Below are 288,358 nucleotides of genomic sequence, written 5' to 3'. Positions count from 1 at the left end.
CCTGTGTGGCAGTGTGCAAAATACTGGGCATATAATGGTGAGTAGATTGGCATGCTCTCATTTTGCTACCTGTTGACAATGATTTTCTAGAGTGATTGGAACACTGTTCTTTGACTTCCAGAGTCAAAATTCTCCTGGTTAAAAATTGAGCATTTACTGTCTTATTTATTATGTGTAACAGGTTGTGGAATGAATGTTTAGAATCGATATTTATGGTTTATCCAGGCTCATGGTTCTATTTCACCTAAGAGTTACGTTGTAAGAATCAAAACTTTAACATCATCGAGATGCTTGGGTGGCTAAATTGGTTGAGCATCAGCTCTGGTCATGATCTCACGGTTTGTGGGTTTGAGCCCCACATCAGGCTCACTGCTGTCAATGTGGAGCAGGCTTTGGGTCCTCTGTCCCCTCTCTCTCTGCCCCTCCTCCACTCATGTGCTCACTCTCTTTCTCTCTCACAAAAATAAAGAAACTTAAAAAAAGCACGATCACTTAAATGTCTTTATATTTTCCTCTGTAACTCTAAGTTTGCATCTTTAACTGTCTTTGTTAAAGTTCAATCCTCTGTAGTTTAAAAGGGAAATTCTAGTGATATGGTATCTACTAAACACTACTGTGTATAGACACTGTTCTAAGCATTTCACATGTATTATCTCATTTAATCCTTACAACAACCACAAGAGCCAAGTACTAATACTATTCCCATCTTATAGAGGTCCAATAACTTGCTCAAAGTCATACAGCTGGTGAAGCTGGGCTTTGACCCAATGCAGTATGGATCCTGAGTCTGTGCTCTGAACTTTCTGTTCTTCAGATATAGCTCAGAAGGTTTTCTGCTGGAAATTTAAGGGTTAACATCTCTGAAGAGCTGAACAAGCATATGATATTTATAAATGTCTAACTCCAGCCAGGTAGTATAGTGAAGAGGTAATGAAAAATTAAAAGCTTTTCTTTTCTTGGCTAGGCACTAATCTTTGTGGTTATGAATATATCTATGTGCCAGAGAATTGCACTTTAGATAATAAGTTAACATAAAATTGGTGGTACCGTTCAAACCTGACAGCGCTGTGTGTCTGATATGTTCTCTGAAAGTAATTTTAAAGATAAGACTTTACTTCAAATCTGAAATAGGTTCTTTAAACATTTCCAACACCATATGGTATTTATGGAATTGTTTCAGTTATATGGAGAAAAACTATAGTGCTAGGAGTAGAGAAATATTTTAATCATAAAATATTGTATTGTCAGAAAAGGAGCAAAATATAATCAAAGAAATGTGAACCAAGCAATGTCAGTGAGAATTCTTGGCATTTAATTTTAGAAGCCATCTTGCATGGAAATGAATAAAATATAAACACAGTACTTTATCTAGGATATGGCAAGAAACTTCAAGATTGTAATGTGCATTAAGATAACATTCCAAACCTATCCTTTAAAGTTTTCAGCCAAGAATTTGTTTTTACAATTTCTTTGCAGTTGGCAAATGACTAGACTCTACTTGAGATATCAGTTTTCATGCTTATGGTCCTGATCCCATTGTGTGTAACTATTAACTTACTGTATGACCTTGACAAACTCACTCCCCTCCACCCCAACCCAGATGAAGGCGGTGGATCAAGAGGCCCCTTCTGATTTTAAAACTCTGTGGTTAGAACCACATAGCCTATGAATTATGACATAAACACCATAAAAAGTGCTTGCTAAAGGGATTGGATTTTTAAAATTTGGGCTACTTAAGCACCTTTAAGTGATAGACCTTAGAGCCAGTTATAAGGAGAATATAAACCATGGCAGCCAGGGCCTATCAGTGATTTACTTGGTTTTCATGCTGGTTGGCAGCTACTGTGCTTGTTTCAAAGCATCAAGCACCTTCTGTAGTTCATAGAGACAATCTGTTCATGTGCTTCCTCGGCTCCCCGACGCGAATGGGGTCTGAGAGATTCTGGGCAGAAGAAGTGATCACGTCCACCATGGTCCATGAGATGACACTGAACACTCTTCTAAGCTGCAGGAAGGTGTGGATCCTGTGGTATACTGCCAAGATTCTTCTTTGAGACTGAGGTGCTTACCCCCCTAGATACTTTGAGTGTTGACAAAGCTGCTGATAGTTCTTTAGCTCAGACACTCTCAGGAGATAGCCTTTGTATGAAGAGAGGTGCTTTGCCCAAAGCTACCCCACTTCCAGGCTGGTTAATGGCCATCCCTCTGCCCTAGTGGGGTCCAACTCTAAGGGGCCATGTCAGTGCCTGAGCTCCCACAGTGTGGGCTGAGGTCTTTACTGCAACATTGGCAGCATGACAGTGCAGTTTCTCCCGTGGCCCACAGATGTCGCCCCTGAGCACTCTTCAGTTAACTTCCTGCCCGGGAGATCTCTTTCTCAGAGTCCACTTCTGGGGGTCCAGACCTGCCGCAGAAATGCATGGACCTGAGTTTGAACCGGGGCTCTGTTTATTTCAACACTGAGTCTAGGGGTAAATTTCTTCTTTAGTAAAATGGAAATAGTAATGACTATTTCACAGCATTGCTTACTTTAAGTAAATGAGAAAAGGAGTCTAAAGCCATAGGAAATGATTAGTACCAATAATTTAACACTTATTGAGCCCTTACATGTCATATGTACTTCACCACACACAAACTACATGAGGAAGATAATATCCCTATTTTACAAATGAGAAAACTGAGGTCCAGAAAAGTTAAACAGTGTTTCCAATGTCACACAGCTAATAAAACAGTCAAGAATTCAAGCCCAGGCAGCTGGACTGTATAGTACCAGCACTCGTAACTGAGACCATACGGCTTCCCACTGCTAAACGAAAAATTTTAAAGTATTTAGGTGATGATAAATAAAAGCCCAATAATGTCACCTGATTCCAGAGGACCTTTAAAGCAAGGCAACTGTAAAAGAAAAATTTTACAAATAATTTTGGTATCCCTATTGTTTATATTTTTGTGTTACTATTGATTATGCTTATTTATGCTTCAGATTAACCCTTTTTCATCAGGAGAGTGAATGAAACAGTTGGAAGGTAGGGGTTCCTACCTTCTGATGTGACGGTAGTTGTCCCGTGAGATCATTTATTTTTGCTGTTTGTTTCTATTTTAATGAAAATGTACTATGTACAAGATCAAAGAATAAATAAAGCAATGACATGTTTCACTATTAGGTAGTAATTTTGCATACTAATAGGGTTTAGGTTATATCATATTACATAGCGTTTTAAATATCTCCCTCCCTCAGTCATTGGGAAGTACATTGTAATGGGGGGGGGGGCACTCTGGCAAAAGCCCTGCCATGCCCTTCCTGACTCCTCATTTACAGTGAACCCTTGTGTTCACTTCAGACTAGATGTCTGTTATTATCCAATGGAAGGCCTTTGTTTCACATTTCACTTCTAACCTAAACAGATTTATGCCGTAATTTTTATCTTAGGGGATAATGTGTTAACAACGCTTGTTTGGACCCCGTTATACTTTTAAGGTCAGAGAAGTCTGTTTTACTCTTTAAGGCACAATCTGTTAAAGATTTTATGATTTGCAAATAAAGTGGTTTTTCATCTTCTGCTATTAGATAACTAAGGTATAAGAGAGATCCTTCTACACCAAATACATTAAACATCTAAATAATTTATAGCTCCAGGTATGTTTGCCAGACTAGCATAACTGAATAAAGTCAACAGATTAAATGTTCCCTTGGCAATCAGTAAGGGTATGAGATACAGCACCTGGGCTGCCCCACTGAGTCTCATTATTAAATCACAAGCAAGAACTCAGAATCCCAGGGTCCCAGGTGACGGGTAGGAGCTGACTTCGGAGGATGGAGTCATCACAGTCATTATGAAGAGGGAAACTCTTAGAACAATTGAGATAGAGAGAGAAGGAGAGACGGTGGGGGGGGGGGAGAGACAGAGAGAGGAGTGTTGGGGAGAGACTATATGTTTCAGTGAGGGAAGATTCTAGTTATTTATATGTCACTGAGTTGGGAATTCATCAACATAATAGTGTATATTTGTGCAATCTCAAAGCAAAAGTTAAAAAGAGCTAGGGAATATTTTGTATATAGAACCACTATCAGTATCAAGGTCAGAACAAGAACTTGCTAGAAAAATAGACAGTATTTCCCTCTTTCTAATTTTTTAGAAAGGTTTTGACCAGCACCTGCCTTTGCCTAGAGAAAGAAGGTTTGGTCTACAGAGCCGACAGCAGCAAGAGAAACATTGGAGCACAGGATCTGTGGAGTTATGAGTAATCTCCAGTCTAATTCTTGGGAAGGTTTTAAGTGCCAGCGACCAGTCATCTCATCCTTTAAAAAGGAAATTTATTAACCAAAATATGGCTTTCTTTTGTTTTTTTTCTTTTAATTTTTTAAACTTACATTTATTTATTTTTGAAAGACAGAGCACAAGTGCAGGAGGGGCAGAGAAAGAGGGAGACACAGAATTGGAAGCAGCTCCAGGCTCCGAGCTGCCAGCACAGAGCCTGACACTGGGCTCGAACTCACGAACTGTGAGATCATCACCTGAGCCGAAGTTGGATGCTTAACCAACTGAGCCACCCAGGCGCCCCCAAAATATAGTGTTAAATTTGCACATTTAATGATGGGAGGGTTCAGATGATCTGTGGAAAGTTGGGGTGAGAGAGTAGCAAGCATGCATTTAGTCAGTCAGTCGAAATTTTATTTTTAGATCATATTCATTGCACCCAGTAGACAAAAAGGGTCCCATTCAATAGACAGACAGATAGATAGATAGATAGATAGATAGATACTTCTCTCTAAATGTCTCATGGGAATTGTATGTGCTATAAGGAAAATATGAAAGGCAGAACTATGCTTATACTTCTTTTTTTTAACTTATTTTTGAGAGAGAGCGTGAGAGCAAGGTAGAGGCAGAGGGAGAGGAGAGAGAGGATCCAAAATGGGCTTTGTGCTGATAACAACAAGTCCAATGCAGGGCTCAAGCCCACAAACCGCGAGATCATGACCTGAGCCAAAGTCAGACACTTTGACTGAGCCACCCAGGCGCCCCTAAGCTTATACTTCTTAACTATTGTTGGCACAGCTTCTCTGGAGATGAATGGGATAGGAAAAAGAAAAAAACAAACATTCCAGGTGTATTTGTATACTGTTGGCTTTAGTAATCACTGGACTTCTGGTTCTATTATAGCTCCTCTGGGGTGGTGTAATTGGAAGGAGAGGGGATAAGGGTGTGTGTGTGTGCGTGTGTATGTGTGTGTGTGTTATGATTTAGAGTGCCTGACCTACAAAATATCTGAATTTAAGGTAAAACCATTAAATCGGGTTCATTGCTGAATCCTCACAGGGCACACTAACCTTTTCATTTTCGTTTAGGAAGAAAGGGTGGAAGAGAAGCTTCCCATGCCTGGTATATAAATATGGCCTTGAAAATTTCCACAGACGTATTGTTGTCTTGTTGAGTCTGCAGCCAGGAAGGCAGAAATCTCTGCAGCAAAGCAGGTGTGAACGTCCCCCTACTTCAGAGGCAGCTTTCTTTGAAGCTGGAAAATCAAGGACGCTGGTACCTTCAAGGAAACAAGGATATAATTATCACAACCCCCAACTGGCCAGTGACCTTCCATTCCTCAGGCCACCCTACTCCCTTTGCTGGCCCCGGCCCAGGTCCTCACAGACTGAGAGCTCTGTGTCCCAGACCGCTAAGACCAAGGAACAACCCCCTCACGCACCCTCTGAAAGCATTCTTAATCTCTTTCTACTGCACTGCCCTTGCGGACATAAATCCACCAGCCCAGGGGACCCCTGAACCCCCCACGGAGGGAGGCCCTATTCAGGCCGAGTGGAGTCTGAACAGCTTAGGGGTAGAATTTATGCTTCCTCTCACCTGTGCCGTCTGTCTGTGGCCCCTACTCCAGTCTGCTTTTGAAGATTTGAACATGACCCCCCAGCTTTTTGCCAAGTCTGCCATCATCACCTCAGTCACAGAAGCAGATTTCTCAAGGCCATTGGAAGCTAATAACAGTGACTCTCAACATCATTATTATATTTGAAATGTTGAAAGCAGAAGCCTAATAAAATGAGTTCAGAAAAAAACAAAATGAGCTATAAATTATCATATGAAAAGAGTGGCTGAAGAACTCATCTCTGAATACCTAAGGACTGTTTTGCAGCTACAGCAACAAGGACTGTTTCTCCACTACAGCAACAATCTGGTATTTGGTTTCCTTCCCTTTGCAGTGCAAAAGCCTTGGCTGTGTTCTCTTAGCACACATTCTTTTCTGTTTCTATGAGTCAAGTGTCCAGAATCAGGAGTTCACAACACTCTCCATCCAACTTCATTACACAACACTCCCCACCCAACTCCTTCACACACAGACACACACACACACACACACACTCCCTACCCAGCCTTGGTCCACTGAGTTGTATTAATTCTTTTTGACCATAAGAATTTATCCTACATTATCACCAATCAATACTCATTGCAATTATTTATTTTAAGATAAAAGACCACTTCTTTGACTTCATGAAGACTACTTATGCTAAACTGATATATTTGATGAAAAAAACCCAGTAGCATTATTCCCTGTAAAATCAGAAGCAAATGAGGGATACCCCTATCTCCAACGTTTTGGGTATTCTAGACCAGTCATTGCTTTTCAAGGGACATTTAGCAAGATCTGGAACCATTTTGGTCGTCACAACTTTGGGAACTGGAGTGCTATTGGCATCTGGTGGGTATAGGGGAGGAATGTTGCTGAATATTCTGCATGGCCCAGGAAGCCCCCACAGCAGAGAGTTCTCCAGCCCAAAATGTCAATAGAGCTGAGGGTAAGGAACCTTGCTCTATGTAAGGCAACAAAATGTGAAACATAAATAAGAGAAATAAGGTTTAGAAAATAACTAATTTTCATTGTCATTAATTGCAAAGAACATGCATCACCTACAAAAGCAAACCAAAAAAATTGAAATAAGCATTATTAAAGGTCATAAAACAGTAAATAATGCAGCTGGCTAAAATGTTTTTCAATTCTGTGAGAGACTTAAGAGTCTTTCGTTTTCCTATGGGTTTATCTATTCTATAAAAATTTCCAGAGAATATAAGGATTGGTTTTATAAAAGAATGCTTAGGAGGTATAAGATGACATTTACATTTTAAAACATGGAAGAGACTAAGAAATTTTAAAAACCAAGTCTATTAACACTGTAATACAATATTATAAGAAACCCAAGTGGACATATCTTCCCAAACTATGAATTGAACTTGAGATTTTTTTTTAAAGTTTGTTTAAAGCATGAAAAAAGTATTTGAAGGTAGTAAACACACACACATAAACACTCCTTTTAACAGATAGAAATTTCCTCAGTATTTTTTTAATGAAGATAGTATTCAAATGAATCATTGGAAATCTAAATAGTCCATCACAATACATCATTATGGTCCAGTAAATGAAGCTTCTTGAGGGAACAGCCCATATCTTATTCATCTTTATATCTCCATAATTGACACATACCAAAAACCCAATGTTTATGAATTAATGAAAGAAAACCATTAACAGTGAGAGATGGCCTTTGAACTCACTAGTCAAAAAGTTAACATAGAGTTACTGCAATTGTAATTCAGCATCAAGAACCCACATCTGAAAGACTGAATGAATGGTCAAGAGTTTAATAGGAGGTTTTTGCCTCATGTTGCAACTATAAAAAAGTACAGGCTAAAAATAGAGCGAGTGAACAGGAATCAACCAGCAATGTTTTACTAAGAACAGTAAACTGCATTTTTAAATGTGGAATACTTGAAAAAAATTATTAATATCTATATGCGCATAACCTAAGTATATCAATGATTTCCTTGATCTTTTGTTCATTTTCATGACAAGCCTTCAGAACCTGAGGGGAAGGGAGGGAGAAGAAAAATGAAGGCCAGATGGAAAGTCACAATCAGGAAATAATCGAAGTCTTTTGCTTTATCCCTTCCATCCAATCTCACAGGTTCTCCTGAGAACCTTCCCTCCTGAATGTTTAATAATATTAATTCCACAGTTTTAAGGGGTTGAAAACCCAACAAACAGTTTAATATAAGGTCATCCAAAATGCTGTATTTGGGATAGATTCACAGTCCAGGAAGCCTCAGACAAGTTCACCAGAGAACATATTCCAGTATGTTCTCTTGTTCTGTTTGATATAAATTTCAAAGGTTAGGGATGAGAAAAATCACAGTTACTATTCAGTGAGTACTTGTTATGTGCCAGACATCTTCCTAAACAACTTTTCATACATCTTCTTGGCCAACCCTCACTACAGCCCTCCATATGAGAAGACAGATATAGTAGAGGTAACACAAGAGGGCCACCCATAAACTGGCAAAGTCAGCTGCACCTGCCAGCCCCCAAATCCAGACTCATACGTACCACACTGCAGGTGTCTCCAGAACATCATATTTCTCTCAATAACCCATTCTTCATGGATTAGTCATAAAATCTTCATGGCAGCAAGCCTTAGTGGGAAAGTATTAGAACACAAAAGGTGACAGGGAACATAAAGGGGGTACATGAAACAGTCTTTGGCTAGAAGGACATGCTATTTTCTGAGAGAGACCTAATAGGGAGCAGGCAGTGAATAATACCAACTGTAGACAATGCTAAAAGACAGTTCAAACACGTGTCAAAATGGATAGTATACCCAATAAACATGTGGGTGACTGAGAAGCAGAAAAAGAGAACACCAGATGGCATTGTTAGGGAAAGTCTTATTGAAGCCCCAAGGATTTGATAGGACTCTCAGAGGATTTGAACAGACAGAAGAAGTAGAGGTTGCTCAGGTCAGTTTCTGCCCACCTAGGCTGCAGACCAATGGTGGCCAGGCATAAGTCTGTTCAGGATGCAGAGCATGGAACAGAGCTTGGCCAAGAGACAGTACCCAGGGTGACACCAAAACCAGAAGCCAGGAAGACCATCCTGAGGTGTCCATATGGAAGCTATGGACCAAAGGCAGGAAGCAAGAGCAAGGCAAAAAGTAGGAACTAGAGAGCTCAGTCCAAAGTCAGGGAATTGGGGAGAAAGGCGGAAATGAAATCTGGAGAGCCTTCCTAAGCTTCTTCATCCCAAAGGCAGATACTCTTAATGGGACGTGGAGCCCCAGCTATGAGTGGGGAGCATGCTGTGAAGGATGTTGAGGGAGGCTGTGGAGGAATGAATGTGTGAGTATGGTCTGGGGGTCTAAGAAAGAACCAGCCAGTCTAGAATGGAGGGTGCATTTGTGGAGAGTAGTATCAACTAGATAGACAAGATGAGGCCAGCTGAGAGACTGGAGGATCAAGGGCAACAGCCAGTTTATCAAGACATATAAGCAGATCTACAGTTCGATGAACAAGTGTACATTCACATAATCAATATGACTCTTTGAGACTGGTTAAGTCCTATTTCTTATGCCATCACCTGCCAACTTGTAAATCTCAGCTCTGCCACTTAGCAGCTGTATGACCTTGGGACAATTACCTAACTTCTCGGTGCCTCAATGCTCTCATCTTTAAGATGAGCATAATAATAGTGTCTACCTTCTAGGATTGTTGTGAAGATTGAACAGGTTCATATATGTCACTTGCATAGCACAGAGCCTGGCACGTGCAGTGTAATGTGAAGTTTTGCTGTCTATCATTCCTTCCCCATATTCACCATTCTAGATTGAGAACTCACAATAGAGGGGGGGCATAGAGAGGATGAGGGGGAAGGTATCTCACAGCCATATCTTCTCTTAATCACCTAAATTATAAATGCATCTTTTGGAAACTGTTCAGCTCCTGAATATCTTCCCTGTATCCAGAATAGTATAGAGAAAGCCAAGTTTGCTATAAAGACTGTACCTTAAGAGGCACCACAGTGGCTCAATAGGGTGAGTGTCTGACTCTTGATTTCTGCTCAGGTCATGATTGCAAGAGTTGTAGGATTGACCCTGAATCAGGCTCTGCAATGAGCATGGAGCCTGCTTGGGATTCTCTCTCTCTGTCTCTCTCTCCCTGTGTCCTTCCCTCTGCTTGCACTCTTTCTCTCTCTCTAAAAAAAAAAAAAAAGACTAAAAAGACTGTACCTTTATAACAGCTTTGGATTCCCGTACCCTGCTTGGCCTTCCTCCATCACTCGCCACTGTCAGCAGCATTCTGGGCTGATGACTAAGTGAGCAAGTCCCTTTCTGAAATTTTAACAATTTTAAGTGCTGGCTCAGGGCCTCCATCATGCTTTCCACATGATGCACATATTTCAGCATTATTTGTGCATTATTATAAGAACAATGAAGACAAGGAATAAAAAGAAGCTGAAAGAGAAGGAAAGAGAAATAAAGCAACAGAAATTGTTTCCTTGTAATTGACTGTCCATTTCTAGCATTTCAAAAGGCTTTCAGCCATTACTCGAATTAGGATAAGGCCGAGGGAAGAAACATTTATCAAAATCAGCTGCAAGCCCAGCACAGTCCTGTGTATTTCACACACTCAGAAAGTTTAAGCCTCTTGCTTGTACTCGTTCAACTCTGATCAGGTCTATCTCACTCTAGATCAGGTCCATGTTTAATTCATGGAGCAGCTGTATAGCCAGACACTGTCCTAGGAACTAGGTATACTCCAGTGAAGAAAATGGACAAAAATCCCTGCTCTTGAGGAACTTCAGTGGGGAGACATGAGAAACCAGATAAGTAAGTAAAATATAAAGTGCTTTAGGGACGCCTTTCATGGCTCAGTTGGTTAAGCTTCGGCTCAGTTCATGATCTTGCAGTTCATGATTTTGAGCCCCGTGTCAGCCTCTGTGCTGACAGCTCAGAGCCTGGAGCCTGCTTTGGATTCTATGTCACCCTCTCTCTGCCCCACCCCCGCTCACCTCTGTCCCTCTCTCTCAAAAATAAATAAACATTAAAAATTTTATTTAAAAATGTATTGTTTTAGACAGCAATAAGCATTAAGGAGAAAAAATAAAATGGGAGAGTGGGATAAGTTGGGATGAGGAGAGTGCAGTTTTGGAAATGGTGGTGAGGGAAGGTCACAACTGAGCAAAGATAGGAACAATGTAATGATGTCACCCAGCTGTGTATCTCGGACTAGGATCTTCCTGGAACAGGGAAGAGCAAGAGCAGAGGCTTTGAGGCAGGTGTGTGCTTATCATCGTACTGGAATAAGAGCCAGGAGCCCGTGGTGACAAAAGCAGAGTGAATGAGGAGAGCAGGAGGGAAAGCAGGCGAGTAATGGGACTAGAGCATCTATGCCTCAGAACCCTTAGTAAGGCCTCTTTGTAGGGAAGAGGGGCTGCAGCTAGCATGTGTGGACATGATTTGACTTGTACACCTGCATAACTTTGTCTTCCTGCTGTGTTGAAAATAGACTGAAGGACAAGGATAAAACGGGAGAACGAGGAAGAGGAAATTGTAATAATTGGGTAAGAGGTGAAGGTTAAGATCAATAGATTGTAACAAGGGTAGTTAAAAAGGGTCAGATTGGCTTGGATATATTTGGAAGGTACAACCAGTAGGATTTCCTAGCAGATTGGATAGGCATGAGAGGAAAAATGAGGCAAAACAAACAAAACACCAGGAGTCAAGAGGGACCCCAATGTCTTTGGTTCCAGTAAGTGAGAATGGAGTTGTCTCTATCTGAGATGGACATATTCAAGATGCCTGTTCAACATCCAGGATTGAAGAAATCTGGGCTGCAGCTAGAAATCAGTCTCAAAATAGGTCTCAAAGCCCATGCTGTAGCTAATATCTTATGAACTTGGAATTTGGGAAATTGTATCTATTTTGTATGAGAGTGGGAAGAATAGCTTTCCAGAAAAAAACAAGAATGAAAAACTGAATTAGACAATCTCAAAACCTAGTTTAAGATATGGCTTTTAAACTTCTGACCCTAACTTCTCTCCACTCCCACCTCAAATAAAATCTATCTATGCCCAGGTTGGTTCTGGCATGAATGGGGACCAGTCACAATGGGAATGAATGTACCTTTTCACAGCAAACTTTACAGAGACAGCTGTTCTCTGCTGTTGACACTCTCTTAGGATCACCATGAACTCAGGTACCCTTTCACTGTTCAGTTCTTTGTATTACTAGCTGCCTGGACCTTTTGGCCATTTCAGAATTTTTCTATGTTGGCAAAGGAGGTCAACCGAATCATTCAAACAACTCTGCAAAGCATCAAGAGATTCATCAGGGTCCTTGTCTCTTGAGTTTTCTTATCCAGGTTATAAACCAGGGTCACTGTGATTTTTTTTAAGACAGCACATAAAAAGGGAGAGGTAATTGATCATTGTAGGAATAAAAGACTGAGCTAGACCTAAGAGCAGATGTCTTTTCTCATGGATGTATTTGCTCATATCCGTATTATTCATTGCCTAGGAGGTGGATACGAGATTTGGATTTAACATTTATTGATCTACACAGCGGAAGTTAAGTGCTCTTTGCTTATGTTAATCTCATTTACTCCTCATATCAGCACTGAGAGGTGGCATTGTATTATTTTGCAGTGGGAGAAAATGAGGCTCAGAGACCATGAGCCACCTGCTCAAGCCCACACCACCTATGAGTGGCAAGAGCCAGTCTTCCAACCCAGGTCTTCCAACCCAGGTATTTATGGTTCTTACTCCCATGCCATAATTTTTTGCCTAATAATCTGAACAAATAATGAAAGATTTAAGGCAAAATAGATAATCTCTAAACCTAATGTTAGCCAAAGATAACTTGTCTTCTCTTTAGAAAGAAAATATCCATGTGGGAGAAATTTCCCCTTCCAATGTGGAGATTACGCTCTTAGTTGCCAAGAGAAAGTGGGTAAACACTTTATTCAATGCCTCAAAGCTGTGATAACAGAGATGAGAATTTTCCTTTTCTCGTTTGGTCAAGAGAGTATCAAAACTCACAACCATAAGATGCACATATACAAAATGTGTGTGTGTGTGTGTGTCTGTGTGTGCATGAGACAGAAGAGGAGAGGAGAACACCAATCAATACTCTGGTAGAGACCGTCCCCAACTGTGATCTTTGGATTTATGATTTCTCGACTTTACAATGGTGGGAAAACCATATGCATTCAGTAGAAACCATACTTCAGATTCTTAATTTGGATCTTTTCCCAGGCTAGCGATGTGCATCCACATGATGCTGAGCAGGGCAGTGAGCTACAGCTCCCAGTCAGCCATGCAATCGTGAGGGTCGACAACAGATACACTCACAACCATTCAGTACCCACACAGCCATTCTGTTTTTCACTTTCAGTACAGTATTTAATAAATTATATGATATTCAACACTTCGTTATAGTATAGGCTTTGTGCTAGAGGATTTTGCCCAATAATAGGCTAGGGTAAGTGTTCTGAGCACATTTAAGTGAGCTAGGCTAAACTACAATGTTCTATAGGTTAGGTGTATTAAATGCATTTTCAGCTTACCATATTTTTGACTTAGGGTGAGTTTACCTGGACATAATGCCATCAGAAGTCAAGGAAGATCTATATTCTGTTAAGTGCTTTCTATACGTGATTGCTCTTAATCTTTGCATCAGTCCTTTGAAACATTATCTCCTTTATGTTAGAGAAGAACAAACTGAAAACCTTTCAGGTTAAGGTTTGTGTCCTTACCTACAATAACCAAAGCTTATGAGAAGCAAGATTCCAACCCAATTGGGTGTGAGTCACTCCCATTTCCCCTGTAGTCCAAAATACACCATTGGAAAAGAGTACCCCTCTTGAAATGGCTACTTTCAAACTTCACCCATGGGTGTGTAAACTGATAGCTTTCAGACTGACACTGCGGTGCTTTTGATACAATCATAAAAGCAAACATATTCTTTGGGCCCACTTATTTCATGTCTGGGAATTTTCCCTAAGGAAATCCTCAGGTATATATGTGTGCAAAAATTAATGTGCAAGTAGGTTCTATACATTGTTATTTAAGTTATATGTCATTAAGTTATTAATATTATGGGGCTCCTGTGTGGCACAGTTGGTTAAGCATCCGATTCTTGATTTTGACTCAGGTCATGGTCTCATGATTATGAAATGGAGCCCTGTGTCCACCTCCGTGCTGAGCATGGAACCTGCCAAAAATGCTCCCTCCCCCTTTCTCTGCTCCTTTCCTGCTTGCTCTCTCTCTTGCTCTAAATACATACATATATATATAGTTACTAAGTAATTAGACTCAAATGTCTAATAGCAGGTAGGCTAGATCCATTATGGCCCATTCATGTACCATAATGTACTGGAATTGTTAGGAAGTCATTATAAATAACATTGTAGAAGAATATTTGATCACGTGTAGACCCTGCTGTAATACATTCAGTGAACATGAGCAGATGCTATCCCAATCATATCGTACAACTGTATAACTGCAGATTATATAGTATGCATTGAAAAAAATACTGAAAGAGATACACCAAGCTTTCTGAAAAGATATGACTTCATTAAATTTGGCTCAAGGCTGACAAGGAGCCTTCCTAAACCAGAGGTGCAGTGCAGTGTCTTTGTAAGGTCTTATAGGGATCAGCATGTCCTCCCACCTTGCGGAACAAAATCCAGATTTCTTAACTTAGGCTGCAAAGTCCTAAATGACTGGTCATCTGAACTTCTATCCACCCTCCCTCTGTGTTGCTCACCATGCTTCACCCACACAGGTCCTTTTTAGCTCCTGGACTGCACCTGCTCAACCCTCCTGCTGTGCAGGGACTTTGCGCCTGGTGTCCCGTCTACCAGGAATGTGTTCTCCCATTCTAATGGCTGGTTTCTTTCTTTAGCTCTCAGCTTAAATGTCATCTCTTCAGTGGAGTCCTTCCTCCACTACGTCACATAATGTAAGCATCCCGTTTTATCCGTCCCCCCAGCATCCTCTTCTTTTTCTTTTTTCACACACATGATCATTTGTAATGACCTGTTTATGTGTTTTACTTATTCAGAGTCTGCCTTCTTATAGAAGAAGGCAGCTAAGCCCTGTGAGGATAAGACCCACATCTTATGGTTTTGCTCACCATTGTGCATGGAGTGCCTACTCAGAGGCTATTCAGAGTAGGTGCTCAAGAAGGACTTGTTGAACGGACAGATACATGAACAAAGATAATACAAAGTTCTTAGGCACTGACTCTGCACCTAGCAAACTTCCATGGAAGGTTTAGAAGAAGAGGGCTGGAACTAGATAGTAGATGGCTGGTAATCAATGAAAATCAGTACAACACACAGACTACAAGAATTCATGCAAGGAAATGTTTCACTTATTTCTAAGCCATTTTCTAAGAATGGCTCATTGGATACAAACTATGTCCTACATCCTAGAAGTGGTATGAAGTAGAGAGAAATATCACTGAGCACAGATCTCCCATGTTTCTAAAAGTGTCTGGCACCAGACACATGGGCTTGAAGTGGAGCCAGACTGTACGTGATCACTTTGCATGTGATCACTTTTGTCCCACAGAGTCCCTTAAAATCTAACTTCTTTCCTTAAACAAGGGGAGAGAAACTGGGCATCTGTATAGCTCAGTCCATTAATCAACTGACTCTCGATTTCGACTCGGGTCATGATCTCATAGTTTGTGAGTCCGAGCCCCACATGGGGCTGTGCACTGACAGTGCAGAGCCTGCTTGGGATTCTCTCTTTCTCCCTCTCTCTCCGCCTATCCCCTGCTTGGTCTCTCTCTATCAAAAATAAAAAATAAATAAATAAAGATATTTTCACAAGAGGAGAGAAACTACTTCACCGTAATCAAAGAGTTTATCCCAAATCCCTAGGGCTGTGGTTCACAAGCAGAAGTCATTGTGTCTTCTGAAGAACCACACAAAAGACTAAAATGGTGGCCAAAAAAAAAAAAAAAAAAGAACAAATCACTCTGTTGTTAAAACTTCACACATAAAATCTTGCGGAAAGCTTAAGAACAATATAGGGAAAAATAAAACAGATTATTCTACACATTAACTTTTTTATTTTTCCTCCTGCAGACTAGAAAATGGCAACATTTATAGGACTCTAAAAACAAACACGTAGGGCTAGCTTAGTGCTCCCAGGGAATGTTGCCTGTGGACATGAAATTGGGTGTTTGCAGCGGGGGCTGGAGTGGCATGAATATTTTCCAAGCCTTATTCAAACAGTAACTTCTATCTGCTACCATGCTATCAATTTTTCCAACAGTGGATTGCACATTCACCTCATAAATCAATCTGTACAAGAGGTCAGAAGCCAACCACAGCCAATTAAAACCTCTCAGCAATAATTCATCCAAGATCTGAGTAAGGATTTTTTTTAACAAGTCCTAGGAGGCTCTTGTTTATTCTAATCAGATCAGTAGAGGAAGAACTAAATTGGGTAGAACCTGCATTTTTCTCTTATCCCAGAATACAAACTCAGATGTTTTTATAGGGAAAGGAAGAGGAAAAGGAGAAAGATATGAGGAAAGAGTGGGCTGAAGAATGAGCACACTTTCTCCACATAAAATGGTGTTACTGAGACTCTCCCAACACCAGGCCTGCTTCAAACTGCTCCGTCCTGGGGAGCTTCGATTCCAACAGATTTGGGGTCCAATTCCTATCAGGGTTGTGGCCAAAAAATAAATGCAATGAAACTATTATTTAGTGAGTGTCTGTGACACGTCAGGCCCTGTAGAAGCTTGAAGTAAATCCTGCATGTTTTTTTCTTTTTAGGTGACTGTAGACTACAGAAGGATACCCAGTTGTGAGAAAGTGCTAGAAAAATTAGGAAGCTATACAGCACACACTATACGTGTATAAATGTGTAACTTACACACACATATTAATATACTACAACTAGAACTGTAATTATATTTTCACTATAGGCTTGTGTTGAAAGCCAAGTGAATTTGGACAAATTATTCAGCTTTCTGAGCTTCTGTGTTTCATCTGTAAGATGGGTAATAATTACAACAGTACCAATTCATTCGCATGTGGGAGATTAAGCATGATGTCTGCAAACCATCGGCGTGCTCTCTGGCCCCCAGACCGGCCGCTCAGTGTTGGCTGTCGCCAAAAACACTCTGAGATTCTAAGCCCCACAGCAGTGATCCCTGGTTATCAGCTCGTTGGTTTCAAGATTGTCCCTCCAGGCGCAATTCTAGCTGGATTCTTGATTGATCACCTGCAATGACACGTCCTCAAGGTTGGGACTGAGGAACTGCAGGCTCCCGGAGGGGAGCAGCCAACAGCCTCAGCTTTATCCTGGTGGCAGAACAGCCCACTGGGCAGCCTCTGCCTGGCTGGAGGGGCTCAGTGTGACCCAATATGCTCCCTCCTGAGTAGCAAGACTGATTTAATCCTACTCTCAGCCTCAGGCACACAAGCAGGCCTTTCAAAATGCTTTATAGGGCTCCTGGGTGGCTCAGTCAGTTGGTCCGACTCTTGGTTTTGGCTTAGGTCGTGATCTCACGGTTCCTGAGTGTTTGTGAGTTCAAACCCTGCAATAGGGCTTTGCGCCATCAGCTTGAGATTCTCTCTCCCTCTCTCTCTGCCCCTTCCCTGTTCGTGCTCTCTCTCTGTCTGTCAAAATAAACAAACTTAAAAAAAATTAAAAAGTAAAATAAAATGCTTTATTTCCTAATTATAAACATTAAAAAAATGCTCATCATAATAATTGGAACAGATTTGAAGTGTATAAAGGAACACAGTGAATAGCCTTGCTGTTTGTACCCTCTCTACTCCCCACTCCACTTACCCCCATCCTGAGGGTAACCAACAGCAATTGTTCTGTAAATATCCTCCCATGACCTGTGCATACTTAAAAAATACAATGCCCGTATTTTTTAAATACACGTGCCATCTTATAGACATATGATAACTATTACTCTGCAAATTGCTTTCTTTTCTCCCAGAGCCCAAAGGATTACGGACATCTTTCCCAGCTGTTATTTAGAAACGCTAGACAAAACTGTGAGGTATTTACCCAAGTTCTGCAGGACATTCAACAAAGTAAATAGAAATATTAGCTTTGTCTTTCTGGTTACTATCTTTTAGATTTCATCCAAGGAGTTCCAAAGAGTTAGGTTTGGGGTGAGGAAGTATGTCACAGAAATCATAACTGTTTTATTTCTCCATAAAACCAGAGTCGTTTAGCTTCCCTTTCCTGGGAAATTCTCTTTGCCTTCAGCTCCTTCTAGATTTTGAGACATGTCAAAAGAAAGCTGGCAGCAAAAGACGCTGTCTTCCTCACCAGAGGTCTCTCTGCAACAACCAACACCACATGGTCTTATCTGAGGGTGAGGAAAGGGTATGTGTACTTGGACAGACAAATTTTGTCCACTCTGCGGTTACCTTGTGCAGGGTTACCCTCAACCACACCAGCCGGGAGTGTAAAGCCCATCAGAAAACACATCCCAATGAACGGGGTACACCTAAGTTGCTTGGTATTGGAACAGTTAGCATTTCAATTGAAACTGCTCAGAGTGAATCCAAGAGTAGAGTGAGAAGTCACTTTTCCCAGGGTGCATGGGTGGCTCAGTCGGTTGATTGTCAGACTCTTGATTTCGGCTCAGGTCATGATCTCACAGTTTTTGGGATGCTTGGGCTCAGAGCTGACAGCACGGAGCCTTCTTGGGATCCTCTCTTTCCCTCTTTCTCTCAGTCCCTCCCCCACTCACAGTTACGTGTCCTGCGTGTGCACTCTCTCTCTCAAAATAAACTTAAAAAAAAAAGTCACTTTTCTCATCAAGTTCTGTGCAATTCCTGAGAAAATGAACATGGAGCCAAATTCTGTCCCACACCCAGGACTCCAGAGAGGCAGGAGGTGAGTGGAAGTTCACAGTGGACGTGGCCAGCCTCACTGCCCTCTTGTTCTCTATTCATCACCAGCAGGGAAAACACATCCAGAGAGAGGGGGTGCTCTTGGGATGAGGTACTCAGGTATCTCTCTCAACTCTGCTGGGAAGACAAGAGACAAACACTCCCTCACACTCAACCCTGTGTTGGGGCAAGACTATAAATAGACACTGCTGAGTGAATCAAAATATGAGCTAGGAAAAAATAACGTATCCTGAGAGAGAAAAGGTACTGTGATACCAAGCCTAAACTCCTAAATCCGGCCAGGCACTAACAAGGATAAGGAAGCTCCTTCCAGCTGGAAACAGAACAGCCCTCATAGAGTTATTTATCGCTCGCCCACCATGTTTGTTATTGTTTGAGAGCCAGAGAAAGTGACTGTGTTTACAGCGGGTTAAAGGGATATCAGAACACTCCACACGGGACTCGTGAGGCTCCTTAGCCTGACAGAGATTAGAAGGCACGGAGTCACCCCTCCTAGACACACACACACACACACATTCTCTAATCACTCTCAGTGTGTGTTTATCCGTGGACTGTGAGCTTCTTGAAGATAGGAGTGATGCTTTATTCCCTGTACATCCTCTCCTAATCATCCTTTACAGGAAATGAGACTTATGAACCAGGAGCACAATAAATATTTGTGAAATGAACTCAGTCAGAGAACAGAATCTGTTCCAATTGTCAGTAAAAACAACTTAATCTTCAGCTAATACTGTTCAGAATCTAGTTTATGAGGAACTAGATTAGCCAGGGCAGGAGGAAGAGCCAAAGGAGATGCTGCTCTTGCCCCTCCCGGCGGGGTGAGGACAGCAGCATCAGCTTTCCCAAAATGGGTGACTCCACTCGTGAAAATAATTTTTTTCAACTTTCTCACTAAAATGTTTTGAACATGCCAGTCAGATCCCACCATTCCTCATTTTAGACATAAAGCTTAAAATATATTTTTTTAAGGAGTATATGTGGATCCCCTCACACAGTGCCTGGAATATGCCCCCAGATGCCTGTTTCCTTCTCATCTTCCCTGTCCTGTGGGCTTTAATTCACGGAAGTTGGAGTAACCTGATGCAGATTCTTTCTTGAAAGCACAGTTTGGCAAGAAAAAGGAAGACGAGGGCCAAGGGGATGTGTCAGTGACGAACTCAGGGAAAGGTGCTGTTTTGGTGAACACTACAGTTCGCTAGTAAAAAAAAAAGTATGTGTGGGAATATCTGCAACATCAAGGCCACTGGATGCTTAACAGCCAGTTGAACACATGCGGGAAAAACCCAGCTGACAGGAATTTTACACAGACTCTGCTCAGAAAACACTTTCTATATTCTAGGCTGTTATTGCTGTAGTATCTTGTGCTTCATCTCCCCACTTTAAAAAAGAAAATATGTTTGCGGATTTTATGAAGAACGTCGTGTTTTCTTGTTTACTTTGTTTTGAACATGACCCAGAAAAAAAAATGACAGTGGAAGGTATCGTACAACTAAAAACAGAAGGAGGTGAAAACTTCCCGCAGTCCTCCAAACCCATCCTCTGAAACTTAAAGTATTTGGAAACTTAAATTCATTGTGACCTGTTATGGCATTTACTTAGAGGAAACATGCAGGTTTATAATATGAAAATAATTAAGTGTGTCCCTTTGTTTGAAAGTTCTTTAAATTCCCTTGAGACACAGGAAATGGAAAGAAGACACCAGGTTCTATAGAAATAAAAAAACATATACATATAAAGATATGAAAATAACATTATGGGTACCTCTGCTTTCTAGTTAACTTAAACTCTGATATGCATATAACCCAGTTTTTGAGAAATCTTTCAAAAATTCCACATTTCTTAAACTTGTATGCAATTCCTTATAAGTCGTGATTGAAAAGTTACAGAATTAAGTCAAAAAAGTCAAAGTGAAAATCTGAGGCTATTTTCCCTCTGATTTTGTTTGATTTTGTTAATTTTTTTCTAAATTGTCTTCTTTCCCAGCCATGTTTTTTCCAATACCATAATTTAAGCCTCAAATACTAGTGTAACCATACTTCTAGTATATCATAATTTTTGCGCATAAGGAAAATCATTTCTTCAATAAATACTGATTGAATTGCCAATATTATACCAAAAACTGAGTTTAAAAAGACTAATAACATCTCTGAGTCTATATTTTCATATAGCCCTTCTTATTAAAAACAGTAATATTGCAATATACCTTTTGTATGCCCTAAAAACTAAACAAACAAAACCAACCAGAATATAGAGGGAACTTACAAACACTAACAAATGAATAACATAACTACATTAGAAAGGGGAGATGAAAAGAATCGACCTAAGTAACTGTGGAAAACAGTTATCTTGACTAGATATTATCATGCTAAAAACAAAGAGAACCATCCATAAATGCTGTCTTCTATTTAGAAATGTATTTCTCATTACATGTTTACTAGAACAATTAATAATAAGTATATAAGTTGTAGATAATCACAGTCTGGTTTCTCACTGTCAAAAAGAAGTTACAAATAAGGAAAGGGGAAGGGTTAAAATGAACCCTGTGGATTAGAATCCAAGGTCTCAATATAAACTCGTATTATTATGTACATATACACATATATATACACATGAATATATGTATGTTCATACGTATACATATAAACAGACAGATATAGACACATAGAAAGATACATACAGCTATATAGATGGTACTGACGGGTACATATGCACAGTTTATAGATATGTAATTTCCTAGCTCTGTCTGCTGAAACAGCCTAGAAGCAACGGTCCTCGGTCACAGTGTGCACAACCAGTGCCCAGATCTTGGTTTCTAAGCACCGTTCTCTAATGAAAGAAACCAGAGCCTCTTGGAGAAATGGCAAGGGCCAGGACAAGGGTGGGGAAACTGTTAGGGTGAATCTGGAAAGTGTTGTGGAGCCAGAAAGGAGGGAAGTGCTATAAATAAGATGGGGGCGTGTCAAAAGAAAACAAGTCTACCTACGGATGCTCCTAATGAACAAGTTGGGACAATTTGAGCAACAAAATAATGAAACCATTGGATTTTGCCCATAGGATAAAATGAATATTCGTTAGTCCAGATTGATATAAGTATATAATTGAGTAGATAGATAAATAAATAGCTTAAAAGAGACAGCTCTTTCTTACAGTAGAATTCCAATGAGTAGGTGTAGAAAGTAGTAAGTAGAAAATCACCATTAGGTAAATATTATGGTAATTGTTGTTGTAAACAAGATCTACAGATGGATGCTAAAAAATATCAGTGGACAACATATTGAAAACTTGCAAAGTCTCAAAGTATCTCCCTCAAGATATTTATTAACTACAAAGGGAACAACAGTAACTTTATAGTGCATAAACCTTGCAGACACCACCTTAACCAATTGACCAAAGTTAAAACCACCAATAATAAAACATATTGGCATCATAAACCCTTTGATTTGAGGACACAACATCATTTCTGTTGTGTTGTCAAAAGTTTATAACTTTACTTCAATTGTGAGAAAACCTCCAAAATCCAAATTGAGGGACATTCTACAAGGTGAGGAGTACTCTTCAAAATTGTCAAGAGACATGAAAAGCCTATGAAACTGTTACAGATAAAAGAAGACAGAATTGGGATGCCTGGGTGGCTCATTCGGTTAGGCATCTGACTTCGGCTCAGGTCTGATCTCACCATTTATGGGTTCGAGCCTTGCATCGGGCTCTGTGCTGACAGCTAGCTCAGAGCCTGGAGCCTGCTTCGGATTCTGTGTCTCCCTCTCTCTCTGACCCTCCCCTGCTCTCTCTCTCTCTCTCTCTCAGAAATTAAAAAAAAAAAAAAAAAAAGGAGACAGAATTGACAGGTAGATGTAATGGGGAAGCTGCATAAGATCCCGGGACAGGAAAAGAACATTAGTGGAGAAAGTGGTGAAATTCAAACTGTATCAGTGTTAATTTCCTGGGTTTGATAATTATGCTAGGGTTGTGTAAGATGTTAACACTCAGGGAAGCAGGGTGAGGAGTATCCAGGAACCCTCTGCACTATTTTTGCCACTTGTTTTTATAAGTTTAAAATTAGCTCAAAATAACAGTTAAAAAAAGATTTAAAAATATTGTAGCCCTCAAAGAGAATTAATAGGAAAAAATAGTGGAGGAAGTTGAAGGCTAGGACACCCCACCTACATAGTAGTGCAAGGAATTTTAAAATTATATATATATTCTGACTTCTCCCTACTCTGCTTTCCCATAGCACTTCCCACCTTCTAACATCTTATATAATTTACACACTTAGTATAGTTAGTGTGTATGGTATGTTCCCCTGGAGGAGATAGGAGGGAGGGTTTTGTTATGGGCAAAAATTTGCAAAAGAGTAAATGCAAGACAGCATATATTAAGTACATGCTACAAACTCAGATGTCTTCAGGGGTTGGCCAGGTAACTTAAGTATTGAAAGAGGTGTCTGTTTTGTTCACTATGTATAATGTTGTGTGGCCCAAATAGGGTCTGGTACGCTTAATCAATGTTTTCTAGAAGAATAATATAAGATTTTTAAATTAATTGGGTACCAATTATTCATCTGGAATTTAAGTAGTGTTTTGATTATATAACAACTATGACTATCTTGACTTAATACAACATGAAAGAAGGAATAAACTAAATTTACTGGTCAATGCAAAGATATGCTACATAATACTTTTATCTGCTCCATACTAAGCATTTTACTTTCTTTTTGATTCAAAAAACTAAATTTGTTAGAGAGAAAAAGTATTTCTTAAAAATGCTGTACTAAGATGGAGTAATAGTGTTACGTATTGCTGGGTGCAATATTAATTGCTACCTAATTTCTAGATTTCTAAAAAGAAATTAGTCACTCTGTATCAAGATCTAAAAAATAAATGTGCTTAGGTTTTCACAAAGCTATTCCTTTTCTGGAATCCATCTTCCAAATTGGACTGTGTAGATATAGTCATCACAGAGTTAGTTATGAATTAAGAGATAGTTAAGAAATGAAAAATTGACCAAAAAAGTAAATCAATAATGCAAAAATGAGTAAGTACTTAACAATATATTCAAATTATGGATTATTTTTGCAGGCATTAAAATACATGTTTATGAATTGCTTTTAGTACCATGGGAAAGTCTTTATACTAGAATGTTAAATGAAAAAGAAGAGGATCGGGGCGCCTGGGTGGCTTAGTCGGTTAAGCGTCCCCGACTTTCTCTTAGGTCATGATCTCGCGGTTCGTGGGTTCGAGCCCTTTGTCAGGCTCTGTGCTGACTGCCAGCTCAGAGCCTGGAGCCTGTTTCAGTCTGTGACTCCCTCTCTCTCTGACCCTCCCCTGCTCACGCTGTCTCTCTCTTTCTCTCCTAGAAATAAATAAAACATTAAAAAAAATTTTTTAAAGAAAAAAAGAAAAAGAAGAGGACACAAAATTGTACGGGCAGTATTATCACAAAATATACAATATAATTTTAAAAAGTGGAAATCTAGACATGTGTAAACACTTTGGAATTTCTACTCCTCTCCCCACTGCTTCTCTGTACATTACTTTTCATTAACATATTAAAATCAGAGATGTTAATGATAAAATTTTAAAATATTTGATTGATTAATCTTAAAAATACGGTGAAATAAGGGAAAAGTCAAATGCCAAGATTAAATTTATTTAAAAACTTACAATATTACCAGAATAATTTCTAAATGTACCCATGATCTAAATGTAAAAAATAAAACCAGAGAATTACTAAAAGGAAGTGTAATACCGCCCTGAATGCTCCCAATCTCATCTGATCTAAAAGGAAATGTGGACAAATTCCTTCATAATCTGCAGTGGGAAAAGCCTTTCTAACTATGACTCAAATCCTAGAAGCAATAAAAAGAGAAAAAACATCAATTTGAATGCACAAAAACTTTGTACAGAGAAACTAAAAAACCAAGTAAACAGCAATAACAACAAAGACAAATGGTGAGGGTATTTGCAATTCTTAATATAAAGGGCTAATTTCCCTATTGTGTAAAAGACTTAAAATTGAGAAGAAAAACAGCAAACCCTGATAGAAAAACTGGCATAAAGCATGACCACGGAGTTTATAGAAAAAAAGACAAATGACTGTTAAACATATGATAAGATGCTCAACTTATTTAATAATAAGTGGACTGCAAATTAAAACCACACTGTGATACCATTTCTTACCTATTAGCTGGCAGAAACCCACAAGCTTGATAACACTGTGAGGCTGTGGGGGAACAGGTCTCTTAAACATTACAGGTGGGATATAAGGGTACATTCTTATGGAGGAGAATTTGGCCATAACTTTCAAAATTACAGGGGCATTTACCCTTTGACCCAGCAATCTTACTCTATGAGAGTGCCCTTGTATTTTACTTTTTATTCTCCTTGCTCCCTAACCGTGTGTGCAGTTTATGGCTAATGTGCTCTTAAAACAAGACTGAGTCTTACTCTTACCACTTTCTACAAAAAGATCTTTCTGGGAAAGATCAGATGGGTCTGTTTGGAAGTCAGGGCTGTTTTTTCCATCACCAAGGGGATTGCTGCGGAACGCCGCCCCCAAAGTTCATTATCTCAGCATTTAATGTTTTGTTTTTGTTTTTTCAAAATACAGAAAAGTAATTAGAAGACATGATGGGCAATAACCTCTGTGCCAAATTACCTTGTTTTAATTTGATGATGCTTTTGAATTGTTCAAGCTCAAATAATTAATTTAAAAACTGCCAGTCTCTTGATAGGATTTTTTTTGGAATGTGCATGCCAAGTATTATAAAGAATGTTTTTCACGGTAAAATCTTAACCCCCTAAGACACACAATGACCATCAGACCACTGATCTGCTTCAAATATTTGAAAGATAATAAGCCACAAGTTCACAGGAGGAAATTATTGCTTGGCCAGCCTCTAGCAGTCTAGCTCTGACTATTTCTTTAGTGACATTTATAAAACCCCATTGCTTTAATCAGATCATAAGAAGACTGAATCAGGTTTCAGATTCACTCAGGGTTGATAATTGAGCTCATTCCTGAAAGGCCTGAAGAGCACAAAAGCACTGAAGTGAAACCATGGAAATTAGCGATTTGAATAGGAGAATCGTGAACTTTGGTAAAGAAAACATTCCCCATCGGGGCTCTCACGGAACACGCTTTGCCAAACTCTAATAAGATTAATGAAGGTAAAATTAAGGAAAACACTGTGAATCTTGTTTTCTATGGAAGGAAAGAAGAGAAAGGGAGAAAAATCAACCTCATTTATACCCTTAACTATGTAATTATGAGCCCACGTGGAGGGTCCAGCGGCACGTTGCTTCTTGCTGAGGGAATGCAGTGTCTAGTTCCTTCTCGAGTTGCGGGGTTTGCCTTTGGAATAGTGGGCTTCTTCAAAAGAAACTGGACCAAAATTCTGGGCCATCTTTTGTAACTGTTTGTTCTCCACAAGGGCAGGGCGACTTCCTAAGTGTGTAAGCTGGCTGGAGATCTGAGCAAGTTTAGAAAAGAGAGCCAGGCCTGCCCTTGAACTTCACAGCCGCTGCACGCAGCAGCACACACCCCCTCCACACTGGGCTTAGGGCCCTGACGTGCAGCCCCAACGAGCCTCCTTTCCACTCATTCACATCCTCTGACCACACTGGCCTTGGGGGAAGTCTGCAAACCTGGTGGGCACACCCTGCCTTAGGAACGGTCTTCCTTCATGGCTCTCCCATGGCTTCCTCCCTGTCCTGCTCCTTGCTCAAATGCATTCAGTGAGGCTTTCCCTCAGGCCTCCACTTCCCCCAACCTCCCTACCCAGCTCCATGTTTCCTCTTTGCCATGGTTATGGTCTTCTAACTTAGTATACAATTAACTTATTTATTGTGCTTATTAGATGACTCCCCTGGTACAACATAAACTCCCTGAGGGCAGGCTTTTGTGTTGTGTTTTATGTTGTGCTGTCACTGATATAAGAGCAGGCCTGGTGCTCAGTAGGCCTTTAATAATTTTTGGATGAATAAATGAATGAATTATCCTGCACTTGCTTTATCATGACCCTAAACTTATTTACTGCAATTGTGTATGTAATTACGTTTTCCTTCATGGATTTAAAACTCCATGCAAGCAGGGATGATATTTATTTCACCCAGTAAATACTTCTAATTCCTGACATAATGCTAGGTACACAAATAGGCCTTCCATAATCACTTACTGAATGAAATAATTAAACCATTCTGATGATCTTTCTGAGGATACTGAAATGGGAACAAAGAGTCACAGACTCTAAGTAACTTTGGGAAAATCTTTGGACTTGCTGGACTGAGCTTCTCCATATAAAGAGTGATGGGATTGGGCCAGAGGTCTAGTCTTTGGATTCCACGGACCTATGCCTTCATTCCTCTCTTCTTATCCAGTGTATTTATTTACTTTTTACTTGAGTTTAGTTGACACACGTTACATTAGTTTCAGGGGTACAACGTAGTGATTTGACAAGTTTATACATAATGCTATGTCCACCCCAAGTGTAGCTACCTTCTGTCCCATTACATCACTTTTACAACATCATTGACTACATTCCTTATGCTGTGCCTTTTATTCCCATGACTTATTCCATAACTGGAGGCCTGTGTCTCTCATACCAATTCACCCATTTCTTCTTATTCACTTTTAAAAGTCCAATCAAGTATGGTTACTAAGATGCATGCTCTTGAAAATTGTTTGCTGTGATAGTTAGGGTTCTCAAAAGACATTTTACACAGTCCCAGGCGGGTGAGACATGTAAATGGGATGGACGAAACTGACTCATCTTTTGATACTGGTGAAGCTGCCCAAAGTCTGAGTCTTTCTAAGGATGAATAAATTGATTTCAGATAAGGAAATCATAAGGATTTTTATTTTTTAAGAATTATTTTAGCGATGGGGCGCCTGGGTGGCTTAGTCGGTTAAGCGTCCGACTTTCGCTTAGGTCATGATCTCGCGGTTCGTGGGTTCGAGCCCCGCGTCGGGCTCTGTGCTGACTGCCGGCTCAGAGCCTGGAGCCTGTTTCAATCTGTGACTCCCTCTCTCTCTGACCCTCCCCTGCTCATGCTGTCTCTGTCTCTCTCTCCTAGAAATAAATAAAACATTAAAAAAAAAAAATTTAAAAAAAAAAGAATTATTTTAGCGACATCTGGATGACTCACTCAGTTAAGCATCTGACTATGCTTCAGGTCATAATCTCATGGTTCATTAGTTTGAACCCCACACAGGGCTCTCTGCTGCTTGCGCAGAGCCTACCTTGGATCCCCTGTCTCCCTCACTCTCTGCCCTTCCCTGCTCTCATGGATGTGTTCCCTCTCTCTCACTCTCAAAAAATAAATGTTTTTTTAAAACCACAGAATTATTTTATTATTTTTTCTAAATATTTTTAAGTTTATTTATTTTTTTAGTAATTTATTTATTTTTTTTTAGTAGTTTCTACACTCAATGTGGGACTTGAACTGATGACCCCAAGATCAAGAGTCACATGCTCCTCTGAGGCAGCCAGGCACTCCCATAAGGATTTTTTAAAACAGTACTGCTTATAACAGTCAATCCCATTGTTAGATCATTTTGTTCTAGTTTGAGACTCAGAAATCTTAGACAAATTACTTCAGAAAATGATGAGACCCACAGAAGTGATAAAAATTGTAGAATTGAATGCCTTTTATGGAGTCAGTGAGAATTGAATGAGGGCTTTTGACAGAGCCTTTTCAAAAGTTATCCCTTTGTTCTAAAGTCTAACTCACTGCCTTGGTTTCTAGTGTTGGATGCCCTTGTGATCTACCAACACCTCTTGAAAGCACAAGCTGAACTATTATCAGTTTTCATGGCAAGTGTAAGAAATGGCATAATTAATAAAGCATGTAACAAGACGCCTTCATATATTTCTATCCTTAGTCTATATTTTAATGTTCTCACAGCTTAAAAAACTCATTACAAATATTTGGCTTTGATTATTCTGCACTTCCAAACCTACCAGGTTGGGGTTTTTTTTGTTTTTTTTTTTTTTGTGGGCTAGAAATGCCCATGCTTTTATTGATTCTATGTTCTCAATAGTAAGGAGGCATTAAAATATTCTGAAGCTGGCTGCACCTTGTTTTCTATGTTTAAATTCATTCTAATACAGAAAAGGCTAGGTTTGAATGGTCCTTGCTTGAGAGTGACCAGTGTACCCTGGCTCCTCCAAATCATCAAGTCTGTCCCATGATTTGCCACCAAGTATAAGCAGCTTCCTCAGGATATGGGCATGTTTCCTCAAACAGGGTGGCCCCTCATAAATTGAATCCACCCCAGTGAGGTCTTCAGTCCAGACTCAGCCACACTGGAAACTGATGGGAACCAATGTTCGAGGGTTGAGGAGATGACATTTGAAGACTCAAAGCAAAGGAATTCTCTGGAGAGGGAATAACATGTGCAAAGTTCCTGAGGTATAAACATGCTTTACATGTACAAAAAATAGAAAAATACCGGTGAGACTGGTGTAGGGTAACTGAGCAGTCACATGGAACAAACCAATCTAAATAAGTTTTTTTTAATGTTTTATTTATTTTTGGGAGAGAGAAAGACAGCATGAGCAGGGGAGGGGCAGAGAGAGATGGAGACACAGAATCTGAAACAGGCTCCAGGCTCTGAGCTGTCAGCACAGAGCCCGATGCAGGGCTCGAACCCACGAACTGTGAGATCATGACCTGAGCTGAAGTCGGACGCTTAACCGACTGAGCCACCCAGGCGCCCCCAATCTAAATAAGTTTTATTCTTAATTCCCAAGTCCCTCCTTCACAGTTTGGTCTAAAAGGCAGCCCTGGCAAGGCTCATAGGACTGAAATTTTGGCCTCAGGTTGGGGATCCCCAAGACAGAGTTTGGATCAAAATCCTATTTCTGGACTTCTTAGACTGACTAATATTTAACTGGTGATTATTTACATCAAGTTTCTCTACCTCTGATCTAACTATTTTTATTCTAACCCCTACTTTTCTCTTTTCCACCCTTGACCACCTCAGCTTCCAACACAGCTGCAATGTCCGCAGTCCAGGATCACCTGAGCTCATTCACACCTCTCTTCCTGACCTGTCAGCGCTTCTCGACTTATAACCAACAAGTCATCTTCCTGATTGTTGCCTCTCCCTTCCCTGATATCTGTTAGTTTTCACCCTTTGTCTAGCTTCTACTTCTGCCTTCTCTGGTCTCTAGTTCACACCTCTAGCAGCCCGATATCAATACTCTGTTTGGTCCATACTACTTCTTGCTACTCTACAATTTGATGGAGGCCTTGTGCCTGGAGCTCACTCTCCCACTTCTAGGACCAGCCAGATGGCAACATTCAAAGAACCAACGTTGGAGCACCTGGGTGGTTTAATCTGTTGAACATCTGACTTTGGCTAAAGTCATGATGTTATGTCTCATGAGTTTGAGCCCTGCATTGGGCTCTGTGCTAGCTGACAGCTCAGAGCCTGGAGCCTCCTTCGGATTCTGTGTCTTCCTCTCTCTCTGCTCCTCCCCAACTCATTCTCACTCTCTTTCTCAAAATAAATAACCATTTAAAAAATTAAAGAACCAATGTTGGCTTATAACCACTGCTGGCATCGCAATATGGAGTTTGGGCTGCAACCTCTCAGAAAGAGCCTACACAGAATTTGCTGGCAAATACTCACCACCTCAACGGCAAAAGTTTCTGTAGTTCAATCAATTTCTTCTCTGAACTCCTTATTTTCAGATCACACAACTTGGTATTTTGTGATAGTTCTGCATTATTTTCTGTTTTGTGAATATTTAAATATTGCATCCCAACAAAATGTACAATTCTTGAAAAGCAATAACCATGTCTTATATTTCATCTGAAAATTTTGTAAGCCTTAGTAGTGAGTGACTAATAAATACTGGCTGATTGACATTTCGTTGTCTTAATTAGGCTAGGAGTTTTGGGCACTGGAACAGAGGTGATGGAAAGTGTAGTCCTTCCTGGTAGATCTATGTTATTGGAGCTAAATGCTACCTCTCAATTGTGGCTAAAGTTAGAGGCTGGGAGGCTGCACAATACAGCACTCCCACAACCCCGGAAGGTCCACAGTTTCACAATTCAGGACAGAAGGGCAGCCCTTCCTGCCTCATGTGATAATTAGATTGTTCACTCATTTGTTAATTCAGTGAATATTATTATTTTTAGAGCTATGCTCATGTACTGCATGTGACTTATGCTATGTACAATGTGCTAAGAATCATGGAGGCCCCATAAAAATTCTGAACCATGAAGTCCGAGGTGTAATTCAGCCTGAATTACAATCAGATAGAATCTTAGCTTTTCCCTACAAAGGAACATTGGGGGCAGAAATCTGCCAACAATGGGCATTACACGTCAGTATCTGGGCTGCGGGCTGGACTCCTGTCTCTGCTGGAACGTGCAGTCTGGGTGTAAAGCAAAACCATGGATCAAGACCTTTTGAATCTGGACCTCCACACTTCAGAGCTTCCCTCTTCTTTTTGTAGCAGAATGTTGGGTGCATTCACCAACAAGATATTCTGATATGAGCAAAAAAGAAAGATTTGTAACTGCTTCTTGTGCACAGACCTTCTCCTAAAATGGACTTGTAAATTTTATCAATGATCACAACTGTAATGGAAAAAAAAAAGACTTAAAAATCTGTTTCACTAGACCACGCCTACTGATGCTGTTATGCTTAGTATCTGTGCTAAACAGAGGTTTCATTCATTCATTCATTCATTCATGCATGCATGCATTCATTGGATTGTTAATTCTTTCCTTCACATATTCATCTATTTAACAGATGTTTACTCAGTGTACACCATTGAGTAAACTATAGGTGTTTACTCAATGAACTATAGGTGATATAAAGATGAATAAGGTACTACCTCTCTGGCCTTAAAGCACTCAGAGAAAAAAAGAAGAGATAAAACATACACTTAAAAAAAACTGTGGATAAAAAATGTAATAAATCACCCAAGAGAATTAAAGTGCTAGAGGAACAGAGCTCTGGCTTGGCAAAAGGCTTCATAGAGGCAGTAGCTGGGGCCTAGGAGAAAGGTAGGAGACAAGTATGTGGAAATGGGAATGAGATTGAGGATGGGGAATTATCACCACCAACACAATTAAGCTAGAGAATATTTATATCACGCCACGAAGTTCCTTTGCACCTCCCGTAGTACCACTTCCCAGTGCACCTTCACAGAACCAGTGATTTGCTTTCTCTTGCTATGAGTAAGTTTTGCCGGTTCTAGAGCTTTATCAGATGGAATTATACAGTATACAGTCTTCTGGATCTGGCTTTTTCCACCCACCATAATGTTTTGAGGTGCTTTCATGTAGGTGTTCATTTCAGTAGTTTGTTCTTTTTAATTGTGGAGTTATATTCTATTGTATGGATATGTCACAATTTCTTTATCTATTTACCGGTTCTCCAGTTTTAAAAGACTATGGGGGGTCCTGGCTGGCTCAGTTGGTTATGTATCCAACTCTTGACTTAGGCTCAGGTCATGATCTCATGATTTGTGGGTTTGAGCCCCGCAACAGGCTTTGCACTGATAGTGTGCCGCCTGCTTAGGATTCTCTCTTTCTCTTCCTCTCTCTCTTTCTCTCTCTCTCCCTCCCTCCCTTCCTCTCTCTGCCTGCCTCCACTCACTTGTGACCACACTCTAACAAAATAAACTTTATAAATAAATAAATAAAATAAGATTATGGGGGCACCTGGGTGGCTCAGTTGTTAAGAGTTCAACTCTTGATTTTGGCTCAGATTATGATCCTACAGTTTGTGGGATGGAGTCCCATGTCAAGCTCTGCAGTGACAGCACGGAGCCTGTTTGAGTTTCTCTCTCTCTCTACCTCTCTCTCTGCGCCTTCCTTGCTGTCTCTCTCTTTCTATAAATAAATAAATAAATACATAAATACATAAATAAATATTTTTTAAAAAGATTATGCACAAAGCTGCTGTGAACATTCATGTACAAGTCTTTGTATGGACATATGCTTTGATTTGCCTTGGATAATACCTAGTAGCAGAATTCCTGGATTATGTAAAAAGTGAATGTTTGTTTATAAGCAACTGCCAGACTGGCTTCCAAAGTAGCTGTACCACTTTACACTCCCACCAGCAGTGTATGAGAGCTCCAATTACTCCACGTTCACTCACACTTGGTGCTACATTCTTTCTAATTTTAGCCATTTTAATAGGTGTGTAGTGCAATCTCACTGTGGTTTTGTTTTTCCCTGATGACTAAAGGTGTTAAGTATTTTTTTTCATATGCTTGTAAGCCTGTATATTTGCTTTAGTGAAGTGTCTGTTCCTTCTCCCTATTTTTAATTGGGTTTTTGTCTTATTATTGAGTTGTAAGTGCTCATTATATATTGTAGGTAGAAGTCCCTTATCAAGTTTATGTATTGTAAATATTGCCTCCTACTCAGTGGTTTACTTTTCCTTAATGTGATGGTACTTTAGAAGAGCAGAAGTTTTACATTTTGATGAAATTCGATTTATCAATTTCTTCATTTGTGGTTTGTATTTTTTGTGTCCGAAGAAATCTTTGCTTTCCCAAAGTCACAAAGAGTTTCTTGTATGTTTTCTTCTAGAAGATTGTTTAACTTTCACATTTCAGCATATGATCCATTTTCATTATGATTATGATCAATTTGTGTACAGGGTTTGAGGTAAGGGACAAGGTTTATTTTTTTCCATATTAATATCCAGTTGAAACACTTCCACTTACTGGAGGAAAGAAAATTCTTTCACTATTGGATTACTTTGACACCTTTGTTAAAATCTCCTGCTACTTTCTGGGGAGACCAGGATAAGATATCTCAAATTAAAATAGCCAAATTAGGGGCACCTAGGTGACCCAGTTGGTTGGGCTTCCAGACTTCAGCTCAGGTCAAATGACCTTGCAGTTTGTGGATTTGAGACCCACGTCAGGCTCTGTGCTGACAGCTCAGAGCCTGGAGCCTGCTTTGGATTCTGTGTCTCCCTCTCTCCCTGCCCCTCCCCAATCACACTCTGTCTCTCTCTCAAAAATGAATAAATGTTAAAATTTTTTTAAATAGTCAAATTAATATATAAAAAGGAGAAATCACACTTGAATGAGTGATACCTAAATATAACTTCAGAAGCTGCATGTGTTGTCTTCTTAACAAAAAACTACTAATCTAATACTTCTTCAGAATATTTATGTCTTCTGATTTTCATTAGTCAATGATATCACTGTGGATCCTGTAACAGATGATAGATGTATGCAAATATTATGTGCAAGCTCATCAACTTTCTTGAAACTTAGAAATTCAGTATTTAATTTTTATAAAACAAATCTACCTACCTAGTTTCCTTCCTTCCTCCCTCCCTTCCTCCCTCCCTTCCTCTCTTCCTCTCTTCCTCTCTTCCTCCCTTCCTCCCTTCCTCCCTCCCTTCCTTCCTTCCTTCCTTCCTTCCTTCCTTCCTTCCTTCCTTTCCTCTCCTCTCCCCTCTTCATTGCTGCTGTAGTGAATACTGGTGTGCTGCCTAGATTCCCTCTGCAGAACTGTGGCAAGATTCTCCCAGCTGATATGAAGACCGGCTGTTGACAGCTCACAGTTAATTCCATATCCAGGAATTGCCCTTGCTGAAATATGCTGCTTTATTCAATGTCATGTTCTTTCCCTGGGGGTGGGCAGGTGAATTTCCCACCCCATAAAATTGGTAAATGGCAGGGGGATTGGGGGTGGTGGTGAAATATAAAGACTTGGCCCACTTGCCTCATTTCAGGACACCCCCTGAGAGATCACCCAGTTCCAAAACTCCCATGGGATCAGTTGAGGCTTCTGCTGCACCTGCATTACAATTCAGTTTTCCTACTGCCCAGTCCTGCGTCTCTCGCTCCCTCACAGGTGTTTGCAATAAACCCCCTGGAGGCAAACGTCCATTTCAGAGTCTATTCCTCAAAAATCCAGCCTAAGACAGCTGCCAAAAGGGTGTTTTTTTGCAACATTTTAAGAAAGCATTACTAAACAATGAAATAAATGCTATTTTCATCATGCAATAAATAATAAAACCTCTGTACTGAGAGTATTCAGTCTATTTTCTAGTCATTTTTTGGTAGGACTGCTGAGCCTGTATTTCTTGCACATGTTTCATGTACACTTAACCCCGAATCTCCCCATTTCTGTCTGGCCCAGCCCACTGATGGTCTGGCAGATGTACCAAAAGGCCAGCAGGAGCAACATCACTGACTGTTTCTCCCACCATCGCTGGAGATAGAAGGAACTAGCTGTCATTACTGATCCCATCTGAGGAGCACTTTGGTTATCAACAAGCATTCTGCACACTTTCCTTGAAAGGAAGGTGGCAATAGCTTTGCACCTTGAAAGGGTCCAATGAAAAGAGGAGGGTTAGTCTCCAGGTGGAACCACATGCTAAAGTGAGAATTCCATCCATTACACATACATTTCACAAACAGTGGAGATCATGACAGAATATGGATGTCCAGAGTGGAAGTCAAAACCATCCCAGCTTTTCATTTTACTATTAATAAAACTATCCCATCAAAAAATGAAATACCTGGTGCAAATGCTAGATGGGAATTGGGAAAACAGGCATGAACTCAGAGTGTCCTGGGTAAACCAACATACATGCTCATCCTAACTTATAGGCAACAGAATGCTGCTGAAGCTGTGTGCTCAAGAATATTATTTCATATCCTACAACCTTGAATGGATGCAGGACTGCCCTTCGGCAATACCAATATAACCAAAAAAGTTCAGAAGAAAACTAAAATTCTCTACTCTGTAATATACCCTTGGGAGATGTCCCAGATGTTAGTGATAACCCAATAACATGGTCTTGATAAATATTCTGTGGGTAGAGATTTCTATCGATACAGGATGTAAGATAACCGAGGGCTTAATGACAAATATCAACAAATGCAAACTGCCAAGACTGAAGACCCAATTTCCAGAGTTTCTATGATTTGTACATGTGAAAATTTCTTCCTGTGCAGGTTGAGGGTGATGGCACCCATGGCCAGTGTGAGAAGAATCAGAAGGTTAGAGATATAAAACTGCAATTTTAGACAAGGTTTAAATGTGCCTGGTTGAATTCTATTTGGGTGAGAAAAAAAGTAAATATTTCAAAGGGCCAAAATAAAAAAAAATCAAGCAGAGTTTGCCTTATCAACACAAGTTCTGGGCCTCTACACTAGGATTTGAATTGATTATTCAAAATTAGAGGCCTCTGTAGCAACTGTAGAAATACCTAACTTCTACTTTTGAAAGAGTATAGAGTCATTTTCCAGTTAAATTTAATTTAGAAAGATGTCAGCTAAATCTTTTAACTTAATATCAGATACAGATCTCTATACTTATGTAAGAATGTTATATACTTTTAATCTTTATAGTAACCCCATGGTATTGTGGAAATCAAATTAATTAATAAATGCAAAACATTTAGAACAGTGCCTCACATCTGGTAAAGACTTAACAAATGTAAGATGCTGGTATTAATCTTCTTTGGGGGAGAATTAGAAACAAGAGAAATTTCAGAAGTAGAGAGTTTACTGAATAATTTTCAAGCAACTTTTAAGACATCTGTTTAGGATTTTCCCATTCATTATTCATTTATTCAGCAAAGCATTTGTTCAGTACCTGGCCATTGTAACTATTCTGATTTTTTTGAGGCTGCCTGTCACATAACCAATATAATTCAATCATGCCAACATGATCAATACCATTCTACTTTTGCATCTAATTCTTTAACCAGTCTTAGCTGAATTAGATAAGCCATATAACAAAAATTTATGAAGAAAATAGCCTTTAAAATAGTTTGTAGATTAAATGAAATCATTCTGATATTCAATTTTCAGACAATAATTGCCCTTCAGAAATGTTAGCAAGACACAAGAAGCTGTAAAGGCAGAGAAATGTGAACATTAACTGAACAGCCGGGTCAGTTATGATGTCATTAAATAAAACACACACTCACATAAGCAGAAGCCAAATAGACCATAAAACAGTTGAATCCTTTCCACACAGAAAGACCAAATACATCTATCTCAAGAATGAGGACTATATATGCCAATTAAGTTGTATATTAGATATATTCCATAAACTGAATGAGTATAATCAGAAGCTCCCAGAATTTGATTTAAAAAAATACACTTAAAGCATGTGGCAATATGAAACAAGTTTAGCCCCCCAAAAAGCATCAACAAAGCATCAATTAAAAAATGTGATATTCCCAAATATTTTTAATACAATGGGTTAAATAAGATACATCTAAGTGAAAGAGTAACAGATATAATTAATAGTCATTTAATAAGTTCTGGTAAAATCTTTCAGGTTTATCTCCTTGCGATTTAGAAAGCAAATTATTCTAATAGCTGAACCACAAATCCTTTTACAACATTAAAGGAAGGTATAATATAGCTGGTAACCAAGAGAAAATTAAAAATAACTTTAGTGCTAGAAAATATAATAATATAATTTAGGGACACCTGGATGGCTCCATTGGTTAAATGTCTGACACTTGATTTCAGCTGTCTGACTCTTGGTTTCAGCTCAGGTCATGATCTCAAAGATGTGGGATCAAGACCCTAGTTGAGCTCTGCAAAGGGCATGGAGCCTGCTTGGGATTCTCTCTCTCCCTCCCTCTGCTCCTCTCCCTCACTTGGGCATGCTCTCTCTTTCATACTCACTCTTTCTCCCCCCCCACCCCCAAAAAGGTAAAAAGGTTTGCTGATGAATGTGTTAGTTATGAGTCTCTGGGTAGCAAGCCTGAGAAAGTAGTTCAAGCAAGAAACGTGGTAGTGTGAAAAGTCAGAGGAAGAGGTGAACACACAAGCAGGAATCAAGGCAGCTGAAGGAACTTGCCCTGGAGTACTGGGCAAGTTCTGGCTGGACTCTTCAGGGCAAAGCCAATCAATACTTCAGCTCCAGTCATTCCCTATCTCTAGATTTCTTTCTTTCTTCTCCTCCTCCTCCTCCTCCCCCTCCCCCTTCTCCTCCCCCTCCTCCTCCTCCCCCTCCTCCTCCTCCTCCTCCTTCTTCTTCTTCTTCTTCAATGTTTATTCATTTATTTTGAGAAAGAGTGCATACAAGCAGGAGAAGGGGCAGAGAGAGAATCCCAAGCAGGATCTGTACTGTCAGAACCCATGAACCATGAGATCATGACCTTAGCCAAAATCAAGAATCCGATGCTTAACCAACTGAGCCACCCAGCATACCCCCCTGCCACCCATCTCTAGATTTCTATTCAAGTTTTAAACTTCTGAAAGATCGGCCCAGCTAGGGTCAGGTTTCTCCTCTTAAATAATCAGCCACTGCCATGGTGTATGATAACATTGCACAGAAATGGCTGGTGGGGGCCTATACCAGTGTGTTGGGACTGAGTTAAGGAAGCAGGAACCACGGTGAGCAGGAAGCCACCCCAGCTGGGATCTACCACACATTGCCTCCACCAGAGAAGTGGTGAGAACAGAAGTCAGACTGCAGGGCTCAAGGAGTGAATGGGAAATGAGAAAGCAGGCTTTTAAGAACTTGGCCATGATGGGACAGAGTGTGAGAGATGGTAACCAGATGGAGTGATTGGATTAAGAGAGGGTATCACATTGGGGCGCCTGGGTGGCTTAGTCGGTTGGGCGTCCGACTTTCGCTTAGGTCGTGATCTCGCGGATCGTGGGTTCGAGCCCCGCATCGGGCTCTGTGCTGTCTGCCAGCTCAGAGCCTGGAGCCTGTTTCGGAGTCTGTGTCTCCCTCTCTCTCTGACCCTCCCCTGTTCACGCTATCTCTCTCTCTCCTAGAAATAAATAAAAATTAAAAAAAAAAAAAAAGAGAGGGTATCACCAATGGAACATTCTATATATATCCAGTGTTTCTCCTCTCTCCCATACACATAAGATTCTGCTCTTAAAATCCATCTGTAATAGTTTCTCAATATGCCAGAACTATAAAATAGTTGATGGGGGGAAGGAGAATGGACTTTAGATACAGAAGAATTGGGCCCTGGGCTCTGCTCCTGGGTAGATGTATGACTTTGGGCAAGTCCTTAATATCTTTAAGCCTCAAGTTTCTTATAAGTAAAATGGGGATAATAGCAATTGTGGCGGGTGGGGGAAGAATTGTGGTATGATCAAGTCACAAATTTTATGTAACTATTTTGTAAACTTTAAAGAGCCAAACAAATAATATTATGTAACATCCATAACAAACATGCAAATTAGAACTGGCTCACATGCACAAATTCCACTCCTGAAAATCCTATGCACTTGTTAGTCCAATAATATTTTTGTTTTGGAGAACTTAGAACTTTGGAGCTGGAAAGGTCTATCTTATCAAACTCTGATTTTGTTTAAAAGAAACATGCTCGGAGAAGTTTAATAACTCATCCAAGGTCACACAGCTAGTAAGAGACATGATGAGAATTTGACTCAAGCCTTCTTTGGTATGTGACTTCTTGCATTTGATTTATGTGTTGAAGTATAATATACTTTTTCTGCTATATTGTTTATGTTTTTTCAAATTCTTTCTACTATCGTGAAATCTATTTCTGTGAAAGTAAGAGAGAGATCTATACCACATAGTCTCAAATGGGAAGAGAAATGTCTGTCAGATCACAGAGTCCTTGCCGTCCAGTTGTGGAAGAAATCACACTGGTATAGCTGAAGGGAATGGCTAGTAAGAGCCAACAGCAGCCTGAAAATTTGTAACTGAGTTGGGGGCACAGGTTTGAATCTTGGCAGGGTCAACATGAGAGCTTAACCTTTTAAGACAGATAAATTGAGTTCTCGGAATGTCCCTGTTTAGTGGGCTTGCAGGGGTCTTTGGATGAGCCCCTTGCTAAGTGAGGCTCCGTCTGCTTTGCATCAACTTTGCACAATCTCAAGACAATCTCAGACTGGATCTCCATGAAGCCAAAGGCAGCAATAGGAAATTCCGTCTATCAGCTCTTTATTTGGGAGGGGAGAAACTGCTATATTTTCTATTGCAACATTATTTATCATGGCAAGGTTTGGAAATCGACTGCATGTTCAAAAATTAGAAAATGTTTAAATGAATTATGGTCTATTTGTATGAAGGAATATTGTGCAGCCAATGAAATTACGCTTTCTTAGAATCTAGGCATTTTATACAGCTAATTATAAAAGTGATTTAATTTATATTTTGACTCATGTTGGCACAGTATTGACTCAGTCTGAGTTAAATTTTATATAAGTCCCTCTATAATGTTTTATAAGTATTGCAGCATCTACTCCATCCTGTAGCCTCTTAACTATAACCACAAAAGAACTATAACCACACAGAAAACTTCTGGGTTCCAATGGGATTCCAATGGGTATAGTTGTATAATTCCAGAAGTGGGGTTTTAATTCCTTATAGTATAGAGAAAAATGACAAAACTCTTGAAAGGTAAAAAGTGCTACATTTGGATGCCAACTTGACAATAAACTATTAAAAAAAAGTGCTACATAAATTTTAGGATTATACGTCTGTTAAATACTTTTTCTAGGCTAATTAAATAATTAGGTACTTTTTCTACTAAGTACATACTTTTCTAGCCAAATACTTTTTCAGAGTCTTTTCCTGGCACTGTAACAACAGTACAAATAAATGCAGACAGGCTATGATCAAAAATGCTATAATAACCAGTTTTAGAAAGTATATGGAGACATTGAAATGATCAAACATTGCTTGGGGCAATGTAAAGTGGTGGGGCCATTTGGGAAATAGTTCAGCAGTTCATTAAAATGTTAAACATAAAGTTACAATGTGACCCAGAAATTCTACTCCTAGTTATACACCTACAAGATATTAAAACATATGTCCACACAAAAAAACTTGTGCAAAATGTTAATAGCAGCATTATTCATCATAGCCCAAATGGGGAACAGTCCAAATTTCCATCTGAATGGAAACTGATAAATGGATAGACAAAACGTAGTATATCCATACAATGGCATATTATTTACCCATAGAAAGGAATGAAGTAATGCATGCAACAACATAGATGAACCTTGAAAACATTATGTTAAATGATAGAAGCTAGTCACAAAAGGGGCGCCTGGGTGGCTTAGTCGGTTAAGCGTCCGACTTTCGCTTAGGTCATGATCTCTCGGTTTGTGGGTTCGAGCCCCGCATCGGGCTCTGTGCTGACTGCCAGCTCAGAGCCTGGAGCCTATTTCGGAGTCTGTATCTCCCTCTCTCTCTGACCCTTCCCTGCTCACGCTGTCTCTCTCTCTCTCCTAGAAAGAAATTTTAAAAAATATATATATAAAAAAAAGCTAGTCACAAAAGACCACATACTGTACAATTCCATTTATATGAAACATCCAGGATAGGCCAATTTATAGAAAGTGGAGAAAGTGGAGTAGTGGTTGACTCAGGATGGGGGGTGTTTGGTGGCAAGGAATGGGGATTGACTGCTAATGGGTACAGTTTCCTTTCAGAGGGGTAAAATGTTCTAAAATAGATTATGGTGATGGTTACACAACTCTGTGAATATCCTAAAAACCATTGAATTGCCCACTGTAAATGGATGAATTGTAAGGTGTATAAATTACAGCTCAATAAAGCTGTTAAAAAATAAACTCAGATACTAAAGGGCTCTTGTCTGATAGCTGCAAGGTCACACACTTTGGGAAGTACAGTATTAAAGGTTTGAGATACCTGAAAGTTAAGATTTCAGACAAATGGGAACAGGCATATCTGAAGCCATCAACAAACGGGGAAATAACCGATCTAAAATTTAGATCAGAAGTGCAATACCTGTAGACTAAATTTTAAGACACCATCAAATGGTGGACCACAAAGTTGATGCAATTAAACAAGCTAAATATAAACAAAAACATTCTGTTTTATACCTCTCCTATAAAAATAATTTAAGGAATCACAAAAGTCAGTGGAAAAACATGATTTGCATGGTATTTAGTGATACTCGCCCTGTGATTTCCTTAACCAATTGATCCTAATCTGCCTATCAGAAGTGGAGACAATTTTGATATATCTTTTGCTTTAGCCAGAGGGAGGAAGACATTCCCACATAATAATCACATCCTTATAGAAATTGAAAACGTATGTCCCAGCCATGGTGGTCCTGCAAAAATATAAACCCATAAAGGGGTTCTTGATTCATTGTTGTCATTCATTTTGTTCACTGGAAGAAGCAGAGTTTTGCCAGGCCATACAATGACTGATAGCTTTTTCATAAAAGGACATTTTATGAAATATTGAAATGTAGCCCATTTCTACCTGATAAATGCCTGAACCTGTAAACTTTGAACCCTCATTGGCCTTTGTTGCTTCTGACCTTGTTTAAATGATTAATGTTCTTTTAACAACTGCAGGCTGCAGAAGGCAGCGTGCACTTACTGTGTGCAGATCCTTCATTCGAGGAAAAATCAAGTTGTTCAAACATAAAACTGCTCACAATGTGCACTCTAGTACGCAGAGAGTTGCATCATTTTTTACTTCAGTTGCCCTACTAGTATGTATTTTTGTGATACGTACCTTTTATTTTAAAAAGTTGCAAAGGTCCCCTCAGTTTTTTTATTTCCCCGCCAAAATATGAACACGATGTTGACATAATTTTTTCATCATTCCCAAAGTAAAAGTGAATGGACAGTTAAGGTTATTTTATCATGCATTTAAAAATATTATTGTGTTATCAATGTTTAGTAGCATTTGTGCCACTTTGCAGTTATCATCAAAGTTGGTGAGTTATACCATTACTGAGCTATCTGAAGTCTCAAACTCCTCAACTCCATCCACTGTTAATATTCATCACATAAATATCAAAGATCTGCATTTGCTAGACATCAATAGAATTCACTTACAGAGACTCGATAAAAAACGGACCGAGTCTTTCTTAATTAACATCACTCTGGAAATGGTGAAGACATAACAAATTTTTCTCACTGGCTCTACACCAAAATTGAAAACAAAAGCAGAAAAAAAAAAGCTCTTCTGGCCTATGAAACGTTTTATGAGCCCAATGTTCCCTGAAAAGATTCATAGGGAATAAATAAAATTAGAAGTCTTTAGCAGCTTGCTTGGCATACATCATTACTTCCAGTGGATAAAAAGATATTTGCAATTCCAAAATACATTTTCTTATGACTGCAGTAATAAGGATCCTCCCTGTTGAGGGATAAAGGAGAGTGAGAGGGTTACTCTGTTAAGGTTAGGGTTTTAAAGAACCCAGCTATGTTTTAAAGAACTCATCTACCATGAAATCAATGGATTATTACATCAGCACCACAAAAAAGACATTTCGGGTTTTTTTAATTAAGTTTTTATTTAGACTCTAGTTAGTTAACATATAGTGTAATATTAGTTTCAGATGTAGAATTTAGTTATTATCACTTATATATGACACGTGGTGCTCATCACAAAGAGGTGCCCTCTTTGATCACCATCACCCATCCCCCCCACACCTCCCCTCTGGTAACCATCAGTTTGTTTTCTATAGTTAAGTGTTTCAAACATGACATTTCTTACCTTATTCAGGATCCACATCACTATCAGTAGGGTTTGGGGTTAGCGATTTACATAAAATATTACTAGAGGTAAGTTGCTTTCTTTTTTTCTTAATGGCTTCAAGGTTAAAGTTGAAAATACCAACTTGAGGTTGTGCAGAGATGTGGCCATACTGAATGTCATTTCCATGTTTTCCAGTAAATCATTTCATTATCCATAATAATAATCTTCACCGGCTTTACAAAAAATTGCTTTGCTAAACTTAAAGGAAGTCTGATTTTAATTTGCTATCTAGATCTACATTCTCATATTCTTTTTATAGATTTTTAACAAGTTATCAGTAGAATCTTCCTTCATTCAAACATAAGTGAAAGTTTTATCTATCTTGAGATATCACTAAAATAATTTATTGCTGGGGAAACAAAACCTTTTGTCTCAAAATATATTTCTTCCCGACAGCTGTGGTATTTCAGGGAAAGCACCAAAGCTATGATGGTCTGGACTGCAATCAACTGTTCTTAATAGGAAATTTTACAGACTTTTAATAAGATATCCTCAAATAATTTATGGGGAGAGGTTTTGAAGTGAAGAGGCATTGTTTGGCAATATGTTCTTCCTCTAATCTCAGGAAATTTAAATAAAAGAGTGCTCATTTCCTCTGAACTCAGCAGTTCTCCTTTTAAAAAAAAAAAAAAGATTAAGAAAAACACCTGCTACCACAGTCCTAAAAAACGAGGCTTACTTGCTTCAAACAAAATTGTACTAAAACAAACAAATAAACAAATACTTCAGTACTATTGAAGACTTCTCTTGTAGACTTCCTGGTCTATTACAGGTTAGGAATTTCCACAAGCAAATCCGCATGGCCAGGGCTGTTTGAAAATCATCAGGGAAGTGTCCCCTGTTTACTAAATGTATAGAGTAATCCCTAGGTCAGCCTGCTCCCTTGGACCAGTGGTTCCCATCTGTCCCAAATCATGGCCCCCATGCCCAGCTGGTTTTGTTGCTGTTGTTTGTTTGTTTGTTTTTTGGTGTTATCTTGGTGCTATTCTTAATTCTTCCCATTAAAGTCATACATTACTTCCATCTTCTTTTGATTTCCCACCATTTTGTTGGTTTTGTTTGGTTGGTTGATTTGGGCTTAAAATTTTGCTGTTTTCTTCCTTAAAAATGGAAATTTGAACCTCTTTATCTGTCATTATAATGATAATTTCATCATCTTAGGATATGCCAACATTCACTCCATTAGGTTCCTGCATGAGTTAGGAGATGGACTAGATCCGCGTCTCTCGTGCTTTACTGTACACACAAATCACTGAGTATCCTGTTAGAAAGGTAGTTCTGCAAACTGGTGGTTACCAGAGAGGAGGTGGGTGGGGGAATGGATAAAATAGGTGAAGGGGATTAAGAGCACACTTATTCTAATGGAGGTATGGAATTATTGAATCACTGTATTTTACACCTGAAACTAATATAACACTGTATGTTAGTTATTTTGGAATTTTAAAAATACATAGCAATTAGGGGCGCCTGGGTGGCTTAGTCGGTTAAGCGTCCGACTTTCGCTTAGGTCATGATCTCGCGGTTCGTGGGTTCGAGCCCCGCGTCGGGCTCTGTGCTGACTGCCAGCTCGGAGCCTGGAGCCTGTTTCAGTCTGTGACTCCCTCTCTCTCTGACCCTCCCCTGCTCACGCTGTCTCTCTCTCTCTCTCCTAGAAATAAATAAAAAAAAAGTACATAGCAATTAATTAATTACTTTTTTAAAAAAGGTAGTTCCGACTTAGTAGATCTAAAGTGAGGCATCTCTCATAGAGGCACATGTACCCCAATGTTCATAGCAGCACTCTCAACAATAGCCAAATCGAGGAAAGAGCCTAAGTGTCCATCAACTGACAAACAGACCAAGAAGATGTGGTTTATCTATGCAATGGAATACTACATGGCAATGAGAAAGAATGAAATCTGGCCATTTGTAGCAACATAGATGGAACTTGAGGGTGTTATGCTGAGCGAAATAAGTCAGGCAGAGAAGGACAGATACCATATGTTTTCATGTATAGATGGATAGGAGGAACTTAACGGAGGACCATGGGGGAGGAGAAGGGGAAAAGTAGTTGGGGAGAGGGAGGGAGGCAAACCATGAAAGACCCTTGAATGCTGAGAACAAACTGAGGGCTGATGGGGGTGGGGGAAAGGGGAAGGGGAGGTGATGGGCATGGAGGAGGGCACTTGTTGGGATGAGCACTGGGTGTTATATGGAAACCAACTTGACAATAAACTATTTAAGAAAAAAAATAAAGTGAGGTATCTCTGACAAGCCCTCCAAATGATGCTAATGCTACTGGCCCTTGATCCATACTGTGAACAGCAAGGACTAGATGATACCAAGGGTCTCTTCCAATTTTAATGCCATATCCTGGGAGTTCCAGTGGGGTTCTTGGAGGGTCACTGAAGAGTCTATGAAATGACCCAAAATCCTGATCAGAAAATCTTTAAAAATTTGAAACCTCATATGTTGCCCTTCTTCAAGAAATCCAACCAGGAGAATAAAAAATAAACCTAACATTAGCTGATTAGCAACAAGTGTGATGTTGAACTTATCTTTGTGTTGGGTCAAGAGAAAATTACTTTGTTCTCTTGCTATCTCTCTCTCCTCCCCTCTCTCTTTTCTTCCAATAACCTTGACCTCCCTCCCACACACATATTCAGTTGGGTAGCTCCTGTACTTACATAAATTTTGCTTTCATTCATCAACCATCCTCTAGAAACTCACAGCTATACTGTTAAAAAAAAGAAGAAAGGATACCAAGATATGCCTCTGATAAGATGTACACAAATTTACTCAAAGCATAGTTGTGTTCTCAAGGAAGGATGGGAGGAAATGTGGATTTATCATATATGCTCCTAAGATATCCTGAGGCTTTAGCCACTAATCCAAGAGACTTCTTTCTCCAATACCAGCTTATTCTTATATCACTCATACTGTATATGCAGCTAGAGATGGATGATTCTTAAACTTTCAGCCAAGATATAAATCAAAATTCACCCCAAGCTTAAAAAGTCTTTGACTACCTTAGAATCTATTGTTGTGGACTGGATTTCATGGATTTTTCTTTTTTACTCTTTAGAGTAAGAGATACCCTAATTTAGAAAGATGAAAAACTATCTCAGTTTTCTTTGTTTCTGTTTTCTGTATTTTTTTAAAATTGTAGACCAAGGGTGATGGCTTCAATTTTTCATGACTTGTACATGAACACCCAACTAAATGAAAGAAAAAAACTTTAGGAACATTCATGCTATATATTGGATAAATGTTAAGTGGAAAGAATGTTTAAATCTTTCAAGAAATTACTTTTTATAAAATTTCCAAATGTATTTGTGTATGATAAACCTTAGGTCAGATTGTTTGAACTATTCAGAGACCGAAACAACTAAGCTCTGACATAAATCCAAAGGCTTTCAGCAGAAGAGCAAAGCAAACAAACAAAACGATGGAGGATGGGCAAGGGACAAGGCAGGGAAGAGCTGGCAGGAACTGAAATGGCTCTTTCTCCCTGGGAAGATTTCTCTTTGGAGAACATTTAGAGCTATGAGGGAGGAAGGAAATATCAGCTTAGCCAGTATAATCAATCCAAGGAATCAACAGTATAGCAGATGATGCAGACAGATGATCCTCAGTTCCAGTTATTTATTGCTGTGTAACAAGCTATCCTGAAATTTAGTGGCTAAAAACAATAGTTCTTCTTAATGTATCTTGTAATTTTGTGGCTCAGGTTTTTGAGAAAATTTTGTTCCATGTGGTGTCAACAGAAGTCACTTGGGGGTATTTATCTGGTGGATGGGCTCATCTGTAGGATCCAAGATGGCTTCACTCCCAGATCTGGTGACTGATAGGAATGGCTATACGGCTAGGCTCAGCTGGCACTGTCAACCAGAATGACTTCATGAAGTTTCTCCAGCATGGCAGCTTGAGGGTTCAGACTTCTTACAAGAGCCAGTGTCTCAGAGAACAAGGTAGAAATCTCCATGGCCTTTTATGACCCAATTTTGGAGGTCATACATACCACTTCTCTGTACCCTTTTTGTCAAAGCAGCCATAAGCTTGCCTACTTTCAAAGAAAGGGAACATAAGCCCTAACTCTTGAAGGGAGAAGTGTCAAAGAATTTGTGACCATCTTTAAAAACTGCTACACCCTCAAATCCATGAAATTCTTCTAGAAATGGTAGAGGTCAGTATTTAACTACTGGCTACCATAGTGACTGCAAACTCAAACAAATGTGCCTCTTTTTCTGAGTGTATGTATAAAAGGATGTATTTGAAATAAAAGCTGCATCTCCTTATTCATGTTATATTCAGGTGTATGAAGTCAATCTTCTGAAACTTGATTACTCATTTTGGCAATAACTCAGTTACTGTTTTTTAAAAGATTTTATTTTTAAGTAATCTCTATACCCAATCAGGGGCTTGAACTCGCAGCCCTTAGATCAAGAGTCACATGCTCTACCAAGTGAGCCAGCCAAGAGCCTCATCAGTTACCTTTTTTTTTTTACAATCCCCACTCTTGGTATTGTATTCTATTGCCACTTATTCTGTAAAATGTATGCAGATATTGGTATCGATTGTCAACTACAAGACAATAAATTGTAGTTCTTGATAATAACAATACACTATCAGTATATTGTAAGGTATTTTTCACGTTAGGATTTTATTCGATTCTGAAAAATAGATAATGAATGGTTTGCAAAGTCTTTTTTTTCCTTTAAATTGAAGTATAGTTGACGTACAGTGTTACATTAGATTCAGGTACACAACATAGTGATTTGATAAGTCTATACAATATAAATAAAATATTTTTATATCTATGAATTAAATATTACATTGGGACATAAATTATTATTGGTAGTAATATGAAAATTAATAAAAGGAAATCTTGTTTTGAATGGGAGGCTGACAGGGGGAGCTCTCACCCCCTCAACTGCAGACCCCACAAGAAGAGAGGGACCTTGCCCTGTATACTACATCACTACTCCAGCAGGGAGAAGAAAGTCTTTCCTCCTGCCCCTGGCAACAGCCCAGCCAATGAGAGACAGTCACAGCTCAGCCAATGAAAAGCCATTATACTTTGAACTGCCAGTTTACTCCAATGGACTTTTTGTTTATAACAGCCCTTCCCCCATTCCTCTGAAAAAGAGGGGTCTTGCCTTTGTTTTGCAGATTTGCCTATGATTTTGCTGTGGTTTGCTTATGAGGAACTGCATTTCTATGCTAGTCCCAAATAAAGCCATTTTTGTTAGTAAAATAATTAGCAGTTCTGTTTTTTAAGGTTAACAGTAACAGTTGTCATAGTTTTAGTGGCTCTGTGCCAGATACTGTTTTAGATCATTTACCTACAATTTCCAAATTCCTGCCCACAAATTTGTAAGTAGGTTATTAAAGTTTTATTATTAGTAGTAACTAGTAAGATAAATAAAATCCAGGGAAGATTTTTTTAAGCAAGTGATATAAAATGATATATAAAACTTTTTAAAGCCACTAGTTATCTCACACTTTTAATTCTTCACTGTCCAAATTGCTTTTCTCTCTACTGGCAACAACTGAGATTTGCAGACAGTTAAAAAAAATTTAATTGGCAAGAATTTGAAAAATCAAGGGCCTGGCATGAACTGACTTATTAGAGAAAGTGGCACCCTCATAGCATTTTAATTTGTTTTTAACATTTATTCACTTTGAGAGTCAGAGAGAGACAGAGCTGGAGCAGAGAAGGGGCAGAGAGAGAAGGAGACACAGAATCCGAAGCAGGCTCCAGGCTATCAGCACAGAGCCCATGTGGGGCTGTAACCCACAAACCATGAAAGCATGACCTGAGCCGAAGTGGACACTTAACCAACTGAGCTGCCCAGGTGCCCCACCCTGCCCCCATTTTAAAGGTATGTCTTAAGTATCTGATTCTAATGGATAATATATTCCTGAACAACCTCTCTTTTTATTTGTAAGTCAATTAAATATAACTACACTTGGGGAATGACTGCTAATGGATAATGGTGATAGTTGCACAAACTTTTTGGGTGGGAGAACTCACTGAACTGTACATTTTAAAAGGTGAATTTTATGGCAGATCCATTGTTTCAACAAAAATATAAAAATATTACTAAAAATAGATGATCCTCATAGAAAAATTAGGGAAAGGAATATTATTAACAACTGGAAACCTCAAAAAAAATTTAATTAGCAAGTGAAGTTACTGAATACAAGATATTGTAGAGTCTAATCTAATTTATATTTTCTATCATTGTGTTGACAGCCACAGTGAGGTATTAAATTCTGCAGGCAGGCAAAATGAATAGTGAGTTAATCTTTGCCACTTGTCCCCACTTACTATCACCATACCAGCCACACTCCCTAAACTGCTCATTAAAATGTCATGGAAAGAATGTGACCCATCCTTTTCAGTCTGGCTCTAACAAGGCTATTAGGGCTACCAAATCAATACATAAACTCACTCACTCCATTTGATGAACTATCCAAAGTAATGTTTACTTTGTAATTCATTTGAAGCCAAAGCACCAAAACACCCCACCAAATTGAAAATTGCTACCCGCGGTTAATAGGGTTTGTTTGTTTCATACGGACAGCTTCTTTTTTTGTCTTTTCTCCACTTAATTGGTTTTTTCCCTTATTCAGGCTCCCCCATGTGAAAAATACAGTTTCATTTTTGGGCCTTTTTATTTGACCCTTTATTCGAAGAAAAGGCCCAATAACGCTTGTCAATAACTAGTACTTCGTGAGTATGACAGTGGTACTAAAGTGCTATGATATTACACACAAAGTGTCTTAAATTTCAGGCATAAATTGGTAAAGAAAAATTCTTGCAAGAAGTCACCAAATACTAGGGTTGCAGGTATAATTCAATAGCCCCTACCATATTCTACTGCAATAAAAATATTGTCCCAGATTTTTGCCCCTGGAGATCAATATGATGGATTTGGCTCTGAAAATAGCCACTGTGCTGTTAGGGTGCAGAGAGAGTAGATCAAAGTCCTAGCAGAGCAGAAAAGAGAGTGTCAGCAAATGCCTCCTTCTGAGTTGCAGGGTGCAAGACACTCAAGCAGAGAAGTAATCTGGAGCACACTGTCCTTGGCAGTGGCTCTTCTCCTGGGCTTCTCAGGCCCCTGTTGCCCTGAGTGCCCTTGTGATGCCTGCAGCCCTCTGGTGCATCTCTCCACTCCAGCTGTCACCTCTGACCATGCCCTCTGCTCCCAAATTAGTCCTCCCATATCTCTCCCTCAGAGCTCCGATTTCCTCCCTGATCTCTCCCCATAAATGTTAGAAAAGTGATATGGAATATCACAAGATGATGCTGTGAAAACTACAGAGCTCAATAGAAGTAGCCTTTGTGATTATAACTCAGTATGGTGTATTTGGCCCAAAGTAATGGTAGAGGCTGCTTGTGGAGATACTTTGGCCCAAGGTAATGGTAGAATGGTAAGTGGGAGGAAAGTTTTGGGAGATAGAATTTTCTCATCCATCCATCCATCCATCCATTACATCGTATAGCTGTCATCTACTCTGTGATATTATTAAACATGTAATGCTTCTGAATTTATGAATAGAGACTGAACTTTACATCTTTTTTTTTTTACAAATAGTTTATTGTCAAATTAGTTTCCACATAACACCCAGTGCTCATCCCCACAAGTGCCCTCCTCCAAGCCCATCCACCCTCCCCCCCACATCCATCAGTCCTCAGTTTTTGTCAGCATTCAAGAGTCTCTCATGGTTTGCCTCTCTCCTTTCCCCCACCATTTCCCCCCTTCTTCTCCCCCTTGTTCCTCAGTTACGTTCCTCCTAATCCTCCTATACGTGCAAACATATAATATTTGTCCTTCTCTGCCTGACTTATTTCGCTCAGCATAACACCCTCAAGGTCCATCCATGTTGCTACACATGGCCAGATTTCATTGTTTCTCATTGCCATGTAGTATTCCATGGTATAGATAAACCACATCTTCTTGATCCATTCATCTGTTGATGGACACTTAGGCTCTTTCCATGTTTTAGCTATTGTGGAGAGTGCTGCTATGAACATTGGGGTACATGTGCTCCTATGCCTCAGCATTTCTGTATCCCTTGGGTAAATTCCTAGCAGTGCTATTGCTGGGTCATAAGGGAGTTCTATTGTTAGTTTCCTGAGGAACCTCCACACTGTTTTCCAGAGGGGCTGTACCAGTTTACATTCCCACCAACAGTGTAGGAGGGTGCCCGTTTCTCCACATCCTCGCCAGCATCTAGAGTTCTCTGATTTGCTCATTTTAGCCACTCTGACTGGCGTGAGGTGGTATCTCAGTGTGGTTTTGATTTGTATTTCCCTGATGAGGAGGGATGCTGAGCATCGTTTCATGTGTCTGTTGGCCATCTGGATGTCCTCTTTGGAGAAGTGTCTGTTCATGTCTTCTGCCCACTTCTTCACTGGGTTGTTTGTTTTTCAGGTGTGGAGTTTGGTGAGTTCCTTATAGATCCTGGATATTAACCCTTAATCTGGTATGTCATTTGCAACTATCTTTTCCCATTCTGTTGGTTGCCTATTAGTTTTGTGGATTGTTTCCTTTGATGTGCAGAAGCTTTTAATCTTGATGAGGTCCCAATCGTTTATTTTTGCTCTTGATTCCCTTGCCTTTGGGGATGTGTCAAGTAAGAAGTTGCTGCGGTGGAGGTCAAGGAGGTTGTTTCCTGCTTTCTCCTTTAGGGTGTTGATAGTTTCCTGTCTCACTGAACTTACATCTTTAATGCTAATTTTCTTATTATTGTATGTTTACAATCCATACAGCTGAGAAAATGTGAATCACTCACTTCACTGAGTTTCTATGTTTATCAAAAGCTGATCATTATACCAGGAGGTTCATTGTCTCAGGGGCTGTATTCTACTCTGGCCATTTAAATTGCCTACCCCCCCCCCCCCCAAGGCACCACACCCTAGCTCTTCCTGAAAAGAAGACACACACAGCAGGGTCTGCTAGATCTCCATAAGGACTTTTTCCCAAATTCTCTCATCACTGTGTTATTTCTCTACAGGCTCAGATCCCTGGCTCCACACCCTTACTTCAGAACATGCTACTCCCCATGTTTGAAGACCTCTGTTTGAAGACCCACCACATTCTCTTCTGGCTTTTTAAACTTTGGATTTCCACTATATTCCAGACTCTGCGTCCCCTCCCAGTTTTGGTATCCCACTTCGTTTCAGATGACAACCTTCACCTACACAGAACCCGACAGGGACCTGCTCAGTCTCACAGCAAAGGGGTGATTGAATTCATACCTTCAACATTAGTAATTGCTGTATAAGATAATAAAGTCATTATAGAATGGCTTACTTAGATCCAATTTTGCTGGGACCACTGGAGAAAATGATTCTTTTAGTTTGCAAGACTACAAATCCTATTTAACCAACTTTAGATGATGCTAGAAACAGGACATATTCTTGCATATCTTAAATAGAATGTATATTCCACAGCATGGTATTTGATGCCTCACATTCCAGAATGTGATCTTCTGTATAGAAGATACAAGAGAATCCAGGCCTTTTCTCATAAATCCTGGCCTTTTCTCATAAATGACCTGCATATTCTCAAAAATGCAAAATTTGTTCTAAGCTAATGCAAAAGATGTAAAATGGTGGCCCAAGGGCCAGATTCAGCCTACAGACACACTTTGTTTAGTCTGCACAGTATTTTAAAAATACTGGAATTAGTTGTTTACATTTCAAAATCAGAAGATTACATACAAAAATATGGGTTTCCGGCTTTTTAAAAAACTTCAGCAGCTCTAGCAAAACTAAACCCATATTTGCATCTGACAATGTGCATGGTGCCAATGGGCTGGAACTAAGATGTCGGCTTCTTTACACAGACCTGTTATCCAATTTCCCATGGTTGTCACCACTCACTTATGCTGCCTTGGGATGTAAGATGCCCCACTGAAGTCGAGGTTTGCAACTCCTGAGATAATGGAAAGATTGGGAGCAATCCTTTGAAATACTGTGAACAGGATGAAGTTTGTCCTTTCAGCTACCTTTATTTCCCCATTCCACACTTTTCCCCATCTTTCAGCCTCTTTTCACTCCTACTTGCAAGGCTTCCTAACTGCCTCCTGTTTTCCCAGAGAAAAGTAATCTGACCATGTCTGCATTTGCAGAGAAGAGAGTCTAGAAAAGACTGATTTCAACTGAAAGCAGTTTGTCTTTAATGACAATATTCTAGGCACCGTGAGGCACATACTTGGCCAAAGACTTTATATCACTATCTTACCTATTCATAAAAGAAGTCTTGAGCACATCTTCTCTATTAAAGCTTGAGGGATATGTCAATTAGAATTGAAATTCTTTTGTGTTTTTTTAAACTTGGACATAGTAGCAGTGAAACATACAAACTAGTGAGTCTGTAGTGTTGAAAACTACTCATTAAATTTATTGGTTCTTTGATGTCCAATTTATGGCAAACTCTCATGGTTATTTTGCCAAAGATGTCAAAGTCATCAAATCAAACCCATCAAGTTGTGTTTTTTAATGGGGATTGATACACTTTTATGAAAGGGACTTTGTGGAATTTTAAAAGGACATCCATTTCCCTTCTTCCTAAGTACAGTAACCTTGTGATGGCCCCTTGAGACTACTCACCACCAGCATGAATCTGCTGCTCTTTCATGAATTTCACAACCCATCCAACAAAATGTTCTGACTTTTTCACCTAAATATCAAAAACTTTCAGTTAGCCAAGAGAAGAAAACATCATTATCAAAAGCCTTTCTCATACTTGATTCTATGGAAACCACTGACCATATATAGGAAAAATAGCAGGCAGCCAAAGTTTAGATTGAAGCATTCATCTTCCCTTTGTGATAAAAAGTTAGTCTGGTGACTCGGGAACTCGCTGCACGCTTCATTGGCAGAAATGCTCTCTTTCTGCTTGAAAGCGTGGGTACTTCTGAAGTGCCTCCCCTCCCCAGGATGAGTAAAAACAATATCATTTTCCCTGATAGCTGCTGAACTGAAGTGAAGGATTATTTATTTAAACTTTTGAAGCATGAAGCAAAATGCAGCCAGTATGCACTATGTCTGTCCTAGAAACCATAAGTCAGAGGGAAGAGTTGACGAAGCGTTTGGTCAGCAGGGTGGTTCCCACTTTCTCATGTAAACCACACGTGCAGCACCAGCCTCTGAACACCCATTAAAAAAAGCAATCATTTCAGCTCCTTAGTTCATACTACTGCACAATCCTATTACTTCTTCTTTCCCCACAAAAAATATGTTTTGAATTATTCTACTGCTGATGGGTGATGAAAAGCTCTTTTATTACTTGCTAACAGTCACTGTTATTACGAAGAACAGTGAGTCTGAAAGCCTTTGCTATCCCTGCCTCCCATCCTGCGTCCAGCCCCAAGGAACACTGTGGGTTTGCCAAATCCCATCCCGTTAGCACTTAATTGGCCCTGGGAGTTCCACCCGCTCCTTAAGCCTGGCTGTGGCTACCTGCAACGAGACCTCCTGCCCTGGAGCCTCCAAATGCTTCTCCAGAGCTGCCTGAGTGTATGTTTGAGGTGCTGAAGCAGATGTGGAAGGTGAAGTTTAACAACTGCCCTGTTAACTAGCCCTTTTACTTTCATCTAAACACAAGCCCTTCCCCATATCCTAGAAGCCTCCTAAGGCTTGCAACTTTTCTGATTTTCTATTACACTCCAAAATATATGACCCTACTTCCTATCTCTCATATTAGGATGAGGCTCTGTGTTTGTTTCCTATGATTGCTCTAACAAATAATCACGAAGTTAGTGGCAGAACAAAAAAAACAAAAAGACCCAGAAATTATTCTCTTATAATTCTGGAAGACACGAATCCAAAATAAGCCATATGGAGCTAAAATCAGTGTCATCAAGGTCAATTCTTTCTGGAGGCTCCAAGAAAGAATCTATTACTTGCCAGCTTCTAGTGGCTCCTGGTGTTCTTTGGCTTATGGCCACATTACTCCCATCTCACTTTTGTTGTCCTTTCACCGTTTTCTCTTCTGTTGTCAAATCTCCCTCTGCCTCCCTCTTGTAAAGACACTTGGGATTATATTCTGGGCCTGCCAGACAATCTGGGATAATCTTCCATCTCAAAATCTTTAATCACAGCAACAAAGTTTCTTTTGTCATATAAGGTAACACAAAGAGGTTCCAGGGTTTAGGACACAGGCGTCCTTAGGAAAGCACACACATTCAGTTTACCCTAGGCCCCAAATGTGAGTTAGTGACATTGTTATTATTTGCTTCTAGGTAGTATGTTTTCTTTCTAAATTTAGATGTTCGGAGAATGTAGTGCTTATCAAAGTAGTAACTCTTTAAGGGGAAAAGTCTTCAGGAATCTTGTGTGCTGCTTTAAATGGGTGGTTCTTTAAATATCCAAAGGTTTTGGTATTTGGATCTACAAAATTGTTATGGTTTTTAAATTCAAAGAAGTCCTATTCCCCAGACTGTGGTTTCTAAATAACATTTCCGTGAAGTGGTAGTGACTCAGAGGTCCTTAGATAAATAGTTAATGCCAGGTCTAGGGGACAAAATTTGCTAGATGAGCATGAAACATTTCAGAGAAAAGCTAGAAAAGACTTCTGAGGTCTCTTAAAAGAACTCAAGGGACTATTTGCCAAAGCTCCCACTGGCCCATAATCACAATGGATTGAAATATATCAAAGATCTATAAATCCATGAGTTTAAACAGTTAAAAAGTATCTCCCTTGTCATCTTTGGAGGATGCTAGGAAATCAACTTTCTATTTTAAAATCTGGTAAGTGAAAGGAAAGAAGCATTTGTACAGTTTTTCTTATGTGAGCTACATCCCAAGGTAATCAAATAGTTGATCAGAGAAAGTTTCCCTTTATAGGATTATTTCATCTGATAAATAATGAAGACATTCTAGAATTAGAAAAATCAAGGTAACCCCTAAGGAGTTGGGGAATTATGCACCCCGAAAGAATTAATGGATCTATGTAATGATGATCCGTGGTTGCTAACATCACCAAGACTAAAATAACCAAGTATAAATGCCTGCTGATAGAACATGCTCGTAAACCAATACTTATATCCTGCCAAAATGAATCTAATCAAAACTCTAGATCTAATAACCAATTCACAGGAAATGGAAGGACAAAAAAAAGCCATCTTAAACAATACTAGGTTAGATCCAATTTATAAAATCTACATGTGAAGTACTCTACAAAACCAAAATCACAAGATAAAAATAGATGGAAGGGGAATCTATAAATTGAGGGACTCGACAGCCATGTCAGTCAATCACAATGTGTAGAATTGAGTCACATCCTTATTCAAGCACACTACAAAAGTCAAACAATAATAAGTGAAGCTTGAATTCTGACTAGATATTTGATGATGTTAAAAAATTATGATTAATTTTTAGGTGCAGTAAGTTTAAGAACAAAGTTCTTCTAGGGGTGCCTGGGTGTCTCAGTCCATTAAGCAACTGATTTAATTTTGGCTCAGTTCATGATCTCGGGGTTTCATGAGTTGGAACCCTGCATTGGGCTCTGTGCACTGACCTCGAGGAGACTGCTTGAGATTCTCCCTCTCTCCCTCTCTCTCTGCCCCTCCCCCACTCACACTTTCCCTGTCTCTCTCAAAATAAATGAGTGAACTTTGAAATAAATAATTAATTAGAAAGTAGTTCTTTTCATTTAGAGATATATACTGAAATATTTATAGCCAAATGACAAATGAGATTTGCTTTGAAATAATATTGGGTGGAGTGAAGACCAATGGATGAAACAAGATTGGTCACAAATTAATAATAACTATTGAAACTGAATGATGGGTGTATAAGAATTCATCATACTTCTCGCTCCACTTTTGTGTAGGTTTGAATTTGTTTCATAATTACCTTTCAGTTTTGAGGTAAAATCTTGCTTTTGCTCTTAGCTTTAACCTAACAACAATAACAATAGCAATAATCTAAACACAGATTATTCAGGGTATTTTATTTTAAATTAAATACAGTCTAATGTCTTCAGCTACACTTCCTTAGTCCAAAACTCCCCATGGACTTGTTAGTAAGGAACATAAGTTCCAAGTTCAGGCACTGGGGCACTGGCTAGCTATTCTATGCACCTTGCATCCTACATGAATTTTTCTTGAATGTCCCACTGTGTTTTGTTATATATCAAGGCTAGACACAAGATTTAAACATGCTGTAAATCCTACCAAGTTCATAGATTGCTCTTATTACCTGTTCTCAAATATCTCCATAATATTCAAGGCTGTAAATCTCAGAGTGGTTTCTGCCCTGTTGCACCTTGCCACTGGAGAAAAAATTACAAGCAGAATTCAGCCCATCTTCTATGGCAGACTTTTCTAGAAAGAAAGGATGAGAAATATACAACGTTTTCGTAATAATAGCATGGTTATTAGTCTGTAAGGATCTTCTAACTAAAGAGTTAGTGATATCTCAAGAGCTGTACAATTCTCTCGGTAAACCAGGCTCAACACCTTGGAGTTAGCACTGATATGTCCCGTGTGCTCTTTTGGGTGAATATTTTTGAGTGGATGCTATGTGCAAGACACCATGCTTGGCACTGAGGATACAGGGGAAATACAAAGCATTCCTGTCCAAGAAATTTGCCTGATGGATAGGAGAGGTAAATGCTCTGATGAAAGTCTTCAGGTTCCCAGATTTTGTGTGTCCTCTTTCCTTTTAATTCCCAATGGACCATGTGTGACCCAGCATCCTATGTGACTGCAGATGGACTGGTCCCTTTCTAATGTCCAAGAGACATTAGAGTTCAATGATAAGAGCACAGACTCAACTGCCAAACTGCCTGGGCTTGAGTCCTGGCTCCACTACTTCCTGGAAGTTTTGTAGGTATTAAACTTCTCTGTGCCTCTGTTTCCTCATCCATAAACAGGGGTAATAATGTTGTTGCAAAGATTAAAGGAGTTAATGTCTATAGAAGTCTCAGAATGTAGTACTATAGTAAGGACCTTATCCACTTACGTATCTTATCCACCTCTTCAAGACTGCTGTTTTTCCGTCTGTCTGTAGCACTTACAGCAGTCATAACTGCTTCCCTTAATTCCACAAAGCACTGCTAATAAATAGTCTAGTGTTTATGAGGACATTGCTAGAACCTAGGGTCTGTTAATGACGCCCCTTCCCAGGAAGTCACAGTACCTCTCTCTGCTCAGTCCACAGCCTGCTGTTGGGTTACAGCAGCCAGCTCTTCATCCTCAAGACAGATGTCCTCCTCAGCCTGTCCTCAGCCCCCATCCATGTCGAGCACCTCAACACCTCTCCCTTCACCCCAGCAAGCAAAAGCCCTGTTTAAATAATAATTTCTATAGAAACGTTCTCTGCTCACCGAGACTATCTTTTACATTGTTCTGCAAAGTAAGCAACTCATCCTGAACTACTCTACCCCAAAGCAGGATTTGCTTTTACCTGTGTGCAACTAAAAGGAACATTATAAATGGCTTTTCTTGCAAGTAAACAAAGAATTTTCCCTCAAAGAAGAATTCTGCATGTGTATAAAATATTATAATCACAGAGGATGTATCCTGCATGGAAATCCAAGAAGGCTTCCCAGAAGACACAACCTGTAGACTTTAAATCATCTTTATCTCAATATTCTCCCCAAATATCTATAAGGGTAATGAATGTGGGGGACTAAGAAGAAATATAGCAAAACACAAGCAATGAGTATCTTGGGGAAGGACTGTTGGCAATTATTTTCTCCTTCATATTTGTATACTTCCGAAATTGCTACAGTGCAATCTCATATCTGGTTTTTGCTTGCCATTTCCATTGTCACCACCAGTTCCATGGTCTGTCACCGTCCTTTGGACTCCCCCCTGCTCAAGACCTAACAGTGGCTTCCTCCAACTTTCTCCTCAAGCACACTTAACTCTGCCAGACTTAAGATTCTCCATAATTCATCCTGCCCGACCTGCCTCATCATACTTCCCCACTGTACCCTCTCATCACCCAAGAATATAATCCTACCTTTCAGCAGGAAAATGATCACTTTTTCCCTATTTCTGAGGGCTCTCAGGAGAATACCCGACAATGGCAAAAACCCTTTCTTGGGCAGGTGGTAAGAAATAGAACTAAATATAAAGATGTTTCCCTGCTTATCTTCTTTCTAGGAATTGCTGTTGTTTACAAGAGTCTTAATTGCTACTATTTATAGCTGTATTTCATAGATAGGGTTAAGTAATAGGCCCACGGTCATATGACTAAAAGGTATCAGAGCCTGGTTAGGACCCAGGTCAGCTGGATGCCAAAGCCACGCTCTTTCCATTACACCATGCCCTTGGCAAAGAGGGCTAGTTAAACTTCCACTCACAGTTGCACACAATGATACATTGGCGTTGAAACTAAAAACTTGTTTCTAGCCAAGCTAATTTAGTCCCATAGCTCTTTTAGCTTGTGGCTCATAATTTTGCACATTTTATTCTATATTTTTATTGTGTGTGGTTTTTTTTTTGTTTTTTTTGTTTTTTAGTGTTTATTTACTTAGAGAGAAAGTGTGCGCACATGAGCAGGGGAGGGGCAGAGAGGGAGAGAATCCCAAGCAGACTCCAGCTGTCAGTATGAAGCCTGACATGGGACTTGATATCATGAATTGCAAGAGCATGACCTGAGCCGGAATCAAGAGTTTGACGCTTAACCAACTGAGCCACCCAGGTGCCCCACTAATTGTTTTTTATGTATGAGTCTTGTCTCCTTAAGCAGATCATTGGTTTAAGGAGGTTGTGACCATGTGCTAAGCTTATACTAAGTACATACTAAGAATTCACAGAGTAAGAACTTCATTTCAGTTGAAAGCTTGCTTTATCAAAATAGTATCTTGGGGCTCCTGGCCGACTCAGTCAGTAGAGCATGCGACTCTTGATCTCAGGCTTGTAAGTTCAAGCCCCATACTGCACGTAGAAATTATTTAAAAATAAAATCTTAAAAAATAATAGTATCTTAAAGATTATATAATTCCTAACTAAAAACCTTGAGTAAAAGGATAACTTACCAACTTAAGAAATATTTAATAAATGAACTAATATTTTTAAATGCATGGACAGACACTTCTTTTTTTTTAATGTTTTATTTATTTCTGAGAGATAGAGAGAGAAAGAGAGAGAGAGGCAGCATGAGCAGGGGAGGATCAGAGAGAGAGAGGGAGACACAGAATCAGAAGCAGGTTCCAGGCTCTGAGCTAGCTGTCAGCATAGAGCCCAACGCGGGGCTCGAACCCACGAACCGTGAGATCGTGACTGGAGCTCTTTCCCAACACTGTGGGTTCTACTACTCTTACAAGGATATATACCTTGTCGTTGTAATCTACAAAAGAAAGTACAGATGGACATACAAATTTTAAAGGCTATATATATTTATGGAACAGTGGGGACTAGCTGGAGATAAAATGATACCATTTTAAATGGGTGAAACCAACTCAAACTTGTATTCAAGAAGAAGCATAGAGAGGGGTACCTGGGTAGCTCAGTCAGTTGAGCATCTGATTTCTGCTCAGGTCATGATCTCACAATTTGTGAGTTCAAGCCCCACGTCGGGCCCTGTGCTGACAGCTCAGAGCCTAGAGCCTGCTTCGGATTCTGGATCTCCCTCTCTCTCTCTGCCCCTCCTGCACTCACACTCTGTGTCTCTTTCTCAAAACTAAAAAAACATTAAAAAATTTTTTAAGAAGAAAAAGAAGGAGCCTAAAGAAATAATTTAATATGCCTAGGATCTGTTTTTCCCAACAAATATCTGAGAAGAGAAAAGCACTTGGGAGACTGACCCAAGATATTTCTATAATGAGGCTTACTTATATTTGTTACCAAGTAACTCATAATTTTGAAAATGTCATAATTTTTTATTAGTGTTGCCTTTTAGAACAATAGGTTGCATGCTGCAATGAAATATGAAATAAAGTTTCTACCTAGTAAAATATTTTCCTGTTTCCTCTACCCATTTTGCCTCATAAGAGGGAGTGGAATGACAGATGTGCTATGTTATTAGCAAATCATCATCTCCATTAGGACAGATTTCATGACTGTCTCTTCTTGTAGGGAGTCTCAACTCCTTCAATCTCTGTTCCCTTCCAGCATTTTCCTTTGGATTGGATCATATTTTCATGTACTTGTTTTCATTGTCTAGAAGTATTATGTCCTTCCAGGTAGTTTTATACGCTCTCCAGGGTTGATTTTCTCTATATTCTATAACCCTCCTTAGCCCTTTGTAGTGCAGTGCTGAAACAGGCATTCAACAAATTAGAGCATTATTGGATTTTATTTTTGAAGGGAGACCAAAGTGGGGTCATCCCTCTGCTTTGCTCCTTGATTTCCTTGGGCTTCTCTAAAACCACATTTCCAAACACAGCACAGCTGAAATAACAACAGCACCAGCTTGCATTTTTACAATACCATATACTTTTCAAAGTGTTTTCACATCTCTTATCTATTTCTCACCCAAATCCTAGGAGGTAAGAAGAACAGATATGGCTCTTCTCATTTGATAGATGGTAAAACAGAGGAAGAGGGAGGTTAAGTGACTTGCCCAGACTCTCACCACTCCAGTACATCTGCCAGAATTATCTTTTTAAAAATAAATATAAACATGACATTCCCCTGCATAAAATCATCAACAGGACCCCGGCTGTCTACAGGGTAAAGTGCAAACTCCTTAGCGGGGCATGCAAGTCCCTTCACATCCTGGCCCCATGCTCCTCACCAGCTTCATCTTCCATTGCTTGGGCCGGGCACTCCACACTGCTCGAACCACCCAGAGCTGCCCCCCACGCACATACACATCAGCAGCACTCAAGACTGCATGCCTTTGGACATGTGGCTTCCGCTGCCTGGATTGCCCTTTTGGGTTTAAACCTCTCACTACCTCCTTCCAGCCTGAGAAATTCCTATTCAGTCTCCTACATTTAGGTCCAATGAGACCTCTTTTACAATCTTCTTTCTGGCTTCCTTTCTGTTGGGTAAGTTGGCCACGCGTTTACAAGTCACCAGCCTCTACCTGGTTGCTTCCTTTTATCCTACCCTATTTTTTTTTTCTTTTTTATCCCCATAGAACTTGTTACCTTCTAACATACTATGTGATTTGCTTATTTATTAAATCTTCCTGTCTGTCTGCCTCTGCTAGAATGTACACCCACTAGGGCAGGGACCTTTGCTGATTTTCTTCACTGTTCTGTATCCCAAGCACCCAGGACAGAGTCTGACACATATAAGTGCACAGAAGATTCTGAAAGCATTAATTAAGGGAACATTGTTCTGACACTGAGGCTCCAGAGATGAAACACAGTCCCTGGTCTAGGAGAAAAAGAAGTGAACTTCAGCATTATGGTGCACAGGCTGGGAAGTGCAGTGATGGTGGTATGTGCTGGGTGAGATGAGAGCACAGATAAGGGGCAGCCAGTGAGGCAGGGGCCGGCAGGTGTAGATGAAAGCCGCAGACAGGAAAGGCTTAGGCTTCATCCAGTGGGTGATACATAAAGAGAGCCTTGACAGCCATATGCAAGTTCACCAAGTTCAGAAGGAGGTGGGGAGAATCTTTGCATTTGAGAAATTACAAGTCATTTTTTATAGCTTGATCTTAGTGCATATAGGGGTAGGATATAAAGCCAGAGAAGTAATAATTGTGGAGAAGAGACACAGAGCTTTCAAACATAAATAACCCCATCTTTGCCTCACATTCAAATGCAACTAGGTTGTTTATACATTCAAAACAACTATGCTTCAGAAGCACCCTTTTTTCTGCAGTGAAAAACTGCCAGACATTATTAATTCTGATATTAATAGTTTAGAAGGGAAAACAGTCTGGAGTCTGGGCATTTCACCAGATCTCCTGAGACTTTAGAAGAAAATTCTAGAGTGTATACCTTGAAATATTAGTCTTGCTCATTCATGGAGCTTCTGGATCAGCAGAAATTTGATATGTTTTTCTTTATTAAGTCTTTTCTTTTGTCCTGTCAGAGTTAGAAAAGAATTTTTGTAGCTAGAATATATCTAGTTAGAGATGAGTTGTGGTATTTGGCTTAATTTCAGGAGAGTAATATTTTTATTCTTTGAGTGGCTCAGTGTTTTAAACCATCTAAGGATTATCAAGCATTGTGCTAGGTCCTTTGCTACAGAGACTAATAATGCAGGGTTACAGCTTTTAAGGGGCTGATAGACTGGTAGGGATAGGTTGACTTATAAGTATAATATGTTATAGAGATCAAATATGGAAGTTTGTGTAGGATTCAGAGGTCGAAAATAGAGGGTTTTATTTCTCTAGGAAGTGAGTGAGGGGAAGTGAGCGAGGGGAAGTGAGCATACAATGAGAATGAACGATCTACAACTACATGCAGCAATATGGATAAATCTTACAAACATAATGTTGAAGAAAAGAAGCCAGAAACCAAGAGTACATATGTATGATTCCATTCATATTTAACACAAAAACAGGCAAAACTAATCCATGCTGTCTGAAGTCAGAGTAGTGGTTACCCTTGGGAAAGCGTTGTGATTAGAGGGAAGACAACAGGTTGAGGTTCTCAAAATATTGTCTCTCTTTTTTTTTTAATGTTTATTTATTTATTTTATAAATAGTTTATTGTCAAGTTGGTTTCCATATAACACCCAGTGCTCATCCCCACAAGTGCCCTCCTCCATGCCCATCACCCCCTTTTCCCTTCCCCCCATACCCATCAGTCCTTAGTTTTATTTACTTTTGAGACAGAGAGACAGCATGAGCAGGGGAGGGTCAGAGAGAGAGGGAGATTACAGAATCCGAAGACAGGCTCCAGGCTTCGAGCTGTCAGCACAGAGCCTGAAGCAGGGCTCGAACCCATGAACTGTGAGATCATGACCTGAGCTGAAGTCGGACACTTAACTGACTTAGCCACCCAGGTACCCCTATATTTTTTAAATAATTGTGATTTGTGATTTATAATAAGAAATATATGACTTGAGGGGTGCCTGGGTGGCTCAATCGGTTAAGCGTCCAACTTCAGCTCAGGTCATGATCTCACAGTTCATGAGTTCAAGCCCTGAGTCTGGCTCGGTGCTAATGACCCAGAGCCTGGAGCCTGCTTCAACTTCTGTGTCTCCCTCTCTGTGCCTCTCTCGTTCATGCTCTGTCTCTTTCATAAATAAATAAACATTAAAAATTAAAAACAAACAAACAAACAATGTTTTGGTCTTCATCTTCCTTTCTGACACAGAGCTCCTAAAACCCTTGGAATTTCCCATGATCAGAAGGATAAAGGTGTCTCTTGTTATGTTAACAAGGGGCTAGGGGCTGGTTGCTTAGAGAGCAAACCAAGTGATTAGATTAGAACTTGCAGTGCCTCCATCCCCCTCACCTTCTGGGAGAGGAGAGGAGAGGAGATGGAGACTGAGTTCAATTACCAATGGCCAGTGGTGTAATCCATCATTCCTTTGTAATGAAGCTTCCATAAAACCCCAAAAGGACTGTGTTCAGAGAGCTTCCAGGCTGATGAACACCTGGTGATACTTGGAGAGTGTACCTTTCCCTGTACCTTGCCCTATGCATCTCTTCATCTGGCTGCTCCTGAGTTATATTCTTTTATACTAAATCAGTGATGTAGTAAGTAAAACATGTCTCTGAGTTCTGTGACCCGCTGTAGCAAATTAATCAAACCTGAGAGGCGGCTGCTGGAAATTCCAATCTATGGCTGTTTCCTCAGAAGGGTAGGTGACAACCTGGACTTGCAATTGGCATCTGAAGGGGAGGGTGGGGGGTAGCGGTGGGGGGGGGGGTGCAGTCCAATGGGACTGAGCTCTTGTGGAATCTGATGCTATCTGGGGAGATGATTGGTGTTCAGGAATTGCTTGTTGGTATGGGGAAACCACCCCTTACACACACACACACACACGCACACACACACACACCACACTGGAAAGTGCTATCAGAATTCTATTAATAATTAACAATTTTTCAAAAAGAAAATTCAGTTTTAAAGATATTCAAATTCAGTAAAATATATTATGTATGAAGTAAATTTTGGAAAGTAAAAATTTTTATGAAAATATCTTGCAGTTCCCTCGGTTTTACTATTCAAAGTTTGAATACAAAATAAAACTTGCAGTAGTGATCTAGATTAACAAGATTGAAGTGATTTAAGTTCTGTTTCTTTGTCTTTACAATCACCACACTGTCAGTTGGGTTTTTTTTTCAGAACTTTGTTACTCTTGAGATGTACACACGTAGCTGAGCCCATATGTGTCAGGGCCCAACTATATAATTGGATATCTTCCCAATTAAATTCTTTTTAGAATATAACGCTTATTAAAAGATAAGAAATAGGAGTGCCTGGGTGGCTTAGTCGGTGATTCGTGTAAAATATATAAGTATATTTTATATATTTAAAAATAATCTGTATGCAGAATATATATATATTTAATTCAATAGTAACTGCACTGATTCCTTAAAACTTAACCATAAAAAGATTTTTTCATAAGGACTATTCTATCCTTGATATTATTTATAAGTAATTGTGCATGGTGGTAACAAAAACCAGAATCAGCTTTATTATTGTTTTAAATGATCTACAATGTACCTCTTTATTGTTTGCCCCTGGGGTAGCTTGCTCCCACTACCCACCCTTGGTATGCCACCAAATATGTGGCATACCACATATCCTCTCCTTATGCATATTATGTTTCAATAAAAAGTAAAAAGAAATAAAAGGGACATCTGCGGCAGTTCACAGAAATGTTGAGTGAGCTGGACAAACAGGCTTGAGGCTGCTCCTAAAACAACACCCCAAACTACACAGCCCCCTGGCTTACCAATGCCATTATGCCATTACCGCTGCTGCTGCCCCAGGGAACAGATGACGACAGGCCACTTGCCCTGCTGCCTGGAAAGCCAGAGCCTTTGGCCTGCCACTTTTGCCCAGCAAACAGATAATCCACAGAGTTTTCTTCTTCAAGTTGCTCCTTTGCAAATATTAGATTCAAGTGGGTCTATCTAACTGATGAAGCCTAAGGTCAAATGTTGGGGAATTTGTTTTCTGAATTCCCCCACAGGGGAGATGGCAGTCACAAGGCTGGAAATCACAAGGATGTCCAAAAAGTAATAAATAGCCAAAAAATATGAGAAAGTCCACTACAACATATTTCTTAGCTATTTAATATCAATACAACCTTGTTCTATACTTAATAACCACACACGAACAATCACAATAAAATTCTCCTAAGGAATGTAATGCAAATATCTCTCATGCAAATACACATGCTACTTCTCTGTCCAAAAGGGAGAGAATCTTAAAAACAAAACAAAAACAACAAAATTTCATCCAAGTACTGCATACAGTTCAGAATCTTAGCTCTGGATGAGGTTCAGTTCCAGGTGTGTCTCCTCGGAACCTTTAAGTGACCTTAGCACTAAAAAATAAGGTGACTGCCTCCAATGCACTGAATATGCAATAGGGAAAGATCAGGATTTTGGTAACAACTTCAGGAAAGATGGGAATGGGAAACATACGGCAGTCAGAGCGAATATCAAACACTGTATCTGGCGGTGAGATTGAGGACTTTTTGCCTTGGTGGTGGTAGAAGATTTTGGTTGGCACATCTGATAGCCTCTGTTTCTGCCTTCTGGAGAAATCCTAGTCCATTTTTATCCATGACATCATGTGAGAAGAACTTTGGAAAGGGTGCCTTTCCTGGGGGTTTCACAGACCTTCATAGTAGACTTCTATCTAGTAGGTGTGAGTCTAAGGGCCTGGGGTGGCCTTAGGGGCTCAACAATTAAAGGCTGTTGGCAGACAAGTCTGGAGTTTCTTTGGCAATATACTGTTGTGAGACAGTTTTCCTTGGGGTTCTTGCATCTCACATGTCTTGTATGCGAAGCACTGATGGCCTTTACTTTCCAACTATCTCTTCAAGGATGTTTGTGTAGAAAACAGCCATGGAAGAAAGCAATGGTGTTTCCCTCCAGAACAAAGTTCAAGCATGCTTATAGTCCCCTATAAAATATTTGGGTTCCCTCAGCTTGGGGCACCTTTCCTGTGACGTGCATATCTGATATACTTCTGGGCGCATCCACTAGTCTGAATTCACTCCTATCCTTTGGATCTTTGCTGAAAATGGCAAGAAATAACCAGGATATGTTGATATGAATTATAGCTACTCTTTTCTCTAACAACGACAACAACAACATAAAATACCAGGGTTTATGTCCCAAGAAACAAAGGGAGAGCATTCTCCATGGAGAATGTTTTGACATCATATAATAAGGTTCCTGCTCTTTCTAGCCTGCAAAATCTGTGTCCTCATTGTCAAAGCCTTCTTTCTGTAAGCCATTACCATATTTTAGGTTCTCTTAGTTGAAGCACTCTACTTCTGACACCAAATCTGTTGGTCTAGATTGGCTCCACGTAATAAACTAAAACTGCCATATAATGGCTTAGACACATAAGGGGTGAATTTCACTCACAAAACTAGAAATCTAGAGGTAATTTTCCCAGGGCTGAAATGGTGGTTCCATAATGAATCAGAACCCCAGTTCCCTCTAGCTGTTCACCCAGCCCTTTTGGCACATGGAATTCATCCTCGGCTTGTCACCTTGGGGTTGCAAAGTGGTTGCCCCACCTTCAGATACACGTCTAAAACCAAGGTAGCAAGAAGGGGAAAAGCAAAGATAAAGGCTCCTGCAGTTAGGTATCCCTGCATTTAAAGAACTTTTGAGAAACTCCCACATAGTAACTTTTCTTTCATCTTATCAGTCGAAAGATGTCACATCCCCACCCTCCTCCCCAGCTGCACATAGTAGCTGGAAAACAAAATTCTGTTGGTGGGCATGATGCCGCCTAAAGCAGAGTTCTGCTAGTAAAATAAAAAGAGAAAACAAATATTGCAGAAGTTACCATCAGTGTCTGCCACAGCAATTTATTAAAGAAAATTTAATGCTACACAGAACAAAATATATCTTAAGCTATATCTATTCTGCAGACTCTCTGAATACAATCTTCTGAGTGGGAAGACAGTGAAAATGATGTAGGGAGAAGAGATAGGAGAGGCCTTCGATAATCTAGACAAAAAATAATGAGGGTCTGAATAGAGACGTGAAAAAAAAAAGGATAGAAAAGCTGTTCAGAATTGGGGGATAGTGTCCATCCCTAGGCCTGATGTTTCCTTCCAAGTGAAGACAGCTTTACAAAGGGTCCCCTTTGACACTCTGGTCTCTACATATCTTCATGTCCCTCTGCCCAACGAGGAGTGGAGTGATTTTTCTCTGATCAGTGCATGAGGAAAGAACAATGAGGCTCATTTCACATCTTCCGTTTTCCCTGTGGGTGTGAGCCTCTTGTGACATGCAGCCTTGTGATGGGAAACTGGAGGTTTCTTTCCCCTGGCCCTTCATAGTGGGGAGCCAGTATATCACTGCTTATTTTTCCTGTTGGGCAAGCCAGCCACAAGAGCATAAGTTCAATGCACCCCCATGGGGTAAGTCTTACAATGTCCAAAGCCTCCCTATCCAGACTTGCCTGCAGCCCAGTGGGTAAATCTGCCTGATTCTGGAGTTAAGGTTTACCCAACATATTGAGTTAACAGGTCAAAAGCCATATAACCTACCTCTATCAGGTATGAAGATGCTATTTTGTCCCCCATCTGCCTCTCCTGGTCATTATTTATTTCTTTGGGAAAAAAAAACCAACTCTGTTGATATAATTCACATACCATACAATTCACCCATTTAAGGTATATATTTCAATGGGTTGTAGTATTTATATATTCACAGACTTGTGCAGCTATTATCACAGTCAATTTGGGAACACTTCCATCACCCCACAAAGAAATCTTTACCTTTTAGTTGTCACCCCATTCTCCTCCCTACCCCTACCAAGGAGTCATACAATATGTGCTGTTTCTGGCTTCTTTGACTTAGCATAAGATTTTCAATATTTCTTCATGTTGGAGCATGTATAAACCACCCATTCCTTTTTACTGCCAGATAATTTTCTATTGTATAACTATAACACATTTGGTTTATCCATTCATCAGCTGATGATCATTCAGCTGTTATGAATGTTTTTGGTATTACGAATAATACTGCTGTGAACATTTCTAGACATGTTTTTGTACGGACGTACATTTTCAATTCTTGGCATACATAACTAAGAGTGGAATTGGTGAGTCATATGATAATTCTTTGTTTAGCCTTTTTAAAAGAAACTGCCAGATTGTTTTCCAAAGTGGCTGTACCACTTTACATTCTCAGTGTATAAGCGTTCCAAATTCTCTATATCCTCATCAACCCCTGTTACTATCTTTTTTATCATAGCCATTCTAGTGGATGTGCAAAGGTATCTCGTTCTGGTTTTGATTTGCATTTACCAGGCGGATAATGAATGCTCTTTTGTTGACTTGGATGGTAGTTATATGTGTATGTTTACTGTTATATTTCATCACAATGTGCACTTATGATTGGCATAGTTTTCTGAACATATTATACTTCAACACAAAAGTTTATTTAAAAGTGCACATTCTACATCAGGTAAGGACTTCTTACGTTTTGTTTTAAAAATGAAATCATCACCAACCAACAAAAAAGAGGAGTTAAGAACAGTGGGTTTTAAGTGAGACAGACTTGGATAGGAATCCATGCTGCTTGATGCTGTGTCTACTAGAGGGAAACTTCCTAACTCCTCCGGACCTCTGTTGCTTCATCTTTAAATAATTTTTTCAATAACAATACTCCACAGGGTGTTTAGTGTGGTTCATGTAAGAGCTCAAAATGATAAAGTTTTTCTGAAAACATAAAACTTATTCACTCATAAAGCTAGTCTTGCATTTGCATCTTTTGTACCTGATAAGCCTCTTGACTAGTGAGTGCACTTTTCCCCTTCTGGTATAGCCATGTCTTCCTGAAGTCATTAAAAAACAAAAATGATGAATGTGTCTTCCTTAGAAACAGATTTATGAAACTTTCAATAATTGGCTATGTTATGTGAAGTGACGAAGTTAACCTTACGAATTTTCTCTTACTACAAAGACCAAAGGGAAGATTAATGTTTTCTAATGGTCAAAGTGTTTGAGATTTAAAGCACTGTATTTGTTTTATTGCTCAATCTACAGCTCAGGTGCAATATGTTCCAGTAAGCCACCAATCAACTGGTTTAAAAAGATTGTTTCACCTATAAAGTCACTATAATCATACCTTGCATCACTAGCATAAAATTTAATTATTAGCTGTAAATCTCTGAGATCCTAAGATGATAGTTGCTTTGTAAATTCAATGTTACACCACAACAGCATTAGAAGAGATTCCAAGATTACCACCATAAATACACATTATAAAATTTTGTTAACTTGCACTTATATAAACTTTTTAGTTACAAAATTATGGCTTTAGATTTTTTATTTTTCTCTCTGAGTCAATCAGGATTAGGTTCAGCTGAATGTAAGAGAAATCCAATATAATGGAGGATTAAATAAGTTGGAGGTTTATTTTTCTCTTAAGTAAAACAAGTCCAGAGGTAGGCAGTCATGCGCGGGCACTACATCTTCCTGATGGTATCAGGGATATGGACTCCTTCTATCTTTACTTTCCATTGTCATGGCTTTCGTCATTAAGGCCACATCATGGTTTTAGTTTGGTTGCTGCAACTCCCACCATCAAGTTCATGTTTTACGTAGCAAGAAGGAAAAAGAGGCCAGGGTAAAAGAATCAGCTTCCAGACCACTCTGCTCCTTTATTAGAGCTTTCCAAAAAGGTCCTCTCACAATTCCTACTTATATCTCATTAACTATCCCTAGCCATAATAAGGCAGACACAGTTAGTTGCATAGAAGGGTACATTGTCATGCCTATGCTATAGGGAGGAGGGCTTTACTACCAAACTTTACTACCAAAGAATAAGAAGATGGATAGCAGGTTGACAGGTAGTAGTCTCAGCCACCCCCCCTTTTTTTTTTTTAACTCTTTTCTCTGTCTTCTAGAATGTTATAATCTTCTATTTTTCATTCAAGATGAAAATTTAAAGCAGGTATTAGAGATTTATTACAAATCAGTTTAGTTTACTTTTATATTATTCACTAATATAATAAATATTTATTAAATTTTCTTTTGTATTTGACACTTTGATATGTGAAGAGATGCAAGAATGGACACATCGCACCTTCTTAGAGGTCATTGTACATTGATTCAGTAAAACTATGATGATTATTAATTTAAATGATGCCCATTTCAAATAGGTTGCCCTTTATAATATAGCATTACTATTTAGGAAATCAACTACATGTACTATTTTAACATAAAAGTATAATTTCCTTTATCAGATGAATAATTTCGTAGTGTTGAGATGCCTGATATAGATTTAAAGAAAAAATTTTAGATATCAATATGCAAAGCATTCTCCTTACAGAAAAATTTTATTTTGGGTCCAATAATAAAATTTAAAGTGAATACATTAATATGGCCCTTGCAAATAGAATAATTAAAAATATAACCCACATCAGGCTCTGTGCTGACAGCACAGAGGCTGGAGCCTGCTTCAGATTCTGTGTCTGCCTCTTTCTCTTCCCCTCCCTGCTCATGCACTGTCTCTGTCTCTCAGTAATAAATAAACATCGAAAAAATGTTTTTTAAATATAAGTTGAACCATGTTTTCCAGAATGTTTAATCAGATGGAACAAAGAGGTAGTGCTAGAGGGAAAGCAGACGAACAATAAAGAAAACCTATAAATATTTGGTTTTGTTTTTTAGGTAAAAAATCAGCTAGGACACTATTGTCTTGCAGAAGATTGGAGTCTTGTTCAGCTGCTTGGCATGATTTTTTGAAAGTTCTTGGGTATGTTTTTAAGAAACTCTGAAGAATATCATGTAATAATAACAGGTTGTTATTATGATTGTATAAATGACAACTCTTATTTTATTGCCTTTGACACACTAGTGACCTATATTTTATTTTGGGCATAGGATCAAGTTGAAATCAGTCAGCTTCAATTTCAACTGGCTGCAAATTTCTTCAATTGGCTCCAAATTTCTTTACCTTGAATATATGAAACATATGGAACATGCCACATCTAGAAAAATAGACAGTATTTCTTGTACCACTTCTCTAAGTTTAGGAAACTTAGGTGAAAAAGAAAAAAAAAGTCCATAGAACACTTATTTAACAAAAATGAAGCTAACAATTTTTCAGTTCATTTAAAAATCAATTTGACCTGAGATTATATTTTTTTAAGTTTATTTATTTATTTTGAGAGAGAAAGAGAGAGAGGGAAGGAGAGAGAGAATGAGTGGGGGAGGGGCAGAGAGAGAGGGAGAGAATCCCAAGCAGCCTCTGTCAGTGTAGAGCCCGACATGGGGCTCCATTGCACCACTGTGAGATTATGACCTTGAGCTGAAATCAAGAGTTAGTGCTTAACTGACTGAGCCACCTAGGCGCCCCATGACCTGAGATATTATTTTTAAATGACTGTAAAGCATAGGAATATACAGTATATACTTTTCTCATGAGGCTGGTTTTTATCACCCACTTGAAAGTAGTTCTCCTACCCAGTAGCTATTAGGAATTGAACCTAATTTCCTGTTTTGAAAATTAGGGGGAGCCTGGGTGTCTCAGTCCGTTAAGCGTTCAGTTCAGGTCATGATCTCCCAGTTCATGAGTTCAGGCCTGCATCAGGCTCTGTGCTGACAGCTCAGAGCCTGAAGCCTGCTTTGGATTCTGTGTCCCCCTCTCTCTGCCCCTCCTTTGCTCTCTCTCCCTCTCAAAAATAAATAAATGTTAAAAAACATATTTTGAAAATTAGGAGAAAAGTTTAGAAAAAATGGATTTCAAGCTGAGGCACATAAGCATCCTATTCCCATTCAAGATATATCCTTTATTTTTATTCTTCCTGGTATCCCAAGTACCTAAACAGTACCTGGCACATAATTCAGATAAATATGTATGTATGTATGTATGTATGTATGTATGAATGAGTGAAAGGTTACAGTTTCAAATACTTTTGTTCATATCCTTTCACCATCTCCCTTTCAAGAACTTCCCTTGAAAGGATGTTCTTTTACTTCACAAGGACTGTAGAAAGAAGAAAAGTAACACAAAGGATAAGACTTTGAAATGCTTGATGAAATGGTACATGTATTCTTAGAACTTCTTAGTGTGCATTCTTAGAACTTTGCTATAATAAGGTGTCTTCAGTGGGGAGGAAATCAGGGATTGTTCCTTCAGGACCAACAGGTATCTACTGACTGCCTGCTGGGTGCTGAGCTCTGAGGTGGCTACAAGGAACACAGTGTAAACATGACACATAAGTTCCCTGCCTTCAGGTTCAGTGTCTACATCATCAAGCGTATTCCATGCAAGAATAAATCCTTTTAAGTCTGGTCTAGCCAAATGTTTTCTGTATTTCAGTCCTTTTTTTCTCATTCACAGGCCTTTTTAAAATATTGAAATATAATGATGATATCAGCAAGCTATACATTTTTCAAGTGTGCAACTTGATAAATCTTGTATATGCTTACAACCATGACACTATCACTACAATCAAGATAATGAACATATCCATAACCCTCCAAAGTTTCCTTATGCCCTTTGGTAATTTATCTTTCCCTCTCCTTGCCTAGTCCCCCACACCCAGGCAATAATAATCCACAGTGCTGCCACTTTAGTTTGTGTTATCTAGAATTTTATATAAATGGAATCATATAGTATGTCTTGTCTTCTTTCATGTGGCAAATTTATTCTGAAATTCATCCATGTTGTATATATCATTAGTTCATTTTTTTCTAATTGTAGAGTGGTATTCTTTTACATGGATATATAACAGTTTTTTTAAATCTATTCATTTGTTGATGAACATTTGGGTTGTTACCTATTTGTGGCTGTTACATGTAATGCTGCTGCCTTTTTGGAAACTAGCTCCTCAAAAAGCTAAGCATAGGAGTGACCAGATGGCTCAGTCAGTTGAGCGTCCAATTTTGGCTCAGGTTGTGATCTTGCAGTTTGTGTGTTCGAGCCCCTTTGAGAGCTCTGTGCTGACAGCTCAGAGTCTGGAGCTATTTTGGATTCAGTGTCTCCCTCTGTCTGCCCCTCCTCTGCTCACGCTCTATTTCTCTCTCTCTCAAAAATAAATAAACATTTTACAAAATTAAAAAAAAAAAACCACTAAACATAATTACCATATAACCCAGCGTTTCACTCCTAGGTATTTGCCCAAGAGAGATGTAAACATATGTCCACACAAATCCTTGTGCGTGAGTGTTCATAGAAGCATTATTCATAATAGCCAAATAATGGAAACAACCTAAATATGCATCCCCTGATGAACAAAAAAACAAAATATGGTATATTCAAAACAATGACATACTGTTAAGCAATAAAAAGCAATGAATGACTGATACATACAACTTTGAAAGCATTATGGTAAAAGAAAGAAGCCAGACACAGAAGGCCATATATTGTATGATGCCATTTATATGAATTGTCTAAAATAGACAAATTCACAGAGATGGAAAATAGAGTGGTGGTTGCCAAGAGCAATTGTTCCAGCACCATTTGCTTAAAAGACTAAATTGCCTTTGCATCTTAGTCACAAGTCAATTGACCATGTGTGAGTCTGTTTCTATGCTCTCTATTCTTTTCCTTTCATCTACTTGTCTATCTTGATGTTAATACTACACTGTCTTGATTACTCTTACCATTCTGCATTTGTATCACCAATTCATTAGAGTTCTAGTCACTGCTTCACATCTTTATAGCACTTGGTATTTTCAGGTTTTTTTTTTTCTTTTAATTAGCTATTATATTAGGTATGCAGCAGTATCTCATCATGTTTTTAATTTGCATTAAAATTGTGTTGTTCTTTTTCTTATTGATCCTCCCATCATTTAAAAAATTAATTTTCCCAGCTGGTTCAGTTGGTAAAGCATCCGACTTCAGCTCAAGGCACGATCTCACAGTTTGTGAGTTTGAGCCCCGCATCAGGCTGTGTGCTAACAGCTCGGAGCCTGCAGCCTGCTTCAGATTCTGTGTCCCCCTCCCTCACTCTGCCCTTCCCCTGCTCATGCTCTGTCTCTCTCCCTCTCAAGAATAAATGAACATTAAAAAAATTAATTTTCCCTTGTTTCCTAAAAAATAACCAGCTTAGGTGTGTATCATGGCCTCCTTGTGTTTTCTTGCATTTTCAAGTAAGAGGGAAGCTTGAAATTACCTTAAGTGGATAGTTTGCCCCAGAAAATTGGAAGGCATTGGCTTGAATTCAGGACAAAACTTTGGAGTCACCTTGAATTTCTCTTTTTCTCACACCTCACATCTGATCTGTCATTAAATCTTAACAGCTTTACCACTAAAATATCTAGAATTCAGTTTCTGACCACCACTCCACCATTTTCTCTCTCTCCACCTGTAATAACTTCCTAACCGGTGGCACTACTTTGACCCTGGTCCAACTTACCTCAAATTGCAATACACCTGCCAGAGTGATCCTTTACAAAATACATTAAGTTTGCTCAAAATATGACAAAGACTTGCCAGAGAGTCAAAGTGAAAATTCTTGTTATGACCAAGGAGACCATGATCTGGCCATGGCTATTTCATTTTTTGCCTCCTCTCTTCTTAGATCCAGCCCACCCGCCAGCTTACTCCTACCTTGCATCCTTTCCTTGCTGTTCTTATGAATGCAACTCTTTCCTGCAGGTTTCTTTATTCACACTTTGCTCATTTCCTTCAGTTCTCAATATGAATTGAGCAATTTTCTTCCGTCACTCTTTCTAAAAAGGCATGTACACACCGCCTACACACACCACGGGTTCTCTACTTTTTCTTCCCCCTCCCTCTTCTGCTTTTACCTGCTTGGTAGTCCTAGTTAACATTTTACAGTAATTACTTGTTTAGTAACAGCTAATACATTCAGTGCTCACGTTTTAAGTGCTTTGTATATTAATTTACTTAATCCTCACAGCACCATGAGGTAAATACTTAATTGTTCTTTAAATATTTTGTTTATGTATTTTGAGAGAGACAGAGCATGAGGAGAGGCAGAGAGAGGGGCAGTGCAGACCCCATGCGGGGCTTGAACTCGGGAACATGAGCTGAAATCTGAAGTCAGATGCTTAACCCACTGAGCCATCCAGGCGCCACAGTACTTCATTGCTCTCATTTTTCCGAAAGGAAGCTTTAACAGATGTTAGGCAATTGCCCCAAATCATACGCCCATCAAATGGTGCAGCAGGGAATTCCATCCCTAGGAATTCTACTCTAGAGGCCATGCTGTAAACTATGATGCCATCCAGGATTGCCTTTCTAATTACTTTGAAATGTTTATGTTCTGGGCGCCAGCTGGAATGTAAGCTGCATGAGGGAGCTTCTTTTGGAAGCTCCCCAGCGCAGAGAACACAGCCTGCCAACAATTCCCTCAATACGTGCTGAAAAGTGGGATAAATTTTAAGTCGAAAAAAAATTGTCGGGCTCAGCAAAAACCGTAAACCCTGAAGGCTCTTTCGGACTGCTAAGGGCCAAGGCTTGTGGGCCCGAGGTGCCTTTGTAGTGAGGCCGGAGAGGCTGGCTGGCAAAGGGGGCGTGGCTGCAAAGGAATGACTATTTTGAGCACTTTTGTTGACCGAACAGGCTTAACAATTCAAGAAGGTGGTGAGCTAACTAAGGCGCAAGGCGGGAGCTACCGCGAAGGTTAACAGGCGACACCATTCTAGAAGCTAGAAGCAAAGGGCGCGTACGGACACGGCCCCCTAGAGCGTGCCTGCGAAATCCGCCCCAGCACATCTACTCCGCCCTCAGAGGGCCGTGGGATCGGCCTCGTAGTCCCGCCCATTCCGGTGACCCCGCGTTACAAGATCGGCGCAGGGTAACCCGGAAGTGGTTGTAAGGCGCCTCAACGCGCCGCAGCTCCCTTTTCCGGTCGGCGTGGTTCTGAGAGCGGAGTCACCGCCGTGCCTGCGCCTTCACCATGAGCGTGCCGGCCTTCATTGACATCAGTGAGGAGGATCAGGTGTGCCCCCGGGCCGCGACCGCCGCCAGGGTGGGGTCTGGGGAGTCCTCAAGGGAATGAGGGGCCGAGGCGGGGCTGAGCCAGGACCAGGCGGGTGGGACGCCGCCCCGCGGAGCCCGCTCCGGAGCTGAGAGCGCGCGTTGCTTCCACACGCGAGTAGCGAGGCCGTGAGGCAAGGCGCTAATTTCTGGCCTGGAGTTGCATTAGCACGCTGGCCGTCGGTTCCACGGTTGGCCCGAGACTTTCCAGCCAGCTTCCTGGTTGGCATCGGGACTCCTCCAAACCGTGTCATTTCTGACGACACTACCTTTCGACTGACTGGGAAGGGTGTCGGCTTCCGCCTCCCAAGTGCAGCTACATCCGGAGTGGGAGGTGGCGAATCTTTAGACGGCGTAAGCAGTCTTGGGTAAAATAATTTTGTACAAAAAGTGAAAATGGCTTTATTATGCGATCACAGAGGCAGAGGTGACCCTATTTTATACATAGGCCATATCTTCTATTATTTCTTGTGCAGGAGTGAGGTTCTGAAACCTGAAAATAGAACGTCAGTTTCGCCCTCACATCTGGCGAACCATCCTAATATTTTATATTTCGGGCTCGGTCATTTGTATGCATGGCTTAATACTTAACATTTTTTCTCCCGTAACAAAAGTTAAGCTTTAGTTGATGGGAGTTAAAATAAACATGAAATGGATTTTTCTGTAAGTTGATTTTGTAGAACTGAAAACCGTGTAGTCGCAAGTGTTGTTTTATATTTTTTGCTACTCCACTTGGGTGGAAATTTGGCTTCCATAGAAAAAAACGCTGTTACTGCCCGAAGGTATCTCTTGGAATTACAGATGTGATTTCCTCCCCATGGTAAAAGTGCACATTTCTCACCCATGAAGAGCAAAGAAAGGGGGTGAGGAGAAAAGGCGAGGGAAGGAGTTGAGCACACTTAGAAAGGAAAATGTGGAAGACCATCAAAAAAGCGTATATGGATATTAATGGAGTGATGTTAGCAACAAATTGGCTATTAGATTACCCACAGAAAGTACTTGATTTAACATAGGAAGGAATTTGTAGCCCAGGAAGTTATTGTTATTGGCCACATTTCAGTTTTAAATGAAACATAGGTTATGCTACTCTTGTAATACATTAGTTTGACACCAGCTGTTCTTTTCAGGTAGATAAAGTGATTGCTTCAGAAATTTAACTTAAGGTTCTGTGTTTGAGTTCATCAGTGGAGTTCAGAATTTTGTCATTTGCTGTACCTCTCTACAACCACCTGGAGCCAGTGAGGATGACAGATAAAAACAATAAACCCATTGATTGATTCTTAGAAAAAGTTTGCAGTGTATCTACAAAGCAGAAGCTGAACAAATGCTTTTTTGTGTTTTTTTTTCTTGGACCATATTATGTTTCCTTTACAGAAAAACATGTTCCCCAGTGGTGTGTTTCTGCTCTTTGATATGGTGACATTTGTTTCATGAAATCTCGTTTATAATATCAATTCTCAGCGCTCACTTGGGGAGCATATATATGGTAATACCAGCTCATAGATGAAGTTACTATGTTGTTATCTGAAATTATAGCACCATCAGATCTACAGATAAAATGTACTTTTCTTAGGTAGTCAGGCATGTTGTGGGTTTAGAAAATGTGATACGTATGCATTTACGAATGGTATTTGTTCATCTCCCTCTTTCCTTTTCATTTTATTACTTTAAGTACTATCTACATTCATGTTTGGCTGCCATAAATACCAAGGCCTCAAAAGAAAAACTTAACTAAATATTATATATATGCATTAGAGTAGAAAATGTCTAAATACCTGAATGCGGTACTGTAGTTACGTATTTTAGGTCCAGGGGTGCATTCTGATCCAGATAGTATTTTGCATTCTAAAAGATTAGTTATATAGTAGTCCCAGTTTGAAAAGTATTATATGCAAGACATCATTCAAAGGCATCATCTTTTTTTATCTTTGTGTCTCCCAAAATGCTTGTCTCAGATAGGTTCTCAGACCTTTTATTGACAAATGATTACTTTCTTGCCAAGGTAATGGCACATGTCTAACTTTTTTAAATAGCTGTATTATGTAGCAATAAAATTGCACTTCTTTCAGACAAGTTGAATTTACCAAGTCAGATTAATTCTCCTCCACATATAGTTCTCTCCTCAAAAAAAGCTCCTCAAAAATGAAGTTTTTGCTATGCACTGGAAGTTCAATAGCATATAGGTGATAGAGAAATTCTGAAGGTGGTGGATGTGGGCCATAGTGGGTTTGTGTAGCCACTTGGTTTTGTTGAGGAAAACCTTTGGCTCCTGTGGGGTTGTGATGGGGCCTAAGGGTGAGGGAGAGACACTTCAACATAATAACTTAAATTGGTTGTCAAGTATGGTATTTACATCTTTTTCCCCCCAGAAAAAGAATGGTTTCAGAATTTGAATTTTGGTATTGTTGGTTTTACAGATGTTTATCAGTCTTACTTGATTCAACAGGCTGCTGAGCTTCGAGCTTATCTGAAATCTAAAGGAGCTGAAATTTCAGAAGAGAACTCAGAAGGTGGACTTCATGTAGATTTAGCTCAGATTATTGAGGCTTGTGATGTATGTCTGAAGGAAGATGATAAAGGTTTGTTTTTAATTTTTTGTCATGTTTCTTATTAATCATTAAGGATCTACTTTTAAATTTTTCTTGTAAATTCTGTTTGTTGTGGAACTGTTAAGCCCTGTAGTTTTTAATTTTTGCTTATACATTCAGTTTATACTTATGAAGAAACCTATTTTGACAAAACATCTTTTTTACATCAGTCATATTTTTTGAATGTTAGGTGCATACACTCAATACTGATAATTTCAGGATGAACTGAAGAAAAATGAAGCTCTTCTTTACTTTTCATAGGTTTACATTAATATCAGTTGGGACAGGGGCACATGGGTGGCTCAGCCGGTTAAGCTCCAACTTTGGCTCAGGTCATGATCTCAGGGTTCATGAGTTTGAGCCCCACATTGGGCTCTGTGCTGACGGCTCAGAGCCTGGAACCTTCTTCAGATTCTAGGTCTCACTCTCTGCTGTTCCCTTGCTTGTTTTTGCACGCACTTGCTCTCTCTCTCAAAAATAAAACATTAAAAAAAATTTAATATCGAATGGGGTATAATTTCAAGTAATCTAAGAGACATTTAATTACTTGGCTGGTTCCCTATTTATTGACATAAATGGGAAATTTTGAAAGTAGGGAATCCTGTGATCTTCAGTTAAGGTTTGAAATTAAACTTGGTATGTAGTTAATATCTTACGCTCAAAACTCAGTGATCCAGCCAGGAATTTGACAACTTTCATTTTTAAAATAATTTTCTGTTTATATGTAAAAGTTTTCTTCGGTTGGGAAAGCATTCTAGACTAAGACCTAACCAATAACTTGTAAATTATTGAATATTTTGTCAATAAAAATTGAAGCCATATATTAGACATGTAAATTAGTCTTTTCCTCTACTGGTTAAAAACCAAATCTTAGATAATAATTTCTTTTTTCTTTAATAAAATGTACAGATTGCTTTCTCAGTGTTAGCTATATAACAGAATTGGTTTCGTTTGAATTCACGTATATTTTTAGCATAATGCACACTATTGAAGTATTTTACAGTAGCTAGATCACATCTTCCTAAAGTGTCTTAATGTTAAATGGTCTTTACTATATTAAAACACTGGAAATACATAGTTAATTAGACACGCTAAATATGATATCATTGCTGTTGTGTTATCCATACATGTATAGATGTTGAAAGTGTGATGAACAGCGTGGTATCCCTTCTATTGATCCTGGAACCAGACAAGCAAGAAGCTCTGATTGAAAGCCTATGTGAAAAGCTGGTCAAATTTCGGGAAGGTGAACGCCCATCTCTGAGACTACAATTGTAAGTTAAGAACTGAAAGATTTGATTTGTCAAGGGGCTCTCTTTATGTTGGTGTCATTTAATGGTTAAAAGCAAGAATTCTGGAACTTGACTGTCAGCTGTGGCTCTTTTTAGTGTGACCTTGGACAAGTCATTTAACCTTCTGTGTCCCCCATTTCCCTTCTTGTAATATGAAGTATTAATATCTGTTTCAGATTTGTTCTGAGAGCAGATAATCTCAACTTAATCATCATAATTGCTGATCTCAAACACTCTTTTATTATTTGTTTGTTAACCAGGCTAAGCAACCTTTTCCATGGGATGGATAAGAATACTCCTGTAAGATATACAGTATATTGCAGCCTCATTAAAGTGGCAGCATCTTGTGGGACCATCCAGTATATTCCAACTGAACTGGATCAGGTGAGTTGTTATGTGGAATACTTGTTCTGCACATAAGAAGTATAGATTTATATTATAGCTTAAGTAAGTAGCAAATAGTATGTTCTAAAGTTATCTTTTAAATGATGAAAGTACATTCAGCTGTGTCACTAAATTTCTTGATTTTGTCAATCTTGTAGGTTAGAAAATGGATTTCTGATTGGAACCTCAGCACTGAAAAAAAACACACCCTTTTAAGGCTCCTTTATGAGGCACTTGTGGATTGTAAGAAAAGGTATTCACAATTAGTGTACTAACTTAAAACTTCACAGGCAATATAGCAATTGAGGCTGTTTTTAAAAACAAGTAGGGTGATTTTGCTCTGTTTTATTCTTTTTAAAAAAATTTTTTTAATGTTTATTTACTTTAGAAAGAAAGAAAGAGAGAGTGCGAATGTGGGGGAGGGGCAGAGAGAGAGGGAGACACAGAATCTGAAGCAGGCCCCAGGTTCTGAGCTGTCAGCACAGAGCCTGATGTGGGGCTGGAACGCACAAACCTCAAGATCATGACCTGAGCTGAAGTCGGACGCTTAACTCATTGAGCCATCCAGGCGCCCCCTCTGTTTTATTCTCCACAGAGTTGTTGTAAATGTATTTCTTTCTGTAAATTTCATCTAAGTTAAACATAATTACAAAGTTTAAAACTTATATCTTTCAACATTTTAAAAATCAAAACTTGCTTTTCCAAAAAATGGTACAGTTGTTCATGTGAAAGCTGTATATAACTTTAGACTAAGGTATTTAATGATGCTTTGATATGTTAGTATGAGGTAGTGCTCACGCTTTTACTTAATGATAGTGAGGGTTTATCATAGTTTCCACAAAGTTTCTTATATAAACAGTGCCCCCGAGATCAAATTCTGCAATAGACTCTACTAAATGAGTACCTATTTGGCTTCTGCAGGGTCTTTGGTTTCTGAGGCTTGTAATTCAGCCCAACTAACTTCATGCCCAAAGTATTTATTGTATATACCTGGTTTTAGAATGCTTACCAAATGATAGGTGTGGCTCAGTTTTCAGAACTAATATTGAAAGATAATTTTACCTTTTTGACCTAGCTTTTCAATTTCTCTTTTCACATAGTGGTTAAATACTTCTAGAAAAAGTAAACAGCCTCTTCTTTAGTTTTATTGTACAATTTTTATATGAGGTTTTAGTGCTGGGTATTTAACATACTAGAGAGGGTAAGCAAATTTTCTCCTATGTTAAGTAATGTAAACTTTTTGCAGACTACTTAAATTTAACAGGAGGAAATTTTTGTTGTGAAAGTTGGAACATTTTATCATAAAAGAAGAGAAGCAGGGGATCTTGCATTAATAGCCTGTTTCATTCTGATCAGTGGCTATTATATATTCTCAGACTTATGGCAGGATTCTAATATGTAGTTAGTAAAGTGTTAAGAGTAAATAGTTAATAACAAAGATGATTTCAAATGGAGAGAGCATTAAAAGCTGTTAGAGAAAGAATCCTTATTTTCATTCACAATTCAAAGGTGCCGGCTGTGGAGCCAGACTACTAGGATTCAAATCTTGGCTTACCTACTTGTTGTATGACCCTAAATAAATTACTTAACGTCTCTGTACCTTGGTTTCCAATTTCAAAGTGGAAATAATAGTGGTACTTACCTCTCATGGGGTTGCTGAAAAGATGATGACATATGCCTAAAGTTCTTACTGAGACAGCACTCATTAAAAGTTGGATATTACTCTCTCCTTTTCATTTTTCAGGCTCACCTTTAAGAGGTTAGTCTTTCTGGTAGAGTAATTTAAAATGATGAGTGTTAACAGTTTCCCTCTGAACATCTAGTGGTTATCAGAGATAATGACTACTCACCGGATGATTTCTCTAATTGCTGTTTAGAAGGTCCTTAGTCTGTTATATGTAGAAGGAAAGTGACTAAGGTTCTGAGGAATTCCAAATTTAGTTTTCAGAGAAATTGAAATAGGACATCAGTTCTCTGTGCTCTACCAGACATATCCCAATGTTAACATACTAGAAAATACCTGCAGCATTTGTCAGAGATGGTCACTCTTTCCTTTTGAACATTTTTTTCAGTTGGTTTTTGAAGCCTCCTTCCTTCTTCCTCTCCCCTCTTTATTGAAGTATAGTTGACATACCATATATTAATTTCAGGTGTACAACATAATGATTCTACATTTATCTACAAGGGGCTTCTTTCTCTTGATTCTTCTCTTCATTCACAACTTGTTTGTAGGTTCTTTGTTCTCTAAACATTAGGATAACTTACTCCTGGGACTTTTTCTTCTCAGTTACATTCATTTCCTGTGAATGTTGTTTCTGGCTTTTGCTGTGATTTTGGGGGAGGATGAGCACCAAATGCATTTTGAGTGAGACAATTTTTTGTAATTGCTAGGTTGTTAACGTGGAAGGCACTTCACAACCCTGGCCTCACCTACTAAAATGCCAGTGGGGTCTCCTAGTCATTAGGACAGCTGCAACAGCTTCCATGTATTTGCAAATACTCTGGTTCAAAGCAGCTACGGCCTTAGTGCTCTCATTCAGTTGCCTGCCTCTATTTTTTTCTTAAAGTTTATTTATCCTGAGTGGAGGAGGGGAGAGAATCCCAAGCAGGCTCTGTGCATTTAGCACAGAGCCCTGTGTAGGGCTCAATCCCACAAACTGTGAGATCATGACCTGAGCCGAAATCAAGAGCCAGATGCTTAACTGACTGAGGCACCGAGGCACCCCTACATGCCTTTCAGTACTGTCTGTATACTGGTGGTTTTCACATGTTTAATTCCTGTATTTCTTCTCTGAATTCCAAATATCTATTCCTGTTTAGCATCTCCTTTTAGGTACTCAGAAAACATCTCTAACTACATCTGCACAAGTGAGCCACTGATTTTTCCTTCTAAATCTGTTCTTTTACTTTTTCCAACTCAGGAAATCCCATTTCTGTACTTCCAGTTGCTCAAAACCCAAAACTGGGATTTCTTCATGATTCCTCTTTTTGTCTCATACTCCATATCCAATCCAGTATCACATCCTGTCAGCCCTGATAAATCTGAAGTCAGACCCACTTCTCATACTTCCATTGTTACCTTATGGTTCAAGCTACCATTATTTCTTACTTAGATTATTGACGTAGCCTCTCAGATGGTCTCTGTTTGGGGTCTTGTCCCCCTGTAGCCTGTTCTTAACACAGCTGCCAAAAATTAAAAAAAAAATTATGTTTATTTATTTTTGAAGAGATACAGAGAGTACAAGTTGGGGAGGGCCAGAGAGAGAGGGAGACACAGAATCGGAATCAGGCTCCAGGCTCCATGTTACCAGCACACAGCTCGATGCAGGGCTCATATGCAAACCATGAGATCATGACCTGAGCCAAGACCAAGAGTCAGACACTTAACTGCCTGAGCCACCCAGGTTCCCCTAGAAAGTTTTGTTTAATATGGAAGATCAGAATGGTGCCTGAGTGGCTTAGTCAGTTAAGTGCCAACTTTGGCTCAGGTCATGATCTCACAGTCAGTGTGTTTAAGCCCCACATTGGGCTGTGTGCTGACAGCATGGAGCCTGGAGTCTGTTTCGGATTCTGTGTCTCCCTCTCTCTCTGGCCCACCCGCGCGTGCTTTCTCGCTCGCTCTCTCTCTCTCTTTCTTTGTTTCTCCCAAAAGTAAATAAATATTAATATATGGAAGATCAGATATGTTTCCTCTCTATTCAGAACCCTCCAGTGGAGGTGCTTGGATGGCTCAGTCAGTTTAAGTGTCTGACTTTTGGTTTTGGCTCAGGTCATGATCTCATGGTTTGTGAGTGTGAGCCCCACATCCGGCTCTGCATTGACAGTGTGGAGCTGCTTGGGATTCTCTCTCTATTCCTCTCTCTGCCACTCCCCTGCTCACACTATGTTTCTCTCAAAATAAATAAACTTAAAAAAAAATCCATTCAGTCATTTCATTCCAAGTAAAAATAAAGCCAGCTCCAGAGTCAACAGACTTACTGTATTTTAATGTGTATTAACTGTCCTTGCTAGAATGTAAGTTTCATGAGTGCAGGGACTTTGTTCATTATTCAAGCGGTGTCTGACACATGGTAGGCACTCTATTTCTTGAAAGAATGCTTATTTCTGAAATATGTTGCAAAAGCAGTGGCTACAAGAAGCAGAGATGTAAGACCATATGAAGTGGTGGTTTATAGTATTAGAATGCATGCTCTTCCCAAAGGCTTTCAGATTTAAAAATGTTAAAACACCTTGTAAGTATAAAATCCCTGGCTTTCTCCCTGATTTCTAATGTTACAGAAATTAGTTTCCAGTATTTGAGTGTTGGTTTCTTCATTTCTTTATTTGTTTATTTTTAAAGCTTAATTCTTTGTTTTGTTTTTGTTTATTCATTTTGAGGGAGAGCTCTAGTGGGGAAGGGGCAAAGAGAAGGAGAATCCCACCAGGCTCTGTGCTGTCAGATGGATCTCGTGAGCTATGAGATCATGACCCGAGCTGAAGTCAAGAGTCAGATGCCTAACTGGCTGAGCCACCCAGATGCCCCAGTTCCTTCATTTCTAAGAACAGATATAGTCCAGTGGTCACTCTACAGTCTCTATTTTTCCTGACCTGTCAGCACCATGTGACTGTGGTACCCTTTCCCTCATAGAAACTTCTCTTGGCTTAGGTGAAACCCCTCATTTTTCTCCACCCTCTTTGGTAGTTCATTTTCAGACACCTATGTAAATTTTTCTTTCTCTGCTCTTTTAAATGCTAGTATTACTCAAGATTTGTCCTAGGACTCTTCTCATTCTCTCTGTTAGGTCATCTCATCTATTCCCATGGCTTCTGTCATCTGAACGAACGTGCATGTCTTTAACCCAGTCTTCTCTTATGTGCTTTGGATCTTTATGTTCAGCTGCTTTCTAGCTATGTTTGCCTGTTTTCTACTCAGGCGTGGCCTGTAGTTGCCTCAGACCCAACATGACCAAAATGAATTTTTCATTTTTCTCTTTCTATATTAGTCTCTATGTTCCTAAGTGAGACATTTTGAAGTGTAATCTTTTTATTTTCTCCTGTCTGTAACCATGATTTTGTGAAACACAACTTCCAGCACATTTTCCTTCATGATACATTATCAGTTCATAGGCATATAAAACCTTTCTGACATGGGCTCCTATCTACTGACCTAGCTTGGGCTTGGTGGATATGTTGATAATCATGCCATTTTTGTATGGTGTGTTGACAAACAAAAACCTTGTTGATAACGGATATTCCCTCCTCGCATTTCCTCCCACCCAGCACACAGCCTTCCTCTTGATTATCACACTCGAGACCTAGTGAACCTGTGTCAGCTGCAGAAGCACCCTCCTCTTTCCCAGTCTGGACCAGCCACTGGCTCCCTTTTTTATGGTCCGCAAGCTAAAAATGGTTTTTGCAGTTTTAAAATGGTTAAGAAAGAAAACCAAAGGGAGAATACTATTTTATGACATATGAACGTTATATGAAATTCAGATTCCAGTGTCCGTAAAATTTTAATGGAACACAGCCATACTTACTCATTTACAAATTGTCTACAGCTGCTTTTGCCAAGACTTAAGTAGTTGAAGCGGAGGCCATATGGCTTACAAAGCCTAAAATATTTACTGTCTGGCCTTTCACAGAAAGTTTGCCTGCCCTCGGTCTAGACGACCTATACACCACTTCGTTCCTCTGCCTAAAACACTCCTGTCATGTTTTGGTTAGATGCCTTTCTTCTACAGCACCCTCTACTTTTATCATGGCATGTAACGCCCTTTGTTGAAAGATTTGTGAGGTTGACGTTCAGGGAATGCTAGGAACCTTATTTGTCAACCATTGTGTATTCCCAAAGTGTTGGGCACGTTACGGGCTCTGGATGGATAAATGCTGCCCACCCTAAGGAAGCACAAGAGGCTGGCCATTTTATTGAAACATGAAGCTTCTGTCACTCTGCTGGTTTAAATTTTAAGAATTTTTTATGTGTGATTTTAAAATAACACATAAAATGTAATTTTTTTTCCTTCTGAATTAGAATTCTGAGATTCACCTTGCCCTTTTATTTATATTGGTGATGAGTGCAAATCATATAACATTTTCTTGAGTCCTTAATTATATGTCAGATACTGTGCACTTTAAATGGGTTATTTTATCTGTTATTTGTGAACTTAGATTTCTTCAGCTGCTAAGATATATTAGATTGAAGTATACTGTGGCTGCTAAAACTGGCAAATGAAATGCACATGTACTTACAGATTACAATGTCACAAAATGATTAACAATGAGTAAAACTGTACTTGGTCTTCCCTTTGCCTGGAAAGTTATCTTACCTTCCACCTCCAACACTTTTTTTCATGGCCAATTATTTTATGTCCTTTAGATTTCAGCTTCTGTATCATCCCTTCAGAGAGATTTTCACCTTTTGAGGAACCTCCATACTGTTTTCCACAGTGGCTGCACCAGTTTGCATTCCCATCAACAGTGCATGAGAGTTCCTTTTTCTCCACATTCTTGCCAACCCTTGTTTTTTGAGTTTTATATTTTATCCATTCGATGGGTGTGAGGTAACATTTCATTGTAGTTTTGATTCGCATTTCCCTTATGATGAGTGATACTGAGCATCTTTTCATGTGTTGGTTGCCATCTGTTTGTCTTCTTTGGAGTAAGTTTTTTTACCCAGTTTTTTTTTTTTTTTTTTTTTAAATGTTTTATTTATTTCTAGGAGAGAGAGAGAGACAGCGTGAGCAGGGGGGGGGCTGAGNTGAGCTGGCAGTCAGCACAGAGCCCGACGCGGGGCTCGAACCCACGAACCGCGAGATCATGACCTAAGCGAAAGTCGGACGCTTAACCGACTAAGCCACCCAGGCGCCCCTACCCAGTTTTTAAATTGGATTGTTTTTTGGGTTCTTGAATTGTATCAGTTCTTTATATATTTTGGATACTAACCATTTAAAAGATATGTCATTTGCAAGTATCTTCTCCCATTCCATAGGCTGTCTTTTTGCCTTGTTGATTGTTTCCTTTGCTGTGCAGAAGCTTTTTATTTTGACATAGTCCCAATAGTTTATTTTTGCTTTTATTTCTCTTGCCTCAGGAGACATATCTTAAGAAATGTACTACAGTCAGTGTCAGAGAATTTACTTCCTGTGGTCTCTAGGATTCTTATGGTTCAGGTCTCACATTGCAATTGGAGTTTATTTAAGAAAGTGATCCAGTTTCATTCTTTTGCATGTAGTTGTCCAGTTTTCCCATCACCATTTGTTGAAGAGACTGTCTTTTTTTCCCGTATTGGATATTCTTTACTTTTTTGTTGAAGATTAAGTGACCATATAATTGTGGGTTTATGAGTTTTCTGTTCTGTTTCATTGATCTATGTGTCTATGCCAGTAACATACGGTTTATTTTTTTATCATTTTTTTCTCCAATACCATACTGTTTTAATTCTTACCACCTTGTAATATCACTTGAAATCTGGAATTGTGATACCTCTAGTTTTTTCTTTTTATAGATTGCATTGACTACTCAAGTTTTTTGTGGTTCCATACAGACTTCAGAATTGTTCTAGTTCTGTAAAAAATGCTATTAGTATTTTGTTTTTTGTGGTTTTTTTTTTTAATTTTTTTATTTATTTCTAGGAGAGAGAGAGAGAGAGACAGTGTGAGCAGGGGAGGGTCAGAGAGAGAGGGAGTGACAGACTCCGAAACAGGCTTCAGGCTCCGAGCTGGCAGTCAGCACAGAGCCCGACGCGGGCCTCAAACCCACGAACCGCGAGATCATGACCTAAGCGAAAGTCGGACACTTAACCGACTAAACCACCCAGGCGCCCCAATGCTATTAGTATTTTGATAGGATTGCATTAAATGTAGAACTTGGTTGAGGTAGTATAGATATTTTAACTGTTCTTCCAACCCAGGAATATGTAATGTCTTTCCATATCTGCATCATCTTGAATTTGTCAGTGATACATAGTTTTCAGAATACAGATTTTTCATCCAACTTTATTCCTAGATATTTTAATGTTTTTTTGTATGATTGTAAGTGAGATTGTTTTCTTAATTTCTCTTTCTGCTGTATCATTATTAGTATATATAAAAGCAACATATCTGTACACTGATTTTTTTTTTTTTCCTGTGGTTTTACTGAATTCATTTATCAGTTCTGGTAGTTTTTTCAGAGTATTTTGTGTTTTCTATGTATAGTATCTGTCATCTGCAAATAAGAGTTTTATTTCTTCCTTACCAATTTGGATCCCTTTTATTTTTTATGTCGTCTAATTCCTGGCTAGGACTTCTAGTACTGTGTAGAATAAAAGTGGTGAGAGTGAACAACCTTGTCTTGTTCCTGGCCTTAGGGGAAAATCTCTCAGAGTACGATGTTGGCTGTGAGTTTTTCCATGTAAGGCTTTGATTATTTGGAGTTATGTTCCCTCTAGATCTGCTTTGCAGAGGGTTTTCATCGTGAATGGATGTTGTATTTTGTTGACATGCTTTTTCTACATCTTTTGAAATGATCATATGGTCCTTCTCCTTTCTCTTATTGATGTGATGTATCACATTGATTTGCAAATATGAACCACCCTTGCATTTCAGGAATAAATCCCACTTGATCACGGAGTATGATTTTTTTTTTTTTATGTTTACTGATTTTGAGAGAGCATGTGCACATATGCACACGTGACCAGAGGAGAGGTAGAGGGAGGAAAGACAGTCTCAAAGCAGGGTCCCCACTGTCAGCATAGAGCCTGATTGTGGGGCTCAATCTCACAACTGTGAGTTTATGATCTGAGCTGAAATCGAGTCAGACACTTAACTGACTGAGCCACCCAGGTGCCCCCGGAGTACGATTTTTTTAAATGTATTGTTAGATTCAGTTTGCCAATAATTTGTTGAGGATTTTTGCATCTATATTCATGAGCAATACTGGCCTATAGTTCTCTCTTGTGTGTGTGTGATGTCTTTATGTGGTTTTGGTATCAAGCCTCATAGAATGAATTCGGAAGTTTTCCTTTTCTATTTCTTGGAATGGTTTGAAAAGAATAGGTATTAATATTTCTTTAAATGTTCAATAGAATTCACCCATGAAGCCGTCTGGTCCTGGATATTTTGTTTTTTTCCAGGAGTTTTAAAATTACTGATTCAGTTTCATTTCTGTAATTAGTCTGTTCAAATTTTGTTTCTTCATGCTTTAGTATTGGTAGGTTATGTATTTCTAGGAATTTACCCATTTCTTCAGAGTTAATCCAATTTGTTGGCATATAGGCTTTTATAATATTCTGTTGACAGTTGTTTATTCCTGTGGTGTTGGTTATTTCTCCTCTTAGTGATTTTGTTTGTTTGGATCCTCTCTTCTCTCTCTCTCTCTCTCTGTCTTTTTTAATGTGTCTTGCTTAGAGGTTTATCAGTTTTGTTGATGTTTTCTGAGAAGCAGCTCCTGGTTTCATTGGTCTGTTTTTTTAGTTTCTGTGTCCTTTTTCTTCTTCTTCTTCTTCTTTTTTTAATGTTTTATTTATTTCTAGGAGAGAGAGAGAGACAGTGTGAGTAGGGGAGGGTCAGAGAGAGAGGGAATCACAGACTCTGAAACAGGCTCCAGGCTCTGCTGGCAGTCAGCACAGAGCCCGACGCGGGGCGCGAACCCACGAACTGCGAGATCATGAACTAAGCGAAAGTCGGACGCTTAACCGACTAAGCCACCCAGGCGCCCCATTCTTTTTCTTTTTTTAAGTTTATTTATTTATTTTGAGAGCACGTTGGGGAGGGGCAGAGAAAGGGAGACAGAGAGAGACTCCCAGGCAGGCTCCATGGTGTCTCCAGAGCCCAGTGTGGGGCTCAAACTCCTGAACCATGAGATCATGACCTGAGACAAAATCAAGAGCTTAGCTTAACCAGCTGAGCTCACCAGGTGCCCTTATATCATTTATTTCTTCTCTGATCTTTATTATTATATCTTTCCTTTTGCTGGGTTTGGGTTTTATTCTTTTTCTAGCTCCTTTAGGTATAAAATTAGCTTGCTTGTTTGAGATTTTTCTTGCTTCTTGAGGTAGGTCTGTATTACTGTAAACTTCTCTCTTAGAATCTCTCTTAGAACCACTTTTGCTGCATCCCAAAGATTTGGACCTTTGTGTTTTCATTTTCAATTGTTTCCATGTAATTTTTTATTTCTTTGGTTTCTTGGTTGACTGATTCATTGTTTAGTAGCATGTTACTTAGCCTCCTTGTATTTATTTGTGCTCTTCCCAGATTTTTTCTTATGGTTGATTTCTAGTTTCACAGTGTTGTGGTCAGAAAAAATGCATGGTATGATTTTGATTTTTTTTTTAATTTGTTGAGACTTGTTTTGTGGTCTGTTCTGTGGTCTATTCTGGAGAATGTTTTGTGTGCACTTGAAAAGAATGTGTATTCTGTTTTAGGATGGAATGTTCTGAGTATGTCTGTTAAATCCATCTGGTCTAGTGTGTCATTCAAAGCTACTGTTTCCTTGTGGTTCTGTTTGGATGATCTGTCCCTTGATGTAAGAGCAGTGTTGAAGTCCTCTACTCTTACTGTATTACTATCAATTCTTTCTTTTATGTTTGTTATTAACTGTTTTATATATTTGGTCGCTTCCATGTTGGGCGCATAAATGTTTACAATTATTATATTCTCTTGTTGGAGTGTCCCGTTTATGATTATGTAGTGTGCTTCGTCTCTTGTTACATACAGTCTTTGTTTTAAAGTCTATTTTGTTTGATGCTACCTTGGCTTTCTCTTGACATCCATTTGCATGTTAAAGGTTTTTCTGTCCCCTTTCAGTCTATAAGTGTCTTTTTGTCTGAAATGAGTCTCTTACATGCAGCATGTAGATGGGTCCTGTTTTTTTTTTAATCCACTGTGTCACCTTGTGTCTTTTGATTGGCATGTTTAGTCCATTTACATTCAGAGTAATTATTGATGGATATGTATTTATTGCCAGTTTATTACTTTGTGGTTATTTCTACAGATTTTCTCCAATCTTCTCTTGTTCTTTCATGGTTTGTTGACTTTTTTTAGTGATATACTTGGATTCCTTTTTCTTTATTCTTTGCATATCTGTTACTTTTTTTTGTTTGTTTTGTGGTTACCATCATGGCACTTACTTTTAATTTTTCCTTAGTTTTTGGTCTTTTCCTACCAGAAGGAAAATTCCATGATTTTTCCCACAGAGAGGGACCATGTCTCTGGGGCACCATTGTGTGTATCATCAGCATAGTACTTAGTACATAGTAAATATTTTTGAGTGAATGTTTGGCTGTAAGATATTCTGAAGTTTCTAAAGCAGTATTTCTTTTTAGTGATGCTGCTTCGAAAGTCATGGTGGAATTACTAGGAAGTTACACAGAGGACAACGCTTCCCAGGCTCGAGTTGATGCCCACAGGTAATGTTATGCACGTTTTTGTTCTAATGGAGGCTGCCTGCAGCTTGGAGGTTGAGCAGCCGTGTTTCTTATACAGCAGAAATTATGTCTGCATCTCTCAGTGATCCAGAGCCATTTGATACTGTGTGCTCTGTGGTGATCCCACTAGAGATACCAAAAGTTCAGGGTTTGTTACTGGAATAACCAAGATTGCACGTGGAATAATAGCCACATGGTGTTTTCTGTTTAGGGTATTGCTGGTATGGATGTGATAACCCCAACCTGAGAAGTAGAATTTAATCTTGGGTTGATAAGGTATATAAATGAGGAAAAGTTGGTGGCTTGCTAAAAGTTAGCCCATTGCTAATGAGAGTAAGGGCTTCTAACAATCCTAAGTCTACTTAGTGGCAATAATAGAATCAGTTTCTTAAATCTAGGAAATGGAAATAATCTCATTATAGGGTGTGGCTTCACAGGGACCTGTATGTGATAGGTGTTGCTAGAAAGTGTAGTTTGTGGAAGAGGTCTCTAACTGTGAGGTACAGATTGCCTGCATTCAGATACTCCACCACTTAATTCGTACTTATTGCGTAAGTTCTTTCTGAGCCTGTTTCATCACTGATAAAACTAGCATGATAATACTGTCTGTTGGTGTGTTGTGACGATCAAGTGAGGTAATGCATGTAAAGCACTTAACTCAGTGTCTGGCACATGGTAAGATGGCACTGCTCTTTTACTTTGATTACTTTGGTCATGCTTTCTCTCCAGCTGCATTTTTGTCTACAATTACTTTATTGTTTTGTTTTGTTAAAACAGATATACCTGATAAATAGATGTACTGGCCGGTTTTAATCCCAATCCTGTAACTTTTTTATGCTGTGTATACATTGAACTCTTAGATATTTTACTGAACTCAGTATCTTCTGCAGTCTGTGAAAGGCTGGTGAAAAGTTTCTGAATCTCAGGAATGAGTTTGTATTTTTGTTTTGTAATTAAGGTGTATTGTACGAGCATTGAAAGATCCAAATGCATTTCTTTTTGACCATCTTCTCACTTTAAAACCAGTCAAATTTCTGGAAGGCGAGCTTATTCATGATGTAAGTACTTTATCTTTTATATGGAAAATGTTCTCTTTTCCAAATGTAACATTACTAAAGCAGAGCTTTTTTCCCTTATATTCATGAGCATGACTGTTAGATCTGGAAAGACCATTGGTTTTTTTTTTTTTATTGTTTTATTTATTTCTGAGAGAGAGAGAGAGAGCATGAGCAGAGGAGGGTCAGAGAGAGAGAGAGAGAGAGAGATACAGAATCTGAAGCAGACTCCAGGCACTGAGCTAGCTGTCAGCACAGAGCCCGACGCGGGGCTCAAACCCACAAATCATGAGATCATGACCGAAGCTGAAGTTGGACACTCAACCGACTGAGCTACCCAGGTGCCCCAGACCATTGTTTTTTCATTTTATATCAGGAACAGAATGATATTTAGGACCAGCCTTTTTTCCCAATCACTGAATGTACCTGTTCTTTTCTTCCTTTCCTTCATCTCTTTATTTGCCTGCCTGTTAGGAACTTAAATAGTACAAATTTCTTTTTATATGTAGTGTCAGCTAGCCCCATTTGTGAGTATAAATCTGATATTTAAAAACACATGAACATACTTTTCAAGTAGAGGTATAAATACATACATGTTGGATTAATTTCCATTTGTACTATGCCTTCCTTTATTGCTCATGGTAGATCACTTAGAGCTCACTGAATTTACTGAATCTTTCAACTAAGTGAGTCTTAATGAAAGCAAATGGTTTAGATGGTAATTTTATCAAATAGATTGAAATTTCTGCACTGAAGGAGCATAGAGAGTTTTATTGCTCAAAGTGTCTTAAAAATATCTTGAGTATAAATCTTGATTCGGTATTGAATATTTTATCTTTATTTTTCTATCTGTAGCTTTTAACCATTTTTGTGAGTGCTAAGTTGGCATCATATGTCAAGTTTTATCAGAATAATAAAGACTTCATTGATTCACTTGGTAAGTTTTGGAGTTTATTCTTGGGAGGGGTACAGAGAAAAAGGGGAACATGTAATTCTTGAACGCTCATATACTGTGAGATCCAGTAGATATGACCATGGCCTTTTGTGTAGATTATCCTAACCATTGGTGTATGATAGAACAGCAGCAATCCTAGGTGGACAGTTTAAAAGATTACTCAGAATAAATTGGGAATTGGAAACCAAGAAGGTGTAAGGGGTAGTATTTGTGGTAGAAAGAACATGAAAACTAACTAGGAGTCAGAAAGCCTGGGCCTTTTTTTTTTTTCTCTCCATAAGAACTTGTTGGACTTTAGGCCTTTCTTCTAGATCTACAAGACCCAGCTGCATTGAGGTAAAGTTCTAGCAAGAAGCAAGTGCTTAGAGGAAATTCAGGTAGAAATAGTTCCACTGATTATATGTGTTTTTAAATTGTGGATGGGGATGGAGCAGAAAAGCAACTTCAAGGGTCACTATTAATTTGATCATAATGATGACTTTTAGAAGTACTCATTTTATTTTTTATTTAAAAAAATTTTTTTATTTATTTTTGAGAGAGAGAGAGACTGCGTGAGCAGGGGAGGGTCAGAGAGAGGGAAATACAGAATCTGAAACAGGCTCCAGGCTCTGAGCTGACGGTCAGCACAGAGCCCGACACAGGGCTTGAACCCACGAACCGTGAGATCATGACCTGAGCCTAAGTCAGACGCTTAACTGACTGAGCCACCCAGGCGCCCCAAAGTACTCATTTTAATAGCTGACAAAATTTGATGACTAAAGCTACTTTAGTATTTAAAATTCAATTATTTGTTTGTAAAAGACCTTTTATTCCTCACATTTTGGGTGCTTTAAAAAAAAAAAGCCACAGTTACATAATTGAAACAAATGGTTTTTTCCCCTTCTAATATATTTTATGTTTGGTGCACACACACCTCATACCCACCTCTCCCCTACCGTCAACAGATTCTAAAAGTGTATGGTATTGTTAGATCTAAGTGAAGCTGTAGGTGGAATTGGAAATGGAGTTACATGACGGGAGAAACTTTCTTAACTACAGCTTGTTGAAGACCGTGTAGTCTTAGCTTGATATGATTTTAATCTTTGAGTTTTCTTTCTAGAGCATCAGAGCTTAGTGTTTGCTAAATTGAATCTTACCCTTACTGAGCAAATTCTATATGCATTCAGTATTTTATTTCCTTCTGGTGCATAATTTTAACATACTAAAATTCAAAGAGAAAAACAAAATTTCTAATTGAACAGATTTAAATTATTCTAAAACAACCATTTTTTGAGAGTGAAGTCAACTATGAAACTAAGGTACTTTATTTTTCTACTAGGCAGTAATCAAAATACCTTAGAGGTTGGTTATAGTTTCTGTGTTAATATTGAATTGTTAGCTTCCTGGTTTGGGATATAGATGAAGAATACGTTTATAATTTATTTTGATTATATTATTAGTCGTCAATTTGGTGATCATTAATTCCTATCACTTGTACATTTTTGTGCAGCCATTGGAATTAGGGAAGATTGAATTATTCCCCACATACTAAGGCGTTTGAAATACACCAAGATAAAGTAGATGCAAGTGTGTTTGTGTAGAATGCTTTGCCAGGTGCACTAGGCCCAGAAAACCACATTCTGTCCCAGTTAATTTGTTTTGTGGCATGAAGCTATGTGATGGAATGTTAATGTCAGCAACCTCTTTATTTACGCACCAAGGAAAAAGGAGTAGTAATTAACACTTTGACACTCCCCCATTGATGTGTAATTGACTGTTTCAAAGGAGCACTGGTTCATAAGCTATTGCATGCATTAAAATTACGTTTTCTATATTGGAGCATTTTAAGACAGGGGTCAGTGACAATGCAGAAATTGCTCAATGATGCACATTTTTTTATTACTGCATTAAGGTTTTGACATATTAGTAATGAATAAATGTTTCCATAAAATTAGATTTTTTTTAACTTTAAAATTGAAATATGACACAGAACATTGTGACTTCCTCTTTGAAGGTAATGTTCTAGTTTCATGAAACAAAGCACAGCTTTCTACAAGTCTTTAACACATACTTCACTGGCTTAATAGTTTTGATTTTGAGAACAGGAGTTCTAATGGCTTTAAGTTTGGGTCTTTGAAAGTATTGACTTTAACCATCAATTTGAAATGTTTTTAACTGCCAGTTTCCACATGTAAGACAGATAATGGTTTTACATGATTCACTGTAGAAATATTCATTTATCTGATAAAGTTTTGAAATTTATGGCAAGCTTGTAACTACACAAAGGGTAGCAGAAAAGAGTTTTATTTATATCAGAAAATATTTTTTTATTATATCTAAAAAACTACGAGTGTCTGTCATTTTATCATACTGAGAGAGAACTGTATGTGTCCAGAGAACTGGGAATATTAAGGAATTTTCTTGTATTTGAAAATATTTAGTAGTAGTTCTTTGTGATGGGAAAACATAGAGTAACCTTTCTAATTTATGTTATCAACTCGGAATCAAATTCCCTGTTTTGCCTTTAGTTTCTTGAACATGTATGCAAATTAGCAATCTTTCATTAGAAATTTGTAAAAGATGCTTTAGCAAAACATCTTATTAAATGTGTGTACTTTTGGTTTTACATGTATTACTAACATTTATTACAACTGGTTATTGCGGGTGTCTCAGTTCTACAGGTGGCTTCAGTTTGTCAAAAACAAGTTTTATTAACACTGACAACTTGGGCCAACAGTAAGCATTATCTTGTGTCAACTGAATTGCCCTAACATGTCTACATGTAATCTGGTGTTATACAGTTGCTACCTTCTTGCTTCAGAAAGTTAATCAGCATCTAATTTGCATTTGTTAATTAGGGTTAATGTGCACTAATTGATTTTTCGATGCTTGTAGATTTCCATTAAACCCGTTTAGCAATACTTACTTGGATACCTCATTCATTTGAGTTATGATGATCATGTTTTTGTTGAATCTGTGCCAAATAGAAAGCCTGCATCATAATTACAGCTAATTAACAGATGATTATGCCCTATATTAATGGGCTTCCCTTGTCTTCTGCTAATATGTTATAAATTTCAAGTTTATTTATGGAGTGCTTAGAACTTTTTTAACAATAGAAACTTGAGGCTCTTATTAGAGAGTACATGATCGATCATTTGCTCAGTTTACATTATTTGAAATTTTAGAGAAAAGGAACTTAAAATTTTAGATTAATCTTAGAAGCTTATTTTATATAATAAGTTAGCATCAAATCAGGTATATATGATATTGTGTTATAATTCAGCTTCTTTCACTTAGAAACAGGTAATAATTGGAATACTCAGAATTTGTAAATATTTATTTGTGTTATTAGTTGCTTATTTTATAAGTGAATGTATTTTAAGACCTAGTACTGTTACTTTGACTATAAGTCATTTAAAACTCTTTGCTCTTCAGACTTGGTTTTTAAAAGTGAAAGCATCAGGACTAGTAATTTGTTAAGTTTCCTTTTGGGTTTAACAGTTTTTTGTGTTCTGAATAATTGTAACCACAGGTTTCACTAGAAATTATAAGGCAGATTTTGAATTATACGTACAGTTTTCTACTTCAAGTATCCCTGTTAATGGTACTGTTCCGTTTTATCTAGTACTAATCAGTGTCGCCTATAATTGTTAAATGATAAACACACTTTTGCAGTTTTTACTTAAGTGCTAAATCCAAAGTGACCTGAAGGGAAATGGAATGTTTTTATAACTGAATGTATATGAACATATTTTAAGGCTTCATGTTTACTAATAATACTGACAAACAAAAAGTAAATAAGCCTGTGTTTAAATGGAGAAAAAGTTTAAGTAATTAAGTAAAAATGTTCTTAAGAAATAAACTTTTTATATTTTATCTCCTAAAATGTATAACTATAAAACATGTAAAATGTGTAGAACTTTAAGGGCTTAAAAAATACCATTTTATAGCCTTTTTTTTTTTTTTAATGTTTATTTTATTCTTGAGAGAGAGTATGAGCAGGGGAGGGGCAGAAGGAGAGGGGGAGACAGAATCCAAAGCAAGCTCCAGGCTCTGAACTGTCAGCATCTGAGAGCCCAGTGCAGGGATCAAACTCCTGAGCCATGAGATAATGACCTGACCGAAGTCAGATGCTTAACTGACTAAGCCATTGAGGTGCCCTTACAGCACTTTCTTCGAACCTGTCACCTGTGGCAGTGTAGTAGTAAAGAAATGTAGCTCTAGAAAAATATTTGAAATGTTCCACAATTTATTTATGGGGTCAGTTATGGTTTGCAAATATAAGCAGCTTTGTCAGAATTACTCTGTAAGTGCTCAGTGACTTCCATAAAAGTTTGGCACAAGAGTTGTAATTGTTCAGATCTTTAACTAGTGTGGCTTTACCACTGTTATTCAGGTCTGTTACATGAACAGAATATGGCAAAAATGAGACTGCTTACCTTTATGGGAATGGCAGTGGAAAATAAAGAAATTTCTTTTGACACAATGCAGCAAGAACTTCAGATTGGAGCCGATGATGTTGAAGCATTTGTTATTGATGGTAAGGCACTTAGAACATTTTCATTTTTTTTCCCTAAAACTTCTAACTTGTGGAATAGATTTTACATCTTGTAGAAGATTTTATATCTTGAAACCGAGTCATATGCTAGCAAAGCTAGATTCTCTTATAACAGATGTGTATGTTTAGTACAACTGCAGACTATATTTGTAGTAGGGTGAAAATCCAGTGGAAATACAAATTGCTATGTGGTTTTTTTGTTCTATCCTTTGAAATATTGAATAAGGGCCTTTAGGCAGTATACCACAGTGGTTAAGAGCCTAGATTTTAGTACCAGACCTGGGTTTGAGGGTCAGGTCTTCCTCTGTGAAAGAGGAAAGTAGTTGTTACTATGTGGTTGTGAGAATTAAATGAATGAATGGAGGTAAAACACTAAGCCGAGTGCCTGGCACATAGTAAATGATCTGTAAATATTGATCATTATCAGTTTTTTACAATTGGCCAGAAATAATTGCATTATGAAGTGATTTAATTGTTACTCGAATTTCTTTCTGGGCTTTTTAAATTTGAAAGGGGAATTGTACGGTCAGGAATAATAAAACATACAGAAATGTTGACATGGTTTCTTTGTGATGCTGAGTCTCAAATGGTCCTATAAAGAAGTAATATTAGGAAATGAGTGTTTTCCCCCATATGTGATTGTAGGGGAGAACACTTAAAATTGGTAAAACTGTGTGTGATATTCGGTGTATATTTGCCTGCCCAGCAACCATAGGACAAATGCATGACCTTCCTCTTGGTTCCATCACATTGCTGTACTTGTTACTAGATTCAAAGAGCCAGTTTGTAAAATAATGTTTGAAAATTGTATAGTTTTATTGTGGCTTACTTAGTTTTTTATCTTAGCTGTTTTTCTTGGGAATTTTCCATGTAACATATCATGTAAAACCTCTTTTTTCAGCGGTAAGAACTAAAATGGTCTACTGCAAAATTGATCAGACCCAGAGGAAAGTAGTTGTCAGGTAAGGCACTTAAGACTTTGCAGCATTTTGTAGAACAATTTAGTTTGTTCTGATTATTTCATTTATATGTTTAGAGAACGAAGGTGGTGTTCTTATCAGTTGACTGTAGTTAAATAGTTGCTATTTATCATAATTTTATTAAAGTTCAGACTGAATGTGATTAGCTTATTTAATGAAAGAGTCCTATTTTCCAGCACATTTCATTTAATGGCTCAGCATTGGCTAGAATACTAATGACTTTTGTGTCTGGTTTATGTAGTTCAGGAAAATAGAACATTTAGGATCAATATGGTAAAGATTCTTTAAAAATAATTTAGAATTGTAAGAGAATTAGAAGCATATGTCTTTTATTATATTTAACTTTGTTTTTAGCTAGAAACAAGTGTGTAGTATTGTAAAAGAATGCCAGAAGGATAAAAGATTGACTAACAACTTTGTTTTTAATTTTTCAATTTTTAGTCATAGTACACATCGGACATTTGGAAAACAGCAGTGGCAACAACTGTATGACACACTTAATGCCTGGAAACAAAACTTGAACAAAGTGAAAAACAGCCTTTTGAGTCTTTCTGATACATGAATTTTTATGCTATATAGAAAATTTTGTTCTTTTTGGAAAAAATCCAAATCATAGTAAAACAAACTTTAATTTGACTACAGTCTGGACATTAATTGTCTTAAAAAATGTAAAAAGTCACAAATTTCAGAGGATACAAAGGATCCCCATCTATCTTGTATAGTACGTAAGTTGTGTTCTGCAAGGAAGGGGGTTGAAGGTGCAACAAGAGCTTTTTGATAAAAGGACGTATGGAGGAGAGCACATTTAATTAAGGGGAATTGGATGCTAACAAGCAGTCTTAGCTACCTTAGATGGAGCATTTGCAAAAAACATATAATTTCATCACATCAAAAGAAACTGGAAAAGTGAGTACAATCGGAAAGCTTAAGGTGGATGTAACATTTTGTTCTAGTCAAGACCATATGGTTGATCTTTCAGTTAAGTCTGTTCACCGCTGAAAGCATTTATCAACGTCCTTTTTTACTCTGTCATTTTTTCCAACATCTCTTCTGTTTTTCTTTTCTTAGGTTGGTTGTCATTTTCTAAGCTTAAGAACTTTTCAATTTCGTTAATTTGATTTGTTACCAGGCTCTGCCAGTCCTCTTCCTCAGTAGATGATGCAGCCACATTGGTAGTATCTTTAATCTCGATTGCCTGAAAATCGCTTTGTGGCAGAGTTGATTTCAGAGGCTTTATTTTCATCTAGGAAAGACCAAACTTGTTTTACTTACTGTTGAAATTACTTGCTTTTTAAAGTCATCAACAAGAGTTAAAATTCTTAAGGCTCTGAAATTATGAGTATGTGATAAAGCCATCATTTTTCTTGGCTGATTTTCAACAACTACCTTAATTTGGCACGAAAAAACAATAAAATGTGAATCTGGAGGCTTAGGTCTGTGTAGTAGCCCCTTAACGTCCCTAATAGAGACCAGCAATACCATGAACCTTTTCTAAAAAGGTATTAAGCTTAACACTAAAAGATACTTAAAACAATTACAGATAAAAATCTGTTTTGTCTGCTACTCCCCTTCCCTTCACAAACAGGTCTATGTTTTGTATTTTCTTTCAAAACCAGGGGAAAATTAAAAATGTTAAGAGAGGTAGACTGCCTTATAAAAACTGCCTTTTACTGCATGTTTCCTCTCATGCTTCAGAGCACCACTGTTGGACAAACAGGAAAGAACAGTGAGGTATTTGGAAGTTGGCATGTTTCCAAGGCGCACTGCATGTTGGCATGTTTCCACTGCGCACTGGGTCATACTTCTAATACTGTTTAAAAATTATGTCAGTTTTTAAGATTTTTTTCCCTGATAATTATTGAAAGTTTAGAAAATAGAGGGAAAAGTATAAAGAAACTAAAATCACTAGTAATCTATCCAGCGAGACCAGTCAACACATTTTGGTATTGTTTGCTACTAGTCTTTTTTCTATTTTTAGTATATTTGATCATTCTATAGGATTTTAGATCTTGGTTTTTCCCTTGTGGGCTGTTTCCTCAGTCTTTAAAACTTCTCATAAGCCATTGTCAGTAGCTGCACAAAAATAAATTTGAGTTAATTTCCTGAAGAAAAATCTTTGATGGTCCTCTGAGATTCCAGATAAAATCTTCTGATAAAAAGTTACATATTTTAGAAATGAGGAACATGATAAAAATTACATTGAAATTACCTAAAATCCCAAGTACCATTAAACATTTTGACGTAAATATTCTGGTCTCTCTTCTGTGTATATATACTTTTCAAATCTGAATCATATCTATATTTTGTGTTAAAAATATTTTTAGCATTTTCCCTCTGCCCTTAAAAATTTAATGTTGCTCCATTATATTCCATATTCCAGAATTTAATATGTTGAACATTTAAGTTGGTGGAAAATGTGCACTGTTATAAATTAGGCTATAATGAATGTCATTTGTTCATAAATCTTTGTGAAGATCTTCAACTTACTGCCTTACATTAAAACCTCCCAATTTGACTGGAAAAGGTGGCATTATGCATAACGTTTTCAAAGCGAGATTACAGAGTAATAATTCTTAAATGAACTTAATTGTTTACATTTAACCTCCCTTTCCTAAGAGCTGCTCCTCAGGGTGGGTCTGTGTGGCTCCTGAGAATTCTACTGTCAGCCACCAGTCCCCTTGTAATCTTAGCTCCTGATCCTTGCAGTGATGCTGTGTTCATAGCGTGGTTGCTTATGTTCTTATGAAATAACATATGAAAACAAAAGTATCAGCATAGGACTTCCAACAGACCACAGGCAAGTCGTTTAAGTTTTGTGGCCTCTTAGCACCATTTAGATGCGAAATCCTATTATAGAGTAACTGGTAATGGATAAAAACGTACACAGATAAGCTTTTCTGATAATGTCTGGTATGTAAGTGCCCAACATACGTCATTTAGCTCACAGGGCCAAAATGAATATAGGTCATCCATGCAATATGGAGAAGCAGAGAAAACAAGTTTAAATTTAGTTGCTGATTTTGAGATAAACTGATGGTCCCTAATTTTTTTTTCTTAATCTTTTTTTATTGTTTATTTTTGAGAGAGAGTGTGTATGTGAGCTGGGACAGGGACAGAGAGAGAGAGAAACACAGAATCCAAAGCAGGCTCCAGGCTCCGAGCTGTCAGCACAGAGCCCAATGCGGGGCTCGAACTCACAAGGCATGAGATCATGACTTGAGCCGAAGTCAAGACACTTAACCCACTGAACCACCCAGGAGCCCCACGGATGGTCCCTAATTTCACCTGTTTTGACATCACAGTGTTTGATGCATTTTGGTGCATTTGCCATCAAGTACAAGTTACCTAATTTTCCAGAATCCTTATTCTTTGACTTTTTATCTTGATGATGGAGAGGAAAAAGACATTTACACATAACTACTTTAGTTTTTTTCCCCTTAACTAACTACTTGGTGGGAGGGGCAGGAGCAGGGACTGCCTGGAGAAACAAGGTGTAGCATAGATTAAAGTTTACATTTAACAAAACTTGTCCAAATTTGACTTACAGAGGTTTTGCAGCCTACCGCAGTAATTCTAGTTCCAGAGATGTTGCTACATATCTTTACTCCTTCCTTTCCTAAAAAATTATTACCTTCTTACCTTCTCTTTCTGCCTAAAAGATCTACTCTTTGGCCTAAAATTTCCCCAAGCCAGGTTAACTAGTCCTGTATTTCAGCCTGGGTTCACATTTTTAAGTTTAGTTTAAAAAGGAAAGTAAGGGGCGCATGGGTTGCTCTCAGTCAGTTGAGCATCCAGCTCTTGATTTGGCTCAGGTCATGATCCTAGGGTCACACACAGGATTGAACCCTGAGGGGGGCTGCTTTGCTGAGCATGGAGCTTGCTTAAGATTCTGCCTTCCTCTTCCCCTCCCCAGCTCACCCACGTGCTTTTTCTATCTAAAACTTTAAAAGTTACTTATTAAAGCTGTGTTAGTACTGTTTTAGTTTATAGGTGCTAAAGAGAAAGTTATTTAATATGTACCTCTAAAATTTTTTAAATATACAATGACTTTAAAATTTGCCCCTATGCAGTTGATTTTTTTCTGTAAGTAATCTTGCCTAACCTTTTTATGTTATATTTTTTAGGGGTTAACACCTATAATTGCCTGGTTTTTTTTTAGATTTTTGAACAATACAGCCTTTTTCATGCTAAAGTTTTGCACTCTGAGATAGTAACTTACAAATTTTGCCCCCAAACTGGTCAGGTGTGATTGTTTTTCATATGACAAATGAACTCTTGGAGCCATGTATAATCTCTACAAATAACACATACACACAATTTGATATATATTAAGGATATTTGATCCTTTCTCATATTGTCTTCTAACAGAAGTAATTTAAAAGAAATTTCTTTGCAGTAGTTTACGTAAAGATGTAATTAAGCAATGTCAAGGACAATGGAATTTAATTGTATTATTTAAAGGTATCTTTTATTAAAATTTTAAATGCTCAAATGCCACTACTACTAAATTTAGGTGACTAAAAAAATAGAAGTAGATACATAATACACTACCTCACACTGTCCTTCCCCAAACAGGCTGGATTATATCTATTTGATTTATGCACTGTGACTTTTTCCTGCTGTTTTCCATCAACCTTAATTGTGAAAAATGGTGCCATGTTGCCCTCTTGATATTATTTTGGAGATCAGTTAAGTCTTAAAGCATCCAGATGCATACAGTTCTACACATATCTGTAGAATTAGCTCACTGAGGTCTGCTGAGCAATATTTTTAATTGACTTACGTGTTCTGTGGGAAAAGAAGAATCGTAAAAAGTCTTTGCAATTGCATTCCTCTCTTTGCTGGGCTCTCCCTTGGGATCTGGATGGATACTTGAGCTATTCAAAGTGTCAGCAACTCTGTTAATGCTGGTAGTATCTGGTTGACAAAGAGGAAATGGCAACAACTGAATTTTATTCTCCAGGCACTCATTTTAGTGACTAAACTTGTTTTTCTCTGATCCTATCTATGCTTTTGTATTTTAAAAGTAGCAATTTCTATTTTTTTATTTTAAACATAGTTTACATTGACGTTGCTCTTAATACACATTAGGCATTTCAGTTCAGAAAATATATTTTTGCTGCTTTCTAAAACCTGATTTCACATTAAAGTGTGTGAAATGGTATAAATACCTTCTAAAATAGCAGTTCACATAAAACGTTATCCTTCTTCCCTGGTTGTAGCGTTGCCACAGATGAAAACATTTATATGAAATGAGCATCTTAGAATTCAGATTAATGGGGAAAGTTTGAATCAACTAAAAGTCATATTTATAAAATATATTTAAAGAAATTAGCCACAGTAAGAAACCCAACAAAGGGGCTGTCTAGTAGGGATCATTGGAATTTAATAAATAGATTAAAATGATTTAGAGAAACATGTCAGCTTTGAAGGTTAAAAGACAATTGTATCGTTTGTGAGTGGACATTTTACAAGCTGAATTGCTACAGAATTTTAGATCTCTCCCCTTCCGTCCTATCACTGATACTGAAGACCAGCCCCTTAACTGATAGCACTTGACTAACCACAGCATTCAGCAGATTCAAAATTAATGGAATCTGAAGTTACTATATTAGAAAAGTTAGGAAGTTTTTATAGTTCTTGGTGTTTTCTATTTTTCCCTACATCACTTCTCCATTTATGCTAGTAAGCTTGATACACTTCATTTTGCTTTTAATTCCCAATTTTTCAAAGTTCTGTAAGTTGCCTTTTAAAAAGAAGCCTATTAGCTCTGAGGGCCATTCAGAGCTTTCCTTGTAATCTGCATTGCCTTAATGGGTCTCACTGCATACTGTTAAACCAGAAAAGTTCCCTTAAAATCTGAGAATATCTTTAACAACTGCCCTAACTTTGATTATGAGACTATTAGCAAAAGATTTTTTATGGTAATCTTAAACTATTGTTCAAGTTACATTTGTACAGCACTAATATATGTTATGTAGTATATTTCTATTTTTAAGTATTTTTAGGGGGAAGAATTTCAGATACAGAAAAATAAGTAAAGAGTATTGAACCTCATACCATCACCCAGCTTCAACACCCATCAATATTAAGTCGTATGTAGTTCCTTTACTTCCCATTTTTTTTTGTTCTAGAATATTTTTATAAAGCAAGACTTGGACATTATGTTATTTCATGTGGTGGTTAGAATACACTATTCTCTGAAATAACATTGAATGTTTTAATATTGGTACATAGTTAAGGGATTCCATTTAAAGTGTTTAAGTGACAAATAGCAATGATCTGAAATGGATTAATGTTATACCTCAACAGTACTTGTAAAATGAAGACCAAGCTGGATTCTAGTGCTAGTGAAGGGTCAGCTAAAAGTAGAAAAATTAAGGAAGCGGTAGAAAATTAGGGGAAGCAAGGGAGGGAAGGAAGTTTTTTCAGTACAGAATGAAAAGGAACAAACATGCCCACTGGCAGAAGCCTTAGGGACAATTTCCAGACTCCAATTAGGTAGTTGTTCCTAATTTAAAATTGATGACCAGGGCTTGTACTCCTTTCTGCTACTTCCAGTTCCTTGAGAATTTTTTTTTTTAACCTCCAATATGTTTGTGCACCTTAGTTACATGTTGATATTAGTGGCTCAGATTTAGGTAAAAAGTCCACTTATGTTTAAAAAAACCTTTCCTACTTGTATACATACATGGAATATTTTAGATTTAGGCAAAAAAACCCAAAATGGTTTCATTTGAAACAGGATCAGTTTGGAGACTATTAAGAATAAGGAGTAGAAATTTAAATTTTAAAAGAAAACCTAAACATTGTTTTTTGTTTTTTATTTTACCTGGGCCAGTATCCTTCCTGGTATCATCATCATTTTTACAAAGTATCACTGAAACCATATTTTTGTTTTCTGATGGGCCTGTTGGTCTCTCCTGCAGCAACAAAGGAGTGTTAGAAGTTGAAGTGCTCAGTGTTTGACTTTCAGTTTGATTTACTTTTGACCAAGGACTGGGGTCTAAGAAATTCACATATACTGGAATTTTCTCAGTTTTTTTATCTGAAGTTGAAAGATCAAAGGCAGACCTTCCACTTCTGTTTACTAAATCTCCAGATGGCTTTATGTGAAATGAACATGATTCTTCCAGCTGTCCTTCACTGTAAATTTCTCCTGAAACAATGTCATTTAATGACTCTGTTTTCTCTGTATTATTTAACAATGTATGCTGCCTTTCATTAACATTTACAAAAAGGAAGAGGTCATTTTTTGTGGCTTCAGTTATCTGATTCTCATCAATCTGACTCTCTTTATTGGAAAACTGTATTTCTGTAGAAGTTTCTGTAGGAACAGCCGTTTTCATGTCTTTGGCTTGTGCAGTATGTACATTCTCATTGTTAATCTGCAGATGGGAAATGGTGACACTGTTTTCTAAACATCCCAAACAGTTCTTTAGTTGACTAACTTGTGTATCATTCAGATTTTTCCATATAGTTCTTTCCCCAGGGCTTGAGTTGGGTTTTACCAACATATGCATAATATTAACATTTTTATTTGGATTCTTAAGTACTTTCAAATTATCACTAAAAGCAGATGAAATGGGATGGTTAACTGCTGTATCAGAGGAAATAGGTAGTTCAGGTTTCTCTGAAGTATCATTACAGATTTGCTGAAAAACTGAAGTTTGTTTAAATGGCAATACACTGCATCCACTTTTTTTATTTACCAGTTGCATTTGGTTTATTTTACATTGTTTATCACCTAACGTAACATTACATTTATCCTGCAAACTATATTTCTGACACTGAGCAGGATTCTTTACATTTAGAGATGAATCCAGATCTGCGTTGGTTTGGTCACTATTTGGAATTTCCTTCTCTGTGGCATTTTCTTGAATTCCTGGAAGCAATCTGAAATCTTTGAATGATTCATCCTCAGAACCATCTTTCTTTTGATTTGTATGGTGAGACATCTTATTTAAGATACTGTTAGATGATGTTCTGATATTTTCAACCTCCAGGTGGATATTTGCATGGTGAAGATCGATTCTTTCAGTTCTTTCTAGGTGTATCTTTTCTGTTTCTGTCGATCTGTCTGCCATTAAAAAAGAATTGTTTGGTGATTTAAATTCTGTACAATCATTGTCTTTTTCCAAATGCACCTTGTCTTTTTTTTCTGAAGTAACTGCTTTTCTAAGGTCTGTAACATTCAAGGTTTGTCCTTGACTACTTAGTTCTTTTCCTATGCAGAGGGTTTTGCTTAGGGAGATTTCACTTTGATTTTCATCCTGAGGTATAGAAGGATCACTTTCATTCTTGGAGCTTTTTTCAAAAAGTTGTAAATCTGTCATGATGAAAACACAGTAAATTTTTATATTACACACTAAAACCTGCTTTTATAAGACCTAATGTATGACCTATTCTTATAAAACATATTTAGCCTTAAATGTTTCTTTGGCCATTACATAAACATTATGACACCACTTTACCTAAATATTGAGTTCTCTTTGTCATATTTAGCATGCTAAATATTTTCGGCTCTACCCATGTTTTTTAATTTCAGAACAGCAAAAGTATTTTTGGTTTAAAAAGGGGCAAGTAAGTTGAGGGTATTGCAAAATGGTTTTTAGTCCTCTAGTCTGTTACACATCCTTTTGAGCATATAGTACAATTCCATGTAAACACACAGCTGAGTAGATGAAAATGAATTTATCCTAACAATTTAGACTCTAATTTCTATTACTACCGTGAAATGAAAATTTAACCAAGGCAATCTGAAGATCTAACTGGCTTCATTAAATGATTCATTGAAATCAGTCAGCATCACACCTAGCAAATAGAAAGGAGCCCCATTGAGCTATAGAAAAGGAAAGGTTTTAAAAGAGAATGAGTGGGAAAAAAATTATTAGCAAAGAATCCATTGTTTTAGTCAAGGTCACCCTCCTAACCGGAAAGAGGCCTACCAGTAGATTCTTAACTGCTGACTAGTAAATTCCAGGTTAACCGGTTAAAGGTTAACATTCCTGAGGGGTTGAAACTACAGTTTAGTTAGGTACTAAAGTCTTGGCTTGCTGACATTGGGTTCTTAACACAGGCGATTCCATTTTAGGTCTTTAGTTTTCTTTTTACCACTATCTAGGATCCAGAATTGCTAGCTGATTTCAAGACTGACAAGTTGTCACTTGATCATTACCTTCTAAGTACTTTAAAATTTTCGGATACTTTGGGGCAAATGTATATAGAATACTTAAAACATATTTTATTCATCTGGGTATTAACCATAGATGTCAAATTTTCTGTGTAGTTAACCTAGAAAGAATACAAAAGTCAGGACTTGAAGGACTTCAGTCCATTCATTCTCTCTACAACATCTCCACCAAGTGGTTGTTCAGCCTAGGTTTGAACACCTTCATACAATAAGTTTATGGTCTTTAAACAACTCTTTTTCAAGACAGGCAAATTAGTAAATTACCTCAGTAGTTACACAAATGTCTTTTGAACAAAGTAAACTGTGCCAGGTCTGATTATCAGAAGGTTATGAATAACCCAGAGAACATGCTCCCCAAAGCAGTGAAGGCAGAAACCATAATGCAAAAAGCCATGGAGTAAGTGATTAGGGAAGACAGAAATGTAATTTTCCCTAGAAATATTGACTGTAAATGATAGTTTACCTGTCTTGACACACATAAATGAAAAAGTGTTTCTTCAGATACAGTATAAGATCCTCGGAGACTATAATTGGCATTCCCCTAAATTCCATAGATGGCCTAGCACAGCACTTTGACAAATCCTTTATTTGTAGGAGAAAAGGCAGGGAGTGGGAGGGCTCAATATATAAAATCAGAAAATATCACTATGTTAGGTTACCTTCCATTATGATTTCTATAATTGGGCCTTCTTTCTTCTCCTTTTCTCTGTGGTTAGTATCTGAACAAAAACTCACAGTGTCTGTTTTTATTTCTTGCCCAGAATTACATTTCTGTATGATAGTATTTTCTGATTTTTCCGTTGACATTTCACTGTTTTTAGTATTTACTTCTGGAAGATTCTAAAGTAAAATGGAAAGATAACTTTCAGTGTAAAAATATACTGTTAAAAAGTATAAGACATTTGAACAAGTTTTGCTGATAAAAGTGGAATCTGTTCCAAGTCAGCCATTCAGCAATTTCTATTTGAAAGCCAAATTTTTTTAACTAAGCTTAATATACTACTTTATTAATTTTTAAAATGTTTATTTTTGAGAGCATGTGTGAAAGAGTGAGCGTGCACAAGAGCTGGGGAGGGGCCAGGAGGGAGACACAGAATCCGAAGTAGGCTCCAGGCTGTCAGCACAGTGCGCTAAGCAGGGCTCGAACTTACCAGCCTTAGAGATCATGACCTGAGCTGAAGTCAGATGCTTAACTGACTGAGCCACTCAGGTGCCCCAATAATACTCTTTGTAACAAGATCACTCTAGCTTCATTATGTATAGTCTATCATATTTAAACAAAATTGAGACCCTTTGATGTTTTCAAACATGCATTCCACATTATTATGTAATTTCACATATTGCAGATCATAAAAAGGACCATTCTTTTATTAAAAGCAAAGTAGTCATGGCAAGCAACTTGTTTTCAGTGTTTGATATTTTTATGTATTTTTAAAATAATTCAACCCCCTATATATTCAGCACTTGCTTCATGAAGTGCTGCACTAGGCTTTGGGATACAATGATGAACAACATAGTCCCTTGCTTCAAAAAACTCACAATCCAGTGGGGAAGATAGGAAAAGAAGTAACAATATAGATGTTTTCCAGGGAAAACAAATGGTATAAACAGATGCTTAAAAGCAAGCAAGAGTATATATAGTCTTTTCCTGGAGCTACTCATGATTCACTTCAGCTAGAGCTTAGACACTGAGAGAATGGAGAGAAATAAGGCTTGTGATAAGTTATGCCCAAGTCATTAAGGGTATAGGATGCTGAGGAGTTTCAAGAAGACCACTGAATGGTTTTAGACAAGTAACATCTGATTGGAAAGACCATTCTGGCTGCAGCATCAGGAATAATGTTTCTAAACTCACCGATTAAAACCTGCAATGAGAAATCAATGTTCTGCAATATAGTGAGACACCAAATAATATCTACTCTTAATGGGATCCATTATGTTTTATGTGCACTTTATTTCATTTTTAAAAGAATACTAATTTCCACAAACCACTAATAGTCTGTACACAGAAGTCTGAAAAAAAGAGAGACAGCTGAACTAAAGAGAGACAACATTAGACAGATGGATCGGAAGAGTGCCATAGTGTCGCAGTCCAGGGGGTAGCAGTAAAGATGAAGAAGTGAATAGATACATGAAATATTTACGAGCTAATCAGTAGGACTTGGATGAATGGTAGGATACGAAGGGGAATCCAGATTAATTACAGAGTTCATGTTACAGAATTCAGACTCACCTTACGTGACTCGTGAATGTTATTTACTCAGCTAGAAAACAGGAGTAGTAGCAGGTTTGGAGGAAAAGATCATGGGTTGTTTGAACCTGTTGAGTTTGAAGAATTAGGAAGATATTAAGAGAGAGAAGTCTAATGAACATTTAGATATATGAATCTGGAGCTTATGAGAGGAAATTTTACCTGGAAATGTATATTTGAAAATCACTGGTAGATGGCAACTGAAGATGTACAAGTTGATGAGACTAATAAGAGTATATTTTGAGGGGAAAAAAAAGAGGATAAAGGATAAAATGCTAATAAAAAAACACAAAAGAGGGGCAGAGGAAGAGAAACTTGCAAAGGAAAAATCTGCAAAAGAGATTGACAAAAACAGTGTGGTAGTTACCAGGAGAATAAATTCAATTCTGTCTATAAAGCATGTAACTCATGGTTGCTTTATTAATGGTAAGAACATTATAATTTCCATTTTAAAGAGAAGCTTGAGAGGAAAAAACAGATGAGTGAAATATGATAGGTATTCAAGGAGATAGTATCAACGTATTATCAAAAGGACTGAAAAATGTCCATTGGATGGGGTGGGAGGGGTGAATCCAGAATGCCCTATGTTGAAGGATTCACAGGAAGGAAGGAACTAAAGAGTATGAGTTTAGACCACTCTTTACAGAAACGACTCTACAGGGGGAAAACAGACTTATATTTGTATGAGATGGGCACAGGATCAAAAAGTTTTTTTGTGTACTTGGTAAAATGGAGAAACGTGCATATGTTTAATTGTGAATGGGAATATATACACTAGTAATTCACAAAAGAAGTGTAACTGACAAGCATGAAAATGTTTAATAAAAAAGTAAATTAAAACTGATAAAAGGGATGTGGTGCCTGGTTTGCTCAGTCAGTGAAGCATCTGACTGACTCTTGATTTTGGTTCAGGTCATGATCTCATGGTTTGTGAGTTTGAGCCCCGCATTGGGCTCTGCAGTGACAGTGCAGAGCCTGTTTGGGATCCTCTCTCTCCCTCTCTGGCCCTTCTCTGTCTCTCTCTCTCTCTCTCTCTCCAAATAAATTAAAAACAAAATGTTTTAACTGATAAAGTATTAGAGTGGTGATGTACAAGTACTTTTGTATGTGGTTGCTGAGAGTATAAATTGGTACAATCTTTCTGGAAGCCAGTCTGACAATATATGTCAAAACTAGGTAAATAAGCTCTTTAACCCAGTTACACTGTTTGTGGAAATTTATCCTAAATAATAAAAAAAAAGTACAGAAAGATATTTGTACAGGATGTCCTATAGTAAAGGAATGTAGAAATTATTTATGGCATGGGAACTATGATATATGTCAATTTCTACTGACTTAGAAAGATATCCACTGTTTTGTTAAAACAAAACAAGGCAGTTCCTCAAAATGTTTATTATAGAATTGCCTTATGACTCAGCAAATCCACTCCTAGATATATACCCTCAAAAATTGAAAACAGATTCAGATGGTTGTTAGTGTTCAAAGCAGTGTTATTCACAATAGCCAGAAAGTGAAAACTCAAGTGTCATTCACAGATGAATGGATAAACAAAATGTGGTATATCCATACAAGGGAATATTATTCTGCTATAAAAAAGGACTAAAGTTCTAATACATGCTGCAACATGGACGAACTCTGAGAACCTTATGCTAAGTGAAATAAGTCAGACAAAAAGGACAAGTATTACACAATTACACTTACATAAAATATACATAATAGGCAAATTCATAGAGTCAGAAAGTAAACTAGAGGTTATTAGAAGCTGGGGAGAGAGGGAAGTTGGGAGTCACTGGTTAATGGTTACAGAATTTCAGTTTGGGATGATGATAAAACTTTGGAAATGGTGAAGACTTCACAACTCTAAACTTATCATTAATACCACTAAATTGCAATTATTTCCACTGAGTTGTAATTTTACATCTCAAGAGAAACAGAAATGACAGAGATGATGGATTTAGCAAAAAAATTTTTTTAACTATTATAAATGTTCAAGGCTTTAAAAGAAAACATGAATATAATATAATAAAAAGAAAAATATACACCCCCCCACACACACACATAAAAGAATCAAGTGGAAATTCTAGAGATGATATATACAGTATCTGAAATAAAAACTCACTGGATAGGCTTAACAGCAGATTAAACATATTAGAACAAAAGATAATTGGACTTTAGGACATAGAACAATAGAAAATCCCAATGGAAGAAGTGAGAGAAATACTGAAAAAGATGTGCAGCACCTGATAATCTGTGGGATATTTATCCTACTAGTTTAACGTGTACTTGAAGTCCCATAAAAGGAAAGGCAGGGGATAGAAAAAAATCTGAAGAAGTAATGACCAAAAATCCTCTAAATTTGATGAAAACTATGCGGTGCCTGAGTGGCTCAGTCAGTTGAATGTCCAATTTCGGCTCAGGTCATGATCTCACGGTTTGTGGGTTCAAGCGCCACATCAGGCTCTGTGCTGAATGCTTGCTCAGAGCCTGGAGCCTATTTCGGATTCGTGTCTCCACTCTCTGCCCCTTCCCCACTCACTCTCTGTCTTACTGTTTCTCAAAAATAAATAAATGTAAAAAAAAAATTTTTAAACAAAAAATTTTTGATGAAAACTATAAATCCACAGATTCAAGAATTCATTCCATAATTCCCAAAGTAACCAAACCAAGGTACAGCCAGAGATTAAAAACAAAAAAATTTTTTAAAAACCCCACTTATAAAGAGGATGTGAATATAATAACTGTAGACTTGCCAGAAGCAATGTAAGGGAGAAACAGTGCAACAGCGTCTTCAAATAAGTGAAAGAAAAATACTGTCCATCTAGAATTTAGAATATCCTTTAAAGATTAGGGAGAAATAAATATTTTTCCAGGCAAACAAAAGCTGTGAGAATTCTTCCGTACGCGTGTGCGTGCATACACATACATACACACACACACACACACACACACTAAAGGAAGTTCTTCAAGCTTAACCAATAGGATACCAGGTAGAAACCTGGATCTACACAAATAAATAAAGAGGCCAGCAATGCAAATACGAGTGAATACAAAAGACAGTTTATCTGATTCTTTGGGTGCCTGGCTGGATCAGTGGAGCAGTGACTCAATCTCTCAGGGTTATGCAGCCTACTTAATTTTAAAAAACAAAAAGACATTTTCTCTAATTCTTAATTTTCTTAACAGGTAATTAACAATTTAAAATGAAATAACCGGGGGCGCCTGGGTGGCTTAGTCGGTTAAGCGTCCGACTTTCGCTTAGGTCACGATCTCGCGGTTCGTGGGTTCGAGCCCCGCGTCGGGCTCTGTGCTGACTGCCAGCTCAGAGCCTGGAGCCTGTTTCAGTCTGTGACTCCCTCTCTTTCTGACTCTCCCCTGCTCATGCTGTCTCTCTCTCTCTCTCCTAGAAATAAATAAAAAACATAAAAAATAAAAAAAATAAAAAAAAAAAAATGAAATAACCGGGGTGCCTGGGTGGTTCAGTTGGTTAAGCATCCGACTTTGGCTCAGGTTATGATAACACGGTTGGTGAGTTCAAGCCCCGTGTCAGGCTCTGTGCTGACGGCTCAGAGCCTGAAACCTGCTTCAGGCTCTGTATCTCCTCCTCTCTCTGCCCCTCCCCAACTCGCACTCTGTCTCTGTCTCTCTCTTAAAAGTAAATAAACATTTAAAAAATCGTTTTTAATTAAAAAATAAATAAAATTAGACTAAATAAAATGAAGTAACAATATATGGTAGAGTTGATAAAATATGTACAAGTGTATTATAAAAATAACACAAAGACCAGGTAGGAGAAAATGAGAATACAGTATTGTAAACTTCTTACGAAGCAGAGAATTTAAATAATAATTTTTAAAAATTTTGTTTATTTTTGAGACAGAGCACGAGTGGGGGAGGGGCAGAGAGAAGGAGACAGAGAATCTGAAATAGGCTCTAGGCTCTGAGCTGTCAGCACAGAACCTGATGTAGGACTCGAACCCACGAACCGTGAGATCATGACCCGAGCCAAAGTCGGATGCTTAACCAACTGAGCCACCCAAGTGCATAATAATTTTTGAAAGCAGACTATGTTCAATTAAGCTCTAGAAAAGTAGTTGGCAAACTGTGGCCAGTTTGGAAATATATTTTTGGAAATATAATTTATTAGTACACAACCATGCCCATGCCCATTTATGAGTGAACTTAATGCCACTGAACACACATAAAAATAGTTTAGTAAATTTTATGTATATTTTACAATAAAATAAATAAACAGTTCTGAAAGGGAAAATAAGACTTCCTCATGTTATTATTCAACATAAAAGAAATTATGAATATTCCCACTGAAAATGTAACAGGATGAAAAGGATATATAATGGAAACACTAATCATAAAAGATGGAACAGCTGCATTAAAAATATACAAAATAGACTTCAAGACAAGAAATATTACTGGGATAAAGATAGATTAATCAGGAAATCCTAACAATCATAAATGTATATACACCTAATAAGAGCTTAAAAACACACAAAGTAAAAACTGACTAAAAAGGGAAAGATAAATTCAGGTATAATTAAAGATTTCAGTAGTCTCCCATTAATTGACAGACACACACAAAAGATCAGGATAGATAAGACTTGAACAACATTATCAACTGGCTTGATCTGACATTCATAAAATATTCAACTGACAAAAGAATATGCATTCTTTTCAAGAGCACATGATATATTCACCAAGATAGACAATATGCTTGGCTAACAAACAAGTCTTTAAAAAAGGATATTACTGGGGCACTTGGGTGCCTCAGTCAGTTAATCATCAACTCTTGGTTTTGGCTCAGGTTCTCACATGTTTGTGAGTTCGAGCCCCACATCAGGCTCTATGCTGATAGTGCTGAGCCTGTTTGGGATTCTCTCTCTCCTCTCTCTGCCCCTCTTTTGCTCGTTTTGTCTCTCAAAATAAATAAACTTTAAAAAATGATGTTTCTATTTAAAAGTATTTTAAATATTCAATATTTATATTGAAAAGGACAGAAGTCTTACAGCAAATGCTCTCTGACCATAACTATATTACATTTGATGTCATTAACAAAGATATTTGGAACATTCTCAAATACTTGGAAATTAAACAACAGTTATAGGTCATACTCATACCATGGTTCATACCCATTCCCATGGATCAAGGAAGAACCTCACAAAAGGAATTTTAAAATATGAAGAAGAACAAAATCACTACAGAGGCACCTGGGTGGCTCAGTCAGTGTCTGACTCTTGGTTTCGTCTCCAGTCATGGTCTCTCATGGTTTCATGAGTTTAAGCCCTGCATTGGGCTCTGCACTAGCAGCCCAGAGCCTGCTTGGGATTCTCTCTCTCCCTCTCTTTCTTCCCCTCCTCGACTTGCGCTATCTTTGTCTCTCTCAAAATAAATCAATAAACTTAAGAAAAGTTGGAATGAAACCACTACATATCAGAATTTGTGGGATGAAGCTGTAACAATGTTTAGATATTAGATATTAGAAAAGAAAGGCCAATAATCAATGATCTAAGTGTCCATGTAGGGCAGCTAAATAAAAGCACATCAAATCCAAAGTAAGCAGAATGAAGGAAATAATCAAGTTAACAGCAAAAGCCAATGAAATAGGAAATGAACAAACATGAGAGGGATATCAGTGAAGTCAAAACCTGGTTCTTTGAGAAGACAAAATTGAGAGTTTCTAGCTCGATTGATGAGAGAGCGAGAGGAAGAGGAGGAGATGGAATGGGAGGAAAGGAAAGGGGGATGACAGAAATGCAAGAGTGGACATCAATATAGATCCTTCAGAGGAAGGGAACAGTAAAGGAATATTATGAGCAACTCTTTGCCAATAAATTTGACAACTTAGATGAAGGAACAAGTTCCTTGAAAGACAAAAATTACCAAAATGATTGTGTTGTCAGTCTCCCAAGACTACCCCAAGGTTCCATAATTTGCTACGAAGACTCACAGGACTCAGTGTACAATGTGGTTGAGTCCCCTCCCTAAGGAAAGAAGAAAAGAAAAAAACAAACCTCAAGGCAACCTGGTTATACACATATGTGACAATATCCCTCGTGACCCTGTAACATAAGACGACTTAATCAGACTACATGTTTATGTGATACCATATATGGGAAACAAAGAAGTAAAAAATCTGTTAAAAAAACTACTCCACTTGGTATTCAGGGCTCAGTTCTTCGTGTACGAACCCAACTGAGCAGTGCTGGCACGAATAAAGTTACTTCCTAGAAAGAAAAGCCTCGGTGTCATGACTCTGCTAGAATCCTGCTACAGCTGTACTAGTGACTAAGACTGACTACAGCAAAAGAATACACAGCAAAAAAACATCACAGGGAAAAGCATATCAGGGTCAAGTCTGGGGCAAACCAGCAAATTCTATCTAATATTTAATAAAGAAATAAAACCAATTCTACACAATATTCTTTCAGGAGGAGAGAACACATTTTAACTCCTGAAGCCAGTATAACTCTGATACAAAAACCAGACCAAAAAAATGCAAAGAAAAAAAAAACAAAACCTACAGATCAGCATTCCTAATCAATGCAAAATCCTTAACATTACCATTAGCAAATCACATCCAGCCATATATTAAAAAGATAATATATATTTCAGGAATGCAAGGTTATTTTATTATTTAAAAAAATTTTTTAATATTTATTTTTGAGAGAGAGTGAGAGTGTGGGAGGGGGAGGGGCCGAGAGAGAGGGAGACACAGAATCTAAAGCAGGCTCCAGGCTCTGAGCTGTCAGCAAAAAGCCTCATGAGGGGCTCAAACATAACAAACAGTGAGATCATGACCTGAGATGAAGTCGGATGCTAAACTGAGAGCCACCCAGGTGACCCAGGAATGCAAGGTTATTTTAAATTTGGAAATCAATTAATATAATTAATTGGTTAATATTAACATATTAGCAGAATAAAGAAAGAATATTATCTCAACAGATACAGAAAAAATATTTCTCAAAATTTAATACCCATTCATGATAAAAACACAGCAAACTAGGAAAGGGAAACTTCTTCAATCTGATAAAGAGCATATACAAAAAACCTATAGCTAACATTATATGAAATGGTAAAAGACTAAAAATTCTCCATCTGAGACAGAAACAAAGCAGATCCACTGTCATGACTTTTTAAAAAACGTTATTTATTTGAGAGAGAGAGAGAGAGAGAGAGCATGTGCATGAGTTCAGGAGAGGCAGAGAGAGGGAGAGAGAAGCCTAAGCAGCCTCTGAGCCATCAGCACAGAGCCCAACAACAGGGCTCAATCCTACAAATCTGAGCTGAAATCAAGAGTTGGATGCTTAATAGGCTTAGGGGTCACCCAGGCACCCCTACTGTCACCACTTTTTTTTCACCACCGCTTTTATTCTACATTGTACTAGAAGTTTTAGCTAGTGCAATAAATTGCGAAAAAAATAAAACTCATACAAAGAAGAAGGAAAGAAAAAAATTTCCTTAAATTCACAGATGACATAATGTACACAGAAAACCCAAAAGTTAGGTAAAAAAAAAAAAAAGCCTACCATTACAATAAATTAAAAAGGTAATAGAATACAAGGTTAATGCACAAAAATCAAATTTTACTTCTACATACTAGCAAGAAACAATTAGAAAATTAATTTTTAAAATATTGTTTATGATAGGATCCTAGAACATGAATTATTCAGGAATAAATTTCACAAAACATTTTAAAGATCTACACAATGAAGATGACAAAGCATTCCTGAGGGGTATTAAAGAATGTCTAAATAAATGTAAAGATATGCCATGTTCATGAATCAGAGGACTCAGTATTGTTAAGATATCAATTTTTCACAAATTAATCTATAGATTCAACACAGCCCAAAATCCCACAGACTTGTTTTTTAGAAATAGACAAACTGATTCGAAAAATTATATGGAAATGCAAAGAACTCAGAAGAGCCAAAACAATCTTGAAAAAGAAAAAAAAAAGGAAGGATTTGCACTACCACAATTGAAGACTTTTTACAAAGCTATACTAATAAAGGCAGGTTTGCATATTGACTTAATGATGAACAAATAATCAATGGAACGTAATAAAGCATTCAGAAATAGATCCACACACATATTAGATCAACTAACTTTCAAAGAATATACCAAGGTACAATGAGAGAAAAAATAGTCTTCAAAAAATGTCCATGTTGGAACTGGAAATCCATGTCCAAAAAAATGATCCTCAAATCTTATGTCATACTGTACACAAAAATTAACTGAAAATGGATTATAGACTACATGCTATTTTAAAATCTGAGACACTTAAAATAAAAAGTAGGAAGAAAATCATCAGTGATGGTCCTAATTTCTTTCAGTTTTGTACCCCCAAAACACTTGAATTTTACCTGAAAGTCCTTGTTTTCCTCAAACTTCTTCTGATCACGTAAATCATTACAATGTTCTTGTAACTTAATATGAGTTTCTTTAAGTGATGATAATTCATTCTTAATCTCATTAATTTCTTCAGTTAGTTCTTCAACCTAATATAAAATTTAACCAAATGAATAGTTATGTAAATGTATTTTGTATGAGAATATTCTATTAACACAAGTTTTTGGAAAAAGTAAAAAATAAAAATGATCATAAAGTAATTACTAATATTGAGAGTTAACATTTATTGAATTGTGCTGAGTACTTAATAACCATAATTTCATTCTCATAAAAATCCCCAATTTATAGGTGAGAAATGTAGAAATCGGAGATGTTCAAGTAATTTGCCTATATCAAGTGGACATAGTCAGGATACAAACCCAAAGCTAAATCTAGGGGCTGTATTCTTAACTACTATATTAAACAACCTCTTGTTAAAAATGAAAAAGTATTAATTTATTTTTAATCATAAAGATTCTATAAGTTTTACCTTTATTGCTTTCTTGAAGTTTTTTTTTTTGCATATTAGACATACAATTTTAACTCAGCTGAATGAAGAGTAGTATAACAGTAACTGACACTTCAGACTAATATTTACAACTATAAAGTGGACTTTCACTGGCTATTTAAAATGTCATAATCTTTTTCTTGGGGGAGTACTCTTTCATGGGAACTTTAAATATAAGACAAAGTAAGTGCCACAGAGTCCCTACAGAAGCTAAACCTATTACTTTCCCTGCATCTCATCTATTTTTAACCTTTTAAAAATCTATCCATGCAAGGTACTTCTCTTCCAAGGCTCAACTTTCCATGAGTTCTTTATCCCATCCTTTCCAATCTCCCCTAGGGCCTGCCTCCAGCATTAATCTCTCTTCTGCTTATTTACAGTCCTTCCCACTATACCAGCATGTTCTCCTTAGCCCACAAATTGCTCTTCTCAAATTTCTAATTTATTTTTATCCTTGACCCATTTACTGTCTCTCTCACTTCTTAGAATAAAAATCCACACTTGCTACTTTCAAATTCGAACCTCGCATCACTCCTTAATAACCTGACTTCTATCTTCATTGGTCTACAGATTCCACCTTCTCGCCCCTGCAGATATCACCTTCAAATTACCGAAAGGATTTTTCCCAAGTTTCATACCACTTAACAGCTCTGTAACAGGACTACACTGACTACTTGTTTTTGGAGCAGCCTCTTTTGTTTTCATGATACTATTTTTCCTTTCTCCTCCAATGTTGCTCACTGTTCTTACCAGGCTCCCCCTCCCGCCCTGTCCCAACACACACACCCTACTCTTTCTTCTACAGGCTTAGTCCCAAATCCTCCACTCCTCCCATAGATGATTAGAACCATACCTTCAAATATCATCTTTATGCTAATAAATCTTAAGTCTGTATCTTATCTCCCAACCTCTCTCCTTAGATTCAAATTTTCTAAATGAATAGTATGCATTTCAGGCTAGATGTCCTGCAGGCACTATAAATTCAACAGTTTCCAAATTAAACTCATTATTTTCATCTACGTATCTGCTTCTCCTTCCACATTCCTTATGCCACTTACTGATATTATCATTCTACTAGTTATACTAATCTCAGAGTCATGTTTGACTCTTTTCTCCTTCTAATACTTATTATGTGTAAAACATCAATAACTCTGCTAATTCTACTTTTAAATGTTTTGCATTTACTCTTCTCTGTTCTCACTACTGTGGTCCTCACGGACACCCTCATAGGCTCAATGTTAGATTATTTACAGTATTCTTCTCACTGGTCTCTTTTCATAAAGCCATCTTCCATACTGTTGCAAGGGTTATTTTTCTAAAAGATCTGACTGTGTCACTTCTCTGCTTTAATATTCTCAATGCCTTCCAATTACTTATAAAATAAAATTCAACTTCCTTAGTAAGGAGCCTTTTGGAAAATGATATCAATGTATTTTCCAGTGTCCTATTTCACACATCCTATGCTTTATTCAAATTAGACTACCCATCACCCTTGAGATTGCAGTTTCATGCCTCCATGATTCTTTCCATTCTTTACTAAATGGAATGCCAGCAGAATGGAAAGAGAGGTGTAGGAAATGGGTACATACTGTGTGGTGAAACCCTATTTATCTTTAGTGTCATCTTTTCTCTAAAACTTTCTCCAACCTAGCTAAATGATATGATTTATTTGTACTTTCATAGTAATTTGTTAATACTACTTAAACTACTCCATGTTACTGTCGTTAATTTCATAGTTATCTGTTGCTTTGAGAGTGTGAGCTCTTTATTAATCTTTGTATTTTGGGCATTTCTGAAAATCCAGTACCTGGAATAGTACCTAACACATAGTAGATGCTCAACAAATGTGAACTGAACTCCTTTTGTAGCCAACACTTTCCCCTAAGTCATTTCTGAACAACCTCATTTATTGTCTTTTGTCTATGTACATCCATTAACTATATAACTAATCAAAGGCAAACAGATGTATATAATGGTGTTCTTTATAATATTTCAATGAATTTTAACTATACTGCCTAACAATAGTCACAAAGTTTTATTTGTACGGTTTCTCTTTCACTGTTGTTGTTTGGGGGGATAGCAGTTTATATGACTCCATCTAATTTTTGTCAGTATCTTTTTAAGTTTTTAAAAACCCATCTTGATCCAATCCTCTAGCAATACCTGCACTGTCCTTCACCTTCACTCAAGAATGGTGAAAAACTTACAAAGAGATGTAAATACAATTAAAGAGTAGATCTGACCTCCCACTCAGGAAAACTCTTACATAGAACCATAGCAGCTTTTTCTTATTTAACTATATTCTGTTTAGTATTAAAGCATATGGAAGTGAAATGACTGCAGAAGCTAAAGATCCTAAGACAAAACCAATTTTATACAAATTTACAGATTGAGGCCTCACCAGTGAAACTGCTTATTTTTTGAAATTCAATTGATTTTTTCCTTATAGGAAGGGCATGGTTATGGTTTCAGGGAAAAGAAATGTTTTATTTTCTTAGGGCAACTAATCTTTTTTTGGGAGAGGAGTATGGTTGACACATTTAAGTATGTTTTCTTTTCACTTAACAGCTTTCCTTATCCCAACAGTACCATTTCCAAGGTTTCTAAACATCAGGAATAACAAGTGTTAAGATGCAATGTGAATTCATTGAAGCTAAAATGAATGTTACTATGTTTGTTGCTTAGCAGTAAACTTTACTCATACAGAGAATAAGCATTTTTTAGTATCCTGATACAACTAATTATAAATATTTTTGATATTTGGATAAACCTCATTAAATTCATCAGTGAGGACTTGATCTCTTCCAAACTACAAATTAAGAGAACATGTTAGCTGCAAATGAATTGAAAAATCAAGAGTTACTTATATAACAATTATCAAAATCTATAAGAAAATGTTTATCAAACTGGTATTTAGATATATATTAGTATAAAATATATTACATTATTATAGTATTAGAAAAGTATAGTATAATTAATACAATAGTCCAAAATGTAATCTTTCCCAAAATACAGTTTCCATTAAATCATCATGACTTTCTACTCTGTGAATTCTTTTAAAAGAATTGAAAGGAAATGAAAATACATATTAAAACAGAATAACCAGTTTTGGGGTCCACCAATATTTAAAGTGAATCTTTATATTTTATAATTTTAATTTATACCATTTCATACTTTTATTATCTACTTTACTAAAATGAAAATTTAGTGTAAAATAAATGGATGTGGTTTAAGGAAATAGCTATGTTTATAATGTATCAACTCTTTATGATAAAATGTTAATAATTATAGAACTCAACTACTGTACACATGTTCTAAACATGGCTTTAATACATCTCAACAAAACTGCTAATAATAGTACCTATAGAAGTTATTTTAATAATTTACTAAAATACTATGCAACTGTTTTATAAAAAGGTAATTTTTTTCTGTTACATATGGGAAGTCATTCAAATTGTATATATCAGTATTTATATAAATGTGTGTATATATATATACACACACACATATATATACACACACATGTATATGTGTGGTTTTTCAAGCATGAAAGCATTATAGGAAACTTTATTAAATAAATTTAGCTTTTCAACAGCATTCATTTCTTGGAAATACAAGTGCAAGAAGAATATGTGTCTGACTTTACTCCTATATTATTTTTGCAATATTTTCTAAGCATTTAATAGTTATTTTAAATGTCTACAACTACTTAAAGTATTTTACTATTTTACTATTTAATAAACCTACATGCTTCTTCCAAGTTCCCAGTGCTTTCTCGTGCTCATTTTGAAGATTAAGGAACTTTTCTTCATTTTCTTTTACCTTCTCCCTTTGCAGCTCATTATCTCTTTCAAGGGTCTGCAATAAAATTAATTATCCAAAAAATAATCAATACCACATTAATGAATTTTGATGTGTTTTATGTTGCTTGGACCTTTGCTTCTAACATGCTGAAAGTGCCATACAGATCAGTGGTAATGTGCTATCTCAACAATAATTTTCATAAATTAACAGAAAGGTGCTTATAGTTTAGTTAACAGGAAATAGGGGGAGGTTATGAAAAAGAAATGGCTATAAAAGGGTATAAAAACATTGCCATTATTCAGTTTCACTGCATAAGTTTTAATGTACTGAAAAAGTAATATAAAGTACAGCATTGAAAAATATGAAATGTAGCATAATCCAGCCCAACTCTACTACAAAATTTTAACTACCACAGAACATTTTGTCCATATCTGTTTATTTTAGAAATTAACTGGCTAGAAAACCCTTAAATACAATTTTAATTTTTAATTTCAAATTAATACATTTTTAGTACAGCTTCAATATTTACCATATGAACTCATTATTTCATAACTTAACATTAATATAATCACCACTATACCCCCTCCAAAAAAAAAAAAACCTTTAAAGACTAAAAAATACTGTTTTCTAAGACAAGGATTTGAAAGGTATTAAATTACTGTCACCAATATTATTAAGTTTCTTCAGTGTCAGCTGATAATCCAAGTAAACTTCTATTTAAAAAAATGAATAGCTAAGAACTCTACCTACATGTCTAATACATCTGGAATTTTTAAGTTCATTTGTTTATCATTCTGAAAGCTATGTATGTTCAAAGTAAACATTTCAAGCCACACAAAGGATAGCGAAAGAAAAGGTAAAGTGTTCTTCTATCAGCTCTCAGTTCTTCCCAGAGGTAACCACTCTAGCACTTCTCACATAGCCTTCCAGAAGTTGTCTCTAAGCATACAAGTACACAAAATATATCTTTTCAAACACAGATGAGACCATACCACACAGTGTTCTTCTGCAAACTGCTTTTTTTCTTAAAAAAAAAGAGTATTTCTTGCTTACTTTCCATACCATAAAGTACAGATCTATCTCATTTTAAAGCCTTCATAGTATTCCATCTATTTAAATTGTATCCATCAGTTGCATCTAGAATATCAATACACAATGACATTATTATGCAAAATTATGTAAATAGCTAATAACCATTTTACAGTTTAAATATTAAAAGTCTCCTTTGGCACATAAAGAGCATTATTGCACTTTGATAACCTCCAATGAATACTTATTTTGACTGCCTCTACTTCAGGATAATGTAAATATATTTTTTTAAAAAAATAAGGGAGATACAAGATGCCACCTTTTTTGAAGCCTTTCATGTCTGAAAATATCTTTATTCTACCAATACATAATGATTTGTTTGGCTGCAGTACAATTCTGCTTTAGAAATCAATTTCTCTCCAACCACTGAAGGCATGGTTCTATTATCTTCTATCTTCCAGCACTGCCAGTGAGAAGTCTTAAATCATTATGTTGCCATTCTTATTCTTAATCCTTTATATGTGGCCTACTTCTTTTTTTCACAAAGAGTTTTAGAATCTTTTAAGTGTGTATGAAATTTCATAATGATACGTATTGGTGTTGAGCAAAACAAACTCAAATTCCTCAGTCCTAGGTTACATTCTAGTAATTACTCTTTTGGTCATCTCCTCTCCATTTTCTCCATTCTCTCTCAAACTCACTAGACCACATGAACTAAACCCCTATTATTCTTTCCCTCCTGTTTTCCATCTTCTTGTTTTTTGGTTCTACTTTCTAGAAGACTATCTCAATATTACCCTCAAAACTTTGAAGTGTACTTTTTATGTCTCCTAAAATATTTATTTTAAAGGTTCTCTTTTATTCTATGAGTGTTTCTTTATAGACCCCTAGTTCTTGTTTTGTGGATTAATAAATACATTTCTCTTAACTGAGTATATTTTCTTAGTTTCTCCAAGTTTGTTTGTTTTTTTTTAAGTTTCCCTATTTGCTTTGCCTGATTGGCATGGTGGAGAGAGACTTTCTTTAAGTGCCCAGTGATCCTTAACTTCATGTTCATATAAAGAATGAAGTACTAGGGCACCTGGGTGGCTCAGTAGGTTGAGCATCCGACTTCGGCTCAGGTCACGATCTCATGGTTTGTGGGTTTGAGCCCCACGCTGGTCTCTGTGCTGACAGCTAGCTCAGAGCCTGGAGCCTGCTTCAGATTCTGTATCTCCCTCTTTCTCTGACTCTCCCCTGCTCACGCTCTCTCTCTCTCTCTCTCACAAATTTAAAAAAAACAACAAAACATTTAAATTAAAAAAAAAAAAGAATGAAGTATTAAAAACCTGGTTGAAAGTTTTGTCAAATGATTGGCTTCACTGTAGGTTGATCTAGCTGAGCTAGTTCACTGGGAGACCTTAAGTGGAGCAGCTATAGTCTTTTCTCTTGAGCAAGTTAGTTTCCCAAGAAAGGGATCTTCTATTTTCCTGCATAGAAGTGACAGGCTAACTGTACTCTAAATGGAGAAACAGAGCAGGGAGGTCTCAGATATCAGTATTTAGACTTTCCACTCTGTTCTCAATATAATAGGCTCAGTAACATTTTGGTTCTAAAAATCTTTTTACAGCATTTGCCAATTTTAAATATTCCTACCATGGGCAATTTCAAACTACCACAGTTGCAGCTCACAAAATGACAACAGCTCTGACCAGCAGCTCTCCCTACTATAAGTGGTCTCCAGCAAACCACTGGACTCTCAACCTGTTGTCCCTGAAAGTCTCCAGTGTAACTCTCCAATCTTCTGTCATGTAGGAAACAGGCAGTGTCTTTGTGGGCAAGGAAGGCAAGAGAATTTAGAGGGATGGTAGCTTCTAGCTTCTTATATAGAAATCTTTGGCTTGAGTTGCACATAAGTTTCTAGAGGCACATGATGCTTACAATTCCTCAGCATTTTTGCACCTTTCTCTTAGGTTTCTACTTTCTTTCATTTGCTAGGTAAATTACTAATTTTCCATCTGATTCCCACTTTCAAACCTCATTTCCTTATTTACTTTCCTTGTGGATTTATTGTCATTTTATTTTAGTTTCAGAAGGAAATAGAAGTGAATGTGTGGGTTCAATTCAACATGTTTAACCAGAAGCCTGGATCTGGCAATATATAAACTTATGAAGATTCTGAATTCATTAATTTAATAAAATTTAATGAGCTCCTATTCTGTGCCAGATATTCTTTTAGGTCCTTATGGTAAATGCATGAAAATGTTACTGTTCTCATGGAATTTATACTCTATCAGATAACTATTTGTTATTAATCACATCTGAATTAACAAATCTGAAAAACATTAGAAAAACAGACATTGTGGAAAGTCAAAATAAACTATTTGCTAATGTTTTACTGTATCAAAAACTAACTTATCCTGGTTAATACTACGACTATAGGAGCAAACGAGGTAAATTATTCTTGTTAACTCTATGACTATAGCAGTATAACTATACTCATATCTAGACTAAACTATAATTATAGTAGAAAATATTGTCTATCATGGGAATTCAGGTCTCTATACTCCAAACTACTATTAAAAAATGAGACAGACGACAGCAGGATTGCAGAGCACTGAAAACCAGTAGGCCATTATGAAGAGTAATGATCCCTTTTAATACAGATGGAATTAGAATGCTCCTCGAGAAAACACTTGAGATATCTATGCAGCATAATCCTCAGCAATAGTTCAACATTAATATTTTGTTATACTATATATCAGTGGTTCTCCAGCACCAGTCTGCAAACAAGTACTACTGATCCATGACAAAATTTCACTAGTTCATGGAAAAAAAAAAAAAGTCTATATAAATCATTAAATGTCTTTTCCTATAAAGGACTGTCTTATATAAACCATCAAATGTCTTTTCCTGTGAAGGACTATCTTTAATCTGAGATTATATCCTTAATATGTGGTGTAAAAGTATTTTTTTATAAAGTGAAAGTGATGATAGATGGCACTGTTATTTTTAATGTCCTTACGTATCAAAATAAAAAGCTGACAATTCTATCCCGTTCTTACCAATACTTTGCATGACATTTCTGTATGAAATCTAGTTTCTCTGTGTACTATCAAGGCTCAAATAATAATGGTGCTAGTTAAAAAGAGAGGCATCTGGATTATCTATGATATCAGCACTTGTAGTTAAAAGATCCTAGAACTAGAGTTACAGTCATGATTAATTCAAAGAAACGTGAATATATATGTATATATTCACATTTCTTATACACACACACACACACACACATATACACTGCACACCCAAGAAAATTCAGCAACACATAAACATTGCATTTAGAACTCATGAACAGCAATTTAAAAGCTGTAGTTTTTGAATAACTGATCTAAATAAAAGTGGCAGCTCTCACTGATCTAGAAAGAATACGTTAAAAATGTAATGTAGAAATAGTGCTGGAGTAGAATGGGGACAAAAATTTAATTTGAGGATTGCTACTAATTAAGAAGCCTTGAACTATATTGCTTATACTTTCTGGATCTTTATTATTTAGTTCATCATGAAATGAAATGACTGGATTGGTTGATAACTAATATTTTGTTCATCCTAAAAACCTGTTTCAACTCCTTTAAATGGGCTGGAAAACAATCCTGATAACTGCTACTCATAAAGAATTTGGGTAAATTCTATCCCATGTTTCTTGGGAGAAGGTTTAAAATATTAGAGAAAGTCCCAGCTATCTATCTGTAGATGTGTAAAGGAGGTGGGGGGATACTTGCTTATATCTGGACTTTCAGAGATTTTTTTACTGGTCTTACTGGAGGAGGTAAAGAAGTTAAGAGGAAGGAGGAGTCTGACTCTGGCATACCTCTTCCCTCTCCCTCTTCCAGGTCTAAGTTGCTTTTGTTTTAAGTTTATTTATTTTGAGGAGACGGAGGTGCAGAGAGAGAGAGACAATCCCAAGCAGGCTCCGTGCTGTCAGCGCAGAGCCTTGAACTGGGGGCTCAATCTCATGACCATGAGATCATGACCTGAGCCAAAATCAAAAGTCGAATGCTTAACCAAGTGAGTCACCTAGGCACCCCTCCAGGCCTAAGTTTTATAGTATTAGGGACAGGCAAGAGAAATAAAGAAGCCAAAACTTTCTTTACATGAGTCACAGAACATCAGTGGTAATGAGACAACTCTGGCATTGTTCAGGTTAAGTTTGGCTCCAGTAAATGATGATGAATATAGCATACTTTGTGGGGCCCAGTGCAAAATTTAAAAAGCAGGGAAAAGGTGCTATCAAAGATACTAAAATACAAAACTTTTTCCTTCCTTCATGGTCACTCCCCCTTTCTCTCTTTCCCTATCAACTTATCATGTCATGGTGCTTTTTACTTTCTATTTAATGTCATGGTCTCCTAGGCAAAGGGCAAATATATACCCTCACAGATGCCTGAAGGCCTACACAACTTAGCACAAGTAGATCCACTAGCTACTGGGTTCTACCTGCTGGATCCATGTACTATGTCCTGGCAGGGGGTGAGAAAGTCAATATTTCTGTCCCATGGGACCTCTGCCCCAACCCATGGCACATAGGTAACCCTCAACAAATTGCAAATGCCAGGCAGGGGTACATCTCAGTACCTGGACTGAGGACTCACCCCCTGCTGAATCATCTACCTAATGTGTTGAGGTACTGCCAAACTGAGACAGACGATGCTGCAGGGCACATGCAACGGACCCAAACCCTCCCTGCTATATTTAGGCCTCCACCAAACATAAGGAGCAACAGTAGAACACAGACCTCTCCCCAGCTACGTGACCACAACAGTGGTGGAGCAGAAGCAGAGAGGATGAGGCTAGGCAGGGCCCAGGATACCAAAGTGTGGAAGAGCCAGCAGCCAAAATTCATCATAGGAGGCAGTAGGAGATAGGGCAAAGACAGCTGAGGCTCCAAGACTCCAGTGCATGCTCCATTTTCCCATTAGACTTAATTTACAAAACATAAATTTAAAGATAAAAATTTCAAAACAGTAAACACAAAACATTAAACCTAAAGCTCAAAGTCTTTCTGAGTATGGGTCCCTATACAACTGCACTGATTATATACCCGGGAAGTTGGCCTTGGCCTCTGCTGATGTTGACCTTCACACGGGAAGTGATTGTAGTTTTCTTTTATTTTTGAGAGAGAGAGAGAGAGAAAGAGTGAGAAAGTGAGGGAGGGGTTGAGAGAGAGAGAAAGGGAGAGAGAGAGAATCCCAAGCAGCCTCTGCACAGGGCTCGAACCCACAAACCGTGAGATCACAACCTGAGCCCAAATCAAGAGTCAGAGGCCTAACCAACTGAGCCACCCAGGTGCCCTGTAATTGTAGTTTTCTTGAAAAATGTCCGTCTTTACCTTCATTTCCAAGAATTCCTTCAGATTAACACAAATATCTTCCACTGGCCACCCCAGTGGAACATGTCCCCACCTCCTTCTCTTGACTTAAACATCCAATCACTTGGCCAGAGGGACACAGAGAAATTTCTGCCCTTCCACTAAACTCCATGTTCCTTCATGTGGAACCAAGGAACCACCAAATGTCTCTCTTCTGCACCCTTACTGGGCCGTACAGTAATGGAACAAGCATAATACACTTCAAGCCCCATTGGTAAAGATCACTCCAAAAACTTTCTTCCTTGAAATTTCTGGACCATAACTGTGCACTAGACTACATGATCTTGGTATAATTCCAAACTTCGAAAAACATATGCCAGGTCTTCCACATGAACTTATCACATTTTATTCTACTGCCAACACCAGAGTGGACCTTCAAATTTTTACAGCATCTCAAGCATCCATCCACAAAACAAGATGTCACTTTCCCCTTTTCGTACCCCAATCTTTATATTAATTTCACACAGACTCCTTCACTTACTTATTAGAGGAAGTTTATGATCCTTCCAACTAGGGATGTAATAGAAAAGCCTCTCTTATTGAACTGTTACTCCCAAAACATCAGTGACCAGAATTTCTTCCCTCTCATATCATTTTTTTTTTATACATAGAAAGAAAATGATGGTGTGATTGCTGTGGTAACAGGGCCAATTCTACCATTCCTGTGAAGAGGGGTCTGCCTCAATTTCTGGGAGTTCACTGACTGCTCTCTTAGAATGTGGTGACAGTGCTCACTTCGGCAGCACATATACAAAAATTGGAAGAATGTGGTGACACTTGTCACCTTCTATTTTCAGTTTTGGCCTTGGCCACAATTCAAAGACAAAGAAAAACAAGTCTCATCTGATCTGATACAAAGTTAATAACGTCAGATACTTGATAAAACTTAACATTTAACTGGTGACTTAAATTTAAATTAAAAAATTACACACAGGGGCACCTGGGTAGCTCAGTCAGTTAAGTGTCTGACTTCGGCTCAGGTCATGATCTCATAGTTCGTGGGTTTGAGCCCCGCATCGGGCTCTGTACTGACAGCTCAGAGCCTGGAGCCTGCTTCAGATTCTGCATCTACCTCTCTCTCTGCCCCTCCCCCACTCGCTGTCTCTCAAAATAAAAGACATAAAAAAAATTTGTTTTAATTTACATATATATTTATTACTTTAGACATTGATACCAAGTTGGTGAAGAAGGCCATATCTCACCCCTAAAATTCAAAATGATCTCAGATAAAGTTGGGCAGATAAAAGCAACCAAACAGGTAAAGCTCATTAGATGTAAATATATCTCTATCTATGTATCTATATACAACCTGATTATTTTCTTTTAATGCCTTCAACTCTGCTTCTAGTTCAGTACTAACTTCAGTTTGATGCTGAAGTAACTGCTGCATATGTTGGAAAGAAGTGATGATATCCTTTAAAAGAGTATAAATATATTAGTGGAAAAATTTTTGTAGGTATGTTTCTAAATTCATTCTTAAACTACACTGTCTAATTTCTTAACTTGTTATCATAGTTTAATTTCAACACCATAACAAGATACTGAAATAAACTAATAGCATATTTTACTAACTTAATTTTCTAAAGTAACATATAATTTCTTACAAAGTACTATTTCCAAGGTTATTCAAATAAGTAACAAAGTTTTTTGAAATGGACCATGGATTATGAGACACTATTGAAAAATGTAAAGAATTCAAAACTAAAACTTTTGTTGGCTTGTCTTTAAAAAAATATATCACTACTAAAATGTCATACTGCTAATGGGCTAACATGTCATGGTATGCACTCACAATGAAATGGAGGAAAAGGAGAAAAGAAAAAAAAGAAACAGGAGAACTTTTCTTTCATAGACTTTTTTTAAATAGAAAAATTATAAATATCAACTAGATTTAAATGAGACCGTAACATCCTGTAAATGTATGCTCTGAGCATACACACATTTCAGTAATTATCTGCTAGGGTACAATGATCTAAACTATCAAGGAAAAAACTGATTTATTTTTATCCTTTTTATTAAGTATTTTAATGTAATATTTTCCCAACTTTATTAAGATATAATTGACAAATAACACCGTGTAAACTTAAGTTGTATAACATGATGATTTGATAAATAATTACAATAAGATTAATTAATATCTCTATCACGTCACATAATTCCGATTTGTGTGTCTGTGGTGAGCACATTTAAGATCTATTCTCTTAATACCTTTCAAGTATGTAACACAGTAATGTTAACTAAATTCATCATACTATACATTAAACCCCCAGAACTTACTCATCTTATAACTGTAAGTTTGGACCCTTTGACAAACATCTTCCCATTTCTCTGATTTGTTTTTTAAAGGGAGCATATGTGAGACCTGATTATAAAGGTTCACACGAATCCATTCAATAGACCCTGAGGGCTTACTATGTGCTAGCAATTGACCTAAACATGATTCCATTTTTTATTGAATTTAATTTGTTTATTTCCCACCTTGTATCAGTTTTAAAAATATTTACTGGCTTCCAAAATATCTTATGATTGCTTGCCTGTTTTTCTTCTTGAATATGTATAATCTCTTCATTAATCTTCTTATTTAATTCCAATTCCTTTAAAAAATTGAGTAGTTTTAAAGCTATGACATAAAATTCAGAAAATTCTACATTTAAGTGCTCAATAAGTGTAGGAGTGTCATGACCCCTTACACCCCGAAGCACCAAGATTTGTTTGCTGGAGAAGTAGTGGTTCTAGTGAAACAAAGACAGTATCAGACACCCCATACAGGCTGGTGTCCAAATTTACAAACAATAAGGTTAAAAAAACTACAAAATTTGTCATCTCCAAAAGCTTTTCTGGAGACACCACTGTACCATAAGACTACCTGACACTATATTAAAGTGGACGTAAAATGGTTATAGACAAATTTTATTGTCTTAAATTCTTGCTGATAATGGCAAAAATTACCTATAGTGAAAAATAATTCATAATACCTTTTTTCTCTGTGTATATTAACTTTATAAAAGAACACTTTTATAATACTGAAATTCTGATAAATCTTACAAAAATAATTATATAAACATGAATACATTTAATTAAATACCATGTTGAGTCTTTCTTGAAGTTCTTGAAATTTTTGTTCTTTAATTGTTAAATGGATGTTTTCTTCTCCTATCTCTTGTTGACATGCGACCTTGGATTTTATCAAGTCTGAGGTAACTTTTTTAAGTTCCTTAACATAAGAAATATAAACAAAAAATTCACTGTAAACATTTCATCAAAGCAAGGTACTTTTCTGACAGTTTTAAAGACCATTTTATTTTTTTTTAATTTTTTAATAGTTTACTGTCAAGTTGGTTTCCATAGAACACCCGGTGCTCATCCCAACAAGTGCCCTCCTCCATGCCCATCACCCCCCTTCCCCTCACCCCCATCAGCTCTCAGTTTGTTCTCAGCATTCAAGAGTTAAAGACCATTTTAAACCTATCATTGTAATTTACTATATTTCACATATTAAGATAATACTACTGGTCCATCAAGGTCTATTTCCCCTAGTTCCCTTGCAAGATAATTAGCCAAGGTGAGAAATGCTATTTGTGGTTCTGGCCATAACACAATGATACAAGGATAGAGCATGATTTTTTCCTCTTAAAAAGAGCACGGAAACCAAATGAACTAACAAACCAGAAGTAGGGTGTTTTCATTTATTATTTAACAAAAGTATTCTGAGATTTAAAAAATGATAAAAGATTATCAGTTTCCAAATTTGTTAGCATCTAATAAGAAAAATTTATGTAAGAAATAATCACAATATAATGTGATGAGTGCTATAGTATAGGAATGCACAGAAACAAAGAAAAAAGGAGTTTGGTTGAGGACATCAAGAAGGCACTATCAGGAAAAGTGGTTTCTGAATGGAGTCTTCAAAGATAAATTTGCAAAGAAGACAAAAAAGGAGTACACATTCCAGACAAAAAAAGATTCTACATGCACAAACATACAGAACCATGAAAGAACATGGTATTTTTCCAGGCAAACAGAACAGTCTACAGCTGGAGCTGTTACAGGTAAAGGGGAGGAGAAGAGTATTCAGGATTGTGGCTAGAAATTTGACAAGATTCAGATATTGAAAGGAATTTGTAGGCCAAGCTAAAAAGTTTTAATTTTATCCTATAGTCAATGAGGTAATAATAGAAGGATATGGGGGGCACCTAGGTGGCTTAGTCAGTTAAGTGTCCAACTTTGATTTTGGCTCAGGTTATGATCTCAGCCCACACTGGGCTCTGTGCTGGGCCTGGAACCTGCTTAAGATTCTCTCTCTCCCTCTCCCTCTGCCCCTCCTCCCTCTCAAAAAAAAAAAATGTGAAGGATTTTAAGGAGAAAGACATAAGATTTGTAACTCAAAAAAGTCACCCTAACCTCACTGCAGATTATTAGAATTGCAGAGGGTATAAAAGAAGTCTTCATTTGTGAAGTTACAGGTCCATTGAGCTTAACAGATATCATCCAAACACATTATAATTCTGAAATACCAACTTCTGAATTGGTGTATAATTTATTATACTACTGTTCTGTGTATACTAACTATATTAAATACTCAAGAATCTGATTTTCACATTCTTAACTACACAGTACCTGAACTCCCTTTGAATTTTGGAGGAATTCTACCTTACAAGAGTCCACTGCCCACTAGAGAAGCTAGACATGCCAGATGCTAGCTTTATGAGCATGACGCCAGACTCTACTAATCAGATGCACCTGTCCTGGATACTGGATCAGAAACTAGTATCACAAAGAACAAGAACTGTTGCAAATCCATCTGTTGGTAGTCTGCAGGGGTAATGCCAGTAACAGCAAGTTTCCATGGGCACCAATGATACCGCTATAGCATAGCAGTACCCACTACAGTCAACAGTGATAACACAACCTACACAACCTACAACATACAATACTCAGTCCTGGAAGTTGGTTTTATGGCATGCTCTTGGGTACTACATAACTTCCCTGTTTCTGACCATTTTCTAAGTCTGAGATGACCAACATCTAAATTCCTTTGCTGGGGTACTTGGGTGGCTTAGTCAGTTGAGCAACTGACTTTGGCTCAGGTCATGATCTTGCATTTTGTGGGATTGAGCCCCGCATGAGGCTCTGGGCTGATAAGTCAGAACCTTGCGCCTGCTTTGGATTCTGTGTCTTCTCTCTCTGCCCATTCCCTGTTTGCAATCTCTCTGTCTCTCAAAAATAACTAAACACTTTAAACAGTTTTAAATTCCTTTGCTGACAAAATCATCTTACAGTTAAGAATCCTAATACACTTCAACTTTTAAAAGAGGGTATGTAATGAAAAAAATGCTCAACATCACTCATCATCAGGGAAATACAAATCAGAACCATGATTGAGATACCACCTCACATCTGTCAGAATGGCTAAAATTAATAACTCAGGCAACAACAGATGTTGGCAAGAATGCAGAGAAAGAGGAACCCTTTAGCATTGCTGGTGGGAATGCAAACTGGTGCAGCCACTCTGGAAAACAGTGCAGGTTCCTCAAAAAAATAAAAACAGAACAGCCCTATGATCCAGCAACTGCACTACTAGATATTTATCCAAAAGACATAAAAATGCTGATTCAAAGGGGTACGTGCACCCCAATGTTTACAGCAGCACTACTGACAATAGCCAAAGTATGGAAAGAACTCAAATGTCCACTGATTAAAGAATGGATAAAGAAGATGTGATATATATATATATATATATATAGTGTGTGTGTGTGTGTGTATACACAATATACATACACACAATAGTATATTACTTGGTGATCAAAAAGAATGAAATCTTGCCATTTGCAACAACATGGATGGAACTAGGATGTATTATACTAAGCTAAGTAAGTCAGTCAGAGAAAGACAAATATCATATGATTTCACTCATGTGGAATTCAAGAACCAAATGAACACAGGGGAAGGGAAGCAAAAATAAGATTAAAAATAGAGAGGGAAACAAACCCTAAGAGACTCTTAAATACAGAGAACAAACTGGAGGTTGCTAGAGGGGTGTTGGGTGGGGGGATGGGCTAAATGAGTGATGGGCATTAAGGAGGACACTTGCTGGGATGAGCATTGGGTGTCATACGTAAGTGATGAATCACTGAATTCTATTCCTGAAATGATTATTACACTATATGTAACATTTAAATTTGATTTAAATTTAAAAAAAGAATTTGTTAAAAAAAATTAAGAAATAAAAGACTGTGTATGTAAGAACTGAATAAATAACAAACAGCTCTTCTGTAGGAAAAAAAATTCATTAGGGTGGTAGGATTACAGGAAAATTTTTATTTTCTTCACTTTATTGATTAGTGTTTTTCTCTTTTCCCTGATAAATATTTCTCATGTATCAGTATTATATATATATCTATGTAGTATAATACAGTATATAATAGAATACAAAGCTATAGAAACAGGTGCAATCACTTAGAATTATTTGAAGACGGAAGATAGTGAAGGACTGAGTCCTAAAGAACTCCAATACTCATAGATTAGAGAAGAAGCTAATATAAGAAGGAAGTACAGTCAGCTGAGGTAGGCAGAAAACCAAGAGTGTAATATCAAGGAAGCTGAAAATGGAGCAGCAGAAAATAGTGCTGCCAAAAAGTCCCAAGTTCTACATGTTATAGTTTGGCTATCCAGAGAAAAACTCACCCAATTATAACTCAATACTCAGTTCAAAATCCAGGAGAAATGATTAATTGATCTTAGTTCACACGTCCCTTTTAGATATGTGCATTGCCTCAAATGACATGGGTGAAAAGACAGGACTTCATACTCAGAAAAGCAGGCAAATTAATGGCTGGTACAAAGAGAACAATCAGCATTTATTAAATAATGAAAGAAGTCTGAACAAAGGAGGTAGGCCTTGATGAATGAGTAATATAGTGGATATTGTTCATTTGTCTCTCCTGACTCACTCTCCGCCCTTTCTCCATACTGCTCTGTCCCCTGTGTGCTGATATCTGTGGATACAGCAGTTTTTCTTGCCCTCTGGCTTCTGGTTGGGTTCAATCTCTGGAAGGCACCAGTAAATCAGTATGCTGAGAAGACAGATTGAGGTATTTCCCCAGTTTTCTCCCTCTATGGCCACAAAATGATAGTAGCTCTGTATCTTTGCCAAAGGTCACAGCTTCTGAATTCAGCTTTTTCTACAGCTGTGCCTATAGCTCTCTTGAGGTTCTCGGTAGCTGCTTCCTTCCCTTGTCCCCTCGGGTTTATGTGGTATAATCATTCCCCCCCTGCCGCCGCTCCCCACCTGCTTCTATCCCTGTGGTTATTCAATATCCCTGTTGGTTCCCCCGAACACTGCCCATAACTTTGTAAACAACTTCTTCACCAAACTTTTCTCTTTTACCCATTCCAATGTGCCATCTGTTTCCTGACTCAATCCTGTTTAATACAAGTAAGCTAAAAGAAGGCATTTCAAGTATGGACAGGGGATATGGAGAGGAGCAAAGGCAAAAAAAGGAAGGAATAGTGAAGAATTATAATAATTGCAACCAAGATTTTTCATTAAATAGAACAGAATATGCTTAACAAGTAGCAGGAAACAATCTTGAACATGTAGAATGTGGTCAGACTTTGGAAATTCTAGAAAGCCGATTAAAGAAGTATTGGACTAAATCATTATGTTGTACACCTACACTTATATGATGTTGTATGTCAATTATGTCTCAGTAAAGCTGGAAAGAAATTTAGGACTTGATTTAGTAGGCAAAAGAGAACTATTCAATCTATCATTCCTTCTATATATACTAAGTATCTAGCAGGTCAGGAACATAGAAACAATGCATTACACTAGTAACCTAGTAAAGTTAGTTTGGCAACAAAAGTGAATAAAAACCAGACAAAAGAACACTGGCTAAGGGGCTGTTTTATTAATCCAGGCATAAGATGATAAATGTCTACATTATTGAGAAATGGAGAATGGAAAATAAGAGATATTCTAAAGGAAGATATAATTGAGCAGACAAGGAGAATGAAAGGAAAAAATTAGTCCAGAGTATCTAGGCGAAGCTAAGAGAAATTAAAATAAAAACCATGAAATGTGAAAGAGAAGGCACAAAAATGGAAAAGAAATGGGAAGTCTACTTAACTGATGAAATAGATGGCATATATTTAAGACAAAAAACAAGAGGTGAACAATATTCTGAGACTATTACACAAGCCAAAGAAGCACAAATCATTAAGCCTGAGCCAGAGGTTGTTATTATATATAAAAATTCATTCATATTTTTCTCAAACTATAAAAGGCTACACATAATAAATTTCCCCAAATGAAGTTTCAATGTCCCAGCAATGGTTCATCTTCACTGCCAGCAAGAGGATTTCTTTTGAAAGGAGAGCTGTATGAATTTGGGGGGATGGATGGGGAGAGAGGAGGCATGTTAAGAATGAAGAATCAATCCAAGATGTGCCCTGCTAACCCTGAAATTACAATAAGTCATAAAAAGAGATGACCTGCAGGTAGCTAAAAATATAGAATGTATATTAAGAGAAATGTGAGACTGGAAATATAAAGTCACCTGCATGAAGTGAATGACTGAATCATAGAATATGAGCTAACTGAAAGAGATAATATGAAAAAAGAAGAACAGAGACCTTAAGATAGAGCTTTGAAGGAATGGGAAAACATGATAATCAGGGAGCCAAAAGCATTTGTAAAGAACTTTAAAGGGCGCCTGGGTAGCTTAGCTGGCTAAGCGTCCAACTCTTGATTTCAGGTCAGGTCATAATCCCAGGGTCATGTGATTGAACCCCACATCGGGCTCTCAGCTGAGCATGGAGCCTGCTTAAGATTCTCTCTCTCTCCCTCTGCCCCTCTCCCCAGCTTGCACTTTCTCTAAAATAAAAATAAATTAATAATTCTTAAAAAAAAAAAAGACCCTTAAAAAGTGAGCTTATCACATGGATGATATAAAATGAACCCGTATTATATTGCAGACATCTACTATTTTATAAAATACAATACTCCGTAATTAAAACACAAAGTGTCAGCAGTATCAGTTAGGATGCTTTGGTAACAGCCATATTTAAACCATCAAACACTAAGTACATTTATTCCTCCACATAACAGGGAGTCCAAAATTGAGAAGGTTCTTCACTTTTATTCAACATACTACTGGAAGTCCTAGTCCCAGCAATTAGACAACAAAAAGAAATAAAAGGCATCCAAATTGGTAAGGAAGAAATAAAACTGTCACTATTTGCAGATGACATGATGCTATATATAGAAAATCCTAAAGACTCTACCAAAAAACTACTAGAACTGATAAATGAATTCAGTAAGGTCACACGATACAAAATAAGAATGAAAGAGAAAGAGAAAGAGAAAGAGAAAGAGAAAGAGAAAGAGAAAGAGAAAGAAAGAGAGAAGGAAGGAAGGAAGGAAGGAAGGAAGGAAGGAAGGAAGGAAGGAAGGAAGGAAGGAAGGAAGGAAGGAGCAAGCCAGATACAGAAATCTGCTGCATTCCTATAAACTAATAACGAAGCAGCAGAAAGTGAAGTCAAGAAAACAAGCCCGCCTGGGGCCACCTGGATGGCTCAGTCAGCTGAGTGTCTGACTTCAAGTCATGATCCTGCAGTTGATAGGTTCAATTTCCACATTGGGCCCTGTGCTCAGAGCCTGGAGCCTGCTTCAGATTCTGTGTCTCCCTCTCTCTCTGCTCCTCCCCTGCTCACACTCTGCCTCTTTCTCTCAAAAAAATAAATGTTAAATTTTTTTTTTTTAAATCTCATCTACAATTATACCAAAAACAGAGGCACCAGAGTGGCTCAGTCGGTTAAGCACCTGAGTCTTGATTTCAGCTCAGGTCATGATCCCAGGGTGGTAGGATGGCAACCCATGTTGGGCTCTGCACTGACAGTACAGAACGGGCTTGGGATTATTTCTCCCTCTCTCTGCCCCGCCCCTACTCATGTCTGTCTCTCTTTCTCAAAATAAATAAATAGCAACTTTAAAAAAAGGCCTGTAGATCAATGGAACAGAACAGAAAACCCAGAAATAAACCCAGAATTATATGGTCAAGCGGCTCTCGGGTGGTTCAGTCAGTTAAGCATCTGACTTCGGCTCATGTCATGATCTTGCAGTTCGTGGGTTCAAACCCCACATTGGGCTCTGCACTGAAGACTCAGAACCTGAAGCCTGCTTTGGATTCTCTATCTCCCTCTCTCTCTGCCTCTCCTCTGCTTGTGCATTCGATCTCTCGCACTCACGCTCTCTCTCCCCAAAAATAAATATTAAAAATATATGGTCAATTAATATTTGACAAAGCAGGAAACAACATGCAATGAGAAAGAGAGAGTCTCTTCAACAAATGGTGATGAGAAAACTGGACAGCTACATGCAAAAGAATGCAACTGGACCACTTTCTTACACAATATGTAAAAACATTACTGTAGGACTAGAGAGTCTTTGAGTTAACATACTTTTTGAACAAAAGAATGTATTGATCTCATTATTTCCACCCTGGATAAACATTTAAAAACATGGGGTAGGAGTTAAACTGACTATGGTTTCTGAAGGATATAAAAAAAAAATCTAGTAATTTCAACAATTTAATTTCTTAAAAATTTATGGGGTGCCTGGGTAGCTTGGTTGGTTAAGCATCTGACTTCGGATCAGGTCATAATCTCGCGGTTCATGAGTTCAAGCCCCACATCAAGCTCTGCACGAACAGCTCAGAGCCTGGGGCCTGCTTCAGATTCTGTGTCTCCCTCTCTCTCTCTGCCCCTCCCCTGCTTGTGTGTGCTCTCTCTCTCTCAAAAATAAACAAACATTTAAAAAATTTAGCTTAATTCAAAGGACCTCAAAGTTTTAATCTCAACTCAGATTTATAGGGTATTTGGCTAATTTTTTATATTGTTACTCAGTATTTAGTCAAATATCATCTGAATGTTAAAAGCAAATCTTTTGGGGCACCTAGATGGCTCAGTCAGTTAAGCATCCAACTCTTAATTTCTACTCATGGGATCAAGCTTCGTGCTAAGTATAGAGCCTGCTTGAGATTCCCTCTCTCTCCCTCTGCTTGTGCCCTCTCTCTCTCTGTGAAATAAAAAACAAAATAAAGTAAAATAAAATACAAAATAAAAAGAAACCTTTTGTGCTCAATTGATTCTACTTTTTAAAAAAAGTCACCAATAATATTGGGTTTCAAATAAGGTAAATCATTCTCTACAAAATGGTGTTTTCAAAAACTTGCTTTCAAGAGAGCTGCTATTTTTGTACACGAAAATGGTAATTTTTAAAACTTGCAACAATTTAACTTTTAATTTTTTTATCTTGGGTTTTCCTAAAGCAAGATACACTTATAAGAAGTAAACAAACATTCTAACAAGTTAGAAAGTAAATTATTAGATGCCTTTTATGCTAGTTTTACCCTAATGATCTATTCTAGTTTCACACCTAGGTCACAATGTTCTACTGATATAAGGATAATTAAACTGAAGTATATGTCGTTAAAACTTATATTCACATAAGATGGCCTACAATTCTCTGAATTAATAAAGGAAGATCCTTTTTCTAAAAGTTATTTCTTCTGTCAAGGTTACAAAGTGCAACAAACTCCTATGGCTTTCTACACTTCTCAGCAACTGAAAACATGGAGCTGTTGTAATTAGCTAAGTTTTATAGAAGATACTCTAAAATGCATCAATTCCTATTACAATAATTGTTCTGAAACAACAAGGAAGTGGGAAAGGGGAGGGTAAGAGCGAAAACCCAGTATATGGCTGACAAAAGTAAATGCTAATCATTTCTTATGTCTTTTTCTTATATTAATTACTTAATCTTAAGAGCATAATAAATTAAAACCAGAGACCTCCACGAAATGATTTTCCACTGAAAATATGCTTTTGATTTTATAGCCCTTATAGCTTTTAAATATCCTGAACTTTTAGTACATTGTCTGTTTTCTAACCATTTTATTCAAAGCTGTTAGCACAGCAAATAAAGAGCACATGCTTTGATCTCATTAAATTACAACTTATAGTTCCTAGAGCCATAAATATTGTGCTCTTTTTTCCTTTACCCCTCCTTTTCTGGTACAGGGTAGTCTGTTAAATATCACTATCTCCTGGAGTGCTCTGACGTTTACTCAGACAAATAGCAGAGGTTATGAATGCTGCTCGCAGATAGTATCAGGAATTCTTCATGATTGCCATAATGGTGAGCCCAGCATTCAAAACTGTAATATCTACTTTAATCTAACAACTAAGTTTGGTCTGTTTAACTTTGCTCCAAAAAAAAAAAAAAAATCCATCTTATCACAAACCAATAGCTTAACTGTTCTGAACAAAATCATACATCATACAACAGAATAAAAGAAAAATAAAAATTATCTTTGGGAAAATTAATGATTAAAAGTTTTAAGTGAGTGATATAACCAATGTAACTAGACTTGATTTGCTTCTGAAGAAGAAAGTAAAAAATGAAAAAGCTTTTCTGAAAGTTAAAAATTAAGACTACATAAAAAATAGAAAATTCTTATACTTAGAATGTTGGAAATACTCTAAATGACTATTAAGATATACTTAAAATTTTTTACTCTTTCAGCTACTCAGACTTAGAACTCTCAGGGCAATAATATCTTCTCACTTTACCCTTTCGTACACTCTCTCTTCCAAGAACTACGAGGTAGCATGGTCATTGACTGTAATGCTCTCTAGAGAGACAGGCCACCACTGCAGGGCACATCAGTGCATTTAGTTAGCCCTGGTAAGGCTCCAAGACCTAGGAGAAATGGGTCAGTGTGCTCATGAGCAACACTATTCTACTTGTGCAAAGAAAGAGACAATACTCTTTAACCTAGTCTGACAGTGGTGTCTCTCCATGGATTTACAAGAGCCTCGTCTCCATCTACAGGCCAGTCTTAAACTATATGTTAAAAATATATATAATTAAACATTTGTCTTTATTTAGTGAAATAAAACCCACATAACCTAATACAGAAATTTATGAGATATAATCCTTTTACAATAATGTAAAACATAATTGAATAAAAGCATACGAATATTTTTATATAATCGTTAAACAATTAACTCATTGATAAAAAATATTAAAATATAAATGAATCAAAGAGCCATCACTAAAAATGTGCTGATTCACAAATAGTCAGTATTTAGTTATTTATATTTATTTGCATTTGAAGTTAATATTGATAAAATGGTTCTTTTAACAATCCTCTGATTTGAGACTACAAATTTTTAAATGATAGATTTTTCTCCTTATATTAAAAAAGCCATCTTTAATATTCTAGGATGTAACTGAAAATAAATGTTCTCTACATAAAAACTGTCTAGTTTGCTAGAAAGACATAAGACTTTTAAGGACTAGGAACATACGCTTATTACCACCCATCCTAATGTTTTATACTGAGCTACACTTATGTGCTTCCATTCTGATGCTTCAGGTATAAGGATAGAATCCAGGGAATATAAAACCATTTTATTGACAGTTATAAGACCAAAGAACTAGATATAATAGTGTTACAAATATTAATGGCCTTTGGACTCTGGCTTAGCATTTAGAACCCACTTCAATCTTTATCCTAAGTAATCCTGCTTTCCTTGAAATGATCCTAAAACAGAAAGTAACAAAATTTACTGATTTCTTAAATTATGCATTAAAGTACATGTTATTTATCTCATGGCACAAAACACTCCTCTTCAAAACTTAAGTCTGTCACTCTAGATCCTTCATAAAATTTTAATTTCAGTAAAATTATAGTTAAGCATTGAAACAGGGGAGCTTCTTATTTCCAGTCCAACAAGTAAGGAGCTTAAACTTTGTCCTGACAACACTTTATCCTCACAACAAATAAGCTGAGCAAACTGAAAACCAAAAACTCTTCTTACATCTGCCAGAGAAATGAGGTCATAAAGCAAACTGCTACTTCAATAACTGGAGAAACAGACTGGTGAACACAGAGAATTATAAATTACCAGAGCAGAAACCCACAAACAGAAACCTATGCAAGAACTAGTGCCAGCACAGGAGAAGCTGAACTGTGACTGACTAACCACCAGAGGCTCAATGTGAAAAATTCTGAGAGTTAAAAAAAAAACAAAACCAGGGGGACACAGTCATGGGGGAACCCCCACACACACTTTTGTGAATTTCATTTCCAAGTCATCTCACAGTTAGTATTAGAAAAAAAAAAATTCCCTCCTGCTTTCAGGAGAAGGAGGGGAAAAGGAACCATTTTGAAATATGCCAGGACATTCTGTTCTAACAAGGATGGACCTCAGGAGAAGCTACTGGACCTGAGCCTAAACTATCTGGGGAGAGAGTAATACTCCAACCCAGCCCCCTCCATCTATCCTGTACCACTTAAGAGAGGGGAAAAAACTGAGAAGTACTGTGAAGTTCCCAGTTCAGTAAACTGTATAGACTTCTACATCCATAAACAGAAGATTACAAATCCTTCTCAAACTCACATGGAACATTCACCAAGATAGACCACATTCTGGACTGTAAAACACACCTTAACAAATTTAAAATACAAAAATTATACAATGTCTGCTCTTAGACTACAATAGAATTAAACTAGAAATCAAGAAAGGGTAGCTTGAAAATACTTGGAGATTAAACAGCACACTTCTGAATAATACATGAGTCAAAGAAGAAATCTCAGGAGAAATTTTAAAATATTTTGAGCTAAATGAAAATACAACTCAACAAAATTTGTGTAATGCAGTAAAAGCAATGCTTACAGGGAAATGTATAGCATCGAATGCAGCTATTAGAAAAGAAAAAAGACCAAACTATGGAAGCAACCCAAATGCCCAATGATAGATGAATGGGTAAAGATGTGCTATATATACACAAAGCAATATTAGTCAGCCATAAAAAGGATAAGACCTTGCCATGTGCAAAAACACAATGGACCTAGAAGGTATTATGCTAAGAGAAATATGTCAAAAGAGAATGATAAATACCAGAAGATTTCACTTATATGAGGAATCTAAAAAAAAAAAAAAAGCAAATAAACAAAAAGCAGAAACAGACCCATAAATACTGAGAACAAACTAATGGTCACCAGAGGGGTGGGGCATGGACAAAATAGATGAAGGGGAATAGGGGATGCAGGCTTCCAGTTACAGAATAAATAAGTCACGGGGATAAAAGATACAGCATACTGAATACAGTCAATGGTCTTGTAGTAGCATGGTATGACAACAGATAGTAGCTACAGTTGTGAGCATAGCATAATGTACAGACTTATTGAATCACTATGTTTTACACCCGAAACTAACATAACATTATGTGTCAAATACAATTTTATTTAAAAAATTAAAAGAAAAAATTTAAAACATCTAAACTTTAAATTTAGGAAACTAGAAAAAGAAGAGCAAAGTAAAATCAAAGTAAGCAAAAGAAATAATAAAAATTAGAGCAGAAATCAATGAAAATGAAAATACATCAATAGAGGAAATCAAGGAAACCAAAGGCTGATTTTTTGAAACAATCAATAAAATCGATAAGCTTCTAACCAGGCTAAGAAAAAAAAAAGAAAGGTCATAAATTACTAATATCAGAAATGAAAAACTGGACATAACTAAAAATCCTATGGACAATAGAGGGAAAATTTTTAAAAATATTATGAACAGCTCTATGCTCACAAGTTTGATAACCTAGATGAAATGGACTGATTCTTTGACACAATCTGCCAAAACTCACACAAGAAGAAATAGACAATCTAAATAGACTTAAGTCCATTAAAGAAACTGAATCAACAAAAATCTTACACAGACAGTACCATGCCCAAATGGGTTCACTGGTGAATTCTACCAAACGTTTAAGGAGGAAATTAATTCAATTCTGTATAATCTCTTTCAGAAGATGGATACAGAAAGAATACTTTGAACTCATTCTATATGGTCAGCATTACCCTAATAGCAAAACAAGACAAAGACATTACAAGAAAACTACAGACTAGTGTTTTCATGACCACAGATGCAAAAATCTTCAACAAAATAACAGCAAATCCAACAATGTATACAAATAATTATATACCGTGAACAAATGTGATTTATCCCAGTTATGCAAGACTAGTTCAACATTCAATAATTAATGTAATCTATTATAACAGGCAAAATAAAAAATCAAATGATCATATCAATCAGTGCAGAAAAAGTACTTGACAAAATTCAACACCTATTTATGATAATAACTTGTAACAAACTAGGAACAGAGGGGAACCAACCTGATAGAGAACATCAAAAAAAAAAAAAAAAAAAACCCTACAGATAACATCATACTTAAGGATGAGACACTAAGATTAGGAACAAGCCAAGGATATCCCCTCTCACTAAAATTTTTCAACACCATACTGGAAGCCCTAGCTAGTACAACAAGAAAAGGAAATTTTTTAAAAAAAGATATACAGATTTGGGAAGAAATAAAACTGTTGTTGTTCACAGATGACATAAATGACTATTCAGAAAATGTGAAAGAATCAACAAAAACTTCCTAGAACTAATAAGTGATTGTAATAAAGTTGTAGGATATAATATAACATTAATATACAAAAGTTAATCATTTTCTGTACTGGAAAAACCTACAGCTCTTCCTTCTGGTACAGGGAAAAAACCCGGTTCTTCCCCCTGTGTTTTTTTCCTGTGTCTCGTTTTCACAGAACACTTCACTTCTGATGCTCCTGGTCACCAAGTGTGTGAGGATGTTCCCCTCAGCCCCAGGCATTCTCTGCAACATCAGCTGAGTGTCCTACAGTTTAGCTAACTTCTGACACTACCTACTTGAAGGCAGTGTCAGATCCAATAAGTGAAGAGGGCTCAGTCTCCTAAGACAGCTCCTATCCCACTTCAGATGCCAATCGCAAGGCCAGGTGTTTCTGACTGATTGGCTATAAACAGAGGTTCCCATTATCCCCTCTTAGGTTCCATTAATTTGCCTGAACAGCTCACAGAACTAGAGAAACACTTAAGTTTACCAGTTTTTTTTTTTTAACAGATATGATAAAGGCTACAGATGGATAGACAGATGAAGATATCCAAAAGGCAAGATCTGGGAGGGTCCTGAGCACAGGGGATTCTATTCTGGTGGAGTTAAGGTGTGTCACCCTCCCTTGAAATGGGTACTACTGGGTACGTAATGGGTAGTAATGGGTATGACTTCCTCATGAAGACATGATCAATTATGCCATTTCCAGCCCCTCTTCCCTTTTTGGTGTAGAGGGAATTGTGAGAGAAGCAGAGCTGAAAATTTTAAGATTCTAATCATGGTTTCCTCTTTCTGGTCACCAGCTCCCATTCCAGAGCTCATCCAGAGTAACATTATTAAAACAAATGATGCATCCAGTGCTCTTATCACTTAGAAATTTTTAAGGGTTTTAGAAGCCCGCTGTCGGGAGCAGGGTGAAAGACCAAATATTAGAACAAGAGATGTTTTGGGGCACGTGGATGGCTCAGTCAGTTAAGTGTCCAACTTTTGATCTCAACTCAAGTCTTGATCTCAGGGTCATGAGTTCAAGCCCCACATTGGGTTCCATGCTGGGCATGAAGCCAACTTAAAAATACATATATATTAGAACAAGAGATGTTGTTAGTGCTTTTACTACTTAGGAAATCACAAATGATTGAAAATGGGGAGAGATAATATTTTCTATGATCTCACAATTTGCTACACACTAGCAATGAACAAATATAATTTGAAAATAAAAATATATTATGATTTACATTAGCACCCCCAAAACTTAAATCTTTAGGTAAGAATCTAACAAACTATATATAAGATCTATATGAGAACTACAAACTTCTGATGAAAGACATCAAAGAACTAAATAAATGGAATGATACTCCACATTCATGAATAGGAAGACCCAATATTTTCAAGACGTCAGTTCTTCCCAACTTGATCTATAGGTTCATTACAATCCCAATCAAAATCTGAGCAAGTTACTTTGTGAGTATCAGCAAAGTGATTCTACAGAGAGGCAAAAGACCCAAAATAGTTAATTCAATATAAAGTCAGGGACTGACACTGCCCAACTCTAGGACTTACTTGATTGATTGACTGATTGATTTAATATTTTTTATTTTTGAGAGACTGAGAGAGACAGAGCGTGAGCAGGGGAGGGCAGAGAGATAGGGAGACAGAATCCAAAGCAGGCTCCAGGCTCTGAGTGGTCACCACAGCACCCCTGCCGGGCTTGAATCCATGAACTGTGAGATCATGACCTGAGCCAAAGTCAGACATAACCGACTGAGCCACCCAGGAACTTCTGAGAGAAAGTATTTTAAAAACACACATCTGATAAAGGACTGTTATCCAAATTATACACAGAACTCCTAAAAGCCAACAATAAGAAAATGAACAACTAAATTAAAAACTGGATAAAAGGTCTGAACAGGCACCTGACCAAAGAAGATATACAGATAGGCGGTAAACATATAAAAAGATGTTCAACATCATATGTCATTAGGAAATTACAAATCAGAACAGAGAGATGCCACTACACACCCATGTAGAATGTGCAATTGCTGGTGGGCATGCAAAATGATATAGTCACTTTGGAAGACAGTTTGGCAGTTTTTACAAAACGAAACATACTCTTATCGTACAATCCAGATAATCATGCTCCTCTGTATTAATCCAAAAAATTTGAAAACTTCGTGCATACAAAATCTGTACACAGATATTGATAGTAGCTTTACTCATAACTGCCAAAACTTGCAAGCAACCAAAATGTCCTTCAATAGGAGAATGGATAGTTTGTGGTACATCCAGGCAATGAGATATTATTCAGCACTAAAAGAAAATAAAAATTAAAAAAAAAGAGCTACCACACCATGAAAAGAATTAGACAAAACTTAATGCATATTACTACTAAAGCCAACCTGAAAATGCTACATTCTATATGATTCCAACTCTATAACATTTTGGAAAAGGCAAAATTATGGTGATAGTAGGAAGATTAGTGGTTGTCAAGGGTTAGGGAAAGGGATAGATGAAAAAGCAGAGCACAGAGGATTTTCAGGGCAGTGAAACTACTCTGTATGATACTATGATGGTGGATACAGGTCATTAAACATTTGCTCAAACCCAGATAAATTACAAAACCAAGAGTGAATCCTAATGTAAACAACAGAATTTGGATGATACTGATGTGTCAATGTAGGTTCACCAATTGTAACAAATGCACCACTCTGGTACAGGATGTTGATAGTGAGAGAGACTGTACATGTATGGGTCAGGTAGTATATTGGAACTCTCTATACTTTCCATTCAATTTTGCTGTGAAGCTAAAAATGCTCTAAAAAATAAAGTTTATTTATTTAGAGAAGCAGAGTACATGCACACGAGCAGCAGAGGAGCAGAGAGGGAGAGAGAAAATCTCAAGCAGGCTCCACACTCAGTGCGGAACCCAATGCAGGGCTCAAGCTTACAACCATGAGATCATGACCCGAGTCAGATGCTTAATGGACTGACCTACCCAGGCACCTTTTTAAAAAATAAAGTTTATTAATTTAAATTAATAAATAAATAAAAATATTGAAACTCAGTATATATATGTAGCTAAAGGCTTGGGGTGTTTTTCTTCTCTTGTAAAAGAAGAATCCACTTAAAACCAAGATGAAAATACATACCCAAAATTTAGATTTTCCAAAATATGTACTGCAAAAATGATTTATTGAGGTTTAGGGTGTAATCTTGGTAAAAAAGGAATTTCTTTGCACTGAATCAACCAATCAGCTTATACAGAAACTAAATTGAGAAGCTTGGCTTCACTAATGTTAACACTCTTACCAAGTGTAAGAATCCCAAGAAGAAACAGATGGTACAAATAATTAGGATAATTTAAAGATGACATATTCACACAACTGTAGACACAATATAAATGAACCACAAAATATAGTGCAAGTTCTAGGGACTAGCAGCAATGGAGATGTCACTATACCAGATCCAAAAAACAACAAAAAGATAAGTTACTGGAACCCAGAAAGGGAGCATTACACAGAGTAGTCCAGCTTGAGAGAACTAGTGATATACTGAGGGACAAGGCCACACTGAAATGACCTCACAGAAAGGGAATTCATGCTCTTTCTTTCTTCCTATCTCCTGTCCAAGCTGCTCTCTATTGGCCCAACTCAATAGGAAGCCAGAAGATAGGAGAATGCTTATGAAATCCACACTGGTAAGCCTTACAAGGAGAAAAGGATGGATACATCTGAATTTGGAGGGACAAACGGAAGGTATTTTGCACATTGATGACTACAAAGTGTAATTTATTAGCAAATATTTAAGTGGCACTCAGTAAATGTTAGTTTAGAGCACTTATTGAGTGTTAGACAGGTATCTCTATGTATATACACACACACATACACACACACACACACACACACACACACACTAAATATAAAACTCTCAGAGATAGGGAGGTGGTCCAAAGTGGCATTACTTCAGATGGGGCTTTGAAGTGAACAGGGAAAGGAAACAGGAGGTCATTCGCTGAGAAAATAAGAACAAGGTCTTCCTACTTCTTCCTCTCATACTAGTCTTACCTTTTATCAGTGAGGGTATTTTTCGCTGCAAATAATGGAAAATTAAACTAATCCAAACCAGACTAACTTATATAATAATGGGGATTTATTGATTTACAAAACTGAAAAGTCAAGAGGTACGGGAATGGTAGGGTTGGTGGATCCAAGGACTCAAAAATGTCATCAAAGAACAGGTTTCTTTACTTCACACCAATCTGGCATCCACACCATCAGCTTCCTCCTTTTTGGTCTCTCATGTAGAGAACTGACTGACAGCCACAGTGGGGTTTACATTCCTCCTGGTTTATTAACGACTGGCTAAGGTCATCTGTCTACTTCTGAGCCAATGACTATGATGTGAAAAATAAAATGTTTATGGCCTTCTGCCAATTTAAGAGTCCAATGTTCAATGTACTCCTTCACTCATGCTACTCCAGCCATACCAAACTTCTCCAGTCCTTCACATATACTAAACTCTTGACTATACCTAATCCTAGCCAAGAGTCTTAGAAGCTATTACTAAAAATCTTTCCTGCTTCAGGGATTTTGCATATGCTATTCTCCTTGCCTAAAACATTATTCTCTTCCTTCCCCTACCCCTTTACCTCCAACATAATAAATTCACCTACTATAATGTCATCAAATCCTTTATTTTTTCTTCATATCATTTATAACAGTTTTAAATTATTTGATCTGGGTGATTATATCTTTTGTGTCTAATTCCTCCATTGGACTATACACCTCAAAAACACAACAAAATGTGTTATTTTCTTCAGACCCGTACTCTTAGTGCCACATCACATAGTACCTGACACAGTCAATCAAATACTAAAGAATGAATGCATAAATGGTGCTAATGAGATTGACATATAGTACATGTTTATTGGCTACTCATGTCACCATAAAAATGGATGCAACTGGTGAGAGTCAAACAATATTTTTTTAAGTTTATTTATTTTCAGAGAGAGAGCACAAGGAGGGTAAGCACAGAGAGAGAGAGACAGAGAGAGAGAGAGAGAGAGAGAGAGAGAATCCCAAACAGGCTCTGCACTGACAGTACGGGGCCCAATGCAGGACTTGAATTCACTCACAAACTGTGGGGCTCAAACTCACGAATCATGAGCTGAAACCAACAGATGCTTAATCAGCAGAGCCACCCAGCTGCCCCAAGAAACAATATTTTGAATGGTTTAGAACAAATTTATTCATTACACTTACTGGAATCATAACTCATAGTTTATAAATCTATATTTAAAACATTTTCTTTTTCTATACCAAAAAATATCTACCCAACATTTTCTAGTAATATTTCATAAAACTAATTATTTTACACTGTAATTCTAATACTATAAAACTGTATCAATCATACCTTCTTTAAACTGCATATTTCAGATTCTTGTTTTTTATTTAAAGCTGAAAGTCTTTTGTTTAATTGTATTGCTTCCTGTACTGCAACATTAAAGACATTTAGAAAAATATTATACTCAACATACATTTTAAGGAAAGTATAACTACAATGGACAGGGAAAATAGCATCAAGGCAATATATACAATTATTATTGAACACAAATAATATTAAAATACCATTTACTATTACTAGATAAGCTCAATTTATTCATTATAAGTAAGCCCATTTAATCACTCTTATTAAATATATAAGTGTAAATAAAAAACACCTACCATTTTGTTCTAATTTTTCATGATTCTCTTTTACCAATCCAAATTGACCTGTTATTGTGGCATAATATTTCTCAATTTCATTCAGTTGCCTCTGATGATCTTCTTTAGCCAGAAGATGTAACTGGACTTTTTGTTCCTATTTTGAAGTTATTTTAAATGTTACAAACCTATAATATACATATATGTTCAAACATACATAAAAATGTACTGTTTTTTAATAACTATTGTTATGAAATAGGCCATGAAAAAGTGCTGAGTACACCACAGGGAAGAAACGTTAGGAGATATTTCTAAACCTGTGTAAAATTAAAGCACATTTTTTTGGTAACAAAACGGTCATTTAAATTTATGCTGCTCTTCATTACAATTTCTTTTTAAAAACTCAACTGGTTTAATTTATAGAAAGGATAATTAGTCCAGGTCAGCACCAAGTAAAATCATGGGAATGTTAAAGTAATACTCTTGATAATTAAGGAAAGGAATTTATTTGGGGGTATAATTATGAGTGCATTATCAAAACTCAAGTATTTTTAATTTTAATGAGTAGAGCGCCTTCTCACTGCATTAAAAAACTGAATGATGAGAGGGGCCTGGGTGGTTCAGTAGGTTCAGTGTCCAACTCCTGGTTTGGTTTAGGTGACTACCTCACAGTTCATGAGTTTGAACCCCACATAGGGCTCTGCACTGATGGCATGTAGCCTGCTTGGGATTTTCTATCTGCCTCTGCCTCTGCCTCTCTCTCTCCCTCCCTCTCAAAAATAAACTTTAAAAAGTTGAATGATGAGGATAGTATCTATCAGAGGCAGGGAGGCAATATAGTACAGTAGAAAGTCTACCTAAGCTGAGAGACAACTGGCAAAAATTGGACCCAAGGTATAATATGGGTCTTCACTGCTTTCAGCTAAAGGAGGTCATTTTGTCATATTTAGAAATACAACTTTAAATTTTAAAAAAGAGGAATGCCTGGCTGGCTCAATTAGTAGAGCATATGACTCTTAATCTCAGAGTTGTGAGTGCAAACCCCACATTGGGTGTGAAATCTACTAAAAAAAAGACATAAATTTTAAAAAGAAATATGTTAATAGAATGGATAACATTTTCTAAAGGTTTTGATCTTGACTTGGTAGGAGTAGAACCACTGATTGGTTTCATAACTTTCATTCATTTTTGTCACATGACACTCAGTAATTTTTTTTTTTTACAAATAGTTTAGTGTCAAGTTAGTTTCCATTTAACACCCAGTGCTCATCCCCATAAGTGCCCTCCTCCATGCCCATCACCCCCCACCTCCCCCCCATCCCACCCACTCCCATCAGTCCTCCGTTTGTTCTCAGCATTCAAGAGTCTCTCATGGTTTGCCTCTCTCCCTTTCCCCCACCATTTCCCCCCTTCTTCTCCCCTACGGTCCTCCGTTTAAGTTCCTCCTAATCCTCCTATACATGCAAACATATGGTATTTGTCCTTCTCTGCCTGACTCAGTAATTGTTTTATGAATTAATTTTTGTTGTCCTGTAGGGTTCCAACAGTGCAAATTTGTTAGATATACCTGGCCAGTAGCTGTTTCCCCTACCCAATATTATCACAATTTCAATTATTTACTTGAAATATTTCTTCCTCATTATAATCTAGTAGGATTAAAATTTGCAGGTTCTAATCTCCCCTAGCCAAATGAAAGGCATATTACTCAAAATAAATCAACTGATTTCTACCATTTTGGAATTTGAAACTTGAGCAAAAAGACTGTAAAATGAAAGAAGTTCGGTAGCAACCCTATCCAGACTGATGAGACCTCTGTCCTGGGTTTCTACATCCTGTTTCACAAACTCTGGAATTACCCTGATCCCTATTCATTCTCAAACCCATTCTAAACTCTCTGATTTGATTGTGAATGTCTCCTCTAAATTTTCTTTTGCATAAAATAAAGAGCCATTTCCTACTGCTTTAAAACCAAAGTACAGACAATATAGTAGTCAAAAGCTAGTTGGCCTATGTTTAAATCTGCCTGCTGTGTGACCTTGGGAAATCTACCCTATCTTTAAAACAGACTCTAAAAGTATCTCCTTGATAGGGTTGCTGTGAGGATAAAATGAAATAATACAAATAAAACAAAGAACAATACAGAATAAATACAGTATGTGTTGTTATTACTATTCCTTAAGCAAGAAAAGTGCCTTCAATAGTTTTAATTAATTTTATTTGGAATAATATTAGCCCTAATATTAATAAAGCATACGTACATATTACAGTTTGTTTACCTAACTATATTACCTTGACATATCTGATGCGAATCTTAACTTTTTCAAAGATTCTTTTTAATGATTTTAAGCAAAGTGATATCATTGGTAATGACCACAAGGGATCAACTGAAAGTTTTTTATGCAGTTCTATGGGATTTTCAAATTCACTACTGAATTATTTGAATTAAACATGTAGCATTTATTAACGCAAAAAGCTGACAAAGGGACTTACCCCAGAGATCTTATGTCTACCTGGGTAGTTACTATGACTAATAACAATGAACAATAATAAACCAAATTCCATTCCTCTTAAAATATCACTTAATTGGGGCCCCTGGATGGTTCAGTCAGTTAAGTATCTGACTTTGGCTCAGGTCATGATCTTATGGTTTGTGGGTTCGATCCCTGCATAGGGCTCTGTGCTGACAGCTCAGAGCCTGGAGCCTGCTTCAGATTCTGTGTCTCCCTCTCTCTCTACCCTTCCCCCACTTGGGCTCCGTCTCTTGTCTCTCTCTCTCAAAAATAAACATTAAAAAAATTTTTTAGAAGATACCACTTAATTCTCTAGAGAATTATATTTGCTTTTAGTAGATGTGGAGAAACCTAATACAATTTCACTAAAATTAGTCTGAAGGCATTATTTCAAGTAATTTTGCTTTTAAGTTTTTATTTTAATTCCAGTTAGTTACCATACAGTGTAACATTAGTTTCAGGTGTACAATACGGTCCTCCAGCAATTCCATACATCACCTGATGCTCATCATAACAAATGCATGTCTTAATCCATATCACCTATTTCACTCATCCCTCCACCCACCTCCCATCTGATAACCATCAATTTGTTCTCTATAGTTAAGATCACTTCCTTGCTTTGTCTCTCTCTTCTTCTTTTGTTCATTTTATTTCTTAAATTCCACATGAGTGAAATCATATGGTACTTGTCTTTTTCTGACTTATTTTGCTTAGCATTTTACTCCCTAGCACCATGCATGTTGCTAGAAATGGTAAGATTTTATTCTTTTTTATGGCTGAATAATATTCCCGTACGTATGCACGCACACACCCCATATTCTTTATTTCTTTATCCACTCATCTACTACTTCCATAATTTGGCTATTATAAATAATGCTGCTCTAAATATACAGGTGCGTATTTCCCTTCGAGTTAGTGTTCCTGTATTTTGGGGGTAAATAGCCAGTAGTGCAATTGCTGAATCATACAGTGGCTCTCTTTTTAACTTCTGAGGAACCTCCATACTGTTTTCCAGAGTGGCTGCACCAGTTTGCATTCCCACCAACAGTGCATGAGTGTTCCCTTTTCACCACATCCTCACAACACTTAATGTTTCTTCTGTTTTTTATCCTAGCCCTTCTGACAGGTGTGAGGTGATACATCATTGTAGTCAGGGATATTGTAGATACCTCATTGTAGTGAGGTGATACCTCATTGTAGTCAGGGATATTGACCTGTAGTCTTCTTTTTTGGTGGTGTCTTTATCTGATTTTGGTATCAGAATAGGGCTGGCTTCATAGAATGAATTTGGAAGTATTCCTTTCTTTTCTATTTTTTGGAATAGTTTGAGAATAGGTATTAACTTTTCTCTAAATATTTGGTAGAATTCACCTGTGAAGCCATCTGGTGCTGAACTTTTGTTTGTTCAGAGTTTAATTACTTATTCAATTTCTTTGCTGATTATCAGTCTGTTCAAACTTTCTATTTCTTTCTGATTTAACATACTTTGTAAGTTTCTATGAATTTATTTCTTCTAAGTTGGCACATAGTTTTTCATAATATCTAGTTGTACTTCTGTGGTGTTGGTTGTCGCTTCTCTCACTTGTGGTTTTTAGTCCTTTCTCTTTTTTTCTTGATAAGTCTAGCTAAAGGTCAATTTTATTGTTTTTTTTCCCACAAAACCAGATCCTGATTTCATTGATCTGTTTTATTGCTTTTTGTTTTTAGATCATTTATTTCTGTTCTAATTTTTATTATTTACTTCATTCTGCTGGTTTTAGGTTTTGTTTGTTCTTTTTCTAGCTCTTGTAGGTGTAAAGTTAGGTTGTTTGACATTTTTCTTGCTTCTTAACGTAGTCCTGTATGGCTACAAACTTCCGTCTTAGAACTGCTTTTGCTGCATCCAAAAGGTTTTGACCATTGTATTTTGATTTTCATTTGTTTCCATGTACCTTTTAATATCTTTTTTATTTTCTGGTTAACCCATTCATTGTTTAGTATCATGGTATTTAATCTCCATGTATCTGTGGTCTTTCCAGATTTTTTCTTGTGGTTGACTTCTAGTTTCATAGCATTGTTGACAAGGAAGTTTTCAATTTTCAGTTCAGATCTATTTTTAAGTAGCCTTTATAACAATATTGTCCACTACATATTAATATAGGCTTCCATAACCTTTCAGTTAAAACATCATAAATATAATAGGCTGTCAATGCCTGCAAAGATTAACAATCCTGATAACTAAAACTAAAGGAAAGATTAAAGTGATTTCATAGGTGTTCTCTACATAAAATAATTTGTGATATACTGTATTCCAACATCCTTTGCTGGAAGCCAATGTCAAGTCAGTTAAAATGCAGTTTCATTTGTTTGCATGACATAAATTTCAAATACATTAGCCTATTCAGTCGCCATGATAAATACTATAAAGACCTTCTAATTACACGGGCACCTATAGCTCATTAGCCCACACAGGTCCATATGGAACTGTTCATATATGAACCTAGTGGGCTGCTCTGATTCAGTTGTAGGTGTCAAGTTTGCCTCTAACTGCATGCCAGTAAACAGCTTAAATTCTTTGGGAAGCAAAAACAAAACAGATTGGTAATAAACCAAGAACATTTTAAAGAATATAAATAATTTTATAGTCTTATTATTAAAACTTTAATATTACGCATGATATAATAAAGACAATTTTATTGAGATGACTAAGAAATAGTTAAGTACATAATGTTTTTTTTTAACTCTGTGAATTGATTCAAGCTATTTTCTTCTTTTACACAATTTTGCTACTAAATGCAAAGACTTGTCCATAAGAAAATGTTAGGATTCATTGCTTTCCCAATACACTTAAATTTTAACAAACTTAATCTGTGAGTATCAAGATTAGAGGAAAAAAAAGACAGCACCTGCATAATTAAGAGAGAGAGAGAGAAAGAGAGTGTGTGTGTGGTCTAAAAGATTACTTTAAAACCTCAAAGTATTTAAAATAGGAATAATTTAAAAATAGTATTTATATAACTATATTTACTAATTACAACTTTTTATAACTATATTTACTAATTAAAGGCATAATTGCTCATTTTTTCCCTTTCCTACTTCCTTATTAAGACCAACTTGAAAACCTTTACAGATAAAAAATAATTTCCCTTAAAATAATTAATTCATCTTAAGTAAATTTCAGGGAAAATGATAAAAAACCCAAAAATAAACTTCATACATTCTTCAAATCTATTTTGCAACTTACCTTTCAAGTTCTTCAATATGAACCCAAAATAAATCAATGGGGTTATAAAACTCATTATTTTAAACCTATGGCATCTTTTTAAAGATATTTTTACCTTTTTTAGTCCCAAAAAGAAAGTATACACTACTTTAAAAAAACCAACTTAAAGTTACAATTATATTTGTGTGTACAGATATACATAATATTTGTAATCTTGAAGATTATCTCCAGACAAATCTTCAGTCTCAAACATTCTACTAAGTAAGAAAAGAATGTGGTAATGTTAAATCATATGAAACCTTCCGTATTCAAATGTTAACTTAATAAAGAAAAAGAAATCTTTCTTATAAGTCTTTTCTTTAATGAAAAGCAATACACAGAAAAAAATAAAATATAACTATGAGCAGCTAGATAAGTTTTTACTTTGTTTACTAAGTCCTACTAGCTACTCGTTACACAATACAGTCACCTAATGATGAGAACACAACAGGAAAGATTTTCATCAGTGATCAAATCACAATAGCAGTTAATTTGATGTTCTACAGTTTACTTTCATCATTCTTTGTTGTATTCTTTCTATTGATAATGATCAGTGTGATCATTTGCTCCATAGAAGGCTAGGGTAGTGTAGAGATAGGTAAATCTTTGGATTCATAATTGTGTTATCTAGAGACATATCACCACTTCTATCACCTACACAAAAATCAGTTTATTGAATTCCCAAAAGACAGAAATTTACTAGTCAAAGGCTCACATACAGGATATCAAGAACTTCTTTAAAATTTTAATACTATTTTTAAAATTATTTCTTTTTGGACACTCAATTTTATCAGTTGCTTCCCAAAGTCCCACCTTGACACAAGTAGCCATTTTGCTTCTTGTCTTGCCCACAGAGTTCAATTACATAACAGAAAAATGATTTGAATAAAATAAGCTTAAGTTAATCACTGAATATAATACTTTGAATTACAAGGTCATTTAAATCATATAAAAATAGTGTAAAAAGAATAATGTAAGAATGTTTATTTAAAAAGATTATTTTAAATTCTTAAATCAATTATCTAAGATACATTTAACATTCTGCCAGAATGGACATAAAACACTAAATGTACATATAAATATATAAATTACTTTAATGGAAAATTATTTAATGTTTTGAACTGTCAGAAAAAAACATTATAACTCAAACACCATTTTAAAAGTTTCTTAAGAGGCTGTCATTCACATTAACAAAATACTCAGAAATTACTAAAAACTTGTTTCCATTTTTTCCTAAGATTATATGTATCTGATGAAATTTTAAAGTGAAATAAAATAAAATACATTTTATGTTGCCTTTGATCTTTAACTTGTAGCCTTATCTCCCAGGTCAGAGGGCACATTATTCAATTTCACTGTATTTTGTGTAAAACCACTGTAGCGTTGAAGATGACTTTCAGTACAAATGTCATGGTACTTAAAGCTAAACTGGAATCTAGTTTTTCAGCTTCTTAATTAAAATCATAGTTTAAAATAGTCTGACAATATTGTCTTTATTCTTTCCAGTTGAACAGCGACAGAATTTTCACATCTTTTATTCGATCAAGCTTAGCAATATTTCTATGGTTTTTTATTTTCTAACACACCAAAAACATTTTCAAGAAGCAAAACAGTTACTTTATTTTTCTGTATTTAATAAAGAGTGATCTCTCATTTCTTCCTTTTCATATATATAATATATAAACCTCACTCAAAAATTACTTTTACTTGCCTTACAGTCAGCTCCAAAGACAATAACTGAAATAGCATAATCCCACCCAAAAAGTCCTCAGAAGATTTCAGTGGATATGGGATAATTTTGCTCAATCAAAAATACAGAAAAAAAGTCCTTCTGAATCAAAGAGGGATAGAGAGAATATCAACTAAATATTACATATTTAGTATAGCATATTATGTATGCTGTAAAAATACAAATATGAATTTTTAATATGCTAGAGAAGAATGTACAACAAACACTTGTTGAACAATAAAGAATGAGTACCATAGCCCAAGTGTTATATTCAAATGTTATTTCATATTACTTTAACTTTTCAGGCAATCAATAAAACTACATGTTTGTATAAATATCTAGAAAAGATAATAAAATAAAAGGTTTTGTTACTCTTATTTCCTTGTTGAATATTTGATATTAAAATAAGACCTCTATCAATAATCTGGGAACTGGGTTAAATTTATTTTATAATATATAAAAACAATTTATGAAATCTGGAAACATATTTGTGAAATCAATTCACTTAAGCTATATTTGAAATTTTAGTTCAGTCCTTTAAATAGAATATTAATATCTAATTTCAAATATTTTACTATAAATGCAACATTTATATTGACAAAAATACAACACATACAATGTGCTAATGTGGAGAGTGGGTGTATATTCTGTAATTTCCTTACCATTTCACTTACTTTCTTCTGTAAAGAATACTTAGAAACCTTGAAAAAAACAAAAAAAATTCATTATAATTCTTTATCTGTTACAAGTTCTTCCCAGAATTAAAACTGTATTCTATAAGAGTGCCTAGGTGGCACAGTCGGTTGAGTGTCTTACTCCTGACTTTGGCTTAGGTCATGATCTCACAGTTGGTAAGATCAAGCCCCGTGTCAGGCTCTTAGCTGGCAGCAAAGCACAGCACCTGCTTGGAATTCTCTCTCTCCCTCTCTCTACATCCCTCCCCCACTCACACATACCTCTCTCAAAATAAATAAACTTTAAAAAAATAAAATAAATAATACTGTATGCTATAAAATGTGGTGTTTACTTCCTATGCAGTATTTTTCTCTTGGGACATTTTTTTCAAAATAGTATTTACCACAACGTTCTTCCTTATAATAAAAACATTACATTCATTAATTACTCAACACATATTTATGGACCACCTACTACTTTCCAGGATAGAAATAGAGCACTGAACAAAACAAATTCCCTGCCCTTCAGAATCTGTCTAGTGGGGGTAATGGTAGGACAGACAATAAAATAGAAGTAAAAAGTACAGACGTTAGAGAGTGACAGCTACTATGAAGAAAAATAAAGCAAGCAGGATAGCAAGAGCATTCTAGGAGGGTTTGCTTCTTAGTATCAGGTCTTCACTGAAAATTTGATACAATGGAAAAGCATAGGAAAAAAGCAGTTTTAAACAAATCATCTCACAAACCAGAAATAACAATCATTACTACCTTGGTATTCCAGTTATTTTGCTATGCATTTATACCTTAAAAGAGGGTCAGTGGGGAGTGGAATAACAATATATGCACTATTTTGTAACCTATTTTTTCTTAATATATAACAAACACCGTTCTATGATGAATTAATCTACAACACAACTTTTTAATGGTTACATAGTATTCCACTTGACCAAATCACTCTGTTTTGTAGGTTTACCCAAGTTTACAGTTTTATGACACTGTGAGATAAACCTGCTTGTACTAAGAACTGCAGTTACATATTTTAGCACAATAAATTCCAAGAAGACTTCCTAATATTTGTTCCTATTTATAGACTTCTATTAATTCTTACATAGTCCTCTAGAATGGCTGACCAATCTAAACTCCAACCAGCTGTGTATGAGTGCTCATTTTCTTAAATTCTGTTTATATTTGTTAAATTTTAAGCAAAAACAATTACTTCACATTTCCGATGAAATCACGTTTTTAGCATGCTGCTTTGAATAAGCTGATAATTTTGTTTCTTTTTTTGGAAGAGGTTATGTGTGATTTATTTCTTCAACAAATATTGAATGCATACTATAAGTAAAGAATTAATGTACACATTGGCAGTATAATATTGAACCCCAAAAAATCCTGTCCAGGTTAAATTCTGGATACTGTAGAAAATAAGCAATATAAGTTAAAACATATGGCCTATTAAATATTGACAAGGACTATAGAAAAGTAATAAATCAAGGAAGGGGATTAATAAGATATCCAAGAAAATTCTTTCTGAGATGACATCTTTTGAGTCAAAATTTGACAGGAGTGAGGAAGAATACTTCAGCAAGTGCAGAGGCCCTAAGGTGGGGAAAACATCTGGCGTGTCCAAACAATAACAAGAAAGCCAATGCGGCTGGAAGAGAATAAGCAAGGGGAAAAACAGCAATAGAGGAGTTCAGAGAAGAGTAAGGGTGGGGAGAGGGCCAATTCATTGTAGGTCTTGTAATGCATGATATAGACTTAGGTTTTTATATTAAACGAGACAGGAAGACACCGAAAAGTTCCAAGCACAAGCGTAACATAACCTGACTTAATTTTTTAAAGAATCACTCTGACTGTTATGTTAACACTAACAGGCAACAAAAGTGGAAGCAGGAAAACCAGTTAAAAAGCTACTGTGATAATCCAGATGAAAGAAGATAATGAAAGAGAGCTAGGGTTTTAATAACTGATGTAGTGAGAAGTCATCAGATTCTGGATATACTCTGAGGGGAATTGCTGACGAAATCTGCAACAGGAAAAAAAAGGAGTCATAATTACTAAGGAAAGAAAAGACAAAAAAGTTAGTTTTCAGGAGCGGAATATTTTCTATTACTTAGTATTATTTTTAAAATGTTTGTTTATTTTTGAAAGAGAGAGAGAGAGAGAGAGAAAGAGACAGTGTGCGCAGGGGAGGGGCTAGAGAGAGGAGACACAGAATCCAAAGCAGGCTCCAGGCTCTGAGCTGTCAGCACAGAGCCTGATGTGGGTCTTGAGCTGAAATTGGCCTCTTAACTGACTGAGCCACCCAGGTACCCTGGGAGGGGAATATTTTCTAAAACAAGAAATAGCATGTTTATGGTTTTGAACATATCAAGTTTCTTTTTTTTTTAATAATAGTTTATTGTCAAATTGTTTCCATATAACACCCAGTGCTCATCACAAGTGCCCTCCTCCATGCCCATCACCTTCCTTCCCCTCCCCCCCACCCCCATCAGCCCTCAGTTTGTTCTCAGCATTCAAGAGTCTCTCATGGTTTGGGGCGCCTGGGTGGCTTAGTCGGCTAAGCGTCCGACTTTCGCTTAGGTCATGATCTCGTGGTTCGTGGGTTCGAGCCCCGTGTCAGGCTCTGTGCTGACTGCCAGCTCAGAGCCTGGAGCCTGTTTCAGAGTCTGTCACTCCCTCTCTCTCTGACCCTCCCCTGCTCACGCTGTCTCTCTCTCTCTCTCCTAGAAATAAATAAAACATTAAGAAAATTAAAAAAAAAAAAAAAAGAGTCTCTCATGGTTTGCCGAACATATCAAGTTTCATGTCAACCCAGGCTGGAGACACATATTAGAAAGTTTTTAACATAGGTCCCATTTGAAAGATATGAGATGGGATGAGATGAGAATATTTTTTAAGGCATACAAGACAAAAGTAAAAGGATAGACGTCACCTGGAAAGGTAAGACGGAAGCACTTTCACTCTAACCCTGAATTTAGTATCTGCTAATGTAATAATTAATTTTATATGGCAATTTAACTGGAACAAAAGTTTATTTCTGAATGTGTCTGTTAGGGTGTTTCTGGATGAGATCAGCATTTGAAGCAATGGAATAATTAGACTATGGCACTTCTCTACTTTTATAATTGGGTGACTCACTTTCTCATAATAAATCTTTCCCAATATGTATATACTATAGTAACACTAATTAATTTATTAACTATAGAAGCCAATTTCAAAGACAGTATGAATGTTTACTTATAAAGTACCTTACTTTATAGAAAATATTATGAAAAGCTGACTGTAAAGTACATTTCTTTATAGCAAACCTTATTTTCCCATTAATTTTCCATCAACTGGTTTTATGTTACTTGGGAATAAAGTCCCTCAAAACTATGTTTAAAAATATTTAACCTTTCCCCTTTTCCTAAACAATTCAGTCCTAAATCCATGGAGGTGGGGAAGGACAAGGTAGGTGTCCATGGGAAAGAAGTGCATGGGTCATAGTAGCAGCATTCCAGAACAGGCCTGAATGGGGAAAAGACAATCCCAATTGAGGGAAATCTATTGTGAGGAATCAGAAGCTGAGTAGGGTACTATTTGCAGATGATATGATACTATATACAGAAAGCCCGAAGGACACCTGGATGGCTCAGTCCAAAGACCATGTGACTCTTGATCTCAGGGTCATGAGTTCAAGCCCCATGTTAGATGCAGAGATTACTGAAAAAAGAAAGAAAGACTCCACCAAAATACTAGTAGAACTGATAAATGAATTGAAGATGACACAAAGAAATGGAAAGACATTCCATGGCCATGAACAGGAAGAAAAAATATTGTTAAAATGCCTATACTACCCAAAGCAATCTACACATTTAATGCAACCCTATCAAAATAACAATAATTTTTCACAGAACTAGAACAAACAATTCTAAAATTTATATTGAACCAAGAAAGAACCTGAATAGACAAAGCAATTTTGAAAAAGATGAGGAAAGCTGGGGGTATCACAATTCTGGACTTCAAATTATATTACAAAGCTGAAGTAATCAAAGCAGTACGGTACTGGCATAAAAACAGATATATGCATCAGTAGAACATAATAGAAAACCCAGAAATAAACCCACAAGTATATGGTCAATTAATCTTCAACAAAGCAGGAAAGAATATCCAATGGGAAAAGGACAGTCTCCTCAACAAATGGTGTTGGGAAAACTGGATCACTTTCTTACATCATATGCAAAAATAAACTCAAAATGGATTAAAGATGAAATGTGAGACCTAAAACCATAAAAATCCTACAAAAGACCACAGGCAGTAATGTCTCTGACATCAGCTATAGCAACATTTTTCTAGATATGTCTCCTGAGACAGGTGAAAAAAAAAGCAAAAATAAACTCTTCAGACTACATCAAAATAAAAAGCTTCTGCACAGCAAAGGAAATAATCAACAAAACTAAAAGGCAACCTACAGAATGGGAGAAGATATCTGCAAATGACATTTCTGATAAAGGGTGAGTATCCACAACATATAAAGAACTTATAAAACACTCAAAAACCAAATAATCTAATTAAAAAGTGGGCAGAACACATGAACAGACATTTCTCCAAAGAAGATATTTAGATGGCCAACAGACACATGAAAAGATACTCAGCATCACTCAGCATCAGGAAAATGCAAATCAAAACTACAATGAGATATCATCTCACACCTGTCAGAATGGCTAAAATCAAAACCACAAGAAACAAGTGTTGGTGAGGATGTGGCAAACAGAGAACACTCACGCACAGTTGGTGGGAATGCAAACTAGTGTGGGTCACTGTGGAAAACAGCATGGAGGTTCCTCAAAAGTTAAAAAGAGAACTACTATATGATCCAGTAATCACACTACTGGCTTTTTACCCAAAATACACAAAAACACTAATTCAAAGGGATACATATGATAGCCAAGATATGAAAGCAACCCAAGTGTCCATCGATAGATGAATGGATAAAGATGTGAATTATATTAATGCAATGGGATATTATTCAACCATAAAAAAGAATGAAATCTTGCCATTTTCAATGACATGGATGGAACTAGAGAGTATAACACTAAGCAAAATTAGTCAGAAAAAGACAAATACCATGCGATTTAACTCATAGTGTGGAATTTAAGAAACAAAACAAATAAGCAAAAGCGAGAGAGAAAGAGAGAGAGAGAAAAAAACCAAGAAACAGACTCTTAACTATAGAGAACTGATGTTACCAGAGAGGAGATGGGGGACAGGGAGAGATTGATAAAATAGGTGATGGGGATTAAGAAGTGCACTTTTTGTAAAGAGCACTGAGTGATGTATAGGGTTGTTGAATAACTGTATTGTACACCTGAAACCAGTATAATACTTTATGTTAACTATACTGGAGTTAAAATAAAATAAAATTTAAAAAGAAGCTGAGTAGGGTGATGAGGGTAACCCTGAAAAAGGGCAACCCAGCTCAAGGTGTCAGAGTCCAAGCAGGGAAAAGATGGCATTCATTTAGGAAGGAAGACACAGCAAAATGGTAAACTGGTTTATACAGGGTAGTTTATTGAACAAGTAAATATATTAAGGATAAAGAATGTCATCTTTCTCACAGTAAGAGGAAAGAAATGTATACATACAGAAAGAAAATAAACTAAAATTAACCTTGTGGTTTTGTATTAAAATTGGAGGTAACATAAATTCATGGCTTTTTATATATATATAGATATAGATTATCTGGGAAATAAACATTGTAAATTATAAATGATATCTGTGTGTATGTAAACACATACATAGATCTCTGTCCACCAAGAAAGTCTGAGAACAGTGACATATCAACAGTAATGCGTACAATGTGCCCAGATCTTTACTTCTACATATATTTTCCACTGAAAGGAACCATGGCAAGATGGAAAATGGAAAATGGGAAAATGGCTCATTCCAGTGTGAGGTCAGGTAAATTACAAAATGATCCTGGAATATTTGTTTGTATTTAAAAGCAGGAAAATGCTGAGAGAATGCAGACATATTCAAAGGACTCAGTAATCAACTTTAAGGACTCCTACCAGCCAAATCAAGGGTAATTTGGGCAACAAAACAAATGACAGTCATAGATTTAATCCACTGTATAAAACAAAGACTGAAGGTCTATATTGATATAAACAAATAAATGAATATATTAAAAGTTTGGTGAAAAACATAATATTTACATAATTTCAAAGTACTTCCCTATGAAATACTCTGATTACAAAGGGGAAAAGAGTACTCTTTCCAGCAAAGAAATTTGTCAGATACTGCCTTAATCAAATAAGCAAAGTGAACATCCCTTTTGTCACTGTGGTTAGGTGAGTCCTAATAAAATTGTTTCAAATGGTACAAATATATTATGTATTAAATATGCCCTCAGTTCTGTAGGAATAATTACTTTCCCAATTTTATAAAATTCAGTACATTAAAAATGTAGTGAAATAACATGACATCATAGAGCTATAGAGCTGAAAATGTGGCAGGTCATTATTCCCAATCCAACTTTTACCACCTTCTATCTATGCTCTCTTATTCATGTCTCTTTTGGGTGGATGAATGAGTACCTCTCCCCAAATTCCTTATTCCCGACAGCCAGAGTAAATAATGTAGATATGTTACTGCTTCATGAAGTGAACTTATTTGAGAAATTCTGATGTATTTCAATTTCTTCATTTTACCTGAAGAAAAATTGAAGCTCAGGAAGATAAAGTGCCTTGCCACTGGATCATGTAATGAGTCATTAATAGGAAAAAACAATGTACTTAAAATCTATAGATAGAAAACTCCACAAAATCAGGAAAATACATGTATAAAAAAGTTCAATATAGATAGAAATCATTTTTAAAAGAACCAAAAAAATTGTAGAGATAAAAAATGCAATGAATGAAATGAAAAAAATGCATGCAACAGAGAGCTTCAACGGCACATTGAATCACAAAGAAGAAAAAAAAAACATTGAACCTGAAGACATCATTTGAAAAAGAAAAAAATGAAAGAGGAAGAAGAGAGCCAACAAGATTTATAAAATAGCATCAAAGGAATCAATATAAGCATTATGGGAGTCCCAGAAGGAGAAAAGAGAAAGGGGCAGAAAGCTTATTTAAAGAAATAATAAATGACAATTTCCCAAATCTTAGGAGGGAAATGAATATCCAGATTCATGAGACTCAGAGGACTATACAGAATAAATCCAAAGAAGGATACAAGACACATTATAATCAACTTGTCAAGTCAAAGACAAAGAGAGAACTCTGACAGTAGCAAGAGAAAAGCAACTTGTCCCATAAAAGGGAACTCCAATAGGATTATCTATAGATTTCTCAGCAGAACCCTTACAGCCTTACAGGCCAGGAGGGAGTGGGAGGATATATTCTCACTACCAAAAGAAAAATCTCCCACCCAAGAATACTATCGCTAGCAAGAAAACTATACCTAGTTTTTAAATTCTTATTTAAAAACTGAAGGAAACTGCACAGCAAAGGAAACAACCCACAAAACTAATAGGCAACCAACAGAATGGGAAAAGATAGTTGCAAATGACATATCAGATAAAGGGTTAATATCCAAAATCTATAAGGAACTCACCAAACTCCACACCCGAAAAACAAACAACCCAGTGAAGACATGGGCAGAAGATATGAACAGACACTTCTCCAAAGAGGACATCCAGATGGCCAACAGACACATGAAACGATGCTCAGCATCCCTCCTCATCAGGGAAATACAAATCAAAACCACACTGAGATACCACCTCACGCCAGTCAGAGTGGCTAAAATGAGCAAATCAGAGAACTCTAGATGCTGGCGACGATGTGGAGAAACGGGCACCTTCCTACACTGTGGTGGGAATGTAAACTGGTGCAGCCCCTCTGGAAAACAGTGTGGAGGTTCCTCAGGAATTTAACAATAGAATTCCTCTATGACCCAGCAATAGCACTGCTAGGAATTTACCCAATGGATATAGAAATGCTGATGCATAGGAGCACATGTACCCCAATGTTCATAGCAGCACTCTCCACAATAGCTAAAACATGGAAAGAGCCTAAGTGTCCATCAACGGACTAATGGATCAAGAAGATGTGGTTTATCTATATTATGGAATACTACATTGCAATGAGAAATAATGAAATCTGGCCATGTGTAGCAACATGGATGGACCTTGAGGGTGTTATGCGGAGCGAAATAAGTCCGGCAGAGAAGGACAAATATCATATGTTTGCACATATAGGAGGATTAGGAGGAACTTAACGGAGGAACAAGGGGGAGAAGAAGGGAGGAAATGGTGGGGAAAGGGAGAGAGGCAAACCATGAGAGACTCTTGAATGCTGACAAAAACTGAGGACTGATGGTTTTGGGGGGGGGGGATGGACATGGAGGGGGGCACTTGTGGGGATGAGCACTGGGTGTTATGTGGAAACTAATTTGACAATAAACTATTTGTAAAAAATTAAATAAATAAAAATTTTTAAAGTAAATAAATAAATAAATAAAAACTGAAGGAAAGATAAAGTCTTTCCCAAACAGAAACTAAGGGAATCAGTTACCACTTGACCTGCCTTATAAAAAATACTTAAGGAAGTTCTTCAGATTGAAACAAAAACATGTCAAGCAGCAATGCAAAAGCATACGGAAGTATAATTCTCATTTGCAAAGGTAAATATATAGACAAATACAGAAGTGAAGACTGATATGGTACCTAACTGTGTACATAACATATAATTATGGTACATAAATTGTATGTACTTTTATTACCCTTATATAAAAATTACAAAAATAAAAATCTGTTCATGAATACACAATATAAAAAGATGCAAATCCTGGCTATCAAGAACACAAAGTTGAGAGGGCAGTCAAAGTGTAGTGATTTTGTATGCAATTAAAGTTGTTACCAACTTAAAACAAGTATAACTACAAAATATTTTATGCAAACCTTCATATAAGCATATGGATAAAAACCTTTAATACATACAGAAAAGATGAAGAGAAAAAATAAAAGAAAATCACTACAGAAACATCCAATAACAAAGGAAAATGTTAAGAAGAGATGCACAAAACAACTACAAAACATATAGAAAACTATTTATAAAATGACATCAGTAATTCCACACCTAGCAATAATTACTTTAAATGTCAATGGATTAAAATTTCCAACCAAAAGGCATAGAGTGATTGAATGGTTTAAAAAAATAAACATAATCAAATGATATATGGCAGTCCCCACTTATCCGTCATTTCCCTTTCCATGGTTTCAATTACCCACAGTCAAATGCATTTGGGAACAGAGGATTCTCCTTCTGATGTGTCACTAGAAGGTAAATAGGAGCCCAACACTATGTCACTGATGCCTACATCATTCACCTCACTTAATCTCATCACATAGGCATTTTATCATCTCACATCATCACAAGAAAAGACATGTGAGTTTAGTACAAGATACTTTAAGAAAAAAAAGGGAAAGAAAGTGATCATATTCACATAACATTTATTATAATATATTGTTATAATTGGTTTATATTATTATTGTTGTTAATGTCTTACTGTACCTAATTTACTTAATCATAGGTATTTATGTGTAGAAAAAAGAACATAGCATATTTAGGGTTCAGTACTATCCATGGTTTCAAGCATCCATTGGGGTTCTAGAAACATAGGCCCCATAGATAAAGGTGGACTACTGTACTACCTACAAGAGACTCACTTTAGATTTAATGACACAAATAAGCTGAAAGTACAGAGATGAAAGAGATACTAGACAGAAACCAAAAATAAAGCAGGGTGGCCATATTTATATCAGACAAAATAGACTTTAAATCAAAACTGTCTCTGGAGACAAAAAAGGTCATTAAATAATGCTAAAGAATCAGTCAATTCAACAAGAAGCTATAACAATTACATATGCACGCAACATCATAGCACCTAAATATATAAAGCAAACATCAACAGATCTGAAGGGAGAAATTGACAGAAATACAATAATAGTAGGAGACTTTACTACCTCACTTACAATAACGTATAGAACTTCCAGACAGAAAAATCTATCAAGCAACAGTTGACTTAAACCTTACTATGGGTCAAATGGACCTAATAGATATACACAGAACAATTTACCCTATAGCAGAACACACATTCCTCTCAAATACACATGAAACATTCTCTAGGATAGAACATGTTAGGTCACAAAACAAGTCTTAACAAATTTAAGAAAATCAAAATCATTCTAAATATCTTTTTACCCACAGTGGAATGAAAGAAGAATCAAGAGCAGTAAGTAAACAGGAAAATTCACAAGTGGAAACTAAACACTCTTGAACAATTGTGTCAAAAATAGGAGAATTTAAAAAGTATCTTAAGACACATAAAAACAATATGCAAACTTAAGGGATGCAGCAAAAGCAGTACTAATGGGTAATTTTATGATAAATGTCTACATTAAAAAAAGAAGTATTTCAAATAAACAATCTAATTTTACATTTCAAAGAACCAGAATAAAAGAGAACCCCAAAACCAGGAAAAGAAAATAATACAGATTAGAAGAGAAATAAATAAAATAATAAATTTTAAAAATCAGGAAAAAATCACCAAACTAAGTTATTTTTTTGAAAGAATAAATTAAACAAAAAAAGAGAAGATCCAAATCAATAAAATCAGAAATGTAAGAAGACATCACAATGGATGCCTCAGAAATGAAAAGAAGCAACCACACACCAACAAATTGGATATCCTGGAAGAAATGGATAAATTCTTAGGAACACACAAGCTGTCAAAACTGAAGAAAGAAGAAACAGAAAGCCTGAATGTACTGGTAACAAAGAAAGAAACTGAATCAGTAATTGAAAATCTCCCAAGAAAGAAAATCCCCAAACCAGATAGCTTCATGGATGAATTCTACCAAACATTTGAAGAATTAATATACCAACCCTTCTTAAATTCTCCCAAAATACAGAAGAGGAGGGAATACTTCCCAACTCATTTTATGAGGTCCACATCACTCTGATAACAAAGTCAAAGATGACACAAGGAAACTACAGGCCAATATACCTGATGAACACAGATGCAAATCTTCAATAAAATTCTAGCAAACCAAATTCAACAGCATGTTGAAGTTTCATACATCATGACCAATTGGGATTTATCCCTAAGCTGCCAGATGGTCCAGCATATGCGAATCATTCAATGTGATATATCACGTTAACAGATTACAAATGAAATTCACATGTTCATCTTGATATGATGTAGAAAATGCATTTGACAAAATTTAACATCCATCCATGATAAAAACTCTCAACAAAATAGGTACACAAGATAACACCTCAACACAATAAAAGCCATATACAAAAAGCCCACAGTAAACATCAGTCAATTAAGTATAAGGCATGGATGCTCATTTCTTACTACTGCTGTTCAACACAGTGCTCAAGCCCTAGCCAGAGCAATTAGACAAGAAATAAAACACATCCAAATAAAAAAGAAGTGAAATTATCTGTTTGAAGATGACATGATCAGATGTGTAGGAAACCATAAACACTCAACGAAAACAGTTAGAACTAATAATACAGTAAAGTTTCAGGACACAAAATCAACATACAAAAATCAGCCATATTTCTAACACAAAAAACAAACTATCCAAAAAGGAAATTAAGAAAAACAATCCCATTCACAACGATTACAAAATTTTTCAGGAAAAAAAAAATTTTTTTTTTCAGGAATAAATTTAACCAAAGATGTAAAATATTTGTACACTGAATATTATAAAACATTGATGAAAGAAATTTAAAAAGACAGATAAGTAGGAAGACATCCTATGTTTGTGGATAGAAGAATTAACAGTTAAAATGTCCCTCTTACCCAAAATGATCTACCAGTTCAGTGCAATCCACATCAAAATCACAATGTACATCTCGACAGAAATAGAAGGATAATCCTAAAATTCATATGAGCCACCAAAGGCCCTACACCCAGAAAATCATAGCTGAAGCAATTCTGAGCAAGATGAACAAAGCTAGAGGCATCATGCTTCTTGATTTCAAAACCTATTTCAAAGTTACAGTAATCTTAACAGTACGATACTGCTATAAAAACAGACATACTGGTTAATGGATCAGAATAGAGAGAATAGAAATCCACACTACTACAGCCAACTGATCTTCAACAAGGGTACCAAGAATATATAATGGGGAAAAGATAATCTTCAAAAAATGGTACTGGAAAAACTGGATATCCACATGCAGAAGAATGAAATCATATACAAAATCTCATGCTATATACAAAAATCAACTCAAAATGCATTAAAGACTTAAACATAAGACCTGAAACCATAAAACTACCAGAAGAAAAACCACAAGGGAAGAATTTCTTGGCATTAGTCTAGGCAGTGATTTTTTGGATATGACACAAAAAGCACAAGGCAACAAAAGCAAAAACAGACTACTGGAATTACATAAAGTTAAAAAGCTTCTGCAATCAAAGAAATTAATCAACAGAGTGAAAACTCAATCTACAGAACGGGAGAAACATTTGCAAACCATGTATCTGGGTGGGGTTAAAATCCAAAATGTATCAGGAGCTTGTACATGTCCCAGTAACAAAACAAAACCAATTTTAAAAGATGGGCTAAGGACCTGAATAGATTTTTTGAGCAAGATGACATACAAATAACCAACACATATGAAAAGGTACCCAACATCACTACTCATCAGGGAAATACAAATCAAACCCAATGAGGTATCCCCTTATGCCTAGTAGAATGGCTATGATCAGGAAGACAAGAGATAACAAGGTTTGTGAAGATGTGAAGAAAAGGGAACCTTTGTGCTACCTTAATCAACTAAGAAAGTGTATCATATGTTTAAACAAATCCACGCTATGATGTGAACTACCCTATTAAGGTAGTGACCATCGGGATCCTTCCATCATAAAAACATATTTTGCTCCTTGTAATTAATGTTATCTATAGGATGAAATTTCAAAATCAGGCATCTTCCCCCCCCAAAAAAAAAATCTTTTTCTTTGAATCTCATTTTATTGCTTATCTTTCCTAGAATGGAAGCTCTAAAAGCAAAGTTTTTGTCCTTTTTCTTTATTGTTATATCTCCAGGGCTTAGAAGACTGCTTAGCACACTGTAGACCTTCAATAAATATATTTAATAAATCATCACTAATTAGTTGGTTATCATCAGTTGGTAACATCTATATTCTGTATGAGACTGTGAACAACCAAAAGGCAAATGTGAGGTTTCTGTCACCTCAGTACTGCCAGAAAATAAGCACAGACTTGCTTAATGCTATTTTATTTTAACTTATAAGGACCACAAGTAATCAGTTTATAATATATAGGCCTGACTTGGTGTTTTTATCTATAGAGGGTTAAAAATAATATACATTTATTTAATTATATTACAGTAAGAAATAATGGAATTATTTTAATATTTCTTTTTTTAATGTTTTATTTATTTTTGAGAGAGAGAGAGAGACAGCGTGAGCAGGGAGGGTCAGGGAGAGAGGGAGACACAGAATCTGAAACAGGCTCCAGGCTCTGAGCTGTCAGCACAGAGCCCGACACAGGGATCAAACCCACCAACGGTGAGATTGTGACCTGAGCCCAAGTCGGATGCTTAACCGACTAAGCCACCCAGGCACCCCTTAATATTTCTTTTTCATTTTTAGAATTTTTATTTGAGAGAGAGAGAGAACACGACTGGGGAAGAGGGGGAGATAGAGAGAGAGAAATCTTAAGCAGGCTCCACACTTAGCACGGAGCCTGACATGGGGCTCAATCCTACAACCCTGGGAACATGACCTGGGCAGAAATCAAGAGTCAGACACTCAACTGATGAGCCACCCAGATGCCCCTAATATTTCTTTTTAAAATAAAAGATGAGGAAAAATCCTAATTGGAAATTCAAGGCTTTCAGGAAAAAATTAATGTCATATTATACATGAACTTTTGTCAGCTTTGTTTTGCTAATTTACATGTTTAGTGGACATTTTACTAATATAATGCTAAAATACAAACTATTTAAGATTTTAAAAATTTAATTGATCTTTTAAATTTACATCCTAGTTAGCATATAATGCAACAATGATTTCAGGAGTATATTCCTTAATGCCCCTCACCCATTTAGCCCTTCCCCCCTCCCACAACCCCTCCAGGAACCCTCTGTTTTCCATATTTAAAAGTCTCTTATGCCTAACTATTTTTTAAATCAACACTAAGTTACTTTACCTGTAACGCTTTTAACGTTTCTTTCAATCCTTCTATTTCTTTCTCTTTTATTTCCGTAGCAAGTTGATATTTTCCCTTTAAGTAAAAACCTGTATTTCAGTACTTTGCAATGTAAATGATATTATTTATGGGGAAAATATAAAAGCTCAAGAACCAAAACCTTACTTTAAAACTAACATCTCACAGGCTTTAAACTTGGATGTGCACCAAAACTTACATTTCTAATGACTTCAAAATATCATGAAAGAACAATAAGACTTTTACAAGATGACAAATATCATGAAATGAAAAATCATTACAAATCATTTTATCAGTAGAGCATTCCTGAGAATTTATGGATACTATATAATTATTTAATTCATATAACTAGAATAAATAGATCCTAATTAATAAGATATATACAAGTATATTTGTTTTATAAAAGATATGAGAATTTTTAAATTTTTTAACATTTTATTTTTGAGAGACAGAGCATGAGCAGAGGAAGGACAGAGAGAGAGAGAAAGACACAGAATCTGAAGCAGGGTCCAGGCTCTGAGCTGTCAGCACAGTGCCCAACATGGGGCTCAAACCCATGAACCATGAGATCATGACCTGAGTTGAAATTGGATGCTTAACTGAGCCACCCAGGCATCCCAGGAGAATTTTTGAAAAAAGTGTTTATAAATAGTATGTTCATTGATAAAATAAAAACATGTATTAACTATTAAATAGGGAAAATATTTAATGCCAGGTGAATTTCTAGGAATGCTCAGTGTTGTATCTTCTTTTCCAGTTGCATCCAGTCTGCATCCAGATGAAAATCACTTTAATTTTTTTTAAATAGATAATTACATTGATAAAGCACCAAAAATATGGTTAATAGAAACACTGCAACAGAGTATAAAAAACATTAATTTGGGGGCTGATGAGATATGGGTTCTAGTCTCAACTGTGCCACTTCAAAATGGGAGCTTCAGCAAGTCATTTAATCTTGCTAGGTTTCAGGATTATCAACTGTAAACTAACAGGTAACTTGAGTTCCTTGGGTCTTTCTGTTTCTAAAATTTCAAACAAATTAACATTCCCCATTAGTTTATTGTTAGTGCTTTTCATTATGGTTGACAAGTGATAATTAAATGCATTTAACTATGGTTTAAATTATTAAAAAATTAATGAGTACCTTTTCTTCTTCCAAGGCATACATCTTCATTTGCAACTGATAAACAATTTTAAAAATTAAAATACAGGTAAGTAAACAGTTAACAGTGATTTACACTGGCCAGTGACTATAAAAATATTTTACACATCTATATTGTTGTGACTTAATACAATGTGAATGTGCTACTTTTACAGTTAAGAAAATAATGAAAGATATAAAAGAGCCAAAAGCCAGTCTCCAAAAGAAATGAACAATTTAATCAAATTGATTTAGAGACACCAAATACCCTTGAAAATTTAGTTTTTCCTTCCAGAAGTTTGTTTTCTTCAATGCTTCAGTACTTTGCCATTTACTCATAATTAATAACATGCAACATTTTCTGAAGGCGCGCTTCTAGGAAATTAGTATCATTTGTATTGGCATTGACATATCTTCTGAAATTTTTTAAAAGATGCATGTAGCAGTCAAATAAATAGGGATATTTTAAAACAGGAACCAAAGTAAACACGCCAAAGAAAACTAATTAAATATCCCAAGTAACACGAGGCAACCTGAGCAACTTGCCCAATGATACTAGGCAAAACTGTCAAGAAATACAATTTTCCTTTGGAACTCTCCGTCTCATTTTCCATATCCCTTACTTCACTCATTCAAGAATCAAGAAAAGGAGAGTGGTAGGCAGGGGAGAAGAGGAGAAGAAACAAACAAACAAAAACAAAGGGAAAAAAGAGCCCAAGAGCATTTTTCTCCATTACCATTCAGATACCTGGATATTCTTCTCTTGCCCAAAGTCCCTGTGATAAGCATGACACAGATTTGCCCTCTCCTACAGAATACTATGTGGTATATTTGGCTTAGTCTTCAAATAAAAGACTAAAATGGTGAGGTCATCTCAGACTAAGGGGAAGAAAGTTTATCATCTGCTTAAACAAACCCACACTACAGTGTGAATTACAAATAACACTGATCAACTAGTGATTTACTTTATATAGGTATATTTTTTAATTCATTTCTCTTTCTAAATACATACACACTTAAATAGAGACAAAAAAGAGGTAAGAAAAAACGGGGGAAATGGTGATGCTGGAATAGGTATAAGGAAAAACACTTCCTGAGAATATTTTCCATGAGCATATTTGAGGTAATAAAGATGAGCTATAAAACTCAAAATAACTGAAGGAGTTGCTATTCATTTCTTAAAAATCTTTTACATATTATGTTTTTCTCTGCTCTCAGGTGCTGATAGTATTTATGGAGACTTCAGTCCATAATAGTCACATCTGTGCATCCTTCACATCTCTCTACATGCATCTCAGCTTTTCCTCATAGTTCTATTTCTGGCTTGGATAAAGGAAGAAAGCAGAAAAGGTAAGATCCTATAATACTCTAATCAAAGAGAAAGGGAAGAAGGGAGAGAAAGAAGAAAAGCACACTATATCTAACCTAATTTACTTAGGACAGATGAAAACACATTTCCAAAGAAAACAGTTTTCCAATTTCTTTCCTTAACTAGCTTGTTCTACTACATTACACTCTTTATTGTCAGTTGTGATTCAAAATAACTTTATTTCCTGCTTCCATTAAAAACTCTTTTTGTCTGCCGTGAGTATGCAAAATTTAGCATAATATTCATATGGGAGCAGAGGAAATGAAATATTTGAAACTATGGTGTTTGTCCTTATTAAATTACCTGCTTTTTAAAAGCCGCCATTGCTTCTTTGTGTTGCTTTGCTAACGTTTCCTTTTGATTCTGAAGAGTTTCCTATTTTAAAAAGTATAAAAAGTTAAAACATAAATTTGAGCAACTGAAAGTTTTAACTTTAATTGGATTCACAATTTAAATAAAAGTTAAACATAGTTATTGTATGTTATTATTGTATGCTCTTGGAATACAACTTTAAACCTATTGTAGGACTTTGTAATTGTCATGGAATCAACATACAATAATTTTGCTTCCAGTTGCTTTTCATGATAAAATGCATTGCTTTAAACAACTATAAACATGGCTGACTCCAAAGCTTTCTTCAAGAAAATACCTTTCATCAAAAGTTATTAAAATTAATTGTACACAATTAGCTTATAATCTTTTAGAGTTCCCAAAGAAACCCATTTTATTGTCTAAGCACAAATGTTCACATGACAACATGATTCTTTAAATTCACCAAAATATTTTTTTATAAAATCCAAACTACCACTGGGTACTTTTTTTAAATACACATGTATGATTCCATTTCTTTTTTTTCCTTCTCTCCCTCTTTTTTTGATAGAAATTGTGTGTTCTGTTCTTAGATTCAAGATTTCAAACTTTCTTTTTCTATATTTACTGAATAACTCTCATAGTTTAAAACCCTTAGATCTAAAAGTGGGAACCACTTCAAATGTTTCTGTTATTTGACTCCATGTTTCTAAATATATGTTGATTTATCAGTTTAAGAATTTTACCTACTGACTTCCTATTATGATAGTTGGGAGTTTAGCTTTTTGTACAACCATTACCTAATTGTCTGTTTTCTCTATTCTTCCAACACAGTTACGTAAAAATTGTGACTTACTTCAATCTTCAATACTTATACTATCATGATTGTGCGATTTTTATTCAATGCTCAGCCATATAATGTACCATAATTACATTTCTATCTAACACAGCTTTTTAATTTTTTCTAAAGTTAGCAATTACTTTAAAATGTTCTAATTCTTGGGGCACCTGGCTGGCTCAGTCAGAAGAGCATGTGACTCTTGGGTCTTGGGGTCATGAGTTTGACTCCCACACTGGGTATAGAGATTAAAAAAAAATTAAACTTAAAAATATATTTCAATTCTTACTGCTAAATTTAAAAAATAATACTGCTAGTTCCCAGATGTGTATCAAAGATTCATATTCTCAAATGAAAAAAATAAATTGAATGGAAAAAGCAAAGTGAGAAGATCCCAAGAATGGCTTAGGAAATCACAAACGGCAAAGGAAACCAGACAGGTTTAGAAAAGTTGTAGATGTTGCCTTTCAGAGGCTATTGGCCAGTTTTCTGTGAAAATAATTTATACTCTAAAGTATTTCCTCAAACAAGCAAAGAATTTATTGAGGACCTCAGGGACAGGTTCTTTGAGGAATACATTCTTTTGTTTTTAATGGTTTATTGTTAAGTTGGTTTCCATATAACACCCAGTGCTCATCCCCACAAGTGCCCTCCTCCATGCCCATCACCCCCCCTCCCCCCCACCCCCATCAGCCCTCAGTTTGTTCTCAGCATTCAAGAGTCTCTCATGGTTTGCCTCCCTCCCTCTCCCCAACTATTTTTCCCCTTCTCCTCCCCCACGGTCCTCTGTTAAGTTCCTCCCAATCCTCCTATACGTGCAAACATATGGTATCTGTCCTTCTCTGCCTGACTTATTTCACCCAGCATAACACCCTCTAGTTCCATCCATGTTGCTACAAATGGCCAGATTTCATTCTTTCTCATTGCCAAGTGGTATTCCACTGTATAAATATACCACATCTTCTTGATCCATTCATCAGTTGATGGACACTTAGGTTCTTTCCATGTTTTGGCTACTGTTGAGAGTGCTGCTATGAACATTGGGGTACATGTGCCCCTATGCATCAGCACTCCTGTATCCGTCAGGTAAATTCCTAGCAGTGCTATTGCTGAGTCATAGGGGAGTTCTATTGTTAAGTTTTTTGAGGAACCTCCACACTGTTCTCCAAAAGGGCTGCACCAGTGTACATTCCCCCAACAGTGTAGGAAGGTGCCTGTTTCTCCACATCCTCGCCAGCATCTAGAGTCTTCTGATTTGCTCATTTTAGCCACTCTGACTGGCATGAGGTGGTATCTCAGTGTGGTTTTGATTTGTACTTCCCTGATGATGAGGGACGCTGAGCATTGTTTCATGTGTCCGTTGGCCATCTGGATGTCCTCTTTGAGAAGTGTCTGTTCATATCTTCTGCCCATTTCTTCACTGGATTGTTTGTTTTTCGGGTGTGGAGTTTGATAAGTTCCTAATAGATTTGGATACTAGCCCTTTATCTGTCATTTGCAACTATCTTTTCCCATTCCGTCAGTTGCCTATTAGTTATGGACTGTTTCCTTTGCTGTGCAGAAACTTTTAATCTTGATGAAGTCCCAATAGTTCATTTTTGCTCTTGATTCCCTTGCCTTTGGGGATGTGTTAAGTAAGAAATTGCTGCGGTTGAGGTCAAGGAGATTGTTTCCTGCTTTCTCCTCTAGGGTTTTGATGGTTTCCTGAAGTAGATATCACCCCTAACTTTCCGCTCACTTTCTGTGAACAGCCTTAAATCTGGAAATAAGAGATTTAATATGCAACAAAAACTATAGTGGGTAATAGCCCCATCACTAGATCTCCAAATCCAGATGTTCAAAAAGCCTTACAACAAAAGCAGAATAAACTGGAAGTCTTACATATAAAAGAACTTAATGTTCCCACTCCAGTCATCAAGCACTGAAGGAGTGAGCCTTTTGGTAAAGACACTTGTAGATATTTATTATAAACAGAAAGGGCACTGAGGAAAAACTCTCCTGAACTAGCTAAGGAAATGAAAGGGAAAAAAATCAAGTAGGCAAATCAATGATACTGTTCTGAGGGGAAATCATGCACCCAACTTCCCATTTTATCCTCAAACTTGCAAAGAAAACTTTCTGTAAATATTAATAAGAAATCTTGCAAATATTTTACTCATACCATTAATCCTGCCATCATCACATAATCTCTTCCTCAGAGTCAATGAACTACTCAGAGAGTGAATATCTCTAATAATCCAGAGATACTCCCCACTGTTTCAGCCTACAACTGTTATCCTTGGACTCTCAAGTGAGACACATTTTCTCCTTTATGTCACCACACCCATTAGCATCGGAGAAAGGAATCCGCTATGTAAACAGAATTGCAAAATTAAATTCTTGTCTGATTTTTTTTTTTTTTAGATCTCTGAGAATTTTTCTATTTGTAATCAGATTACAGCTAATTTGGATATTGACTGCTGGTACCTTTGTATATGATCAAACTAAATTAAGATCTCTATGAAGTGGTACTCTGTGTGGGCAAAATGTCTTACTGATATTAGCAGCAAACCTCCACCTTACTTTACATAATATCTCTAAAACCAGAAGTTAAGAATTAAAGCCAATAGTCCAAAAGCCTAATAGAGAAAGGATGAATCACACATTATTCCAGTCTTCGAACAGTGTTGTCTCCCAGTCAAGAAACCCAATAGGTGAAGATAAAGATCTGTTCAAGACAAATAAATAAAATAACTGTGATCCCAATTCTTTGTAGTACAAACCCAAATCCTATTTTATCTTCAGTGCTACCTGACTCTACATACTTTACCACTATAAATACACATTCTGCTTCCTATAGTGTCCCTTTTAGATCAAGATAGTGTGACTGTTTTGTCTTTGGAAAGTCAACAATTTATCTAGATAGCTATGCCTCAGGGGTTTACTGAGGAACCTTAAGGAACTTAAATTTCTTTTCTTATACAATATGTGGGCAAGTTTTCGTTGTTCTAAAGATGAGAAGAGCTCTAAGACTGACTCCATTTAACTACTTACTGCTTTAGCTCAAAAAGGACATGAAAAGTCCAAAGAAAGTTTAGAATTTTGTTAGAATAAAATACATTATTTGGGTATGATTTATCCAGTGGGGATAAATCTATCATTCATGATAAATAAGAAGCTGATTACTAACAGACAATTAAGTTTTCTGGATTTAATTAGCCACTATAGATTCAGGGATCCAAACAGTTCTGAAACCGACATATCTTTATATAATTTAAGTCCTCAACAATGGAACCTCTCCCTTAGAGATGGAAAAGGACAGGAGACAATAAGTCAAAACCATAAGAAATAAAGATCTCAAGTAAAGGTAAACACATGGGCAATTTTAAAAGCTAGTATTATTATAACTCTGGTTTGGAACTCCACATTTTGCTTTCTACATAATTTACATGACTAATGCATTTTTTAGAATTATTAATTTATGGTGACACTGCTGCTGCTGTTGTTCCCACTCACACTGCTGTTGTCCAAGGCAGCCAGCGCAGCCATTACCTGGCTGCTGCCGGCAGAAGTTGCACTCCCACTACCTCCAACAAGCTGCTGCACTGCGTGGGCAACCACACCACTGGGCGAGAGGCAGCAGTGGGGGGCAGTGCCTGGACCTTCAGGGCCAGCTGCCACATCTGCAGGCCAATGGTAACCATGCAGCCAGCATCCTGACCAAGGGCTGCTGTGCAAGCACAGAGCCAGCAGGGCGCCCCTGCCCCTGGCAAGGCTGTCACAGCAGCAGCCCTGTCTGTAGCTCCGAGGGGGGCGGTTCGGGATCTGAGCCCTTGCTCAGGCCCTGTCCTGGCCACACCCTCCCCCCCCCCCCCCCCCCGCAGCCCATCCAGTGTCAGCCCCAGGGCAATAAAGACAAGTCTCTGTTAGTGTAAAAAAAAATTTTTTTTTAAATTTATGCTATGGGGCACACAATACATATAATGTAATAACAACTGAACGGGGTGTGGATAGATAGAGCTGTAAAGGAGCAGAGTACTTTTAGGTTGCTGAAGTTAAGCTGATATAAATTCAAATTAGAATGCTATGATGATAGATGCTAACTATAACTCCCACGGTAATCAAAAAGAAAATAGCTATAGAATATACACAAAAGGAAATAAGAATTAAATTTCAATGTTTTACTACAACAAATTAACTACACACAAAAGGTAACAGTAATGCAGGAAATGAGGGACAAAAATGCTGAAAGGCAATTAAAAAACAAATACCAAAATGATGGAAAGTAGTCACTCCTTATAAGGAATTACATAAATGTAAATAGATTAAATTCTCCAATCAAAAGCCAAATATTGGTAGAATGAATAAACAACATAAGAACTATAAGAAATTCACTTTAGATCCAAAGACACAAACAGGTTAAAATAAAAGAATGCAAAAAGATATTCCATGCAAATAACCAAACAACAAAACAGAAAGACACAATGGAAAATAGACTTCAAAAAGGTAGGGCACCTGGGTGGTTCAGTGGGTTAAGCCTCCAACTTCAGCCCAGGTCATGATCTCCTAGTTCATGAGTTAGAGTCCCACATCAGGCTCACTGTTGTCCGCACTGATCCCTCTTTGGATCCTCTGTCCCCTCATTCTCTGCCCCTCCCCTAAGCTTGCACACGTGCATAGCTCTCTCAAAAAAAAGATTTTTAAAAAACACTGAAAAATTTTTCAAAAGGTGACAAAAGACAAGGATATTATATATTCATAAAAGGTTCAATACAACAAGAAAATGTAACAATTACAAACACCTAATGACAAACCTATAAAACTATATAGACAAAAATGGACAGAATTGAATGGAGAGACAGATAACTCTACAATAATAGTTGGAGACGTCAATAACACATTCTCAATAATGGATAGAACAACCAGACAGAAGTAAAGGAATAGAGGACTTAACACAGTAAACCAACGAGATCTAACAAATATAAAAAACACCCTACCCCAAAACAACAGAATACATATTCTTCTTAAGGGCACATGGGACATTTTCCAAGACTGATCATATGGTAGGCCACAAATTAAGTCTCAACACATTTGAAAAGATATATATCATGCAAAGAGTCTTCTCTGACCACAGTGGAATGAAGAAATCAATAGAAAAAGGAAACTTGGAAGATTTATAATTTGTGGAAGTTAAACAACAAACTCTTAACCAATGGATTAAAGAAGAAAATCACAAAGGAAATTAGAGAATACTTATAGATAAATGAAAACAAAATGCAACATACCAAAAGTTATGGGATGCAGCAAAATCAGTGCTTCCAGGGAAATTTATAGTTATATATGTTTACATTAAAAAACAAGAAAGATCTCAAATCAACAATCTAACTTTACACCTTAAGGAACTACATGGAAAAGAACAAATTAAACTCAAAGGTAACAGAATAAAAAATAATAAACATCAGAGCAGATATAAATGGAAAAAAGGATAGAAAAATAGGGAAAATCAATAAAACCAAAATTTGTTCTTTGAAAAGATCAAACTGACAAGCCTTTAGCTAGATTGACTAAGAAAAGAAAAGACTCAAATTACTAAAATCAGAAACGAAAGTGGGAGCGTCACTACTGATTTGCAGAACTAGTAAGGTATATGAGAGTTCTAGGAACAACTGTATACCAACAAATTGGATAACCTGGATAATATGGACAATTCCTAGAAATTTCCCTCCAATAATTTGCAATGCCACTTTTATCTGTCACTAATTTATCTTATGATCTGGCTCTATTTTGGGACTCTATTATGTTCTGAGGAATACCTATCCAAGTACACAAAGTGGCCAAAGAATACTTATCCATGTAGACAATTAAAGTAGCACCAAGCTCCTTTAATTATTATCGTTTATATTTAAGAATCTAGTGTAGCTACTTCATTCTGTTCTTTTTCAAAAATCTTCCAGACACTCCAATATGTTTATTTCCACATAAACCTTAGAATTAGCTTAAATACCACAAACACACTCTTGGACATTTAAATTGGACTGTATTAAATCTACTGATTAACTTAAAGACTTGGATAACTTTATATTGTTGACTGTCTCTAACCAAAAGCAAGATGAGTTTACATTTTGAAATCGGCACGGAGTTACAGTTTGCACTTGGTGTTTATCTGTTTTGTTCTCTCCACAGACAGGTCTGTTTCAGTTCTATGCCTCATAAAATCCGACTCTAGTTTTACTCCCAAATTCTACACACCTTGTGGGCCTGTTTGGTTTCAAATTCCCATCATTCCCAATTTGAACTATCCTCTGTCACTTGAATTCTGATTCTGATATGTTACCTCCAAATTTCTGTTTCAATATTGTCAAATGGTGAAAAGAGGGGGCCATCAAAATTAAGATTTCAATCTTTAGCTGTTAAGATTACTTTGGTGGAAAGGCATGAGAAGCACTATCAAAACTGCTTCTATATATATAAGGCTAGAGAAAGTTAGATCTGTTACTGTTTTTTAATTTTTAGATACGGTATGTAACAACAGCCTGTGAAAATAAAGTACTATTCTGAGGTTTTACTTCTTAAGAATTATTTTGATTCCTCTATAACACATGTTATTAAATAGACCATAGTAGTTTTTAGCATTATTATCTGAAAGCCTGAAAAATAAATTTTATTCTCAGTGTTATTGAGGCCCAAATATTATTAAAACAATTTTAATGAGAATTCTTGAGACTTTTTTTTTAAGCTTATGTATTTATTTTGTGTGAAAAGGAGAGAGAGAGAATCCCACCAATGTGGGGCTCAATCCCACAAACTCTGAGATCATGACCCGAGGCAAGATCAAGAGTCGAACACTTAACCAACTGAGCCACCCAGGCACCCCTCTTGAGACTTTGTTTAAAATGATGCACAATCCCCCAAATATGTTTAGGAAATTCAAAAATTAGTTTTGCTATTAAGGATTAGAATACATTTAAATAGATGCTAACAACACTAATCTGAAATAAAAATTAAAAATACTTACTTTTTGCCATTTAAGTTCTTGTGTCTCTACAATAATTTTACCAATCTGCTCTTCATATTGAGTTTCTGCTTCCTAAATCAAAAGAGAAAAATGATAGGAAAATTAGGACTTTAAAACTTTTCATTTCAGCTCTTTCCAGAGAGATAAAAAAGAGTATCCTCCCACACTTACAATATCCTCCCATGTCTGAACAAATTGCAAATTAAATAGACAAACCTATTAGAGAACTGAGGTTCCAGATCATTCAATTAATCCAAGCTCTGGATAACTCTCTCCTTCAGGGAGAACAGAACTATAACATTTGCTTACCTGAGACGTAAACCACTGAGTAGTGAGAAGAAAATTCAGCTAAAAGTTCCTGAAAAACTGCTAAAGGCAGAATGTGTACTAGTTTAAGAAGGTGAATTCCCAGGGGCCCCAGTAATAAGAAGGTTTTATATCTTTTATCAGGTTTTTGTTCCAGGAAGCTCACCAGCTGGTTACAGGGAAGGATGGGAAGAATCCAAGAACCTGAGAAGCTCTCCCCTGTGGTACTGGCTGGGAAGAGTAGAGTAGTCAAAACCCATCTTCCCTATTTCCCCTACGGAGCAAGAATCTTAATCTGCAAGGGAAAAGACAAGAAAAACTGTATCTAAGAACACTAGTGGAAACCCTCCACAGCTGGTAAAGAGGACTAAAAGCCACCGCTGAAAACTCTACCTAGACAGCCTGGTCTTCCTCATCTCCCATAAGGAAAAAAAAAACCTAATCTACAGAAGAAGGGGCAATAAAACCTACAGTAAGAAGGTACCTGTGGAAAACCACTGTAGCTGGAAACAGGCTAGGAAAATAAGAAAACAGCTCTGTCACTGGAGGAGGAGTAGGAATACATGGTAGGTCCAGCACTGAAAACAAAGAAGGGATCAGAACCCTTGTGAAGACCTCACCCTGAGTTGCAGGTACACCTAAGAACTGAAGCTTAATAAAATCAGAGAATTCCCCTACTCTCCCACCTGCAGCCACCATCTGAAGAACAAGCATCAAATAAAAAGAACAGGGAGATCAGGTGGGGGGAGCTGCAAAGACAGACTTTCTCTGGAAAGCAGCACTAAAGACCCAAAGCCAAGAAGGAAGTAGTTATTTAGAAAAATCCTCTGATTTTGTTTAAAATCACGTAATACTCCTGAATTTGCCTATACCATAAACATAACGTATCACTAGAGAAATCTGAAGCTTCTGTTACAAAACTCAACAGGTAGACTTGAAAAGTGCCTGCAGAGCTGAAGGTACGCCTCAACACACAGAGAAAGCCCTTCTGTAAAAACTGGGAGTTTTTTAATTTGGGGCCCAGGTATTTAAGGAAATCTCTGCCAAAGCACTAGCTGATCATTAAGTTAGGAGCACCATGGCTTCAATGGCCACACATGACAGAAACAGCAGACTTTACAAAATTATTTCAGAAAAGTCACTAAACAAACAATGGCAATAAGCAGCAACTCTGGGGAGGGAAAAATATCTGATTTTCAGAGCTGCCACATATTCAAAATGTCTATGTCCCATTCTCAACAAAAAATATGAGGGATGCAAAGAAACAGGAAAGTGTGATTCCCCACACAAGCAAATAAGTTAAAAAGAATATTCTCTGAGCAAGACAAAGACTTTACATCAATAATTTAAATATGCTCTAAGAGCTACAAGAAACTTTGTACAAAGGTACAAAGCAGCATTAACAATAAGGAAATGCTACAAACAAGTTTATGCTCATAAATTTGACAACTTACAGAAATGGATCAATTCTGCAAGACCTCAATATAGACAATCTAAATAGCCCTATAACCACTAGTTTAAAAAATCCCCAAAAATAAATGTCCAGGCCCACATGGTTTCATTACTAGAGAATTCCACCAAAAACATAAATAATTGACACCACTTTTACACAATCTCTTCCTGAAAAATAAAAGCGGAAGAAACACATCCAACTCATTTGACTATGACACCAAAACTAGACAAAGACAGTACAAAAAAACTAAAACCAATACCTCTAATAAGTTTTGACGAAAAAATCCTCAGTAATATATTAGCAAACAGAATCCAACAATGTATAAAATGTTATATACCACAACCAAGTAGAATTTATTCCAAATATACAAGGCTGATTCAACATCAACAGTACGATGATGTTTCTCACCATATCAATATGCTAAAGAAGAAAAACCACATGACCACATCAATTGACACAGAAAAGGCAACTGATGAACCCCAACACTCTTTTTTTTTTTTTTTTTAAATATTTTTATTTATTTCTAGGAGAGAGAGAGAGAGACAGCATGAGCAGGGGAGGGTCAGAGAGAGAGGGAGACACAGACTCCGAAACAGGCTCCAGGCTCTGAGCTGGCAGTCAGCCAGAGCCTGACGCGGGGCTCGAACCCACGAACCGCGAGATCATGACCTAAGTGAAAGTCGGACGCTTAACTGACTAAGCCACCCAGGTGCCCCTGAACCCCAACACTCTTGCATGATAAAAACTCTCAACCAGTTAGGAACAGAGGGAATTACCTCAATTTGATAAAGAGCATTCATAAAAAAATTGCCCTGAACGTCATATTCAATGATAAAAGACTGGATGGATGGATAGACAGTCAAGGAAAGAAAAAAAGAAAAGAGAGGAGAGAAAAAAGAAGAAGAAAGGAAACAGACAGAAGTAAAATTGTCTCTATTTGTAAATGACATGATTGTATACAAAGAAAACCAAGGAATCCATAAAAAATTTCCCACAAATAACTGAATTCAACAAGGTCTCAGGATACAAGATCAACACCTAAAGTATCAATCATATTTCTATACACTAACAATAAAAATGCAGAAAACAAACTTTAAAACAACACAATTTAAAATCACTCCAGAGAAAATGAAATACATAGGTGTACAACTTAACGAACATGTTCAGGATCTGTATCCTGATACAACAACATGGATGAATGAGAAGCTTTACCTAAGAGTACATACTGTAGGATTCTACTGATATGAAATATTAGGAAAAAAAACTAATTGTGGAAAAAAATCAAAAGAGCGTTGCCTCTTGGGGAGAGACTAGGGGTAGAACTGGCCTGGATAGGGGCATGAAGGAAATTTCTGAGTGAGTAGAAACATTCTGTACCTTGATAAGGGTTTATATTATACAGATGTATGCATCTCACCAAATGTACAGTTAAGATTTGTATTTTATTGTATATAATTTTTTTTTAAATTTCTGAGAGAGAGAGAGAGACAGCGTGAGCAGGGGAGGGTCAGAGAGAGAGGGAGACACAGAATCTGAAACAGGCTCCAGGCTCTGAGCGACCTGTCAGCACAGAGCCCGACGGGCCTGAACCCACAAACCATGAGAACATGACCTGAGCCGAAGTCAGACGCCTAACCAACTGAACCACCCAGGTGCCCCTACTGTATATAAATTTAAGGGTAAAAAGCTGTAAACAAATACTGAACTCTACTTAATGATATGTAGTCCGAAGTACTTAGGAGGAAGAACACCAATGTCTGTAATTTACTCTGAAATCACAAAAAATGAAGTTGAAAGTGGGATAAATTGATGGATAGATAGGTGACTAAGCAAGTACAATAATATGTTAATGGTGCTTGAGTGTTCACCGTCAAATTCTTTCAATTTTGCTGTATGTTGAACAATTTTCACAACAAAATGTTTCAGAGAAGTCAAAGAGAATGTTAACAGATAAAATACATGTTTTTCTTATGAAATATTTTCCTTATGACTCTCTTACATGTTCTTTTATTTTACACAAACACACTTGCTCATGCTATGGTATTCAATAATAGGCTTTCATGAAAGTTGTCACATTTAAAATGCTTTCAGCAGCAAGCTGCAACAACGAACCCCAACTCACAATGGCTTATGGGACTTACCTCATATGACAATGACCCCTAAAGGCAAAGTGCTTCTAGAATTGACTTTCAGTGGCTCAATAATATCATTAAGGACTACTATTCTGCTCATCTTTTCATTTTCCCATTATCTAAGTGATTTTCCTTAGGCTTTACACTCCTTGGCTGCTTTAACTGAAAGCATTACAGACAGAAAGGATATTAACCTGCAGTAGGAGAGGGTAATCTCTTGATAAAAGAATAACAGAGGTGCCTGGGTGGTTCAGTTAGTTAAGCATCCAACTTCAGCTCAGGTCGTGATCTCATGCGTGGTTCATGAGTTCCAACCCTGCATTGGGCTCTGTGCTGACAGCTCAGAGCCTGGAGCCTGCTTTGGATTCTGCGTCTCCCTCTCTATTTGTTCCTCCCCCACTAGTGCTCTGTCTTGCAAAAATAAACAAGCATTAAAAATTAAAAAACAAAACCAAAACTTTTCCCAGAAGTTTCCCAACACATCTTCTAATATCTCTTTGCCATAACCAGGTCACATGCCCACTCCTAAACCAGTCATTGACAAGGGGAATACACTGGACCTTTATGTGTAGTTAAGACCAGTCAGGATCTACCTGAGTCACATTGGTGAAAGGTGAACCCTAAGACACAATCATGGTTCTTCCAACATGGAAAAAGCAATGAAATGTCCACCAACAGGGTATGCTGTGCAATAATCAAAGTGACAAGAAAATATAAACTCCTGCAAAAGATGTTATCTATGGTCAAAACATACTGAAAAAGAAAATAAGTGTATATATACATTTGTTTGGAGGTGGGGTACCTATTACATATGTATCTTCCCGAAGTACTAGATTGAAAACATTTCTTCACATGGGCCAGGTTACACACTTCTAAGTGGCTGAATGGGTTCTGTCATCTTACTGTGATTTAGATATTGTTCTAGGCACTTTTTATATATTGTTTAATTTAATCTTAGGAACAATTTTTTGAGGTAAGTACTCTTATTATCGCCTTTTATAGATGAGGAAACTGGATTAGCAAGAGAATAAGTAATTTGCCTAAATTCACACAGCAGGTAAACATCAGAGTCAGAACTTGAACCTAGATCATCTGTCTCCAAAGTCTCTTAAACACATCCCTTTAGTACCTCTAAGAGACTGTGGATGCTGTAGGACAGCTGAATTTAATCTTCATATCCCACAGAAGGTAGAAAGACATTCAAGATTGTATTATATATTTTATCTGTTTTTAAGTTTATTCATTTTGAGAGAGAGAACACACATGCAAGCACGGAAGGGGCGGGGGGGGGTGGAGAGAGAGAACCCCAAGCAGGCTCCACACCAGCAGTGCAGAGCCCAAAGCAGGGCTCAAACTCACAAACTGTGAGATCACGACCTGAGCTGATACAAGAGTCAGGTACTTAATTGACTGAGCCACCCAGGTGCTTCCATATTACCTATTTTATTTGGTAAAACATGACTTAATTTGGTAGAACATTTCAAAACAACGAGAAATATATGTTGAATGGAAAAACAAAAAGTTAAGGAATTGCTACAAATATTCTCATATTAATATTTTTCTATTTCAGAGATTTTTGTAATAAACTAAGTTGAATAATATGAAAATAGTAAATTCTAATTAGGAAAGAGATTTTGTAAAATATGAACTTTTACGCTATTCCATGCCTATTATTGATATTTATCTTGAATACTCTTCAGCTAATCAAAGAGTAATCAGTATTTTATTAAACAACATGAGAAACTGAATTGGGCAATTTCGTAGGAGGTGGATTATGAGTCTGAGAACGAGAATAAAAGTATTCAGTTACAGTTTTGGCTGCTTGGACATGTGCCTGCTGTATGTACTATGTCCCTAAATCTGTTCAGGGTCAAGAATTGAAGAGACCTGACCAATACACAGCACATCTTGTAAAACTACAGCCTGAAGCAAGCACTTTAAAAAAAGCATGACACTTTCTAAAGGTTATAAAGAGTAAATAAACCATCAAATTACTCTTTTATTGTTTTTATAAAAACACTTAAATCCTTGTAGTCCTAAGGCAGATAATAAAAAATAAACACTTTTAAGGTTCTATATTCTTGGATACTTTATTGAAGTTAGAGATGGGATTTTCTTACCAAATTTACTACATTTTCCTCATTGACAGTAAGAATTTTTATTAATAACTTTTGAGAGCTGCTTGAAGAAATAATGAAAGACACAAATGAAAAGTTCCAATAAAAAGATAATTTTTAATATTAAGCATGAAGTTAAGTTAGAATCCTAATAGTATAAGTGTTTATAATAATGTTACCTTTCAGTATTGTAGATAATACCCATTTTATCAGTTTTCCATGTGGTATAGAGATATATACTCTACAAATCATTATAATTACAAAGAGGTTTGATTCTATTCACAACATAACTAACTTTATGGGGCACTAAAATGCTGCTTAATGTTATTTACCACATACTATACCACTAATTATATCCAGTTTTCCTTTATAATTTCCTTAGCAAATCATTGCAATTTTAGAATACCCAAATTTCCACTGCCTTTTATTTATTGCCAATTTAAAATTCTAAAATTTCCTTCTCTTCAGATATTTATTTAATGTGTTTTCTCTGAACTCCCAAACTACTTTCTTCATAATTCTAATATATACATTATATATATATATAATTAAATTTTAAATTCTCTTAGGGCAAGACTGAGTAGAATGCATATTTTAAAAGTGAAAGTTCTGTGGTAGAGATCGTCTATCCTCATTGTATAGATGACTTGGCTGAGAAATATATTTTGTTCTGGAGAGTTTGGGTGACCCAGTTGGCTAAGCATCTGGCTCTTGATTTCGGCTCAGGTCATGATCTCATGGTTCATAAGCTGGAGCCCCACATTGGGTTCCACGATGATAAGGCAGAGTATGCTTGGGATTCTCTCTCTCCCTCTCTCCCTCTGCTCCTCCCCTGCTCTCTCTCTCTCTTCTTTCTCTCTCAAAATAAATTAAAAAGAGAAATATATTTTATTTAAAAATGCTTAACCTGCTTCCTATTTTTAGAATCTAAAAGATTTCATATTAAAGTCTAGATTTCTAGTTTCTCTTCAATAATTAGAAGAACTGATAGTACAGAGCCCATTTTTCTATGGCAACACGTTTTTGGAGCTGAATGGCAAATATAGGTTAAACTGAAGACAGAGACTCTCTAGTTCAACACAATTCCTACTCTATTGGTATCACATATCAACTACCTGAAGGAAACTGAATTTGTGACCTCTCTGCTATAGATTCATCTCTACCCATCAGTTATTATGTAATCTGATGAGGGAATCACAAGAATTGTTGTCTAACTTCTAAAAAAACCACACATTATGTATTCAATACAAATTTATCTGTTAACTGAGATTATTTATTTAAAGATCATTATTTTAGGGGCACCTGGGTAGCTCAGTCAGTTAAGTGTCTGATTCCTGGTTTCAGCTCAGGCAGGTCATAATCTCATGGTTTGTGGGACTGAGCCCCACATAGACCCTGCTTGGGATTTCCTCTCTCCCTCTCTCTCTCTGCCCTCCCAACCCAAAAATAAAAAAATAAACTTTAAAAAAATTATTAATTTAAAACTTTTGAACTTTTAAAAAATATCACCACCAATTTATGTCTATATGGGAAAAAAATGAGCAACTTTGTTAATTACAGCATAGTTAGATACTGAAGTACAGTGCAGTGGAGTAAGAAAATCTCTTTCTTTGACTTTATTTTATGGTCTACTGTTTTTTGCTTCTTTAAAGAAATTTTACTATGGTGCCTGGGTGGCTCAGTCAGTTAAAGTATCCCACTCTTGATTTTGGCTGAGGTCTCACAGTTATTTATATCTCACAGTTTTGTGAGTTTGAGCCCTGTGTCCCTTCTTGGGATTCTCTCTCTCTTTCTGCCCCCACATCCAATGCACTCTCACTGCATTCTCAAAATAAACTTTACTATCTAACCCTTTATGGTATGGCCCAATTTTATGTTTACTCCATTATTCACTCCAGTTAATTCATTATATATGTGTGTGTATTTAATTAATTCTTTTTTAAAATATTTTTATTTATTTCTAGGAGAGGAGAGAGAGAGAGTGAGCAGGGGAGGGTCAGAGAGAGAGGGAGTCACAGACTCTGAAACAGGCTCCAAGCTCTGAGCTGGCAGTCAGCACAGAGCCTGACGTGGGGCTCGAACCCACGAACTGCGAGATCATGACCTAAGCGAAAGCCGGACGCTCAACCGACTAAGCCACCCAGGCGTCCCATTCATTATATATATTAATAGAAGAGCATTAGCAAGGAGTAGAGAGATCGGAGTACTAGTCTCTTAAAAGCTCTGGGTAGGATGGGCCTGACTTGGTTACTTGGTCACACCTGGATGAAGGGAAGCTAAAATATGTCATCTCTAGCTGGGTTGCCATGTTCTCAGCTAAAATCTGGAAGCTTATGTTGCTAAAAGAAATAAGGGATATAGAGATATAGTGCTACAATTAACAGTCCTGCCCACTTGGCAAGAGACAGCTAATTGCAAGTGTCAGCGTGAAATGGTATATCCTGTGCTGTGTGAACGCCCACCTCTAACTTTCCCTCAATACATTTAGTAAAATACACATTGCTCAAAAAAGAAAAAAAAAAAAAAAAAAAAAAAGCTCTGGGTAGCACTAGAAGCTATCTCAAGTCACTTCCACCTCTAGAAGCTCCGCATCAGGCTCTGTGCTGACAGTTCAGAGCCTGGAATCTGCTTCAAATTCTGTGTGTGTGTGTGTGTCTGCCCCTCCACACTCATGCTCTATCTCTCAAAAGTAAATAAAACACTAAAAAAATTTTTTAAAAAATAACCAGACTGAAACATGGGCAGAAAAGGAAAAAGAAAAATACAGACAAAACATTCAATAATGATATGAGATTTGAACAAGATAGAAAAAGTTGCCCAATTTAATATTCATAGAATACTGCATGAAAGAAAAAATATGTATTGTTTTCAAGTTCATTTATGCTGGCATATTTATCAAAATTCATTATATGCTTGGCCAGAAAGCAAAACTCTACAAATATTGAGTGACTGAAATTATATAAAGAACGTGCTATCTGATATAAAATTATGCTTGAAACCAATAGTTTAAAGTTAACAAAAAATAAAATATTTGTAAAAGAAGTAGTATATTTCTAAGTAAATCATGAGTCAAAGAAGAAATTACAATGAAAATTAGAAAATAATTTGAACTGAATGATAACATAAAATACATAAAAATTTGTGGGATTTAGCTAAAGCCATATGCCAAGAGAGAACTTTTTAGCCTTAAATGCATATTGGGGGAGGGAGGGAAACTTTAAATAATCAATTTAATATCCATCTCCAAAGCCCAAAACAAAAAGAGCAGCAAATGAGAGGCACTGGAATGGCTTAGTAGGTTGAGCATCCAACTCTTAATCTTAACTTCGGCTCAGGTTGTGATCCCAGGGTGGTAGGATCAAGCCCCACGCTGGGCTCCATGCTGAACGGGAGGCCTGCTTAAGATTCATTCATTCAATTCATTCATTCACTTCCTCTCTCTCCCACCTCTCTCCCCCACTTGCTCTCTCTAAAACAAAAACAGAAATTAAAGAGCAAATATTAACATAAAACAAATATGCAATAGAAAGAATCAGCAATGCCAAAATTTAATTCCCTCTAACACAATTGATAAACCCTTAGAAAGACTGACCCAAAATTCCTACTCATTTATAATCTCTGCATAAGTTACTCCTTGCATGAAGCTTTCCTCATTACCCACCTAGTTAATTTAGCGGTGTCCTTATCTATATTCTCTATATAGCATATACGTTATGTTATAAGGTATTATAATCTCTAAAATTTGGTATAGTAAATGTACAGTAAATGTTAAATAAATGACCAAATATAGTCTTACATGCGTAATAACTCTTAAAAATAAAAAAAAAGAGCCCTTAATTTGTACTATGGTATTTCTTGACTTTCACGGTTTCAAAGTCCTAATTTTTTAAACTTTTTACTTTGAAATAATTAGATTTACAGAAGATTTGCAAAGTTAGTAGAGTTCATATGTAACCTTTGCCCAGCTTCCTTAACATTAAAATCTTACAGAAGTAAAGGTAAGAAAATAACATTATTACAATACCATCAGACTACAGAGTTTATTCAGATTTCACTACAGTTTATTCAGAGTTTATTCATTTTTTCCACCAATATCTGTTCCAGAACAATTTGGAAAACCATGTTGCATTTAGTCATTAAGCTTTTCTTGTCTATGATAGTTTCTCAGTCTCTTTTTTATTTTTTTAAAGACCTTGATACTTTTGACAAGTATTATAGAGATACCTTGTAGAATGTCCCACATATGGGGTTTGTCTGATATTTTCTCATTATTGGAACACACTTGGGGGAAGAATACTATAGAGGTAAAGTTTCCTTCTCATCATATTATGAACATTTGATATTCACACAAATTATTGACACCACATGAATTATTTCTGGAGACATTTTTAATCACTTAGTTAAGGTGGTTATCTGTCAGGTTTCTGCACGGTAAACTTATTTTGCCCTATTTATCATCTAGTCATTAGAACTTAGTCTACAAGCAAAACAATAAAAATTAACTCCACTTCCTAAGAGGAAAATTATCAAACAATTTGTGAACAAGTATAAAACCACCACAGTAGGGGTTAGATCCAGAAGATGGTGAAGTTGGAGGATACTGAGCTTACCTCGTCCCAAGCCACACACTGATAACAACTACATTTGACCAACTAACTCTGAAAACAACCTGAAGACTGGCAGAAGAGACCTTCCACAGCTAATCACAGAAAGAAGGCCACATTAGAAAGTAGAAGAGGTAGAGATAAAGATGGGAACAAATCCTCAGCTAGACTAATCACAAATGGAAGAGGCACTACAGACGTGAAGAAGCAGGAGAGTCAGACCTCATACCAGGCACCCCAGGCACCGGGGACCTGCACTGGGAAGATGAGTCCCCATAATACCTGGCTTTGAAAACCAGGCAGGGGCTTAATTACAGAGGCTTTTAAAATCAGTGGCACTTAACTCTGGGTACTTTAAAATCAGCAGGCTTACCTCTAGGAAAGCCGGAGGGCAATAGGAAACTGAGTGTCTACTCTTAAAGAGCCAGTATAATGAATAACCTGTCCAAAACACAGCACAGAAGCAGCATAAAAAGCACATAGGGTATAAGTGAAAAAGATTTATTTACTCATCTCAGAATGTGCACTGGAGGGACAGGGATCTTCAGGAGACTTCTCCAAGCGCAAAAATGCTGGTGGGCACTATTTCCCTTTCTCTTCCTCAGCCAAGACAGCCAGTCACTTCTGAAAACCAGCACTACCACTCTCCACTTGTCTTGCTAGAGTGCCCCCCCCCCTTCCTCTGAGGACTCACCCAATCCAACTCACCCTACTGAGCAGACATTCCTCCAAAGCAGCTGCTGGCCTGCCACACCCTGAAAGCAGCCCAGGCAGGGACTTGCACCACTCCAAAGTGACTCCTGCCCTGGAGAGATGGGATGAGAACTACATACACCTTTGCATCTGCAGTTCTAGCTGCTAAGCCTCTTGGCTGGCTGTGCAGGGAGAAAGCCCTGCTGTTTTGTGCAGTCTGCATTCCATGTTAGATTTCATGGTTTTTATTCTCTGGTTTTTATATTGCTGTTAACAGATCACATAGTATTTTGTGGCATGCCAAATACGTTATGTAATTAAAAAAATTTTTTATGTTTATTTATTTTCGAGAGAGAGAGAGACAGAGAGACAGAGTGTGAATGGGGGAGGGGTAGAGACCGCAAGACACAGACTCTGAAGCAGGCTCCAGGCTCTGAGCTGTCAGCACAGTGCCCGACATGGGATTTGAATTCACGGACCATAAGATCATGACCTGAGCTGAAGTCAGATGCTTAATCGACTGAAACACCCAGGTACCCTTATGATATTAAATCTTTTATTATAAAACAGCCTCAAATTACAGAATGGGTACAAAAACACTAAAAAGAACTTTTACTCTTCTGAAATAACCATAGTTAATGGTTTAATACATATCCTTTCAGAACTGCTTTCTGTGACTATACAAATATTTACTTTTATTTTTAAAAAGCAACTTTCATTTTTCACTTAATGATATACAAGCAGCCCTCACAATTCCAATACATACAAATTTCAGTTACCTGTTTGGTTAAATACGACCAGTTCCCCAGCAACATGGTTCAAATTTCAGTCACCATGTACAAGACTGTGAGTAACTGCACAAATGTCACTAACTCTCCAATCCACAAATTGTTTCTAACTAACAGATCATGATCAGTGATCAATCAGGTCATTTATTTCACAGTCTGTCAACTACTGGTCACGTATATCTGTCACTCAGTCTATGCCAAGACAGTAAAGCGTGTAAGGTGTTTTCCTTTCTTGTCTCCTAATGATAAATCCACATAACATTTTATAAAAACAGACAATCCAAAAAAGGAATTGGCCAAAAATGAAAGTGCAGAAAAAGAAAAAAGAGAGAGTAACATTGGAAGTAAAATTCAAATAAAATAGAAATGGAGTTATAGAATAAATAGCTATATTGTCAGTCCATCAATGGGATACTATATTAATAAAATTTGAAATAATTACAATACAGTTACATGTCTATAAAGGAATGTAATTCATATGATCCTGTAAATTTTACTATAATTTGAGTACAAATATAATAATATAGTCTTTGTCTTAGATTTTTAAAATATACTGCAAAATTCATCCTTAATACTTTCAATAGCAGAATATACTTTGCAGGAGAAAGAGAAAGCAGAAGTGGGGAAAATACACATAAGTTCATTCTGACTGCAGTGATATCTTATATTAATTATTAGCATTTGGTTATGTAAGACTAGTTAGGTTTCATATAATTTATTCTTAATACTTTTCATTTGGGGTATGGATGTTCATTTCTCGATAATAAAAATAGATTTGTCAACCCAGTAATATTTATTCTCCAAAAAAAGGCAGTTTAAAACATTTTAAAAAATTAACATTTCATTGATCTTTTATTTCACCAAGGAAAGGTGAAATTTTATGGTCCTACATATGTACCTTTAGAAAATTTCTCTGGTCATTTGGCCAGTTTGCAATACGTATTTTCTAGCTCCTTTAATTTTAGTAGATACAAAATTCAATATGACCATACACCTCTCTATTGTTACTTTGACTTAAGTCTTATTGATAAATACAACCTGATACCTTAGCTGATTTCCATTTTTATCCTTTTATATTTCATTGAATGATTAACTGTAATTATTTCATGTGAAAAAATATTCAAATTTAAATGTAGAAAATGTGTCAACCATTTGTGGAATTTTTCTTAAGTTTAAATATGTTTCTCTGGACAGCTTTTTTTATATAATTTGTTCATACATCACTGTATAGCCATTCAAATATATACATATTCTAAATATGGAATAAAAATCAAATTATTATAAAAAAAGGAGGGGAAGGGGGAAAGAGGAAAGAGGGGAAACAGAGGAGGAGGAGGAAGCAGAGGAAGAGGAGCAGGAAGAGGGGGAGAAGAGCTGATGACAGGAATGTTAACACTACTGCCATTTGAGAGACCCTAGAAATGCAGCCAGAGGAAAAGAGAAGATAGACCTCTGTATAAATGAAAAGTGACTGTAGAAGGAAAATGATTGTGATAAAAAGGATTAAGATGTCCCAGAATTAGTAATGCCAGCAAAAATAGCACACTGAAGAAGTTCTCAAATATATGTGACAATACTGAAAATGCAAAGAATAAAAGATGGGAAGCTGATCCAAATCTGAACAGGAGTATCATAATTTACAAAGGCAGAGAAATAATGCTAATCTCATACTGTAAGTGACACAATAAGGTAAGCGCTTATCTTCGTAAGTTTTTCACAAAGAAATAAAACACTTTAATTCTCAATGTATCTAATGTTTTGAATTATAGTATACTAAATATTTTTTCATTTTCCTTTACATTTATAACAGAAGAGAGTATATAATGTTTTCAAAAATATTTTTAAGTCACAGAATAATCACAACATTTGTAACTGATTAAGACCCTTTTGCATGTTTTTAGCTTGCAGGGTCATTTTTATGGTCCTACACTACCATATACTGTCTACATCTCCCATGTTAGTACATATGTACCTACCTTAATCTTTTTAAGAGCTACATAATATTCTACATGTCTGATTCAGGCACTAATTCTGCATATCAAACCACCATAAAACTCAATAATTTAAAATAACAATTTATTAGGGTGCCTAAATGGCTCAGTCAGTTAAGCATCTGACTCTTGGGTAGGGCTCAGGTCATCATCTCACAGTTTGTAAGTTTGAGCCCCACACTGAGCTCAATGCTGATGGTACAGAGCCTGCTTGGGATTTTCTCTTTCTGCCTCCCTCTGCCCCTCCCCTGCTCACTCTCTCTATCTCAAAATAAATACATAAACTTAAAAAAAATTTAAAGAACAATTTCCTAAGCCTCAAGATTGTATACATTAACTGAGCACAGTTAGACAGTTCTGCTTCGCATGCTATGGGTCAGGTTACTCAAGCAGAGACACTCACTTAGTAGCTTGGCTGGGGCTGCAATCATCATCATGTTCCCTCACTCTATTGTCTCTCCTCATGTACCTTCCATTGTTAAATAATCTATTCTGGGCTTACAGCATGGCAACTGACTTCCAAAAGGGTATGTTCCAAGAGAACAAGCTCTAATATACTCATTGAGCCTCTGGTTTGTTTCATGCTTATGAATGTCCTGTTTGCCAAAGCAAGTCACATGACCAGGACCTAGAGAATATGGGAGTAATCTACTCAGGGGTATGAATACCAAGAAGTATCATTTATTGAAAGCCACTAATGTAACAGTATCACTTATTTACCCTCTGTTAATACACATTTAAACTGTTTATAATTTTTTCCATTAAAACACTACAGGATATTATCATTGTAAAAGATCTTTACCCCATTAAGCCCACATAAGAAATTATCCTAGATAAAAGTATAAATTCTTCACACTCACCAGGAAATTCTACATTTTAAATTTAGAGACACAGAAGTCAATTTCTATTTATCATATGTACTAATGCATATCAGTAAAGAAAGGATAGAACAATAATACTGAAAAATCTTCCAAACCCTGGGAATTGTTCATCTTTTTTATGTATTTTCAATAACTGGCATTTATTTTATTAGTAGTAAAATCAAGCATACTTTTGTATATTTTATGATATTTTTTCTTTATATTTTTCTATTGTGTTATCATTTGATTTGTATGTTTTATAAGTAAGATACTGATTCTTCCATTTTGCATGATGCAAATATTACCTCTCAGCCACTGGTTTTTAAACTTTGTTTATGGCAACTCTTATCCCATAGAAGCTAATAATTTGTGTGTCATCACATCTAGCCATTTTTTCTTTCAGGTAAGATAATATCTATTCCTGAGACTATAAAAATTATATCTTATATTTTCCAGCATACATACACCTTTTTTCTTGGCATTTTATTTTTTTCTCCTAAAATTCATTTTTGCATGTGAAGTATTATGAATTATCTAAATATCATTTATTGACTATCTTTCTTTTCTCCCTCTTGATTTATTCTTTTACGGATTTACTTATTCCTACAACAGTGTTACATTTTTAATTATGATAGGAGTAGAGCATGTTTTAAATATCTAATAAAGAAAGTAGCATTTCATTCTTATCTTTTGAAAAGGTTCTTGTCTATACTCATACATTTTTAATTTTCCAGTTTTATTGAGATATAACTGACACATATAACAATGTATTAGCTTAAAGTGTACCAGGCAATGGATCTGGTATACGTATATAATCATACATTTTTCTTATGTATATAGCTTTAGAATCATCCTGTCAAATTCTGAAAAACATCTCACTGGGTTTTGATTGACATTACATTAAATTTTTAGATGCCATCTTAATCTGTTCAATCTGCTATAGCAAAATACCACAGACTGGGTAGCTTATAAACAACAGAAATTTATTTCTCACAGTTCTGGAACCTAGAGAACTAGGTCCAGGCACCCACATGGTCAGGTTGACCATCAGCATGAGAGATGCTCCCCCATTCATAACCCCATATTGTATAAGGGGCTAGGGAGCTCTGTTAGGGCGCTACCCCCATTCATTAGGGCTCTATCCCTCCTGACTTAATCACCTCTGAAAGAGACCCTACCTCCTAATGCCCTCCCACTGGACATTAGGTTTCAACATGTGAATTTTGGAGGGACACAAGTATTCAGACCATAGCAGATTCTTGTTTTTAATTTTTTTTTTTTTTTTTGGTGATTGAATAAGGTTTATTCCTACTATCTCGTTTCCTTCTGAGCTAGCATTTTTAAAAATTTTTAATGTTTATTTTTGAGAGAGAAAGGGAGAGGGGCAGAGTATGAGCGGGGGAGGGGCAGAGAGAGATGGAGACACAGAATCCAAAGCAGGCTCTAGGCTCTGAGCTGTCAGCACAGAGCCTGACAGGGCTCAAACCCACGAGCCATGTGCTCATGACCTGAGCAGAAATCTGATGTTCAACCAGCTGAGCCACCCAGGTACCCCCATGGCAGATTCTTTGAAGAAACCACAGAAATGAAAAATCACTGATGTTTAAAACTCTAATTAGCTAGCAAGTAAAAACATCTGAAGAGTAATTAGGAAACAAAAAAATGAATCACACAGAATGCAATAGAGAACCAAGTAGATGAAAAATATACAAGAGTTAGAAACCCTGAAAGATAAAACTACATGGTCCAATATGCTATCTAATGGGAGTTCTAGAAGAAGATAACAGAAGATAAGGGAGGGACAATACTCAAAAAGATCATGGGTGAAAATTTTCCTAAAATTCAGAAACCAAAGTGAGTCTCACAAAATGTAAATAAATTCTCACCTAGGCTCATTAAAACTGGAGACAATTAAAGGTGAAAAGAAGCTCCAATGAGCAAAAAGAAAGAAATGGAGGGGCAATGAAATGAACATCAACCTTCTCGACTACCAGAAAAGAATTCAATAATCTCTTTAAAATACTGACAGAACATAAATACCAATTTACAAATCCATGGCAAAATAAAGACATTTGAGGGAGAAGGAAAAGAGAAAAGGAAGTCCTGAGTTTAGTATTAACAGACCTGTCATTTAAAAAAAAATTTTTTTTAAGCTGTATTTATTTCTGAGAGAGACAGAGAGAGAGAGAGAGAGAGAGAGAGTGAGCGCAAGCGTGAGCAGAGGAGAGTCAGAGAGAAAAGGAGACACAGAATCCAAAACAGGCTCCAGGCTCTGAGCTGGCTGTCAGCACAGAGCCCAACGTGGGGCTCAAACCCACGAACGATGAGATCGTGACCTGAACTGAAGTCAGACGCTTAACCGATTGAGCCACCCAGGCGCCCCCAGACCTGTCAGTATTAAAACTAATTAGAAAAATGTAGATTAGCTGGGCCAGTTTCTGGAATACATAGCAGACAGCATCAACATTTTTACCAGGATTAAGCTTAAAAGACAGCTAAAACCTAAAATTACTCTTTCTTTATAGCTATTTGCAATACCAAATTGAAGGTAATTTATGACTGCATATTTTCTCTCTTCTATTAGGGATACAAACCCTATCTCTTCTTTTTTTTTTAAATAGTTTATTGTCAAAGTGGTTTCCATGTAACACCCAGTGCTAATCCCCACAAGTGCCCTCATCCATGCCCATTACCCTCCTTCCCCTTCCCCCCACATCAGCGCTCAGTACAAACCCTATTTCTATTCATTTGCTGATTATCCTGAAAAACTATAATATGCCTACATAACTAAACAAAGTCTATAGCTGGTCAATATCTTATTTCCTGAACAATACAAGGACCTAAGAATCAATTCCATCCAAGCACATTAATAATCGTAGTTCAGTATTTTAGTTCTCCCTTTTTAAGCTTTACAAATTAAATATTATTATTACCTTTAATTGGATACTTTTTGCTTTCTTTTTAAGATGCTAAATAAAAATATTGCCTCAGACTACCACAGGGAAATATTAAAAATTTTCAGTGAATATTGAAGAGAGCAGTGAGGGCATGTGAGGTAATCTACATCCCATAAATAGTTCCCAAATAAGGTCTTTTCTTGCTTAGGTATGTCTACATGCCTATCCAACATTTTGTACAAAAATATTCCTGTAGCTCTATTCATAATAGCCAACAACTAGAAACCACTCAAGTAACCATCGATAGATGCACCAACTATGTTACATTTATACAAAAGAATACTACTCAGCTATAAAAAAGATAAACTACTGATATATACAACATAAATTCATCTTTAAAATATTATACTGTGTAAAAGAAGCCTTATATATAAGAAAATACACTATAATGATTCCTTTTACATGAGTTTCTAGAACAGAGATAAACTAATCCATGGTGAAAAAAACTGGAATAACAGTTGACTCTGGATCAATAAGGGTGAGGAACAAGTGAGAAAGGACATGAAGGAACTTTCTAGGGGAGTTAGTAATGTTCTCTATCTTGATAAGGAACTAGATGACACTTGTTAAAATTCATGAAATGGTGCAGTCAAGAACTATACAATTCATTGTACAGTTGACCTTTGAACATGAAGGTTAGGGGCACCAACCCCCAGCACTGTTGAAAATCTACACATAACTTTTTTGTTACCCAAAAACAACTACTGATAGCCTACTACTGACCACAAGCCTTATCAATAACATAAACACTAATACATACTTTGTTTGTTGTATGTATTATATACTATATTCTTCCAATAGTTAGCTAGAGAAAAAAAATGTTAAGAAAATTATAAGACAAATATGTTTATCTTTAACATCGTACCAATTTTTTACTGAAAAAAATCTGCATCTAAGTGTATTTGTGCAGTTCAAACCCATGTTGTTCAAGGTCAACTGTACATACATCTTATGTTAAAAGAAAAATACATAAATATTGAACTTCAGTTAATGATATGCATACTGAAGTATACTCATTTTAAACTGGCATGGAAATGCAACGAAAAAATGAGACTAAAGATAGAAGGATATATATAAGACCAAGAGTAGAATCTGGGCAGTGAGTGTAATAGATTCCCATTGCTGCTGTAACAAATGACAGCATAGTTTTTGGCTTAAAACAACTCATATTTATTCTATTACAGTTTGGGAAATGAGAAGTCTGATATGTTCCTAACTGAAATCAAGATGTTGTCTGGGCTGCATACCTTCTGAAGCCTCCACAAAAAAATTCCTTGCCTCTTCCAGGTTCCACCTGCACTCCTGGACTCATGGCTTCCTTCTGCGATGTTCCAAGGCAGCAGCGTTAACATCTTCAAATCTCTTTCTGACCATGCCCCCTACTTCTGTCATCACATCTTTTTCTCTGATATTGATTATCCTGCTTCTCTCTGCTTCTAAACTCTTGTGAAGACATTGGGCCCACCTGAATAATCTAGCATAATCCCTCCATCTGAAAATTCATAATCTTATCACATCTGCAAAATCCCTTTTGCCATGTAAGGTAACATATTCAAAGGTTCTCAGGATTAAGATGTGTACATCATTGGGATACAATTATTCTACCTACCATGGTAGGTATATGGGTGTTCATTATGAAATTTTCACCTATTATGTGTTTTTGAAATTTTCTTAATAAAATATGAGGGAAAAGTTAAAATCCAGCAATAGGGATAAAGTGTTGCCACCATACTAAATGTAAAAATCAGCATGTATCTTTTACCATAAAATGGAGGAATTTTTCTCCTTCTTACAAATAAAGTTCTTCTTTCAATGAAGAATGTTATTAAAAGTAGTATTTACTAGGGTGCATAGGCGGCTCAGTTGGTTGAGCATCCAACTTCGGCTCAGGTCATGACCTTACAGTTCCTGAGTGACAGCCCTGCATCAGGATTGCTGCTGTCAGCACAGAGCCTGCTTTGGATACTCTGTCCCCATCTTTGCCCCTTCCCCCATCTCTCTCTCTCAAAAATAAATAAAATGTTTTTTAAAAAGTAGTACTTAGGGGGCGCCTGGGTGGCTTAGTCGGTTAAGCGTCCGACTTTCGCTTAGGTCATGATCTCGCGGTTCGTGGGTTCGGGCCCCGCGTCGGGCTCTGTGCTGACTGCCAGCTCAGAGCCTGGAGCCTGTTTCAGTCTGTGACTCCCTCTCTGTCTGACCCTCCCCTGCTCACGCTGTCTCTCTCTCTCTCTCTCTCCTAGAAATAAATAAAACATTTAAAAAAAAAAAAAGTAGTACTTAGTTCTGCATTTAGCTAAAATGCTATTCCTATTGTTACCCTGAAATGTTCAAAAGATTTTTAAAGGAAGTTTATTTTTTAACATGGAAATATAAACAGACCAAATCTAATGCTTAAAACATAGTAAAACAGAATATGAGGTTTTAAATTGTTACCTAGAGTTGCTTTAACTTAGAAAAGATATCACTTTAAGCTATTTTTACAAAAATCACTTTTTAATACTTATCCAACACAACTTTTTAAAGCAGGATTTCTTCTTTATTAAATAGGCCTTTGTTATACAGATAATAAATACCTTTATATAGGATGAACATCATGGTAATTAAGTTTTCTTATAACAAATTTCATTATTTTTATATTGAAGAAGAAGAAGTTCTAGGATTTAAAGAAGATTAGTTTTATATAGATATGCATGTGTCCCTTCGAAACCGCACTCTTGCACCCTTTGGGTAAATACCTAATAGTGCAATTGCTGGATTACAGGGTACTTCTATTTTTAGTTTTTTGAGGAACCTCCATGCTGTTCTTCAGAGTAACTACACCAGTTTGCATTCCCACCAGCAGTGCAAGAGGGTTTCCCTTTCTCCACATTCTCGCCAGCACCTGTTGTTTCTTGCGTTGTTAATTTTAGCCATTCTGGCAGGTGGGTGGTGATATCTCCTCATGGTTTTAATTTGTATTTCCCTAATGAGGAGCAATGTTGAACATCTTTTCATGTGTCTGTTAGCCACCTGGATGTCTCCTCTGGAAAAGTATCTATTCGTGTCTTCTGCCTATTTCTTAACTGGAATCTTTATTTTGGGGGGGTTGAGTCTGACAAATTCTTTATAAATTTTGGATACTAACCCTTTATCAGATATGTCCTTTACAAATATTTTTGTGAGCTCTACCATGAGATCTTGGGGCACTTGGGTGGCTCAGTTGGTTAAGCATCCAACTCTTGATTTTAGCTCAGGTTGTGATCTCACAGTTCATGAGTTCGAACCTCACGCTGGGTTCTCCACTGACAGTACAGAGCCTGCTTAAGATTCTGTCTCCCTCTGCTCCTCCCATGATTGTGTGCATGCTCGCTCGCCCTCTCTCTCGTTCAAAATAAATAAACTTTAAAAAAAAAAAAAAACAAACATAAGATCCTGACCCAAACAGAAATCAAGAGTCAGATGCTTCACCTACTGAGCCTCCCAGGTGCCCCAATCCTATTTTTGAAACCAATATTGCACTGCACTGTATATTAACTAACTAAAATATAAATAAAAAAATTTTTAAAGCATTATAAACATGAGCTTACCCTTCTCATACGTAATTCTTCTAATGCTTCCAGCAAACTTGTTTTGAAATCTAGTAGCTGAACAGAAAACATGGTCTCCGAAGGACTTTGAAGAGCAAAGATAGGAGATGATGAATCAGTCTTAAAGTCATTCTCCATACTAGCATTTATTTCCTGTAATATAAAGAAGTTTTAACTGAAAAAAGTCATTTACCTAGGTTTTTCAAGTAAAAGTGCATTTACCATAAAGATATAACCACCTGTATCCCATAATCCTTCAGGGTTAGCAATGAACAACAGTTCTGTCAACAATCCTCTTCTAATCTTGATACACACTTGTGTTTTGTGATCCATCTATAGTTTCTCTGTGGCTGAGGCTTTTTCTGTTACTTAGTGCCGGCAGGAACTAAATTTTCTGCCCCTAAACACAACAGCTTAAAAGTGGATTCCTAAAAGTTGCAGGCAAGGTATGACCTTTCAGTAACTGCTTCATACCAAGGCTGCCAGACATTGTGCTTCCTAACTTTGCCTTGATATAATGCATTTTGTAAGGATGGTATGAATACTAATTAATAACAATGCAATCTTTCAACCCTACAGAGTTGAAAAAGAATGAAGTTTTATTAAAAACCAAGACTTAATTAAATATCTTTCTCAACCCAGATAACATATGAGTCAGGATACAAGAAACTTCTCTTTTCAACTTTCCATAATAATAATTATCAATTCATAGGTAGGTGGAAAGAAATGTACAGGGAGTCCTATACACCACTCAGCCTCTCCCAATGTTAAGATACTGCATAATAATAGTACAATATAAAAACTGTGTATCTGACATTGGTAAAATACACAGAACTTATAATAATTCTACCACTTACACATTCACTCATTTGTGTGTGGGTGTGTGTATAATTCTGTGCAAATTTATTATATGGATAACTTCATGTAGCTACCGTTACAATCAAAATACAGAACTGTACCATTGACAGTAGCTCCCTCATGGAGCTTATTTGTTTTCATACCCACTACAGTAATCTTTTCTCTATTTCTATAATTGTTAATTTCAACAGTATTATATATAAAATGGAATCCTACATCACATTACCTATTAAGATTGGATTTTTTAAGGGGTGCTTTGCTGGCTCAGTCAGTAGGGTATGTGACTCTTGATCTCAGGGTCATGAGTTCAAAATGTAGAGATTACTTTGAAAAATCGATGAATCAATCAATCTCATCTAATTTAAAAAAAAGATTAGATTTTTTTTCCACTCATAGTAATTACCTTGGGGTTCATCCGTGCTGTTGTATCAACAGTTCATCCCTTATACTGCTGAGTAACATTGTATACTATGGGCATACTATGGTTTAACCATGCACTCACTGAAAGACATCTGAGTCATTTTTACTTTTGGCTTTTATGAATAAAGCTACCGTGAACATTCATATACAAGTTTCTACATAAGTTTTCATTTCTTAGTGTTATATGTCCAAGAGTACAATTGCTGGGCTGAATGAATACAGTCCACTTTTAGTTGTGAAAGAAACTACCAAACTATTTTCCAGAATGGTAATACTGTTTTACAGTCTCACTGGCAATGTATCACTGATCCAGCTTCTCCAAATCCCCACCAGCATTCAGTGTTATCACTATTTTTTTTTTAAAGACAGATCCTTTTCTTTTAAAAAAAAAATTTTTTTTTTTGAGAGGGAGAGATAGAGACAGCATTAGCAGGGGAGGGTTAGAGAGAGAGGGAATCACAGAATCCGAAGACAGGCTCCAGGCTCTGAGCTAGCTGTCAGCACAGAGCCCAACTCGGAGCTCGAACCCACAAACTGTGAGATCATGACCTGAGCCTAAGTCGGACACTTAACCAACTGAGCCACCCAGGCGCCCCTCGCTACTTTTTATTCTAACCATTCTAACAGGTATTATATTAGTAAGCATTATCTAGAGAAATAGAGCCAGTAGGATGTATATGTACAGAGAGAAATTCATATTAAGGAACCGGGTCCAGTAAAACTTAAATCCTCTGTGCAGGCCAGCAGCCTGGAGGCCTAAAGAAGAGTTCATGTTGCAACTTGACCAAAGGCAGTCTAGAAGCAGTCTTCCTTTGGGAACATGAGTTTTTTTCCTCTTCCAGACTTCTACTGTTTGGATGAGGACCACCCATATTATGGAGAATAATCTGCTTTACTGAAAGTCTACTGATTTAAATGTTGATCTCATCTAAAAATTACCTTCATAACAATGTCTAGACAGATGTTTGACCAAATACATTTGGTCAATATATTTTTTTGTATTTTTTAAAATGAGCTTACCCTGGGGCACCTGGGTGGCTCAGCAGGATAAGCGTCAGACTCTTGATTTCAGCTCATGTCATGATCTCATGGTTCGTGAATTCAAACCTCACATCCGGCTCCAAGCTGACAGCACGAAATCTGCTTGAGATTCTTTCTCTGCCCCTCCCCTACTTTCTCTCTCTCAAAATAAATAAACATTTAAAAATAATGAAATGAAATGAAATGAAATAAAATAAAATAAAATAAAATAAAATAAAAACGAGCTTACCCGTCATAGCCTAGCCAACCTGACACATAAAATTAACCATCACAGGTGTGCACAAAGAAACTTTCTAAAAGGGAAATTCCCATTCCTGAAAATGATGGGCTACATTCTTTGGAAAAACCCTCCAACTAAAAACAACAATTTTGAATAAAATATTTTCAAACCTTCTTAAAAGTATCAAAGATCTAGCAAGATAATAAAAAATTATAAAGCCAAATTCTCAATTCCAAAAAGACCATGAGCCAAGAACTAAACTGAACAGAGAAAGCCATCTTCACCCTGTAGGTATTAGCCAAATTGAGTAAAATTAAATAACAGTACTGATGACCTCTGGTGTGAGACAGGGAGTGCAAACCTAAGGTCTGCCAGAATATGAAGTCTAATAAAAGACCTATTATATTAAGTAGAATTGAGAAGAGTTAAACTCATGAAACACTGAAGCAAAAACAACCCACCTTTTACAGGATAGCTGCCCACATGCCAAGCAGATAAAGCATAAAGGAGAAGAAAGGAGGTGGAGGCAAGAAGAGAGAAAGTAAAAAATGTCTCATCCCAGAAAATTGTAACAACTTAATTTCAGATAAATTTGTTAACAAAGGTTGTTTCACAAGACAGTGAAAGAAACCTCCACTTATGAACAGTATTTCAAATGTTTTCAGACTGATAGTGCCCATGAGAACCTAGCAGAAGCAAACAAAAATTCTTTCTAGAGAAATGTAATTTTATTGTAGGTACTCAAGAAATCTTTAAAAATTATTTTTCAAGGACAATGAGCAGCACATAAAGATAATCTGGCATGGAACACAACACTGCATTATGAGAACAAGCAGGAAAAAAGTAGATAATAAAAACACACATATACTGCAGATTTTTCCATTACCACACACACAAAAAAAACTTTAAAACAGCTATGTTTACTATGTTTAAAGAAATAAAGTCAAGGTTGAAACTATTTGCGAAGAAGAGCAGATTTTTAAAAGATCCCAGTATAATCTCGAGATAGAAAAAGTATATAATAAACAACTGATAACTCAATATGTTTCACAAAGACTAGACCTAGTGGAAGAGAGACCTACTGTACTATAAAAAAGATTAAGTACAATATTAAAGATGCAGCAAAAATATATAAAAATGGAAAGTACAGAAAAAAGGTTAAAAATGAATATAAAGTCAGAGGGGATAACAGTTCCAGGAAAAAAAGCAAGAAATAAAGAGACAAACTATATTCTGAAGAAATGACAGCTGAGAATTTCCCAGAACTAAAGTAAACACCAAGTTGAAGATCAAGAAGGCCACTGAATCCAAAAATACTGCATTTGATTTAATCCTGACTGAAAAGAAAGAAGTTTATGGGCTGCACTGAGAAATTGAAGAGAGAGGAGTCACCAACATCTTTGGTCCATGCAAAACTCCAGCCTTTAATACTGTTTAATTCTTTTTTATGCTTGTTTTTTCAGTTCCATTCCCAATCTTTACAGATCACCCCTTTCAATATGCATCCTTGAATCTATAGTTACCCTTTTAATACACAGTGTTATGTGTTTGTGTGTTTAATTCAAATAAATTCTATTATGCTATACAGGAAAACAATGTAGTGAATCCAAAATGGATTTAAAAAATCCGTATCTACAGATATTACAGTAAAATGACAGAAAAAAATCTCAAAGCATTACAACTAAGTCTCAAAGGAATTAAGGAATATAGATATTACCAAAACAAGGAAGCAAAGACAATATGAGAATGAAAAATTACAGGCCAATATAGCTCATGAAAGTAGATCCTAATTCTAAACAAAATAATAGCACACTGAAAGTGACAACAGATAAAAATAATATATCATAACCATGTTGGGTTCATCACAGAAATCTAAAGTTTAACATTAAAAATCAATTATTATAATTCTCTGCATTATGATGGTAAAAGAAAAACAATCACATAACAAAGAAAAAGCATGGAAAATACACAACTGCTCATAATATTTAAAAAAAAAAAAAAAAACTCTCAGGGGGCTCCTGGCTGGTTCAGTGGGTAGAGCACGTGGCTCCTGATCTCAGAGTCATGAGTTCCAGCCCCACACTGGAACTTTATTTTTTTTAATTTTTTAAACATTTATTATTGAGAGACAGAGCATGAGCATGGGAGAGGCAGAGACGGTGGGGAGACATAGAATCCAAAGCAGGTTCCAGGCTCTGAGCTGTCAGCACAGAACCCGACAAGAGGCTTGAACTCACAAACCACGAAATCATGACCTGAGCCAAAGTTGAACACTTAACTGACTAAGCCACCCAGGCGCCCCATGCTTAAATAAACAAAAAAAACAGGAAAAAAAAAAAAAAAAAAACAACCTCTCAATAAGAAAATAATCAAAAGAACTTCCTTAATTTTCAGCAAAATCTATAAAAATGTTTTAGCAACATCATACTTTACAGTGAAAAGTTGAAAGCATTCTCCCTGAGATTAGGAATAAGGCAATTATCAATATTTTATTAAAGGCAACACAATAAAAAAAAGTACATAGACCAAACAGCAAGAAATGTAACTATATTTAACTAATGAAATAATTGAGAACACAGGATATCTTTTTAAAACTACAGATTAAAGGGGGGCCTGGGTGGCTCAGTCAGTTAAGCGGCCGACTTCAGCTCAGGTCATGATCTCACGGTTTATGGGTTCGAGCCCTGTGTTGGGCTGTGTGCTGACAACTAGCTCAGAGCTTGTTTCAGATTCTGTGTCTCCCTCTCTCTGATCCTCCCTTGTTCATGCTCTCTCTCTCTCTCAGAAATAACTAAAATATTTTTTTTTTTAATTTTTTTTAAACTACAGATTAAGGGGTGCCTGGGTGCGTGCTCACTTCAGCAGCACATATACTAAAAAAGGGGTGCTTGGGTGGCTCGCATCCAAGTCTTGGTTTCAGCTTGGGTTTGGATCTCACAGTTCGTGAGTTTGAGCCCCACGCTGGGTTCTGTGCTGGCAGTGTGGGGCCTGCTTGGGATTCTCTCTACCCTTCTCCTGCTCACATGTCTTTCTTTCAAAATAAATAAATAATCTTAAAAAATAAATAAGTAAAACTACAGATTAAGTATTAGAATCAGTAAGAGGATTTAACAAACTAGAAAGAAACAGAAACAATATACAATAATTCAACTACAGACTAAGAAAAAAGCTTGGAAATAAAATTTAAAATAACATTTGTGGGGCACCTGGGTGGCTCAGTTAGTTGAACATCTGGCTTTTGATTTCGGCTCAGGTCATGGTCTCATGGTTCATAAGCTCAAGCTCCACACCTGCTTGGGATTCTCTTTCTCCCTCTCCCCTTCCCCCACTCATGCATGTACTTGCGCGCTCGCTCTCTCTCAAATAAACATTTTTTAATAATTAAATCAATCAGGAAATAACATTTGCAACACTAGGGCATTTATAACACTAGAGCAATTAAGACAGTGTAATGATAATGCAGAAGAAAACAGACCTATGAAATGCAACAGGAACCTAGATGCCTGGATATATGTCTGTGTATCTACATATACACATATACCATCTGAGGAAGGGAAGGACTATCTATTTTCAGTAAACAGTTCTAAGATGACTGTGTATTTCAGAAAAAAATGAAAATTTATCCCCTACTTCACATCACACACGAAGATAATCCTACATGGATTAGAAAATCAAATTTTAAAGGCAAAAATATACAGTGTGCATACCTCATTTTACTACACTTTGCACATATTGCATTTTTTACAAATCAAAGGTCTGTGGCAATCCTGCATCAAGCAAATCTATCAGCACCATTTTTCCTACAGCATTTGCTTACATCATAACTCTGTGTCACACTTTGGTTATTCTCGTAAATTCTTTTTTTTTTTAAATATTTTTATTTATTTCTAGGAGAGAGAGAGACAGCGTGAGCAGGGGAGGGTCAGAGAGAGAGGGAGTCACAGGCTGAAACAGGCTCCAGGCTCTAAGCTGGCAGTCAGCACAGAGCCTGACGCGGGACTCGAACCCACGCACCGCAAGATCATGACCTAAACGAAAGTCGGACGCTTAACCGACTAAGCCACCCAGGCGCCCCTGGTTATTCTCATAATATCTCATACTCTCTGATTATTATTTTATGTTATGGTCATCTGTGATCAGTGAATATACTCACTAAAAGCTGAAACAGTAATTGTCATTTTTTAGCAATACAGTATTTTTTAATTAAGGTATATACATTGTTCTTTGTAATAGTGATATTGCACACTTAACAGACTGCAGTATAGTGTCAATGTAACTTTTATATGCACTAGAAAACAAAACAATTCATTTGACTTGCTTTAATCATGGTAGTCTGGAACTGAACCCACAATACCTCTGAGGTAGGCCTGAAATGCTATTGGAAGGTAATACAGATATATTAGTGTCACCTGGACTAAGAAAGGATATTTTAAACAAGACACAAAAAGTACCACTAATGAAGCAAAAGACTAATAACTAATTCATTATTAAAATTAAGAATTTCTGGGGGCACCTGGGTGGCTCAGTTGGTTAAGTGTTAACTCTTGATATCAGCTCAGATCTTGATCTCAGGGTTTTGAGTTTGAGCCCCTTACTGGGCTCTGCGCTGGGTGTGGAGCCTACTTTAAAAAGTAAAGAAGTAAAGTAAAATAAAAGTAGAGTAGTGTAAAGCAATGTAGTATAAAGTAAAAAGTAAAGTAAAATAAAATTAAAAACTTCTGTTCACCAAACGACATGATAAAGAGAATAAAACAATAAATCACAAAGCATTAGAAAAGATACCTTTAACATGTATAACCCAAAAAGGAGTAATATCACAGAATGTGTATATTTTTTTCACAGAATTTATTTTAATATAATAAAGAGAAAATGACAGGGGTGCCACAGTGGCTCAGTTGGTTAAGCATCCGACTTGGTTTTGGCTCAGATCATGATCTGCGTCATGGAATCAAGCCCCTCAACATTAGCCTTCACACTGATTGTGAGGCCCCCTTAAGAATTCATTCTCTCTCTCTCTCTCTCTCTCTGCCCCTCTCCCTGCTTGCACTCTCTCTAAAAAAGAAAAAAAAAGATAAACAGAAAAGTGTGCAAGATATTGAAACAGTTACTTAGTAACGAGGATATGCAAATAGCCAACATACACAGGAAAAGATGTTCATTAGTAATCAAGATTACGGAAATTAAAACTCCAAGATTTCATAACATATTCACCCGACTGGCAAAAATTTTTAAAGTTTGACATTACCAAGTATTAGTGAAAAAGTGAAGCAAGCAGAACTGCCAGACATTGTCAGTATCGAACTTGGCAAAACCACTTCAGAAAAGTTTGGCAGTATAAGGTTGAAATATAAATCCTTTATCAATGTATAATCCTTTATCAAACTCCTTCAAAACATAATGGCTAAAAATAACAATGATTAAAGAATACCTCAACATAATAAAAAGCCATAACGGAAAAGCCCACAACTACATAATACTGAGTGGTGAAAAGCTGAAAGCTTTTCCACTAAGATTAGGAACAAGACAAGGTTGCCCACTCTCACCTTTTATTCAACATAGTATTGAAAGTCCTACCCAGAACATTAGGCAAGAAAAGGAAATAAAAGGCATCCAGATAGGAAAGGAAGAAGTAAAACTGTCACTATTTGCAGATGACACATATATAGAAAACTCTAAAGACACCACCAAAACATTATTAGAACCAGTAATTCAGTAAATTTGTAGGATACAAAATCAATGTACAAAAATCTGTTGCATTTGTATATGCTATAACCATCTATCAGAGAAATTACAGGGTACCCAGGGTGGCTCAGTTGGTTAAGTGTCTGACTTCAGCTCAGGTCATGACCTCGTGGTTCATGAGTTCAAGCCTGGTGTTATGCTCTGTACTCAGAGCCTGGAGCCTGCTTCAGATTCTGTGTCTCCCTCTCTCTCTGCCCCTCCCAGCTCATGCTCTCTCGTGCTCTCTCTCTCTCTCTCAAAAATAAACAAACAAAAGAGAGAGAGAGAGAGAGAGAGAGACAAATTAAGAAAATCTCATTTACATTTTATCAAAAAGAATACTTAGGAATAAATTTAATCAAGGAGGTGAAAGACCTGTACACTGAAAATTATATGACACTGATAAAAGAAACTGAAGAATACACAAATAAAAGCAAAGATACTCCATGCTCATGGATTGAAATAATTATTATTAAAATTTCCATACTGCCCAAAACAATCTACAGATTTAATACAATCCCTATCAAAACTTCAATAGCATTTTTCACAGATAGAACAAACAATCCTAAAATCTGTATGGAACCACAGAAGACCTCAAATAGCCAAAGAAATCTTGAGAAAGAAGAACAAAGCTAGAGGTATCACACTTCCTGATTTCAAGCTATAATACAAAGCTGTAATAATTGGGGTGCCTGGGTGGCTCAGTTGGTTAAGTGTCTGACTCTTGATTTTGGCTCAGGTCATGATCTCATGGTTCATGAGACCAAGCTGTAAGTCAGACTCGGAGCTGACAGCACAGAGCCTACATAGGATTCGCTCTCTCTCTCCCTCTCTGCTCACACTTACTCTCTCAAAATAAATAATAAATATTTTTTAAAAGCTATAATAATCAAAACAGTATGGTATTGGCATAAACACAGACATATAGTTCTCTAAAGTTGAATCTATTTCTTAGTTTGCCTCCCTTTTTTTTTTTTCCTAAACAGACATAAAGATCAATGGAACAGAATAGAGAATCCATTCAGATATGGTCAATTTATGAAAAAGGAGTCAAGAATATACAATAACAGTCTCTTCATTAAATGGTGCTGGAAAAATTGGACAGCCACAAGCAAAAGAAAGAAACTGGACCACTATCTTACATCATACACAAAAACTAAAGTAGATTAAAGACTTGAACATAAGACCTGAAATGATAAAACTCCTTAAAGAAAACAGGTGGTAAGCTCCTTGACATGAGCCTTGGAAATAATGATTTTTTAATTTGACACCAAAAGTATATATAAACAAATCGGAATACATCAGACTAAAAAACTTCTGCACAGCAAAGGAAACCATAAACAAAATGAAAAGGCAACTTAACCAAATGGGACAAAAGATTTTCAAGTAATATCTGATAAGCAGTTACTATCTAAAATATATTTAAGAACCCATACAACTCGCTAGAAAAAAAAACAATACAATTTTAAAAAATGTTCTTAATGTTTACTTTTGAGAGAGATTTTTAAAATTTTAATGTTTTACTTATTTGTGAGAGAGAGACAGAGAGAGAGAGAGAGAGTGCACATGAGCAAGGGAGGGGCAGAGAGGGAGACAGAATCCAAAGCAGGCTCCAGGCTCTGAGCTGTCAGCACAGAGCCCTATGTGGGGCTCGAACTCAGTAACTGTGAGATCATGACCTGAGCTGAAGTCAGAAGCTCAACCGACTGAGCCACTCAGGTGCCCCAGAAACAATCCAGTTTTTAAAAAATGGGCAAAGGATCTGAATAGACATTATTCCAAAGAAGACATACACATGGACAACAGGTACATGAAAAGATGATCAGCATCACTAATCAGAGAAATGTATATCAAAACCAAAATGAGATTATCACCTCACCATTTGTTAGAATGGCTAAAATCAAAATGACAAGAAATAACAAGTGTTGACGAGGATGTGAAGAAAAGGGAACCTTTGAGCACTATTGGTAGGAATGTAAACTGGTACAGCCACTATGGAAAACAGTATGGAGGGTTCTCAAAAACTAAAAATAGAACTACCACATGATCCAACAATTTCACTTGAGTATTTATCCAAAGAAAATGAAAACACTGATCAGGGATGCCTGGGTGGCTCAGTTGGCTAAGCTTCCAACTTCGGCTCAGGTCATGATCTCATGGTTCGTGGGTTCTAGCCCCGCACTGGGCTCTGTCCTGACAGCTAGCTCAGGGCCTGGGGCCTGTTTCGGATTCTGTGTGTGTGTCTCTCTCTCTCTGACCCTCCCCTGCTCACGCTGTCTCTCTCTCTCCCTCTCTCTCAGAAATAAATAAAACATTAAAAAATTTTAAAAAAGAAAACACTAACTCAAAAAATATACGTACCCCATGTTCACTGCAGCATTATATACAATAGCCAAGACATGAAAACAACCTAAGTATCCAGCAACAGATGAATGGATAAAGAAAAGATTATTATTTTTTTGCCATAAAAAAAAAAGAAGGAAATCTTGCTGTTTGTAGTATCATGGATGGACCCTGAGGGTGTTAGGTTATGCCGAAATAAATTAGACACAGAAAGACAAATACCTTGTGATTTCACTTATATGTGGATCTAACCAACAAGAACAAACCAAAGAGATACAAAGAACAGATTGCTGGCTGCCATATATGGGCGATGGAAGTAGGTAAAATGGGTGAAGGGGGACAAAAGGTACAAACTTCCAGTTATAAATAGATAAGTCATAGGGATGTAATATACAGCACGGTGACTATAGTTAATACTGTATTATGTATTTGAGGCAGAGAAAGACAAATACCATATGTTTTCACTTACAGGTGGATTAGGAGAAACTTAACAGAGGACCATCGGGGAAAAGAAGGGGAAAATAGTTGAGGAGAGGGAAGGAGGCAAACCATGAGAGACTCTTGAATACTGAGAACAAACTGAGGGCTGATGAGCATGGCGGAGGGCACCTGTTAGGATGAGCACTGGGTGTTATATGGAAACCAACTTGACAATAAACTATGAAAGAAAAAATAAATAAAATGCAGGTTCAAAAAAAAAAGGAATGTGAAAGAAATATGTTAAAATAAAGGAGATAGTGCTAGCTATACATTGTATATTATGTAATATAAGGGCTATATTACAGCCCTTATTTTCTCATGATTCCATGAAATTTTAAGAGCTATGTGTTAAAGACCAGCCACCCAACTCAAGTTTGGGATTATCTTCATTCTGCAAAATTACAAATGTAGATACAAACTATATGGCTGTCTCAAATCTAAACTGTCTGCATTATAAAATAAAACTTAAGGCTGTTGAAAAAATAATAATACTGTATTATCTATTTGAAAATCACTAAGAGTAAATCTTCAAAGTTCTTAGCACAAGAGAAAGTTTGTAACTAAGTACAGTTAACTAAACTTAGTGTGGTGATCACTTTGTGATACATACAAATATTGCATCATTATACTGTATACCTAAAATGAATATAATGTTATATATCAATCATATCTCAAGCAAAAAAGGAAACAAAGCATTTATTTAGCTTAGGATTCTATGGATTTGCAGTTTGGGCTGGAGTCAACTGGATGGTTTCTCTGTTCTCTGCTGAATTTATTTTTGATTCTCTGATCAGCTGCCTATAAGATGACTCTGCTTCTGGGGATTCACGGTCAGCTGAGATACAAGGACAACTGAACCACATCATGTATTAAGGCAGCCTAGGCTTGTTTACATAGTGGCTGGCCCTGGTTGCAAGAAGAAAAGCAGAGCATGCACGGATTCTTGAGGCCCAGGCTCAGACATGGTGTAACAATGCTTCTGTCGTATTCTAATGGCCAAAGTAACTCACAAAGCCAGTCCAGATTCAAGAGGTAGAAAAAATACACTTCACCTCTTAAAGCGTGGAGATGAAGTCATATTGCAAAGAATATGAATACAGAGAAAGCAGAAATTGTGTCCATTTATGCCATCTACCAGAACACCAGCAATTACTTTCTTGACCCAGCAATTACTTTCTTCTGTATGTACCTCTACTCCCATTTTGATATGTCAAACTTTTACCATCCTTCAAGGCTCCACTAAAATATCTCTTCCTCCAAGAAGTCATTTTGGTCTCACTAATTAAAGTGGTTCTTTCCTTTTGCTGAAAGCAACAATAATATGTAAATATCTTAAAATACTTCTTATATCTAGAGTTGTTGTAGCTAATTACCCAATAACTTCTTCATCACAGAGATTAAACTAAGCCAATTTTGGTAATCTCATCACCTTTGCCACTGAATGACTCATAAACCAGCAAGCAACTCAATCCTGGCCAAAGAGATCTGAAGGAAGTAGATTCTAAATAAAGTCTTCTGAAAGAGTTCTCCTTACTCCGAAGAAAGTTACAGGATGAAATAAGCCCTTTCTGCTGGATATTGATCTGTCTAGTTTTAACACCTGGAATTGCTGAAGTCACCTTTAAAAACAAAAGGAATCATCTTGAAGGCAATTACAATGTAAGGGTAGTGATAGGGACAGAACTTTTGTACTTGTCATTATTCAGGCACCCACTGTACCATACCAGCAGTCTATCCAACCTCTACACATCCACACTGTAAGATAATAAATGTCCTTCTTGTTTAAGTCAGTTTCAGTCAGATTTTTATATTCTCTGCTGCCAAAAGGATTCTAATTAATTCTATTTGTGTATCTATTACACCTATGCATATCTACAAAGGTTTACTAGTAGTTACTGGTATACAAAATAACTCAACATTAAATGACCCCTATAGTCCGTGTCTTATTTGTCTTTCTTCTCTTTGTTTTGTTCATTTTTAACATTTTAACCAAAGTAAAATTTGCATTTGGGGAAAAAAAGAAAAGAAAGGGCTGATAAGCACACAATGCAAAACAGCAATTACCTGGCCTATATTTTGCCATTCCCACTTCCCAGAGCCAGATACTTTCGATTACTTGCTGTTTCTTCTGATATTTACCTTTATATTTCTAAATAATGGAATTCTATTTCTTGATGTATACACTTCTACTGAATTTTTTATATACTGTTATAGTAATTAATTTAGTTCACTCACATCAACCACAATCACCACCATTTTCCCTCCTTCCATCTTCCTAATATACTTAACAGCACAATTTTTAGTTGATTCAATGGTCAGTATATATCAGTGGATCTCAAAGTGTTGGAAGATCCTTTCAGGGGGCCTGCTAGGTTAAAAATATTTTCATACTAATAGCATATGTTATTTGCCATTTTCATTTTCTCATTAGCATACAGTGGAGTTTTCCATAAGCTCCATATGATACTGCAACAGACTGAATGCAGAATGACAGGGCACAGGGGTAGCTCAGGTGGTGAAGCATCTGACTGCTGATTTTGGCTCAGGTCATTATCTCATGGTTCATAGACCGAGCCCCAAGTCAAGCTACGAGCTGACAGCACAGAGCCTGCTTGGGATTCTCTCTCTCCATCTCTCTCTGTGCCCCTCCCCTGCTCATGTTCTGTCTCTCTCTCAAAATAAATAAATAAACTTTAAAAAAATACGAGATATGAGAATCCAGTTGTCTTTTTTTTAAGCCAGATACGAAGGAGACATGCAAATATGATACAATGCCACTTTTGTCACTCTTTTTTTTTTGCTTAGAAAAATAGTTATTTTTTAATAAAAATGCTATTTAATGTTAATATTTCATGGGATTTTTATCTGGATTTATATTTGAATTATTTTAAATTTCCTCAGTTTTCTCATCTCATACAGAAAATATCAAAAGATATATTCCATATAAATAAAAGCTTTTAAACATCTTTGATAACTTTTAAAAAATAAAAAGACCTCAAACTTTGTGAACTATGGGCTTAAATTATTTACACTTGGAGGGCACTTGGCTAACTCAGTCTGTAGAGCTTGCAACTTTTGATATTGGAGTCATGAGTTCAAGCTCCATGCTAGGTGTAGAGATACTTCAAAAATTAAAACAAAAAACCTTCAAAAACAAATAAATTATTAAAACTTATGTAAATATTGTTTATTGCCAAACCAAGTAAAATATGATATATTTCTACATTGTCAAGTTTTAATACTTGAGATATTTTCCTTTTTTTTTTCCAGCCTAGTTGACATAATTTTTTATTTTAATTCCAGTTAGTTAACATAGAGTGTTGTATTTAGTTACAGGTGTCAATATAGTATTTCAATACTTCCATACATCACCCAGTGATCATCACAAGTGCACTCTTTAATCCCCATCACCTATTTCACACATCCCCACACCCACTTCCCCTCTGGTAACCACCAGTTTTCTGTATAATTAAGATCTGTTTCTTAATCCACATATGAGTGAAATTATATGGTATTTGTCTTTCTCTGACTTATTTCACATAGTATTATACTGTCTAGCTCCATCCATGTCATTGCAAATGGCAAGATTTTATTCTTTTTTTAATGGCTGAATAATATTTCATTGTATATATACCACATATTCTTTATCCATCATCAATCAACAGAGTCTTGGGCTGCTTCCATACCTTGGCTATTATAAATAATGTTGCTGTAAACATAGGGGTGCATGTATCCCTTTGATTCAGTGTTCCTGTATTATTTGAGTAAATGCCCAGTAGTGTGATTGCTGGATTGCAGGTAGTTTTTTGTTTGTTTGTTTGTTTTTGAGACAGTGCATGCACATAAGAAAGGGTGAATGGGAGAGGAAGAGATGGGCAGAGAGAAAAAGGGAGAGGGAGAAGGTGAGAGGGAGAGAGACCCAAGCAGGTTCCATGCTCAGCATGGAGCCCAACGCTGGGCTCAATCTCATGACCGAGATAATGACCCAAGCCGAAATTAAGAGTCAGATGCTCAACCGACTGAGCCACCCAGGTGCCCCAAAATAGCTCTATTTTTAACTTTTTGAGGAACCTCCATACTGCTTTCCAGTGACTGCACCAATCTGCATTCCCATGAACAGTGCACAAGTGGTCCTTTTTCTCCACATCCTTGCCTGTTGTTTCTTGTGTTGTTGATTTTAGTCATTCTGACAGATGTGAGGTGGTATCTCTTTTTTTGCTTTGTACCTGACACTTTTTTTTCCCCAAAAGCTCTCCAAAAATGTCAGTCATATAAAAATAATTTTTCTAGATTTTTCAAACACAAATTATGTATCACTCTCCCACATCCATCCATTCTGCTGTTCCAACCTGGCTGGGTTAGCCAGATGCACAACAATTGTTCTACAGTTTTCCACTGACATTATGTTGGAAGCTCTGTTTCCTAGCTCCTATGCCTTCTTCCTCCCCCTAACCACCCTCATTTTGATAGAGTAACTCCCAATTACTTCCTTTGGAAGGGTGACTTGAAGTAAATATTTCAAATGTAGAAATATCTGAAAATTACATTATCCCATACCTAACTGGTAGTTTGGCCTCAGTTGCAGGGAAGTTTGCCCACACTATTTCTTTAATAATATCCTCCCCATCTTCTCTGTTCTCTTTCTAAAATTCCTTTTCATAGCATGTTGGATCCTATATATTAATTTCCTTTTCTCTATTTTGCAGCTTATTATACTTTTGTTCCACCTGAGAGATCTCCTTTATATTCGATTCATTCTGTTGAAAGTTTTCATGTTTTTAATGTCCAAGACATCTTTCATGTTATAGGACTATGCTCTTTTCAAAGCATCCTGTTTTTGTTTTATGAACATAAGAACCTCTGTTTTCTGGTGACTATTTTATATTGTGTATATATTCTTATGTATTGCTTAATGATCACAAAGGCTTCCCATTCAGTATCCATGCCTCTTTGCAATAGAACTTTTTTGCTCCTTCAATTCAGAAATGGAATATATTTCTTCACCTTTTTGAATCTAGGCTACCTTTGAAACTTGCTATGATCAATAGATTATAGTAGACTTGACATTGTAGGAGTTCCAGGGTTTAGGTTTCAACAAGTCTTGCAATTTCTGCCTTTGAACTTTTGGAAAGCTCCACAGATATCACCATGCTGAGAGAAGTCTGGATGAAATACCATGTGAAGAAAGGGAATTAGAAATTCTAGCTTTTCCAGATGCATAGGAGCACATGTACCCCAATGTTCATAGCAGCACTCTCCACAATAGCTAAAACATGGAAAGAGCCTAAGTGTCCATCAACAGATGAATGGATCAAGAAGATGTGGTTTATCTATACCATGGAATACTACATGGCAATGAGAAACAATGAAATCTGGCCATGTGTAGCAACATGGATGGACCCTGAGGGTGTTATGCTGAGCGAAATAAGTCAGGCAGAGAAGGACAAATATCATATGTTTGCACGTATAGGAGGATTAGGAGGAACTTGACGGAGGAACAAGGGGGAGAAGAAGGGGGGAAATGGTGGGGGAAAGGGAGAGAGGCAAACCATGAGAGACTCTTGAATGCTGACAAAAACTGAGGACTGATGGATGTGGGGGGGAGGGGGGATGGGCATGGAGGAGGACACTTGTGGGGATGAGCACTGAGTGTTATGTGGAAACTAATTTGACAATAAACTATTTGTAAAAAAAAGAAAAAAGAAATTCTAGCTTTTCCAGAATAGTTGAGCTCAGCCCCATGCAAAACCACCAACTGGATAAACTTGTATGAAAGAGCCTATATGAAACAAGTAGATAAACACCCCTAGTCAATCCACAAAATTATGAGGAATAATACTTTATTGTTGTTTTAAGCCACTAAATTTGGGTTGGTTTGTTATTTGGCAATAGGTAAGGTAACTAACAGAAATCAATACTAGAAATGGAATGATGCCAAACAGTGATTTGACAGTTCATGTTATACTGCATTCACCACAAATGTAGTTACCATCTGTCACTAAAGAAGGATATTACAATACCACTGACTCTATTTCCAACACCATGCCTTTCATCCCCATGGGTTATTCATTTCATAATTGGAAGCCTGTACCTCTCATTCCCCTTTACCCATTCTGCTGATTCCTCCACATTCCTCCCCTCTGGCAATCATCAGTATATTCTCTGTAATATCTTTGTTTCTGCTTTTTTGTTTTTTCTAATGCACTGGTAGAAGCACTGCCAGCTTAGACTAAAAAGAACTGAGACAATTCAAAATGAAGAGGATTCTGGGTCACCAAAGTTCTACTTGTAGGAAACAAGACTGAAACAACTACTTAGCTGCAGAGATCATTTTTTTTTACATTTATTTTTTATTTAAAATATTTTAATGTTTATTTCTGAGGGAGAGAAAGAGAGCATAAGCAGGGGAGGGGCAAAGAGAGAGGGAGACACAGAATTTGAAGCAAACTCCAGGCTCTGAGCTATCAGCACAGATCCTGACATGGGGCCCGAACACATGAACTGCAATTTCATGACCCGAGCTGAAGTCAGATGCTTAGCCAACTGAGCCACTCAGGCACCCCAGTTTACTTATTTATTCTGAGAGAGTGAGAGCACAAGCAGGGGAGAAGCAGAGAGAGAGGGAGAGAGAGAATCTGTGCTGTCAGTGCAGAGTTAGATGCAGGGCTCAAACTCATGAACCAAGATCATGACCCAAGTTGAAATCAAGAGTCAGATGCTCAACGAACTGAGCCACCCAGACACCCCATCAGAGACCATTTCTTAAGGAAAATAAAGAACCTTTATAAAAACTTGAGCTAAGAATCCAGAGGTAGGGGTGCCTGGGTAGCTCAGTCGGTTAAGCAGTCGACTTCAGCTCAGGTCATGATCTCATAGTTTGTGGGTTCAAGCCCCATGTCGGGATTTGTGCTGACAGTTCAGAGCCTGGAGCCTGCTTCGGATTCTGTGTCTCCCTCTCTCTCTAACCCTCCCCCACTCACACTCTGGGTCTCTCTCTCTCTCTCAAAACTAAATAAACATAAAAAAAAAAAAAAAAAGAATCCAGAGGTAGAGCCAGGAAGAAAACAATGAACTAGTGGAACACCTCAAGGGAGCAGAATGGAGATTACTGTCTCCAGTATGAAGAACAATTCTACTGCCTTCCTTTACACTGCACACAATATTTCACTTCTGATACTTCTAGCCATCAAATGCATGGGTGACCTACAATTTAACTTAATTCAAACACTATCTACCTGGAGAGAATATCAGATCAGATCCCAGAGGTTAAGGGTTCAGTCCTGCAAGATTTGCCCCCATCACAACTTCAAATGCCAAATGCAAGTCCAGGCTGCCACCTGTAATTCTGACTGACTGGCTACAAATTGGAGGTTTCCATGAAGCCCTCCTCAGGCTTGATTAATTTGCTAGAGCAGCTCACAGAACTCAGGAAAACAGTTTACTTTCTAGATTACCAGTCGATTACAAAGGCTATTAAAAGTTACAAATAACAGCCAGATGAAGAGATACAGAGAAACATAGAAGGGTTCTGTTTTTTAAAAAAATTTTTTATATGTTTTTATTTATTTCTGAGAGAGAGAGAGAGAGTGCGCGAGCAGGAGAGGGTCAGATAGAGGGGGAGATACAGAATCCGAAGACAAGCTCCAGGCTCTGGGCTAGCTGTCAGCACAGAGACCGACACGGGGCTCGAACCCACGGACCGTGAGATCATGACCTGAGCCGAAGTCGGACGCTTAACCGACTTAGCCACCCAGACGCTCCAGAAGGGTTCTAAGCACAGGAGTTTCTGTTCCTACAGAGATTGAAGTACACCATCCTCTTGGCACAGACATGCATTCTTGTTCACCAACCCAGAAGTTCTCCAAACCCCTGAAGTTCAGGGTTTTTTTTTTTTTGAAGGCTTCATTACATAGACATACTGATTACATCATTGGCCATTAGTGACCAAATCAATCTCTAGTAACCTCTTCCCTCCTATAGGTCTGACAGGAGGGGGAACCTGAAAGTTCCAACTGTCTAATCACATGGTTGGATCCCCTGGCAACCAGCCCCCATTCTTAGGAGCTTTCCACTCCTTCATTAACATAAACTCAGGTGTGGTTGCAAGGGCTTGTTATGAATAACAAGACATTTCTTTCGTCTTTATGGCTCTAGAGCTATTTTCAGAAACAGAAGACAAAAGACCAAATACCAACAAAAGATGTTCCCATTGTTATTACTGCTTGGAAAATTCCAAAGGTTTGCAGAACTCTGTGCCAAAATGAGAACTTCTTTCTGTGCCAAAAATGAGATGAAGACCAAGTTTTAGAAATTAATTCTTTAAAAAAAATTTTTTTTAACATTTATCTATCTTTGAGAGACAGAGAGGGCAAGTGGGGAGGGGCCGAGAGAAAGAGAGACAGAATCCGAAGCAGGCTCCAGGCTCTGAGCTGTTAGCACAGAACCCAATGCAGGCTTGAACCCATGAACTGTGAGATCATGACTGGAGCCAAAGTCAGATGCTCAACCGAGTGAGCCACCTAGGTGCCCATAAATACATTCTTATATAAACCACAATATCACAGAGACCTAATCAGGGAACATTCCATACCCATCAAAACACGCACAGATGCATTTCATAATTGCTATGAACTAATGACTACTAGTTCTTTCTCCTCTTTTTAAATGAAAGCGTCTATTGTGGAAAGTCTCATCACTGTATAATGGACTGGGAGGCAAACTGTTTTTTAATTGGCAGGTCTCAATCAAGAGGAACTACCTGAGAAGCTGCAGCCCAGGAGCCTCAACCACATTTATCCCTGGTAAAGATCAAGTGATTCTGGACATTGAGCCTGATACTGTTTTGGAGTGAGATTTTTGGAGGTTTTGGGAGGGGGTGAGTATATTTTGCTTATGTGAAAAATATAAAACAGGTAAACTGTGCTAAACTGCTTACTGGCCACAAATTCTTCCCATCATGCCCATATGAAATGTGATACGGTCACTTCTTTCTTCCAGAGGTGGAATCTATTTCACCACAAGGGAATGCCTTAGGATTCACTTTAACCAATAGACCCTGAAGTCTTTGCTCTCTCAGAATGCTCCTTCCTGTCTTGCCTTGCCATGCCAGAAAGAAGCACAAAATGAAAAACTGCACGGAGACAGAAAGGCCCACCCCTCCACAATCTACAAGCTGAACACAGCTGCAAGAGTAAGGGTAGACAAGACCAGCAAAAAAATATCCCATCAGACCTACAAAATTATAATAATCATCATCATTTTAAGCCATTAAGTTTGCAGGTGATTTGCTATGTAACCATATATTCAACATTTTTTAACATTAAAATGTTTTTAATGTTTTATTTATTTTTGAGAGAGAGAAAGATAGAGTATGAGGGGGGAGAGGCAGAGAGATGAGGAGACACAGGAACCAAAGCAGGCTCCAGGATCCGAGCTTAAGTTAGCACAGAGCCCATCATGGGGCTCAAACTCATGAATCATTCGATCATAACCTGAGCCGAAGTCAGACACTTAACTGAGCCACCCAGGTACCCCTGTTTTAACATTTAATTCTGCATTGTCTCTTTTCTATTTCGTTTTCATCTCTTTCATGCTTTTCTCAAATGTCTGCGGAAACTTGGCTGTTCACATTTACAAGTAATGCAAGTTTTTTAATAAAAATAAAAGTATTGCATGGTCAGCATCATAGAAGGAAAAAAAAAAATGCAGGGAGACAAAAAGACTACCAAATTCAGTGTGTGAACTTTGGTTCCTACAGTGAAAAACAGAATAACTATAAAAAAAGGACATCTGAGAGACAACTGGGGAAACTGGAATGTTGAGTGTAGTAGATAATCTTCCTAGGTCAATATCAAATTTCTTGGATAACTATGAAAGAGAATGTCTTTGTTCTTGTTTTAAAGGAAATATATGCTAAGCATTTCAGAGTAAGTATCAAGAAGCTTGAAAATTACTTTCAACAGCTTCAGAAAAGAAGTATATAGAGATGGAGATACAACATATGTAGCAAATTTTTAATAACTGGTGAATGTAGGTAAAGGGTATAAAGGTGTTGATTCTTCTATTATTTGAATTCTTCTGAAGTTGGAAATCTTGTCAAGGTAAAATATTAGGGAAAACAGAATGATACTACAATCAAAAAGATAGATAATAACAAGTGTTGGCAAGTATGTGAGAAACTGGAATTTTCATAAACTCCTGGTCGGAATTCAAAACAGTGCAGCCATTTTGGAAAAGAGTTTAGCAGTTCCTTAAAAGGTTAAACATAGAGTTCCGTATATATCACCCAGCAATTCCACTCCTAGCTACTCAAAAGAACATTGTACATGAATGTTCATAGGAGTATTCTTCATAATAGCTAAAACATAAAAATAATCAAAATGCCCATTAGCTGATGAATAGATAAACATAATGTGGTACATCCACAAAATGGTATGTCAATCAGCAAATAAAAAGGAATGAAGTACTGATACATGCTACAATATGGATGAACCTTGAAAACATTATACTAAATGAAAGAAGCTAGTCACAATGGGTCACCGACTGTATTATTCCATTTATATGACATGTTCAGAATAAACAAATCCATAGGAAGTAGACTGGTGGTTTCTTGGGGCTATGGGTTAGGGAGATTGGAGAGGAACAGGGAGTAACTGCTAATAAATTTGGGGTTTCTTTTCCAGGTGATGAAAATATTCTAAAATTAATTGGGGTGATGGCTGCACAACTCTGAATATACTAAAAACCATTAAATTATACATTCTGAATGAATGAATTGTATAGTATGTGAATTATATCTTCATAAAGCTGTTACTTTTAAAAATGGAATACTATGCTAGAAAGCTGACTGGAAGCTCTGGAGGGGGACTTATTGACTAACAGCCTTCACTACCAGGTGATCAAATGGCAAGACAGTCTTCTCCTTACGGGACTGCCTCCCCACCATCAATATGTGGACATCTTTTCTCTCAGGCCTTTCATCTTCTACAGAGAAAAACTCTCCATTCTCCTGTCCTGGGACGCAAGAGAAGAGGATAGAAGATTTTATCTGGCACATCCATTCTGACAGAAGTGTGGTAGATACAGATAAGGGTTCCATGGTTCAGTGGGTACATTTTTACTCAGTATTTATTTGCAAGCACTTAACTCACCCTATTTCTCCACTGTATCTGGTGTACTCCTGACTAGAACTGTCATGGTTCAGTGTTTCTCAGAAATGTTTTAATTTCCCATCTTCTGTGGGGAAAGAGACCTGGAGAGGTTCAAGTAATCTATATATAGATTTTCAACCAATCTTCCTTTTCATTCCCAAGCCTTATTCCTATTTTTCAGACTATTTGGTGTTTCCAAGTGCTCAGTATATTTCCAAACTTTTAAGTCAATCAGCAGTCTTCTATTTGCTTTCTGACAGACACTACTGAATTATCTCCCATTCTCTCTTATCCCTGTGAGTCAATACTCTATTTCTTCATTTTAATAACAGTGAGAAAAACAAATGTATGTAGTTAATCCATCATGTTTAGAAGCCTCAAACAAGATGTCAAAACCCACCTCCTATATAATTGTATAAATTCTGCTGTGTATGGAACAATGTTAGTCCTAAAAATAAAAAAGATGAATTGCACACAGTAGATGATTAGAGAAACTTTATAGTTAGGTTCCCAGCATACCGCAGAGCACTATGCAAGTTTCTCAGGATATGAGCTTATGACCTGGTTGGAAAGACAGACACAGAAACTAACAGTGTCAAAAACAGAAGCATATACAAAACAGCCATGCACATGATTCTATCGACCAAGTTTAGAAAGAATGTTATAGAAAAGACAGCATTTATGATAGACCTTAAATATTGTCTGTTAAAGACTATAGATGGAAGATAACATAAGATGATAATTTTGTGTTTACATTTTTTATCAACTTACCAACAGAAATGTCTATCAGATAGTGCAAATCTAGATGATCTGCCACTCAGTTTTGGGAGACAATATTATTTTATTCATTCTTGTCCCCCATTATGTCTGGTACATAATGGTACTAAATAAATCTATCAGTTCAAAACATAACAAATTTATTCCAACTCTAACGTGAATGTGCTTGCTGTTCCTTTTTAAAGGAGTGCTCTATCTCCACATTTATGGAGAATTTCCTTCATGTTTTTCAGATCTCAGGTCAAATGTTACCGCTTCAATATCCATGGCACCCCAATACTCTTCAATATATCATCCTGTTTTACTTTCTTCACAGCACTTACCATTAACCAATATTATCCGTTAATTATCTGTTAACTTTACTATATCTCCTTTAAAAAATAAGCTTTGTGAGAGTACAATCTCATCTGTACTGGCCATGCTACGTCTTCAGCACCTAGGACAGAGCCTGATAATAGAGTAATATCAGAGATTACATAAATATTTGTTGAATATTGAATGAACTTAGCTCATTTTCCTAGTTCTCAAAGGTATTTAGTGACTCTTGCTATAGGCACATAATCATTCAAAGAGTAACAGACTGAGAATCGGTTGATATTAACAAATCTATTAAAAGGTAGTCACATGATTGTGGACAATCTGCTTGACCTTTCTGAATCTACTTTCTTACTTTAGCTCTAAATTTACTTCCAGCTACAAAGTTCTATATAGTGACTACCATATGAACAATTCCCAACACATCTTCAGCCATCTCAAAAGCACTCATTATTTTAACCTCTGATTTAACAAATCAAAGTTTGTACTTTTTCACCCTCAAATATTTTAAACTCCAATTCTGTCAGTAGTATCACATATTTTATTTAAATCTCCATGATAAAGGTGCCTGGATGGCTCAGTTGGTTAAGTGTCTGAATTCGGCTCAGGTCATGATCTTGTGGTTCGTGAGTGCAAGCCCCACATCAGGCTCTGTGCTGACAGCTCGGAGATCCTGTGTCTCCCTCTCTCTCTTCCTCTCCCCTGCTTGCTCGCTCTCTCTCGCTCTCTCAAAAACAAATAAACACTTTAAAAAACTAAAGTTAAAATATAAATAAATCTACATGATAAACATTTACAAAATCTTTTATCTTTCTCTTCCTCTCTCTCTTTCACTCTCCTTCATCCCCTAAATCTAATATCTAAATGGACCTGCTTGTTCTTCTTTCTAATTGGCCCTTAGATTCATTCTGCATCACGACTCCTACTGCTATCAATCTAGTCAGACCCTCATTACCTCAAACGTGAGTTATAATCACTTTTTTCCTGTTATCCTTTTATTTAATCTTCTCCCCCACTTCAATCTAACCTGCGTATTTTCTCCAAAATTATTTTTCAAAATACCACTTAAATTTCATCAATCTCTAAATTCATGAGGGCTCTTCTTGTGTACAAACCAAGTCTAAATGCACCTGCCTGATTTTTAAGGGTTCCCCACTTGCTAGTTTCATTCTCTGCACATAGTAGAGGTCCCAACAGAGGACCAAGATGTTCTCTACTGTAATTTCCTTACTGTCTCCTACCTAATCCATGTTCATTCCCCCCTCTAAACCTAGAATAAATTTTCAACTCCCTCCTTATCTAAATTCTATCCATTTTTTAAATTTTTTTAATATTTATTTATTTATGAAGGGGAAAGAGAGACAGACAGGCAGAGAGAGAGAGAGAGAGACTGACTGTAAGCGGGGAGAGGCAGAGAGAAATAGAGACACAGATTCTTAAGCAGGCTCCAGGCTCTGAGCTATCAGCAGAGAGCCCGACATGGGCCTTGAACCCAGGAACTGCAAGATCATGAAAAGCACCCCAATTGTATCCATGTTTTATGCCCAATTCAAGAGCCCTTTTCTCCAAGAATCCTTCCCTGACCATTCATTCTAAACCATTCTGACCCCTCCATTCTCTAAGTTCCTGTTGTGTGCTTAAATTCAACACCACAAGGTTTAATAAGAATTCCCCAATTGTTCTATATGTGTTCAATCTGCCTCTTCAAATGAGATTTTTTTTAAGCGCAAGAACCATTCTACACTTCTTTCATTTACTATCCTATAGCATTTAGTACAGCTGTAGGCACAAAGAAAGAACTCAGTGACTAAATTGGCAATTAGAAGAGCTTATTTTTATATAATTTCTTAAAAACTACAAAGCAATTTCACCTATATTTTCCACTTGATCCTTAAATTGCTTCTCTGAGGTGTTCAGGACTAGATTTAAGTAAAAACTTGACTGCTCTGACAACTGTGAAACCTTGGAGGAAAAAGACTAATTTTTCTGAGATTCAGTTTCCTAATTTGATAATAAATTTCAAGTTTAACCTAAAAAGATAGGCTCATATTTTAAGAGATCAGCACTACTGAAAGCTTGAAACATATTTTTAGATGAGTTAACAACCTCAATCAGTTAAATTAATAAATGTGAATACAGGAAAAATCTATAACTGTCTGATTTCAATTTCTACTCTACTATAACTTTAAAAATATTAGACATAATATAAATGTTTTATTTTTAAAAATTTTTTATGTTTATTTATTTTTGAGAGAGAGAGAGAGAGCATGAAAGCCAGCACCAGTAGGAGAGCCAGAGAAAGAGGGAGACACAGAATCTGAAGCAGGCTCCAGGCTCTGAGCTGTCAGCACAGAGCCTGACAGAGGGCTCGAACCCACAAATCATGAAATCATTACCTGAGCCAAAGTCAGACACTTAAGCGACACCCAGGCGCCCCTTAATGTTTTAAATATTATAAATATTTTACCAAAAAGCTGTACTTCTTTAAATATATCTTATCTATTACTTACATCCTAACATATCTCAAGAGATTTAAGTTACTGATTTCTTCAAGAAGCTTGCTACATTTTGGAGTTCACGAGTGGGTCACTGTAGTTTAGAATCCAACTTCAGCTTACATCGTGATCTAGTGGTTCATGAGTTCAAGCCCCACATCAGGCTCTGCTCTGGTAGTGAGAAGCCTGCTTGTGATTCTCTCTCTCCCCTGTGCTCTCTCTCTGCCCTTTCCCCACTTGTACTCGTGCTCTCTCTCAAAATAAGTGAACTCAAAAAAATATTTTTTAATTAAAAAAAAAGAAGCTTGCTACATTTTTGTGATTTTTATTACTATAAAAGGCTAAATTATTTCCATCAGAATGCTCCTTCTATTTTATATGGGGAATCAATGTCAAAATGTTACTCATTTATCAGAAATGCACTTTAAGTGTAAGTAACTACATTTAGTTACTCAGTATTAATTCATTGCTAAACATAACATTATCTTAAATACTCAAAGTTCAGAATCATTAGCCAAATATCTGTAAATTTGGGAACAGTATCTCTATGTTAAAAGCATAAAGTTATATTATCTGTTTAATAATCAATAGTGTTAAACAACCAACCAACCAAGAGCAATGAAATAAATTATTCATTCTCAAAGTGTGGCCCCTGGATCAACAATATCAGCAATACCTGAGGACTTTCAGAAATGCAAATTCTGGGGTGCCTGGGTGGCTCAGTTGGTTAAGCGTCCGAGGCTCAGGTCATGATCTCACAGTTTGTTGGTTCAAGCCCCGCGTCGGACTCTGTGCTGACAGCTAGCTCAGAGCCTGGAGCCTGCTCCAGATTCTGTGCCTCCCTCTCTCTCTGACCCTCCCCTGCTCATGGTGCCTCTCTCCCTTTCTCAGAAATAAATAATTTTTAAAAATTTAAAAAAGAAATGCAGATTCCAGGGCTTCAGGTGTACTGAATCAAAAACTGAGGAAGGGGCCCAACAATCCTTCTTCACCTTCTTCAACAAGTCCACTACCTGTGAGAACCACTGATACAAATTAACCTGAGGAAGCCATAATTACTTGTCACTGAATATTTTCTAAATATATAGGAAATTTAGGTCCTCTCTAGAAGATATTTTTGCTTACTTGTTATAATTTACCAAATGCTGATTTAAAGGACTGTTTGAAACGTTTAGTGCCATAATCAGGCCTTAACAATGAAAATGAGAAATGTAGTGACAAGTCTGATCTTTTTTATTAAAAAAATCAAATAAATTAATGCTAAAATACCCAAAACATGCAAGTATTCCCAAAATCTGAACTAGAGCATATGATTAAAAGGATTTAATTGTTTCCCCATTCGGTACACTTAAAATTTATTATCAGAGTCAGAAGTGTTGTAGAAGAAGCAAAATAAGCAAAGCATATGGGAATGAATCCCAGGGTCTTAAGTTTATAAATATTCTGTTCTAACCCAGAGATCTCCAACTAATACACTAGGACAGTGTCCTATGAATAAATGACTGATATGAGAGTAATTATTACTCTTCTCAGTTGTGCAAAAGGCTAGGCACAGCCTGAGAAAGCCAAACACCCAGAACGAGGATTAACTGTGTCCACATGCTCCTCTACACTGTACAAATACTGTTCTAGCGTTTTCCAATTATGCCATGATGTGGGCTAAAAAAAGTAGGAAGCACACTTCCAACCATTTCCACGAACTCAAGGAGTAGAATAACTTCAGTTGCAGTTACAGAAAACACTACTCAAATTGGCTTTAAAAAGAAAAGGAAATTTATTGGCTTTTCTGATTTAATGGTCTATAATTAGGTTTGGCAGCAGGCAAGCAATGTAACCAGCATCTAGATTGTTATTACCTTGTTAATTTTTGCCTGTTACCTTGATATTGGCTACATTCTCAATAGGCTATCACTTTATAGTGCCCAAATGGCTGTAAGCAGCTCCCAAAGCTACCTACGTCCTTGCCCCTTCTTCCCCCAAGAAAAAGAGAATCTGTGTCCTGATAAAAGTCCTGAGGTTACCTATTTGGGGCTGCATGGGTTACCTTTCCATCCCTGAACCAATTATTGAGATGGGGATTGATGGAAGCACAGATCAACAAGCTCAATCTCTGAAGCTGGAGGTGAACTCCATGCAGGTTAGTCTCACAAACACCACATGCCTGAGAAAGTGAGGACTATTTAGGGAAAAATCAAGTACTGTTAGCAGGGAAAAGAAAAAATGTATGTGGGTCAATAAAAACAGCTTTCCATAATAACTTACCACACATCTCGAAATGGGCTAAAATACACAAAATCTGACTGCTTTTTTTTTTTTCTGTACATTAAAGGTGAATGCCATGTTAGTAATCTTTAAAAAAAAAAAAATTAAGGGGCGCCTGGGTGGTTCAGTCAGTTAAGCGTCCAACTTCGGCTCAGGTCATGATCTCACAGTTTGTGGGTTCGAGCCCCGTGTCAGGCTCTGTGCTGACAGCTAGCTCAGAGCCTGGAGCCTGCTTCGGATTATCTGTCTCCCTCTCTCTCTCTGACCCTCCCCTGCTCACACTGTCTCTCTTTCTCTCAGAAATAAATAAAACATTAAAAAAAATTTTTTAATTAAAAAAATTAAAATACATATTTACCTATCAAACTAGCACAGGTGTTTTTTTTTTAAACTATTTAGTACTAGTAAAGGAATGGTGAAACAGGCATTCAGTCAGTCCTAGTAGAAATATAAATGAAAACAATCCTTTGAAAAACAATTTAGAATGTCTCAAGAGTCATAAACTATACAGATGTATACTTCTGACAGTCTATTCAAAAGAAAAAATCTTAAATGCAGAAAAATTTTCACAGTAACAGATATTTACTATTACTTATTAATAAAATCAAGACAGAGTAAAAAGAAACCACCTAAATGTCCAGGAATAAGAAAATAGTCAATTTAAGTTATCACTACCTGGTGAAATATATGCGGTCATTTAAAATGAAAACAATGGGGGTGGGGGGCGCCTGGGTGGCTCAATCAGTTGGGTGTCTGACTTCAGCACAGGTCATGATCTCACAGCTATGGGTTTGAATCCTGCATGCTGACAACTCAGAGCCTGGAGCCTGCTTCAGATTCTATGTCTCACTCTCTCTGCCCCTTCCCCACTCACACTCTGACTCTGTCTCTCTCTTTCTCTCTCTGTTTCTCTCTCTCTCTCTCTCTCAAAAATAAACATTAAAAAAATTGTTTAATAACCAAAATAAAATGAAAATAATAGCTAATATTTGTCAAGCACTTACTATATACAGGACACTTTCTTAAGACCACATTCAGTTCTCAAAAAAACTTTGAGATATTTGTTATCAGTATTCCCATTTCAGACATGAAAAAACTGAGGCAAAAAGAGATTAAGTAACTTTCCCAAGGTTACACATAAGGAATGGAACCTTCTAGATATGAACAAAACAATCCAGTTCCAGGCTTGCATTCTTTACCACTTCATTATATTGCTTCTCAACCTTGTGGTTGTGTAGTTTATAATAAATGTTTGTTATAATGTTTTATAAAAAGCAAACAATCAAGAACAGAAAAAGAACTCAGAGTCTTCTAGTTAAAAGACAGTAGATCAAACAGAGGTGTTTAGTTTAGCCCCACTAAAATAACATTGGGCAATTTAAGAATAAACCTTGGGCCAAGAGACAGAGAAATGTGACAAAAACAAAAACATTGTTTTCTTGCAGGCAGATAGAGGAGGAGTAGTATTTACAAGACCTGAGAAACCACAACCAGTAATACGGAAAACTGGGAACCAATCTGATTTATATCACTCATCCCCCTTCCACACACCCCTTTCCTGGCCCCTTCTCCTCTTCCCTGCAAATGGTCTGGTGATACCAGGAACCTCAAAGGTGAAGGCAAAGATGAAGCCAAAAACAAGACAACTACTTGGAAGTCTATTTAAAAGAGGTTCAACCCCAAATTCCTTTTCTCTTTCTGGTTAGCCAGATGACTACCCTTCCCCCCCTCATCTGGACAGATGAGAAATTGTTCTGAAGGTGATAAAAGCAGACAGTCTCTAGAATAAGGGATAACAGCTCGGGGAGGTCGGTAGGAGGCTACTATACTGAAAAGTCTATATACCAAATGTTGAGACACTCCTGCTTAACCAGCCTTTTTCCTCTACAGGTCTCCCATCACTGCTGACAGCCAAACTCTCGAAGCAGACTAGACGGGTGTTTTCAAGAGAATCTAACTGGGCCAAGAGGAAAGACATAAGTAATATGACACAAGGAGCTTCCTTATAAAATGTTCCAGTCAGACTACTTTAAAATAAAGACCATAATCAATAAGCCATACCCATAAATCTAGAGCTTCCAATCCACTTTTTTGGTGTTTCATTCTTAAAACAACAGTAGAGAGCTAAAGACCAATAGACTTTTGAGGGAAAGTGTCTAATTTCAAAAACAGACCAAACCAGGAGTGCCTGCATGGTCAGTCAGTTTCAGCTCAAGCCATGATCATGATCTCACAGTTCATGGGATCAAGCCCCACATCGGATTCTACAATGACAGCACAGAGCCTGCTTGGGATTCTGTCTCCCTCTTTCTCTCTGCCTCTCCTCTGCTAACACACAAGCATTCTCTCTCTCTCTCTCTCTCTCTCTCTAAATAAACAAACATTTTAAAATATATTTTTAAAAATATAAAAACAAACCAAAACAAACAGAAAAATTGTAAAAAGCAATTTAGAGGAAGCAAAGATTAAGCAGAGGGAACACTTTCAAAAGAAATATTTTTGTGGTACCTGGGTTACTCAGGCAGTTAAGCTTCCTACTATTGATTTAGGCTCAGGTCATGATCTCACAGTTTGTGAGAGCTTACAGATCTCAGAGATCAGCACAGAGCCTACTTAGGGTTCTCAATCTCTCTTTCTGCCCCCCCCCCAAAAGATAAAAAAAAAAAGAAATATCTTTAATATTCTCATTAAAATATCATATATTGCATATATTATTAGGAAGATGCTACAATAAAAAGATTCACAGAATTCTTTTTAATTAAGATAGTAGATATAAAGACAAAATTGAAGAAATCTTACAAAAAGAAGAGCAAAAGCCAAAGAAATACAGAACTGAAGAAAAAAAGTATTAGAGGATTAATTCAGAAGGTCTAACAAAATATTAGAGAATAAAGAAATCAGAGAATAAATCATGAAAAGTTGTCAAGACTGATTTTCTCAGAACTTAAAAATGAGTTTGCAAAGAGCTTGTTAAGTGCTGGCACCAAAACATATTGTGGTGAAATAATGGAACACTGGAGAAAAGAGAAAAGTCCTATAACCTTCCAGAAAGAAAATGAAAAATTTTTCCCCATACAAAGGATGAAAAATTAGTCTTCAATACCTACAATAAAAATCTACAATACAGAAGCTAAGTCTTCAAACATAAGGGAAAGCTATTACCAAATTGGAATTTTATTGCCATGCTAAAGTGTTGAGGTAAAAGATATTTTCAGACAAGTAATGTCCGAAACAATTTACCTTCCATGCATCCTTTCTCAGGAAGCCACTTAAGGATTTCTCCAAGGAAGAGGAAGATATGGAACACAGGTAAGGGGGGGCTCTGAGAGAAAGAGGAAACAAATGCCTGAGATGGTAAAGGGAGATACCAAGATGACACTTGCACAGCAACCAGGCCAGACTGGTGTAGTTAAGTAGGCTCTGGTGGAAAGCTTCTCAGTAGGATGAAATGAACAGATTACCAACTGCTTTTAAATCATTAAGAAGAGTTTTACATAAATGAGAAAGTCTGGAGTTAAATTAGTATTGAACACATCAAAAAGTAAGCAATGGAAGAAACAAAACAATGGTTGGAAGTGGTGCTGTATGGGAAAGGAAAAAAAAATCCTAACTACAAAAGTGTAGTTATGAATAGCATTTATGCAGTCTTAATAATATAACTATAAATACTGAACAGTCAAGATTATCATATAACTCTATGGGGAAGGTAGATAATACATGAAGGAAGAGGAGTTAGAGAACAAGATGAAAGAAAGTTAAATCCTCACCTCCGATTATGGATGGTCATTAGATAACGCCTAAACCTGGAAAATAAAAAAGTTGCAATGCTAAGTGTCTTATTTAGCCATGTGGAAGTAAATGGCCACAGAATAAAATAAAATAGTTTAAAGTAGTTGCTTTTGAGAGGAGAAAACGGCAGGGTAAATTACTGTTTTTCTGAACAAACCTTGTAAAAATGTTTAATTATTTACATTGTGTACACATATAACTAGTGAAAATACATACTAAATTGGGATTCAAAATTATATAACCATCGTGGTTAAAGCTATACCCATATAAATGCCATCAGAAAAACTCCAAAAGGGAATACATAAAATGATAATTGCAATTAACTTTCAGTGATCAAAGCACAATATTTTCTCCTTCATTCTGCTTTCTCTAAAGAGTATATGTAATGGAAGAAAAAACTTCATTGTTTTAAGTTGCTACAAAATTACTTCAGTTGTGACTCCCTGGAGAGAGATAAAATCAGGTTAGTTGCAAGCAGCATTCATTATCAGGAAAGAGAAAAGAACAGGATAGATTAGACTAGACTACATCTGCAATCTTCACATGCAGTAAACTTCATAAAACTTTCATCTTAATTATATGTAAATATAAATACATGCAAGTGTGTTGGATCGTGATGTGAAATGTGTTTCTTACTGTGGGTCAGAGTCCAAAACAGTTCCTACAATACTATTATAAACAGCTTGATGAAGTGAGAAATGCAGTTCTGTTATTATGTGCTTTTGAAAAAGACATACACATTTTTGTCAATTCCTAAGAATCCACAAAGATGTGGATTCAAGTTCTGCCTTCTCTTACTAGCTGTGTGACCTCTCTGGGTTTCAGTTTCCTCATCTATATAACAGTAATAATGATACTTACTTCACAGATGTGAGGATTAAATGAGGTAATGTATTAAATTCCTGGCATATAGTAAGGGCTCAAAAGCCAATGAACAAGAAATGAGGGTGTTACTATGGACAAAACATGCCTTTTTGGTTAAAGAAGACATGAAACATTTAATTTGAGGCTTCATTCACATTTCCCTCTGTAGATCAAAATATTCTCACACTTCAATACTGCTTTTATTACAACAATCTCCAAAAATGCATATGCCTTTCCTTATTTTGAAGCATAATTTGGATAAGCTCCAATATAAAAGAAGTCATTGAAAAAAATGCTGACTGTATCTTTATTTTTAATATTTGGCTTCAAAGTGTTACTATCAAATTCTTATAGTTTATTTACAGTCATTTATAATAAATGTATTTATATTTATAATAAATATAACTTAATATATTTATAATATTACTTACAATATTTCAGTACTTAAGTCTTAAAACATAAAGCCAGTATTATAAAATGTTTGAAGCATTACCTCAGCATTCACTATATTACTGATTTTATATTTTGCCAGTATTGCCATTTTTTTAAAAAAAGAGCTTTTTTCAAAACCATAGAATAAAAATCTATATTTTACCACAATTTAGGAGCTCTAAAGTCTTTTATATCTGTGAAAGTATTTATTAAAAATTACATCTTAAATACTCACAGAGTAAAGGAAGTTAGCCTATAATCCTGATAGGGGTCAGGGTAATAACACAAAATGGACAAATTACACTGTCATTCTACTTAAATTATTTAAGTTATTTAATTTGACCTGTAGATAGTCTCTTGTCTTCTCATCATGCCTGACTTTTAAGTGGGAGGTCTTCATTCATGATGATCCTTTAATAGAAGCAAAGCTTTCTCCATTTAACCCATGCTGTTATCAATCATGTACAGGGATAAATGAGCCTGTAAGATTTTGCCAGTATCACAAATGACACTGTGACCTGAGGCCAACATCTTTATTTGCTTCTCCAGTGATTCACTTCAGCAGATATTAACCAATTTTATAATCCATGAAAGGCAAAATTAAAGGACACCATCCATAAAACAGAATAATTCCTATCAGCAACAAAGTGATGTGTGTATTATCTTATAAATTATATGGCCATACAGTGTGGTAATGTAATGAAGTAAAGATGGTAATAATCAAATGCCTAGGGCAAACGCTAATATGCATTTAATCACACAGCATGAAGCCATTTGTCACTACAGTTGAATGCATGTGTACATAAAATACATGAGTCACGTCCTTATTGTTATACTATAACAGCATCAATTTCACACTATCATTTCACATAATAACAATTGGTAGGCTTTGACATTAGCTAAAACATTCAAAGAGTATAAGCAAAATCATCAACAACAGCTTTACAAATATAAAAAACAATTTGATTTTTCAGTAACTAAAACAGGAAGAATTTTCCCCCCAAAATTCCTTGTTAAAGAGCTAGAACTTCCAAGTTTCCTTGTTTTCCTTAAATAGCACTTAAATTGGTTTCATCATATTGCCTTTTATTCTTAGGAACATTCTTATGACTTGAATGCTAAATCAGTCTCATAAGCCTATCCCCTTCATAAGTAATTATTAATATTTAAATATAAATATAGATGACATTTGTCACAAAAAGTGAATGTTTCTGTGAAAAACTGTATTAATTATACAAAAGCTGATGTGTGCATAGATTGGAAAAGATTGAGGAAAAAATGCCAAAACATGATCTAAGAATATATAAACACTATTTAATTATCTGATCTTGGATTCTACAACACTCATTGGGAAACCTTAACTGCATCAAGACCCTTCATTATAGAATGATATTATAAATATTACATTTTCTAGAGCATATCCCCTCTAAAAGTGAAGGACCAAAGGTGTTTTATGTATAGGACAGTGCCAAATTGGAACTGCATATATTTACACTCATATTCTATCTTATATTAGCGATGGTTATGTTAGCCATTATACTGTAAGTTCCTTGACTAGGAGAAGTTTCTCTCTTCTGTATCCTCACATTGCCTAATACAATTATTTACAAAAGTGAGGCACCTGATATTTGCTGCACTGCATGTTGCAATGAAGTGAACAGATAACTTCTATCCTTTGGAAAAGGTGGAGAGGATACTATTTGGAACCCATGAGTCAAATAAGATAGCATGTACCATCAGTGTTTCCTGAAACTATAAGAAATATATCACAAACCTAGAAAAGAGCTACAGAAAAATAATTGTGTAATGAAGGAAAATGGAAAAGTGTCCACACATGGATTTTTTAAGTTAGACATATTATATAGACACAATAAAGAATCAAGACTGATATAATTTAACACATCTGTTTAAGAAACTGCAAGTGACCCAAATTTGAATTAATGGTCTTTACCTTCACAGTCTAGAAAAGTAGATAAAACATTTATTCAAAGAAGTGTAACCCCAAACATGACAATACTAGGCATGATGCAAGACATGACAGATAAAAAAGGGGTACTCTAAGTGTTCAAAGAATTCAAAGCACATAGTAGTCAAGCCTCAATTACTTCATCTATAAAGATGATAAACTAAATTCAAATTCTTATTTGTTAATTTGTAAATATAGCAGGTCTTATCACCAAAAGAGTTCTAAGTGCAATAGCAAATTGGAGTAGATAAGTGTTTAGCAATACTTCTGGCAGTAATAACTCTGATTTAATTAACCCATAGGGAAGAGATTTTAGGCTATTAATTCAAGAAATCATTCTCAGAAGAGGATATTGAGATAGACCCTGAGCAAAGGAAAATCAAATTTGGTTGAAGGATAGTAGTTCTTACTGACACAAACTGATTTGGAAAGTAGGAAGTTACTGATAAGCAGTTTTCACAAAATGAGGTGTGAAGTGAGATACAAGACAGTTTAAAGGTCAAAAGTAACCAAGGAAAGGTAGGCGACAGGAGAGAAACTGAAACATTTTACAGAAAGAAGTCAGTAAAGATCAAATAATTAAATAAGAGAGGGGATAATTGAAGAAGTAATATCTAAGAGTTGAGGAAAAAGGTAAATATATTGATGAATGATTAGCCTTGGTTGGGTGGAGGAAGTATAACATTCCTTTCTTTCTTAGAAAGCCAAGTAAGGAATAAACTGAAACAGCCAAGATACAAAGATTACTGAAGTTCCGGAAAGAAACAGAACATAATAAAATCAGGTGTAAACCTGGTCTTATTAAATGAATGTCAAAATACCAGAATCTAAGGAGAATCTTGAAGCCTGAAAATATTAATGTAAACAAATAAAGGGAAAAAAACCATTCATTCAAGGAACATTTATTGAGCCCCTTATATATTCAAGGTGTAATTATTTACAAACAAACAAAAAATATACATAGCTCTTGTTCTCAGGGAACTCTAGCAGAGAGATACAGATATATGAAAACAATTACAATACAATATAGTCATGTGCAATGGTAGAGATCCTTAGAAACGCTACATAGCAGAAAGCTTCTAATGTAGGAAGGGGAAAACAAGGATGACTTGAGAAGGTCTCAGATTTCCTGGGGGTGGTGACTTCTAGGCTGAGGTTTTAAAAATCCTAAAAGTTATTAAGTCAGCATAGCAAAAAATGAGGGAAGAGTGTTTTAGAGGGGGACAAAACCACATAACCAAAGCCACCAATGGACACAACATCATTTTAAATGAGGGACTACAAACAGTTTAAGATTAGGGTTTAACATGTCAGGCTAGGAGAAGAAGAGATAAGAAATAAGCACACACGTGTCAGGTCTTTCATTGCATGTTAAGGAACTTGAACTAATTAATACCTTTACACAGTCTGTTCTCGCATAGAGAATGCCTTCGTCTATCTTTTCTGTTTAAATGCAATTTAAAAATCAGACCAGGTGCATCTGGGTGGGTCAGTTAGTTGACCCTTGATTTAGGCTCAAGTCATGGTCCCAGGGTCACGGGATGGAGCCCATGTCAACCTCCGAGCTGAGCACCGAGACTGCTTAAGATTCTCTCTCTGCCCCTCTCTCCCACTTGTGTTCAAGTCTTGTGTCTTGTGTCTCTCTCTCTCTAATAATAACAAATGAAATAAAATAATTTAAATAAAAATCAAATCAAATTTCATCTCCTTTGTGAAACTTTTTTTATAAATCCAGTTTATACCATTTCTCCCTTCTTGAAATGTACTTACTGCCCAGAGCATCTGATTATTGTATTTATTGTTCCATTCTTGTATTGTGTGTTCCACATAACTTTGTACTTTATTATATCACTTTATAATGCTGCCATAAATGTATTTTTTCATTAAGTACTTGATATTTGTAAGAAAGTGTATTAAGCTCCAGAGAGAAATGCACTTTGGGAATACTTGATAGACAATTTCTTAAACTACTATAAATCATGTATAATTATTAAAATAATTTGAGTTTCTTGAAAGAAAATATTTTACACTATTATGTGTAACATTCTCTATTCACAGTATATTCTTTGCCAAATTTCTCCTTGCTTAAAGAAAAAGTGGGGATTTCATATATAAATTTTAGAAAATTAGAAATACTTAAATTCTAAAAATGGTCTGAAATGTATGAAAGAAACAAGAAATGGAAATTCTCTCCATAAGGATCATTATATAAAACCAACCATGAAATAAACTACTAAAAGTACTATAAATTCAACTAATCTAAAGCAACACAAGAGAGATCTTTGTATCAAATACATAAACACTAATTTTGGCCACGTTATAAATAAAATGTAGGAAAATTCTTTAAATATTTCTTAACCACTTAAAACCTTTAATTTCACTAAATTCCAAAATTTCCAAGTATGAAAATCAAGAGTAAATTTCCAAAATATCTTAATAGGATGGATTCTAACATAGCGGGAAATCTATTGCTCGTTGAATTTAAATTGAAAATAAAAGTTTTGGTTTATATTTATCAGTGCCAGGGAATTTCATAAAGGCTTTTCCTATTATTAACACAAAGTTTCCATGGGTCATAAGAAAACTAAGAAAGCTGAATATACTTCTGTCATGTCAATATTGGTAAACAGAATAAGTGATGAAAATTACATGAACAATTTATAGTAAAAACTCTCACCCAAAATACATACATTACAGGGTGCATGGGTGGCTCAGTCAGCTAAGCGTCCAACTTTGGCTCAGGTCATGATCTTGCGGTCATGGGTTTGCACCCCACATCAGGCTCAGAGCCTGGAGCCTGTTTCAGACTCTGTGTCTCCTTCTCTCTCTCTGACCCTCCCCTGCTCGCGCTGTCTCTCTCTCTCTCTCAGAAATAAAACATTTAAAAATTAAAAAAAACAACAAAACACATACAACAAAACCATTTTTCCTTAATTATCTACATGATCATTTCCCAAAGTCTAAAGGGCACAAAGTCCACAATACATCGGTAAAAATACATTCCTCTGTCAAATAAACCTGGGAAATGCTGCATACTAACTCCCCATCTTAGAGATTAACACCATTAACATAGTTAGAGCCTGTTTAAATTTAACCCCAATTTCCCAACTTTATCTTAACCATGAAACATTTTTTTTTTTTTATAATTCAAAATGCAAACTAATATTCTGGGAACAAGTGTCCCAAACAATGTATTTTGGGAAATTCTAACATGAAATTGTTCTGTTCTTACTTTGCTAGTGGCCTAAATTGATTATAAAGGATAATTTCCCAATAAGAAATGTGTTCATTCAACTATCACCAGGAATGATAGAATATCATCTTCAACAAAGATATTTATCATTTAAAAGTAGACCAGGGGCGCCTGGGTGGCTCAGTCAGTTAAGCGTCCGACTTCGGCTCAGAACATGATCTTACAGTTCGTGAGTCCAAGCCCCACATCAGGCTCAGTGCTGACAGCTCAGAGCCTGGAGCCTGCTTCAGATTCTCTCTCTCTCTCTCTCTCTCTCTCTCTGCTCCCCTCCCCCTACCCTCCCACCCACTCATGCTCTGTCTCTCAAAAATAAACATTTAAAAAAATGTTTAATAGGCTAGAAAAAAATAAAATAGGAAAAAAGTAAATTGCTCATACTAAAGATTAAGTATTGCCCCTTTTGTTTTCAGTATTTCAGGTATATATATACATTTATACTGGCCCGCATATAAAATGTATTTCTTGGGGCGCCTGGGTGGCTTAGTCGGTTGAGTATCCGACTTTCGCTTAGGTCATGATCTCACGGTTCATGGGTTCGAGCCCTGCGTCGGGTTCTGTGCTGACTGGCAGCTCAGAGCCTGGAGCCTGTTTCAGTCTGTGACTCCCTCTCTCTCTGACCCTCCCCTGCTCACGCTCTCTCTCTCTCTCCTAGAAATAAATAAAAAATATTTAAAAAAAATTTTTTTAATATATTTCTTAACATGGGCTGTAATCAGAAAGTTTAAGAATGCTGTAAGTTCCAAAAAGTTTGGGTTAAGCAGTTTGTTTTACTGCAGTACTTTTGAGAACTTTTAAGAAATCTCTAAGAGTATTTCTAGCCACAAGAAACATTTTACTGAAGCATTTCACAGGACTAATGTTCCTTGGAGCACAATTTAGGAAATACTTCTTTTTGGAAACATGTACTCCCAACTGTCTGGAGGCACATTATATAAAACTGAGGTTGAGTTCTTACCTCTTTCATATTATCCACAGTTTTTTCATTATTTTAGTCAAATGTAACAATAACCCTAACTGATTTACATGAAGAATAGAACTGAAGCACCTGTGTGTCAATTCTGGCTCTACTACTTATTGGCTGTGTAGTTATCAGCCTTGGATTATTACTTAATCTCTTTCCCACAGTTTCCTCCTATGGTGCAAGGAGAGTAATGAAAATACTTAGGTCACAGAGTGAGGGGGTTTTGTTTGTTTGTTTTAGTTTTACGTAAGATAATGCTCATAAAGCAATTAGTCCAGTGCCTGACATGTAATAAACTTTCAGCCTATGAAAGATGTCCGTTACAGTCAGAAAAACACTATTACAGCACCAGTAATTATGAAATCCATTGTCAAAGAAACTAAAAACGCTATGCTGCCACCCAGTGGGGCTATGATATAAAAACTGAGACTAGGTTCCTTCCTGATACTAAGGTATGAAGCAGTATAAAAATTAAAATACTCTCTCTAGGGACGCCTGGCTGGCTTAGTCAGTTAAGCGTCTGACTTCCTCTCAGGTCATGATCTCGCGGTTCGTGGGTTCGAGCCCCACGTCGGGCTCTGTGCTGACTGCCAGCTCAGAGCCTGGAGCCAATTTCAGAGTCTGTGTCTCCCTCTCTCTCTGACCCTCCCCTGCTCACGCTGTCTCTCTCTCTCTCCTAGAAATAAATAAAACATTTTTAAAAAAATACTCTAGCTACATTAGCACACCTGATAAATCACTGAGTGGGGAATACAATTCTTAAAAAATTAAGAACTACTTCAAGTCAACTCTGAAACCAGAGAAGGTTATAAACACAAAAACTGGCTGAAAAAAAAAATGGCTGGAGAAGAAAGTTGTCAAGGACTGTAGAATAAATTCCACCCACATAATGTTTGCTTATTTTCAAGTTGGAAAATTTCAGAAGGGTTTTTGCTTCAAGGTACATAACAAAGACAGCCATAGGCATTCATCACAACTAAGGCAAAATAGCAATGACCAAAAGTAAAAGGATCTCTCTAAGTGGAAGATTCTTAATGGAACCTTCACATTTTCTTTCTAAATGAGTGTGCTGATTATAAAGGTTCCCATAAATGCCTTGAGAGTAGCCACTAATTATTTCCAAAAGCAAAGGTAAGTGGAAGATAAAACAATGACATGAATAATGTGAATCTATACTTTACCATATAGGGATTGGCAGAACATTTTATTCCCAGGGAAATTCCATTTCAGCTTGATTGTGCAAGGCACCTCAGAAAGTAACATCACTACAGGAATGACGAAAACTGGCGAAATTCTCCCTGAGGATCTACACACTTCCACAACTGCTTACTACCGCCGAGTTTTTGCACTATGCTTCAAAAAGTCTGCAAAGTGACATCCACCAAAGAAAGTCGAGATGTACTAGTAACAGTTCAAAATGTTGCCAACTTTAAGCACCAGATTTGTTTGAAATTTTTCACAAGTTGGCCAACATTATTACCTTCATTCATAATGCAAACCTTAAGTTTAAAAACAAAACAAACAAAACCGAAAGCCCACATAGAGGCTGCTCCCGCGCGTCTCTATAATGAACAGACAAGACCCACATTACTAACCTGCCGTCTCGATACCGCTTCAGGAAAAGCCGTAAGAAGCCCAAGCAAAGACAGCGAGGTCCAAGTGCAAAGGCCTCTCCCTGGTCGGGTAGGTGGAAGATTCTAGACACCACAACGCGAGGGACGAGACTTCCGGGGAAGTCAACCCCCGCGCAACCAGAAGAAATAAAGGGTAGGCCAGGTAGCCGGAAATGCAGGTCAAACCCTTAAATGGGCCCTGAATGAAAGGATGAAAGCTGCTTCCAATGGGCTCACCTGCAAACTGGAAACTGCTCTGAATTACCTCAGCTGACCGCCTCTAACTCCCCCAGCTTCCGGTTCACCCTTTCCACCTTTGGGAGCTTCCGGTTTCCAGGCTCTGAGAAGCTCCCTAGCTGAGAGTGGGTGGGGCATCTTCCGCACCGGGGCAAAACTTGATTGATTTAAAAAAAAAAAAAAGCAAGCTCCTGGAAAGTTTCACCGATTGTTTGAGGTTTTTCTTTGTATACTTCAATTAAAATATTTATGGGCTTATCTATCCATATTAAAAACAAATCTTCGTGATGTGTCATCTGTTGGGAGCAATGGGAACTCTGTGGATGGGGCGGGGAAAGAGAGGGAGATCTCCCTGAATACTTTTTTATACTCTCTAATGTTGAATCATATGAAAGTGTTAATGTGCAATTAAATTTTGATTAGTTTTTAAGTGACATAAAGAGAAAAACGAGCTCTACACATATTGATGATCAAAAAAATTTTAAAAACAAACTGATAATCACATCTAGTACAGAATGCAAAATATTTTCAGCCCTTCTACATAGTTTTTGCTGAGCTACCAAAATCTGAAAGAAATGATTCCTGTCCTCAAAATGTTAACTATATTTCCAAATCTATATCTGCCTGGAACTCATTTTCCTGCCTGCCTTCCTTCAGGACTTTGCTCATATGTCACCATATTAGAGAGAACTTCCCCAAATACTCTATATAAAGAAGTAACACCCATACAACATACTTGACCCCCCCTTACTTTATTTTCTCTAACACATCGCCATCTAACATAATATGTTTATTTATTGTCTATATCCTAAAACATAAGCTCCATGAAATGGAGAATTGTTCATTTCTGCATACAAAATTCTAGCACAATTCCTGGTATATAAATGCCAATAAATATAATCATTCAATATGCTGTATGTATATTATAGTATAACAGCTCTATCATAACAATGACTAATATTTACTGATAATTTGACATATGTGACAATGAATTAAGTGTTTTACATATATTCTCTTTTTTTAGTAGCCACAACAATCCTATTATTAAATTATCATATTATATATTATTATACTTTTTGCACATAAGGCAACTAAGGTGTAGAGAGGTTAAGGAGTTGAACTTAATAACCTCCAATCCCCTTCTAATTCAATGCAAATTTTTCAGTGACTGATAAGTATAAAATTTAACTTGATTCTAAAAGAGAGATTTAATGGATAAAGGACCTGAACGTGAGACAAGAAACTATCAACACCCTAGAGGAGAAAGCAGGAAACAACCTCCTTGACCTCCACCGCAGCAACTTCTTACTTGACACATCCCCAAAAGCAAGGGAATCAAGAGCAAAAATAAATGATTGGGACCTCATCAAGATTAAAAGCTTCTGCACAGCCAAGGAAACAACCCAGAAAATTAATAGGCAACCAACGGAATGGGAAAAGATAGTTGCAAATGACATATCAGATAAAGGGTTAATATCCAGAATCTAGAAGGAACTCACCAAACTACACGCCTGAAAAACAAACAACCCAGTGAAGAAATGGGCAGAAGACATGAACAGACACTTCTCCAAAGAGGACATCCAGATGGCCAACAGACACATGAAACGATGCTCAGCATCCCTCCTCATCAGGGAAATACAAATCAAAACCACACTGAGATACCACCTCACGCCAGTCAGAGTGGCTAAAATGAGCAAATCAGAGAACTCTAGATGCTGGCGAGGATGTGGAGAAACGGGCACCCTCCTACACTGTTGGTGGGAATGTAAACTGGTACAGCCCCTCTGGAAAACAGTGTGGAGGTTCCTCAGGAAACTAACAATAGAACTCCCCTATGACCCAGCAATAGCACTGCTAGGAATTTACCCAAGGGATACAGAAATGCTGAGGCATAGGAGCACATGTACCCCAATGTTCATAGCAGCACTCTCCACAATAGCTAAAACATGGAAAGAGCCTAAGTGTCCATCAACAGATGAATGGATCAAGAAGATGTGGTTTATCTATACCATGGAATACTACATGGCAATGAGAAACAATGAAATCTGGCCATGTGTAGCAACATGGATGGACCTTGAGGGTGTTATGCTGAGCGAAATAAGTCAGGCAGAGAAGGACAAATATCATATGTTTGCACATATAGGAGGATTAGGAGAAACTTGACGGAGGAACAAGGGGGAGAAGAGGGGGGGGAAATGGTGGGGGAAAGGGAGAGAGGCAAACCATGAGAGACTCTTAAATGCTGACAAAAACTGAGGACTGATGGATGTGAGAGGGAGGGGGGAATGGGCATGGAGGAGGACACTTGTGGGGATGAGCACTGAGTGTTATGTGGAAACTAATTTGACAATAAACTATTTGTAAAAAAAAAATAAGTAAATAAAAAATAAAAGAGATTTAAAATAATTTTCAGGAATTTTTTGTTATATCTCTTCTTCTAAAATATTCATTATAGGGGCATCTGGATGGCTCATTTGGTTGGGCATCTGACTCTTGATTTTGGCTCAGGCCATGATCCCGGGGCTGTGGGAACAAGCCCCACGTTGGGCTCCACACTGAGCATAGAGCCTGCTCATGCTCTCTCTCTAAAATTAAAAATGTGTATATATTTAAAATATTCATTATAGGTATATCTGGCTCAATGGGAAACCCCCTACCTTCAACTGAAGTGCCTATTTTACTATGCAATGATATTTATCACGTTATCTATAATAGGATGAAATTGGAAATAATCAAATATCAAAATAAAAGAATGATTGAATAAATTGCAATTCACTAAAATGGTATTTTGAAGGTTACACAAAAAATAATAAGAAAACTGTTGTGAGGGAACAAATCTCTTTTTATTGTAACCATAACATTGTTATTATATAGAATTTTTATTTATTGTGTGATTACCACAATTTGTTTTTTTAATAATTAAAAAAAAATTTTAATGTTTTTTACTTATTTCTGAGAGAGAAAGAGAGAGAGAGAGAGACAGCTACAGTATGAGTAGGGGAGGGTCAGAGAGAGAGGGAGGTACAGAATCTGAAGCAGGCTCTAGGCTCTGAGCTAGCTGTCATCACAGAGCCTAATGTGAGGCTCGAACCCACGAACTGTGAGAACATGAGCTGAGCTGAAGCCGGACACTTAACCAACTGAGCCACCCAGGCGCCCCTACCATAATTTGTTAATTGCATAGTTATCGTATGATTACTTAAAGAACTCATAGTAGAACAATGCTACCCCTCCTTATCTGTCAATGATCTAATTCATGATTTTAGTCAATTATGTGGGGAAGGGGTAAAAGGAAGAGACTAAATACTTAAAGGGAAAAATCATAAAGGAGAGCTTTACTCTACCCATCTGACCCCGGCCCAGGATTCTTTATGGAAGGGCCTATGAAACTCAGGAGAGCCAAGTGAGAACTCATTTTAAGCTAGACACCCTTCCTCAAGTAGAGGTTTTCTCTCACTTAATCAAAAATGGAAGCCTTAAGATATCATTCTATAATATATGTTGCCTACTTTGTTTTTACCTCCCTGAACACCAGAATTTTCACTCTAGTAACCAGATAGAAGCTACCTGGCTCAGATATCTATGTCAAAATACCTCAAAGGTATTTTAATACAGCATAATAAAATGGAAAATATGTTTTTTTATTTTTTTTAATATTTTTTAATTTATTTCTAGGAGAGAGAGAGAGACAGCGTGAGCAGGGAAGGGTCAGAGAGAGAGGGAGTCACAGACTGAAACAGGCTCCAGGCTCTGAGCTGGCAGTCAGCACAGAGCCCGACGCGGGCCTCAAACCCACGCACTGCGAGATCATGACCTAAGCGAAAGTCGGATGCTTAACCGACTAAGCCACCCAGGCGCCCCGAAAATATGTTTTTTTAAAATGTCCATGTATACAATGGTCTAATAGTGATATCCCCAGAGGGAAAATAATGGTTGAGTAAGCCCTTTAATTTTTAAATGTTTAAAAAAGTTGTTACATTTCATAGCAAATTCTGTTAATAAATAGGCTTTTTTGTCTCTGAATAAGTTGCTAATAGAGACATGCCCTATATAGGGACCCCTGGGTGGCTCAGTCGGTTAAGCCTCCGACTTCGGCTCAGGTAATGATCTCATGGTTTGTGGGTTTGAGCCCTGTGTTGGGCTCTGTGCTGACAGCTCAGAGCCTGGAGCCTGCTTTGATTCTCTGTCTCCCTCCCTCTCTGCCTGTCCCGTGCTCGTGCCCCTCCCCTGCCTCTTGCTCCTTCAAAAATAAATAAACATTAAAAAAGAAAAAAAGATCCATGTCCTATATAAAAGTTAACCAGGGGTGCCTGGGTGGGTCAGTCGGTTGAACATCCAGCTACAGCTCAGGTCATGATCTCAAGGTTCTTGGGTTCAAGCCCCACTTTGGGCTCACTGTTGTCAGTGAAGAGCCTGCGTCAGATCCTCTGTTCCCCTCTCTCTCTGTCCCCTCTCTCTCTCTGACTCTCCCTCCTTCCTTTCCCTGTCCCCCACTTGCTAACATTCTCTCTCTTCTTCAGAAATAAATATTAAACATAAAAATTAAATTAAACTAAATTAACAAAAACATTAAAAATGCTTAGAATCCCACATACTTCCGTCACTTGCCTGGCATATATTTGTAGTTCTCCTGGCTCTCCCTGCCTACTCCCTCACCCCAACCTGAAGTTCCCTTAGCATTTGCACATGTTGCTCCCCCTACTTTTTCTATCACTCTGCCTGCCTAAAAACACCTTATTATTCTTTAAGTCTCAGCTTTTTGAAATTTTATCAACCCTCCATTCCCATCTAAGCAGAATTAATCAGCCCCCCTTGGTATAATCACTGCCTTCTACATGTATTTAGTATTTATCACACTGCATTGCAATTATTTGCATGTTCTTTCTCTTAACAGACTGTGAACTCCTCAAAGACAAGAAGTCTGGTCATATTTACTTTTAAGTCTTTTAAATGCTACCACAGTGAATGGTACATACATAGTGGTTCAGAGCAAATGGCTTGATACAAATCCCAACTCTGCTATTTAATACTCATGACCTTGGGCAAGGCTTTCAATCTCTCCATGCCTCAAAATCCACATCAGTAAAATGGAGCTAAGAATAGCACCTACCCCTACGGTGTAAAGATGATAGGTAAGATGATAGATAAGTAGTAAGCATTCAATATGTGATGACTATTATTGTCATTATTTTTTACATTATTTTTATTATTATTACTATTGCTATCATGACTATTATTTCTGAGAACTCAATAAATATGGATTGAATGAATTAATAAATGAATGGCTATCAGGCATCTAAGTCCAAGCCCAGTTGATAGTAAGGTCTTTCTCTTTCTTCTGCACTCTCCTTTGTAGCTCTCAGTCTTCAGTGCTCTCAGTCAATCCAATATAACTTTACATATATGCAAAGTAAAAGCTTTCTTCACTACAAAGTCTGTGCTCTTTTTTATGCATAATGTGAATCTTTGTTATAACATAGAATAATTTTTACACTTGACATAGATTAAAGCCTCTAATCCAACCTTAACCATAATTGTCAGAGAGTAAATGTATGTCATTTTTACTTGATGTAGTAAAGGGAGTGAACATATTTACATGTCTCCCAAACTAGGTTCTCTATAATCAGAGTTTTCATATTTTATATTAATAGGCCTGGAGCTACTTAGAATTTGTCATGAATAAGCATAATGACTCACTGGGAAAATAACAAGAGATAATATCTGCATCAAAGAATAATGTTATATGCACAGAGTAAATGAACAGGTTTCTATAGCCTATGGTAGTAAATGCTAGAGTGAAAACAAGTGCTTATAACTTGTTACAGCTACAGTACTTATCCCATTTCATTATAGTTATTTGTTTCCATGCCTGTGGGAAGGGACTGTATCTTATTCATCTTTGTATCTGCAATCTCAGCACAGTGCTTGGCCCATGATATACATGTAATAAATGGTTGTGGGTATATACTATAATTTAAAGTCAAAGTTGCATATAGCTCAAAAAATTTCATGTCTTAGTTGGTAGTGCTACAAATTGTGATAGAAATCCCTCTAAAATTTGCTGGATATATGGGTTTTCACCCTGGCTTTTTACTTTGACAATATATAAGAATGCAACATGTCAATTTGTTGTTAAATTTTAGGTGTCAATATCAGGTGATGAATTAATCAACTATAAGATATATTACATGTATTACATATACAGTGGGAGAAATTGATTATAAGCTTATGATTTGCTGATTTTATTTAACTTTATTTTATATATATACTACATAGGAGGAAAAAATCAAAGTTACTCATATTAGAAAATTTGCATTAAACATATTCTTCCCAAGACTTACTTTTTAAATTTTTTTCTAGAGTTTATTTATTTTTGAGACAGAGACAGCATGAGCGGGGGAGGGGCAGAGAGAGAGGGATACACAGAATCTGAAAGAGGCTCCAGGCTCTGAGCTGCCAGCACAGAACCCGATGCAGGGCTCAAACCCATGAACCCTGAGACCATGACCTGAGTCGAAGTCAGACGCTTAACCGACTGAGCCACCCAGGCGCCCCACCAAGACTTGCTTTTTTCCCCTAATATACTGGACTTTTCTTTTAACTTCTAATTCAAATCTTAATGAAAAGCAACAAGACAAACTCAGGAAATTTATAAAATTTACCTTCTCAGTCACCTCAACCAGATCCTCTTCCTTACCCCTTTATTTATGTCATATACCATTATGTTACAGCACCATTCTCCCAGTTAATCAAGGTAGAAACTTTGCAGTTACAGTATTCTACTCTTTCCTCTCTCTTACTCCTCTCCTCCAGTACTTAGGATGGATTTTGGATAAAGTAGGTGAAGAGAAGTGAAATAATGAATCTTGGAATTTCTTTTTTTAATAATTAAAAAAAGTTTTTAATGTATTTATTTTTGATATGTAGAGAGAGTGAGAACGTGCACACACATGCAGGGGAGGAGCAGAGAGAGAGGGAGACACAGAACCCAAAACAGGCTACAGGCTCTGAGTTATCAGCACAGTGCCCAATGTGAGACTCAAACCACAAACCGTGAGACCATGACCTGAGCCAAAGTCAGACACTTAACTGACTGAACGACCCAGGTGCACCATGAATCCTGGAGTTTCTTCTACTTGAGCCACTAGGTAGATCATGTTTAGTAAAATGGAGAAGAAAGGAGGGTCAATCTTTAGGGATAAAAATTGTTATCAGGATAACTTTGGCTAAAAAATAAATAAAATTATCAACCCCCATTTGAGTTAATCAACAGATATCAGGAAGTCAAGCTTAGATAACAGGAAATCAAGAGACAGAGGACTCCAGATTTGGTTTGTTAAGTCTTCTGCTCTACTTTTCAGTGGTTCTCTTAAGTTTTGCCTTCCTCTAGTGTTGGCTCCATTTCCACATTGGTAGCAAGATAGCCTTCAGGTCTGAGGATCATATCCAGGAACAACAATACAAAGAGGAATAAAAAAGACATACTATCTCGTAACTACTTGGGAGGGAGAAAAATCCTGCCCAGATACATCTCTCATTGGCCCAAACTCACATGCCTATCTTAAACCCATCATTGATGTGAGAAATGAGATAATCACAATTGGTTTTGATTAATTAATATCTACTAGATCCAGGGACAGGGTCATCTTCCCCTGAGCCACATGGTAAAGAGGGGTATAGAAGACCCAACAAAATCAAGACTCTGACAATAAGAAAGAAGGAAAAAATAGACTTAAATAGGCAACCAAGAACATCTGCTACAAAAAACAGTGATTCCGTTCTTGCAAAAATGCAGTTTGAGGTATTTGTGAGATATCCATGCAATACATCAAAAGGGCAACTGGAAATATGAGTCAGAAGCTCAGATAAGGATCTCAGCTGGAGATATACATGTAGGAATTAACAGCATAAACAAAGTGTTTAATCCTTGGGAATAGATTGATCACCCAGAGTAAAGAGAAGAGGTCTTAATTTGGTCATATTTAGAGCATAGATAATAACATTACCTATCTTTTTGGGTAATTATGAGAGTGAATTGAGATAATAACCATAAGTAACTAGATCATAAAATCAAAAAGAATGAAATCTTGCCATTTGCAACAACATGGATGGAACTAGGGTATATTATGTTAAACGAAATAAGTAATAGAAAGACAAATATCATATGATTTTACTCATTGGTGGAATCTAAGAGACAAAATAGATGAACATAAGGGGAAGGAAAGCAAAACTAAGATAAGAACTGAGAGGGAGACAAACCAAAAGAAACTCTTAAATACAGAAAACAAAATGAGGGCTGCTGGTGGAGTGTTGGGGGGGCTAAATGGGTGATGGGCATTAAGGAGGGCACTTTTTGGGATGAGCACTGGGTGTTATATGTAAGTGATGAATCACTGATTTCTATTCATGAAAAAAAAATAACTGGATCATAGCAAATGTTAAGTATCTTTTTTTTTTTTAAATGTTTTATTTATTTCTAGGAGAGAGACAGACAGACAGACAGCATGAGCAGGGGAGGGTCAGAGAGAGAGGGAGTCACAGACTCTGAAACAGTCTCCAGGCTCTGAGCTGGCAGTCAGCACAGAGCCTGCCGCGGGGCCCGAACCCACGAACCGCGAGATCATGACCCAAGCGAAAGTCGAACGCTTAACCAACTAAGCCACCCAGACGCCCCACAAATGCTCAGTATCTTTAATCATATGTTAACCAATATCTTTGATGATCACATTTGAGCCATAGTAACACGACAATAGAAAGATATTTTCTATTAGGTAGGGCTCCCAAATATCATAGTTTGTAGAGGATTGCCTACTCTACTAACTTTATTGTTATCCCTTTCTCTGGTATGATTGCTATATAGAATATCTACTTATTTCAATATTTTGTTTATAAAGAATTACTAATATCAGAAATGTACATTTTTCAAGCATAGTAAAATGTGCTTAGTATCACAACATATCAACCATAATTTAATCTTGTTTAATGACTCAAAATATTTGTCATCTCAATATCTCTCAGAGCCTTCATTAATAACACCTGTGATATTATTGATATAGCTGCAATAATATTGGTTAGTGTGACATGACATCATCATTACTATAAAGAAATGAGAGGGGCATCTGGGTGGCTTAGTGGAGTTGAGCGTCCAACTTTCTCTTAGGTCATGATCTCATGGTTCGTGGGTTCGAGCCCCGCGTCGGGATCTGTGCTGACTGCCAGCTCAGAGCCTGGAGCCTATTTCAGAGTCTGTGTCTCCCTCTCTCTCTGACCCTCCCCTGCTCACGCTGTCTCTCTCTCTGTCTCCTAGAAATAAATAAAAATATTAAAAAAAGAAATGAGAGAAGATCAAGGAGAGTTTTATACCAAACTACAAGAGTAAGTGACAAGCATCAATAAGTAGTTAATAGGCTTACATATATACTGAATTCTTGCTAACAAAAACGCATTCTACTTTTCTTTTCTTTCTTTTTCTTTCTTTTTTTTTTAACTGTTTATTCATTTTAGGGGGTGGGGCAGAGAGAGAAGGGAGTGAAAATCCCAAGCAGGCTTCGAGCTGTCAGCACAGAGCCTGATACAGGACTTGACCTCACAAACCATGAGATCATGACCTGAGCCAAAACCAAGAGTCAGATGCTTAACTAACTGAGCCACCCAGGTGCCCCCAAAACTCACTCTACTTTATAAAATTGTGTTAACAAGAAATTACTAGTGATTAGTATGCTAAAGTTCGTAAACCACTCTCTAATAATTAATGCTTTAGTAACTTACTCTTATGCCTATCACACCTTCAGACCATCCCTTTTTTTCTGAAATTTTATTTACCATAACAACTTCTGATCATAGTCTTTCTTCACCAATAGACTAATACACGAAACCACATGAACCTCTTATTGAATATTAATATTCACTTATTAATTTGATTCATCTGATTCAATTATTTTTAATATTTATTTTTGAGAAAGAGGGCACAACAGGGGTGGGGCAAAGAGGGGGACTGAGGATCCAAAGCAGGCTTCATGCTGACAGCAGAGAGCCTGTTGCAGAGCTCAAACTCATGACCAGTGAAATCGTAACCTGTGCTGAAGTCAGATGTTTAACTGACTGAGCCACCCAGATGCTCCAATTCAATTCTTTTTTTTTTTAATGTTTTTATTTATTTCTAGGAGAGAGAGAGAGAGACAGCGTGAGCAGGGGAGGGTCAGAGAGAGAGGGAGTCACAGACTGAAACAGGCTCCAGGCTCTGAGCTGGCAGCCAGCACAGAGCCCGACACGGGGCTCGAACCCACGAACCGCGAGATCATGACCTAAGCGAAAGTCGGACGCTTAACCGACTAAGCCACCCAGGCGCCCCTCCAATTCAATTCTTTAGTCAAATCAATTTCATGAGAGAACAGATAAAACTGAATGTGTATACCTTTAACTTAGTTAGACGTTGAACTTTGTATGTTGCCATTAAATTGCAGCTATACTGTGTTGCCCTGACTCAAATAGTATCCATTAATTGATCCTCCTAAATATTATCATGTGACATAATGCGATAGATTTATCTTTATATATGTAGATTAGCTTCTAGTTATGACTGACTCTCTTTAATTCAAGTATGACCTAAAAGTCCATTATGTGACCATTATATGTGGTATTCTTGTCAAATTGATATCATTTCTGGTATCTCCTCTCTTCATGGTCATAAATTCCCTAACTAGAACTGCTTAAACAGGGAATTTGAATTAGCTTCCTGTTCACATTGATAGTCAAATGACCCAGAATGGAGTTACCTTTTTACCTACGGCTTCAAATACAAAAGCTATTCCTCTCTTCAGTAAGCCAAGTATTTTCCCAGAAATGGTGTGAATAGGTCTCCCTGAGACTTCCACAGTTTCTCCCCTCTTTTTTGTTTCATACTGTAGTTATAGATTTAGTCCATAACTTCAAAGCAAATGTTTACTTAACCCCTATTTGTATTGAGTACCTTTGATGTCTGAAGTAGGGATATTTCTCACTAAGTATTTACATTGAGATAAAAAAGAGATCCCCACTTTTGCTAAATTATGCTATGGAATACTTATCTCTGTCCACCCTCTTCTTCTTCCAGAATTAGTTGTAGAATGTAGATAAGACATTTACCTGGTTTCCCCTGACTCCAACAAATCGTCTTTTTTTTTTTAATGTTTATTTATTTTTGAGAGACAGAGACACAGAACATGAGCAGGAGAGGGGCAGAGAGAGAAGGAGACACAGAATCTGAAGCAGGTTCCAGGCTCTGAGCTGCCAGCACAGAGCCCGACACGGAGCTCGAACTCACGAACCGCGAGATCATGACCAGAGCAGAAATCGGATGCTTAACCGACTGAGCCACCCAGGCACCCCCAAATCGTCTAGAGAACAGAAAAATATTTTTTATTTTCATCAGGAAATAGTAGTTCTATTCTTGCAAACCTGGATATACCACCTCAAACTTAAAGAAACTTTTTTTCCAAAAGAAGACATTTCCATTACCCAGCCTGAGCAGCAAGCTTCTAATGCTCTGTCCCAACCTTGAAACAAAAAAATGAGGCAGTTACCCAGATAATTAATTCAATTTCCCTCCCATTCTCTTCAGTTTTATTCTGTTCATGTTAATGCTATTTAAACTTTTATATGATGTTCATAAATAGGTAATATCATTTATATACCTAAAGACTGTTTACAAACTTTTCAAGGACACAGATTTTCTTCATTTCAATCACAGTAAAACTTTATGACATTAATAGGAATTCCACATAAGTAGGAAAAGGATGAAAGAGCTCTTAAAACATATATTGCTGTAAAATATACTAAAATGCTTGTTGGGCCCCTTTATTCATAGAGTTCAGTAAGTGAAATGAAGTGTATGAAACTGTATCTAAAACATGGATCTAAGTTAAATAACAATATAAAACACAAGACCAATTTGAAGTAATTTTCTGAAGAAAATTCTTCAGATCAAATTTATCTAACATACAAATTCATATGCTGGCCAAATGTGTCTTGAATCATTCCTTATTAAGTCAGTTAGAAACATTTCATAAGGGGCTCCTGGGTGGCTCAGTCATTTAAGCAACTGACTTTGGCTCAGGTCATAATCTCACAGTTCATGAGTTTGAGCCTTGTGTCAGGCTCTGCGCTGACAGCTTGGAACCTGGAGCCTGCTTCATTTTCTGGGTCTCCCTCTCTTTCTACCTCTCTCCTGCTTGTGCACTCTCTCTCAAAAATAAGTAAATAAACATTTAAGAAAAAAAAGAAACAATTTTACAAGACCTAGCAAGAGAGACCTGGATCAGCCTTAGGAAAAAAATTGTCACTATTTTTCAGTTAATTTCTGCCTTTTCTCTTGCTCCTGAGTAGCCCCTGAGCCACCGCAGGGTGCAGTGTGGAGAGTCACTGGAGCTGACCACTGTTATGGCCTCTAAGACTGTGCTCAAGAGCAACGTTAAAGAATTTTGGTCCAGGAGGTAAGAAAATTCTCAATTTCAATTATAATTCTGACAGTAAAGCCAGAAAATTCAAATACTCTTCCCATGGTCAAATAAGCTAATAGTAATTCTAAATCTGTGGTTCATTCTGTGGCCTACTCAGGGTCTCAGACTCATTTTAGAAAGTCTTCTTTTCTTGTTATGAAATAGAAAACTAGGGGCGCTTGGGTGGCTCAGTCGGTTAAGTATCCGACTCTTGATTTCAGCTCAGGTCATGATCTCGTAGTTCGTGGGTTTAAGCCCTGCATAGGGCTCTGTGCTGATAGCTCAAAGCCTGGAGCTTGCTTTGGATTCTGTGTCTCCCTCTCTCTTTCTGCCCCTCCCCAGCTTGTACTCTGTTTCTCTATCTCTCTTTCTCAAAAATAAACATTTAAGTATCTTAATAAAACTTAAGATAAATTTACTACAAAAACAAGAGAAAGGTTTAGAAAATTTTCTGATTCTTATTCCCAATAAGGTCCAAGAATAAGTTGCATTTGTGAGATCAAAATAAGCATTCAAAAAAATGAAACAATTTGAGGGGCTTCTGGATGGCTCAGTCGATTAAGTGTCAGACTTCAGCTCAGGTCATGATCTCACAGTTCATGGGTTTGAGCCCTGCGTCAGGCTCTGTGCTGACAGCCAGCTCAGAGCCTGGAGCCTATTTCAGATTTTGTATCTCCCTCTCTCTCTGACCCTCCCCTGATCTCGCTCTCTCTCTTCCCTCTCTCTCTCTCTCTCTCTCAGAAATAAATAAAACATTAAAAAAATTTTTAATGAAACTATCTGAGAACAGAAAATATTGGATTTAAAACATGACCTCCAAATTTAAAGTTGCACTTGAAAGCAGTACACAACAAAAGTTCGAAACAGAATTAGTAAAGTAGGAAGCAAACTTAGAAATTTAACTAAAATAAAGAGATAAAGGATAGAGGAAAGAAAAATATGAGAATAAGGAATACATGCACAGAAGAAAGATATATTAAATAAGAATTCCTAAAAAGATAGGTAACATATGGGAGAGAAGGAATAATTACTTATATGAAAAAAAAATCTTTCTGAGTTGATAATATAGTATTAGTGAGGAGTAGGACACAGATCAGGTAAAACCAGATATGGCCATGTGCTAATAAATTGTTGAAGCTGAAGAGTGACTACTTTTCCTTCTATGTTTGTAGGAGAACTACTTTTCCCATTTTTGTAAATTTCCATAAGAAAGAGAATTTTGGGCCAATGTTGGTGCTGGCAAAAAGTGAGATGGAGATTGGACAACAGAAGGCGTAAAGATTCTTCAGTGACTATCTGGTGATTGTGCAGATTCTTCATGAGAGGATTAATAAACTAATAACTTTCATATAAAAAAAGAGAATTTTGGGTTATTATGAGTTGTTCATACTTATAATAGAATGCATGTTAATTTTTAATTGCCAAAATAAAGGACAAAGAAGAAATCTAACCTATAATCCCACTGCCCAGATGTTATGCCATCAAGATTTTCATTATCTATTGCCGGGAGCCGCACCGGCCTCTCTGGATGGCAATCACAGCAAGGAAGTGACAATGTTTGCAGCTCCTACCGTGAGAAGTGAAAACTGGTATCTCCTTCTGCTACTATTGGCTCATGTTGGATATAAGCCTGCTGGTATTGACCAGGCCTCACAATATTCCATATCAGACCCATATTCTGAATACAGATACCTCATAAGGAAAAGCATATTCCTGCCTTTACAAAAGAGATTTTAGATGAAAGCTCTCGTGGGCGATTGTCAAAAGGCTCTTCCTATGGGCCTTGCAGATCCGAGACTTAGGGGGTTAAGAACACAAGAATTACAGTTGAGCCTGGCCCTGAGACCAAGGGCCTATTTTGGGATTAAAAGCAAAACATAGTTACCACGTATAATCTATAATCCCATTTTAATGTTATTGATTAGGTCCAGTAGAAAAATATGTGTTTGGCATTATCCTAAAGGCCACACACACAGGCTTCTTATGATTTTTACAGCTAGGCTTTAACTAATATAGTAAAGAAAAATTTAAATTTAACACAAAACTTAAACATCTTAAGTATATAGGACAACTCAGTGATTAAAATGGTGTCTTCAGGGCGCCTGGGTGCCTCAGTCGGTTAAGCGTCAAACTCTTGATTTCAGCTTCCAGTGGTGATCCTGTGGTTGTGAGATCAAGCCCAGAGTTGGGCTCCACCCTCACTGTAGTGCCTGCTTAGGATTCTCTCTCTCCTTCTCTCTTTGTCCCTCCCCACCACCTTGTCCTCTCAAAATAAATAAATATTTTTAAAAAATACAGTGTCTTCAATAGAAGTAAAATTAAGTGGGGGAGGTGGCAGGTGCCAGGGTATTCCAGTCAATTGGGCATCAGACTCTTGATTTCAGCTCAGGTTCTGATACCAAGGTAATGGGATCTAGCCCCTGTCAAGCTCTGTGCTGAGCGAGGAGCCTGTTTGGGATTCTCTCTCTCTCTTTGCCCCTCTCCTCTGCTTGCTCTCTCTCTCTCTCTCAAATAATACATACATACATACATTATAAATAGAAATTAGATTAAAGAAATCATGTTCTTGTATGAAAGGGATTGAAATCAACTCTGGCTAACATAAGCAGAAAAAGAATTTGTTGAAAGGGGGTTGGGCGGCTCACAAAATCTATGAGGAGCCTGAAGGAGATTCAAAAAAGGGACAGAAGCCAAGGAAGCCTGAACAGCAGCAGCCACAACCCAGACAAAACCAGAGGAGCAGGTTACTTAGGACACTGAGAAGAGTCACACCACAGGACACAACAGACAACAGACAATTAACACCATTTGTAGACTCTTCCTGTCTTTGCTTTTATAAGTAATTCCTAAATTGTTTCTGCATTTCTGTGTTACCCCCTATAATCCAAAACCCTATAACAGTGACTCAGTAAGTTAAGTAACTGACTTTGGCTCAGGTCATGATCTCATGGTTCGTGGGTTCAAGCCCCACATAGGGCTCTGTGCTGACAGCTCAGAGCTTGGAGTCTGTTGCAGATTCTGTGTCTCCCTCTCTTCTCTTCCCCTCCCCCATGCACACTTGTCTGTCTCTCTCAAAAATAAATAAACATTAAGAAAAAATTTTCAAACCCCTGAACCGGTTGCCAACTTCTGGATCCTAGGTAAAGTGCCCTTATCGTGGCTTCCCCAAGCTGGGGAAAGGGAAGATCATCCCTCTTTGGTTTTGATAGTGCAAGGTAGGAGATTGTAATCCACTAGGTTTACATAAAATAGCAAATCCTCCCTCAGTAGAAAGTGGATGGGAAGGAATATATGGGAAGGAGAGAATATTATATATATATAGTATACGAAATATTCTATATATAGAGAGATCTAATCTTAACATTCATGACCAAAAAAAAAAAAAATGGCTATATGATCATGACCTACTCTTTGACTTTTAATATTTTCCTCTAAATTATGAGAGTAATATTTGTTCCTCCTAGCTTCATTAGTATGTTGTAAAGATAAATGATTTAATATCTGCTAACTACACTGAACACCTTAGGAAAAGAATGCATCATAGAAACAAGTGATTTTAATTAGGAAAACTATAATTAGTAGAGATATCTGCTTTACTTCAGACATAGCTAACCCCCAATAAATGATATGAAATCAAAGATACTAGAAACTGTCTATAAGTATTTTGTTCTAACTACATTACTGCATACATAAACTGTTAAAACTGCACTGATTTTTAGTTAACTTTTTAAACTTTGTATAAAATACAGTTCTAGGGCTTGAAATTGGAGAGGGGAAGAAAGATGCATAGACTGTTCAGTTGGTTGGATCTGTTACATTAATTTCACAATCTGTGAAGGAGTGGATTGCCCCTTGAATGGTAATGGAAAATTAGTTTCTTTATTTCTTCATTAAGACTGTGGGAGGAAAATTAATACTCTCCTCGGCTTTCCCAAATTAATAGAATATATCTTTATTAAAATGATGAATGTACATGCCGACTTTCATTTTGGTTGAGAGGCTCTTAAACTCCTAGGATGACTAAACTTAAAGCTGAGACTTAGAAATCATCTTGTTAAGGAAACTAAGATCAGTGAGACTAAATTAGTTACCCAAGGTCACACAATCAATTAAGGACAGAGCAAAACTAGAAACTTGAGTCTCTGACTCTTAATCCAGTGCTCTTTCAAATTCATCAAGCCATTTAAAGGAGGAGAAAAGAAAAATCCTTTAATCTACTTTTCACATTCTTAGTGTATTGTATGTAATGTTTTCAGTTCCTATGCCCCAAGGTGTAGTAATCTTCTATGCAAAATAACAAAAGAAAATATGTACCTTTTCCCAATTTTCTTTTTTTTTCAAGTGGAAAAAAATAGAACCCTTATCTTGGAAAAGGCCAACCTTGGGCAAAACTCGGAAGTCCACTTTTGGAGATCTTTCCTGGATCCCACCTTCTCCATTTTATACGACTACAAAAACAAATTCCCAATTAACTCTTTCCTCTCCCCACTATCCTTCTTTATGAAAACTCCTCTGAGATTGTATTTCACTATTTCATACATAAACAATATGTATGAACACACACACACACACAAACACACACACACACACACGCACGCACGCACGCACCTGGGTGTACTTATCACTTATTTTAGGAAACAAAACATACCACTAGTATATCACCTCTTCTTTATCCCTCCTTAATTTCATCTTGTCTCCCAAGCATAGAGGTAACTAATCAGTCTCCTGTCATTTCTTCCTTTTCTGTCATTTCCCTGGTTTTCTTTATAGTTTCACTACATTAAAATGTACCCTAATCATTAAATTGTCTGGTTTGTGCATGGTTTTAAATTTTCTGTAATTTGCAAAAACATAAATATATTCCTATAACTTTCTTTTTTCATTCAACATTTCTTTGGTTAAAAATTACCATATGTTACCTTAATGTACAGTTGACCCTTGAACAACATGGGTTTAAACTGTGTGGGTCCACTTATATGCAGATTTTTAAAATAAATACAATACAGCACTATAAATGTATTTTCTCTTATGATTTCCTAAATAACATTTTTCTTTTCTCTAGCTTAATTTATGTATGTAAAACATATACAAAATACATATTAATTGTTTATGTGTTGGTAAGTCTTCTTCAACAGTAGGCTACTAGTAGTTAAGTTTTTAGAGAGTCAAAAGTTATATGCAGATTTTTGACTGCAGGGAAGAGCCAAATTCAAGAGTCAGACACTTAACCAACTAAGCCACCCTCTCCAAAAACTTGTAAACAAATGTCTGTTGCAACCTTATTCACAATAGTTCAATAAAGCAAAAACAACCAAAATGCCCATCAAATGACAAATGGATAGATAAAATATGGCATATCCACACAGTGGAATATTGCTTGGCCATATAAAGAGATGAAGTATGTACTGATATGTGCTACAACATGGACAAAACTTGACAACATTATTCTAAATGAAAGAAGCCAGACACAGAGGGTTACAGATTGTATTATTTCATTTATATGAAATAACCCAAATAGGCAAGTTCATAGAGACAGAAAGTAGCTTAGTAATTTCCAGGGTCTGGAAAGAGGGAAATTGTGCAGTAGCTGTTAATGGTATGGGATTTATTTGGGGGGTTGGTAGAAATGTTTCAGAATGGAATAGCTGTGATGGTTTCATAACCTTGTGATAAAACCAAAAACATTAAACTGTACATGTTAAAAGGGTAAATTTTGTAGTTTATAAATTATATCTTAATTTCAAATTTTTAGCATAAAAAAGGAGAAAAGAAAGTAAATATATATTGGGCTTTCCTCCAAAGTTATAATCGGCCAACATGAAGCTGGTTTTAACTTTCAGATTAAACAAGTTCACTCATAACGAAAAGTGAACATTAGTGTTTCTATTATTTTTATCTTTTTCTAATAACTGCGTTTAATAGTAATACCTTTTACTATTTAACACGGTACTTTTTACAAGACCTATGCTTCCAGATGGGATGGAAAAAGTTCTATAACATCTCCTTGTTTATTAAAAGACTGTGACTTATGCTGTTGCCCTGTGTTGGTATGATTTATTTTCTTTACTAGTATTTCTAAAAAGAGTTGGCTTATTTGTTTCCCCCAGGTCCCTCCTTAGAGTCCCAACAAAACTTGCTGCCTTTGCTCTATCTCATCCTCTCTCACCTCCCCACTGTCTCCTCTTCTTAAAAACACATGCATCTACCACCCTGACACATCTGTAGTTTCCTTGGAAAATCTAGTCCTCTTAGGTCTCTGTGCCTTTACACATCAAATGCTGTGTGCATGAAAACTCCTCCTGGAGTGGAGGGTAGCAATGGATAAGAAATGGGGTTCATGAATATATTTTGGAGGCAGTTCTTAAACTTTTTTTTTTTTTCAGAGAAAGAGAGAGAGAGAGAGCCCAAGGGGGTAGAGGAGTAGAGGGACAGAGACATAATCTTAAGCAGGCTCCACACCTAGGACGGAGCCCCCCTTGGGGCTCTATCCCATGACGTTGGGAACATGACCTGAGCCGAAATCAAGAGTCAGACACTCAGGTAACTAAGCCACCTAGGCACCTCTTGGAGGTAGTTCTAAATGGATCTGCTAATGAATTAGACATGGGGTAGCAAAGAAGAAAAGAATCAAGGATGCCTACTGTTTCACTTTAATAACTTTTCAGATGGTCCTGCCATTTTCCAAGTTTGGGAAAACCAGGGTGGGGAAGACCAAGTTCAACATGGTAAATTTGAGCTGTCCATGATTCATGAAGAGGAGATATCAAGCACAGATATTATTGTGGAGTGAGATAATATGTAGCTGGAGCACAAAGGGGAGATTTGTGCTAAAGGTATAAATCTGGGAGTTGTCAGCATATAAGCAATATTTAAAACCATGGAAATGAACACAGTCACCTATGGAGGAAATATTTTTAAAGAGTGCTTAATAAGTATTAGTAACAAGTTGGGCCATAATTTTTTTTTTTTTTAACAAATCCCCTTTCTTCTTTTTCTTCATTTTTTAAAAAACATATGTGTCTACAATGTTTTGTATAACTCATGAGTAATTTCCTCCACAAATATTTACAACAATTTTTATCTAATGAAAACCAGCTTTTCGAAAAGAGCCTTACTCAGAAGAGATTTTGAGACCAAAATCAAAACAGAAGTAAGTCTGAACAGTAAAACAGGGAAGAAGATGGGGAACAAGGCTAAGTTCTGTGTGGACAAGGAATGGGGAGATGAGAATCCCTGCTCAGCATTGTGGTGAAAGCAGAAATGCCTAAGGCGGAATTATCAAGTTTGCTAAGTGTTTTTTAATTAAAAAAAAAAAAAAAACTCTCTTCCATCTCACCTATATAATCTTTAGTAAATTCAACATTTCTATCTAAATGCAGTGAGTTCTCTACAGTGAATTAAATGCTGAGTCCTGACTCAGGTAGGATGATACTGTACAGCCAGTATCTGGGCTACATATGTTTTGTTTTGTTTTGTTTTGTTTAATGGCAATGCAGGGGCACCTGGCTGGCTCAATTGGTAGAGCATGTGACTCTTGATCTTATTGGTAGAGCATGTGACTCTTGATCTCAGGGTCATAAGTTTAAGCCCCACAGTGAGTGTAGAGATTACTTAAATAAGTAAAACTTTAAAAATAAATAAATAAAATAAAATGGCAATATAATGAACACCTTTAGAATGATATCTTTGATCAGGATTATATATTTTTTTTAATTGAGAGAGAAAGAGCAAGTGAGGGAGAGAGGCATCAGGGGATAGAAGGGGGTGGGGGGAGAGAATCTTAAGCAGGATTCATGCTCAGCATAGCCCAAGGTGGGGCTTGATCCCACAACCCTGGGATCATGCCCTGAGCTGAAATCAAGATTCCAACACTCAACTAACTGAGCCACCCAGGTGCTCCAAGATTACTTTTTTGGCATAAACTTCTAGATACTGGATTTAAAAAAGCACCATTTAAATCTTTTTTTTAAGTTTCTTATTTTATTTTATTTTTTAAAAGTTTATTTATTTTGAGAGACAGCATACAAGCAGGGGAGGGATGGAGAGAGAGGGAGAGAGAGAGAATCTCAAGCAGATTTCACACTGTCAGCATTGAGCCCTACACAGGGCTGGCATCCATGAAGCGTGAGATCATAACCTGAGCTGAAATCAAGAGTTGGATGCTTAACCGAATGACCCACCCAGGCGGCCCTAGTAAGTTTATTTATTTTGAGAGACAGAGAACATGCTAGCAGGAGAGGGACAGAGAGAGAGAGAGGGAGAGAGAATCCCAAACAGGCCCTGCACCATGAGTGCAGAGCCCAGTGCAAGGCTTGAAACCATGAACCATGATATCATGACCTGAGTCAAAACCAGGAGTCAGATACTCAACCAACTGAGCCACCCAGACAACCTGGACCATTTTTTAAAGTTTTTTTTTTTTTTTGTCCATGTTGCCAAATTGCCCTCCAGCGAAGTTGAACTAATGTATCACCAACATAATATTGGATAATTTTCCCTCACCTATATTTTATTTTTTTCTTTTCTTTGATCTTTTCTTTTTTTATTATTATTTTTTAAATTTTTTATAATTTAAATCCTAGTCAATAGATAGTGTAATAATGATTTCAGGAATAAAATTTAGTGATTCATCACTTACATATAACATCCACTGCTCATTCTAATTAGTGTCCACCTTAATGCCCATCGCACATTTAGCCCACCCCACCCCCTACCCCGCCAGCAACCCTCAGTTTGTTCTCTGTATTTAAGAGTCTCTTATGGTTGGTCTCCCTCTCTGTTTTTATATTATTTTTCCTTCCTTTCCCTTATGTTCATCTCTTTTGTATCTCAAATTCCACATATGAGTAAAATCATATGATATTTGTCTTTCTCTCACTGACTTAATTCACTTAGCATAATACACTCTGGTTCCATCCACGTTGTTGCAAATGGCAAGATTTCATTCTTTTTAATAACTGAGTAGTATTCCATCGCACATATATACCACATCTTCTTTATCCATTCATCAGTCAATGGACGTTTGGGCTCTTTCCATATGTTGGCTGCTGTCAATAGCACTGTTATAAACATTGGGGTGCATGTGCCCCTTCAAATCAGCACTCCTGTATCTTTGGATTAATACCTAGTAGTGCAATTGCTGGGTCGTAGGGTAGCTTTATTTTTAATTTTTTGGGGAAACTCCATACTGTTTTCCAGAATGGCTGCACCATTCTGCACCATTTTGCAAAAGTGCAAAAGTTTTCCTCTTTCTCCACATCCTGGACAACATCTCTCGTTGCCTGAGTTGTTAATTTTAGCCATTCTGACAGGTGTGAATTGGTGTCTCATGTGGTTTTGATTTGTATTTCCCTGATGATGAGTGATGTTCAGCATTTTTTCATATGTCTGTTAGCCATCTGATGTCTTATTTGGAAAAGTGTCTATTCATGTCTTTTGCCCATTTCTTCACTGGATTATTTGTTTTTTGAGTGTTGAGTTTGGTAAGTTTGTTATAGATTGGATACTGACCCTATATCAGATATGTCATTTGCAAATATCTTTTCCCATTCCGTCAGTTGCCTTTTAGTTTTGTTGATTGTTTCCTTCACTATGCAAAAGCTTTTATATCTTGGTAAGGTCCCAATAGTTCATTTTTGTTTTTATTTCCCTTGCTTCTGGAGATACATCAAGTAAGAAGTTGCTCTGGCCAATGTCAAAGAGGCTGTTGCCTGTTTTCTCCTCTAAGATTTTGATAGCTTCCTGTCTTCTGTTTAGGTCTTTCACCCATTTTGAGTTTATTTTTGTGTATGGTGCAAGAAAGTTCCCCTCACCTACATTTTAATCTTTATTAATCAGAAAAAGTGGTAGCTTCTTGTTTTAACATGGCATTATCATCACCCACTAAATTTTTTAACATCACCCTGGGTGGGCTCCTTGTTTGCTTTTTTTCCATGTCAATTCATTCTGTACACCACTGCCAGATTATTTTTTTTTAATTTATTTATTTATTTATTTTTTAATATTTTTATTTATTTCTAGGAGAGAGAGAGAGAGAGACAGTGTGAGCAGGGGAGGGTCAGAGAGAGAGGGAGACACAGACTCCGAAATAGGCTCCAGGCTCTGAGCTGGCAGTCAGCACAGAGCCCGACGCGGGGCTCGAACCCACAAACTGCGAGATCATGACCTAAGTGAAAGTCGGACGCTTAACCGACTAAGCCACCCAGGCGCCCCCAGATTAATATTTTTATAGTAGGGTGTCTATGACACTATTCCCTTGTTCAAAACTCTTCAATGACTTCTTACTATCTACTGAATTAAGTACAAACTTTTCAGTATGTCATTTAAGACACTCTGCAATATGGTTTCATCACATATTTCCAAACTTATTTTATTCTCCACTTTCCTGCACATACCCTATGATCCAGTTAAAATCATATAGTAGTCATTGTTTTCTAGAACATGACCCATAATTTCTCATCTCCTTGTCATAATAGTCCAGTGATGAAAACTCGTATCATAAGTGCTTCAAATCTCCCCTCCCCTGCCCTTAGCAGATACTGACAATTAATCATCATACTCCTTCCCACTGAGCTGGGACACAATGTCTCAATCCAGTGCTACAGACAGCCACCACCAGTGAACTGGAATTGGCATGTGAAGTGAAACTCACCTGCCATCCCTGTAATGGTCCTTTCACCTAGTTGGACTTCACCCTAGTTCTTCTTGAATTGGTTGCCACACATTAAAGTTTACTTCAAATGTTCCCTCTCCTAGAAAGCCTTTCTTGATTTCACTCTCCACCTCCAATTCTCTAAGCACATTACATGGCTCTTGTATGTCTTACTTCATTTCATCTTGTTTTGTTACTTGTGTGCTGTCTTATACCCTTTTGAACCATATGTGTCTTAAGATAATAAGTAAAGAGTTCAGATTCTGGGGCCAGACTGCCTTAGTTCAAATCCTGGAACTGTCCCCACTAACTTGAGCACTTAAGCAAGTTGTTTAACATGTTGGAGTTGCAATGCACTCATCTGTAAAATGGACATAATATTTGGACCTACTGAGAGGCACATGCGTGGCTCAGTCAGTTAAGCGTTCAACGCTTGATTTCAGCTCAGGGCATGATCTCATAGTTCATGAGTTCGAGCCCTGCATTGGGCTCTGTGCTGACAGTGCAGAGACTGCTTGAGATTCTCTGTCTCCCTTTCTTTCTCTGTCTCTCCCCTGCTCACTCTCTATCTCTCTCTCTCAAAATAAATAAGCATTAAAAATATATATATTTGGACCTACTGTAGAAAGTTGTGAGAATTCAACAAGATAATGTAAGTCAAGTATTTAGCTAAGTGTCACACCACATTAAGCTTTCAGAAATGTTACATACTTGTCAAAAATTTAAGCATAGAGTTACCATATGATTTAGCAATCCTAGTCCTAGATATAAACTCAAGAGAATAGGAAAGATATGTTCAAGAATATTCATAGCAGCATTATGCATAATGGTCAAAAATGGAAGCAACCCAAATGTCCATTGACTGATGAATAAACAAAATTTGGTATATAAGCACAATGGGATATTATTCAGCTATAAAAAGAAGTGAAGTGCTGATACATGAAAATGTAATGCTAAGTGAAAGAAGTTGTTCACAAAAGACCATGTATTGTATGGTTCCATTTATATGAAATGTCCAGAAGAGGCAAATCTATGAAGACAGAAGTAGATTAGTGTTTGCCAGGGGTGAGGGAAAGGGGAAATGGGGAGTAAGTGCTACTAAGTATAAGGCTGCTTTTTGGAATGATGAAAATGTTCTAGAATTAGTGGTGATGGTTTGTCTGTACAATATTGTAAATATACTAAAACTCATTGAATTGTACATTTTAAAATGGTTAAAATGATTTATTTTAGGGGAACCTGGGTGGCTCAGTTGTTTAAGCAACAGACTTTGGCTCAGATCATGATCTCACAATTTGTGAGTTCAGGCCTCACATCAGGCTCTGTGCTGACAGCTAAGAGCCTACAGCCTGCTCAGGATTCTGTGTCTTCCTCTCTCTCTGTCCCTCTCTGCCTCATGCTCCATCTCTCTCACTCTCTCTCTGAAAAAGAAATAAACATTTTTTAAAACTTTTAATGATTCATTTCATATAAATATAAAAATTTTATGTTATGTGAATTTTATGGCCTTAAATGCAAATACGAAACGATTCGAGTAACTTCTCTAAATTATAGTGATTGCAATTTCCATGCAGAAAAAACCATAGATAAATGCTAATTTACTGCTCTGTAGAAATTCCAACATACTAACCTAATTAAAACAAAACAGTTCCAATAATCTTGGGATTGGCTAAAATACAATCTAACAAAAAATACTAATAGGGAACTCAATAAAGCAGAACTGTAAATATCTATTGAGTATGCTTTTTAAAAAGTTTAATTAAAACAAGAGGCTATTTTAAGCCATTTTCTAAATGTTAATATCCATCATTGACAATGGGAAATTATGATCTTTTCGTCATTTCCCACTATATGTAAATGAGCATATACATTTATAACACTTTCTAGAGGTTAATTTGACAACATGTATATTACAGACATAAATTTATGGCTAGAAAAAGGCCTGGAATGATGTACTCCAAATGCTATTCTTGGAGATATTAATTATCCATTTTTTCCTTTGTCCTTATCCCCTACATTTGTCTACAATAAGCCTAAATATTGCATTTATAATAGAACATAATAAAAGCATTTCTTAACCAGTTTACTTTGTTGAAGTCAGCTTAATTTTTTTAAAAAAATTTTCTAAATAAACTAGAACTTAATGATAGATCTAGAAAATGGTAAATATAGATATCACTAAGAAGACATTAGATCTGCAGTTAGAGAATGATTCATGAGACATTATCCTTACAAATCAGCAATGCAAAAGTGCAATAGTTAGGTCAATGAAAATAAGATGAGTCAATAATCTCTTGTAATGTTTAAGAACAGAATCTCTACACTTATGAAATGAATTGCTAAATTACTTTCTAAAATGGCTATTCCACTAGTGAGCAGAAAATGCCCTTATTACCACACCCTTCTAAGTACTGATGTAACTAGCAAAAAAAAAAAAAAAATTAATCTCATTTTACTTCTCATCTCTTTGACTGTTAGTGAAACTGAATGTTTTCTAAGATTTATTTATTGGCTATTCATATTTCTTCCTTGGGATATAGTCTGTTCATGTGTTGTATGTTTTTTAAATAATCTTTATCCTTGTTGATTTGTTACAACACTTTAAAAGGTAAAGATTTTAACTCCTTACCTGTCATACATGTTTCAAATATTTTCCCCAGTTTGTCATTTTCTTTTTGACTTTAATGGTGTCTTATAATGTATAAAAATATTTTATTTTTATGAGATTAAATATATTAATTTTTCTTTATTAATTTTGCTTTGCTTTTATTATTAAAGAGTCATTCTCAACTCTAGGAGAACATATTATCCACCTATATGTTCTTCTAATTCTTTTATGGAATAATTTTTTCATTTTATTCTTAAAGCCATCTGGAGTTTATTAGGGAGTAATATGTGAGAGAGGCAACTAACTCTTAAAAACACATTTTAATACAACAAAATTTCCTATGACATAAGCATTTAAACAGTTCTTCAGAGTTCATTTGAAAAGGATTAGTCTGCGTGGAAACAATAATTTTATTTGGAATAAGGTATTTCTTTACTAATTAACTTCTACATTATTTGGATATTTTACAAAGGGTATATATTGCTTTGTTGTTAAATAATTGGGAATTTATTTTTTTAAAAAGAAAGGAGAAGTATCCTCTTCATTGCAACATGAGAGGTTGCTGCCATATGTCAGAGTCAGATCTTTAACTTCACCTTTTTGTGACTAAAAGAGAACTAAAGGAACTCTTCATGATTCATAGGGCATGAATCATAAGTGCTAGATGATTAAGTGAAATTCTAATACCAGTGTGGTGAAGTGGAAATTCTATTGGGTAGAAACCAGAAATCCTAGTTTTGTTTTTTCTTCCTTTTTTTTTTTTTCTTCCAGAAATTCTAGTTTCAGTGCTCCCCCTGATTCGCTTACTAAATTTCTTTAGATAAATTTCTTAAAATTTCCATACCTGTTTGTCAACGCACTGAACAAAGATCTTGGTTGTTAGAAAAGATGGACTTATAAGTTGACATAGTAAAGTATTAAAGGCACCTTGAACTTAAAAATCTTCATGGACAGTGTCAGCAATTCTTGTCATCCAGGAACTCAGGAAACCTAAAATTTTTTTTAAATATTTTTTATTTATTTCTAGGAGAGCGCGAGCGAGCGAGCGAGCGAGAGAGGGAGGGAGACAGCATGAGCAGGGGAGGGTCAGAGAGAGAGGGAGACACAGAATCTGAAATGGGCTCCAGGCTCTGAGCTGGCAGTCAGCACAGAGCCCAACGCGGGGCTCGAACCCACGAACCGCGAGATCATGACCTAAGCGAAAGTCGGACGCTTAACCGACTAAGCCACGCAGGCGCACCGTTTTTTGTTTTTTGTTTTTGTTTTTAAATTAATAAGCCTCCTCTGGAGGACTCAGCTGTTATTTCAGTGTGTATAAATTCTCAGAGGCCCATTGAAGGTGATGGATTATCAGAGGTAAACGTGGGAATAACAGACATTTCATGTTTCTGCTAATGAGACTTACATAATGCTGTATTTTAAGAAACCTAACCTTCCTTTCTATTTCTGCTACTTCTCTTGTAACATATTTCAGCTCTTTGAGATGCCAATCACATATATATTCACAAATGCTCATAGGAAGGGTACACACACCCCAAATTTATGTTTACTAACATTCATGCAAATTTGTATATAATAATACTGACGTAGGTAACCATATGATTGCCCACTAACATATTTTCACATTCATCTTTAGCACATTGATGAAAAGAACTTATAGGGGCACCTGAGTGGCTTGGTGGGTTGAGCATCTGACTTCAGCAAAGGTAATGATCTTGGGGTTCATGAATTCAAGCCCCACATTGGGCTCGCTGCTGTCAGCCTGTCAGTGCAGAGCCTGCTTCGGATCCCCTGTCCTTCTCTATGTGCCCTTCTCCTGCTTGCGCTCTCCCAAAAATAAATGAATATTAAAAAAGAAAAGAAGTAATAAAATCAGGCAACGAGCAAATCTGGTAAGATGATTAATACCTCTGAGTCCACAACTGGTAAAGAGCTCTCTGCCTAAAGTCATCTAGGCTCTCAGTGAAACTGATAAAAAGGAGGATTTACTTATTTCTTCATTCAGAAAATATTAATTAAGCATTTGCCAGGAACTGTGGTAGGCACTGAGGGAAAAGACTGAGTTGAACCACATGAAACTGCTGATATTCAAGCATTTTCTTACCCACAACAATGGCAATTTCATATGGTTCAACCTAAGAAAGTTACAGAAATTCTTCAAAGAGGGGGAAAAAATAAGAGAGTTGAAAATCACGAGAAAAAACCCAAAATTTTCCAAAATAACAACTTGGAACAAATATGAGAGAATGAAAGGAAAAAGGTACCATTGTGGAAGGGGAAAGGGAACATATAAACAAAAACAGAATAGAATGGTAAAAATGTACAACCAGAAAAACGAATTCCTTTTTAATTTTTTTACTGAGGTGTAATTTACATACAACCCTATATTAGCTTCAGATACACAACATAATGATTCAGTATTTGTATTCATTGCAAAATAACCACCACAATAAGTCTAATTAACATCCATCATGATACGTAGTTACAAAAAGTTCTTTTTCTTCTAATGAGGACTTCTAAGACCTACCCTCTTAACAACTGTCAAATATGCAGTACGGCATTAACTGTAGTCACTGTGCTGTACAGTACATCCCCATGATGTAATGAGGATGCTTGTACCTTTTGACCACCTTTACTCATTTCACCCACCCCTCACCCCGTGCCTCTGGTAACCACCAACCTGTTCTCTTTATCTATGGGATTGTTTGTTTGAAAAAGGAATACCTTCCGTATAATTAATTCAATACATTCAGTATGTATTTATTGAGTGTCCAACACTATAGATAATGTCATGAAAGGCACAATACGTGCCTCAAAAGAAAACTTTGGGTTTTTTTTTTTTTTTTTTTTTTTTAAAGAGGAACATTAGACCAAAGTGCCCAATGTTTGTAAATTCTAAATTCTGAGGGGAAATAAATGAAAAAAAATATTGAGGCAGTAGCGGAGTTAGAACAGAGGAAACTGTAGTAGAAATATAAAATATAGGGGCACCGGGGTGGCTCAGTCAGTTGAGCATCCGACTTCAGCTCAGGTCATGATCTCGCAGTTCGTGGGTTCGAGCCCCGCATTGGGCTCTGTGCTGACAGCTAGCTCAGAGCCTGGAGCCTGCTTCAGATTCTGTGTCTCCCTCTCTCTCTGACCCTCCCCCGCTCATGCTGTCTCTCTCTCTCTCTCTATCAGAAATAAATAAAACATTTTAAAAATTTTTTAAAAAAGAAAAAAATTTTTAAAAAGGAAATATAATATATATATAATATATACGTAAATTCAATACAAATCTGAGAAAAAGAAAGTAAAGTTGGAAAAAAATAAAACAGAAGTCCTGATAATAGAAAAAAGATTTAGCTGCAATGTTATCTGACAACAAAAACTGAAAAGTATAAATCAAGTTATCAGAGTAAGAGAAACCAATAAAAGTAAAATCTAACAGGGGCGCCTGGGTGGCGTAGTCGGTTAAGCGTCCGACTTTCGCTTAGGTCATGATCTCGCGGTTCGTGGGTTCGAGCCCCGCGTCGGGCTCTGTGCTGACTGCCAGCTCAGAGCCTGGAGCCTGTTTCGGTCTGGGACTCCCTCTCTCTCTGACCCTCCCCTGCTCACGCTGTCTGTCTCTCTCTCTCTCCCTCCAAAAAAAAAAAAAAAAAAAAAAAAAACATTAAAAAAAAAAAAAAAAAGTAAAATCTAACAATATTTCAGTATATCTTGCCACATAGAAAATTTTATTAATTCCTATTTTGTATAGTTGTTAAGTGAGCAAATGATAAAATATGTAGTTTGTGCATACAGCAAATTTTAAGTTATAGTTTCATACGATTACTTTCCTTTTAAGTCACATAAATTATAAAAAAGCAAGTAATCCAAAACTACCTAGAACAGGAAAAAATAATTAGAAAATCAATTAAATATAGCCTTCTTTACCCTTCTATTATCAAAGGTGTTCAAAAAAACCATAGAATTTTAGCATAGGAAGAAATCTTAGAGTTCCTTTAGGCCAAACCCTCAATGTCTCAGAAGAGGCAGAGAGAGTTTAGAGAAGTGATTTGTTCAAAGTGATCTATCGAGAGAGAAGTAATTTTATTCATTGTTTCATTCACTGAGCAGTCAGGAAAGCCTGCTATGCATTAGGTGAGGAACGGAGATTAATGAATTTTGTTCCTCACTCTAAAGGACTGTTAGAGTGGCAGTGTTCAGAGTAGATAAGGGAGAGCCAGAAGTTTTACTAAAGCCATTAGTGTACATCAGTAAAAGGAATAATACTTTAAAATCCCCATTTTGTATGTCCAAACTCAGTCACTGAGAACTGTCATTTGAGACCTTCAAGCCAGGATTGTAGAGAAAATAACAAAGGAGAATCCTTCACCAAAGAAGGATAAACAGGATCCTGGGTTTTTAGGTTTCCTAGGAGTTCCTCTGAAAAATGGGTCTTCAATCAGTACCAATAACATCAGTACAGAGTTAGTGATCCTTCTTTGAGGCAGAATAAATGAAAGACACTAAAACATCATCAGTTGTATAACTAAAAATGCATGATTTGTTTGAACTCCCTTTTCACACATGTGCATGTGTGGTTTTGCAATCGATATCACATGACCTTGTACATGAAACAATCTGTTTTTACTTAGAACATCATGATTATCTGAACGAGTTTACAAAAAAAAGCAGAAAAAAAACTGTGTTAATCAGAAAGTAAGATTATGATGATAAACTAAGTCTGAAAGAATTATAATTGTAAAAAATGCTGAAGTCTGAACAAAGAGTGAGAGTTTTGTGACCAACTGTGACATAAGTCCCTGTCACAGGCCCTGAGGGCAGTTTGAAAGCATGTTGATTCAAGTTCCTATGTGCCCTATAAGACTAAATGGATTACCTTTTTTTTTTTTTTTTTTTTTTACAGCGTGGCATATAGCTCTTATTACTACTCACAGTATGACACAGAACCAGATGACCATGAAACCAGATTACCTTTCACAGTTTTTGATTATATTTAATTTTGTTATTAATCATTGTTCTTGAATGATAGGATTAAAAATGAGCTGTAGTCAAAAGTTCCTTTAGAGGGCTTTACATATACACTTAAAATTAAATCTTTAGTCCCTTTGCCTATTTGTTGAATCTGAACATACCTGCACTCGGATATATAACCAACCTTGAACAGGAGGAGTCTTTCATTTTCCACCTACTGATTTTACTGGGATAAATTAAAACAGCAAACAATTGCTGTTGAAATGTCAAGGCTAAAATGTCACAGAAACATAAGTTCAGTAAAGTTGTATCCCTGTTCTGAGTAGGATAATGACACAGTCATCAGTGTGTCTTTAAGAACGTGGATGTGACCTTACATTGCGAAGCTTCATGGCTGCAACCTTAACATTTCCTGTCACAGTCCCTGAGTCAATCCTCATGCCCACACAGTAAAACAAGTTACCATTTCATTCTTGAGTTCACACAGGTAAGTGGGTGGGTACATGCTTAAATTCAGAGATGCATTATCACATTAATCCAAGTCCATTCATCTCATTGCTCTTTTTTTCCTATTTCTTTTGAAATCAAATAATGCTTTCCATACTGCCCTCCATTGTTTGTTAATAACTCAGAAAAGCACTGGGAAGGGGGACCTGGGCGGCTCAATTGGTTAAGCGTCCAACTCTTGATTTCGACTCAGGTTGCGATCTCACAGTTTGTGGGTTCCAGTTCCACATCGGGCTCTGCTTGGGCTTCTCTTTCTCCCTCTCTCTCAAAAATAAGTAAATAAACTTAAAAAACAACAACACTAGGAAGAGTTGAGAGCCAAACTACTACTTTGCCAATGACTATTCAAGACCCTTTGCTTCTTCATGCTTCAGTACCCTCTTTACAAAATGAGAATCATGATATCTGACCCAATTCCATAGATGGCCAGAAGAAGAGCACTTAAAATTCTTTGGAAGAAAAGCATAGGAATATTGTGACTTTAAAAATCAAATGGTGCAAAATAAGAAAATTAACACAGCAAGTAAGTAACAGAAGAAATTGGCAGTTGTGGACAATTGGCAGTTGTTACTGGTTATTCTCTTTTTTTTCTTTTTTATCTAATCCCCAAATATCTTGTGATTCTATAATGGTTGAAGTTTGTGTGCATACTGCCAAATACTATAAAATTCTTTCGGATCCAATATTACAGGGAAACACGCAGGGACGTAATTCACCACTAAGAAACACTTTCATTTCTGTATCTGACTCCCCTCTCAGACTATAAACTTTGATATTTGAGGAAAGCACAAAGCCTCATTTGTTTTGGTCCAAATATCCAGATATGTGGGTGGATGCATTCTACCAAGGAATGTCACCAAAGTTCACATCTGCTTATTCCACAGCATGAGGCATCTGACCATTTGCCTCTCCCTCTATAGTGTGAAGCACTTTTCCTATATGAAAATAAATTGCTTCCATCCAAAAAATAATGTACTGAGCATGAACAACATAAAAGGCACTCTGCTGGGTACGATGGAGGACGTAAAAGTGAATAAGTCAGTTCCTGCCCTTACGGGACCTTTACAGGACCACATTCTTAGATATAGATCTTAGATTAAATTCTCCTCCAAAACAGAGACTGTGATGTTTATCTTTGTATCCTCAGGGTTTAGCGATGTAGTTTGGCTAAATGAATAAATAAGCAGAAGAATGGGTGTTTTAATAAAGATGTTTCCTGTTCTAAGATACCAACCACAAGAAATTATTTCTAGTCTCTTCTCCATCTGATCTTAGTTGCTTGAAAACAATAAAAGGATTGAAGGAGAGAGGAAGGATCTTTCCCAGAAATATGTTAGAAAACCAGGTGGACAAATGGAAACTGAGGAGGAAAAGATAGGGAAAGGGGTAAAGAAAGAGCACTATCCTCAAGGAATCAATGAAGACAAAATTTCTGCAGAAAACTTAGGAAGAATTCAGTTAATTCTAAATAATTAGAATACAATAGGCAGTAGCCTTTGTGGGCAGAAAAAAAGAATTGGGTGTACACTGAACTAATAAAAAACTAGAAAAGGGAAAAAAATGTTTCCTCTGATTTCCAGTAAGTGCCAAGCCACTTTGGTCAAAGCACAGAATATGTTTTTAATATGTATTTTATTTTTGAGGGAGAGAGAGAGTGCAAGCAAGGAAGAGACAAAGAGAGAGGGAGACACAGAATCAGAAGCAGGCTCCAGGCTCCAAACTGTCAGCACAGAGACCAATGTGGGGCTGAAGTCATGAACTGTGAGATCATGACTTGAGCCAGGCTTAACCGACTGAGCCATCCAGGTGTCCCTTAGAATCTTAAATAATGTTTCAAAAACTGTTAAGCATGTTATTTGAACAATGAAGGATGTGAATGTTACCTGGCACAGAATGTTACCACCTGTTGCCTTCATTATTTGAGGCAGCAATTCTCAAACGATTGGGTCTCTGGACGCTTTACACTCTAACTCTAACAAGGGCTCTAAACAGCCTTTACTTATGTGAATTATATGTAGTGATACTTATCATATTACATATTAAAACTAGATATTATCAAAATATTATTCCAAATCAAGACAACAAAGTGTATTTTTTTTGTTGTGTTTCTGCATAAACTCAAAGAAAATTTCAAGATTTCAAGATAACTGTTTGTTTTCTGTGTGTGTGTGTGTGTGTGTGTGTGTGTGTGTGTGTTTTAATAATGAGGTTATAGCTACCCTGGCAGGTACCATCAAGGACAGCTAAATTACAGAAGTACTGAGAACAAATAAACTTTATTAATCTCTATAAAAATGCACATATGGATACTTAAACCTACTACCATAGAAAACACTGGAACACACAAGAAGACCCATGCAGGCACTCTGTTAGAGTGATGACATCTTTCACGTCAAATAGCCTCCGGAAATGTCCATTGTACAGTCATGAGACAACGAAAGTGAGAAAGGTAAATCGTGTCTTACTACCCTGGAAATAGTTTTGACTTAGGAGACCCCTCGAAAGGATCTTAGAGACGTCCCAAGACCTGGCAGACCACAATCTGAGAACCAATGTAATCGATTAATTTTAAAGTCACTTCCCATTTCTTATTACTAGTGAAGTGTATTTTCTCTGATGAGTATTTTGTTCCCGTTCCCGAACCACCCTCTGAGAACCGCTGACCTAGAGTAACCACAAGACCTCTAGCCCAGGGAAACCCAAAGCGAAAACCTCGCGGGATGCCCCCCCCGGGGGGGGGGGAGGCGCTCTGCTTAGCACTGAGCCCTGAAAATGCCCCCTGAAAACGCCGGGTCTAGAAACGAGTCCAAAACCTGCCACCCGCGCGCCGGGGCAGGGCCAGAACTGGCTGCGGGCGGCGGGGCTCCCCCGAGGCTCCGGGCTGAAGCTGGGGCGGCTCCGGAAGCACGAGCCGACGGCCAGCCCGCCGCAGATAGACCGGCCCCCGGGGGGAGGAGCGCGGCCGGGTGCTCCCCAGGTAGCCGCCGTCGCCGTCCCTCTCCCACTTCTCTGCTCCGCCGCCTCCCGGGATCCAGGCAGGAACTCAACGCCGCGCGTCCCCGGCCGGCACAGGCGCCCCTCCGCAGGCCCCAGGCGCTTCCACGGCGCGAACGCGGAGGCCACCCCGGCCTTGCGGAGAGTGAGGCCGGGATTGTGGCGGAGATTTGGAGGTGGGGGAGGCGCCGGGACGGAGGGTCTGGCGGCCGCAGGGACCACCCGACGACGGGGCTCCGGCCGGGGAACTGCTGGAACATGCGCCCGGAGCCGCAGGTGCGGGGCCCGACGGCTTGGCTCCGGCCGGGGACGGGTTGGTTAACTCGGACGGAGTAACCGAGTAACCAACCCATTGGTTGGTTGGTCCGTTGGTTACCTCGGCGGACCGGGTCCGATTGGAACCGAAGGCAGAGCGCTGTCCGTGGCGACAGGTGTCCGCTCAGGCAGTCGGCAGAGCCCCGGGGGCGCTCTCGGAACGCTTTCCGGGCGCGGGTCGGGCCGGGGCCACCGAAACCCGAGAGGGGGAAGCAGTCGGGCGGCTGTTGGGAGCGCCGCAGGTCGGTGACTCAGTTCCCACGAGATCTCAAAGCGCTGAGCCAGGGGCTTTTTTGACTTTTTGCCGTTGTTGTTATTTTCTTTCAGTTTGTGTGACAGTTACCAGACTATGTTTACACTTCTGGTTCTCCTCAGCCAACTGCCCATAGTTAACTTCGCGTTTCCTCATTGCACAAGAAGGCCGAAGGAGTCCGGGCATGCTCGAGAAGGTAAGCACGGCCTCTGTTCCCAAACCCCCCCTTGGAAACCTGAGCCACGTATTACAGAGCTCCAGAGAGAAAGTGTAGGCTTTGAAATTACATGCCCCCATCAATCATAAAAAGCACTAAAATATCCTTTAGTTTAATTTGTGGTTTATTTGGCAGTGTTGTGGTTATGTTCGGTACAATTCATACACATTTATTTCTGTGGGTTACTTTTGATAAATATATACTTAAGACCTTGCTTGTGGTTCACTGAATAGAAAGCCTGTTTCACCTTCTGAAAATCAGTGAGTGCCGTTTTTCTAGATGAGGCTATGTGGTAATTATAATGAGCATAATTTCTTGTTCTTCCAGGAAAGATGGACAGGGAGTCCAGGATCTCGTCTGGACTTGTGATGAGACCCTGGTTAAGTTACTTAACCCCTCTCCACTTGAATTTCTTCCTCAGTAAAGTGATGATGGGAGTGGGGAGTAGAATGATCCCTGCAGTGCTTTTTGACATCAAATTGTCAGATTGCCTGGGTAAAGTGAAATGGTTGTGGGAAGATTAGGCTTGGGGCTTGCTAACCTAGAATTTCATACCTTGCGGATTCCAGGTCATAAATGGACCGGTTCCTGCTCGCATTTTAAAAGTCTACCTTAGGGGCGCCTGGGTGGCTCAGTCAGTTAAGCCGCCAACTTTGGCTCAGGTCATGATCTCACAGTTCGTGGGTTCAAGCCCCAAGTCAGGCTATGGGCTGACAGTTCCAACCTTGGAGCCTGCTTCAGATTCTGTGCTTCCCTCTCTCTGCCCTCCCCTGCTCATTCTCTGTCTGTCTTTAAAAAATAAATAAATGTTTAAAAAATTAAAAATAAAATAAAAGGAGTATTTTTAAAAAGTCTACCTTAGAAAAAACAGAAAAGACGGACCTGGGTGGCTCAGTTGGTTAAGCCTCAGGCTCTTGGTTTCTGCTCAGGTCATGATCTCGTTATTTCCGTGAGTTTGAGCTCCACATTGAGCTTTGTGCTCACAGTGAGGAGCCTGCTTGGGATTCTCTCTCCCTTCCCCTCTCTCTACCTTGCTCCCACTTGCACTGTCTCTGTCTCTCTCAAAATAAGGAAATAAACTTTAAAAAAGAAAAAAGAAAAACCAGAAAAGAAAAAAAATGGCTTTGGATTCAGCATCCTTCTCTCTGCCTAGCCATTGTGCTTCCCTACCCAGTGCCAATACTTTGGATTGACTTCCCCACACATTCCTGTCCCTTGTTCCTTCTCATGAGATCTAGTCTCAGCTCATTTTCATTTGGGAAGGATCTGTTACACTAATACTCCTGGATAACTTATTAATGATTAATAAAGCTGGATGTACTAAACCTTCCAGGAGGGTGTGTGTGTTGGGGGGGGGGGTGTATATATTTTAAGATAGGACATCTTAACCCAAAGAAATAGGTATCTTAATCCAAAGGAATCAAACCCTGATGGCAGAATTCTAGGTAATTGGATAAGCTAGCTAGTGAGTATAGGGACAGATTTTAGAAGGAGATCCTTCTTGGTACCTCCCAAGTTACACCACATATGTTAGTCCACTGATACTGAGGTTTGAAAGTCTATACTCAGTGGCACCAGGTGCTGACTCTTATTCATTCATTCACATATTGGAAGCATAAAGACATTCTCATGGACATCACAGACTATGGAAGGAATTTAGAGATCATACTTGTGTGCAGAAGACTAGAAATACCTGTGGGAAATGTAAATGAGGAATCCTATATACTTTTTAAGTTTATTTATTTTGAGAGAGAAAGAGAATGTTGGGGAAGGGTGGAGAGAGGAGAGAGAGAATCCCAAGCAGGCTCTGAGATGTCAGTGTGGAGTCCATTATGGGGCTCAGTCCCATGAACCTCAAGACCATGACCTGAGCTGAGGTCAAGAGTCAGGTGCTTATCTGACTGGGCCACCCAGGTGCCCCAAGGAATCCTATATATTTGAAGAGCTGATTTGTTCTGTTAGTAATCACTTTATTATCACAAACTATATGCCAGACCCTATGTTAGGTACTGGAGATATAGCCATGAAAGACTAATCCCTGCCCTGGAAGACCGCTTCATCTGGTGAAGGGGACAGGGTCTAAAGACGTAATCTCCATAAGCTCTATGAAAGAGGTAGGAACAGAGAGCTCGAGAGAGAGGAAAGAGTAGCAGTTAACTTTGTCTCTGGAGAGATGTATGGCACAGAAGCCGATAATAAGTGGAGATCTGAAAAGTAACCAGGAAAATAAGGGACCTTCAGCTAAACTCTAATAAAGCCCAAGTGTGGAGTTGAAATGACTTAAAAGGAGTTTATTTAGAAAACATGGTGAATAGGAGAGAGAGAGCAAATGAAATATCTGGGTTGGTGGGTTTGAAATAGCAGAAAGCAGAGACAGTCTCTTGGCCTTAACCTGGAGAAATAGAGATGGGAAGAGAACTTGAGGAGGCAAATACAGAAGTACTAAGGACCGTGTATCCTCCGGCAATGGGCAGAGGGAAAATAGGAACTCTCACGGGAAGTACAGGATGCTCCAGGACAAGGAGATTTGCTTCTTTGGATAACAAACCAATTCACAGTTACTTAGAACCCAAATAACAAAGGACAGTATTTCTCCTAGATCAAAAGGGTGGCAGGGACAAGTTTAATAAAGCACTGAAGGTCTGAGGTCAACCACTGATAGATCAGAACTTTCACACTCAGGGAAGTCGCAAACAGCAGCCGCTGGAGGGCATGTTTAATTTGGGGGTGAAGACTTTATTGGCATAAGTGTCATCCCAGGAACAATAAAAAGGTTTATGACTCTCTCTTTCTTACTTTCAAGTTGAAAGTAGTTCTATTGAGTCCCATCTCGAGGACACAGAGTATTTTTTAAACTTTATTTATATTTGAGAAAAAGAGAGAGAGAGAGAGAGAGAGAGAGAGAGAGAGTGTGTGTGTGTGTGTGTGTGTGTGTGTGTGTGTATGAGTGGGGGAGGGGCAGAGAGAGACAGAGACAGGATTTGAAGGAGGTTCCAGGCTCGTAGCTGTCAGCACAGACCCAGATGTGAGCCCTAAAACCACAAGTCATGGGATCATGACCTGAGCCAAAGTCAGACACTCCACAGACTGAGCCCTTTGGAGGGCACAGAGTATTTTTATAATTCAGATAACCTGCTTGAAGGGAAGACTGACAAATGAGAAATTTGGCACTGCTTTCTTAGCCAATAAAATGTAAAGATCTGGCCATATCTGAGAAGCAGCAATACAGAAGCAGATTTCTAATTCTCCATGCTAAAATTAGATTTCCTGTAGTAGTACGTATAGCTAGGTTAGGCAGGCCATGAGTTACCTCATCACTGGTTTAGTATTTTAAACCTACAATAAGCTGAGTAATACCAGACTATACCTATGAATTCTTTTAACTAGTAGAATTTAGGCCCAAGAGTTTCTTACCAACATAGAAAAGTTAAGTTCATTCATTTATTTAGTAAATTTCTTTGAGCACTTTGTAGGTGTCAGGCACTGCATGTCTACTTTAATGAAACTTTTTCTTCTAGTGAGGGAAACAGACTGGTAACAAGTAAGTGGGTAACACATATAAAACACCTGATGGTGAGAAGTGCTATGGAGAAAAACAAAGTGTAGTAGGAGACAGGGGAGTGCCAGAGGTGGGTGGGTGGGGATGGGAGTTCAAGCTAACATTGAACGAAATCCTAAAGGAGTTGGAAGAACAAACCAAAAGAAGAAAGTTCTATTTAGGAGAAATAGCAAGTACAAGGGCACATTGGAAAGCAGTGAAGCTACAACACAGTGTTAAAATCAGACTGTAGGGGAGCAAGGCAACCTCTTAGAGGGCCAATGTAAGAATCCCAATGAGAGATGATGATGACTTGGATTTTTTTCATTTTGTCTCTATTTGGTGGTAGCATAAAATCTATAAAAAGATAAGGGAGAATAAAGAATAAAGAGATTTCATCACACTGGTTAGCTTTTAGAATATTTCTTGTTTTCTTAATTCTTTTTTGTGAGAGAGACAGAGAACGTGAGCAGGGGAGAGGGGCAGAAGGAGAGAGAGAGAATCCCAAGCAGGCTCCACGCTTAGCACAGAGCCCAACTTGGAGCTCAATCCCATGACCCTGGGATCATGACCTGAGTCAAAATCAAGAGTCCAATGTTCATCTGACTGAGCTTCCCCTAGAATATTTCTTAAAACAGCTATCAACAGTGATTCCTTTCTAGCTTACCCTCCTTGGTCCAAATAACCCATACATGTTATTTATAACATAGAAATGTATGTGGTGGAATAGTGCAGGCCAATAGAAATATAATGTAAATCACATAACTTAAAATTTTCTTTTTTTCTTTTAATTTTTTTAACATTTATTCATTTTTGAGAGAGAGACAGAGCACAAGGTGGGAAGGGGCAGAGAGAGAGACACAGAATCTGAAACAGGTTCCAGGCTCTGAGCTGTCAGCACAGAGCCTGATGCAGGGGACTGCAAGATAATGACCTGAGCTGAAGTCAGACACTTAACCAAC

General features: G+C 37.0%; 3 protein-coding genes across 17 annotated transcripts in view; 2 read left to right on the top strand and 1 right to left on the bottom strand.

Moving 5' to 3' along the window:
- The first annotated feature begins 77,031 nt into the window (after window positions 1-77,031).
- Window positions 77,032-101,005, top strand: EIF3M (eukaryotic translation initiation factor 3 subunit M). Its single transcript, XM_039233402.1, has 11 exons — window positions 77,032-77,154; window positions 79,639-79,771; window positions 80,916-81,054; window positions 81,333-81,456; window positions 81,615-81,709; window positions 92,738-92,821; window positions 93,798-93,897; window positions 94,750-94,831; window positions 99,228-99,371; window positions 100,291-100,351; window positions 100,811-101,005. The coding sequence occupies exons 1-11, from the start codon at window positions 77,113-77,115 to the stop codon at window positions 100,929-100,931; spliced, it is 1,125 nt and encodes a 374-aa protein (XP_039089333.1). The 5' UTR covers window positions 77,032-77,112; the 3' UTR covers window positions 100,932-101,005.
- An 83-nt stretch (window positions 101,006-101,088) lies between these two features.
- Window positions 101,089-248,944, bottom strand: CCDC73 (coiled-coil domain containing 73). Of its 11 annotated transcripts, XM_039233391.1 has the most exons (18): window positions 248,879-248,924; window positions 248,624-248,752; window positions 207,682-207,834; window positions 186,215-186,286; window positions 178,377-178,448; window positions 176,708-176,743; window positions 175,546-175,620; window positions 161,295-161,333; window positions 153,174-153,309; window positions 152,863-152,942; window positions 134,044-134,172; window positions 132,268-132,372; window positions 124,469-124,579; window positions 120,189-120,323; window positions 110,222-110,402; window positions 107,202-108,698; window positions 105,153-105,286; window positions 101,089-101,612 (listed from the first exon to the last, which is right to left on the bottom strand). In XM_039233391.1, exons 3-18 carry the CDS (start codon window positions 207,817-207,819, stop codon window positions 101,391-101,393), a joined length of 3,162 nt encoding a protein of 1,053 aa, XP_039089322.1. In that variant the 5' UTR covers window positions 207,820-207,834; window positions 248,624-248,752; window positions 248,879-248,924; the 3' UTR covers window positions 101,089-101,390. The 11 variants fall into 11 exon arrangements, with proteins under 11 accessions (XP_039089322.1, XP_039089323.1, XP_039089321.1 ...); XM_039233392.1 differs by lacking the exon at window positions 248,624-248,752 and having other exon boundaries at window positions 248,879-248,944; XM_039233390.1 differs by lacking the exon at window positions 248,879-248,924 and having other exon boundaries at window positions 248,624-248,865.
- A 33,589-nt stretch (window positions 248,945-282,533) lies between these two features.
- The window catches only part of PRRG4 (proline rich and Gla domain 4), an 18,854-nt gene continuing 13,029 nt past the window's right edge, over window positions 282,534-288,358 (top strand). The window contains exons 1-2 of one of the 5 annotated variants that reach the window (XM_039233388.1): window positions 282,534-282,695; window positions 283,716-283,837. In XM_039233388.1, coding sequence (XP_039089319.1) covers window positions 283,738-283,837 — 100 coding nt within the window. In that variant the 5' untranslated portion in view covers window positions 282,534-282,695; window positions 283,716-283,737. The other 4 variants (XM_039233383.1, XM_039233387.1, XM_039233384.1 and 1 more) reach the window with 4 other exon arrangements.

Source organism: Hyaena hyaena, unplaced genomic scaffold (genome assembly GCF_003009895.1).
Source record: "Hyaena hyaena isolate Hyena2069 unplaced genomic scaffold, ASM300989v1 scaffold_74, whole genome shotgun sequence".
Taxonomy (NCBI): Eukaryota; Metazoa; Chordata; class Mammalia; order Carnivora; family Hyaenidae; genus Hyaena; species Hyaena hyaena.
The sequence above is the reverse complement of the archived record's forward strand: the minus strand, read 5'-3'. Positions and strand labels throughout refer to the sequence as shown.

Bases quoted from the DNA above. Each gene is read 5' to 3' on its own strand.
- EIF3M (XM_039233402.1), top strand. From the start codon at position 77,113: ATGAGCGTGCCGGCCTTCATTGACATCAGTGAGGAGGATCAG. The intron at 79,772-80,915 runs GTTTGTTTTTAA...ATACATGTATAG, and splicing joins TCTGAAGGAAGATGATAAAG to ATGTTGAAAGTGTGATGAAC. The intron at 81,710-92,737 runs GTATTCACAATT...ATTTCTTTTTAG, and splicing joins CTTGTGGATTGTAAGAAAAG to TGATGCTGCTTCGAAAGTCA.
- CCDC73 (XM_039233392.1), bottom strand. From the start codon at position 207,819: ATGGAGAATGACTTTAAGACTGATTCATCATCTCCTATCTTTGCTCTT. The intron at 186,287-207,681 runs GTAAGCTCATGT...CTTTTGATTTAG, and splicing joins AAGAATTACGTATGAGAAGG to GAAGCAGAAACTCAATATGA. The intron at 176,744-178,376 runs GTAATTTAATAA...ATTGTTTATCAG, and splicing joins TGGCGGCTTTTAAAAAGCAG to TTGCAAATGAAGATGTATGC.